The sequence below is a fragment of the Urocitellus parryii genome, chromosome 1, assembly GCF_045843805.1.
Source record: "Urocitellus parryii isolate mUroPar1 chromosome 1, mUroPar1.hap1, whole genome shotgun sequence".
Classification (NCBI taxonomy): Eukaryota; Metazoa; Chordata; class Mammalia; order Rodentia; family Sciuridae; genus Urocitellus; species Urocitellus parryii.
This window is the reverse complement of record NC_135531.1, coordinates 21,706,512-21,994,869: the sequence shown is the minus strand read 5'-3', so window position 1 is coordinate 21,994,869 and position 288,358 is coordinate 21,706,512. Positions and strand designations below refer to the sequence as shown.

Below are 288,358 nucleotides of genomic sequence, written 5' to 3'. Positions count from 1 at the left end.
GTCTTTTGTCTCCTAAGATAGATCCTAGGTTCCCAGGCCCTTGATCATCAGTTACACTATCTATTGTAAACATTCTTTATTATCATTATTTTTCACAGCTCAGCATCTGAGCCATTTTCCAATATCATGAGCTGCTCCTCTCGATCTATCTTATAAGAAGCATGAACACGTTCCAATACCAAAGTCTCACTTTCCTAGCATCCTCTGTAATTTGGCAATCAAAGGCAATGCTAATCAAGGCACCTACGCCAGGTGGTGACTCAGAAGCTGGAGGATCAGCAGATATCCATCATAAAATATATGGAGGCAGCTGTGACAGCAAACTCCAAAGACAGTCATGGCAAAGTGGTACAAGCAGTGCAGTCTTCTTAGGAACAGTTCTGCTATGGTCCATGAGGCTTATCCTGGCCACATAGCTTCAATAACCAGCTTTCTGGAGCTCCTATAAATTCAATGAGTGACTCAATATTTTAACACATTTTTGTTGGTTTGGACCTAGAATCACTTCAGAAGCTCAGATGTTGAAAGCATGGTCCCCGACGCAACAAGGTTCAGAGATGGGACTTTAAGGTAATGATTGAGTCTTGAGGACTCTGACCTCATCAGTGAATTGATCACGAGTGGATTAATCCATTGATAGTTAAATGAACTACTGGGAAGTGGGACCTAGTTAGAGGAAGTGGAGACTTATCCTGGAAGGATTAATCTTGTTTCCGGTCCCTTCTTCTCTCTTGACTCTTGGGCTGCCGTGAGCTGAGAAGCTTTTCTAGGCCAGCCCCTTCTGCCATGATGTTTGTGCCTTGGAGTCAACAGATGGACTAAATCCTCTGAAACCAGGAGCCAAAATAAAACTTTCCTCCTCTAAGTTGTTCTTGTCAGGTCACAGCAATGAAAACTGAGTAACGTGATCTCTTTGTGTTCAAATGATCCAGACTTGGTTTCTCTGGCTTTTACTAAGCTCCTTGACAGACACTTCCCCTCACATTTGAGGGTGCAGCAGACACCTTTCAGTACCCAAGTTCTGGAGACAGGGAACACATCAGGGGACAAAGAGAGTTAGGCAGAAAGATTCAGAAAACAAACTTTTATCTCTCTCCAAAATGTGTCAGAAGCCGACTCTACACAGTTGAAAGTTCTATCTGGCTTCCAATTTTCCACGCTGGCTGTCGCTGTTGACTGGCCATAATGCAAACATATCATTTTTCAAGTTACACAAATTTAAATTCATCAAATGCATTTTGTAATTCCTGATGATCTAATAATCCCATTTCTAGGAATCTACTCTGAATAAATGATCTATTGTTTCATTTTGAGAATGTTTGTGTTAGGTTTCTCCAGAGAAACAGAACCAATAGGATATATATATAGAGAGAGAAAGAGATGTAGAAAAAGATTTATTAATAGGGATTTGCTTACACAATTATGGAGGCTCACAAGTCTCATGATGTGCTGTCTGAAAGTTGGAGGCCCAGGAAAGCTTATAGTGTAGTTCCAGTTCCAACTCAAAGATCTAGAACCACGAAAGCCACTGGTGGAAGTCCTAGTCTGAGTCTGAAGGCACGAGGACCAGCAGCTCTGATGTCCCAGGGCAGGAGAAAATGGATGTCCCCGCTCAGGAATAGAGAAAAAAATTCACTCTGCCTTCTTGTTCTATTTGCCCCTTCAACATAATAAACGATGCCCACTCACACTCGTGAGAAAATTTCCACTCACAATGGAGAGAGTGTATCTTCCGTGCTCTGTCTTACCAATGCAAGTGCTGATGGCTTTCAGAAACACACTGCCAGACACACCCAGAAATAATTCATTGCCAGCTATGGGGGCAGGCAAGTTGACATATAAAAATCACAATGTTCATTACAGTATTATCCATAAAAATAATAAATAAAAGCAGCCTAAATGTGCATACTTGAAACTTAACAGAATTAAAAAGAATAATGTTTTCAAAGTTCTGTTTAATTCATGAGTAGGAAATTTATACACAGTTCCCATTTACAATGGTCCAACTAAATGATTTTGGAACTTTTTTATGATATGAAAGTGATAAATATTCAATAGCAGCTGTATTTCAAATTTTAAATTTTGATGTTTTCTGGCCTACCAACATATTATACAACAATCTCTTGTAATGCTAGTCAGCAACAAGAAGTCCAGCTCCTTGTCAATCACAAAATCAGGAAGGCAGACAACCAATTGTCTACAGCATACTGTGTTACTAAGATATGGTTATGTGTACTAAATGCATTCTTAACTTATGATGATTTCAACTTATGATGGGTTTAAGGGGACATAACTCCATTGTAAATCAAAGAACATCTGTGTAAACTAGCTGTTAATAAAACTCGTGCAGTTGTAGATGCTATTTGTCCACAAAGGCAACAGACCTAAACACTGACAATCATTGTCTCTACATTGTGAGATTACAGGTTGTTTTTAATATTTTAAAAGCTGAAAAACAACTAGATACTATTTATTTTAAGAGGGTTTTTTCTTGTAATTTACAAATTTCTATAGTATTTATGTGTTAGTCTTATTTTAATTGAAAAGTATTTAAAGTATAACTATAATAATTAAAAATTCAAATGTCAATTTTATATATATATATATATTTTAAATTCTGATTTCTCACTAATTCAGACCACTATCCCAACAGCATTTGTAAAAGATAGTGAAGTTCTGATGTACCAGCAATGTCCTATCAAGACCATTAATGCCGGGAACATAGATCTCTCTGCTATAGCCCATCAACAGCAGGTATATATTGTGGACTTTCCTCATCTTGTCCCCCAAAAGCAGTAAGACAGGATTCTGGCCTGAGTGAAGCTTAGATATTTTATGGATTTTAAAATAGAAATAAGATAGTATCAAGTGACAGAAGAGTGGATACTAAAGGGCTACAGGAATTCAAGAAAAATTTCTTGACCCCCAATTGGATGATTGGACAGCTTTTTGAAGCGGGTGGAACTTTTACTCTAAGTCAGTCATTCTCACTTTTTGGTTCCAAAACTACTTCATACCCTTAAGAAATACTGAAAACTTGAAAGAAATTAATGTGGTTGGTAGATCGATAGATATTTAACCAGTTAGAAACTGAAGAATACATTTTAAGAATATTTGTCATTTAAAAAATAAGCCCAATTCTATAACAAATAACACACATTTGTGAAAATGATAATTTTCTAAGACAAAAGAAAAATCAGAGAGTAGAATGGCATGGTTTTACATTTTGCGAATCATTTTTTAATGGCTGGTCTAATAAAAGACAGTTGAATTCTAAGTTATATCAGTGAGAACAGTTTTGGTTGGGTTGAAATAGAGGAGTCAAATCTGGCCTCATACAGTGATTTAGTAAGTCAAGAGTCATAAAGTACAGAAATGTATTTCTCACAGTTCCATGGACTGTGACATCTAAGATCCAGGCCCTGGCGGATTTGGTGTCTGGTAAGGCCTGCTTTCGGAATCACAGACGATGCTTTCCTCCTGGGACATCACATGGCAGGAGACAAGGCAGCTCTGTGGGGCCTCCTCTACAGGGACACCAATCCCATTTATGAGGGCCCTGTCCCCAAAGCCCCCACCTTCTAATGTCATCACATAGAATTCTGGAGGGACACAAACACCCAGACTGTGGCAACATCAAGCTCTGGTAGTACTTTTATAAAGAACAGATTTCCCCATATCTTTATTTTTATTCCTATGTGGTGCTGAGGATGGAACCCAGGGCTTCACACATGGTAGGCGAGTGCTCTACCGCTGAGCCACAACCCCAGCTCACCTGGTAGTGATTTTTAAAGCTTAGTTGTCCCAGGAACTGCATCTGACAGCCCTGAGGAATGTGATCCTTGAGGACTTGGTCTTCCTCAGTGAAATAGGCAAGAGAATCCACAGGAAGCTGATCACCAATCAGCTCATAAAGCTCCAAACGACAAAGCACAGCGGAACAATATGGAACCCAAGATTAAATTTTTTTCTGGTGTTTGTCTATAAGAAACTCCTTGCCAAGGGTGTTAACTTTGAACTCCCAGCGTGCAGATATAAAGGAAAATGAGCCTTCGTGAAGGAAAGCTGGACAAACACTGGGGAAGTAAGTGAGGGCTAACTGTAGAGAGCCTTAAATACCAGGGAGCAGAGATTGGATATCACCCTGGAGATAACCGGGAGATTTTCATAGCTACAGTTATCCTTTATTTAGCAACTATCATGTGCCTGGCTTTTACAGACATTTTTAAATTTTTAATTTTTACTAATCCTTTGAGGCAGGTATTATTATCCTGATTCGGTGATTGAAGCTAAGGCTCAGAGCAGTTGAATAACCTGCCTCAACTCACACAGCCTGCCAAAGTAAAGGAACCAGGTAGATGTGACCACAAAGATTGGACAACTCTCTCCATTCCAAACTTCCTGGTAGGTCACATTTTTCAACTCTGCCTGCTGGACTCCTGGAATGTGTATGGTCCTAAAACATTTCAACTGACATCAACACTCTGGCTATAAATCTTGTGTGTTTACTCTGGGCTTCCTAAGGGCAAAGGTCAAGTCTATTTATATGCCCAGAACATTGTGGTCACATAATAAATCTTTAACCATAAAGGTAGTGATTTTTATGGAGCCCAACTCCACCCAGATCCCTTTCAACTTTCCCTAAGTTTAAAATGTACACAGCAGAGTAGGAGGATTTTTTTTTCCCCAAGAGGAACACCCATGCTCATGTATTCTGAACGTGACTACGTCCTTCAGTGACCACATAGCTCCCTCTCCACAATCATAACCCCATGTTGATAAGGTAAGTGCAACTTGTCTTCTTCACCTTCTCACTTCTTGCCAGGGCCTGGATCTTATATTGGAAGAATGGACTTTAGAATAGGATGACTTGATTCCAAACCCCAGTACCTTCACCAGTAAACCGTAACTGTGGGCAACTAATATAACCTCAGACACCAATTCCCCATAAAAATATGGGGATAAGGGTGCCTTCAGAAATGCGTCAAGAGAGTAAGGAAAATAGTGCAGTTCATGTGCCTTTTCTTTCTTCCACAACCCCCATTCCATCATCCAATCTGTTCCTAGGATCAAACACTATCTCAATATTCTCACACTGTGGGTTAGCATTCTGAGCTTGCTATTACTTTAGAAATTATCTACTGAGCCAATAAAAGCAACAAATGCAAAGCCCTATCCATAAAGCTCTGTGTTCAACCCCAGTAGGGGTTGCTGGTTACAAAAGGTATTAATGGGTTCCTGGGTGCAATAACCCTGAGAAACAATGCATTTTTAAATTTTTACTTTATACTAATCCTTTGAGGCAGGTAGTATTATCCTGATCTAGTGAAAGAAGCTGAGGCTCAGAGCAGTTGAATAACCTGCCTCAACTCACACAGACTGCAAAAGTAAAGGAACCCGGTAGAGGTGACCACAAAGATTGGTATTTGTTTTTTAAAGATTGACTAGCTTCACTTAGCATAATCTGCTCTAATGCCATCCATTTCCCTCCAAATTCTATGATTTTGTCATTTTTTTTAATGCAGAGTAATACTCCATTGTGTATAAATGCCACATTTTTTTTATCCATTCATCTATTGAAGGGCATCTAGGCTGATTCCACAATCTTGCTATCGTGAATTGTGCTGCTATGAACCACTTGAATCAAACTGCGAAATATGATGTATTAAGAACTATGTAATGTTTTGAACAACCAACAATAAAAAAAAAAAGGTAAAAAAAAAAAAAAAAGATTGGACCTAATCCTCAAGGACTATTTTTCACTAGAATCAGCGCTTTTCTCCTAAGAGACCAGTAGCACCAGAGAGCAAAACGTATGACTAGAGAACTCAAGAACCAAGTCCCTGCCACATGAAGCCAGGAGGCAGGCCCTGGGGCATTACTGGGAAGCCACAGTTCTCTGAGGTGAGAAATGACCCCTAATCCAGTTGACTCCAAAACTCTTCCCTCCCTGTCTTTACAGCATTTTCCCTGGTTCCTTTTAGCCTTGGCCCATGGACACCAAAGGCCCATGAATCAGCAGCCAGGACTGTGTGATATTAGGAGAGAAGACCTAGTGTCTCTAGTTAAAGAGTTAAGTGTCCTCTTCTGGGTCAGTTTCCCTCTTCTAGAAGCCAAGAAAGGAGGAGCAGGGAAAGAGAGGAGGAGGAGATGGTGGAAAATGAGAAGCAGCAATTATTTGTGAACTGGGCTCATTTTTTCCCTTTTAGACTTTGGGGCATTTGCATTTTCAGGATTTTTTGAGCTCTTCTTGCTAGCAGCACTGTGATGTCATCAAATGCTTTATGTGAACTGTGCTAGCAGTTCTTTGTCATAAATTTTAATTGCCCTTCCCTTCTTAGAGTCCCTGGAGTGCTCTCACCTGCTAGAATAAACTATCATAAATGTAATGAAGACAAGAATGCCGTGCAAACATGGAAATTCTGACTTATGATATCTCTGAAAGGAAAATAGTACTGGCTACAGAAACTGCTGTGCTTGGGGGCTTTCCCAGAAACTTCCCATTCCTGGAGAAAAATTTTCCAATGAACTTCATCTTTCTCTTTGTGTTAACATATATTTTTGTTTCTTTTGTCAAGGGGAAAAAAAAAACTTTGGAGTGTCTTTTCAAAGTGGAGCTTAGGATAGTTAGCAAAGATTCTGGAACACTCTGTAGTGGGAGCTTAGGACAGTTAGCAAAGATTCTGGAACACTCTTTAGTGGGAGCTTAGGACAGTTAGCAAAGATTCGGGAACACTCTTAGCATGACTGAAGCTCACATTTTTAGGAAGCAGGAAGTGACTGTCTTTGGCTTAATAAGTCAGTTTCCTACATGGTAATTAATAAAGTGAGATTTCTCACTAAAGAGATAAGTGGATGGCTATGTGAATCAAAACATATCTAATATTAGGAATGGGGAAACTTGCTTGTTAATTTCCCCCTCTCCCCACTGGATTTTCTTGTTTTTAAAATCTACTGTGCTGAATTTCCACTGCCTTTCCACTAACATATCTATTTCACGCATGGGAAAAATTTGTTGTGAAATCAAAGAAACAGCATTTTTATTGTATTTGTTAGTTCAGTGAAAAAGGTTCATAAATATGAGACAGAAAGGGTTGATAATTTCGTTTTTCCTTCTCTCTTCCTCAACCAGTTTTTATGAGGAATTGTATTAGTTTGTGTCTCAGACTGGCTGGCTGACATTATAGGAATTTATTTTTCTCACAATTCTGGAAGCTGGAAGTCCAACATTAAAGAGCTAGCAGGGTTGGCCTCCACTGCAGCCTCTCTCCTGGGCTTGCGGATGGTGATCTTCTCCCTGTGTCTTCACAGGGCCTTCCCTCTGTGCATGTCTGTGTTCTGATTTTCTCTTCTTATGAGGACACCAGTCTTATTGAATCAGAACTCCCTGTAATGGTTTTATTTTAACTTAATGACCTCTAGAAGGACCCTGTCTCCAAATACAGTCACTCTCTGAGGCACAGGACTTTGACATGCGAATGGGGAGTGGGCACAATTCAGCCCACAGTAGGAATGACTGGCCATGGGAGGCCTTGTGGGTGACAGCATAAGGCAGTGACTTAAATGAGGAATGGGGAAGCAGCTAGATGAAGAATCCTAAGAACTGGCTTCGGGCTCCAGTCTGATATCTACTGCTTATAGGACCTTAAGCAACTTTTCTTACTTTCTCTGGGTATCAAAATCAAATGTAGACAGAGAAAATGAACTAAATAATTTCTGAGATACTAGGCAAATCTATCAATTTGTTCCAGTTGGACAGTAACACAAGGGGAGGCGGAAGCAATAACACACTACATTGATTTCTTAGTGGCTTGAAGGAGAAATTTGCTTCCCAAAGATACCACCAGCATCATTCCCTGGACTTTCCAAATGGAGGCAAGGAAAGTCAAGGCCACAGTCCCCATCGATGCTCAACCACAGCCACCAGAGTCAGTGACAAAGCACACAAGTCCGATCTTGCACACCCAGGGTTATCTCAGGAATGACAAGGAGCACTTTGAGGACTTATTGTTAAAACATGAATTCTCCTTCACCTTTCATTGTTAAAAAAAAAAAAAAGAGTAAGGGACGGTGGAGCAAATTGAAGAAATGCCTCTGAATGTGTGTGTACATGGCTTAAAGTACTTCATGAAAGAGAGACTTGTGGAGTAAGGGCATGAATGCAGCTCCCAGAGGGCCCCACTGTCTCCTAGGAATGAGTAACTCCATGAGCACCCTCCTGCAGGAGTGTTATGACTTGCCAGCCATGGGGTGCTTTTGATTCCCAGAGCACAGTTAGCTATACCTGTCTGCACTCACCTCCACATCAACCTTCCAGGCAGGCTTTACTACTTACGTCACTGTACAGACACAAAAACAAAACCCAGCTCTATGTTTCACTGAGGTCACTGTCTTCCAGGACATGGTTCCGGAGTAGGAACACTGTGCAGGTCAAGACCTTGACATTCAATGGGAGTGAGATGGGAGTTTAATATTTCTGATCACCTTACCCTTCCCTGATGTTGCTCCCAGTCACCAGGTTTGGTCTCCTTCACAGCCATCTTACGGGCCATCTCTCCTCTGCCTCCTTTACCAGTGTTTACTGAAAATTCACAATGTGCCAGGCACTGTGGAGGGAAAGAAGAGAGCAGATACAACAACTTCAAGGAGCTCATGGCTGGTGGAGGGACAATGCAGCCAATCAACTCTCTGTCCTGTCCTGTTAGTGCTGCCGGTATTGGCTCCTTGCTCCACAAGGGAAGGCTAGTTAATGGGTGTGGTGTGATGAGGGGCTGAAGGGCAGCAGGGCAGATGCGTGTAGAGGGAGGTAGCACTGAAGCTGAGACCTGAAGGCCACTGAGGTAGTATTAGGGTTTGGATATGGAATGTCCTTCAAAGGACAATACTATGTTGAAGGCCTGGTTTCAATGCACCAGTGTTCAGAAGTGAGGCTCGTGGGAAGTGACTGGATCATGAGGGCTCTAATATTATCAATGGCTTAATCCATTCATGGGTTTATAATGAATGGACTATTGGGAGGTGATGGAAACTTTAGAGGGTGGCACCTAGTTGTAGAAAGTTGGTCACCAGGGGCATGCCCTGGAAGGGTACCTTTGTCCCTAGCTCCTTCCTTCCTATTTTTTCTTTCTTTCCTTCTTTCTTTCTATATCTATTTATCTATCTTTATCTTTCCACTTACTGTCACCATGGGGTGAGTGGTTCTGCTCTACCATACCCTTTCCACCATGATGCTCTGCTTCACCACCAGCCCCAAACAATGGAGCCAGCTGACCATGGACTGAAAGCCTCTGAAACTCTGAGCCAATGAACATTTCCTCCTTTAAGTAGTTTTTCTTTGGTATTTTGTCATAGCAATGGAAAGCTGACTAATACAAGCAGATTGACAAAGGGATCAGGATCATAGTTAAGATACATCAGGTCATTTTCTGTGGCTGAGGACTGGACTAAATGTGGGCATCTTAGAGAAGATAAGGCATAAGGCTAAAGGCAGAACACCAAGTTCTCCCTCTGGAATTTAAATTTGACCAAGAAATCAGGATAACCTGGTGAGTACCTCCTCGTGAAACAGCCTTGGAAGGATTGAGTAACCTCACAGTGCATCAATTGCTCATTGTGAAATGAGAATGATGAAATATCTACCTCACAGGGCAGTTGAATACATTGAATGAGATCATCAATATAAAACCTATTAGAGCACAGGAGGCCTTAAGAAATACTATTCATTCACATTTTTGTGATTCTCACTATCATTAAAGGAGTCAACTGGTAAGCTTTGTGATTCAGAAAATCTGCTGGTACTCTCCACTTGCCCTGTCGGATCCATTTTCTTTCTTTTCCTCCCTACTCTGTCCTGTGAAGCTGATCCCCAAAAGGCTGCATGCTCCAGGTGCCCCTCCCTGCTGGTTTCTTTGTAGTTGAGCCCAAAAGAGGCACAGGCAGAAGTTTACGAAGTGAAAGAAAGAGGGATATTTCTTTCCCCATTTCTGTCTTCTGCAGGCCATTGTTCTGGTCATGGCTGACTATCTACCTCTTAGCTGGCTCCCCAGCAAGCAGAGCGTGAGGCAAGGACTTGGGGTTTAGAGATATATCTGGAAGGTGATTCCAAGACTTGGGGAGCAAGGAGGGTCAGACAGGAGAGGAAGAAAGACAAATGAATATGTCACTGAGATTGCTGCTGAGAGCAACTGAAATTCGCCCCTGGGGGCCTCCAAGAAACATGTCTCCTGGAATTTCTGTCCAAGGGATGGGAGGCTGCACATTTCTCTCCCAGCTCCCAGGCCTCACCCACTGTTCACTGGGTGCCCCGGGGACACTGACTCTCCCAGGATTCTGGCTGCATTTCTAAGCAAGTCAAGCAGGTGCAACTTCAGTGAAAGCTGTAGAAATAAATCAGAAAGACACTTTCCCGCCTTTCGGTGAAAAGCTGTCAGGACAAGAGCATTTCAGATGCAGCTGAAGTTGAAGGGAGGCTGGGGGAAGTGACAGGGACACAAAAGCAATTGCTGTCCACACCAGGCATGGTTCCTGCTGGGCTGCCCTCTCTTTCATAACTTCAGGGCCTCTCTTCATTTATTCCCCCTCCCCTTTAAATCTAGATGTTTCCTTCTATGCTGGTCTGTGTGCCCATAGTCCCTGTCTGAGCCCTTGACCCTTCACTTCTATAAATAGCTCTTTCATTAAAGCCTCTTCCAATGAATGGACTGAATGGGAGGGACTCTGCTTCCTGCTGAGATCCTGGCAGATGCTGGCAGAGGATTCTGGGTGCAAAACTTAGGTTGCTGCAGTGTGAGATGACACCCAAGGAGATTGGGTAGGTGGTTATTTTAGTTATCTCTGTTGAAGAAGATGAAGGCATGAAACTCAGTTAAGGCAAAGAAAAGGGCTCAACAGGAGGTGATGTTTAAATGTACCTTTCCACGGAGCCCTGTTGGAGAAATTGCTGATTGGGCGGGCCTTAAGAAGAGATCTCTCCCTGAGACGTGTGCACTTTAAATGAGCCTCCAGAAGCTTGATACCAAGGGGTAAGCCTCAAATAGTGGGTTCTCAGAAATTATGGAGAGAGGAGCAGAAAAACCTTGGAATGGGTCCAGCAGCCGATTCATCTTTACATCCTTTCTCCTCAAATCCCAACAGCCAACCTTCCACTCTGCACCTGCAGACAGACATTACATGTTTTTGGAAATAATTCGTCGTCATTTCTACTATTGTTTGTGTTCTTATATGTGTCAATAACTATCTTATAAGGTTACCAAGGCTGAAATATGCATGCCACTTTTTTACACCTGAAAAGTTTATCACAGTGTGATGCAACTCCAATTTGGGAGAAAGGGAAATAACCCCCATTAACTTACTGAGCATAATTAAGCCAGAAGACCTTCTCTGATGTCTTTGAGTTTAAGTGATGGTCCTAAAGTCAGAGAACAATGAAGTACCAGCAGTCAAACCCACCCGTATCTGAAAGAGAATTTTACACCAACTGCCATTTCCAGGCTATCAGGCAGAAGGTAAAATCTTCCTTCCTTCAGAAGCTGCATAGCCAGTAGAGGAGACTGTGTTGCTGAGAGCTGTTGATAGATTGTGTTTTGTCCTCTCCTGAGGAGGAGGAGAGGGGTTCTTCCTGTATACCTTAAGGCAGAAGAGAGGGAGCTCTAAGAGAACCCCTCATTGGGCCTTGACAGCTGTCTCCTGGTGGTTAAGAAACACTAGGAAATAACTCTGAATTTACAGATTATAGCTGGTATTGTTTCTGCTGGTGGGCACAGTGACAGGAGAATTGGGAACACTGACTCTTCCAAAATCATGTGAGCCAAGGCTGCATATGTATTTCCCATAGTCCAACTATTGAACCAACAAACTGGGTGGGGTAGTAGGGGTTTGGCAATCCTCAAACGTTCCCCATGTGAAAATGTCAACCTCCAACATTTGCCATATGCAAAGACCCCAGCCTCAGAATGCATGGAAACTGGACAAATCTACCTCGTTCTGCCTGCTGTCTTCCTCTCCATTTGCTCCTGTTCTAGTCCATGAAAGAACTGATAACTTGGGAGGAGGGGAAGGGAAGAAAGAAAGAAAACTCCTCATGTACACATACCACACATACCCACCTCTATTATAGCTTCTCAAATTAAAAGAAGGCCCCAAATGGGTATGGTGGGTTGAATGTTTGCCCTCTCCCAAGACATGTCAATGCCCTGACTCCAGAACCTATGAATGTGACCTTATTTTGAAAAATAGTCTTCAAGGATATAATAGTTAAGGATGGTGGGTTATCTGGGTTGGCCCTGAGTCCAATGATGAACATCCTTATGAGAGACACACCTAAGAGAAGGGCATATGAAGGTGGAGAGACAGAGCTTGGGGTGATGCAGCCCAGGAAGTCCTGAAGCCAAAGGAAACTGGAAGAGGCAGGAAAAATTCCTCCCTAGAGCCTTCAAAGGGAGCAAGGCCCTGCTAACATCTTGACTTGAGACTTCTGGCCTCCAGAATTGTGAGAGGATACATTTCTGTTGTTTTAAGCCAGCAAATTTGTGGTAATTTTTATGGCAGCCACAGGATGCTAATACACTATGCAACGAGAAAGTGTTCTCAGCCAGGTAAAGTTTAAAAGCTAGATGTTACATTGGGTTTTACTTTTTATCATCTAAGCATCTCTGGGAAAGTAAGAAGTACGGTCTGAGATTTCCTCCATGGTTAAGAAATGTGCTCTTCAAGTTTTCTGAGAATGAGAAATGATTAAATTGTGTTCATTTCATAAACCAGTCTCACTTACTCCAAGGACTAGGACCCAGGGGTGCCTCCTTCTCCCTGCCCTTGCTATCTCTATGACAGTTTGGCCAATAGACGAGGAGCTACATCCAATATTCCATCAGGCTGCTCTGCAGTGGACCTGACCCACAGTGCAGAGCAGTGGCTCTGGGCACAGGTTCTGGCCTGGATGGCCATGTGCCAAACCCAGGTCTATCCTAAGCAGCTGTGTGACTGTATCTTCTCTGTGTCTCACTTTCCTCCTCTGTAAAATGGAAATATGAAGAGCTTCTGCTCCATGGAGTCGGCACACAGTGAACACTGTGAAAGGGAGTTTATGGAGCCAATTGAGTGTCTATGGTCTTTGGCTCTGATTGAAACTCCAAGGCCTGGGAGGACTAGGAAGGCTGACAAAGCACAACCTTTCCCTGGAACCTCCACAGAGGAGGTTCCTGAGACTTCACACCCTCAAACCAGTCACAGACCTGAATATCAGGAGGGTCCCTTTCCCATCTACTCTAGGAGCTGGTCCTGTGAAAAGAATTGGGAAAATACCGTGCTTTCTTCCCATCACTCTGCTTAAAGCAAACAAAAAAAAATCTGCTTTCCTACAACTGTCCTGTGTGGGAGGGAGAGGATGTGGAAAGAGAGAACCTATAACAGAGCTGGAAATCAGCCTTCTAAGTGGTGTGGGGTGTCCTGCAGATGCAAAGAGTACATCATATGTGATTCACAGCCAAGAAAATTCAGGGAAGGATGATTCAAGGCTGCACTATAATCGCATAAGGCTGGAGTCAGATGGGAGAGAGGCTGTGTGAAGGCTGATGTGGGCAACAAAACCAGCCTGAAAGTCACATCCTGGCTGTGAAGCATCCCACCTAGTCAAGGAAACAAAAGCAGTCCTGATTCCACTTTCTTCTTTCCCAGAGGATGTTGATCCTGGGTGTGTCGGGTCATTGTATCTGACATCCTTCTTTTAGCTGAAAATCACCAGATTTCCAAAGTCCATGACTCCAACCTTGACCAGTGTTAATTACAACACATGGGCATTTCCTTCTGACGGCAGCTCCTCTCCCATGGCCACTGCTGGTGTTCCTGTGGAGTCCCAGGGTGGAGAGTCTATGCAGAGTGTTCCTCTCCTCCATGGAGATCTGCTTCAGAACAGGCAGGCCTGGGACGGGGGCAGGTGGGGGCAAGAAGCTCCTCCTGCCACATGCCCTCTCCTCTTCCTTCCTCAGATAGAGTGTGGACTTTGGAGCATTAATTTAACCAGAGGGATCTCATCAAGTGCCAGGAGGGTTCCCCACAGAGGAAATGGGAGTGGTCTGCTTTTCATGGCAGCCTGCCATAGAGTACAGTGGCGAGGGAGAGTGGCGCTTTTTGGCAACACCATGGTGGCCACCTGGCTGCTTCAGGACCCATGCTGTCATTCTCCAACTGCTGGGAGTGTTGGCTCCCAACTGCTCCCAGCTGAGTCCCTCTTCAGGAACAGCCTTTGTACCCAAGGTTACACCCTCTCCTCCGGGAGTACCCTGTCTCCAAATATGGGTTGTGGGATACAGAGCTCCATCCCCCGTGCCTCAAGCAGGCCAACTCTGTGGGGCCCTCTTTGCCCTAGAGCTCCCTGGAGAACCAACGGAACCCTCTGCAGCCACTGTATCCTGGCTCAACTTCTCCCTCTGCCCAGTCTGGCTCTCCTGACTCCCCGCAAAAGAATTGTTCCCAGAGCACTTTCCAGCAAACCTGCATGCAAAGTTCAGTTTGTGTCTATTTCAAGACTTCTCCTGGAGTCTCGTGAAACCCGTCTCAATGGACAGATTGGATGTAAGTGAGAATGAGGTCATGTTCTACTAGCTGCGCTGTAAAGACCTTTTTTTTTTTTTTTTTTTTTGCTTTTCGGAACATAAGATTTTGGCAGAGTTAATTAGTGGACTGGATATTCCAGTGTGATTACAGGCCAGAGTCTCACCTGATTGGTCAATGCCAGTGGTGTCATATTTTGGCATCATTTCTGCTTTTTAAGCATTTTACTTTATGGTGGACAGAAGCAGTTAGAGGTCAGCTTCCTGAATTCCCATCACATGTCTGTAGAACTGAGGAGTCTGGCTATCACTGGTGTCTGAAATAAAGTGCAAAGTCCAAATTCCCAAGTCTCACATGTGTGTAAAGAACAACTCTGCAGCCTCAAAAACTTACTCTACCTTCTTAGCCCTAGATCTACCCTAGCTCCTAGCCCATGTCAACTTCTTCTTTTCTTTTTATTTTAAGATCTTAAGCACTCACCTAGCATGTGCGAGGCCCTGGGTTCAATCCTCAGCATCACTTAAAAATCAATAAATAAAATAAAGGTATAAAAAAATTATGAATCCTTTAAAAAAGATCTTAATCGGCTTTTTAAAAAATGATTTTTATTACTTTTTTACATGACAGTAGAGTATAATTTGGAATATTATACACACATGAAGTAAGTACAACTTGTCCCAATTAGGGTCCCATTTTTGTGGTTGTACATGACGTGGATTTACATTGGTCATGTCAACTTCTGATCAGCTGTGAGAGACTGGGTGTGTCACCTTCCTCAGTTAGCCTTAGTTTCCTCTTTTGTTAAATTGTGCCAACGAAGAAAATCTATTTCTAAGCACTTTTCAGAATCCTCTAGTTCAATGCTACTGAAGGTAAGAATTCCCCTTGAAAAACATGGTAGGTTGGCTTCTACTTGATTATGTCCTGGAACCACCCAGTTTCACAAGGCCTCCTGGTTTATTGCTGGAAGTTTTAGCTTTTAGAAAGTTCTTCCTTACAACAAACTGGAATCTGCCTCCCTGAACTATTCAACCTTAGGAGCCATAAAGAATACATTTAAGTTTTGTTCTATATGAAAAAACTTTCAGCCACCAAACACTAGGTTTCTCTTCTCAGGCTAAGGAGCCTCAGACTCTTTTCCACATGAATTCCAAATTTCCCATCATCCTAGTTGTTTTCCTTTGGGAAACTCCCAGCTTTCTCTTTCCATGTAGGGCTTAGAATGGAACCCAATAGTCCAGATACTGTCTTGAAAATAATTCCATTGGTACATTTAAAAGAAAACTCAACTTACATAATCTGGATTTATAAACATCTTTTCAAGAAGGCATGTGTGATATTAACTGTATCATGCCACCTCAAACTTAGTGATTTTCCTAGAGCTTGGTTGTTAGCATATATCTAGCTGCAGTCACAACTAAGATACCCAATTAACTGAGAAATTACTTCAACCGAATTTTTCATTTCTTATTGGTCACAAACCCAAAACAAAGCCAATCACCAATACAGGGAATTAGAATTACATACTCATTTCAGACCAGTCCCCCGCAGCCTCCCTGCTGGCTGAGCTGGGATAAGTGACTCTCCTATAAACATGCAGCCTGAGTAAGAAGGGAGTGTGTCTGTGAGTGAGCATTCAATAGGATACAAAGTCTCTTAAAGTTTGCATAAGCTAGCCACCTTTCTAATGATCAAAGTTTCTACTTGTTTCATTTCTGAGAAACTATGAGAAAATTTGTTTTTTAAATTATTCTTTAGGGTTGGGGGTACAGCTCAGTTGGTAGAGTGCTTGCCTCAAATGTATAAGGCCATGGGTTAAATGCCCAGCACCACACACAAAAAAAATCTTCTTTGTAATTTAATTCTAAAGTCATCCCTGAATTGCTCAGATAAATGAACTATCTTTTCCAAAAAGTGGTGATAGCAGTAACTGAAGAGTTGTTTCTCCCAGCTAAACCATACCCAATCTTTCCCCCAATTTTTCATCATATGGCTTTGGAAACTTGTACAGTATCAGTAACTCTCCTATAAAGGTTTCTAGATTTTTCGGTCTGGTGCCTATTAGCTTCATGCTTCTGGTATAGTTTGACCAATGTAGCATAGATTGCAATTATAGCTTCCCTTGTTTTAACTTGTTAGTCCAATTTTAATTATAAAATTGTACAGATTCCCTTTAAAATTTTTTTAACAATCCCAGTGAACTTCTAAAGAGCAGTTTAATTGCCCGTCAAATATTTTCTTTTCCAGTCCACCTGAATTCATCCATATCTTCTATTTTGTTCTTAATTTTCTATCCATGTTATTACCCCTCAAAACCAAATAGCTTAAAAGCAATATACGAGGGTATTTGTGTTTCCAAAAGCAGTGTCAACCTCAATCTTTAGGAACCTCCTCCAAAATTAGTAAATTTGTATATCAAATTAATTGATTCTCCCTTTTACAATGTTGAAATCCCATTCCCTATTTCAGATTGTTTTTCTTATTAAGGCAGCCCAAGAGCACATTGGCTTTTAAGGCATCACAATTTTAAGATCTCCATCACTTTTCTTGATTCAGTACCAGGCTTGTTATTAACAATAAGTTTTTATCAAGCTGTAGCTCAACTGAGTCTCCAGCCTATTGCATAAATTGTTTAAGTTGTTTTTTTGGGGCCAAGTACACGTCTTTAATTTATGCCTATAGACTTTCATCTTCTTGGATTTGACCCATGCTCTAACAAAGAGATCTGTCATCCAACAAATTCAATCTCTCTCTTAACAAAGTCTAGGAACTGCCATGAAGAATGCTCTGTAAATGTTGGACAGTAATACATGACTCACGTCTGCTGCCAGAAATTTCAGACAATTTCACACTACATTTGTAACTAAGCCTTTCAAATTCACGACCAAAGAAGGCGGCTTTGTCTGCATCTTCCTTTCCATTTCACATAAATGTGCCTTTTGAAACTAATGAGGAATTTAAAGAAAACGACTCTATTAGGAATTTGAAAAAGATAAGATAACCACAGCTCCAGGTGCCCAGCAGGTCAGCCTATGTGGTATAGCGTGTGTGTACACACACACACACACACACACACACACACACACAGTGCTCTTTGTGAAAGATTTCATTTGCAGTGGCTTCCCATCAGCCCAGCTGCCATGTCCAAGTACCCTTATTTGTCTCTGTTTAGTGTCCCTCACTTTCTTGCTCTCTCTTCCTTAGAAGTCCCTGTAACTAAGTAATGTTCCCCAAACATATCAGGCCCTGCTCCTTGGAATCTGTAAATATGGGGAAAAAATCTTTGCAGATATGATTAAGAAGGTTGAAAGGGGACATTATCCTAGACTACCTGAGAGGACCCTAAATATAATTAGTGTCTTACAGAAGGGAGACAAAGATTTTACTACCAAATGACAGATAAGAAGAAGGCAACAGAACCATGGAGGCAGAGACTGGAGTGATGGGGCCACAAGCCAAGGACTGTTGGCAACCACAAAAGGTGGAAGAAGCAATTAATAGATTTCCCCCACTAAGGCTTCCATGATACCTTAATTTTAGCCCAGTGACCATTTCAGACTTCCCTCTTCTATAGTTAGTCAGACTTCTATGGTTACTCTGGCTTTTGTTTTCAGTATCATAACTTCCTTCCGAGCAAGTATTTTGTTCTGCTCAAGCTGCCATGGACTAAGTGGTTTAAACAACACATACTTATTTCCCAGAGTTCTGGAAACTGGGGAGCCAGCTTCAAGATCAAGGCAGCAGCAGCAGATTTGGTGTCTGATGAAAAGCCTGACTCCTGACTTGCAGACCTCTGTTTCTACCAATGGCAGAGAAGAACAAGGAAAATTCCAATCTCCTCCTTTGTTTTTGACAAAGCCATTAATCCTACTTATGAGAGCTCCACCCTCAAGACCTAATCACATCCCAAAGGCCCTACCACAATTACCCATGGCTTTGGGGATTAGGCTTCAGCATTTCAATTTTGGCAGGATGTAAATACTCAGTTCACATTAGGTCCTATACACCTTTGTGTCTTCAGGTGCCTTTCCTATAGTTGGCTCTCAATATAGATGAGACATGGTTCTCAGCAGCCTGTAATGGTTTTTCAAGTTCCCTAGCTTGCTTATCTCAGGACCCTTTAGGATTTATCCAAAATGGAGTTAAATTCTATGAGGAGAGGAAGAGGTGGGGGGTAGAAAAGGCTGCAGTTCCTGTTTTCCCAGATCCCTATTCTGCTTCTCAGGTTGCCTCTCCTCTGGTCTCTTTTCTTATAACATCTTCCAGGTGCCTCTGAGGACACTTCCATCTTTCCCCACAAAGGACGATTAATACAGGGTTGTACATGCAGGAAACTTCTTCTGAAGGTTGGATGCAACTGGAGTGGGAGTTACATCACAGTCTCATACAGCAGAGCTTAAAAATGAATATCATCCATGCCTCTTCCAAAAAGACCTACAGCCATAACCACCAACCAGGGACATCTCTAGGGAAGCCCCTGGACAGAGTCTCATCACAAAGTGCTTCTCTTTCCTTTTTCCTTGACAATCTCTAAGCTCAATTGTGATAAGAAATCCAATAACCTCCAGCTTTTTTTAAAAAAAAAAAAAAAACTAGACTCTAATATGCCAACTTTGCTATCAGTAAAATGCTTTGCTGAACTTGTCATTGGATCCAAAACTCCACCATTAAGCATCACAGCAGACGTTGAAATTATAGTTCTTGGTTTTTCACATACCAAATCAAATTCTTAGGTGAGGATGACCTCTCTTCAGGCCCTTCCCCCCAAAAAAGGGGGTGGGGAGCAGAAGAAAGGACACAGTTCCAATTCACAGCCTGAATGGATGAGAGTGAAGATGGACTATTCAAGCAGTTTACCTTTGGGACTAGTTTTACTTTGCCAAAAGATAATGGCCCATAGGATGCACTCACAATTAATCTGAGTGGACTGTTTTTTTTTTTTTAATGAGGTTTAATCACAGAAAAAGGAAATGAGCTAATGCAACATGAAACCTCCCAAAGCCTCAGATTCTTAAGTTTTTGAGTCATCCATGTAAGACTTTCCTTCACTTCCCAGGGACTCAGAACAAAGACAAGGAAGGTGCATTGGTTTCCTAGGGCTCACATGCAGATCAAAGACTGGGTGGTTTAAACTGCAGAAATGCATTCTCTCACGCTTCCAGAGGCCAACAGTCACAAACCAAGATGTTGGTACAGTTGGTTCCTTCTGGGGACTCTGAGGGAAAATCTGCTTCTTGCCTATCCCTGGTGGTTGGCCAGCAATTCCTGGTATTTCTGGGCTTACAGAAACATTATTCCAACCCCTGTCCTCATCTTCACATGGTCTTCTGCCCTGTGTGTCAGGGTCCAAGTGTCCTATGACCTCATCTTAACTAATTACACCTGCAAAAACTCTACTTCCAAATTGGCCCTGTTTACACTCTGAGGTTCCAGGTGGATGTGAATGGGGGGCCCAGAGTTCAATCCCATACAGGAGGGAAAGTGGGCAGAGACAAGATTAGAAAATTGTCAAGTGCTCCCTTCTTTCCCACCTGCTACACTTATCTTGAACACATGTTTCAAAAGCAATAAAGCAAGCAGAGTGGTTTAGACTCTGGGCTTTCAGTCCTGGCACCAGCACCTGCATTTACATTTCAGCTTTGCCCATTACCTGTGCCAGATTCTTTCCCTTCTTGCTTCTGTCTCCTTGCCTATAAAACAGAGATAATGATAGTCCTTATTTCAAAGGCTCATTGTGAATATCATGTACATTAATCAATGTGGAATACTTTCTGGTGCGTGGTTTGTGCTTAATAAATGTTACCAGCTGCCTCTATTTTCTCAGTGTTGTTTCCTTACCAATAGAGACATTGGGGACAAAATAACCTAACTAAAGCTTCTGCCCCAAAGGTCTTTGTAGTGGAGACTTTAACAAGATGAATGACAATACAAATTTGTAAGTGCCTGTGCTGAGTGATGGGTGGTTCTTCTGGTAATTGTATGCTGGTAACTGAGAAAGAGGACAGTCTGTGTGTTGGCAGCCTGTGGCATCCTCCATGCTGGGGACAAACTTCACTGAAGCTCTTTCTGAAAGAATGCTCGTTAGGTTTTACTGGAACAAACACTTTAGGACATTTGTATAAATGTCACAACTTAACAAGTGCCTCCCCACAGTTCATCTCTAGCAATCCTCATAATGACCTTGTGAAAGAGGTTGTGCTGGTCTCATTTTAAGACTGTAAAAAAATGAGATTCAGAGAGTTCAATAGGTGCTTGCTCCAAGGTCACCCAGCAGAACCAGATCTCAAATCTAGTTCTATTTGCCCAATGCAACAAATTGACTGCCTAGCTGGGCAGACCCTGGATCACTTAGCTGCCCAACTGCATGAAAGGAAGAGGTATTTCAGGACTTCCTGAAATATGCATCTCCTAACAACAATGGCAATGACAACAAAGTCAATGAAAATGTATCTCACCTCCATTTGCATCTGCTCTGGGATTTCAAATTGGTTTGGGAATTGCTGAGAAAACTTTAAAAATAAGTTTCAACCTGAACTTGGCTGCTCGGCTAATTATTGAATAAGAAGTAGCTGTCATTAAATAAAGTGTTTATCGCTGAGTACACCCTGGCAGTGAGAATAGGGATTATTAATCACTGCACCTGCCTTTATACCATTTTCTTGAAAATGCAAATGATTTTGAACATCAGATTTTAAGAAACCCTTCACTCTTAAGGACTTTTTAAATTTTTGATATTAATTTTCTTTATAGCCAGCCTTCTAATCTTGGTCTATCAACAAGCTTTTAAAAATAAAAAGCCTTTTTTTTCCATTTACTTAAAGAAAAGACGGGTGCTGTATAAGGAAGAGAAACAATGTCTACTTCTTAGATATTATTCAGTAAATAATATATAAGGATTTAGAGCACTGTTCGGCTCTTTGTTAGTGAACAGCCACTAATTTTATTATGGTTAGTGGCAACAACAGTAGTTGCAGTGCACTGTTTTGTAAGGTTCTGGAGTTTTCTAATGGAAGGCCAGGTGTCCTCTCTCTACCCCCTGTATTGCCACCAACGTAGTCAACTTGAGCAAGTTGCTGTGGTAACTTGAGAGCAAGGGTTGATGACATCAGGATTTCTTTAGCAGCACAAGACTACTCATTTCCTTCTCAAGGAGCATTTATAAGCATTTAGACCTGGAAAGAAAGCTTTCCTCATGTGGGGGCCTTCTGCTCTCTGAGCTTGTATGGCTGTCTGTCACCTCCTCCAAGCCACATGGGAGTAAAACAACTGACGAAACCCTGCTGGGAAGGCTGCCAGCCACCATCTCCAAGGCCCCAGGAGATGACTCCTGTGAGACCCACTTAGGGAGCCCAGCAGGCTCCTCCCCTGAATGCAGTCTGGATTCATCAGTCCTCTTTGACAGCTTCTTAAGTAACCATCCTTTCAACAAATCCAGCTGTGTATAATTCACGAACCATAGGCACATTTTAATAAATTTAAATAATGAATTTTATAAAACCAACGTAAGCAATTAAACGAAGCCCCTCTACCGAAGCCTTTTATCTACAGCCATTAGCAAACATTACCCTGAGTCTCCTGTTTAATTTACGAGGTCTGAAGGATGTGATCTCATTCCTCCCCTCCCCCCCCCCCGAGATTTGCCCAGGTAATTTTGAACATCTTCAGAGAGCTTCTTAATCTATGGGACAACAGAATCACAGTGCTCCAAAAAAGAGGATGAAGTTGGATGGGAAAAGAAATTATGTTATTTTCATTAGCCTCAAATGGAAATTGGCCATTTCCTTCCACTGCAAACATTAGCAATGATTTATAGCAGTGGCTATAGATTTTAACCAGTAAAAATCAGATATTTTCATACCACCTGAGAGTTGTTACAGATATCTTGGAATGGCATTAAATGACATCACTACTTTAAGATAATGAAGACTTGCCTTTAGATCTTAGAATTTAATGTATTAGCGAAGAAACCCATATTATTATATCATCAATTCATTTTTAAGCATTTTGATAATTATATTTTATTGTAATTGTAGTCTGCTCTGTAATCTTACGAATTTTACTTAATGCTCTTTGAAACATTACTCTGAGAAGGGTCAAAGGCTTCTCCTGGCTGCCAGGAGTTCTGTGGCACAATAAGCTCCCCAGAGCAAGGGGACAAATTCCTGGTCCTCCGACCCATGGGTCTCACATTCTTCTCTCATCTTCATCTTTAATTCCTTTTCATCCTTCTCCTGGTCTTTTGCACTTCCTCCCCTAGGGTCCATTTCTGATAACTCTTCCTGAAATATAAACTAAATATTGGGCATTGCTTAATAAGCCTGTAACATGGGCTCCTTGTCATATTGTTGGAATGGCCACTTGAAGGTCTAAAGTACTGAAAGTGTCTTTTACATGCAACAGAATGCTGTTCTGATGGTGGCATAGCAGCTGAGGGTTCACTTGAGGTCAGCAGCCTGCTACTCCTGCCCTTGCTCTGTGATCAGTCCTCTGGTAGGCCTGTGTTGACTCAAGTTCCTCAGAAAGTGGCACTTCGTAATTGTCACACAGATGCACCATCCAGAGCTAAGCACTCTCAGGAGGCCTTTCGATTAACTTTCAGCATGAGTTCATTGGACCACTGATTTCAAAAATGACACCTCACAAACTAACAAAGTTATTACAGAGAAAAATACTGCCTCTATGTTTAAGGAGTGGCTGACTCATCAAATAGGTATCACTGGTGCATAGGGATTTAATTTGTGAAGGGAAACCTTGATACTCAAATTAACTTCTAAGGTGTTGCTTCCTTGTTTTTTCTTTTTCCTCCTCTTTCCCTTTCCTCTACATCTTCACTAGCTCTAAGAGTATAGTTTAGGAAATTTCTGGAAAGGGTTGCCACCATTCATTCTCTGTTTCACAAAATAAATGAATTTTTAATGGAAATCTAAGCCTGGATTTTGTGACTGGTTGAACAGGAATAACTTGACTAGCTCAGGGACATAAAATGCAACTGAAGTCATCTTGCTTGTGGGTTTGGGGCCTCTGCTATAGTACTTAGGGCTGAGGACCATTTATAGAGCAAGGCCTGGCATCTCTAGAGCCTTATTGCTCCAGGGTGGTGCTGACTTTGGCAGAAGTAAGCTGTTGCCTGAACACCAGCAGATGCAACTTTTCAGCTCGCATTTTAAGTTCAAAACAGGACCTGGTAGGGACAGAGAGGTGATGCTGGTCAGGAATCATGGGCTGTTATGTGGTTGTGTCAAGAGTGCAAAGAATATTATTTAAGGTCCAAGAAGGTGGGTCCTGCTCCATGTTGTTCCTGTACACACTGGGCTAGCCTTGGCCTCATTGGTTTAAAAAAAAATGGAGCCTAGCCACAGTGCTGTATGCATCACACAGTAATTGGGAGACTGCAAAGTAATGATGATAGTGAAAAAAAAAATTGAAAAACACCTGAAAAAGTGAAATCTTTCTCTGCTCAAATGGATGGCATTATTATTATCTTTTGAAAAATGTGTTCTTCATGTTTGGTGAACTCATTCTAAAAATCAGTGGTCTCCAAGATTTTTAAACATTTTACCTAGAGCAATGAACATTTTGAGGCAAAGATCATGATAGTTTTCTCAGGAACATGACCCCCCTCCTCAGGGTTGCTATGCTTATAACCCAGAAAGAAGACTTTAGATGAAATTTACTTTGACTTTTAGATTTTAGCCAAAGGATTCCAAAAATAAAAGTAAATTAGAGCCAGATTATTTAAAAACCTAATCAGGATTATAAAGTAGATCCAATTGTTAGCAGGGAGCCACAGCATGTTCTTCAGCAGTGCAGTAACTTAAAACACTATTTAGGAGAAGAAACTTGCTAGGGATGAGCAAACTGAATTGAAGGGAAAAGAAACTGCAGACATAGCAGATAAATTGTGACTCTAATATTCCAGACACAAGGAGCTTCCTATTCCTTGCTTGAGAGCTGAGCCAACCAAGAAAACTTTGGGAGTACATGAATATTTTCATTTCTAAGCCATTCATCCTACCATCCTAAGGCCTTCAATAAAAACCCACCTGCATTGACCCTGCACCAGAAAAGTTTCCCACCTTCAAGTTTTCTCCCACTCCCTACAGAACACCCTTCAGCTTGGCAATCATTTCTCTTGCTTGCAAACCAGGGCTGCTGGAGACCTTGAACCCACTCCCAAAGGACTTGAGCTTTCAAAGACAATCCAAGTTTGCACAAATGGACCTGCAATAATGAGATCTCACGCCGTGTGACATCAAGCATGGCAAAGCGCTGCCCCCAGCTCACCCTGCACGGCACAGCTGCTTCCCTTGCTCAGGATGTCGGACTCCTGTTAACTTCAGGGGAGTATGTTCAGAAAGGGACAGGCGGAAACTCTGAGAAGGCTGGGCTGCATTTGCTTGCGTGCCATCGTGTAAGCCCATCGTAGTCTCACAGGCGAAAAAGAACCGAGGAGAGATCAGCAGGGCTGGGCATCCTCCCCAGGACTGGAAGATCCTTGTCACCTCTAGAACCCTTTGTTCATCAGAAAAGTGGGGCCTTTTCTAGCGGTCATTGAATTTACAAAGTTCAATTAAGCCCAGCTTCTGGATCCTTGCAGCTCAACTCTCTGTATAGTTAAAAGTAAAATTGCCATTTAAGCCATTGCCACTACATAGTTGTCCCTTGAGGCCACTGATGAGCCAGTCGTTCACAGATTTTGAGAGGCTACTCTATTGACTGGTGGATGTTACTAAAAGCTATTACCAGGCATTTGCAGCCTATTTGGGCTGTCAGAATTACAGGGGCAGAACTTATCTAAAGGCAAGTGACCTAGAACGGAGCCCCGAGTCCATTCTATGGGACTTAGGGATCAGGACACCAAAGACCAGCTACACACAATCAGGTTGATCTGAAAAGTTCTCTCACAAAGGACAGGGTCTCAGGCTGAGAACCTCTTCCCCTTTCTCTCCACCCACCAGTGGATTGCATGAGATTTGGGGAACAGGAAGTTATAGGCACAGGGCCAGCTGTTACAGCATCATTTTCCCCTTCAAAAGCCAGTTTACTTCTATGCCCCATGGTTGCATGGGAAATGCCCCAACTCCCTTTGCTTCACAGAAGCCCTGAGACCTTCCATTCCTCCGTCCACTGTGAGAAGCACCCTGCTGGGCACCATGAAACTGCAGAAGAACAGGTTCACTGTGAAAGCGTTAAAGAGCTTCACTAAAATGACACTCACTTTCCCGTGGCGATGTTGTGGTTTGGGGATTTTTAATGAGCTCATAAACCATATTTATAGCTGTCCTTGTTTGTTTTGAAAACATCAGATATCAGCAGGATCCTGAGTTTCATTTCATTCTTCAAGCATGTCCTATTTTTGGCTTGGCAACTTGGAAAGCAGTAAGTGTCTTCCATGAAAGAGACAAGGAATGAAGAAAAAAAAATCACTTCCTAAAAGGCTTCATGTACTTAAGAAAGTGGTATAGGAAGTGGAAATCCCACCTAGAAACAGAAGGGGAAACCAAAGGCAGGAGGCCTCTTGATGGATGGCCACAGCCGAGTAGCTCAGAGGTCCGCCTTCAGGAGGCCTCCTACTTGACTAATGCTCAGCTGTCACCACCTTGAAATTCCCATCAAGTGTAGAAGAGTGGGCTCTGCATTGGAATTTTGTACCAAACCTCACAAATTATGTTTTCATCCCTGGCCAGTTGGTCTGTTTTCAAAGTTTATCTTTGTAGACTTAGAAGGCAAAAGGAAGCTCAGGGGAAAAACTGATTACCTTAGATACAAGACATTATAATGTTAATCTTATGTCTCAATCTGACAGGGACTTGTCCAGATTAAACACTATTTCTGATTGCTCAAGCAGATTGCTACTCCCTGTACCAACCACTGATGGCCTGAATAGAATCAAAAAGGTGGAAAAGGGGGGAATGTGTTCTTTCCCCGGGTCTGAGCTGCAGTATTAGTCCTCTCCTGCCCTTGACTGGGATTTGTGCCATCAGACCTACAGTTCTCAGAACTACACCACTGACTTCCCTGGGAATCCAGCATTCAGATGGAAAATCTTGGGACTTCTTGGCCTCTCTAATGATGTGAGGCAATTCTTTATAATGAATTATATATGTGTGTGTCTGTTTCTCTTGGAGAACACTCACTAACATAGGCTGTGGGCCAAAGTCTTCCTGGGACACAACAGACTGCAGCCTGACCCTTCAGGTTCCACTCTGAATGTGTAGGATGCCTCCTGGGAGAGCAAGTCTCTCTGCAGCAAAAAGATCCTTGTTCAGTCCTTGATGTCCGGTTGATCCTAAGCACTCACCAGGTTGCATCATGAAGGACTTTTAGACCCTTAGGAGGCTCCTTAGAGGATCCAGACTCGGGGTAGGCCAAGGAGCTACATTAATTTCCTATAGCTGCTTACCACAAACTTGATGGGTTAAAGCAATGCAAATTTATTCTCATAATTCTGGACACTAGAAGTCAATTTTATGGGTCTTGAATCAAGGTGTCTGGAAGACCCAGGAGAAAATCTGTTTCTTTCTTTTCTTTTTTAAAATCTGTTTCTTGCTTTTTCTGGCTTCTGGTTACTCTCATTTTTTTTATTATGGTTACTTTTACAGTCACATGGGTCGTATTGTCTCCCTCCATCTCCCTCTAATGAGGATACTTAGAATTCCATTCAGGGTCTACCAAAGATCATACCCCCATTTCAAGATCCTTAGCTTGATCAAAATTTGCCAAGTCCCTCTGCTGTATGAAGGGACAATCACAGGTTCCACAGGTCCTTTAGTGGTCATGGTTCAGGCTACAAGAGAGCTATTGTGAAAAGGTTGGTGCTCTGCCAAGAAGCCCAGTACTTTCCTGCTGCCCCCCAGCTGCTCAACCAGGTGTCCCCCATTCCAGGCCCCAAATTTTCACAGCACCATAGCCACAGATCCCACCCACCCACCCAGCAGCACCATCTTCCATACCTCCACCGATGTATAATTGGAAACAAACATTTCAACAGGGGAAAGAAGAGGGAGGAGAGAGAAAAGGGAGAAGGAGCGAAAGAAAGGAGGAGCACCAACCAGGACCCTGCCCTGTGCCGACCTGGGTAATACAATGAACGGAGTTTATTGTTAATAAGGATGTTAATCTCCTCTAATCATGGCAAGCATAATCTTAATACATAGTTTGACACAGAGAAGGGACCAATCGGATAATTTCAGATCCTAGCGAGGCCCACAAGGAAGAGACTGATGGTTAAGCACTAAAAATTAAACTACAGTAGGCCCTCCATAGCTAAGGATTCCACAACCACAGATTCAACAAAGTATGAATCAAAAAGTTGGGAAAATATGGCATGTGTCCTGAACATGAACGGAATCTCTCTTGTGGTTATTCCCTAAGCAATACATTGTAACAATTATTTATATCACTTTTACACTGTACCAGGCATGATCAGTAATCTAGCAATGATTTAAAGTATTCAGGATGATGTGTGTAGGTTACATACAAATGCTATGCCATTGTGAGCACCCATGGACTTAGCCCTCCATAGGGGTCCTGGAACCAATCCCCCAAGGATAATGAGAAATGACCATATTATCAATTTACCAATAGGTGGGGGCAACCACTGGGACCAATTAAAGATAGCAGCTTGTGCCTTTTATAAACCCAGAGAGTTGGCCTAGGACGAGCTCTGCAGGGATCCGTCTTTCTCTGTTCAGCTTGGGAACCTGGCTGACAACAAAACAAGGCCTGTGGGAAAATGAGGACAGGTGGCCCATTATCCAAAGAGCTGCCCACTCAACCATCTCCTCTGCACAGTTCACACCCCAGAGAAGCAGCCTCAAGTTATTCACCAGGGATAAGAAACAACATAAATCCCTTGGAAATGGGCCTGGCACTCAGGGTGACTTTAGCATAAATCGGATGCTGTGCAGAGTAAGTCCAGAGCTCCAGGAAGTGTGTGGAGTTGTCCTCTGTGTCCTTCTCTCCTCTAAAGGCACCTTCTAATTCCCACCCTTCCAAAAATATATGCAGCTGTCCTGACCTCCCATCCAATGCTGTCCCCATCTTTGAGGTTCTGTCGGAAAGCATTCAGGGAACAGTGGAAGAAAGTAAATAAATTTTTGAATGAAAAGATTAATAACATACTAGAAATCAAATGGGTGATAGTTATAATTTGTATTGCAATTCAGAAGGGAAGAGCTTTGTGAAGGAGCTGTGCTTGCATTTGCCTTGAAAGGTGAGCCAGACTTAGGCAAAAAGAGGATCAGGCTGCCGGTGGGAGGGATTTGAAAAAGAACCAGGAAAAACTGCCTGAAGATGGCAGGAAGGTCAGTTGCACCAAAAAAGAGGGGCTGGAGACCTGGAGTTCTGTGAGCATCTACTAGTGCTGTGGTTGGTAATAAGAATGAAGGGCAAGGAAGGAAACAGTTTCTGTAGCCAAAAGAGAGTTATCCATCCATTCCCCCTCCGATGGGTACTCCGGGACTTCCATCCACTGTCCCCAGACCCAGGGCGACTCTTGATTCTTTTCTCACTTGCTCAGAGCCCCACAGCTAAACGCCAACTGTTCTATTTTCAAAGAATATCTGAAGCCAGATTACTTCTAGCCCCCTTCATTGCTACCTGCTTAGTTTAAGACAGTGTCTCTTGTTCACTACTGATACAGCTCAGGGCTGGTCTCCCTCTTATTCTTGCCTCATTAAATTTCACCTTCCACACAGCTGTGTAAATCAAAGCAAGCGATTTCCAAGCCTCCAAGGTTTTCCACAGCATCTGGACTTAATCCAAACTCCTTTCTAGAGCCAAAAAGCGCTCCCTGACCTGCCCTAGCCTTGACTTCTGACTTCATCATATCTCCAACACTCCAGGCTGGTGCTGATGCTCCTACCTCCTGGCAGCATTCACTATGTGCCAAGGGCTCTTCAAGGTACTTTATGTGCTGTAAATCATTGCATTCTCCCCCAAAGCAACCTTAGGAGCTAAATGTGTTGTCTTTATCTCATTGATGAAGCACTTGGGACAGAAAGGGCTTATATAAGTGGCAGAACTGGGGAACACCCCAGCTCCCCCATTATGCTATACTGCCAAGGATTGAATATGATATGGTTGTGTCCCCCAAGGGTTTTTTTGGAACTTGATTCCCATTGCAAGGTATTTAGAAGATGGAAACTTTATCCAACTGTGGCATTTGGGACGGAACTTTGTAAGGTGGCTGGGATTAGATAAATTCATCAGGGCATACTGGCAGCTTTCTAAGAAGAGAGAAGAGACCAGAAGGGACATATAGACTTTCTCTATCTTGTCACACAATCCTTTGCACAGCCTTAGTACTCATCAGGAAGGCTGTCACAAGATGCAGCCCTTGAGCTCCAAAACTGTGGGCTAAATAAACCTCTTTTCTTTAGATAGTTATGGACCTTCAGAGATCTTGCAATGGACTAATGCACATGCCCATTTCCATTTCTGCAGCCAATGGAAGCAAGGGTATAGGTCTATGGAAGCAGCTCAGATCATGGTACAAGTGAAAAAAAAGGCAGACCTCCACGTGTGTGCACAGTACACACCTGGAGCCTAGCCCTCCTGTGAGTCACCTGTTCCTATCAGTTTGAGAAAAAAATGTGTGCGCTCTCTCTGCACCATGCCCCCCCCCACCCGCCCAGGAAGATTGCTGGCAAGGGGAACACTCCAAGTACCCTAGAGTGCTACCTGCTCTACCTAATTTTTGTGAAGAAGCCAGAAGCTTCTGGGAATTTCACTCACAGCCAGCCCTGTGTCACCTTTGCTTACCTCCATTAGTGGAAGTGGTTCAACCGGGTCTTCCTGGCCATACAGAGCAGCTGGTCAGTGCAATGTAAACAAGGCCAGGTGCTCACTGCCTCCAGCCCAGAAGCTGATCTTTAGAGGCTTAACTCCACCCTTGGCTCCAAGAAACTGCACAATTTGTATACCTCCTCAAGAGGCTTAAGAGACAAATACAGTCCACAAAGCCATTCCATTAGAGACAGAGTACTGAAATGTGGGTCAGTAGTTACTGAATTTGAAATTGAAATGGATCATATGTGTCAATATTTACTGAACTGAAAGTTGAAACTGATCTTTTAAATATTTTTAGTTGTAGAGAGACACAATACCTTTATTTTTTTATTTAATTTTTTATGTGGTGCTGAGGATCGAACCCAGTGCCTCCCACGTGCTAGACAAGTGCTCTAGAACTGAGCCACAACCCCAGCCCTGAAACTGATCTTTTAAAAATATGTGTTATTAAAATAAAGGAGGATTCTATGACTTGTTATCATAACATAGTTCCATAAAAATGTAACATACTTCCAAAGCAAAGGAAAATTTAGTGACAACACTGACATTACTTTTGTAATTCTGCAATTTTTTTTAAAGTCTAGCTTAATAGAAGACATCTGAAGCCTTATCCCTGTTTATGCCTTTAGTCTGTTGTAATACATTGCTTTGGTTGAAGAATATGAAGAAAATCTAATCTCACACAGATCTATATTGTCAGCTCTCCATACCCCCAGGTTCCACATTGCAGACTCAGCCAACCAAGAATCATAAATATTAGGAGGAAATTGCATCTAACACTGAATGTGTACAGACTTTTCTTCTTGTCATTATTCCCTAAACAACACAGTACACCTATCATAACACTTAACATGGTATTGGGTATTATAAGGAATTCAGAATTGATGTAAAATATATGGACGGATATGTTTAGGTTATATGTAAATACTATGCTGGACTTGAGTATCTGCAGATTTTGTTATGGAGGGATCCTAGAACTTATCCTCTGTGAATGCTGAGGGACAACCTCAACTGAAAAAGGGAGAAGTGTTTTTTAATAACCTTTTCAGATAATTGAGGCTATTCTTTGTTACTTTTCAAAGCGTGGCAAATGAGAGTCTCCTAAAGATTTTTATCACAAGGCTGGGGTTGTTGCTCAGTAAAAGAGTACATGATTAGCTTATGCAGGGCTCTAGCTTGGACCCACAGTTTGCATGTGTCACACACACACACACACACACACACACACACACACAATTAGCTGTATTGAGGAATATTAAACAATGTCAATGAATTTTTATATTGTTATATTAAAAGCCACTAATGTTTCTTGGAATGGATCTTTTACCCATGCATCATTTTGACAAATTATATTAGACATTTGTAAGGTACTTGTTTTCTAAATTATAAATACTACCTAATGTTGACATTTTTCATTATTAAATACCCAAAATGTTATGTTTTTCATATCACCACCAAGATCATCAGAAAAGTCTTTTGAGTATTGAGAAACTCATAAGCTCACAATATGAACATAAATTTTCCAAAAATCTATTTTTTTTTTTTTTTTGCTTAAAAGTTTGTCTTTTGGGCTGGGAGTAGGTCAGCCCAAAAGTCAGTGCAAGTATAGTGCTTGCCTCACATGCATGAGATCTGGGGTTTGATTCTCAGCACCACACACACAGAAACAGAAGGAAAAAAAGCTTGACTTTTATCTTTGGCAACACATTATCAGTTGTTTTCCTTGAAGTGACAGACTCACTTTGTATTACTTTCATAAAATGTCTGCCAAATAGTCCAATCTGAATAGTCATAGTTTGTTAGTCACTTGTCAAGTAAAAAGGAGTTCTATGAAAAATGTGATTTGTTCAACTTGTAACTCAGATAATTGTGCAACTGTTTTTCCTTATGATAGCCAATGTAATCAGTTTTGAAACTGAAATGCTTTATGCATAATTGCCATTTCATTACACAGAATATCAAAAAGATGAACACGAAATTGGCTTTTGAAAAAGAAATTGTGAATGTGTGGTAGGAAAAACAAAACTGTTTTAATACCAAACTGTATTAATGCATAATGCCACAGTTTTAGTTCATGTTAGAGTGCCAGATTTAGACACTATTGTTTTGTACCATACAGAAAAAAAAAAGCAATAGCATTATGGATAGTATTATGAAATCAACTTGACCTTGTAAACCCACCACCTTAGTGGCCCCAGGGACACCAAAAGTCTATAGATCACAGTTGGAGAAGCAACACTTGAGGGAAACATTGAGATGGGCCACCTAAGCAAATGAACACTTCCTACTGTGGATTTGGTCTTGGGCCCCTAACTAGGGAGAGCTGAGCTGGACAGGTGAGTCATAGGACTCTTTTGTCCCTCCATGACTATACTAAAAGACCATCATGGACCTGCTGGACCACTGTTTCCTGGGTCACGTGCTCAAGGCAACCCTACCAATCTGGTAGTGAAAAGATGCACCTAGTCATCCCCGGAGGAAAGGATCTTCTCCTTCCAGTCTGCAGCAGAGTTGTCCAAAACTACTTCCTCCTTCCCCTTGACGAAACTATGATTGAATTGTGCCTTCCCATGGCAGGGAATCCTCTCAAAGGAAGTAGCTCCAAGTCTGCCTAATTCCCCACCTACCTAGGATCAAAAGTATGAGCTGGAGTTTTTTGCTTTTCCTGGCACTAGCAATGCATCCCCTAACAGCTTGATCCAAAAATGTACTCTAAGCAGAAATGGGCAAAAGGACACTTAAGGTTCTCCCTACCGAGTGTTTGGTAAGAGCCACTAACACTAGCAATTCCCTTATCATTGGACATTTGTGCCGCTTGTAATCGTTCACCGTAATAAACAATGAGACAACAAACATCTTCAAATGTATAGTTTTTCATTGGTGGAAATTCTTAAGGTTGATCTCTCGACTTGTTGGTTTTAGCCAGCATATACCCAGCATCTAAAGAACAATTCATGTTATGGCATTTGTTTGGCTACTAGAGAAACCTACGGATTGTTCATACCCACCCTTGATTCCAATAAGATTCCAATAAGAAGAACTGTTCTGCTTACACATAAAATGTTAGTAATGCAAGTGGTATAGGGCAATTAATAGATGCTCAGTTCCTGAGACAAGGAAAACAAAGGTAATGCTGCTGTAAGGGCAGGATCCAGACAGCAGGAAAGAGTCTCAGACATAGAAAGTTCTGCAGGTCCATACAAATTAGACTATGTAATGAGGTAGGTGAGCAAAGAGTTAAAATTTCAGATTTGAAGCATTAATGCAAGAAATTCTCACATAGTACAGTGGTCAACAGATGTAGGTTTGGGGTCAGATGTATATATTCAGTGTACAGTTGTACAACTTAAGGATGTGACCTTAGAAAAGTCACCTAACTCTCGGAGCTTTGGTTTCTTGTCTCTAAAATGGAAACTGTAAATGTTACCCTGACAGGAATCCTTTGGGGTTTGGACAGAAGAACCCCAGCTGACGAGACAAAGAAAATGTTAAGAAATTTCTTCTTTCGTCTCTGTTCTTGTGAGGTTGTAGCTCTTTCCCTTGGGGGAGGGGGACCCTACTTCTCTCCAGATGGCCTGCTCCCCAACAATCCCTTGCCTTCCAGGTCCTAGTAACCTCTTCTTCCCTTGTCACTCTGGCCCTAGGCAGTAGCTCTGCTGCAGGTAGGTTCATGATCCTCTGCACTGTCCCTTAGGATTCCTCTATTCTTCTCACAGACTTTAGTAATTAAGCTCTTAGTAAATAAACCCAGCTCTGATTATCCTACTTTTATGTGCCACCCATCCCTACTGGGACGCACACTTATGCAATGTCCTCTCCTGCTTTCCTCTATCACAGGGCAGTACATTCCCCAGACATAGCCAGAAGGAAGACTGGAAATGCCGCGTGGTGGAAGATTGACACTTGCCAATGGACACTCCTTTCCCTGCCATCAGTGCCTCCTGTGGTTCCAGCCAGGTAACAGGCTCCTGGGCTGCAAAATCCAAACCCCTTCCCTTTTGCTTCCTGCTGTTGTCTATTTCCCGGTTGCCTCACCATTGCTGTCTGGTTCTCACCTTTTCCATTATCAGCATAATCAATTCTCTGGATTAAATTTCCTTTGGCTTAAATACTTAGAGAGATTCTGTTTTTCTGGTTGGACCCGACTGACTGATACATTCTCTAAGCCTCAGCTTCCTCATCTGTTAAACAAAACTAACAAAAAATATGGATCTCCAATGGATATCATGAGAATGTTAATATATGAAAAATACACGGTGACTGCTTGATAGATACTAACCATCATTTGCTTTCTCAGAATTTCTGGTCGTCCTTGGGATAAAGTCTGTCCTCTATAGTATGATTTATAGAACCTGCCCCTGGCTTCCCTTCCTGTCTCATTTTTCCCTCCCTGTTTCACACAGACCCAGCCCTACAGAACTTCCAATTTTTCATCTTTCTTTGCACCCCATACTAAACCTTCCATGACACAATTTATTTTAATGTAATTACTTTTCCCTTTATCTTTTCTGCTTACACTGTGGGGTCCCAGCCCTTGTTCATAGCTGGCACATAAATGTTCGATAAACGTAAATGAAATGAAGGAGAGGAGGAAGGAAAGGAAAGAGGGAAGGAAGGAAGAAAGTGAGAAGGGGACAGGAAAGCAAATAATAGAAGCACCCTGTTCCTGAGACCCTGGCAAAATGGATGGGTGTTATGGCTTGGATGTGGACTGTCCCCCAAAGACTCATGTGTTGAAGGATTGGTCCCCAAGTAGCAGTATGGAAAGGTAGGGTCTTGAGGAAAGTGTGGAAACTATAGTCTTGGGCCTAGTTACTAAGTTACTAGGGCCTTGCCAGGGAAGGGTGTATCTTGCCCTGGCCCTTCCTGGTATGTTCTTTTGCTTTCTCTCCTTCACAGCTGCCATGAGTTGAGAAGATTGCCTCTGCCATGCTTTTCGGCCATGATGTTCTTCCTAGAACTTCATGGACTGAAACCTCTATAACCGCAAACCAAAATAAATCTTTCCTCCTTTAAATTCTTTTTCTCAGATATTTGTCACTATGACGAGAAGCTAACACAGTGGGTCAACAATTTGAACCAGTATTCATGACACAACGGACAGTAGCTACTTTTCACTCTAAGACCATGGATGGGAAATCTAGATGGAGAACAATGCCAGACTGTACAAAGGAACCATGAACGTGTGAACATGAAACAAGTTTCCAGCCCAGTTAGGAGCTCTTTACTCACTTCCTGCTGACACAGGAAGTGCTCCTCCACCCATGGCGCCAGGTGAGAAGGGCAGGTGGAATTCCACGTCATCAGGTTGACATGGAATCAGGGAAGGTGTGCTGGCTGAGTGTGATGGAAACACAAAGCTGTAGGCCTGGGCAATCTTTAGGTCAAAAGATTCAGGGGGCATTCAAAAGTCGTAGTGCCTGAGGAAAATCCCACAGGCCTCTCTTTCATTTCCCTTTCACCACTGGGCTGAGGTTCCTGACGTGGCAATCAATCACCTTATCTTCTCTCATCCTGGTGCTGGGTTCCATCTCAGCCCAGGTCTGCAGGACGTCCTGGCTGGATATCCCATAAGAGGAGGCCAGTTGCCTACTCCTTCCCCAAAGCCGATAAGGACTGGGCGGGGTGCGACTCATGTTCCTGTTGTGAAATGGAATGTACAAGCAGGGGATGTGATTCATGTCTATAGACACACAGTATTCCTGAAAGCTAGTCAGGAAATGCCATTTTGCATCTGGTCTAGTAAAATGTCTTCAGAAGTTTTATAGAAGCTCAATAGGAGCAATCATTTTAAGTAAGTGCTTGTTACCTCTTCGAGGACTAAGACCACACTCTTACCACCAAGTGCTGAAAAACTTAATACCCTCTCCTCTTTCCCCTCTTCACTCCCTCTCCCCCACTCCCAATGCCAATGCATATACCATGCATGCATGCATGCATGCATGCAAGCACAGACACCTGAAAATTCTTTGGAAAAAATGTCATGTAACATGAGGCATTAGTTAGAGTGAAGTATGTTGTTTGTTTTCAAGGCAGAATGAGTTTCCCTTAATTAATAGGACATAAAGAAAAATATTTAAAAGGCTTGTAAGAACAAATAACTCCAGCTCTCAACTGGCACTCTATGAACGGGGAAGGAGGAGACAGGTAGGAAGAAAAGTAACGTATAAATTAAGTTCACATATAGCTTAACTTGTGGCTTCCCCAGAAGGAAATGAAAACTGCTTCTCCAATAAGCAAAGTCTATCTATCTATTTATCCATCTATCTATTTATTTTTCAGGGCGGGACTTAAATTTACGGAAAGGGGTAGATATCAGAGAAATGCAAGATCTTAATGGAAAATTATGGTGTTCATAATTTACTGCTGGGAATAGTTTATTGGAAACAATGCCCGAGTCATTTAACAGGAATGACTGTATATGCTTTATGCAATTTCATGGCCAAGGGAAACCATGAGGAGAAACGCTTTCCAGTATCACAGGAGGTCAGAACTTGGACCAGATGAGTAAATAGTGTTTGAGTGATTGATTAATTAAGGAGGAATTTTGAATTCCTCAAGATCTAACAAGATGAGAAATTGGACTTGCTTAGATTTCTCCTTCAGTCCAGCAAGAACACTTTGATGCACTTCCACACACTCAAGGAATGGGGGGAGCCTCCCTTGACCCTCTCCCAGATCCTTAGCCCATCAACCTTGAGGTCACACACAGCTCAGGACACACACAGGTGACCTCTAAGTTGAGATGCATTTATTCAAAGCCTTTTCTAATCTATCAGAAGAGTAATATGGAAGTTTTTGTAAAGCTAGATATCCCACTCTTCAGAGGGGAAAAAAGAAAACAAACAAAAATTTTGCTTCTCTGATCAGAGGAGTGGCATTTGCTGTCCTTTGGAGACACCTGCATTAAAGTTCAAATGAACTCAGTTCACAGGTGAGTCTTCTCCCTCTGCCCTGTCTGTCTCCTTTATTGAGCATGATGATGTCGAGTGACTAGGGGTCATCCTTGTCTTTCCCATTCTGTTATTTACCACATCTGGCCAGCTCTTGTGAAGAGTGGCTCCAGTTGTTTTCCTTAGCTCAGTCCTGCTGCTTGGCATTAGTGTTTTGATAGCCTCTGCTCCCCTCAGAGTCTCCCCTGACTCCTGAAGTCCAGGCCTTCCTGAACTCTTTCATTGGACATGCTCCTCCATAACTACTCTGAGTCCTTTCATTCTACATTGAGTCTCAGTGCCTGCCTCTTCATGCCTTTCAACGACCTCCTTATTCTTCCTCAACTCTGTTTTGTTATCTGCTATTCCCAAGTACTCCCTTCTCTGGTATCATCAGTTTTCTCTTCCACTGTCTGGGCTAGTTTCTGTCTTCCTCTTCCTTGTCCACCAATTTCCCCCTCCAAGGGCATTCTGCCTAGCACCCCTCTCCATCAAAGCCAGCTCCCCAGGAAGTCTCCCTCCACCTGGTCTCAGATTCTCCCCTTGCTATAAGCTCTGCCACATGTAGATTTTTTGGTCCTCAGCTTAGTGACTGATTTGATGACAGTTCTGTATCATTTCAAACCACCCCCTTTTGGGGAATCTTGTTTTCCACCAGTATGATAAGACCTTCATGGACCGAAAGTCCATTTTCTCTGCTTGCATGTATTTGTGACTGTAGAAAACATTTAAAAGAAACTGCATGGTTCCAGTTGGATCCACTGACATCAATGTATAGTGAAAAGGCCTTTGGCGTCAGAATAATTCAACTCTGCCACCTATTCACTGTGTAGATGAGTCACTCTGAGTCTCAATCTTCTCACCTGTAGAATGGGGACACTAGGTAGAATTTCTGTAAAATTAAATGTTAAAAATTAAGTAAAACCTCTTACTCTTACCCATAATTAGACGCCTAAGAGATGGCAGCAATTTGTCTTGTTACTAAACTCTGGAGGAAGTAGGTGGGCAAGATTCAGTTCTGCAAATGAATTAGGCTCCCTCGATGAGACACTGAGCCTGGATCCCTAACTGATAGGAAGAGAAGAAGACAGACTTCCTATACACTGGGTTCAAATGTGTCTGGGATGGAGTTTACCTGTCTGGAGGAGGTTTACTTTCTAAGGTGAGAAAAAAAGCCTGTCTAGATCGGAGCATATCAAAGGTTCGATCCAGGCTCAGCTCAGAAGCTGCTGGCCTTAGAGATAATGCAGGACCTAGTTGTGGAGGTCAACATTGTCATGGAACAGTGATCTAGAATCCAGTTCCTACCAGCAGGAAGCACCAACACCCCAGAATGAGAGTAACAACATCAGGGCTAAGAGATGGCAGGGGCGCGTTCCTCCACAGAAAACCACAACTACTGTCACACAGCCTCCTCCTACAGGCAAACCCATGGCTACCCTCCATTCTAGTCACACCCAGAGGCCTGGGGACAGTATCAACTCTCTGATGTTATCAGACCACGCTGCCTCACTGTGAGATGCTGGTTTCTCCTAATTCTGCCAGTTGTTGATAAACAATCTCTCTATGAAACTCTTCTCACTCTGAGAACACATCTGTTTCTTGCTGAGATCCTGACTGATACAGTTATTATTTCTCTTTCACAGTTGATAACACTGAACCCCAGAAAAGTTAAGTGATGGACTTGGAATTCAAACCAGACACCCAGGCAGGGTGTTCCAGAGCTGGGCTCTATATTTTATTGCCAATGCAGCTCATGGAAAGAATCAAGATGTGACCCAGAGAAATACCCACGATTACAACTGCGTACTTTCACATCTGGCCAGGCTACCTCCACAATCAGTGTGGCCAGTGCTCGTTACTCCAGGTCCCCACATTTGGGAGTAATGACTAATTGGTAATTTCCACCTCTCGAAAGAAAAGTATAAAGCCTTTCCCAGTCCAGAGTGGCTTTGCTCACCTCAGTTCAGACTCAAATCAGACTACTAGGCTTCAGAAGGAGGTGGAATGAGAGGAATGCAGGACTCCTCAGCTGTGTTGCAGAGAGAGAGAACATGTGATCATTTCCTGCTTTTTCATGGTCTCCTTTTCTCCTTGTAAGGATGAGAATAATTCACAAAGATCTTTTTTTAAAAATATTTTTAGTAGTTGTTGAAGGACCTTTATTTTATTTATTTATTTACATTTGGTTCTGAGAATTGAACCCAGTGCCTCACACATGCTAAGCAAGTGCTCTACCCCGGAGCCACAACCTCAGCCCTCACAAAAGATTTTAATGAAGCTTTGGATGTACTAGAGCAAGACTTTTGCTCTAAATCTGGGCAACATTCAACTTGGTTGGCCGAAACAACTAATAAATATACACAGTTTTCCTTCACATGCCTGTCATGGTTTTTGAAGGGTGACAGGCTCATTTTCAAATACCATGAAATTACATTTTCTCCAATGTGAAAAAAAATAAAGTTATTAGAAAAGAAGAGAAAAGCAACATCCAAATGAGTTTCCATTACTAATTCTCCCACAGAAATCAATACCGAATGAAGTACTTTCTTGTAAATAATAATAATAATAATAATAATAATGACATTCTTTATATTTATGGGATAATTCTTTAGTTCACATGTAGTGGTTGAAGCCTGGACTGTAGAGCCAAGCCACCTAGATTCATATTCTGGATTGTTCACTACCTGAGTCTGGACTCACCCTGAAGCTGGTCCTGAGATAAGGATTTGAGTGTAAATGGCTTATGGAAAAAATGATATCAAGAGGCACCGGCAAGGGACCAGGGACTTGTGCAGGAAGCGGAAGCCATTCAACACAGAATGAGTTAAGAAGCAGCCCACCTCAGTGTCTCCAGGTTCTATCCCACAGGCATCCCTTGGAAACCCTCAAGAACATGCATCAGGAGCATGCCTCCCAAGGAATAAAAAGCTGGGAGTTTAACCACCACTTCTCATCCTTCACTGGTGGAGGGCTACTCCTTAGCAGGTGAACTCCCCAGAATTTTGGGTCCTGTCCCCCTGTAAGCCAAGCACCCTCCTGTGGCCAGAAAAGTTCTAGATGAGAGTTAGGACTGGTGCCTGCATGAGACCAGTGAGAGTCAAGAGGATCTGAGAGAGGACCAACAGCATTTGCTAGAGTCTGCCCCCTTCATGATCAGATCCACTAGTGCAACCTTGATTTTCCAAGGTGTCTGGTCACATTTACCAAAGAAAAAAATATATCAGATTGCTATGGTCTGACTGTGTCCCCGCAAAATCATGTGTTGTAAACTTAATACTCAATGGAAAAGTACGGGAGGTGGTGCCTAATGGGAGGTTTTTAGGTTATGAGAGCTCTATCTTCCAGAATGGATTAATGCCAGTTATAAATGGGTTTGAGGCTTCCAGCATGACATTTTGTTCTTTCTCTCTTGCTTTGCCCCCCCTCATGAGATAATGCAGCAGGAAGGCCTTCACCAGATGCCAACATCTCAAAGTGGGACTTCCCAGCCTTCGGAACTGTAAGAAGCCAATTTCTTTTCTTTGTAAATGATTGTGGTATGCTGTTATAGCAACACAGAACATACCAAGACACTGGCATATTAGTGAAGTTATTTCCAAAGTGGACTCTGACTAGTGATTCTCCAGGAAGTTTCCAGGACTTCAGTGCTGGACTAAGCTGCATCATTGGCCCTTCTTCTGAGGCTCCAGCTTCTTGGACTGAGCAACTACTGGTTCCACCAGCTCTCCAGCCTACAGATGGCCATCACAGGACTATACAGCTTCTGATTCTGTGAGACTGTCTAATAAATCCTCTTTTTATAATTTCACACACACACACACACACACACACACACACACACACGCATGGTGTGTGGAAACTGTAGCAGTTGGAACCTAGTGGAAGGGAACAGACCCTTAGAGTCATGCCCTTGGGGACTGCATCTTCTTCCTGACATCTTGCTTACTCTGCTCTCCAGCCACAATGAGGTGAGCAATTTTGCTCCATTTTGCCCTCCTTATCATAATATTCTTCTCACCTCAGGCCCAGAAAAAAACAGAGCCAAGTAAAACCTCTGAAATCATGAACTAAAATAGATCTTTCCTTCTCTGTTTTTCTCAGGTATTTTGTCATAGTAATGGAGAGCTGATTATGACAAATAGAGTAGCTTAGATTTTTATCCCAAAGAAGTCTAAGCATCTGCTTTCCAAGTTCTTATGAGATTGTGGTTGCTGCAGTTGCCCATTTTCCATTTAGGTGCACCAAGAAGAGGGTATCCAGATGTCCTCAAATTCCATATATGTCTTTTTGCTCCCACTCTACAAAATAAGTGTGCCTCCTTAAGATAACCAGTACCAAGGATCCCTGCCAGGATAGAAACTCTGCTCTTTGGCTAGCTGGACTACTAACCCAATGAGCTTAAGATGACCAGGTAAGTCATAACTATCAACTTTGTAAAATTATGACTATATTCCTTGATATAAGATTCCCTCCACCTCTTCCTCTTTACCACTGCCCAATTTACTTCAGGAACCATGAAGTATAATTTATAAGAGCAAAGTTACAGAAACAGGAAGTCCAGACTCCCCAATAGGTCTCTAGAAATAATGATAAGAAAGTCACTTCTAAATTTTACATCCTATCTACTAGAGACACAGCATCATATAATGAGTTGGTGCATATATTTCATCTTGAAGACTAATGTCCCAACTCCATGGTAGCATCCTAGCTAAGCCTTCACAGGGCTTTAGAGCACCTGCCATAATAAGCAGTCAATAAATGATAGCTATTATTTTTTCTTGCATTGATGAGTGCTCTTCTTTACAGTCTATATTCAGACCATAAGAATTCATGTGGGACTTCTCCTGATGGACCAAATAAGACCACTCTTGGCAGTTTTCAAGTTCTACTGGCCTGAAGGCTCACTGTGGTTAGTTCTTTACCATCTTCCCCACATAAGACAATGTGGTCTAGGTCATCATCCATTACATCCATTTCTCATCATTTCTGGACCTAGATTCTTCCATCCATAAATTATGGAGAAAATATATGTATTCAATTACCTTGATGATTAAAGAAGATGGTATGTACATATGATGACTATTTTAAATTAAAAACATTATTTCATATAAATGCACATTAAAAGTAATTGTCAAGGGCTGGTTGTGGCTCAGTGGTAGAGCGCTTGCCTTGCATGCATGGGGCTTTAGGTTTAATTCTCAGCACCATATAAATAAATAAAATAAAGGTTTTATGTCTATCTGCAACTAAAAAATTCAAAACAAAGTAATTGTTAAGCCAAGCACATTGGCACATACCTGTAATACCAGCTACTCAGGAGACTGAGGCAGGAGGATTACTTGAGCTCAGAAGTTTGAGGCTAGCCTCATAAGGAAATGCATTTCAAAATTAATTAATTAATTAAAATAAAATTGTTAACCCTGTAAGAGGTGGAAACTGGGCCTTTGAGCATAGTCTTTGAAGAATCACTTCTGACAACGTGTGAGTCAGGATTCTCCAGAGAAACAGAACCAATAGGAAGTGTGTAGATGTACAAGAAGAAATGCCTTATGTGAGTTGGCTCACACAAGTAGGGAGGCTGAGAATTCCCACAATATTCTATTCACAGGCTGGAGATCAACAAGGAAATCCTATGATACTTTTATTTATTTTATTATCAATCTATTCCAAGGCCAAATGCCTGAGAACTAGAGGAGAAAACATGGGCCACTAATTCAAGTCCCAGAGTCCTATAACTCAAGAATCAGGAGCGTTAGTGTCCAAGGGCAGGAAAAAATGCATACCCTAGCTCAAGAAGTGAGAATAAATTGGCCTTTCCTCTACCTTGTTTTTCTTTTCCTATTGGGGAATTTCGTTGATTGCCCACCCACACTGATGAGGGCAATCTTTTACTCAGTCTACTAATTCAAAATTACCCTCTTTGGAAGCTTCTGAAGAGACACATCCAGAAATGGTGTTTTAAAAGCTATCTGGGCACTCCTTAGCCCAGTCAAGTTAACACATAAAATGAACCAACACAGGCCTAAGCCCCTTACTGTCACTCTCCCCACTGACCCCTGTCCTGGCTAACCTCTTGCTCCTTCTCACCTTCAATCATCTTCCCGTCTCTCTGTCCAGATGTCCATCTATTCACTCTGGTTGCTGATCCTTTTCTTATATTCGGAACTTGTGCTTTGTGTGATGCCCGGAAACATGTCACATTCTGACACCTGTCTCTCTTGTGTCTCCAACTTTGATTTCTGGCTTCAGCTCTAATGTCCCATCTCCCTTCCTGCCTGAATTCTGTTTCCTGTGCTCAACTTCCAACCCTAGGACAATAAATAACTCTACGTTTTGAATTTCTGATAGATACAAATCAGAGATAAGAGACAGAGAGCATGATTTTTAACCAGTCCACGTGAACCACCAGAGTCTAATTTTCAAGTTACAAAAAAAAAAAAAAATCAACTGAAAGAGACAGTGGTGGTTTGTAATGTCACAAATAGTTGTGGCCACAACTGCAAGGGTTTTGTTTATCTTCTAAGGCAACTTGACATATCATATAAAGGGAACCCATACCTCAAGGCAGCTTATAGAAAGTCAGAGTAAAAACTCATTAACTTGAAATTGGCTGTGAATCAGAAAACCATAGCATCCCATGCACAAAGCTTGAGCCTGTGGCCAGCACATACAGGGTGTCTGATAACACGTCACCCTTCATTCAGGCTTTATTGATAATTATTCATGATGTGCATCTGGATAGAGGACTTTATTCATGACATGGAACTGGATAAAGGACTTAACTTCCTGGGACCTCAGTTTCTTCATGATAGAATGTGGTATCTCTGTGTTCAAAGTTCACTTTTGTATCATCCAACGAAACAGAGGTTTCCTTCAGTTCTCTGCTCAAACGTCTCTTGTTAGAGACAGCTGTCTTGGGAATTCTTTACGGAAAAAGTCTTTCTTCCTCTGCCATCACTCTGTCCTCTTATTCTGTTTTAGTTTTTCTGCATAACACACTTTCATACTTATTCATTATCTGTTCTTTGTCTGCCTCCTGCCTCGAGGATGGACCTTTTGTCTGCTCTGTTCATAGCTGTGTCCCCAGCACCTCGAACAACGCTGCACATGGAGGAGGGGCTCAGTTGTAGTTGTCAAATTTACACGGGATTTAAACAAAGTATAAAGAATACAGATTTGAGAATGATATATACCCCATTTAAGAAGTGACCTTTTTAAGTACTCTTGACCCTGAAGTGTTCTGTTTTTTGTGAAGTTAATGCTGCTAATTCCAAACCACCTGTGTCCTCTCTTTTTTAAATTTTTACCTAATTATTATTTTTTTTAGTTATTGATGGACCTTTATTTATTTGCTTATATGTGCTGCTGAGAATCGAACCCAGTGCCTCACACAAGCTAGGCAAGTGCTCTACCACTGAGTCACTACCCCAGCCCACTCTAATTATTCTTTATTGATAACATTCAATGAAACTGCTTTTTTCCATATCTTTATTATTGTATTATAATTATACAAAAGGGTGGGATTCATTGTTATAAGCATATGATATAACAATATAATTTGGTCAATAACATCTCTCAGCATTTCCCCTCACTCTTCTTTTTTCTTAAAACCAACTCCCCTAAAGTATCTCTCAGGCAATACTTTACAATCCTCACTCTAGTTATTCTTCATCTTGAGGGTAACCCAATCTCACACACTTATAATGATTAAAATTCACTTTTGTTTGCTCAGGCTGGCCTTCTCTAATTGTAGTATTCTAAATCAACAAGTTTGATAGCCCATAGTTTATTGTCACATGTCCTGCATCTATCCCATTTGAGGACATATTTTAGAACACAGTGTAAGTTTTCTCATTCTGTACTGAGACTTCCCAAGTCTGAATCATATTAGTTGTGTGATTTGGTATAAGCTAACTAGCCCCTCTGGATCTCCATTATATCATCTGTAAAATGGGGATAATTTCAATTTTTTCCTGATCTTTCCTGGTCATCCCCTACCTCTCTTTGTGTCTGGGGAAGCTGACTCTGACTTCTGACCTCATTTCCCTTGAGTTGGAAAACAAGGAGCCCTGGCAGGAGATCCACAGCCCTTTTAGAAAAGGGGGTTGGAACATTTATCCTCCACTAACTGTCTTCTCATCAGGATGTCGTCAGTGACTGTCTTCCTTCCCCTGTAGCCACAGCACCTGAAACACAGTTTCTGCCATGTCTAAAGATGTCATCAGGTTCTGTTGACTGCCCCTTCGTGCCTGGGATACTAACGGTTTCCTGTTCTTTCTAATTCCAGATACATCTGTATCCCTTGAAGAGTCCTTTAATCCTGTCCACACTTCTGAAAGTAGTCTCCTCATTAAAATCACTTCAGTTAATCCTTTGAGTTGTGCTTTCTGCCTTCTGCCAAATCGAGACCTCAGTAGCATCAGTGCACTGCTCGGCTCTAGATGAATGAACACATGGAAAGCAAACAGACCATTTCCAGAGGACTTGTAAGTTCTCAACTCATGTTAATTATTATCCACATAAGTCAATGAGGAGAAATTAGACAAGACAGCATATGTTAGCATATGCAAAAATACATTGTTCACAACTGACATGCTTTCTGTCTGTGGGAAAAGCTCAACATTTGGGCTTAGCAAAACCTGGCATTATATGAAGTCTTCTGTGAAGATCTGGAGCGAGTTAAGAAATTTCCCTCTGTCTTCTCTACATTGAGGAAAGCTCTCCTGCCACAGCCAGCCCCTCATCCCCTGGATATGTACATGGGCTCCAAGTTCACCTCCACCCCTCCTTGCTCAGCTGCTCTGTTCAGCTGCTGAGCCCACTCTGTCTGCAGTAGGACTGAGCCACAGGGACATGGCCAGATGAGAGCCTCCACAGTGTGGCAGTCCCACATCCCCTGAACTCACTTGTCCCTAACTGCAGTCTAACAAAGTCCAGTTTAAGAGCCACTTTTTCTTGGAGCTGGGCTGCCATGATTGGGGTGTCTGTTTCCAGGGCTGAGATGCGACTTGTTTGGAGTTTTGTCACTGATAATTCCAGGAGCCTTCTCCAAAGCAACAGCTTTTCTCTTACACAGTTCTGGGCGTGGCCTTGCAGAGGCCCTGCGGCTCTTTAGTCTGATGGTGGCCTATCTCCAACTCTTTTCTGTGTGAAGGAGACTCCCCTAGTTCTTCCTCCTGTGTATCCTCCACTCTGTGTGTGTTCCTTTGCCTATACCTCCCAGGTAGCCTGGGGAAGTGGTTGGCTCAGAGTTTGACAGAGAGAAAGCAAATAAATATTATATAAGTAAGATGAAAAAAAAATCAGTGATACTCCTGTGATTGTCATGAGAAGGAAAGAAGGCAATATATATGACAATAGCAGGTACAATGCCCACTAACTGATAGGTACTTGCACATATTAATCAAATGGGGGGCTAGAATTAACTGCATGGTGTCTGACTATGTTCAGCAGAGGCCTTCGCCCTGATTAATGCTCTACAGTTACAATCTTGAAAATCTTAATGATTTTTTAACAAAGCGGTCTTGCATGTGTTTTTCTTCTGCCCTGAACTCCACAAATTATGTAGCCCCTCCAGAAGGTAGGGTTCACTATATTTTCCAAATCACAGATGAAACTCTGCAATTTATCCCTTCTTTTTGTATTAAACATGGATTCATAACCATCTAGCTTGAAAAAAATGAGACTCTCAAAAGATGGCATCTGGTGTCAAGACTGTATTATTCAATTAACAAATTTCCCCTGTATGTGTTAGAAACTGTGCCAGTACCTCTTTGAACCTAAATGTCCTGCTTTGCAGCTCCAGGATGAGCTGATCAACATATGATGAGATTGGAATTGACCTTGTGGTGAACTATTCAGTCAGATCTGTGGTATCTGAGTCCTGGGAAAAAATTAGTTTCATATTTCATCACAGAACTGTGACTTGGATTTAGACAGTGAATCATATAAACTCAACTAGATGAATAGATAGCTAAAAACCTTCAATGTGGATTTCAAAATCTAGGAACAACATACCAATTTTGGTATGACTTGAGAGATGGTGTTTTACCTGTCCAGGATCCCCTTCCTTGAGGTTGAAAATACAAAGAAGCACCCAGCACGATCACCTCAGGGTAGGAGTTTACACCCAGTGGGGGTGCTTTGACCTTTAGGAAGGATGAAGGAATGAAAACAGAACAGAGATTTGGTCATTTAAGAAAAAAAAAATGACTGCCAGTCACCAGGGAAGGTAGGACTCCTTCCTAAGCATCTTGATGGTAGCTAATGGAAAAGCTGGTTGCTTATTCACAAGGAGAGGTCCTTCCAAAGGAAAGCTGCCTTCCAGACAACAGGCAGCAAAGGCATCCAGCAGCGCATGCTCCTTCCTCAGGTGAGACGGGAAAGGTATTTAGTCCTTCTGTGGGTTGTACGTGTCTCTGGAATACAACTGGGGAAAATGGAGCAAGATTTAGAACCGTGGCTTCTTAGATAAGGGATGAACTTAATTTGCAAAAATCAACCATATATGACAGAGCATGTCTCACTGGCTTAGGTATTAACAAACACATATATGCAGAAGCTTAGCTAATATGCCCACCTTTGTGACAGTAGTTCATACCATCTCTGAGACAGAGTGAAGGAGGAGAATTAGGGTATGCAGAGGGGCAGGGAGTGGGGAGTTGATAGGAAGGTAGTTTTCTATTTGCATAAATAGTTCTAAAAATATAAAGGCTAACTTTCATATATGTTACTCATAAGTTCTCCTGGGTTGTTTTCCGATTAGGCTTTGGCCCATTCAAGGTCCATTCAATGCTTGGTACAGAGTTGGGTGGGTCTTGCTATGGATTGAGGCTGTGTGCTAGTCAGTTTTTGTGTTGCTATTGCAAAATGCCTGACAAGAACAATCTGGAAGAGAAACCGCTTATTTGGGCTCATGCTATCAGAGACCTCAGTCCACAGCCAATTCCATTGCTCTGGGCCAAGAAGGCAGAACATCATGTAGGAAAGGCATGGCAGAGAGAAGCTGCTCCCCTCATGGCAACAAGGAAGATAAAGGGGAAGGAAAGATGCAGGCTTCCAAGGCATGCCCCAGTGACCCACCTCTTCCAGTCATGCCCCACCTGTCTACAGTCACCACCCAAACAGTCCATTCAAACCAGGACGGACTGAGTACATTACAGTCTCACAGTCCAATCATTTCACCTCTAAATTTTCCTGCAGAAACACAGGATTTTGGGGGGGGTGGTAATGAAATTCAGTAATCTTTTCAAGCTTCATAAACAGGGTTGAAATCAGTATATAATATCGTTTCCCCTTCAGGTTGCCTTTGGTGTTCTCATACAACTGAATAAAAATGTTTGAGGATAGAAAACAGACACAATAGAAATGTTCTGGGCTTCAAACTCTCCAGAGTGTTGTCTCTGGAAATGCCAGAGTAAGCTTATGCTATTGCTATTAACTTAGGGGAGAAGGTACTGAGAGAAAAAGGACCCTAGCCCAGACACAAATCCTGGAGGACTAGCCTTGGGAAACCCCAGAGACAGGGAGACAGACAGGGAGGAGAGCCCTTGTGAACCAAAGGTCGATGATGAGTCAAAGAGGCAGAGCATCAATTCAGCAAAGGCCAAGTGATGTTTATTGCTAGGATTATCAGACTTGGGTGCGTTTCCATAATCTGCAAGGGAAGGTGGGTGAGTCTACTTTATATGTTAATGAACCATCTAATAATGTGGAGAGCAGTAGATATTCATTAAGTGGTGGTGTGAATGGGCAGGTCTATAAGGATCCAAATGTTCATTTTTCAAAATACTGATTCACCACTACATACTACTTGTTCATTCTTGTCATAGTCCAGAGTTCCACACCCTGAGTCAGAGGCCATGGGTGCCACGTCCAGACTGCCAGTGGGAAGCAGTTGTCCTCGTCATCCTTATCATCTTAGTGTTCTTTTTTATGACACCCTGGTAACTTCTATCCCTTTGCTCTCCAAAAGAGGAGATAGTGTCAGAATCAAAGCTTATTTTACCTAAGAGGCAAGAGGGAGAAGGATCCACCACGCGTCCTCTCTTTCTCATCCTCTCTGTACCATCAAATCCTGTTCTATGATCTCCACCTTCTCCGACCTCTCCGCACCCTCCTTCCCTTTTATATTTCTTGTTTTCTCATTCGTTATCTCTTTTCTCTCTGACAGTGCTTTACCATAGCCAGTGGAGGTGTTGACTAGGCTGAATAAAAAATGTCATCTGAATATGCACACTGCATATTTTTTAACAGATTTTATATTATTTTACTAATGCTGGTATTTCAATATATTTTGGGTACTTTTGTTCTTTTCTGACATCATGGTATACATTCTTTGTTCTATCATAATATTTATAAACTCTGGTATTAAAATTTTTAGCATCAAGATATTGCTCTTATTATAATAAAGATTTTTTTTTTAACCAACTACCATAGCAATTGCTATGATGGTAACAGATAGTAATAGAAACAATAAACACAATAGAAATTTAAAACAAGATGAAGTTTTTGGAGCTGGGAAATGTGTAGAAGACTACATAGAAGGGCAAACTTGAGTTGACCTGGAAAACATGTAAAATCCTAGTAGTCCCACAAGAGGCCGAAGAGTAATTTGGGTAGAAGAAACACCATGTGAAACAAGGAAAGAGTTAAAAATGCACAAGTTCTGAGAGGAAGACAGAAAGTAGAGTGGAATAAATGGAGCTCCATCTAGGATAGCAGAAGGACAAAAAGAAAACCACTCTGTGATGGCCACAGTGAGGACGGTCTTCAAGGCCAAGCCAAGGGCTTGACCTTTGCTTTGCCTTAGCCAGGGTGATTTTGGATCCAAATATCAGAAAATCACTCAAACTACTGTAGGTCAAAGGGCGTGAGGGAATTGAAAAAAACAAGGTATCTGGAGGAAGTGAAGGGCAGAATTGGCAGCTAGATCTCCCCCAGCCCAGGACCAGGAATGAAGACTTTCCTGGCCTTGACCCCTCCATGCTATTTCCAGCCGTGTACTTTCTCATCTTGACTTCTCTGCATATTTGTCTCATCCTTTCCTCTCTGCACTATAGGTTTTACTGTTCTGTTAATGTGGTATAAAACAATCTACTCCACAACTCACACTTCCATATCTCTTCAGGTTCTCAGAGATAGATTGTGGGACTGTAGGCTGAGCAAATACTCTAAAGGGTGTCTTCAGCAGTTTTAAAGCCAAAGGCATGATTTGGAGGTAGGGGAGGAGATAGCAAAGGGATCTTAGGAAGCTTCAGCCAAAAGCAGAATGAATTAGAAGGGAAGATCCTGCAGACAGGAAAACCAAAGAGGAGCTATTTGAATCCAAGCACTGAAACCATGAAATGATGTGGCTGCAGTCAGTCTGACCACTATTCTTGAGAAAAAACACATGGTTACTTAGTCATGAGAGGAACATTTCTTAATTTGTAGCTTAGAGCCAAGCCTGGGCTGTTTGATTTTATGTGCTACTTATATGTTGGTGGTTGAACTCTTTACCCAGTGGCTGCCCAACTTCCTGCTTTGAAGTCAGAACTTGGAAAACCTAAATTAATAGGGGGAAACCCATAAAATTAGATAGGTTCCATGCCATCCTACTCTAACTAATACATAGAGCATGATAAGTTCTCATTCCCTAAAGGTGGGCAAAATTTGTGTTTTTCATCTGTTGCTAGTTAATTCGATTGGTTAGCTGAGGTCATAGTCTTTGGTCCAAGCCCACACATGGGGCAATCAGCTTCATTCTGTCCCTGGACCACAAACCAAATCCTCATAAGGCTTCATCCTTCAGTCCAGTTATGGGAGGGTGGGAAGAATAGAAACCAAAAGTCAACCCTAGTGTTTGGGAAAAGTTAAAATGCTACCACTCCTCCAACATCTCTGCTACTCCTGGTGCTTATAACAATATTACTCAGGATCACTCTCTGTGGTCTTCTGGCTTTCAATCTTAGATCTTTTAAGCATATTTCATATCCTCAGACTTGCTTTCTCTAAGAGAAGAATGATATTGCTATGACATATTTTATGTTGGTGTGTGTTGTGAACAACTTTGTTAGAATGAAACATAAAGTAACTTGAACAAACAAAAAGATTATATATATATCCTTATTTATCAAGAAGTCCAAAGATAAGGCAATGTATCAATTACTAGGACTACCATAACCAAATATCACAGACCTGGTGCATTAAAAAATAGAAATTTGTTCTCTCATAGTTCTGGAGGCTAGAAGTCCCAGAGGAAGGTGTTGGTAGGTTTGGTCTCTCTTGAGGCCTCCCTCATTGGTTTATAGATGACTACCTTATCTGTGCACTGCACCCTGGCTGATTGTTTTAATTTCCTGTTTCTTCTAGGAGAATCATATTGGATTAGAGACTACCTAAAAGACTTCATTTAACCTAATGACCTCTTTAAAAGGTTCTATCTCCAAATACAGTCATGTTTTAAAGAACTGGGCATTAGGGCTTCAACACATGAATAAGGGTGGAGGAGATCAGCTCTGTCCTTAACAGGCAGCTAGGTGGTTGGCCAATTCTGAGGTTTGATTATATGCTTAGGCCCTGGGGGATGCCAGGTCACTGCTCAGTCTTCCCTGATGTGTGCTTATCTTGGATTTGTCTACTCCTTTAAATTGCCTAATTTTGACTTTACATAGACTGAAGAGAAGTTGCAAGACTCAGATATTTAGAATTGCTGTATCACCCTGACAGATTGAATCTTTTATCAGTACATTTTGCTCTATCTTTAAAAATGCCTTTTGTCCTACAATCAACTCTGTCTTAAATAAGAATATTCACATATTCTGACTTTGTTTTAGCTTTCCCATAAAATATGTATAACCACTTTTTCCCTAAAAATCAGTATACATCTTGGTATTAGTTGACGTTTTAAATCTTTCTCAAGTTTTTTATTCTTCAACAACCCAATATATTGATTTGAGCTAGAAATGTTTTCCTTTCAAAGTCATAAAGGTTATTTTATTTTTGCTTTTTGAGGAGCAAACAGCAACATGAATAAATAACACAGAAAGAAAGCTTCCTTCTTTTATAATTTATATTTAATATCGTAATAATTTATATTTAATATTGTCATTTATATTAATATTGCCATTTTTTGTAAATATGAGCTACTCTGTCCCTGGTCACTTATTTAATATCACTCTTCCTACTCCAGTTATCCTTGGGGACAAATTCACTAATTTGAGATTTACTTTTGTGTGTGTGTGTGTGTGTGTGTGTGTGTGTATTCCATATCAACCAGTCACAACTTTAGCCTTCTGCTTTGAGGGTGTCTCTGACAAGCACTGAAGAGAGAAATGACAAAGAACTTTCTCCAGAATTAATTGAGCCAGAATCACAAGAAGCACTGGTCACTGCTCCTGTGGCTGTGGAGCCACATGAGAAGTGAGGGGAAGTGGCCAGGACATTGACTGAGTCATTGGTTTAAACTACCAGGAGGTTGGCCTTGAGAAAAGAAAAATAGAAAGCTTGGTAGGTACCTTTAGGGGTTTTCATGAAGAATAAAAGACAATAACAATAATAGTAACTAAATATTAAATTGCTTACTCAGATGAAGGCTCCAAAGAGTAAATCAAGCCTAATCATGAAAAACAAACAGCCCTCTATTAAGTTCCTTCTCCCTCCAGCCCTGGAGTATTCAAAGGCAAGCCAGCTCTCACGTGTCCATGAGGTCCCAGAAGGCACTGCTCACTTGAAGTGGGAGTTGGGACAGATTATTCCAGTTTTCCTTCTTTATGCTGAATCTCTGATCCCTGAAAAGCCAGGACAGCTGCCTTTATTCATGGCATTTTCTTATATAACATTTAATCTAATCTCCCTTACAATATAGAAATATCCTCTCCAATATCCATGGATGTGCTGCCTCCTAGATTCATTATAGTAACAATGTGCCTTTTCTCTCATTCAGTCATTCATTCTACATAAATGAATGAACTTCTACTATGTGCTGGGTTCTAAGCAAGGCACAGCAAACCCACACATGAGTGAAGACATGGCCTTATCCTAAGGGAGCTCATGGCCATTCAGAGGAAGTACACAAATAAGTCAAATAAATACATATGCCACACTGATTTGAACAAGGAAAGCAATAAATAGAGCGTGCAACTTGTATAGAAAGTATAGAGAGAGTTAACTCTGGGTTCGGCAAAATCTTGCTTCCTAAAATTTTTTTTTAAAAAAATAAACTTGCTAAAGAACACAGAGCCAAACTGAGTTTTAGAAGACAAATCCAAATGTTCCAGGTAGACAGGGAATAGGATATTCTAGATAAAGGCAACGGAGTGTTCAGGGATAAGACAAATCCTGAGTTAGACTAGATTTTTTTTTTATTAGCTACACATGACATTACAATGATCTTGGCAATTCATACATTTGAATCAATTGGGGCATAATTTCTCATTTTTCTGATTGTACAGAGTGCAGAATCACATTGGTCATACATAGACTAGAATGTGGATGGCTCACTTTGCTGTGCAGATTTGGAAATCATCATGAAGCCACGATCACACCTGCATTTTTATAACTAGTGCTCACTTGAATCTACTGCATTCTCTACTTGGCCCCATCCACCTTGCCAGGTGCCCTTTCTTGGCTTCTTCCAGTCTTCTCATGCCCAATATTGGCAGTTGGAAGAGAGAAGATGGCTCAGTGGTCTGTCAGATATAAAGACCTTTCTCCTCCAGCCCAACTACATGTCTAGACAAATTCTCTCCCATGCTAAGCCTTCTACTCCACTATACACTGACAAAATTAGACTTCATGAATAATCTTCTCAACTTTCCAGAAGGTGTTCCTGGGTATTAGGGGCTGGCCTCCAACTTGTTTTTGCCTTGAAAATTGAGTGGTACTTCAACTCAGGAGATGTACTATGCTTCTCAGTAATGTGAGCTACAGTTTTGCAGGAAGTTAGAATAGAAATGTGGTCCATTAATGATCAGAGCAATTGTATGATTGATCATTATAAAACCAGTTGGAAAAAAATGCCCCCAGAAAAAAAAATTCTTACATTGGTTAAAAATGGCTGAGTCAAGATGGCTTCATGCATTATTTCATTTCTAATTTCTAGATTGCAGGATAACTTCAATACAGACTGTACTGGGGAATTACTGAGTCAGCCGCACACTTGAGTTACTGCTTTTTCGACTTTTACAGTGAAGTGAAAAGGTGAGTCACATTTCACCACAGAGCATTTGTGTGTGGTAGAGCTTCAGTCCATCTCACCATGAAAATGTCAAGTGCAGAGAAAAAATATACTAAGCAAGCCACAGTATAGGGAAAATGAAAGAATATGCCCTTTATATAAGCACCATTATATCTCCCCAAATATTCTTAACATACGTGTGAGCATCTTAGAAGGCAAAGATGATTTCAAAATATGAGATACATTGTCAGCCTGATTTGATGAAATATACTAAGACATTTTTCATTTCTTCACACTGTAAGATGTGTGGCTTAAAATTTTGTGTTAGATCTCTCAGCTATGAACAAATGCATAAAAATTGCATTCCATTCTAGAGTTGGGTCTAAACCAATTCATGAAAATAAGGAAATGACTTCCTGGAAAATCTGCAATACTCCACATTTTAGAACGGATTCCCCACTCACACAGGCTTTCAAGAATGGACTCCAGCAAAATGTCCAAGATGCCCCCCTCACATGAATATATATGCTCCGGAGATCCCTCGAAAGAATGAAATAGTTCAGTGATGAACGCTCATAGCCAGAGTGACATAAGCCTTTTTCTTTTCTTTTTTTCCATTTATTGGTACATTAGAGTTGGACATAAGGGTGGGATTTATTGTTGCATATTCATACCTGCACACACATAACAATATAATTTGGCCAATATCATTCCCCAATATTTCCCCTTCCCTTCCTCTCCTCCCTCCCCTGGTCCTTTTCCTCTGTTCTACTGATCTTCATGAGATCCCTACACACACACAGCTTTCTTTTCCTTTTTCTTCTCTAGCTTCCATATATGACAGAAAACATAAGGACCACTTCTGAGTTTGACTTATTTGTTTAACGTATGTTCTCAAGTTCCATCTATTTTCTTACAAATGCCATAATTTCATTCTTTATGGCTGAATAAAACACCATTGTGTATACATACCACATTTTCTTTATTCATTCCTTCATAAACAAACACCTAGACTGGTTCCATAGTTTGACTCTTTGTGAATTGTGCTGCTATCTAATTGGATATGTGTGTATTGCTATGGTATGAATGACTGTAATTCTTTAGGATAAATACCAATGAGTGGTATAGCTGGGTCATTTGGTTGTTTCATTCCTAGTCTCTTAAGAAAACTCCATACTAATTTCCATAGTGATTGTACTAATTTATAGTCCCACTAACAGTGTAAAAGTGTTCATTTTTCTCCAGATCCTCTCCAACATTTATCATTGTTTGTATTCTTGACAGTTAGTTTTCTAAGTGGAAAGGGATGAATTCTCAGTGTACTTTCGATTTGCGTTTCCCTAATTGCTAAGATGTTGAACTTTTTTCATTTATTTGTTGGTCATTTGTATTCATTCTTTTGAGAAATATCTATTTAGTTTACTTGCCTATTTATTAATCGGGTTATTTGGGTTTTTTTTTTTTTTTGGTGTTAAGTTTTTTGAGTTCTTTATATATTCTGGATATTAATCCTCCAGAAGCCTTTTTCAATGTCCCTTCAAAATCTTTTTTATCCACAAGTGAAAGAGTGTCTTGGGGTAATAATTTGATTTTAATATCTGCCTTTTAACATCTTTGGGTTCTGATTAGCAAGTTTAAGGCTGGCAATTTCCGCTTGGACAAGGAGACTAAATTCCAGTTCAAAGCATCTATAAAAAGCTGAAATAGAGAGAAAGTGAGGTTAGTGATCAACATGCTTAAACGTGTTTCAGAAAGTAACACTGAGGCCAGGTGTGGTGGTTCATACCTATAATCCCAGCTACTCGAAAGGCTGAGCAGGAAAATTGCAAGTTTGAGGCCAGCCGCAGCAACTTAGTGAGACCCTGTCTCAAAATAAAAAATTAAAAGGGCTGGGGATGTGGCTCCGTTGTAAAGTATCCCTGGGTTACATTCCCAGTACCAAAAAATAAAAATAAAAAATAAATAAATAAGCAAATAAATTGACAGTGAGGATTCAGAACACCAAATTTGACCCAGCGGGGAGGTTGAGGCAGGAGGATTGCGAGTTCAAAGCCAGCCTCAAGAATGGCAAGGATACTAATCAATTCAGTGAGACCCTGTTTCTAAATAAAATACAAATTACACTGAGGATGTGGCTCAGTGATCAAGTGCCCCTGATTCAATACCCTGTCCCAAAACAAAAACAAAACCAGAACACCCAGTTTGAAACTACACATCCCCACTGTGTTCTACATAAGCCTGAAACTATTCTTTGAGGTATTTTAAAGAAAAAGCCAGAGATCTTGCTCAAGAGAGGAATAATCTAGGATAAACTAAAACCAGATAGTGGGCAGTTTTCTTTTTAAGTGTGAGGAGAAGAGACTTTCTTCACTTTATTCATGCAACAAACATCAACTAAATGTGACAAGCGAAATTAGACTCTGGGAGGAAAATGAAAGTAAACATGACTTGGGTGGAAAAAAAGGGAGAAAATTTAAGCAAAAATCACATATATGAGAGGTAATACTCTGGAAACTAAGGCGACGTGAGTAAGCTCTTCAAGGGAAGCAAGAAGGCCCAGAAAAGGAAAACAGAAGGGGTCAAGAGAATGGAAAAGAAGGGAAGGACCCAAACAAGAAAATAAGGCACACCTCCAGGTGGACTGTGCCTGTAATCCTAGCCCCTGGAGGCTGAGGCAGGAGGATGGAAAGTTCAAAGCCAGCCTCAGCAATTTAGAGAGGACCCAATTGACTTAGTGAGACCCTGTCTCAAAATATAAATAAATAAATAATAGAAATAAATAAATAAATAAATATAAAGGGCTGGGGATGTGGCTCAGTGGTTAAGCACCCCTAGGTTCAATCCCCAGAAACCCCCCCCCCCAAAAAAAAAGAAGAAACAAAAAGAAAAAATGCATACTATAATTACTAATAAATGGTTAATTCATATCTCATGCATCTTTAAAAGAATGAGCCGTTGTATCCTGGGAATTCTAAGACTGCCCACTGTAACAATTATATAATCAGTTGCATTTTCTGTGTAAGAAACTAAACAAATCACAGACCAAAGCCAGTGCTCACTGCAAATGACCGCCTGGCTCTTGCCAGGCAATAGTTCTTCCTGATACTAGAATGTGCTCCTGGAGTGTCAGTGATAACCTACAGGAGGGTCTATCTGCAAATGGTGTTGTATATCACACATCCACCTACTGGAAACTGTGTGTGATCTATAACCACAGAACCACAGAATTCTGATTCTGCTCTATATGTATCACCTCTTACAGTCCACTAATAAAATCTTTGCTGATTAAAAAAAAAATAAACGCCAAAGCTTCTTTGGTGGACTAAACCTCTGAATTCCAGCTGTGCTTCTGGTAGATATGCTTGTGATTCCCTCTTATTGATTTTTTTTTTTCCCCAGAAGCCCAGAGACAGGCCTACTTCATACAGGAGGATTACATACAGATTCTCCTAAGAAAAAAAGTGGGCCGTCTTCATTATGGGAAGTCTTAGAATTCCCATCGTACAACAGTCAGGGATTATGAGACTCAGTGTTTGTAAATATGAAAGCGATTTGAGCTGAAATTTTTATGTGTAAAGGAAGCTGAATGCTAAGGAACTCACTTTTGAAGGGCCACAGTCTTCTGCGACCTCTGCTTCTCTATGTGACAAAAAAAGAAAAATCTTAAGTGTAGCTGGAGGGGGAGAGGAAACAGGACCCAAATGAGCCAATAATTACTACTGATTGAATAAGGAGCAAAAAAAAAAAAAGTCTTGTTTTGCTTTTTCAAATTACAGGACATGATTGTAGTGCAATTTTTATAAATCCTGATTCAGCACCATGTGATCATGCTGTTATATATAACTATAAGGTGCAATTACAGGCAAATAGAATGTTTGGGCAATCTCTTGGCAGTAATCTCTTTAGATAATTTTCACCCCACACTGGTTGCCTAGACTACAAACCATAAAAGCTTGCACCATTTACACCCCCATCCTACTGACCCTTTGCAATTCTAGAAATTTCATGAGAGTCAGAAAAGAGCCCTTTTTAGGTGTGACTCATGACCTCTCACCCACTCACAAAACTGAATTCCCATAGGACTCTAAGAATGCTCCCCAAGCTCTTTTTTTTTCTTCTTCTTCTTCTTCTTTTGGTACTAAGGATTGAAACCAGGGGCACTTTACCACTGGGCCACATCCCCAGTACTTGTATTCATTTAAATCTTTATTGTGAGAAAGGGCCTTGCTAAACTGTTGAAGCTATCTTTGAACTTGTGATCATGCTGCTTCAGCCTCCTGAGCCACTGGGATGACAGGCATGCACCCCCCATGCTCAGCGGGCTCCCCAGACTCTTCAGCGCTGCTGACAGAAATGGAAATTGATACAGCAGTTCCAGTTGGACGAGCATCTCTCAGTATGTTCATCTCTTTTACTCCAAAAATTCACTTCTGGAAAATTATTCTAAAGCAGTTGTCATGGATGATGGCAAAAATTTAGATCCAGGCCTATTCATTATAGCATTGTTTAAAATAGCAAGAAATGAGAATCAATCGAAATCACAAACCACACAGATTAACTCAGTACCCTAAATTTGATTAAGATCATGTGGTATGACCTAGGATCATGTTCTCAAAATACTAAATGAACAAAAGAGCAACTCTGTGATACCATGTAGTACAAGGGTACAATGGTCCCACACTCCCACTTTGTTTTCTTGGTGGTACACATATGAATACATGCATATTAAAATGGTAATAATGATTGTCTCTAGGGAATGGGACTGTGGTTTTAAATTTTGTTCGGCCTGTCAATAATAAAATATTGTGTCTCTCAATTCATATTACTTTATAATAAGTATAAAGGTGAAATTTTTTTAAAATAAAAATGCTTTCAAAAATAAAATGTTTTTAAATAATCTAAAGCTTAAAAGTTGATTGTTGCATATCAAACCTGTTTCCTATCTGCCTGTGCCAGTACTCTAGTAAGTGAAGTAGCTTTGTGAAAAAAGGATTCCAAACAAAAGACTACAGGATTGCATCACCTTGACATTTGGGGTAAGGCATCAGGTCTCCATCATCTTGGCTTCAATTAAGATGGAAGCGCTCTGCCAGGCAGTGGCCAGTGTCCCCATCCTTGCTGTGAACTGGGATCTCTGGCCCTCATACCACGAGACTTCAAGAACTTCAGGTTCTTTTCAATCTGTCAGCCTTGTGTCAGGTTGTTCCCAATCTTTTGGGAAGACTCAACATCTGGCAGAGCTCTGACCTGGCCAGATCACTATCTCTGAAGCTAATATCTTAAGGCACCAAAAAGACCAGCTGCATTATTTTGAGAGTTTAGTGCAAAGTGGAAATTCAAATCCCTTCTTATTGAGAATGTCAAGATGGTAAGAGCAGAGCATTACCAAGCACAGGCTCTTTTAAGGATGGTGCCCTTTGTGATTGCATAGGACACACACACATGTAGCCACCCATATAGCCCCTAAATCTGTCCTGCTGCAAAGTGTTAATTTGGCAAAGGTAATTTTTTCTGGATCTTGAGGGAAACTGTTGATTAATCCAAACTCAGAAGTTTCAAAAGTAAAAAGAACTTAATTTGGGCTCCTAAGAATTGCAGACCAGCTCTAAATCAGTGTTCCAAAGAAGACACAGAAGATAGAAGCTTATATTAAGCAAACAATGTTGATTTATTATAAGGCAATAAAAATTCTCTGGTGGGGAAACTCCTACTGGAGTTGAGAATACGTATTATGTGACAGGGGTTATGTGATTCACAGATGATAAAGAAAAGAATGCATGTCCTTAGTAAAAATATCCATAAAACAAGAGTGCTATAATGTTTTGATATGCATCTTGAATCTCTGAGTACAAGGTAATTATCTGTTCTGGATGCCACAGTCTCAGGGTGAAGGTGACCTCGGTTCATGTTCCCAGGCAGCAGCAGCAGTTCTAAGTCCTGCTTCTTAATGACCTCCTTAAAAGCCTTTCCAATGTTGGTTTCATCATAATTTTTCCTTTTATTTTCACAAGAGGCAGTTTGAATAAGGCCAACGTGAGTGTTAGGCTAATAAACCTAATTTTCTAACATCCCAGAAGCAAATTCTGTCCTTTCGTGTTGTAGTAATATCCACGTTGTTCCCTAGGGTACCTGTGTCCATTCATCCTTTTGCTACCCAAAGACAAAAAGAGAGCAAGACTATGGAGTCACCAGGGCAGGGAAAAGAAAAAGTTCGCAACTATAGAATCAGTTTCCTTCTTCTTCCCCGGAATAGCCAACTGCAGGTTTCACACACCTTTGAAAGAAAAGAAACATAAGTCCTATTATTTAGCAGCTTGTTATCCAGGGGGAGCATCATCTTAGCCAATTCATTAACAAGACAAATTTGAAATCTGTTGCTAGGAGTTTAGTGGTGATTAGGGCTGGAAATTGATAAACTCCTCCCAAAGGATCTCACTGTGAGTGGACAAGCTTTTGCTGGAAGGCAGCGTTGGGAGGAAGCCTGAGCTGCAGAGCCTGAAAGCTTGACTCCATCTTTTTGGTTAGTAGGACAAGCCACTGAATTGTTCTGTTTCAGTTTCCTCTATTCCAAACAAAGATAATGATACTCACAGGGTTGCTGAGAGAAGAAAATAAAATAATGTCTATAAACAACTCTGTAAACTGTTTTCTTAAAATTCTACACATACATCATAAGGGATAGTGAGTTACCACCCTAGTAATGGCTATTAGGATATGCAACTAAGGGAAATGATCAGTCACTAAATATATATCCTGGTTGTTTTAAAAGGAAATGCTTTTCTTTCCTGTATCTAGGTTCATGGTGTGCCTCAGTACAAAATGTTTCTCAAAAAGAAACAAGCATTCCATGTTCAGTCAAGGGTATGTGACAGTTCTAGAATTTGGATGAAACTAATAATCCATCCCTACTAAACATCATTATGATAAACCATAGGCTAGAGAAAATACTGCCTGCCTGTAGTTGTAACTCAATTATTTCAAGTAATGTTGGGTGTTTCAAACTGCATTGAAACTGCATGTTGGATGTGACCTTGAAATAATACTTGCACTTTATCTGATTTTCACAAATACCTGTCACAAACTGCAATCAGTCTTTGTACATAAATTAACCCTGAATCTCTTAGGGTCCTCAGAGATAGTATGAAAGGAAGGGCCTTCGTGAATCATTAGCATTTTGAAAACTGGGAGGGATGAGACCAGACAGGTGAACTGAAGCACAAAGTTTCTCTGCTTTTGAATGGAATAAAGTGAATTCCATATTAAAATACTAGTTATCTAAGGAAAATCCAGAACTACCTGGCCATGTACCCTCAAATCAAGAGAATTAGGGTAGAAGAAAATAAGTGGTTTTTTATTAAAAAAAATAAAAATAAAGCAACAACAACAACTCAGAAATCACTGTTCTAAATAAAATAACTCTTTGACAGCTTGTTGACTGTACTGATATGTCCATAACTAGGTTAAAGGATTATTCCAATTCATTAGGAAAACCACATGTGACAGTGATAAGGTAAGGCCTTCATCCCCCAAAGACCTGAGGGTGGTCAGTTAGGATACAGTTTGGGGACCCAACCCCTCTGAACTGGTTTCCTTTTCTAAAAAATGAGGGTTGTTTCTTCTTTAAAAACTCCACAGGTTATAAACAGCAATCTAAGTGTGGTTTTTAAATTGTAAGTATAAGGTGCATACAGTAGATGAGGAAGGAAAGGGATATTATATATGATGACTAAAATAGCACCATATGAAGGAACTTTGGGTCAGTGTGGCTAAACCAAAGATATGTGTATCTTTGTGGGTATGGGTTAAACTATGAAAACTTAAGACCTTTACAGAAATTAACTGACCCAGTCAATCCTCCATTAAAAATCATACTCCTGCCTGAAAAAAAAATGAGAAAAAATAGCATTATGTGAGTAAAAGTATTTTAAATTCCTCTTAAGGCAAACCATACTTCTAGAACTTAGTGGTTTTAGTAATAAATATCAGAAGGACTTATTTTGGAATTCTAGGTTTATGTAATATCCTGTCTTAAGAACTAAAAGAGAAGCCAGAGAAAGGGTATTAAACTTGAGCCACATTTGGAGTCAGTCATCAAAAAAAAAAAAAAAAAGTGACGAGATCCAAAATATCTAATGCTGTTGGTGACTTGGCTGAAGAGTGCTTTGTGGAGGTTACAAGTCTCGACTTACAGAAAGGCAAACATCCATAGCAATATAACTTTCCATTGTTTTGCATTTATCATTTGACACTTGGAAATTTTCATAGTGTATTTTATCCTGTTTAGAACACATTTTCCCCCCAAGAAAGCTGGTACAAATTTACAGAGGGGATTTTTATATGATGGGGTCATAAATAGGGGAACTTCCCAAGAGGCATGGATTCAGAGTCAGGTCCTGAAGGAGAGGAAGGAAGTTCTTATTAAGTCTGAAAGACAAAAAGCCAAATGATTTAAGGGATTCAGTTGTCCAACAAATATTTTTTAACTACTTACTGGGTGACTTGATAAGGACTTGACACTGATCAAAACAACGTCCCCATCCTCAAAACTTTACATTCTATTGCAGGGAAAGAACAATATGCCAGGACAAATCAATAAAAAAGAGAATTGTAACTGGCAGAAAAATGCTACAAGGGAATGCAGTAGAGAATGATCAGAGAGGAGGTTTGCCACATCAGATGGAGTGGCCCAGAAAGGCTGTCCAGGGCAGCAGCATTGGGGCAGGACTGAGGGTGCAGATGGCAAAGCCTCGGGGAATGCTACTCCAGGCAGAGAGAACAGCAAGTGCCAAGGCCCTGGGAGGGAAAGGCATTGGCCCTTCAGGGAAGAGCATAGGTAAGGCTGCTGGAGCCCAGTGATCCAGGAAGAGGCTGGTGGGAGGGGTGATCATAGGGCCAGTTAGAGACCAAATCCTCCAAGGCCTTATAGGCTGAGGTGAGCAGTCTGAGTTTGATTTCTGAGAATGATTGCAAACCAGTGGAAGATGTGAAGCAGTAAGTTGATTCATGGTACTCGAAGATTACCTGAGCTTTGGTGAAAAGCACAGAGAACAGGGGAAGTAGAGACTGGATTGAAATAGCCAACGCAAGAATGGAAGTGGAAGGTTGAATTCCTTCAGGGAAGCCACACAGCCATGGAAACCTGCTCTGCAGTAAAGTCATTAGCCTCTTCAAATCTATACTATTGTCCTCTCTATTGGATGTCCAGCTTGTGACCCAAAGACGCCACTGCAGGAATACCCGACATTTTCCTGACAATTTCTCACAAACTGTATGTTGGCAATGTTTGTCTGGAAGAGACAGGCTAGTGATTGCCAAGAGAAGTCATTAATGGGAATAATGGATAAAGTGCAACCATGGTTTAAGCATGTCTCCAGTATGGAAAATTCTAGAATCCCATGGTGTCATGGAGTGGAGCATGGTGGGGCCTCCACACTAGAGATTCAAAATGTGAGGTTCTGAGGTCAATATGTAGATTAGAATCCACATGAGGGGTCTCTCTACAATGTTAGGGGTGGGCAGAGAAGGGGTGGGCTATGGCAGGCTGTATAAAAAGAAGTGCTGGAAATTCCCCAATGACTGCATTACTGAAGACACTGTCAGGCTGAGGATGCAGTTCATAGTAAGGCATTTGCCTACCATGCATGAGGTCCAGGGCTCCATCCCCAAGCACTGCCTGAAAGAAAAAAAGAAAATAAAGTGGACAATAATGATATTTATTTTTCTTTTGTAATTAATTTTATCTTTACTGGTTTGTAGACTCCCCAGAGTTATGTAGCAAGATTTGCTTGATAAAATTATAAGACTTTTATTTCTGTTTCAAATACCCTTTTCCCTATTCCACCGTAGACTGGCAAGTTTACTTGGCGACATAGTGTAAAGGAAAGAAGGTAACATTTCTAGTAAGAGAGGAATTTATTCAAAACTTGAATCAGCCATATTCTAGTTCAACTATCTTGGTTAAGTCATTTGAACTTCCTGGTCTCAGTTTCCACATCTGTGGAACAGGAATTTTAAGGATTATGGATAATTGTTATAACATGTCTGGATCCTACTAGACAATAAACAGCAGAAGTATAAATAGAGGACCAGGGAAACATGTTAACTTCTCATATGAACCAGATAGCTTATGCAAAAAGAAAAGCAATCTCATATGCATCTGCAGGCTGGATAAAATCCTGACATACATAAGTGTTCCCACACAAAAAAATGTTCTGTTTAAATGATGATAGTGTTGGGGTGGTCACGCATACTGGCAATCCTGTGACTCACTGGCTGAGACAGAAGGGTTGCAAATTGGAAGCCAACCAGGGCAATTTATCAAGACCCTGTCTCAAAATAAAAATTTGAAAAGGACTGAGATGAGGCTGATAGAACTTCTGACTAGCATGAGCTAAGGCTCTGGATTCAATTCTGATTACCACCAAAAAAAAAAAAAAGGGGGGGGGGCTAGAATGCACCTCAGTGACAGAGCATTTGCCTAGCAAGCACTAGGCTAAGCAAGTGAGAATGGCTGAGCACCTTCCCAAGTCCCCACTGTTGGCACCACTCAGGAGCAACCTCCTCATCATACCCATTAGTCATTTTTTACCTTTCCTTTTTGAGGTTATGGATGGAAATTATTAGAGTTAAGGAAATGACTGAAATATTTTTCCCTAGTCATGAAATTCTATCAATACAAAAATTCCGAGAGTGGTGAGCCTGAACTTAACTTGCTTTAAAAACATAAATGAAGATGGCCATTTAAGTTTAACTTCTCACTGTGCCCAGAAATGAAAAATTCCAGCTTGTCATTGATCTCTTACAAATTTTGGAAGAAGCTGCCTGGTTTTTGTAGACAGGATTCATATAAGACAGCCCAGCTTGGCCCTTGTTACTTCATTTGCTCTATGTTTGGTTATAATTAAGTGTTTCATTCTTGAGGTTTCTTATCCACAAAGCCTCCCAGGACAAGAAGAGTTACGTGAGGTTCATTTCTGCTTTTGTAAAGCAGGGGAGCGGCCACCCCCACCTACCTCTGTCTGAACATTAAATTGCAGACACAAGCAGTTGGCCTGGGCCCCACTTTCCAATCCTTTGATATTTCTTCCAATATCCCAGTGTGCAAGACACCAAAACCAGAAAAAAAAATGTATTGTCATTTTTTTTTAAATTTCTGGGTTTTGTTTATTAAATTGATAACAATAACTGGTATTTCCTTCTTCCACTTTTCTATTTTAGGTTAGATCTGAAGCAATATGGGGGGGGGGTTACAAGGATAGAAAATACCAGAAATAATTTATTTTTGGAAGTGTTGAAAACAAAAAGAGGAGGGAAATATGATGCCTTCATGCAAGAGAATAAGAATTAAAATCTAGAAGAGATTGAATATGTTCCTAACTTAAGGAAAACATAAACATTCAGGGTATCATAGTGACTTGAGAGTTGGGTTTTGGAGATCCGGAAACTTGATTTCCTCTTGTGGCCTCTGTTACAGGTTGGGGAGACCACCTACAGTTTCAGGATGCTGATTCCTTGCCCAGTCCCATCCTGTAAAACAGAAGAATAAGCCCAAAAGGGGAGCCCTGAGATGACCCAGGCTTTCCTTACAATTTGACTCATATACTATGGCCTCAAACTAGGATCTAAAACCAACACAGGGAACCATTCAAGTGGTATGATTTTAGATTCTGAAAGGCAGTCTGGCTCAAAATTTTCCCAAGGCAGCCTAAAGTTCACATCAAAAGCTCGGTGAGTTAGCTTACTCTACTGTCTGAAAAGCCAAGCACTTAGCCATTAGGATCTTTTAGAATTTGAGTACAACTGGGTTTCCCACATCAGGGGTGCTGTGAGCTGAATGTTGTGTTTCTCCAAAAGTTCATAATTGGAAACCCTAGTCCCCAGGGTGATCTTATGAGGTAGAGCTTTGGGAAAGTGAGCAGTCATAACGGTGGAACCCTCATGAGTGACATGTATAAGAGACATAGAGGGACAACCACTCCTTTTCTGTGCCATGTTATGATAGGACAGGAAGTTGTCAAATACACTTTCTTCAAGAAAAGTGATAGCACATACACAGTGTGGAAAATGGGACATGCACTGAGGTTGAAGGAACGCAGGAGGAGTAAGTGGTCTAGCTTAGAGGAGGGTGGCAGGTGGCCAGGAAAGGGTTCCTGGGGAAAGGGTTCCTGGGGATTAGCTGAGCCATGTGTTTTCTGTAGCAAAGACGACCATGTTTCACTGATTCAGAGAAGCACTTTGTTTTTCTCATTGTTACATCTGAAACTAGGATTCATCTAATAATCGATGGAGACTTGTAACCGCTCTGGGTCAGGTCGGCTGCCTTGACATAATGATCATTAATAGCACAGAAGTAATCTTAGACTTTCTGTCCTCAGTTCATTTAAATTATTCAAAATTTTAGTGCTACACATTTTGAATATATACATGGGGTTTAATAGCCATTTGAAATGTCTTTAAGAAAATTACCTATGATTTGGTGTTACCAGTGAAAAGTTATTGTCTATGGAGAATATCTTGGGAACAGAGTGAAAGGGCATTGAGCATTAAGAAAACATGTTGCATGTTGTTTTTCTCATTGGAGGAATGGCCACAGCTCTGTATGTTTTCCACAAAATAAGTTGGTTTTTTGGTTTTTTTTTTTTTTTTGGTTGTTGTTGTCGTCATTTTGTCTTATTTTGTTTTTTACTATATTCAAGAAAAAGAAGATAACCACAGTAAATGAAGCTGTATTACATTTGGTTACTAAGATACCATAAAAATAATTTCCTAAGCAACAGAAGGAAGCACAGGGTAAGTTGCAAACCCAGAGAAATAGACAGGAGGAAGTGTCAAATGAGCCGAGGCTGGAACCACAGCCTTCCTGCCTGGCAAGGATGGTCCCTACAGTATTATTTGGAGTGATGTGGTTTGTTTGCTTTTTCCTTTTTGATTGTAAATATACTAGTCAATCAATGGTGTCTTAATTTGCTATAACATGGTATTTCGTTGCAAGGAATTTATACCCATTCACTTTAGGTTAAGCCCAAGGCAGTGGTATGCTAGATGTAGTTCGGGCAAGTCCAGGAAAGGTGAATGTCATACACACTGATGTGACATCATAATAGCTTGATGTTTGTCACAGTGGGAGTCTTTTTACACCTTGAGAATGGGCAAATGCTACAAATCAGGGCTTTGCTTGCTTCTTAAGAGCTGTTTTACCAGATCACCACTGCCAAAGGGGGAACCTATAGATTATACAGAAATTTCTCATGCAAGCCTTGCTAGGGTTTGGAACCAAGTAAAGTTATTAAGAACAACTAGAACTATCAAGAATTAGGTTCTCAGAAAAGGGAGCTAGTAGGAGCAGGAGAAGAATGATGAGCACTTCAAGTTCATTCTTTAAGGGAGTAGGTTAGGGTAAGGAGTGAGATGGAAGGATGTTGCAAGCAAAGAAAAACTGCAAAGTCAGAGACACTGGAGCAAAATGTAAAAGCTGGGCATGGGAGATGAAGAGGCAGAAGAGATGGGCCAGGCACGAGGGCTTTTTGTACATGTTGAAGAACTCAGATGTTATTCCGTACCTGATAGAGTTTCAAAGACCAGTAGTCTCAGGGCTGGGAGACCTGAAGTCTACATGACCCCCAGTAGACACACGCAGTCCTAGTTGCACCCAAGGCAGTCCAAAACTTGAATTGTAGCTGTGCCAAGACTGATTCTTTTCATGGGTTGGGCAAGTCACTTACCTTCCCAAACCCTCAGTTTCTTCATCTGGGAAGTGTGGATAAATAATACCAACCCTCTCACACCCCCAAGGGTTATTGAGGGGTCATATAATATAATCTCCGTGAAAACCCTTTCAAGATTGTAAAAACGTGGTTTCAGTATAAGGAATTTACTCATCTGTAAAATGAGGGGGTTGGCCTAAATGGGATCTAATGTTCTTCTAGTCCTAAAATTTTACAACTCTATTATTATCCTTATTATCTGACGATCATGCTAAAATTATGGGTTTTGAGGACCTGAAACACCCTTCTGTCATCTTGCCAAGAAACCTTAATGTGAAGCTCTTTAGCTGGGAAATACCACTTCCTAGGTGGCTGTTTCCACAGCCACCCAGAACCATGAAGTTATGCAGGAATGTGAACTGTTTGGATTTGAATGGGAAAAGGAAATTGATTTATAAACCAGAAATAGAACCAAACCCCTAAAAAAAAAAAAAATAAAGGTTTTCTTTCTCTACATTGCATGTAAATATGTAACCTAATCCCCCACTTGGTAACGTCTCTGCTTTTTAAAATATAGCATATAATGCTACAACTGAAATTCCAAATGATTTAACCATGGTTTTCAAAAACTCTGGATAAAACTTAGAGGTTTAGAATGATGAGGTCTAGAGGTTTTTTTTTTCACTCCTCAATTGCCCATCAACCACAGTGTTTCATGCTCAGTAACTTTCTTGTGTTTTAGAAGGAAAAAAAGAAAGGAAACATGACCCTCTTCCTAGAAATAGGCCATTGAAAGGGGTGCAGTTAATGACCACTCACTAGATTGGAATCATTGATAACACTCAGAGGGCTCCATATGCATAGGGCACTGGGCTACCATTTTTTGCATCTTCTCATTTAATCCTCAGCAAACCCCTAATGAGGCAGTTTCTCTGCTTGTCCCCATTGTACAGGTGAGAAACAGAGGCACATAAAGAACTAATTATCATGCTCAGGACTCCACAGCTGGAAAGCAGTGGTACCAGTCTTCAAAATCGCAGAGCTTGCTTAGCTCCATGCTTCATTCTTGTAGTAGCTTGTATCTACCTGCTTAATATGACTTTTTTTCCAAAGCAACCTATACCTCTGATATGTGTGACGGTGTTTAGATGGTTGGGAAAGGATCTTGATTGAAATAGAGGCACTATGATTTAAAAAAAAATTTTTTTTTTTAGTAGTCAAGAATGAGTAGCATCTTCAATGTTCTTAGCAGATACAATCAATCCATGTTTCCAGAAATAGTTGGCCTAAAACATCAGAGGCATCATATCTCAGGAAAGGCTAAGATTTTCAAAAAGCCTTTTGTACCATAAATAAATGGTATGCTTTCTTATCCCAGAGAGCAAGGACTTGAGAGAAGACAGGAATTCTCTATCCAAAATCTGGCTCCCTCCTTAGCAGTTGACAAAAATATCAATTGCAGCTGTTTCTTCCTGTAATTCAGAGTGATAAAACCTGGGGGAAGTAAGACCCTGTGGAAAAGATTCTCTCCCCATTTTCCAAGCAAAACTTTCAACCGATTTTTTCACATGCCTTTAAACAGACTTTAAAAATACACTCAGGGAAAACCCAAAAAAGTTGTATTCAATTCTCCTTTTCTTTGGTTAACAATAAATGTTTGTGAAGCACAAAAGCCCCTGGGGAGAGGAAAATAAGAATTCTGCTCAGTAATACACTTCTATTTCTAGAACATAATTACCAAGCAGAGAGATCAAGTGTCATGCATTTATTGAACATTTATTAAGTGCCTAGCTGCGTGGGATACAAAAATCAGGGCAATAAGAGCTTAATTAACAGATGCCTTTGTAAAAACAAAGAAACAAATAAGATTTCTATCAGAACTAGGCAAACAAAACTGCCTAATGGTAAAGAAAGGACATTAAATGGATGGAGAATTGTGAGGTCTCCCTTCTCTTGCCAAGCTTCTCGTGAGGGGTACTTCCCCCATCAGTGGAGAAAGGTCCTCTCCCAAATTCTCTTCACATCTCATTCACTCAGCAGCTACAGTGGTGGGTTGCATCTCAGTTGAGGATGCAAAAAGAAACTGGACTTCCCAGGGGATCGAAGATTCTAAGCATCTCTCCCAGCAATGATATCCAGTGGTTCGTACTGATGAGTGGATTGGCAGGTTTCAGAACAAGCAAAGCGTATTCACACTGAAATGTGCCCTCCCCCTTGGTTTTCAATTCTGAGCCTGTTTCTTCTAACTGAGGGAAAGGAGTTTCAGATACCACTAACCAGGAAGGAGAACGTAGAATCCCCTCTGCCCTTCTTATCTAGGCGTGCCGAGAGTCTCTTACTTCTCCAGAGGGCCTTTCTGTGACACTGGCTCTAATGCTGAATGTTTTATTTTATGTACAGCCCTTAACCATTATCAGAAATGATCTTGTCTATTTCTTTGTTTTTGTCTCCCTGCACTTTTCTCTAAGTACTGTGTAAGCAATGAACTTGGGTTATGGTTGGAATGTTTGTATCCCTCCAAAATTCGTATTGAAATTTAATCCCTAATGCAAAAGTATGAAAATTTGGGGCCTTTAGGAGGTGATTGGGTCACGGGAACTCCACCCTCGTGAATAAGATTAGTGGCCTTATTAAAAGGCTCAAGGGAACAAAGTATTACCTTTTTGTGCTCCCACCTAATTTGCCATGTGAAGGGTGTCTTGGTCTTCTAGTGCCTGGATCTTGATCTTCTCAGCCTCCAGAACTGTGAGCAATAAATTTCTGTTGTTTACAAATTATCCACTCTAAGATACTGTGTTATAGCAGCAGGAACAAACTTAGACACCTTGTCATCTTTGCTTTTAACTCTTCCAACATGGCCTGAAACCCTGGCAGGTAATCCAAGGATCATTACTGAAAGAACAAATTATCTGACAATCTGATTTATGTTCTCAAGAGTGGTTGAGAGATTTGGAGATCTGAAGGGTCAGATGTTGTTTTCCATGTCCCAGATCATGGGTAAAAAATTTATAGGCCAGTTGTCTGTTGTGATAAATAAAGTTTATAAAGAACACAGTCATAGGGGAAAGAAGAACAGCAGCAAAAACACAATCACAGGCTTGGGCTGTAGCTCAGTGGTAGAGTGCTTGCTTAGCTTGCCAAGGTCCTGGGTTCAATCCTGAGGAACAGGAGGAGGAGGAGAAGTTGCAACAGAGCATATATCATCTGTAATCTGAAAATTCCACAATTTGACTCCTTTAGAAAAACTTGGTTGGTCCCCATCACAGTCTCACCACAGGGAAGTTGACTGAAATTGTTAGATACCCAGATTTTTATGTGAGCAGTTGGCAATGAGGGAGTCAGTGCCTTGTCCTCAAAAATTATTTGTCACCCTGCACTAATATGCATTTTTCCAAATACAAGTTTAAATCACAAAGCTTTTCACTTAAATTTTATGTAAAATTTAATATCTTAAGAACAATCTATTTATTGTCCTAGTCAAGGGAAGCTAAGCTTGTTGTGCTATAGACACAACTATCTAAAAACTTCAGCGTCTTAACATGGCCAAGTTCATTTTTTGCTCATATATTTTTTCCCACATGAATCATGTTGTAGTCATTCAAGAGCCAAAGGCTAATGGAGACCTCATTTTACACTACTGTTACAATAACCCAAATGGGGTAGGGGTGGGGACCAAAGCGAAGCACCCACAGGATTCTAAGCTTCTACCCATTTACATTGTATTACCTAAAGCAAGACTTACAGTCACATCTCAGTTCAACAGGATGAAGATGGATAATCCCCCCAGAGGTAGGCACTGAATATTTCTGAAAACCTTATAATTAATTAAGTACTTTAGCTAGGAGGGAAAACACTGGATTAGAAATCAGGACCATGGAGTCTGTTCCCAAATAGAATTGGGTCCATGTATAATAAAGCAAGAATGAGGAGTTCTTCTCCTGAATCCCACCCCCTGAGGTACCTTGAGAAACAAGGCTCCAAGTACCATAGTTTAAAAAAAAAATCAATGGAATTTGAGATAGGTTGTATATTCCATCAGACATGTTGCTAACTTTAACATTTAAGACTCTATTGAGACCAAAATAGCCTGGCAAATAATATCACAACAATACTTGGCAATGGAGAACATTTTGCATTACTTTACATTTGTCTATCATTCTCAAGTCCACAAATGTTCTTCCTGTGTGGAGCTGCTGCAGGAATGCTCTGCATTCCTTCACACAACTCAACATGCCTCTGGTGCACAGTATAAGAAATATTTGTCTCCTAAACTTTCCATATCTGAGGTAGAGAACTCCATGACCTGGGCTTTCAATATCTTATTCATCTCATTCCCAGGAATCAACTCAGAGCCTGGAGCCAGAAGAGTAAACACAGGGGCTATGGGTGCTAGAAGGAGCAGCGGTCACAGCATAGCTAAGACAAGCAGTCTTCTGCTCCTGGGGAGACCTGGGCACAAGAGCAACAAGGAGAGATTCTCTGGGAAGAACAGGGAAAGATTCTCCTTAAAGGTCTCGTTCAGGTGCAGAGGCTGCCCTTAGTTAGGCCTGTGTGTGACTCTGATGTGTTGACCGTTTAGTGCTGCAAAGTGGCACCCAGTCCCCCTAGAGGAGTTAGGAGGGAGTACCTTACTGTTTGACTCCTTGATGCTAGTTCTCCACAAGATGCATGTAGATTTGGAAAAGTAAATGCCTCCTACCCAGTGACAACAACAACACACAAGCAAACAAACAAAACAAAGAAACAAAAGGAACAGAGACTTTGGATCACTGGTAGAGGGAAAGCAAGTACCAAAAAGAAAAATATGGGCTGTCTTAGTTTGCTAAAGCAAACTAGGTATACCAAGATACCATAGACTAGGTGGCTTAGACAACAACCATTGATTCTCTTAAGGTTCTGAAGAACTGAAAGTCCAAGGTCAAGGTGCCAGCAGGGCTGGTCTCCCCTGAGGACTCTCTCCTTTTCTTTGCAGATGGTTGCTTTCTTTCCTCTTCACATGATCATCCTTCTGTGCATAGCCACTCCTGCTACTTCTTGTGTCTCAATCTCCTCTTCTTATAAAAACACTTTCTAGATTGGATTAGGGCCTATCCTCACGACCTCATTTACCTTCATTACCTCTTTAAAAGCCCTTTCTTCAAATAAGTCACATTCAAAGGAGTGTAGAGCTTCCACATATGAATTTATGGTGAGGGAAATTCAATTCAGGCCATACTGTGAAATGCTCAGCTCATATTAAAATCACTAAAACTGGGCTGGGGCTTTAGCTCAGTGGCAGAGCATTTTCCTAGCTCGAATGAGGGATGGGGTTCGATCCTTAGCACTGCATAAAAATAAACAAATAAACAAAGGCATGCTGTCTATCTACAACTACCAAAACAAAACAAAACAAAACAAAACAAAATTTTTAAATCACTCAAACTCCTCACCCCATCCACAAATAAATAAAAATTATCAGGTATGACTGCCCTGAACTTCCCACCCTTTACAAAATCTCTTCCAACAGATCCTTGCCAACACTGTCTGTGCACATGTGTGCATGCACTCAAATATGCGTGTGACTCTGATGTGTTGTCTAAAAAAACACACAAAAAAAAGAAAAAAAAGGAACAGAGTGATAGAGTGTCATCTAACCCAGACTTTGTCTCTAGGTACCTACAGTCTAAATAACTTTACTGATACTATCAATGCCATAAAATATTGGTTCAGCATGGTCTGTGATTGTTGTAATCATAGAGATCTGTGTGGTAGAGATAGGCATAAAGTATCCTCTGAAGAGGTGAAGGAGTTTCCAGAAAGTGAAGATATCTTTCTCTGTTCCTTGAAAATGTCTTTCTTTTGCCTTGGATGATAGTTTAGCAAGGTATAGAAATCCAGGGTGATTATTTTCTTAGCGCTTTGAATTTTTCCCCTGGCTCCTCTTATTGCTGTTAAGAAGAAAGTTATGCAATTGTTGTTATTTATCAGTAATCTCAACTTTCTCTCTGGATCTTTTATGATCTTCTTTCTGTCTATAATCTAAAGTTTCATTATGTTGTTTGTAGCAATGCATTTATTTTTTATTTCTCTTGCTTGTAACTTTATACACTTCTCCACAAATCTGAGAAATCGTGTTTCTGACCTGAAGATTCAATATTTTTTTTATTAGTGACTTGAACATTGCCTTTACTTACTTCTGTGTGTACTATCCTTCTGGGATTCTGATGAGATGTATTTTGAACATCTATTTTTGACACCATAATTTTTTAGCTTCAATTTCTTAGTTTTCATATCTTTATATCTATTCTCTGTACAGCATTATGAGAAGATTCTTCAATACTTTGTTCCAATTTACTAATCGTCTTAATCCATTTGTATTGCTGTAACAGAATAATTGAGATAGATAGTTTATCATGAATAGAAACCTATTTTCTAGTTTGGGAGGCTGGGAAGTGCACAGTCAAGGCACTGGGCCTTCTTTGAAGTGTCCTTGGATTACAGAAAAGTCCAAAAGGTGAACTCTGTGTTATTACATGGCAGGAGAACAGAAGAGAGAAGCCCTATTCTTGCAAGCCCTGGTTTTGGCAACATTAATTTATTCATGAGGATGGAGCCCTCATTACTTAAGTACCTTCCATTATTAGGTCCCATTTCCCAATACTGTTGCATTGGAGATGAGATTTCTAACACATAAATTTTGGGGAAGACTTTCAGGCCATAGGAGGAATTCTCTTTTTTGCTGTGATTTATCTACCATTTAATCCATCCACTGCATTTTAAATATTAATTATTATATTTTCATTTCTACAACTTCTATTTGGTTCTTAGCATCATTGCCTATTTATTTATTTAGGTACCGGGGATTGAATCCAGGTGCACTTAATCACTGAGCCACACCCCTGGCATTTCCTTACTTCCCTCCTTCTTTCCTTCCTTCCTTCCTTTCTGTTCCTTTCCTTCTTTCTTTTTTATTAGAGACAAGATCTTGCTCAGTTGCTTAGGACCTCACTAAGTTGCTGAGGCTTGCCTGGAACTTGTGATCCTCCTGTCTCAGCCTTCCTAGTTGCTAGGATAACAAGTGTGCACCACTACCAGCTGCCTAGGTATTCTTGAGGGTCTTTGGTGGAGTAGACTGGAGATTAAACCCAGGGTTTAATGTATGCTAAGCACATGCTCTACAACTGAGCTACACTGCCAGTCCTCATTTCTTATGTTTAGTTGACCACTCCTTCTGTTACTTCACAAATATCATGAATACACATTTTACATTCTGGGTGCTCCAAGTTCTTGGAGTTTAATTCTCTCCTCCATTATTTCCATGGAGCCTGACTTTGGTGGCCTATTTTCTCACATGTTTGAATTTTTTACTGATTTTTCATAATCAACTCTTCTTAAAGGTAGGAATACTGAAAAGTCCAATTTTAAGGTGTACCCTTTCATATGCCAGGGACTTTGAAGTAGTTTGAACAAGAAATATTTTTAAAATAATGTTTCTACCTGGGGTTTCCCAGACCACTGATACAGTGCAGGATGAAAGGTCAGGTTTGGGATTATATAATCTCAGGGAAGTCTCCTTTTTGTTTTTACTTTTCACTGTTTAGACTAACACCGGAGACACCCACATTTCCTTGCTGACTTCCTTTTGCCAGATGACTTGTTCCCCTAACTCTACTTTTTGCTTGAGAGTGTGGGTATTTGAGATGCCCAGCTTTATCCTTTGTTTGAGTTTCCTCACAGAGAAATGGGTTCCCAAGATCTGTAGGAGCCACAAGGCAGACTACACTTCAGGATCTGCTACCAGTCCTGTTGAGACATTTCTGTCTATGAATCTCACTTAGGTTCACTGGAATAAACCAATGAAGAATAAGCAGGGGGAAAGACATACAAATATATTAAGATGAAAAAGGAGAAAAATCACAGCATGGGGGGAGTCCCGTCAGTGTGATTACCCATTCATCCATTTAGTTTATAAGCCCCTTTTTTTCTATAGGGAAAGGGGAGAATTGCCTATGTGAGAGGAATATCAAATACTTTTTAGATTAACTCAGTGAGCCTGGAGAAGATGCAGTGGCCTAGGACGAATTCCACTGGGCTGACAGAACAGACAATGGATAGTAAATGATTCCCTGTGGGACCGGAATAAAGGACAATGGTGTGTGACAAAAATCTGTCCTAGTACGTTTACAGACTTCAGTCCTTCTTTCTATGATATGAGTTTACTTCATAGAAATTCAGGGGAAGGAATTAGAAGTAATTGTTTTCTTCCTTGGGGTCCAGACTCCAGGCAGACAAGTGGCTATCAGAGGAAAGCCTCTTCTAGTACTTGTTGTTAAGTTTCTTTAAAATAATCAGACACTACAGAGTACCCGATTTGGGGCTGACAATACCTGGACTCCTTCATTTTATGACAACAGATAAAAACTAGTATCCATTTTCCTTGTAACAGAATCTGATTTTATATGATATGTAACACATACAAATAAAAATGTATATTTCCCTTCTTTCCTTTCATACGTGTGTTCCTATGACATAATTTGCCCAACTAAACAAAGATATTGGGTGGAGCTCTTAGAAAAAAAAAATCTCCTGAAGAAGGCACATTTCACTGGCTGTCTACATTTCCCTGTCTTCCTGTTTGGAACACAGGCATGGTGTTGCACATTTGGTAACCATGAGGGGGTGGGAGGGAAACATCTAGAGAATTGCAAAAACCTCAGATCTGACATCTCTGAGCCACTGATCCAAAGACAGTAACTTTTCAAAATATGAAGAAACAAACCCCAATTTTATTCAAGCCACTATTATTGCACTATAAGCAGCCAGTTCGGATGCTAATAATGTTTGAATCACCCATGGCTAGCATGGAAGCTGCATGGTATAATAGTTCTCAATCCTGGAGATACAGAACAGGAGGTGTTGTGTATATTTGTTATGCCTCACATTTTCTAGGGCATGACTGGCAAGATAATATGGTCTAGCAAAGACACAAAACAGTGCTAAAGACCTAGAGAACAACATGAAATCATTAGCTGCCTTCTTTTGTTGACTCCTTAGCCATTGTAGAGAAGTTTTACAGTTACTCTTCCACCTTTGAAGGCTCAATAAATTTATTCTATCAATAGACAATAGGCAGATTTACAAGGGAAGACATAATTAATTTATTATCATGCAGAAACATGGAAGCCGTACACAAAGTTCGAGATGAAGAGGAAGGCTGGACAGTTGATGCCTACATAGAGGTGAACCAAGGGTTAGGGGCTTGGACTTTTGGAGCAACAGAAGTGATGCAAGAGAAGTTTGGGGGAAGGGGAGCAGAGAGCAAGGATTACTTCTTATGCAGATGAAGTCTCCCAGGTAACAGCACCTGTGGTAATACCTGTCTGGGCCAGGTGTCAAGAGTTCCTCATCTATTCTGCTTGAGAAAAGAACTTCCTTAGGCAGAAAGAGAGATATCAGATACAGAAGTTCATTTCTGTCTGCTGGCTATTTATGTCAGTAATAGAGATTTCCTTTATAGATATGCATTTCTTAAACAAAGTCATTCTTTCAGAATTATTCCTACATTTGCCAAGGTCTGCAGTTTCTCTGAATAACCAACTCAGTATTCCAAAAAAGTTTATTGGGGTGGAATGTTACTCTCCCACTCCATAATTGTCTATATGCCATCTCTCTCAATAGGATAGGTGCTCCTTGAGGCCAAGAATGTCTCCTATTTCTTTGTGAGTGCAGGGCCGTACCTTACAAATCAGTCAATAAATAAAGTCAGTAAGTAAAGCTACCCGTCAAGACTTGGCAAAATAATCCCCTATAAACTATGGCCTATGACATTTTTAATTGTAGTTGAATTAATTTTCCTATATTCCACTATTTCTCCCCCTAGATTTTATGACCCTGTTATGCTTCTCCCTATTACTTATAATTAACCATACTATTTAATTCTTGCTCTGTGCCAAGCAAAGAATGAATGCTTCATATAAATTACTTTTCCAAAGTACCCCAAGGTGCATATTAATGTCATCCCATTTTGCAGATGAAAAAACTAAGGTCAAAAGAGACTAAGTAATCTGCCCCTACACACATAGCTATTAAATGGGAAAACCACTTAATGAGATTTAAATTTACTGCATGGCAGAATATTTCTTCTTTGTGTGCTTTTTTAAAAAAAAAATTCATTTCTCATCTTACTTCATGTTTAAATACAAAGAGAAATTAAATGAGAGTTCAACTATGGTTGTGCCCAGCAGTTTCAGAGTGGAGGAGCCTGCCCTCCAGGCCACTGTGGGAGGATCCTGCCTGGATATGGCCTCTCTTACTGCCGTTCCACAGAACTGGCCTCACACGTGATGTTCTAAAATTCCTCCCAAATGCCCTGCTAACATCTAGTCATCTTCCATCCCTTTGAAATAAACATTCAAGAAAGAATGTCCAAACTCAGGGCAGAAGGCAGTGTGGTTGGTTAGGGAGGGAGAATCAGAGACAGCAGGAACACTTGGAATGTTCTCGTAAGTTATACTTGTTCATATGAGCACATTATGTTGGGAGTCCTCCTAAGATGCACAGCTTAAATAAAAAGGCTTTAAACTATTTCCCAGAAGCCCACAAAGCAAATATGAGACCCTCTCAGATCTCCACCTCCCTCTCTTTGCCCCTGAGCCCTGGGTCTTGGGGTGAGAGGTTTCCTAACCTGATTCGGTGCCAATTTGCTCTGTTTTCTGGTTCTTTCAAAGAACTACATTTCCCTTCCCTATTACATAATTCAAAAGGTCAAACTCCCCTCTGGTTGGCCAACAGTGACCTTGATATGGTTAACACCAGAAACCTCCCTCCCTCCTTTTTCTGGCCTATTATTGTGAAGGCAATTTGTCTTCTTGGCTTTTGTACCGGGGAGTTCCAGGAATCCATGGGAGGAAGTGGAAGAGAGACTCCATGGCCTCTCTTCCGGGCCTCATTGGTTTCTGTGGACCTTCCCTCTCCCAGCTTGGCTCTGTGAAAGGAATGTTTCCCGGAGAACTCACTGGCTCCTCTAACTCCATCAGTCTCTCCTCTTCTGGAATGTCACAGAACAGACAGTCAGTAACATTTCCATGGTCTTAATCTACATATTCTAAAACTCAGGAAGTTTAGAGCAAGAAACTATAGGACTCTGTTGAAAGGCAAAGGAAGAATGACAGATTTAACTCAGAAGAATCCTCATCCTGAATGTGACAAACCTGCCTGAGGTGCCCGTTTGGTAGTTGTAGGAATTTGTAATAAGACAAAGCAAAGCACTTGTGCAATTTTATTAAATATCTCCATAGTAGTGCAGTCAAATATCTTAAGCAGGAACAATCTGCTATGGAAAAAGTCCTCAAATGTGTTCACTGACATAGTGGAAACATCAGTTTTGAAAAGAACAAATAATCGGTTCCAAATCCTCTGCTGACAAAGTCATAGCAAACAAAAAATGGGAAAGTAACCATAATAATCAAATGGCTCCGGAGCCGCTGAAAAACACAAGAAGCCATTACAGACTCAAAGTAACTCATCAGAAAAAATAGTGCACAGATTCACTATGGGTGTATCAATAGGATAAGGAAGGAACGTGAATTAAAATGCCTCATAAGAAGAAACTGATCTCAATACAGAAACAAAAGATTCTCGGAGTTCAGGTTGAATGTCATAACAGAAAACATACCAGACCAACAAAAAATAGCAACTTAATTCAGAATCATTCTTTCAAGCAATCTTTCTGGAGCACAAATTTCTGCAAGCCATTGCAAGAATCATGCTACTCTGGTTACCTAATTTTACCCTCCTTGCAAGCCTGAGCACCAGACACTCCAACTACAATGGGGACAGACTGTGACACAGTGACTCTGTGTAATGATGACAGAGAGGGTGTAAAATATTGGTACCTGGACCCACTACACACCATTGTAAGTAGTATCCTGGGACATAGGACTGGAATGCTCAGTGATTTTTTTTTTTTTTTTTTTTTTTTTAGGAAGTGATTTTAATGGGCTGCTGAGACCACAGTATTCTACTGCCGGAGAAGCAAGAAAAGTCACACCTACTGTACTCCTTGTTGCTTCTGATTCTGGAGATTAGTGAAAGCCCCTTCTTGGTCTTCTGATAATCAACTAATGGATTTTTTTTTTTTTGGTGGGCGGGGAGGGGCAGGGGTGGTGGGAATATATGGGACTGAACTCAGGGGCACTTGACTACTGAGCCACATCCCCAGCCCTATTTTGTATTTTACTTAGAGATAGGATCTCACTGAGTTGCTTAGGGCCTTGCTTTTGCTGAGGCTGGCTTTGAACTTGCGATCCTTTTGCCTCAGCCCCCCAAGCTGCTGTGATTACAGGAGTGTGCCACTGTGCCAGGCTAACTAATGGAATTTTTGATGTTCATGATCTCTGTAGAACACCTTCCTCCACTGCTTGATTGGGAGAATATTTTCTGAAATTTCTGACATTCCCAGTGGAACAACCAACTGAATAACATGATGACTATTTGGATTATCTTAAAGTGTTTCTTCATAGAAGGGAGAGACCATCAATATTTTAGTTTTTTATGTTTAGTTGCCTGTACCAAGGTTTAGTCCTCTCGTATTTACTTCCCTGCCAGAAGTTGGAAAAGTAATGAGATTAATAAGAGCCATTTGTAAGTAGAGATGGCCTGATAGATGTCAATATAGAGTATGGTGAGGACCACTCTGAGAGCCAAACTATGATTCTTGCCTCCAGTGTTTGGTGTACTCTGATTTGGTCAAGTTTTTGGATCTATTTGAAATTAGGTTTATCCATCAGTAAAGTCAGAATAATACAACATCCAAGTTGCTGTGTGGATCAAGAAAAACTTTGCCCCTATTAGTCCTCAATCCATATTAACTCCTAAGCAGCAGTTAAGAACAAAGGCTCTGTGGGCTGGGTTTGTAGCTCAGCGGTGGAGCATTTACCTCCTAACAGAGAGGTAGCCCACAGAGCCTTTGTGTGAGGCACTGGGTTCAAACCTCAGCACTACATATAAATAGAGTAAGGATAATGTGTCCACCTACAACTAACTAAATAAATAAATAAATAATTATAAAAATAAAAACAAAAACAACAACAACAAAAAAAGAACAAAGGCTCTGGAACCAGACTGCCCTAGTTTGAACCCCAACACAGACACTTACTAGTTGTGTGTCTTTGGGCAAGTTACTTACTCTCTCTGTGCCACAGTTCCCTCCATTAGTGCCCAAAGGGGATAATAATATTCATCAGGTTAATGTAAAGATTAAGTGACCTAACATTTGGGTGACTCCGGGCAGTTCTGGTTTTTGCCTTTTGTCTTACTTAGTATTTGGCTTGGCTTAGAATCTGTAAAGTGTCCCAGATTGGACAATTAAGTACATGGTCACTATGGCTAATGTATGTATCACTTAGAAAAGTGCCTGGTGTAAAGTAGATGCTAAATGTGTGATAGTTACTAACATTAGCCTCTCTATCAGTGCTACCAAATAGAAATATAATGTAAACTGAAAAGTTTTTAATTTTCTAGCAATCACATTTTAAAGTAAAAAGAAATAGGTAAAATTAGTGTTAATAATATAAAAACGATTACAATTTCTGGGGCTGGGGTTGTGGCTCAGTGGTAGAGTGCGCACCTAGCATGTGCGAGGCACTAGGTTTGATATTCAGCACCACATAACAATAAATAAAATAAAGGCATTGTGTCCAACTACAACTAAAAATTCTATTACCATTTCTATACATGATATAAAAGTATTACTTTTTAAAAATTCTTACTAATTCTTAGAAATCTGGCGTAGTTTGCATTTATAACACATCTCTATGCATACTGGCAACTTTTCAAATGCCCAGGGGCCACAGGTAGTTTGTGACTACCACACCAGACAGCATGGCTCTGAGGATTTATGTGATGACAGGCCAGAGAATCTCAAGGTCTCATCAGGTCTGTAATGCCAAGGTTGAGGTGCTTAGCTTCTCCGTCACACTCTGTAAGCAAAACACTGAGACAGGGCTTTGGAATGTATTGTCGAACATCTTAGCCTCATCTCCTGAGCAGGTATACAGCTTCACTGCAATAGGGAGGATAGTAACCTACCCTTGGAGAAATCTCTGCTGGCTTTCTGACAAGTAAAAAACCCATGGGCTAATTAGTGTTTACTGGCTGCTTTATTACTATGGTATAGCTAAACTATGAAAAGCAATACTGAAGTTATTTTATCAGTGTCTCCTGAGCTAGTTTTTACTTATTGAAACATCCCCTGGAAAAAAAAAATAAGTTTTTTTTTCTATATATGTTTTGGTGTGCTTATGAGTGTGTGTGTGTGTGTGTGTGTGTGTGTGTGTGTAGGTTATCTTCCTCCAACCTTCTAATTCTGTTATTTGTGTTTTTGTTCCATTTTCTGGACTGCATCCAATAGCTCACCATTATCTCAATCTTGATGCTTCTAACTCAACCCAGAAGTGTAGTGAAATCCTGATTATTAGTTTCCTTTCACTATTACCAAATACCTGAGATAAGTTGTAAAGAGAAAAGGTTTATTTTAGCTAACATTTTTAGAAGTTCCAGTTCATTATCAATTAGACCTGTTGCTTCTGGGCCTGTTGTGAGGCAGCACATCATGGCAGGAGCAAGTGGCAGAGCAAAACTGCTCACCTCATGGCCAGGAAGCAAAGAGAAAGAGAAAGAGACCTGGGTCCATTATGCCCTTCAAAGGCATGGCACCCTAGGACCTAAAGACAGACATCTCACTAAGACCTACCTTTTTTTTTTTTTTTAGACCATTGCTTTTTTTTCCCATTTGCTAATTATTCTCTTTTTTTTAATATTTTTTTATTGGTTGTTCAAAACATTACAAAGCTCATGATATATCATCTTTTATACATTTGACTCAATTGGGTTATGAACTCCCATTTTTACCCCAAATACAAATTGCAGAATCACATGGGTTACACAGTCACATCTTTAATGGCATATTAGTGACTGTTGTATTCTGCTACCTTTCCTATCCCCTACTATCCCCCCTCCCCTCCCCACCCATCATCCCTCTCTACCTCATCTGCTGTTGTTCAATTCTGTCCCTTGTTTCCCCCCCCCTTTCCCCTCACATCCTCTTCTATGTAATTTTGTGTAACATTGAGGGTCTCCTACCATTTCCATATGCTTTCCCTTCTCTCTCCCTTTCTCTCCCCCAACTCGTCTTTGTTTAATGTTAATCTTTTCCTCATGCTCTTCCTTACCTCTTAAAAGATCTTAATTGCACCATCATGGGGAATAAGTCTTAGTATTCATTGTAATACACATTGCACCACAGTTAGAGACTTTGGATAAAGGAATGTAACATGCTGTTCCCCTGAAAGGTTTTTACCACTGCTTATACATGGTCATTTTATTCTTGCTGCCTTCATTCAAATCTTTTCTCTGGATCTGGTCTCCATCTGAGGTCATAGTCAATGTATCCAGAACCCAATTAGTATTTCTAAAAGGTCTGGACAACAAAACAAAGCAATGAGAAAACTATGTCTAATCCTACACTTAACCAATAATTCCCTTGCAGGAGGCAGAATTTCAGCTGTCTGAAGGTACAGACTGGAGAGTAGTAGGTTTGTTTAGAGTTTCCAAAAGGGTAATCTGCAAGAGGAGCTTGGCACAACCAACAAGCAAGAGTCCTTCCCTCCACAAGAGTCCCTCACCCAGGTTAGACTTGCTGATGTGGGAGGGTGGCGTTGTTATCAACTAAAGGGCACAGCACAGGAGCCTCCCCTGGGAGCCAGGGAGCTGACATAGACTCTCTGGAGGTGGTTGGGACAGATAAATAGATAAGGGTCAGGGTTTCTGTAAATCAAAGGCTGATCAACCTGCCTTAGGCAATTACATTTAATTTGGTTTAATATTTTAACTCCTTCAACTTGTCAACTGTTCCTACAGGTTAAATTTCCAAAGCAGCTTTGATTACTCTGAACCAAGTCCTATCTTCCCATCTGCTTCTGCCTAAACAAGACTGACATGCTAAAAGCAAAGGAGAAAACTCATATATAGCAATGCTCAGTTCTGTAGGGTACAGTACCTCATTAACATGAACTGTGAGGAAGAATTATATTGTTGAAATTGTCAGCATTTAACAACAGAAGAAAAAATGACTTGCTAGTTCACATTTCTTTTAGAGTGTGCTTTTATTAGAGAAAGGGATAAAAGACAAGAAAAGGAGCATGAATCTTGCTTTAAACTGGGGGTTAACCTCTTCCCTGAGGATCTTTGATTCATGACTTTAGGAAGTGAAGACCACTCCGCTAGTTAGGCAGCTTTTGTTTCCTATTTGGCAAGTTCACCTATGAAAGCTAAGACAGGCAGTTCCCTTGGAGGGATGGGACTAGGGGAAGGAGCAGATAAAAGTCTGATCTATAGTAGTTAAGATATGGCCAAAGACATTTTAAACTGAACTGTCAGGGTGAATTTCACTTTTTGTTGGAATGGCTGTTTTTCGTCTTAAGCAGATGATTTACAGTAGATCCCAGGAAGTATCATACCATTTATTTATTCTAGAAAGCTTTCTCCTTGTGTAAAGGATGCAGCACTAACCAGAAGTGTGGAGCTTTGGTGAATAAAACTTTGTAAGTCCTAGCTGGTTAGCATGGCTAGAATGCATGGAAAGACCGGGCCAAATTAGATGAGTAGGTGGGGAGCTTTGAAATCCTCGGAATTATTGGAGGACTCCATCAGGGTTCAAAGTCCAGGTCCTAGCGAGCTAAAGGAGAGAGGCTGTAGGGGTCTGGGGCCTTGAGCCCTTAGCCGGTTCCCACTGCTCATGTGGCCAGTCAGTTCAGGCTGTAGATGTCTCCCTTTCAACTCCTAAGCGAAGAACTACTTAACGCTGGTAGTTAGTTCTTTCTTGCCACCTGATGAGTGTCAGAGACAGACTCCAACCAATTGCTTCAGTCCTGAGAAAATGAACACATTTTAGTTTACTTTCTGTTCAATAATTTTCGGAAATGTAACCGACCCGATTCTGGTTAGAAGGGGGCTTGGATCAGTTACTTTCAACATCCTCCACGATCAAAAACGACTTTAGAAGTGGATCAGAAATGAGCACTCTTTGGGATCTCATCCCATCCAGGGGTCGGAGCCCGGGTGGCTCTACGAACTTCAGGTTAAGATGATGACACGGATCCACGGAGAAGGGTCCCACGATCCGCACAGACTAAAGGCAGGCCAGGGACGCCTAGGGCGCGCGGGGAGACTCGCCGGCGGGAGCACCCCCGTAGGTCCCGACCGGAGCTCCGGGCCGGGTCACCTGACTCACGGAATTTGGGGCCGCGCTGGGCTGAAGGGGAGGGGAATGGCTAGCACCTCCCTTCCCGCTCCCCCTGGATCCAGGTCGGCGGGGGCCGGCGCCCGGCGGCCACGTGGTAGTGCTGCCGCTGCCCCCGCCCCGCCGGCCCAGCCAGGGAGCCGCGGCGCCCACTGACCCCCGCAGCGGGAAGGAGGAGGGACGGAGGCGCAGGAAGCCGACAGGAAGCGAGCGCGGCGGCCGCGTTTTCCTGGGGAAGCCGCGGGCGGGGTGGCGCAGCCAGCAGGGCCCGGGAGCCGCCGCCTCGATGGGGTGAGTGCGCGTCGCCGAGAGTTGCGAGGCTCCCGGCGCGGGGTCCCGGCCCGCGGGGTCCCCTCCTTTGTGTCTGGAGCTGGGGCCAGGGAGGCGGCGAGGCGCGGCGGACGGCCCGGGGCTTAGCGGCTTAGCGGGCGGCAGCCAGGGTCCCGCCAGCAGCGCCCGGTCCGCGCCCGCCGCCGACTGTCCGCGGAGGACAGATGGGACCCGGGGAAGAGGAGGGTGGCGGGGATCTGGGGAGAGAGAGAGAGGGAGGACCGGCCAAGTTAGGAAAAGGGGGTCCTCCTCCTCCCGCCCCGCTCCGCCCCGCGACTCGCCGGCGGGCTGGGGCAGGGCCGAGCTCGGGTTCTGCGGAGGGAGCCGGTGGGAATGAATGACCAGACCCGGGCGCGCCCTGGCTCAGCACCCTGCCCACCTGCGTCGCCCTTCCCGGCGTCCCGCTCCCCCAGGTCCCTGCTTCGGGGCTCGACCCGCCTCCCTGCCGAACTTGGAGGAGCTGGGCAGGAGGTGTGAGCTGGGGACTCCGCGGCTCCGCGAGACCCAGGGACCGCTATTGTTCTTTTTCTGACGCCCGAGAGCCGCTCAGCTGGCCGAAGGGCGCAGAAGAGACCACTTCGAGCCTGCCACAGCCCCCTGCCCACGGCCCCCTTGTCCCTATACTCGCCGCGGATCCGAGGAGGCGGGGAGGAGGGATGCTGGAGTGAGGCAGACTCGCGGTAGCTGGGACTTTGGGAAAGAGGAGGATGTGGAGCCGCCAGAGGGGCTCCCGCCATCTCCCGCGACCCCGACCCGGGAGGGCGGCATCTTTGACTCATCTTCCTTTCGCTGCCGGCTGGGGCAGCTTGTGTCCACGGTTTAGATTTTGCAGTTTGCAGCGTTCGTTTCTTAACCCCCTTTGGGCTTCATATCCCCTTCTGGAGAAAGGGGGCCTCAAAACCTGAAGAGGCAACAGACGGGAGATGAAGATAAATGGAGCCCAGTGCGACGAGAAGGCCTGGGCAGGGGCTGTGTGTTCAGGCTTCCCTTTCTTTTCCAAGGAGCTCAGCTCGGCGCAACTTTGTTTGCAGTGCTGATGGGGGCAAATCTGCGGATTCCAGGCCGCTCAGCTCGGACCTGCGGCTTCCCTTCGCAGTAGACTCACAGGTGATTTGCCTGGGATTCCCTTCCCAGAGAGTAGAGTACCGAGCTGCCTGGGATGGGGAGGAAAAAAATAGCTTGCTCTCTGGGGAATGTGACCTTAAGGCCTAAAAGACCAGGCAAAGAGAGGAGCTGGTTTTGTCTTTCAGTAGGACTTAGCAGAAGCTCTTTAGCGCCAAGTCTCACACCTCCCTGGTTTGACTGAGTTGGAGAAAAAAGACTGAATCACAGGGAGGCTGGATTTTGATAGCTCTATCTGCGGCTTGCTCAGCCCTGTTCACTCGCGTGGCTGTGAGTTTTATTACTGATGAATATAATTCGATAATATTTTTAAAATGATAACTAACAGGTAAGATGTTTTCTTCCTTGGTATTATAAGACAATTGGTTTTATCGGAAGAAATGTATCCAGTTGTTAATGTTTTAACCAGTGTTTGCTTAAGAGATGTAAGAGAGCATGGGCTGTCACACGACTTTAATCTGTATTCACTGAAATGCTTCATTAATGAATTTATTGTAGCATTTTCCATTTTAAGTACATTCCTTAAATTTGTTTTATAGCCCTTCCTACCCCAAGCTGGGGATCAAATCCAGGGCCTTGGACATTCTAGCACTCTACTACAGAGCTACAACACATATTCCTTTTATGACTTTTTGAGAGTAGTGATGGTGGTTAAAACCAGTTGAATTTTTTTTACTCTTATCTATGAAATTGAGTAAGAAGAATGGATGCAGAGCCTTTGGAAATTCAATGGAAGAATGAATATGATATGATATATATGATATGTCCCCGCCCACTGGTACTGTACTCTGACAATGAAATTCTGTTTCCAGACTGCTGTTTCTAAATGCATCTTAGAGATAGGTACACCTACCATTCCTCTTTGCTATTTTTTGTTGCTAGGTATCAACACAGTTCCTGAGGCATGCTAAGCACATACTCTGAGCTATACCCCAAGCTTCCTGCACACCAGCCCCCATGTTTGTTTGTTTGCACAGGGGATAGAACCCAGGGGCACTTAACCACTGAGCAATGTCTTTAGCTCTTTTTTATATTTTATTTTGAGACAGGGTCTTGCTAAGTTGCTTAGGGTCTCGCTAAGTTGCTGAAGCTGGCTTTGAACTTTTGATCCTCCTTCCTCAGCCTCAGGAGCCTCTGGGATTAAAGGCATGCGCCACCGCCAGCAGCTCCCATTCTTTAAAAGTGAAGAAACTGAGATTTGGAGTTAAGGGCAATTCCCTTGGAGTGTGGTACATAACTTTTTGTTTTTTCCTTTCTTCTGAAATAAAAAGAAATCTGAAATATTTCAAACATACATCAAAAAAGAATACAGCAAGGCATTCATGTTTTACTGCCTAGGTTTAAGAGTTGCTTAATATGCCCCCTCCCTCAATAAAATAAACTGCAACTCAGTTTTTTTTTTTTTTTTTACCCATCCCTCCTCCTCTTCCTCCAGTTCCAAGGAACCACTAATACAGAGTTACTACACACAGTTCTCAAACACGCTTGGTACTTCTGTGTATTATATATCCCCCAGAATATATGTGTTTGTGTTTAGCATTTTACATAAATGGCATGATTCCATATACATACAGCATTGCATTTTTAAACTTCTCATTATGTTTTTTTTGAGGTACATGTAGATCTTTATTCGTGTTAGCTGCTATAGAGAATTCTAGTGTACAAATAAATTATAGTCTACTCATTCCCTTGCCAAGAGAAAATTAGGAGTTTCCAATTTTTCACTGTTACAAGCACCTTTTTCTGCTGAGGGGAAATCTGTTACAATAACAAACAGTGGTACAATACACATCCTGAAACAGGTCCCTTTGTGCACAGATTTTCTCTGTTTCATGCCTATATAGTTAGTTGCTGAATAATAAGGTCTAGGCCCAGCTGCATTTATTATTTAATTCCCCAACAAATATTTAGAGTTATTTACAGTCTCTTGGCTATCTGTTGAATGAAAAAAGTGAAATTGATCAATTTTAAACTCAAAGAACTTAGCTTACATTGGTTAGCTATATTATTTTATTTTTCAAAAATATGTTTTAAATAAGAAGAGTGCCTCTTCATTAAAAGGTCAAAACATAAGGCAAAAACCATTGTGCTGAGTTTGGCATCCTTTGTTCTAAAGCCTTTCTCAGCTAGTTGTTGGTTGTGTCTTCTTGGATTACTCACTCAATCTCCTCTTCCTCATTTCTTCCTTGGTGAGAGTAAGGGGTTGAGGAAGCAGTTCCAAAGGCACATTCCTGCCCTAAGAGTTTATGAAAATGTGGCTGTGTTAGGGATATATTTTGCCCCAATGGTAACCCCTTAAACTGGAAGGAGTTTAAGGCACACATTATTATATCTTCAAACAGCCAGGCATATTCCATCCTCTGAGCCTTTACATTTGCTGTTCCCTCTGCCTAGAGAGCTCTTCCTCTAGTACCTACGTGTCTGTGCCCTCCCCCGCTGAGGTGTTTAATCAGACATCTCTTTTCCTGCTGGATTTTTTTGATATCTCTTCCTTCTGGGTTTTCCTCTATGATACTTATCCACGTTGCCAAATAATTTATGTTAGCATTGCTGGTCTTTTCCATATTATAAAAGTCCATGATAGCAGAGACTTTATCTCTCTTATTCACTGATATATCCCTAGTGGCTAGAACAGTGTCAGCACATAGTAGGTACTCAATTATTTGATGAATAAAGGAATATAATACTCTTTGTTGTGATTTTCAACTTGAAATTTCTCTTTTAGTATATATCAGAATTACCTAATGATATTGGTTGTTTCATGGCTGTAACTGAGATCCCCAAATGTCATATTTATAGGTTCTAACAGGGTAAAAACCATGTTTTTAAGAAACTACTCTGTTTAAATCCATGAATAAATCCCATGGATTTTTTTTTAATCCAACATTTTCTCTAAACCTGAATTCAAAGAAAGACATGATAACATGGTGCTTGGTAGCATGCTCACCTTCCTTTTTCCCGATAACCTAGTTTTCCAGTGTAGTTTATATGGAGGGTGTATAATGGTGGGATGCTGACCCCCCCGTTCCACAGAAAACATCTGTCCAAACAGGCCAGCAACCATCTCCAAAAATAGCAGCCACACTGGATTTCTATGAATGAATATTTCTCTGAATCATCATAGGGTATATTCATCATTATCCTGACTTTGTGTCTTCATTAATTTTTAAAAATGTTTGTTTTTTTAGTTGCAAGTGAACACAATAACCTTTATTTTATTTTTATGTGGTACTGAGGATCGAACCCAGTGCCTCATGCATGCTAAGCGAGTGCTCTACCACTGAACCACAACCCCAGCCTGTGTCTTCATTTCTAATGGTATCTTGGGAGTAAAGACAGGGTAATGACCTTAATTAGAAGATCTAGGAACAACCCATGTGTTGTAAGTACCTAGAAATATTCTTAAGAACTGTCACATTGTAAATTCCTTAATTCATGGCACAGAAAGCATTCACTGTCACAGTGTTGTGCATTGTTTTGTAAAAGCCAACTGAATTTTCTTTACTTTGCATGATGAGTATAAGACTTGACAAAACAAAGCTAAATATACCAAAGCCTCTTGGGTATGTTTTAAGTGGGTGATAAGGAAATGAGACTAGATTTTCTTCCGATTAGCTACATAGGTATACCTATTGATGTTTCTTGCGGTTAGCTATACAGATATACCTACTGAGTAATAAGGTCTAGGTCCAGCTGCATTTATTATTTAATTCCCCAACAAATATCTAGGGTAATTTAGGGTCTCTTGGCTATCTGTTGAATGAAAAAGTGAAATTGATCAATTTTAAATTCAAAGAACTTAGATTACTTTGGTCAGCTATATTATTTTTCAAAAATATGTTTTAAATAAGAAGAGTGCCTCTTCATTAAAATTCACTAGAGTATATCTATTTTATCCTCTGAAATACAATGACAGTGAAAGAAATCAGAATATTATGGATCAAGATAGGCTTCCTTGATTCTAAAGCTGAAAACTATATGTATAGGATTATATGATTTATTAGTAAAGTGCAGCATAATCAAAAGGATTCCTTGTCTTGGTTTATAGTTACCCTTGCATTGGAAAGTATAGGTATCTCCTGTTTCCTAAGTCCAGCCATCTACAATGAACAAAATCTAATCTAGTCTTGAACATCATATTCACTGATGGATGCCAGTAAATTCAGCATTTTAAAAAAGTAATTTTGCAGACTTAGCCATGTATTTACAAACAGAGCATTCTTCTACTTAATTGAAGGAAGTGTACCTCATTCTTTAACTCTATATTCTATGTGTCCAGTAGAGTATCAGTCATAGTTATTAGCTTACTGAAGTAGATACACGTAAGTGTTCCAGAGGTCACTAACCCCGAGATGGTGGCTCTCAGACGTAGAGTCATCTGGTCTTGAGGACATAAACAACAATCAGAAGGTAGAGGAGTACAGAGAGCCAGCAGCAAAATGCAAGTTGAAGCTCAGAAGAAGTGAAAGGAACACCTCCCCTCCATGTCCCCTAGTTGGGGGAAGTTTGTACATTGTTTTGTCTGTTTCACTAGCTGTTTATCGTTATTTGTTTTTAAATATCACCTCATCTGCTCCTCTAATCTTATCTGTGATCTTGTCTAGTCCTTTCTGGACATTCACTAAAAATGACATTCACTGGAAATTATAAAGGACTCTTCCTTGATTCTAAATAGGTAGATCCCAAATGTAAGAAAAGTTGGTTTTAGTCCAAGAAACTCACTGTTCAGAAGAAGAAATGCAAGGACTCCTTTTCTTTTCATATATTTTTCTTAATTTATACTTTGTGAACACTAATGTTTATTACCAAGTAACCCAAAATAAGCTATTCATTATGTACTATATCATTTTCCCTCATAATCATGTATTATATTGCAATAATATATTTGTTTATTGGCTTTTTAAACCTCAGCCTAATTTTCTTATCCCCATTGGGTATTGCTATTGATAAAAGAAGTCTTTTTGTTTTTTTCTTCATGATTTCTAGAATGTTCTAGAATATCTAGAATGCTTTTTCTTTCTTTGTAAAGAGCTAAATAACTCTAAAATTAAAAGCAGCAACAGCTTGCTTCTACCTCTTTTCACTTTCACTGTCCCTGACCAGTTGCTTTGCTGGCTAAAGCGGTAGACCAGCCAGAAAGCCGCGGCAGAGTTCACCAGTGGGGATACGTGGCCCAATAACTCTTTATTTTTCATGGGGGTAGGGGAGACAAGTAAAGTATTTCTCTTCAAGGGGAATATATTTTGCAAATGAAGCACAATCATGTAGCAATGAATCTGAAATATTTTTAAGTCATAGGTGGACAGTTTTTGCAATTCAGATGCAGTTTCTGGGCTGTTTTCCCCTGGGAGAAATTTGCTTATTTCAGATGATGCTATATGTTCATAATTTTTATCAGTTTCAAAAAGTTCTTGGAACTCTCTGCCTTAAGGCCATTTCTGGCCCTCTTTGGGATATTTAGATAAAGAACCTGAGATCTATTGAATGTACCTGAAAACTTTGTGTGTTTCTCCTGTTTCCTTTAGTAGCCACCTCTGAAGGGTAAAGAATTATAATTTAGAGGGATCTGTTTTCTGTCATGTGCTACTGTCTCCCAGGACAGCTGGATGACCTGACATATTTGAGTAAAAAGCAGTAATTTTCAGTTTTAGTCCCTCAATTGGAAAACAAGTCACTGGTTGTTATACCAACCAGTCTATAATGTTGAGCATTTTTAGTAGCTATTTCTACTGGGTGCAATAAAATACTATTAGAAGTAATAAAGCATGGCTCTGTGGTATGACTGTTTCACAGAGATGTGGAGAATTCAAAGGATGGGCCTTGAGCTTCTTGCCCTTGCCCAAGACTAACATATCTCTTGGTCTGGAGTTGGGCCTTTCCCCAGATAGCAGCAGTAGCTTCCTAGCTTTATTGTAGGAAGGAATGGAAATACCCTAGGCTGCACCTGACAGCTCTCCTTGGCTCACAGGTTAGGCCTTTCAGTGTTCAGCCCAGTGAGGAAATATCCCAACTCACTCCCTATTTCTCCTTTCTCATCTTGGCCTCCCAACTGATGAGGGCCAGTGGAGCCCAGGAAAAGATAGGCCACATTCCCTAGTTGGAGAGCTGAACCTCAGTAGAATATCTGTTCTTGCAGAGCAAAACATCCTTTTGTGAAGTAGCAGATGCTGGAAGAAGGCACTGCTGATGTCAGACACTTCCAGAACTTCTGTTCATGTACAGGTGACAAGCTTAACCCATTGAAGTAAAAAAAAAAAATAAATAATGACACCCCAAAAGATGCTGCCTGGCATACAACAGAGGTTGCCCAACGGAAGCTCTTTCAACAAGTCGGTTTAATTGACTTGAACACCTTCTCTGTGGCAGGCACTTTGCTAGTCAGGGCTAGTCTTACTCACTGTTAGATTTCCCACGAGTGGTACATGTTGATGGGCTAATCGAATGTTTGGAGATCCCTGGATGAACGGCAAACCTGCCCTCTTGGGCTTAGATTTTTAAACAGGGTAAAACATGTTCACAATCTGCTAACAGTACAAGGTAGACTGTATTGGTGGTTGGAATGGGGTGGTGAGGATATAAACAACAGAGGATGCCCAGAGAAGTGAAAAATGACCCCTTGGAAAGAGAAGGAAAGAGGCAGGGCTAGACATGACCTGGGTTCTGGTTGCTTACAACACTGGGCTCCTCAACACTGTACTTTTACGTGTCCCTGTGACCTTGGGAATCCTAACATAGCCAATTGTAATTGTTACAGATGAAGAAGACTTGTTTAGACTTGGACAGTTCACTTTGAAGAATAGGGTGGAAATTGGGAGCCTCGGATGAGGCCAGTGGCATACAGCAGCAGCATGAAGGTGGGGGAATTTGTGGAATCCCCCACCCTCAGCATCTGCTGAGTGACAACCTCACAGACAAATCTATTGTCAAGCTTTGTCAGTGAGTTAGCAGATTCTGCATGGAGCTGCTTAATTTGACAAGTACGTTCAAGTAATTTGAACATCTCCCGTGAAAGTCAACATGTTAGTGATCGAGCATTTTTCAGAAATGAGGAGTACTGACTTGTGGTGCTGAGAGAAGCCACCTCCTCCCAGCCACTTGGAGGATGCGGCCGTGTGGGAGCCAAAAGGATCATGGGCTGCATTTTCTTTCTTCCCCATGAAAGGCAGCCACCAGGAAAAGATGAGATAGGAGCCAGTCACAAACAGATGCCAGAATCCTTCATGAACTGTGTGAGGAGGACCCCTTCTCTCTCCAAGCCCCTCTTTCCAGACTGAGTCCACATGCATCATGGGTAGAAGTTGTTTCCGATGCTCTTCTGATGCTCTTCGTTTAAAGTAAAAAATGGGTCTGCATTTTAAAGTAAAAAATCCTTAGCTTTTATTTGGGGCTAATAACACTTTTCTCTTGAGGAAGAAAAGTCATATTTCTTCTCTGTGAGTTCTTTGTAATTGGAAAAAGAATATTGAAAATACAGGCCTAGAAAGGATAACCGATATCCATTTGCCTACCATCCAGATTTCTTGGAGCCAGACTGCCTGCCTGCCTGCCTGCCTGCCTGCCTGCCTGCCTTCTCCTCTTCCTCCCTTCTCTCATTCTTAAGGGAAACTTCACTGTGACATTTATCTATATTCACTGGGGATATAGCTCAGTTGGTAGAGTTCCTGCCTCCCATGCACAAGGCCCTGGGTTCAATTCCCAGCACCATGAAAAAAAAAAAATGCTTGTTCTACATTTGTCTATATGCGTATGTCCACTTGGCACTCTTGATGAATTCCCAGGTAATTAGATTCTTTCTCTACTGTACAACGTTATTACAATGTTGGGAGTGCCTTTATTTACTTTTTCTATTGCTTTTCTTCTAGTCTCTAAAAGCCAGAGAGGCAGGCGTAGTGCAGTGCTTCCTCCAGCGATGTCCATCCCAAGCCCATCTTTTTGCTGATGGACTGGCAGCTGTGCTACCATTTGTGCCTTGTTTGGCAAGAAGCTTGCTTTCCTTCTCTCCTTTAAAAGCACTCCTGATTACTTTAAGTGCATACCCCCTGGAACAAAGGGTGTTTGATTCCCATGGCAGTAAAAGTGGGTGTTTATATGCACCCTGGCAAGAGAATCAGAAAGAGCAGCTCACCCTACCCTGTTGCTATCTGCTTCAGGCCTAGGTGGCTGTGGGTGCTTTTGTGTGGCTTCCAGAGCAAGTATCACCTTTACTCCCCTGCCCCATTCCTGTCTTCTTGGGTGGCTTTTAAAGGACTTTACTTTAATATTGGTGCTTTTCATTATCCTGAATAATTGCAGTGTTTCATTTTTTTTAATAGCTCAGAGAGAGAGAGAGAGAGAGAGAGAGAGAGAGAGAGAGAGAGAGAGAGATGTTTGCATAATTTCTTAAGGAACAAAAATGTCTTAATATAGGGAAGTAAGTATCAGACACTCTGCTTTTTCCAAATTGCTGCTAAAACATGAAAACCCTCACTCCAACCTGTGCTTTGTGAGCTCAGTTGAATATAAAAGTAGTCACTTCATTTGTCTATAATTAGTTATCTTTGTATTTTCTCTGATACAATCTTGGTGTCATTAGGAAAACCATGGAAAAGAATTTGACTGGTTAAGTTTAATAAAATTATTTGTTAAGCATATGCTCCACATATGAGAAGAACAAAGAAGTAAAGAAGCTATGCTCCCTCAGATGAGGCAGGGGATGGTAGTGAAGGCCAACGCTGGCAGGGGACCTTTTGCAAATTGGTCCCTTCAGACTCTATGTGCTAGAAGCAATTCTGAGGATGCTTCTAACTTTAAAGGCAACTGAGTTTTTCCTTTGTTTATTAATACTAAAATGTTGATCTGTCGATCAAACTTTTCTTTATTATTAATTGTCTAATACATACCCCAGTGTTATTTTGGGCTCAAAAATTAAGCCTCAATTAAATCTAGATGCCTTCCATTTGTAAGCAAGAAACTTTCTATGCTGTAATTTATTAATATGGAACCTGGGAATAATAATAATAATAATAATAATAACAATAACAACAGTATTTCCAAAGTGATTATATTAGAGGAGATATTACTTGTTTCTAACAAAATTAAAAAATAAAATTATGCAAGATAAAATAAAATAAATTTCAAAGCATTCTAAATAAATGACACCTATTTGTGGCTTTTATTGTCACTGATAATGCTATCTATTTCTCTTTCAACCTGCTTTTAAAGAATTGTAGCTTTGTTGGCCAAAATGATTATAATCTGTATCAATAAAAGGAGGTGGCCTCATGTATTATTGTTAACACATTGTAGTTAGCAACCGTGTTTCTCTGTTTTAGTCTTCCTGTTAGTCCTTCTATTATTATGTCACTTTGTAATGTGGATATTGTAAAGATGCAGTTCCTTTGGTAATGACCAGTCTTGTTCCAAATTGCATTAACAAGTTCCTCACAGAACTAGTCTTGCTTCAATCATAATCTAAATACAACAGTAAAATCTCAGCTAAATTGAAGATGGTAGTACTTAGTGTGAAGTTAAATACCCTTTTGCCTCCTTTGGAAAACTGTTCAACAGTTATAGAGAAAAATATAAACCTGTTTTCTGAATAGTATATAATTAGGTAACAGTTGAGTTCATGTAGATTGGGTCTCTATCCTGAGTGCAGTAAAACTTTTGGTTATTTTTTCTTTCTTTTGCATGAGACTGTGTACCTTTTAAGCTACAACTTTCAATCACTGATGGTTTCATCACTAACTTGCAATATTTACTGAACCTGATCTTATGGTAATAAATGAATCTTATGATCTTATGGTAATAAATGAATTGAAGCTGGTAGCATAAACATTTTCTGCTTAGATTATGCTAAGTGAAGCTAGCCAATCCTTAAAAAACAAATGCCAAATGACTTCATTGATATAAGGGGAGTAACTAAGGACAGGGTAGGGACGAAGAGCTAGAGAAGAAGATTAACATTAAACAGGGATGAGAGGTGGGAGGGAAAGGGAGAGAGAAGGGAAATTGCATGAAAATGGAAGTTGATCCTCAGGGTTATACAAAATTACATATAAGAGGAAAGGAGAGGTAAGAGAAGAATAATACAAGTGGAAGAAATGATTTACAGTAGAGGGGGTAGAGAGAGAAGAGGGGAGGGGAGGGGAGGGGAGGGGGGATAGTAGAGAATAGGACAGAAAGCAGAATACATCAGACACTAGAATGGCAATATGTAAATCAATGGAAGTGTAATTGATGTGATACAGCAATCTGTATACAGGGTAAAAATGGGAGTTCATAACCCACTTGAATCAAACTGTGAAATATGATATATTAAGAACTGTGTAATGTTTTGAACCACCAACAATAGAAAAAACATAAACATTTTCTGCTTAATTTTTATCCTGTCTTGTTAGTAAGATACTGCTGCTATCTTTGTAGGGAAAATCTAAATTATCACTATTAGAGATGCAAATCACTAATAGAGGCTACATTGGTAATTTAAAATATTTTGGTAGCCACAGTAAGAAAAAAAGATGAACTTAATTTATTACTTCATTTTATGTATCATAGCCAAAATATTATCACTTCCAACACATAATCAATACCAAACTTATTAGAGACATAGCTGGAATTTTTTTTCCTAGTAAATCTTTGAAATCCATTGTGTATTTTCGTTTTGTGCTGGTCACACTTTAATGCTCAGTAGCTAGCTAGAGGTGCAGCTTAGTGGTAGAATGCTTGGCTGGCATGTATGAGACCATGGGTTCCATCCCCAGTGCCAGCAAAAAAAGATTCCAAATGCTCAGTGGCCACAAATGGCTAATGGCTGTAGTATTGGACAGCACTGGTCTGAGTAATATGACTTCATTTAATTCCTGTAACTACAGAACTATCTGGTATCTAGAATGCCCTCCACAAATGGGTGTTCAATTAAGTTTCTCTATGCCTTTATCTGATGAACTGGTGTTTTGCTCTTGGCTTCAATCCTTTTTTTGTACAGAAACACAATAACTTCATCAAAAACTGATGGTACATGGTATAATAGGCATTTGAGCTTTTGGTGTAGAAATCTGAATCTTTGCCTTTGTGCCAGTGCATTAAGCCACATGGACTTTTTTTCACAGCAAGACTGATTTTGTAGGCAAAAGATTGCATGCAATCCACATTTCTACATCAGTTGTGTAGGTGCTTGGCTCATAGTTGATATTCAATGCATATGACATGAGTAAAGTAGTATAGGATTCTTATTGCAAGTTTTTGAATATCCATGAGGTCTTTCTATGTAAAACCTCGTAGCATCAAGTACAAGGTATGTAGGCTTGCAGATGTGTGGGGAACTGGAGCATACTAAATCTTTGTTACACTGATGGAAGCATTATCCATCCTTTATATTAATGCTGTTTGATTTTCATGCCTAAACACAGAACAGAACATGGTTGGAAATGGAATGAGAGAAGGTCTAGTGTTTCAAATGCAGTGAAGAGAAGTGTATCTTCACCAGGCAGGTGTTCTAGGCCCCCCATGTCACAGGCATGGAATAAATACCTGGTGGTTCTAATGGAAAAAGATCTGAAAGGCTTTTCCATTTGCACTGCCAGGGTAGTCATGTGGCAGATCCAGGCTGGCCTAGCCCCTGAGCAGTGATGCCTTGGTGTTTGAGACACTGTGTTAGGCTTCTCTTCTAGGTTTCTTGTTCAGAATAAATTAGGGTGACTGACTATATTTGCATATCATATCTTTACGCTATTCAAGGATAACTGCTCAGAGGAATATCATTGGACCTTGAACACTACATCCCCCCAGCCTCTCCAGACTTCCAGGGAAGCCAACTCAGTGTTTCTCTCTCCTTGTTCCTTCCTATTTTAAAGGTTTCCTCTGTTTGGCTTCAGAAACAGAAACAGCTTCCTTATTTTTCTCCTTCAAACCCCCTCATCTCTATAGAGCCAAGTCCCTTGGAAGCAGAGGGGCTGGGGTCCACCCCATCTCCAAATCCCAACACTAGTTCCAATTGGTCCCAGCTGTGACAGTGACTTTTTATTTTGTAAAAATTTTTTAAATAGTCTAACCTATTCATTTCCAGTTGACTGTGATTATTTTCACTGTTGGCCTGGTCTCTGTAGAAGAGCCAGAGAGAACTTACTCTCAGAATGGAATAGGCCAGAAGACCCATGCATGGGCTGCTGGCAAGGTCTTCTGTGGAGACTGTACCTCAGTCATAGTGGAGAATGAACAGAACACTTTGAAGGTGGAATTCAGGTGCAAGGACACAGAGCAGATCAAAAGAGGTTAGGGAGCAGCTAGTGACTAAACAAGTGAATGTCCTCCCTAACACAGGTTCCAAGGGGACATTGCAGGACAGCTCATTGTGTTAATTTCGTTTAGTTTCCAGAGAGTATATATTTCACTTCTGTAGGTTCATGAAGTAAATTTAGCTACTGACTTCAGAGATGGGCTGAACAGACTGCACACACACTACAACTGGAAGCTCTTTTTCACTGTCTGAGATGATAGACTAAGCATGACTGAGTGGGTGAGAAGGCACCAAAGCATCCGTCAGTATTCTTACATTGCCAGTGACAGAACTAGCAGGGCCTCCAGGATCACTGGAAGCAGCCCCCTCCCCTGCTCTTCCCTTCGTGTCTTAAGCCGGCTTTCTGCACAGCCTAGAACTGGGTCCTGGAAGCTGCCAGGCTCACATTTTTCAGCTTCTTCATTAAAGAGGAAAGTTTCCACTCCCCTGACCCCAATGCCAAGAATCCCAAGTCTCTCTGAAAAGTCTTGATGATACTTTCCCATTTCTACGGAGCAGCCACTGCCAGAATGACCTGGGTGGGTGGGGAGAGAAGAGAAAGAAGGCTGAGCTCTGCCAAGCAAACCCAATGTCACAGACGCATGACCACAGCATACAGGGGCAGTGTATGCTAAAGGGAAGGAAGAGGCCTGCCTGTAAGGGAGCATGCACCCCCTTCCTGTTGGGCTTCAGATGAGAAACATCCTTGTTTGAACCCCCAGGGCTCAAAATATGTCCAGATGTGACAGTTGGAACAGTAGAAATCATTTAGGGTTCTCCATGTGCTCCCTTTCTCCTATCCTGGAGACATCTGTACTCACAGAAGCTGTCAACTTATTTATATGTCCCTTATTCTGAAGAGTATTCAAGACACTGGATAACTGGGTAAAGAGATTTAGCACCCCACATGGAACGACTGTGATCATGGTAAATGACATTTTCCACATTCTAGAATATGAAGAGTCCAAGTTGTCCCTATTTTGAAACTGAATCAAAGAGCCAATGAAATATACAGAAAGTCAACTTTTGGCAATAAAATCTTCCTGGAGTAAAATCAGGGTTTAAATATAACCATGAGTAGAGCCTATTTTCTCACTCTAAAGATAGTTTTCATAACCAAACACTTTGCACATGGACCTCCTTTTTACTTTTTGCATTAAATACATACAATGCCTTGAACTTGTGATCCTCCTGCCTCAGCCTCTCAAGTAGCTAGAATTACAGGCGTGTACCACCTCACCAGCTTGCATTTCATCTTTTAAGAAACACCTTCACTTACATCCTGCTACAATTTAAACACCAATTTTAGTGTATCATTTCATGATTTCTAATAAATTGACAGAGTTGTGCAGCCATCCCCACAATCTAGTTTTAAAACATTTCCCTCATCCTAGAGAGATTCCTCATGCCACTTCTTGTTACCATCCATCCCCAGCCCTAGACAACCACTAATCCCTTTTGTCTCTATGAATTTGCCTTTTCTAGACATGTGGTGGAAATGGAATCATATAATATGTGGTCTTTAGTCTGACTGTACTTAACATAATGCTTTTGAGCTTTATCCATGCTCACCATGGATTGGTATTTCATTCCTTTTTATTGCTGGAAAGTATTCCATTATGTGGAAATGCCACAGTTTGTTTACCTAGGATATGTTTCAGTTGTTTCACTCTTTCACAATTTGAATACTGTTTCTATAAACACCCATGTACAAGCCTTCGGTGGATGTGTGTTTTCATTTCTCCTGGCTAGATACATAGGGAATGCGTATAGTAAATTTTGTTTTAACTTTTTGAGAAACTGACAAACTTTCCACAATGGCTATATTGTTTTTGCATTTTCACCAGTAATGCTTAAGGATTGGACCTGTACTTGATAGGTTCTTTTTGATTTCAAGATGGGTGAAATTCAAGGCCAGGTTTTGGGACGATAGCCCCCAAGTGGTTTACCCACACCTAGGTACAGACGACTTCCTATACCTGGCTGTTTGAGGTTGATCCCTAGCTATGGGCAAGGCAGTTTTTCTCTTGAGAGTTGAGCACAATGGTGTCTTTAGAAAGTGATATGGAACATCAGAAGATGAATATTGACCAGACAGGACATTTTAGAGATCATCTATATGATAACCTCAGGGTATGGGTTAATCACTGAGAGTTTCTTAGTCCAGAATAATCTTTGTATTCTATAAGTTGTGGTTTTGATTAAGTCAAGAGTTTTTCAATTAGATGGATTTAGGGCAGGAGGTAACCTTAGGACTTCTCTTTGCTAAGCTCATTGGAGCACGTGAGGAGCAGATTTGACAGACCAGATAGTAATGTTGCCAGAGCCCTGTCCAATTTTGTATCAGTGCCTCTGGCTCCGGCTCACTCAGGGACCAAGATCAGTCCTAGTTGATGGCAGGCTTTATTCTCAAAGAAGAACGATATATTTGGTTCTCAAGAGAAATGTCAACCCCCGGATAAAGGCAGGTTGTGAATACAGGGAGATTAATGTTTTCAGAAGAGTTTAACTGCTTGATTATTGTGATGTAATAGCTGAATGACATTTATGGTTTAAAAAGAATGTGCTCGTTTGTTTTCTTTGAAAAACTGTGAGATATTAAAGCATCTTAGAAAGGATCCATTGCCAAAACGAAACTATTGATGTCATTTTTTTCCTAATGCCTTTAAAATTTTTTAATTAAAATTTTAATTGACACACTAATTGTACATATTTCTATGGCACACTGTGATATTTTGATATGTGTGCACAATGTGTAAACAAATCAAAGTAATTAGCATATTCATTAACTCAAACATTTCTTAACTTCTTTATTATTTGGGTAATCTTTTAACAAACCTGCACCTGAGTTAATTCACACAAAAGCACATATGAAAACACCCAGCCCTTAATTAATACTCAGTGAAGTTTGCTTTTTTTTTTAATTCACTCTTCATAAGTGTTTGGTGTGGTGAATTTGTAAGATTGACAAGATGTCATCACAAAGCTGCTTTACTTTGTGTCCCAATGTCTGAATGTACAGTTAGTATACTTCTTGCCTCTGGATGAAATCTATGACTTTTCTGATCATTCTTAATTAAAAATAAAAGTTTCACAATGAATTTCAATTGTTAGATACTCTCAATTCTCAGGTTAAATGTCCAGTTTCTCCCCTTCCTCCTTTTTACCGTTCTGGAAATCAACCCCAGGATCTTGCATATACTGATCAAGTCTTCTACCCACTGAGCTACAGTTCCAGCCCCAACTATCTATCTACCTATCTTTCTCTTTCTTTTTGTTCATTAGTTCATTCTTCCCATGCTAGGGATTGAACCCAGGGCCTTGAACATACTAATCAAGTACTCTACCACTAAACTATATATCTTTAGTCCAGAATGTCCAATTGCAAATAATGACCAGGCACACTGATACATGCGTGTAATCCCAGTGGGTTGGAGGCTGAGGCAAGAGGATCACAAGTGTAAAGCCAACCTTAGCAATTTAGCGAGGCCCTAAGCAACTTAGTGAGACTCTATCTTTAAATAAAATATAAAAAGGACTTGGAATATTGCTCAGTGGTTCAGTGCCCCTGGGTTCAATCCATGGTACAAAAAAAAAAAAAAAAAAAAAAAAAAAAAAAAAAAAAAAACCAAAAAACAAAACAAACAAAAAAAGTCCAAACAAACAAACAAACAAAAAACCACAAAGATATTTAAAGTTAAATAACTTCCCCTTTTCTTACTTTCTGCACTTCACCCTGCTACCCCACATGTGGGTAAGGCTTGCAAAAGCCCTGCCATTTGCTTGTCAAGCTTTGTGACCCTCTAGGAATCATTTTCTGGTATAATTGGGAGCGAGGGTAGGACGGAAAGTTCTTAGTTGACTAGTACTGTAGCTAGATAGTGTGTAACATGTGTTTGGAGCTAAATCTTGCTCTTGAAATCTTTCTGGAGGTGTTATGGGCTAAACTGTGTGCCCCCAGTATCTCAGAATATGGCTATAACTAGAAATGCCTTTATAGAATAGTGAGGTAAAATAAGGTTCTATGGGTCAGCCCTCACACAATGCGACTTGTCATCTTCATAAGAAGACATGAGGACATAGACAGAGGCAGAGGAAGGCCTGGTGAAAATAAAGAGAGAAGATAGCCATCTGAAAGCTCAGGGGAGAGGCTTCAGAATGGACCCAACCCACCTACACCTTGACCTTGGACTCCCAGCCTACAGAACTCAGAGAAATACATTTCTGTTATTCCGGCTACCAACTACTGTGCATTGCTGTGGCAGCCCAAGCAGGCCAGAAGAGGGGGCCTTTGACAATTGCTCTTCTCTCCTTGCTGTTTCTGGGCCATCATTGGAGACATCTTCTACAGTTCCCAGAGAAAGTAATGTGCTGCTTTTGGTGTGTTGCTTCTCCATCAGGCAATCAGCTTTGCTCTGCTCTCCTCCTAATCCACTGGGTTTCAGAGAATCTGCGACACCTTACAACCCTCTGTTGTGAGTTGTCCACTTGTGGCCCATAGGAAGCACACATTTATGGCTAGATAGTCTCCAACATTCAGGCTGATCAAAGTACAGTAGCAACCTCTCCTTTATTTTCATCCTTGAAGCATAGGTCAGTTTCTCTCTTGCCTTTTAGACACCCATCCCATCTTTCCAAGCACTCCTGTAAACCCCTCTCATGAGGCTGAGTAGGAATGGTAGAAATCATTGCATATTCTCTCCAGGGAAAGATCCACCAGTCTCCACACTTTGGTGCTTTTTAGACCCTGCACATGGTTAAGGCATGCAAAATCCCTGCTACCAGTTTTCCATTAAATCCTTTGAAAATTTGCACCTTGAACTGGCCTCTTTGAAATGACTATTGTATCCTTGTTCTTCCAGTTTGATTCTTAGTGTCCTCCATTCATTTATTATGGATTCATTTATTCAGCCATAGGAAAGGGTCACCAAGTGTTGACTCTGAAGAAACCTTTGCTAAGATTGTAGGTGAAACCCAGGCCCCCTGTCTAGAATGGATTTGTCCTCAGTGACGAGCTCTCTAACTAGTAAGGTTAACTCTCTGTGAAATAACAGGCATGTTGCCTTGGGGGCAGTTGTTGGCTTTCACCACAGTTCTCTCCAGAATCAGGCTGATAAAATCTATCCTAAGAGCTTGCCCTGGGGTTCTGTTTTATGATTCTTGCTCCCACTGAGTCCTGCATTCCATTATTCGAAGTGTTCTGCTCCTTGGCTAAGGTTGGGAAAGATGTTGCAGGAGGAGAATGTAAGTGACAGGGAGTGGGGGGCTGGCAGGCAGGACCAGGAGGGGCAATTTGTTAAGCCTTCCTAGGCCAAATGAGATGGAATTTTTATAACTTGGGGTTTTCATTTGTACATGGTGAAACTTAATCATTTTACTGCCTCTATTCAAATCCCAGTAGAGCAAACCCATGTCAGAGCACACACCTCCTCAGTGTACAGGATCCAGCTGAGCCCTGCTAAGGTCAAGGGTGAGGCTAAAGGTTACACAGGTTCCCAATTGGTATCTTTGTCCTATATGTTCAGTCATGAAACATTTATTGATTATATGCTGGTGGCTAGGAGATATATGTGCAAAATGAAAATTCTGCCCTGCAAATCTCTGTTCCAAATTACATAATCAGTAATCAATTGCAGGTGTAAATTTTCAAGTTTGCTCAAAACCTTGAACCGTTTATTCATATCTAGCATCTAAAGGAAGCAGATTGGGGGAGAATCTTTCTTTGGAGAGAGTTGTTCAGTTTCCCATGGCATCAGCTCAGCCTAGGAGAAAAACTTGGAGAGATTGCCCAGGTATCTGACCTGTGCCTGGAAGATCTAAGAAGGGAGTCCCATGTCCTGGGAGAGAGACAAAATGCCCCCCACCCCCAGCCTGCCCAAATCCCATGTTTCACTGAAGGCCAATTTGACCTCTGCCCCAATTATAAAGGCTTATCTGATTTTCCCCACCCTCAAGGATTTTCACTTTTTAAATTCCTGAAGTATTTTACACCCAATTATGAGATTTTTTAAAAAATTTTTTATTTTAAACCCCTTTCTATGCATCCCTTGGTCAGTTGTGTCTTCCAGCAAAGCCTACTCCTGCTTCCCATTACCTAATGTGCATATATGTTTAAATTTCAGTCTTATAGATAAGAACAGTATGCTGGAATGCTGGGGACAGTACATTAGACAAGAGGGAGCAATATCCCGTGGGCTCTGCTTCCCACTTTATATTCTTTAGTCTGGAAGGAATGACACAGCTCATGAGAAGCAGAGACTTAAAGCAGCTTCCAACCCCCAGGAGTTTGGATGGCATGGGGTGCTGTGTCGCTAGGGACACCTTTATTGGAATGGTTGATCTGGAGAGGGCTTTTACAGATTATTTTTGTTTGGCCAGATTGAGAGAATTGGATGTTTCTACACTTTTTGGTTAAAATTCCATCTTTGTGGCACAGAGATTATTGTCTGAGAAAATAAGCACTAGAAGGAGAAGAGGTGGATTCTAACAAACAGAGAAGCATTTAGCTTCTTATATTTGTTCTACGCTGTTGTAAGTGGTGTGGATTTTCAGACTGGAGCACTTTTTAACTTGGTAGAAAAACTCCTGGATCCCGTCTGGGGTATGTATTAGTGTTCTGGTGTTGCTGAGGGTTTGGTAGAAGTATTTCACTGCCCCATGATGGAAGGATTAGCTAGAGGACCTTGTTATTTACTTTGCTCCTCTAATTCTGCCATAATTATTTAAAACCACTGCCTTTGAGTCCTGTGGTATGGTTTCTCAGATGCTACTGTATTCTTGTAATTTGGGAAGAATGTGTGTACAGCCACCATCTCCCTAATATTTCTTAGTGGCCGTGGGTATCCAACTAGTTTGTTTTTGAAGAATGAGAGTATAACCCTCCTGCCACTTTTTCCCCTATTCCATAGTAGTTTGAAAGATTCAAATATAGCCAGTGCCTAGAAATATCAATCTTTGGGGGGGTGGGTGGGTGTTGGGCATCAATCTCAGGACCTCACACATGTTAAGCATGCACTTTACCACCAAGCTGCCCCTGCAGCCCAGAGATATTGATCTGATCTACTTGTTTAATTCTTGTGGATTATTTTTGACTACAAGTGTAACTTATAGGCATGGCATCACTGAATCTGGAGCAGTGGCTCCCTATCGAGTTGAATTTCTAAATTACCCAAGGAATTAGAAAATGATGAACTGCTGAGTTTTACTTCTGATTGCAGATACCTGAGTGAGACTCCAAGAAAATAGTCCTTTGGTCATATGTGGGATGGAGTGGGGTGGGGAGTAGGAGTAGTTTGAAATTACTTTAAATCAGTGCTAGCTTGTGGTAGAGAAATAGCTAAAGAAAATCTGGGAGCAGCCACACCCCCTTTTTTGGTAATAGGATTGAACTCAAGGTCACTTAACAGCTGAGCCATATCCCCAGCTTTATTTATGTATTTATTTGTTTATTTTAATTTTGGCAGGGTTTCTGCTAAGTTGCTTAGAGTGAGTTGCTGAGACTGGCTTTGAATTTGTGATCCTCCTGCCTCAGCATGCTGGGCACTCTGGGATTGCAGAAACACACCATCATGCCTGGCCATCTTTTAGCATTTTAGAAGCATTGCACATTAAGCTTTGTTCCTTTGAAATTCTTTTGTAATAAATCTAGAGGTTTCTAACTTAGAATATTCCTAATTCTGTCAATTGGAAAAGGTAATGGGGTAGTTACCCCATTTTAAAGTAATAGCTTTGTGGATCTATTATTGACATACCATCCATCTCCTGGAAGAGGACAACTGAATGGTTTTTAGTATGGTCCCATGTTGTACAACCATTACCATAAATTTTAAAAAATATTTCATCATCCTATATCCGTATTTTTTAATGCTTAAGCCAGCTTTCTTGATATAGCTTACACGGTTATTATCAAAGATTTTTTTATTCCATCTACAATTATATCAGATAAAGCTATCAGGTATTAAGCTTTGCTTGAGAGTTACATTTTTTTTAAGGGAACAGTAAATTAATAAGAAAACTCCGTGTGTTGCATCCAGTCTTCCAAATGAGAATGAATGCAGTGGGGCTGCACATCTTTGCTTCCTCCTCATTGATCTCCATAATTTCTGTGCTAATGATTGGTGACCCATGAAGGATGACATGTTTTGGTGAATTATTCTGAACTGAGCACTTGCTAAACTAATACTTTTGCTCAGTGGTTAGGTGTGTCTTAGTCTGCTTGAAATGGAAGAAGTTAATTCAGATAACTTTTTCTATGGATGTGTGATCCTCTTTCTGTACTTACTCAAATGAGGCTGCCGTGCAATCCTTTTGAAATAGGCATCCTTAATAAGTGGTTTTTCTAAGGACTGCCATTAATATAGCCTCATTGTGCTGTTTAGATGACACTTTACTTAAAGTAGGCTGTAGTCCTGTCTGGGCTTTGGGAGTTTGGCATTGAGACTTGGGGCTGTAAAATTGCAACTCACCCAAGGAAGGCAAGGCTCTCATTTACTCCTGGGTCATTTTTAGTAAGAGGAGATGCTAGCTGTTCAGTTTCTTCCTACTGCCATGGCTTCCAGGAGTTAGAACCTGGTAGGAATCCCAGGAAAGCAGTGATATATTAATAAATCCAATTACCGCCAACTACAGTTCTTGTTTTTAGAGTTACTACTCTTTAGGCTTTCAGGACTTCTTTCCCTCAGACACCCATCTCTATCATGGTGGAGTTACACCCACTGACCACCCAGCAATAGCACACCCAGGCTCTGGGCTCCAGGAAGACATTCATTTAATAGTTAATGCATTCCCCTGGGATCCTTTGGAATTTGCTACTTTGTTTATTTAATCCTCTTCAAATAAGAGTTTGCATACTTCTCACTGCCAGGCTTAAAAAGAAGAAGAAGAAAACCAAAGACAAACACATTAAAAAAAAAAAAAAACCCTAACAAAACACCCATGAAACCCCATGACCTCAAACAAAAATCTTACCCACTATTGCCCAAGACCTCATGCTCTCTTAATGAAGGAATGTTTTAGATAGTTCTGCCTTGGTGGGCAACATAGTTTTGTGGGTTATCCCAGCATGGCTTCTCCTTTCTCCTCTTCCCACTACACTGATTTGGTCTCTTTCCTTGGTTATTTCCAGAAGGTGGCAGGACAATTTCCATTTTCTTAAAACAGTTGGTATAGAAACCATGGGCCAGTGATAGTTTGGGAATATCTGATTATCATTTTTTCTGATAGTTTGGGAATATCTGATTATCATTTTTTCAAACTCACTAAAAGGTGATTTGTTTTGACCTAAGAAAACCAGCTTGACTTTGGTACATAAACCAGGTCCACTTTGACTGGTGTGTTCCCTGTTCTATCAACGTCTATTTTAGGTTTTCTAACTTCAGTACACAAAGATTCATCCAGGGAAATTCCTGGGCCTTGCCTCTTGAGATTCAGTTTCTATAGGATAGGGATTAAGGTTTTGCATTAGCAAATTGTTCCCAGGTCCTTCTGCTGCAGATGAACTGGGAGCTGTTTAAGTTTGCCTTGGAGTTTGCCCTTGCTATGCAGGTACCAGCCCAGAATTCTCTGAGTGTAAATGGTTGGCAATTAAACGTGTAATTACAGTGTGTACAGTTTCCAAGGCAACATGTATTCTGTCACTTCTTCCAGGCTGGGAAGATTGAAAGGGACCATGGAGAGGTCTCAGTAACTGTGGCCTCCAGTTGAATGCCATCAAAGTGCTTTATGATAACTGGGTTTTCATGCCATTCATCCAAGAGCTCTGCTTAATGGCAGCAGCAATAATGAAAGTGAATACATTAGAAGCCAGAGAGTTGCTGGGTGACTTCTGGGAGGTAACAACAAGGACACAGGCAAGGATGAGTACAGCTATTCAGTTGCTTGCATTTTCTGCCTTCTACCTTTTCAAATCAGTTTTGTCCAGAATGATAAGAATGTAGAGAAACATGAGATGACCTTGAAAGGCTTTACAAAAATATAATAACAACTAGATTTTTTTAAACATTTGTCTACCATTCTTTAGTTTGCAACTGGAATACCACTGTTTAAATTTCACTTGTTTTCACTTTTGAAGGAATCATTTGTTAAGTACTTACTATGTGATAGGAACTCTCGCATGGATTGTCTTGCCGTTTTGACCTAAATGCACTTTGATTATTTTAAAATCTATATGCAAAGACTCCATGATTTACATATTTCTAGATTTAATAAAGGAGATAAATTATGTATCATATTTTACCATTGTCATGGTTCCGTTATGAGGTGTCCCCTAAAACCTCCCCCAATGCAGGAATATTCATCAGTGAAATGATTGGATCTTGAAAGCTGTAACATAAGTAGTCCATTTTAGTTTGATGAACTGCATGCTAATCCTAGGCCACTGGGGTGTGGTTGGAGGAGGTGGGCCACTGGAGGTGGGCCCTGGAAGGGTTCAACTTCTCTGTGACTCTTCCCCCATCTCTCTGCTTCCTGGCTTCCATGAGGTGAGCACCTTTCCTTAGCAGTGCTCTTATGCCATGATATTCTGTCTCACCTTGGGCCCAGAGCATTGGAGCCAGTCATCTATGGACTGAGACTTCTGAAACCATGAGCCCCCAATAAAACCTTTCTTCATCTGCATTGTTCTTGCCAGGTATTTTGGTCACAGCAACCCAAAGCTGACTAATACACCCATCTTTTAGGATCTGGCTTTTTGGTTTTGGTCATAAAGCTAAATAGAGCAGTAGAAAAGCATGCAGTCATACTTTGGGATTTGATCCTGAATTCCATCATAAACAGGCTCAGTGATTGACTGCAGACAAGCGTCCTGACTTCTTTGAGGCTTTTCTACTGGAAAATGAAGATCTTGGGCTAGATGAGTGGTCTTCACTTTTGAAGGGTGACAAGGACCTTGCAGAATCCAATAAAAACTAGGAAACTTCTTCACTGAAAAAAAAATCACATATATACTTACTTGAAAAAGAGAACATTTAGTTTCCAGAAGACCACAGACTTCCCCTAAATGAAGAAATTGCTTAAGACTCTTCCAGCACCAACTCAAAAATTGCTGGGCCCCATAAGGACCTGGCGAGTCTTGCACTGTTTAGAGTGGTCCCCTGAGGAATGAGTTATTCAATGAGGGAGGTTTTGTTTTTCCTGGCATTTTTTGCTAACTGCTCTGTGCATTTAAGAGGGCTTGGGGGTGAGGGAAGGAGGGGCAAGCTCTGGAAAAATAAATAGGGAGTGAATGGCATCTGGAATGTGAACTGTTTTCCTTATCATTTTTTGCTATTGTCGCTCTTCAAAGGGAAGTAGATGGTATCCTTGCAAAATGAAGGTTGTGTGGAGGAATTACTTGTAAGGAATATATATGTAGTAGTCCATTTTTTTTGTTACTATGATGAAATATCTGCAGTTAGGTAACTTTGTAAAGCAAAGAGGTTTATTAGCTCACAGTTTGGGAGGTTCAAGGGTTTGGCATTGGCATCAGCTCAGCTCTGGTGGATGGCACAACTATGGTGGGAGTGTGTGTGGAAGTAAAAGGTCCCCTTGCCAGATGGGAAGCCAGAGATGCAAGGATCAGGATCGGGTTTTTTAAAAGTCACTCCAGGAGAACTGCATTCCCTTCTGAAGATGTGTCCTAAGGATCTCCCAGTAGACCTTACCTCATTCCCTCACCTCCCAAATCACCATGCTGAGGATCAAGCTTCCAACACTGAAACCCCAGTAGACAAACCACATCCAAACCATAGCAGTATCATTTTTACAGTGATAGTTAAGCAGGAACTTAAACTTGTTCCATTTTAATGTGTGGGAACTAACAGGTGAAATATAAAAATGTATAATTCATAGAAACAGAAAATGGAATGGTGGTCACCAGAGGATGGTAAGGGGAATTGGGATATGTTAATCAAAGGGTACATCATTTCAGTTTGTCAAGAGGAATAAGTTTGAGATTATTGTATAACATAGTGACTGTTGTTAGTAACATTGTATTGTATACATTGTTGCAATTTGCTAAGAAAGTAGCTTTCAAGTGTTTTCACTCCAGTTAATAATATACGTGAGGTTAATTAGCTGAAGTTACCTGTTCCACAGTGTATACGTATTTCACAGTGTCATATCCTATATCTCATGTATGTACAGTTTTTGTCAGTTAAAATAAGAAAAAAATTAAAGTTTGGGTCATTTTAAAAATGTCAGAAGTGTCTAGGTTGTGGAAATAACCTGTGTTCTTTACTGCTCCCAGTGTTGACTCCAACCATCCTCTGACATGGTCAGAGTTCTGACCCTGTCTCCTACCCTTGGCCCAACGTTGTAATCCAATCAGAATAGAAAATGTGTAGTTTATTTGGAAATCTTCATTCATTCATTCGTTCATTCGTTCATTCATTCATTCATTCATTCTCTGCTTAGGTGTTGAAAAATCTCCCAGGACTTTGGAAAGCTGAATGGACTAAACATGAAGAGTTTGAAAGCGAAGTTCAGGAAGAGTGATGTAAGTACGCTGTGACTCATGGTCTGGCTGCTCTGGCTCTGTTCCGTGGGGCTGCAGAGACAGCCCCCACTCCTGCCTTGATAAGGTGCTGGGTTAATAAACTACAGACACCAGAAGCACTTTGGGCCCCAGCTCAGGGTGGCTTCTATGAATGGCATGCTTAACGTTCCTTGTTCTTTATGTGTATTGCTTTCAAAATTAACTTTAAAAAGTTGGCCTAGGTCTTATAGAGAAAGGAACAGTTGAACTAAACATCTTAAAGAACCAGGAAAAACCCTTAGCATTTCTAAAGTTGCCTAATTCCTGATTCACAATATCATTTTTAAAAGCAACTCTTCTGAGGGTGGTTAAGGAATTACATATTAGCGTGTATCATCTTTGACCTTAAGTTGTTTAACTTTGTCAAGGCTTTTGTCTTAAAACAACAAAATGCATTGCTGCCCTTACCTTCACTCCCCCTGAATTCCTGGGCTTCTTATTCATTTGTTATTCATCATAAAATACTTTAGATTGGAGGAACCAGTTGTGATGTCAGAATTATGAAACAAAGTCTCCCATAGGAGAAAATGGAGAAAAATAACACAACAGAAGGTTTATACACAGTGACATTTCAACAAAAGGTTGCCTTATAAACCCCACTGGGATTTCTGTCATATGCTAACTGCATTCCAGATGCTTCCAGCAGGATTGTTGAATGGGAGGAATTCATGGAAGGGTATTAGAGGGAAGCCCAGATATATCACCCTTGAAATATGCATGCCCAGATAGTATTTAAAATTAGGTAATTAAAGTGAACCTGGATTTTATTGCTTTGCCATGAATTCTATTTTGAAAGCTTGGCACAACTGCTTTTTTGCAATAAGTAGAGGCTGTGTTTTTTACAACTAGCATGTCACATGCATACCTACTTTTGGCTAAAGCTTATCTGCCAAGGCTGCGTTAGTGATATGGAACTTACTGCTCTGCTCTGATATGGAACAGACCAGATAGGATGCTTTGGGGGTGATGGCAAAATATTGTCTCACTTAAAGAAGGAGCTAGATCAACTCTTAGGAAAAAGTTGATCTTATCTTCTCGTTCTTAAGGTCAATTAACTGAAACTCAGGAAATGGGAAATGACTTGGCCAAAGCTGTGTTAGCTAGCCATTGACCACAGGGAGAGCCTCAGTAGTCTGACTTCCTTAGATCTGATGATCTGAAACCTCCTTTGACTTGATAATCTGCCGGCCATAGGATACCAAGCCTGCATATCTACTTTGGCTTTCAATTAAGAAGGGAAAAGCAATTAAGTGGACAACATTGCCCAGTTCAGCAGGTATGAGTTTGTCCATTGTATGATCAGGTTAGTAAGTGTCTTTTTCCATTGCAAAAAGAATTTGGGTAGCTTCCATTTATATAAGTGGAGATTATTTTAGCAAAGTTTTGGTGGATTACAGTTCCATGATATATGAACATGGGTAGGGGGAAATGATAGGCACATAAACTTTCAGTTTAAAAATGTTTCAAGCTTGTGGCATTAGGGAGGGTGTTGCTGGAATCTAGTTTTTAAATAAAAACTGAAATAGTTCCATGATTTAAAAAAAAATCATAGCAATAACACTAGTGAAAACTTCTGGGATTTGGCAGCAGAGAAGGCCATGATTTTGGCAGTGAATGCTAAGAGAGGAAATGTTCGAAGAGCAGCCCTGGGGGAGGAGAGCAAAGGAAATTGGTCTAATGGAGCCAGACAAATCCACATGGCTTCCCAAATACATCCCAAATTGTTTCTCCAAGCTACGCCACTGCATAGCTAAATGGACTAAATAAAAATAAAAATTAACAAGGAAAGGAAACCATTCCAAATCTCCATTTGTTAACCAGCCATATGATAATAACAATGATAAACAGCTAGTCATGATGGAGTAGTTACTATAATATCAGGTGCCAGTCCAGGTTCTTTACATGAAATTAACTTATTCTTGCCGTAAGTTTTGTGTGGTAGGTTTTATTATTAAGCTCATTTTGCAGATGGAGACACTGAGGCCTGGGGAGGTGCAGTCATTTGTCCCTGTTCTTAGAGCTCTAAGTTGTAGAACCAGTTTTTGTGCCAAGGTCTTTGGATCCCTCGGCCCATGTTTCCTGGGAAAAGAAGTTAGGGATGGAGATTCTGTTTTATGAAACAGAACTATCTAGGTAGCAGCTAGACAAAGTGACTTAGAATTTGAATTTAAGTTTGCAGCCTTGGCAGAGTCTCATATTCTTCTAACCTTGGGTTGCTCACCTGAAATTGGAGGAAATCCCAGCATCAGCCTCTCAAGGTGAACTAGTAATTATTTTTAATAATTCTTAATTATGGTGAATGTTAAATGCACTAATGGATGTGGAGCACACATCTCAGGGCCTGGTGCTCAGGAGGTGCCTGGAGAATACTTATTCTTTTCTCCCGATGAAAATGCAAACAAGATTAAAAGGTTCATAGGATCCAGAGGGCAGAATAATCTGGTAAGAATTACTTTCTCTAAGGAGGGAAACTGAGGGTGAGGAGAAAATGAGTGAGGGAAGTCACTTTGCTTTCTTTTCAGGCTGAAGTTTTTGGTTTATGTACACACACATATAGTTGTGTATTACTTGTTGCAAGAAAAACAAGTTTACAAATGATTACATTTAGTTAACTGAGCCAAACTCTATAATCTTCTTTACACAAAGCAAGTGGAGTGGTCTCTTTTAAGTCTCCAAAATCATGAGCCACCCAACTTTCCTGTTTGTCTTTGTTTGAGAAAGAAAGGGAAAGAAAAAGTTCTTTGTATTACTGGGGGTGGGCAGATGAGGATAGCAGATCAGGTTCACGCTTACATAAATAGATGACAGGTGACCCACTGCCATGATCATGTTTCAGCCAGTCTGTGTCTGGGAGGTCTGCAGCCAGATCAGTTTGTGGCCATTGAGAACAAAATCCTAGAGTGAAAAAAAAAAAAAAAAATGGACAAGAGTGGCCCAAAGGAGCACTCTGTGGATGTCCTTCAGGTCACTGCTACTTCAGGATCATTGTCCAGGTAGATTTAATCAGAATGTCTTTCTGGAACACTTTGGCTCACATCCAGGGAAGGTTTATGTGAGTTAATAGGGGACTGAGCCTGATTCTACAGGCTGTGATTAGACAAGTCATCGTCTGTTTGTTTTGATTCCTAAATATATTGGGGACCCCACAGGTAAGTCACAGAATCTAAAAGACTTTAGGAGTTTCTGTGGTGGATGACATTTTAAAGTTTGCGTTTATCACTGTGTTTTGAGAATCCTCATACTTGGGTTTCATACAAAGAGAGAAGTTCAAGGTATAGCTCTTGCCTTTAAGGAGCTAGTAAACTTAGGAGAAGGAAAAACACATGCAGGAAATAGCTAAGCCAAAATACCAATAAAAGATAAATACTAAAGGGACCTTCAAGGTGGTACAACTAGTTAGATTGTGAAGCCAGGTGATAAATGCTTTTGATTTTCAGGGGAGTGAATCTGTGTATGGAGAATTGGGGGGAATTTAGGTTTGCCAAGGCTGCAAACCTAAATTTATGGAGGTGGGGCTTTACCCAGGCCTCATGGATGGATAGGATGGAGAAGGATAGTCAGAAGAGGGGGAAAGGCTTAGCACAGTGAGTAGACCCAGTGTCAGAAGTTGTTCTTGGCATTGCAAAATAGCAAGCCTTCAGGAGGCCAAGAGAGTTCTGTAGCATGGCTCCGAGTATTTCAATAAGAAAACTGTAAAGTTTTCTGTCTGGTTTTAAAAGTGAATAGACTGACTTTTATGCTTATAAAGCAAACACGGAGTTCTAGTCATCATTATTCATATCTTTTATGACTGCCATTATTTTATATCTTTTATCTTTTAGTTTGAAAGTGGCTTCTTTGCCTCTTTAAATATTTGCAGCAACTAGAATGTGGTTTCACATGGAAAAATGAACTGTCATCGTGAGAAGTGAGGCCAAAAAGGTTGGGATTTCCCTGCTATTAAAGTGCTCAGGCTTCTGGAATTTCTTTGCAAATGCCAATTTTTAGTGCCTTGAGTGAAGTGGGTGGAGGTTAAAGGATAGGAAATGGAATTGAAAGATCTTTGTGACAAATCTTGGGAAATGCCACTCTAATGTGATGGAGTGCTTCACAGTTTACATTGTGGGTGTGTGTTTAATTTTTTGAAAGATTTGTTCCCAATTATGTTTTCCATTATAATAGGGAAGCAGCAGACATCCCATTAAAAAAAAAAAAAAAAAAAAAGCAGCCAGTTCAACATGACTGGCTCCACAAAGGATTAAATTGATGGTGTACCTTTACGTAGCAGCTGCTAACTATTGCAGCTTTGGCCAAGGGAATGCACACACCCTATGAATCTTGAGGAACCAGACACATCCTGCTCAGTCAAGGGTTTGAATTTGTTGCCTGTTGAGATAACAGCTCTCATGAAGGTTGACAACCCACATCTCTGCCAAGGTATTTTTTCAAGGGAGTTTTTTTAGTCATTTATAATATGTTTTTACACATGCCTGAGCCTCCCTCTCTCCCACACAAAAAATATGGGAGTATTTCTAATCCAAGTCTCTCTGTAGACAGAGGAACCTTAGCCAAATGCATTGTGTTAGACGTAATATTAAAATCTATCAATGATGACCCCATTGGGTGGAGGCAGGAGACTCCAGTAAAGTTCTAGAGAGAGATCCAGTCAGGTTCAGGTCATGCAGCATATTTTCCAGGTTCTGTCAGCCCCTTTTAAATGGAGGACCTGAATCCTGACTGAATTCACCTTGTATTAGCTGGCTGGCGCTGCCACAACACGGTATCACAAACTGGGTGGCCTAAGCAACAGAGATTTATTGTAATCTCATTTCTGAGGCTGGAGCTGTGATCTGGGTATTGGCAGGGAGGGTTCCTTGTGAGATTGTGAGGGAGAATCTCTCCCTGACCTTCTTCTGCATCCTGGTGGTTTGCTGGTGATCTTTGGGAGACCCCAGTCTTTATTTTCACATGACATTCTCCCTGTGTGCATGTCTGAGTCCAAGTTTCCCCTTTTTATGAGGACAGCAGTCATGTTGGATTAGTGCCCACTCCAGTGACCTCCTTATAACTTGAAAATGTAGGGTTTGCTGTAAAAAAACAAACAAACAAACAAACAAACAAAAAACTACTTTTAACCAAAATAAAGTCACATACTGAGTGAGCTATGTTAGGACTTGAGCAGATGAGTTGAGGGTAGGAGGCATCAACCTGTCTTCTACATCCACTTCTGTGCCTTTTCCATCCTAGAGCAGTTTCTCCAAAGGCCCATCCTCCCCATGCTGAGCTCCGCTGAGCACCCCACTCATAGACCTTAGCTCCTTCATTGTGGGGACTATTTTCAGTGTCTGAGAGAGTGAGGTGGAAGCATCACACTTTTCCAGTGGGTGCCTCTACCTAATACATAATATTGATAACAAGAATGAACACGTATCGATGGCTGACCTCCTACAATAGTAATAAAGAGAAGAGTTCTTATATATATGGAATGCTAAGTGGCAGGCACTGTGCCAAGCCCTTCACATGCTTTTTATCATATGCTGTGCACCAAACGCTATCCAGTAAAGACCACTATTGTGATAGTTTTTTACAGGGGAAGAAAAGTTCAAAGGAAGATGACTTAGTTGGCTAACGTCACGTTTCATAAATGGCAGAGACATTGGGACATTGATATTTCTCGACATGGGAGCTTGCATTGTTAATTGCTGTAGACGCCTGCTCACACAGGGAATGGGAATTCGTGAATTCTGAAATGTCAAACCTCAGAGAGTAAATTCTGCTCTATTTCCCTAAAATTAAGTAGGATATATATGATGATTTTTGTATCGCCCAGGCCTGTCTGTGGCAGCAAAACTCACCAGTGGCAGGGGAGGACATGGAACAATGTGGGGTTTTGGTTTTCTAAGAGCCACATGCATTTCAGTCTTCAGTTCTGAAGGGTAGAAGAGCAGGTGTTACTTCTACTGGAGCCAGTGAGACCTCTGTGTCTAGATGGAGTCCAGTGTCTGGCTATGTGGGTTACAGATTCAACCCAGTTACCCCACCATACTTCTTGGTTAAGCATGATACTGTTTCCGCTACAGACCATTATGAAACCCCAGATCCTGGCCCCTAAACTTAGGGAAATCTGATAGTGTACCCAATGAGTCATCTGCGTCATGATCTCTTATCTCTATATTATGAATTAATTGCCTAGTCATTTTGAATGAAGGTTATTTTTGACCTACATGTATTTTATTTGAAAAATTCTTTATGTAACTTCTCCTTGTGAGTAAAATAGGAATTGCCTCTGAATCGTTTTGTGGAGATTTTTGATTGAGTTTCTATCTAGAGGTCTTTGCTGTGTAACAGTGGTTATTTTCACTTAAAGGTCTAAGAGCCCAGTGTGTCTAAAAAAATGACGTTAATGAGTGGCCTTGGATTTGCTTTTTCTTAAGTCCCTACCTCCTTTTATTTTATTTTATTGGTGCTGGGGACCCAATCCAGGGCTTTCATACATTGCTAGGCAAGTGCTTTACCACTGAGCTATGATGCTAGCCCTCTGCCTCCCCTTAGTAAAAGAAAGTATGCACTGATCAACTTGATTATTTAATTATTAGTTTCCATTGCCTAAATGGAAACACTTTCACTTTTTTGGGGAAATACATCCTGAAAAGGATTTTGTTTTTCATTTTCTTCAGAGGCCGAATGGTCTGATGGGCTCTAGCTCTCTGCTTTTTCCTAGACTGCCCAGTAGGCTGGTTTGCTGAGAGATACAGAGGTTTATACTATGAGAGAAGAACAAGAAAAAGTCTAAGGAACTACATGCTCTCCTTGGCTGTGTTTATTTTGAAGTGTATTTCCTATTGCTGAGGGTGTTTTTTGGGCAATTATCAGACTTGATCTATGTTTTCAGAGGTTTTTCTGTTTTGTTTTTTTTGTTTGTTTGTTTTTATGAGAATCAGTACAAACTCATGAATCTATTTGTTTTTTGTTTTTTGGGGGTTTTTTTTGTACCAGAGATTGAATCTCAAAGGCACTTAACCACTGAGCCTCATAACCAGCCCTCTGTCCTCTTTTAGTTTTTATTTTGAGACAGGGTCTTGCTAAGTTGCTGAGTCTGGCTTTGAAATTGTGATCCTCTTGCCTCAGCCTCCGGAGCTGGTGGGATTGCAGGTGTGCACCACCACGCCTGGCCATGTAGCTCTCCATTTTTTGAATATTTTTTTCATACCTGAGAAACTACCAGGTCTTTCTATGAGATCCCAATGGCTGCACTGATTAGTAACAAGATAAGCATTTATAACAAAATACCCAGAAATACAGTGATGTCAACAAGATAGAAGTTGCTTTCTTCTGAATGAAGAGTTTTAAGCAATGTAAGGGCCAGCAAGGTAGTTTTATTCCATAGATTCCTCGAGGGATCCAAGTCCTAAGGTTGATGTCCTTCTGCTCCCTCTAGGGCTACACTGTGCCTTGTAGAAGGCACTTGCCACATGTGGGTCTTGAGCATCTGAAATGTGGCTGGTACAGATTGAGATGTGCTATAAGCATAAAATACACACCAGATTTCAAACACTTCATACCCCGCAACAAAAGAATATAAAATGGCTTATAATGTGATCTGCAAATTTACAATAATCACACATTAAAATGCTAATCCTGGACACGCCAGATTAATAAACCTAGTAAAATTCATTTCACTTCTTCTATTAATTTTTTAAAATGTTGTTACAAAAACTGAAATGATGTAAGTCTTGCATGATAATTCTGTTGGGCTAGGCTGCTCATGTTGCATGGTCAAGATTCAAAGAGAAAGAGTAAACCACAAGCATTTTCCTTTTCAAAGGATGTGCACCCAAGGGGCACAGATTATCACCCACATAGAACTGATTGGAGCTTAGTCACATGCTTCTGCCTAATTGCAAGGGAGATGGGGGAACATTTTCTCTAGCTGGTATCCTTGAAACCAACCAAACCTCCAAGGGCAACAGAGAAGAGATACTGGAGAAAATTGACTCGGTCATAGGAAATAGCCACAGAGAATCATTTGAGACTTGAGTATTAAAGGTGCACCAAAAGCATGACTTCCTACTTTCACCCAGAAGTGACTATTGGTTGCTACTTGTTCAGTACCCATTGTTGCATTGGCAGAAACCTATTGCAGCATGCTGTTTTAGGTGAGGTTAAATGCTTTTTCCATGTTAGGAGTGGAAACTGCTCCCGGGTGTTATCAGCTGGTGACATTAGGCAATCAGTCAGGCTTTTCCTTTTTAAGTCTAGTAATATACTGGGTGACCTGATCTGATAAGGGTTTAACAAGGGTCTGTTTCAAGTTACCACTTTACAGTTGTAATTTTGAGGTTGCTTTCACAGATAGGAACTATCTGCATCTGATCTTACACCTCCATTGAAAAGTTGGGGAATGATGTCAGCGAGCAGCTCTACTTTACGGAGGTAGCTTTAGGCTGCACTGAGTCCTTGCTCTCAGTCACTATGTGATTTATGAAACTGTGAGATCTAAAGGTCCATAATTACATTGATTTCATCTGAACATGTAGATGATTTGACTCTTGAATTGTGGAACTCCGAGTTTTAACTAAGTAGAACTTTAGAATTGTTCCAAAATAATATTAAAAATAGTGGAGTGACTCCTTCCCAGATCTGTACCTTTATTAATACAGATAGTCATGTTGTCCTCTTCCTCTTATGGAATTTACTGCTAATTTTTTTTCCCCAGGTATAGCCCTATGCTTCTCTACATTTATGTGTGCAATGTTTTAAACATTTGAACCCAAATATAAGACGCTGTTTTAAATTTAAGAGGGTTAAACTCTTAAATTTTACTTTATGTTTGTTAAACTCGATTTTGTTAGCTAAACCTATTTCTATAGTTTTTTCGTCATTTTAAATTCTAGTTCTCATCATAATCATGTTGCGTCATCTACAAACTTAGTAGGATGCTTATTTAATTTTGATATAAGTTGGGAATAAGCATTGAGTAAGTAGGTATATGTATGTGAGAAAATATGAGAAATACACATTTAAGTGCTTGTATTTTATCTGAACTTATTGCCATACTTCCACATGGATGGTGCCTTCATTCTTTGGGATCTGATTATTCATACTGTTTGCAGCTCACCCTTTGTATGACTTCTCAGCTCTGTTTTCTGTCTTGTTCTAGTTTTACCCATATACCATGTGATGTCAGGTAATACATAATCTTCCTGATGTTCAGTTTTCTCATCTGTAATTCAGTAGCTCCCTTAAAGCATCATGAGGATGAGCATAAAATCTGGCCCACAGGAAATCCTCAGTACATCACAGTAGCCAAGGCCTATTGCAGTGCCTGATGTTGGTCAGTCCTCTGTTTTGTGTGATGAATGAATGGTCTCAAAGAGTTTACTGTCCAGTTGAGATAATGTGACCAATGTTCATTAAACAGTCGCAGCAGTGTAAGGCTCACACCATTCAAATCAGCCCTGGTGTGTGGATAGTCAACAACAGAGTAGTTTAGGGGAAACTCATGGAAGAGGGGAGCTTGGGATTGGGTGCTCTCTGCTGAGTAGATGGCAGTTACTAGAGGAAACCAGTCTTGAGGAGGGGAACAGCAAAGAGGAAGGTGTATGGACAAGTAATAGGAAGTAGAGTTCCTAGGAGGGATGGACTTCTCTGCAGAGTATTAAAAGCCCAGGGTGGGGTAGGGTGGGTAAAACTGAAGAATGAAGTTTTGAGATGATTGTATTTTGGCAGTAGAATTATTGGGGGTTTTGAGAGAATGTAACCCGAGAAAGGGGTCAGGCCTAGGTCCAAGGCTAGGGCGGTGGTTGCTCCAGGGAAGGAAGGGATGGGATTTGAGTGGGTGTGGGGTTGAAGATCAGGGAGGGAGCCTAGATTCCTGTTGATACACAAAGGAGGGCCTCTAAATTGTGTAGCCACACCCTGCAATGGCTGTGCCAGCCAAGGGTAAGCGCCCCTCATCTCCTGAGAGATCTGGCGTGGGCTTATTTTTGACTTGCATCTGACTCAGCAACTTGATTAGGAAACCAAAAATGGTGAAAATCTATTTGATTAAGAGAATGTTTAGGGAATAGTTATTTGACACTAAAATGCATTTTCCTGCCAGGTATTATCCTTGTAACATCAATTATTAATTAATTTGGTTACTCCTCCTTATTAGAGAAGAATTATTCTTTAGCCCCATTTTCCAGATGAGAAAACTACAACATAGTAATTCATTATGCTACTTTGCTAGTGCTACTGTAACAAAGTACCACAACTGAGCAGCTTCAACCACAGAAATTCATTATCTCATAGTGCTGGGGGAGAGGGCTTTGAAGACACTGGTGTCTGCCAGTTGGTTCTCCCTGTGAGCCTCGAGGGAGAATCTGTTCCATCTCTAGCTTCAGATAGTTTCCCTGTAGCCTTTGAGATTCCTTGGCTTATAGGAATCTCAGCCCTCTCCCCGCCTGCATCTTCACATGGCGATTTCCTTTTTTATAAGGGACATCAGTCATACTGATTTATTGTTAACTAATTACATCTGCACTGACTCTATTCCTAACTAAGGTTGCATTTTGAGGTACTGGGGGCAAAGACTTCAGCAAGTATATATATATATATTTTTTTTTTGCAGGGGGGTGGGTGGCGCGAGTATACAATTCAGCCTTTAACACTCATGCACATCACTGAGGTCAAGCAGGAATTAGGATTTGTCCTTGGGGACTCAGGTTCCAGGTACCCCAAACACAGGCTTTTGACATTGGAGGGCTCAGAACAAGATGATGCCAACCAACCAAGTAAAGGCCTGGAACTGAATTTCAGATTCCTTATTCCACTTGCCAGTGGCAACTAAAAGATGCCAATCACGGGTAAACTTTGACCAAAACATGTTTCAGTGAAGCCTGCTAGCCCAGGCCCAGAATTATCAGTCTGAAAGCTTTTGGTGCCAGAGATAAGAGTGGGGTGGAGTATACAGAAGTCAAAGTGGTTAGACCTGTTTTAGGGAGAGGTGGGACAAAGAGAGGCAGTCTAACAATGCCATCTGGAACCTGAGACTTAGGAATGTAGTTTTTTAAATGTAGGTTGTTAAAATTTCAAGGGGTACAGTTTTCCCTGGGTGGTGGTTTGTGGCAATGGATCCAGGTCTTAGGGAATTGTTTGCCTGGAGGATAGCTGGAAGGTGGATTGTTTAGTAAGCCTTAGACTTACAAGTCCAGCAGTCAAGGGAGTCTGTTACTATAGATTCCTGCCTCTTTGAGTGTATTTGGAAAGCTACACCAGCCCTTCCCCCATGGTGAACTGAAGTAGATTGAGGTGGCAACTGGCATCTTGGGCATGGTAGTTGGTATGGGATTAATGTTTCTGGTCTGCCTGAAGCATCTAGTCCAGTTCTTGGCACTAGTCACTATATTGCGTGAATGAATGATTATAAAATGAAAATACTGCCTCTTCATCACCACCTTATCCCTGTAGCTCTTCTCTGCTCAGGGCTTACCAGTCCACCAATATTGTGGACTGAAAGAACAGGTCATTGATATTTTTTTGGTGTTGCCAATAGGATGGTCTGAATATCCTCTTGGCCATGTTCAATTGTACTGTGACATTACCAAGTGTCATTGAAGGGCTCGTTATTTACAGTCCAACTATGTACAGTCATCCCTTAGTATTCATGGGGGATTGGTTCTAGAACCACTGTGGATACCAAGATCTGTGAATGCTCAAGTCCCTCAGATAGAATGACAGAGTATTTGCATATAGCATGTGTAATCCTGTTTTTTTTTTTTTTTTTGTGTGTGTGTGTGTGTATAATTCTGTTTCATACTTTAAATCACCTCTAGGTTATAGTACCTAATATTATGTCAATGCTAAGTAGTTGTTATACTGTGTTGTTTAGGAAATAATAGTAAGAAAAAGTGGCTGCATGTATTCTGTACAGACATGTTTTTTTTTTCAAATATTTTCAATATGTGATTGATTGAATCCATAGATGTGATGTACATGGACACAAAGGGCTGGTTGTACTTTTTTTTTACACCCAAACTGACATTATTTGTATGTGCAGTTCATTAGCTCAAGTGGTTGGAGAATCAAGCTATAAACTTAGACTTTGTATAAGCAAGTTAACTAGTCTGTGTTCTCTGGGCAGAAAATTACCTAAATGTAGATCTGGTGTACTATCTGGCATTTGCGTCTTCTTGATACCAAGAGAGCTTGACTGTTATTAAAAACAATGCCATTGGGTTCCAGGAACAAAATGGTGCTTAAGGGTCTGGGTTTTGATGAGGCAGCTGCTTTGAACCTCATTTAAAGAATAATATAATATTATCATTAAAGTTTTTAGACATTTGTGAGTTATTTAGCCATAGTTTGTAAAAACAGATTCTGGGCAGATTCTAGTTGGGGAAGAAATTCTCCAGAATGGTCAGCTAAGTCACAGATTTCTGTATCTTTGAGGCTTTGATACTTCAACCCTGTTCACACTAACATTTCTTTTTTCCTCCATAAACCTGTGTTTCATCAATGGCACCGTTGGGGTGGTCACTATTAAACAATTCTTGACATACTTGGGGAAAGCTCTGTTAAGGAAGTAATGTATGAGAGGGAAGAGTTTATTGTCTTATGTTATTTATATTCGTGAAAAATTGGGAGCAACCAGATATTAGAAGAGTAAGCAAATGTTACATATATAGAAAAGAATGTTATATGGTCATTAAAATCATTAAGATTAAAAATCATTGAACAGCTGTGAACATGCATGTGAAGTAAGTGGAGAAGAATTCAAATTACAAATTATATACTACATTATAACTCAGCAAATTAAAACAAAGGCATGTAGTATATATCAACTCTTCTTTTTAGAGGAAGAGTAAAGAAATAAAGATGGGTATAAATATTTGTATGTTCACCAGGGTGGTAACTTTTAAATATATATAAAATAGAAACCACTTATGTATTTAAAGTAGGAAAAAAGGTTGAATATGTTTAGGGTACATAAATTACTCAGTCATTTAAAATATTGCAGAAATATATTAAAGAAAACTGCCTCATACATTGTTATTAAGTGGTCAAAACAAGTTCTAAACATATTTGTGATAGTTTAAAAGCTGCAATAGTTTTTTCTTCCTAGAAAAAATTCTGGAATATGTGAACAGGGTTAAAAGGTCTCAAAGGGAAAATCCAAAATTTTTTTTTTTTTTTGTACCAGGGGTTGACACCCATTGTGCTCAATCACTGAGCCACATCCTCAACGCTTTTTATTTTTTATTTTGCTATTTTGAGACAGATTCTCACTAAGTTGCTCAGAGCCTTGCTAAGTTGCTGAGACTAGCTTTGAAATTGTGATCCTCCTGCCTCAACCTCCTGAGCTGCTGAGATTACAGGGATGTACTACCATGCTTGGCACAAATCCAACTTTTGTGAAGTCTAAGTTTTATACAAAAATATATGGGAATCCTTTTTTAAAAATTTTATTTATTTATTTTTATTTGAAGTAGCAGGAACAGGCAGGGCCTCATGTATGCTAGACAAGTACTCTACCACTAAGCTACATCCTCAGCTGTCCTTTGGAAAAAAAAGAAAAGAAAAAGAAAAAACCTCTTGCCATTTTTTTTTTTTATAGCTATACACAAACACACAAACACCCCCTCCACACACACTATATAAGCGAATATTGCTAAGCTTTGGAAGGGACTCTGAAATTTAAGACTTATTACCTTCAAGGCTTCCTGAAAATCAGCCCTCTGAGCCTGGATCTGCATTTCTAAGCTTTGAAGCTTAAGGAAGAGAAGGCTACCACCTTAGATTCAAGCTATTACCTTCTGAGCACTTTTCGGCTGGTGGCACGAGTAAGCCTGGTAAATTGCACTAATGAAAAAGTTCTTTAAGAATTTATGGTGGTTCTTTTACATCACTTAAGTATATCCATCTTTCTTCTAGTTCTCCAAGTAGATACCTAGACCATCAGCAACAGCAGCCCTAGGGAACTTGTTAGAAATGTACATTCTTAGACTCCACTCAGATCACCTAATCAGAAATTCTGGAAGTAGGGCTCACTGATCTGTGCTTCTTCTTCTTCTTTTTTTTTTTTTTAATATTTATTTAGTTGTAGATGAACACACAGTATCTTCGTTTATTTTTATGTGGTGCTGAGGATCAAACCCAGTGCCTCACACATTCAAGGCAAGCACTTTACCACTGAGCTACAGTCCCAGCCCCCACTGATCTGTGTTTCAACCAACCTCCACCAGAGGATTCTGATGCTAAGTGGAGTTTGAGGTCTGATTTGGCTCAATAGTTGCCGACCCTCAGGATTTATTACAATACCCATCAAGGAAGCTTTTAAAGTGACTGCTTAGTCGGCTCCACCCTGAGAGATTCCCTGTCCAATGAGAAGAATGTTGAGTCACCAGGGTTTATGAAGAATAGAGATTATGGCACTTTCAATGAGAAGAGGTTTAAATGGATAGCTGTACAGATGAACACTTTTATCGGTGTGTACTTTGTCCTGGCTCTTTTCCCTAAGTTCCACCAGGGAATAAATAATAATTACTTACCTGAATGTCTGAGAATTATTTTGTACTCAGATCCATAAATGTCACCTAAGAGTTTAGGTGATTTTTAAGGCTCAAATTCTGTACACTCCACTAACTGTACCTAACTTCTCTGGATCTTTGTTTTCTTATAGGAAAATGGAGATTTTAGAAAAGTATCTCCCTCCTAGGGATTAACTAGGACAGAAATGCAAAATATGTTCTTCCTTTTCCTTTCCCAAGTACTTTCTAATTCCAAGTTAAAGACCCCTTTCAAATCGCAGTTTTTGTTTTATTTTTGCTTGTTTTATTTTGTGGTACTGGGGACTGAACCCAGGACCTTGTGAATAGGAGGCAAGTGCTCTACCACTGAGCTACATCCCAGCTCCTAAATCTATTTGTGTGTGTGGTTTTTTTTTAACATTTCTTCTATTTTCATATTCCATAAGCCAAATTCCATAAAGGATTTAGATAATGAAGAAGTTATTACACTTATCTCTCTGTGGGATGACTTCAGTTTTATTGCCTGACTTTTGCATCCCAAGGGGAGTCAGAATGAGAAGTTATTCTTGGGACAAAGGATATGTTGGTTCTCTGCCGTCCACTCCTGCAATCATTAGCCACAGATGTCAGCTGAACACTGGCAATATGGCTAGAACTACTACCTAGGAACTGAATTTTTACTTTTATTCACTGTAATAAATTTCAATTAAAAATGATACTCAGTTTAGATATTGGAAAATGTTTAACTAGCTTTGGGATGAGTTGGGTTTGTGAATTTATTTTTTCAATTGTAAATTTCATGCAGTCTAAATAGATGTCAAGTATTTCCAATAAATATGTAATGTCAGAATTGAGATGAATTAAAAGTATATGGTAAAAATTTAGTGTGAAAATAAGAATGTCAAATATCCCACTAAAAGTTTCATGTTGATTTCTTGCTGAAACTATAGTATTTAGGCTGTATATATTGAGTTATATAAAATATTATTAAAATTAATTTCACCATTCTCTTTGTACTTTTTAAATTGGTTATCAGAAGACATAAACTTTGATGTACATTATATTTCTCTTGGGCAGTGCTGTGTTAGATCCTCAAAAGAAAACAAAAGAAAAAACTGAAAAAGCAAAACTCACTTGCACAAGACTAAAAATGAAATGATGTAGTTCACATAGTGACCTCCTTACATGGTCACCATCAGGAGTGTGGATTGAAACTTCTCTCAGCCACCAACCACTTGCGTTTGCCTTTGAGGAACTGACTGATCCACTTTTCTTTTTTCTTTTGGCTTCTGCAGTCAGTCCCTGAATTTGAATAAGTGATTGCCTACCATTTGCCCTCTGGCCTCTGGAACCACTGGCTTAAAACCACTCATTTCAATATGGAACATCTCAGCAAAATGCATTTTTTAAAAAATGTTATGATTTGGTCCCTTATGGATTTTGTTTTCTTTTGTTCTTTCTTTCTTTCTTTCTTTCTTTCTTTCTTTCTTTCTTTCTTTCTTTCTTTCTTTCTTTCTTTCTTTCTTCCTTTCCTTTCCTTTCCTTTCCTTTCCTTTCCTTTCCTTTCCTTTCCTTCTTTCCTTCCTTCCTTCCTTCCTTCCTTCCTTCCTTCCTTCCTTCCTTCCTTCCTTTCTCTTAGGTACTTTAGCATAGGAATACAATTGTACTGCTTCAGTGCTTTTCTCTATCCATACAAGGATGTTGTCATTCTTGGAACTCAGATTTTTAACCTATTCCTTATTTTTATAATGCCTCCTAATATACTTTTTAAAAGGCATTTGGCCTTCCCATAATTCAGTTTTCCTGAAAGTTTTAAATCACCTATTTTAACAGCCCTGGCTTTATAGGAACCCTGGAATGTGAATATCTTTCTGTTACTAAAATTTCTTTGTTAAACTGAGCATAATGAAGATTCTTTATGAGGTAAATATAAATATATCATTTAAATATTGTCTTCTGCTTTTATATGTTGATTTCTCCTATTTGGAGGGCTCTTACACAATGTATATAAGGGCCTAAGGACCCTCAGGCCTTCAGGCTGAGCAATGGATTTGAAGCTGATATTTAGACACTTAATTTGACTCTGTATGTCTGCGATACTGGGGATTCAACCCAGGGTCTTGCTCATGCTAGGCACAAGTGGTTTATCATGGAGCTACAACCCCAGCCATTTTTATTTTATTTTGAGAAAGATCTCACTAAATTTCCCAGGCTGATCACAATCTTGCAATCTTCCTGCCCCAGCCTTCCAAGTAGCTGGGATTATAGGGATTACAGGTATGTTCTACTTCTACATTGATATTTTAAAGATGATACCCAAGCCATGGAGTTCTGAATTTGTGGAAGGATATTTTCATTTTGGGACTTATTGTATTGGTATTGGGCCTACTGTATTATTGATTATACATTATCATGGAATATATATGCACACATATACCCACATATATTTGTTTATTCATGTTTTTATATACACATACATGTTTATATAGACACACATGATTACATATATTCATACATGTACATATATGTTCATATATGTAAATAATTTGTGTGACTATGTTTATACATGTACATATATACTTATATACACATTTATTTGTGTATATGTCATATATAAACATATGTACACATATAAACATATGTACCATTGTGTTTATATACACATGTATGTTTATGTATGTACACATACATGTATATGTAGATATATATTTTTTCCTGATCTGTATAGTTTATTCTTTTTTTACTGGTTCTTTTTTCCCCCTTTTGAAATACCAGATTTTATAATCCATCTAATGTGATCAGAAATAATGCATGTGACCCTTCTACATATGCCACATGTGATTCTTTGACATTGAACTTTGTACTGTGGATTGCATTTCTGAGAAATATCCTTGTTCCACTCCAGAAAAGTTTTTCATCTTTCTTAACAAGAGTTAGGAACTCAGCCAAGCTTTTTTTTTTTTTTTTTTTTTTTTTGTGTGTGTGTGTGTGTGAGCATTAAACTCAGGGGTGCTTTATACTGAACTGCATTGTTTTTTAGTTTTTATTTTATTCTGAGACAGAATCTTACTAAGTTGCTGAGGCTGGATTTGAACTTCTGATCCTTCTTTCTGAGCCTCCCAAGTTACTGGGGTTACATGCATGTGCCACTGTGCCTGGCCCCATCTCAGGCATAGAGATGATAAATATGTAAAATGTGGGGTCAGAAAGCCAGAGAAGTTGGCTCAACATTTTCTTGTTAACTTCCGGATTCCATCAGGACTTGGTACTTGGTGTTTTGACTAAATAGTGAGTTCCATCTATTGACCTTAGCTAATTACTTGTATATGACTCCTACAAATCAGTTTGCCTCCTTGAGTGTACACATGGGCAAAATCAGATGTTCTCCAAAGTCTCATTAAACTTTAAAATTGTGTATTTCCTGTTCACATCTCTTTCTAACCCCTCAGCTTTCATCCATCTTTGCTTCCACTCATAACTGCTTGTGTAATAGAGTATGAAAACAGTATGCTGTTTTTCCTGGAGTTGTGCAAAGTTTCACAGGCATCTGGGGAAAAAAAATACAGCTCTTAATTGAAGTGTGTTTAAGTCTTTCCTAGTACCTAGTTAAATGTATCTTCTTCTAATTTGTGACTTTTTAAAATAATAACTACCAATTAAGAACAAGTAGGGAGGAAAGCATCTGATCTTACTCTAGTGATGATGGTCATAACTTTCCTTTGAAATAGGAAGAGGTTTTTTTTGTTTTGTTTTTGCGCATATCCTTAAGCACAGAGCAGAGCTGTAGACAGGAAATCCCCAAGTCTCTGACCTTTTTTCCAAGGTTTTTTGTTGTTTTGCTTGCAGTGCTGGGGGTCTAACCCAGGGCTTCTCATGTGCTAGACAAGTCTCTACCACTAGGTCATGCCCCAGCCCCCTCTAATGGGAAATAAAAACATAAAATAAAAAAGTCAAAAGAAGAAAGATTGTATATGCATGGGGAAGACAAAAGAGAGAAGGAGGAGGAGAGAGAAGGAAGAAAAGGGGTTTTGTGTCTTTATGTATCTGTTGAATTTATGAGTTTGTTTTGTTTCTAAACTGGAGTAAGGAAAAGTTGCCCTGTCAAGAAATTATTGTAAAATCTGAGAAGCTCTGAATTTTATGCACCTATAAGTGAAGATATAGTATAATATACTCTCTGGAACCACATTTGAAGTAATGGAACTGTGCAGTGTGAAGAAACATCTGTGTTTTTAAGCAGTTTGCAGAGATGGTTAAGAGCTGTTAAGCAGTTGCTACATCATTAACCTACCCTTTCCACTAAAACAGAATGGTGGATGGGGGGAAGAAGGTTTTTACCTTAATTTTTTGTAGAGAATATTTCATAGGTTGTAGATATCTTTGGAATAGATTATTGGATATTTTGCCAAGTTATGACAAATGTCAGTATTCTTTTTTAAATTTTGATAAATTTTATTTTCTATTAGAACTATTGGGTGGGACATTGAATGTAAAAGACTTAATATGCTACAGATAAAATTAGATGGCTAACAGCATCTATCTGGAACCATTTAGTTAAAACATTGCTAATCCAGCAATGATAGAACATTTGTTCATTCAGAAATCCAGTTTCTAGATCCATCTTTCAAAGTCCATGGCTGCCGACTATCAATTTTACACAGTCTTGGTTTTCCTAGTATTTCTGAGTTTGGGTGGGTACGTTAGCCTTTTGTTACTGTGACCAAAATACCTGATGCAAATAACCTAAAGGAGCAAGGATTTATAGTTTCAGAGATTTCAGTCCTTGATTGGTTGGCTGCAAGGTGGGAACATCACAGCAGAAGGGCAGGGTGAAGGGAAACTGCTCCCCTCTTGGCAGCCAGAAGCACAACTGGTGGTGGGTTAGAGAAAGGGACCTAGAGCAGGACATAGTCCCCAGAGGCACACCCTCAATGACCCGCTCCTTCAACTGGTTCCTACTTGCTTCCTACAGTTTCCACCATTCTCTAATAATGCTGTCAGATTATTTATATGTCCACTGATGAGGTCAGAGCCCTCATGGCCCAATCACTGCCCCCCAAGCCATACCTGTGAACACTGTTCCACTGGGGATCAAGCCTCCAACATGTGATCCATTGAGGGACATTCCAGTTCTAAAACATAATAGAGGTTTTTTTTTGGTGGGGCACTCTGTTGATGTTTGAAAAAACTTGAGCCATATAATCTCAGGCATTTGTTTTTTTTTTTTTAAATTTTTTAGCCTTCTCTGCATAATCATGTCACCTGGGGACCTTTAAAAAGTTATTTCTGTTCCTCACTTTCTTCCCATACAAGTGAATAAAAAAAAAACTTCTGGAGAAGAATCCACACTGGGTCTTTTTAGGTCTCCTCAGGACAGTATCCTGAGCAGAGAGCATTTAGAACCACAGATCTAGAATGAGAAGCAATCAGATAGGAGGAATGCAGAACTATAAATCTTCTTGACCTCGGAGGCATCACAGTGAATTTTCTGTCTCTATCTCCATCAATGACAAGAGGGAAAACCTTGTTTTCAAACATTGTAGAGTAAGTAAGTGTGACTTCAGACCCGATTTTAAGGTTGTTTGTTTGTTTGTTTGTAGTTCTTTTGCTGTACATTCATACTTGGTGCATGCAAATAGTCTTAGTCCAGGGACATCACATTTGACATTTGTGAGGAAATACATCCTCTACTTTTCCCACTAACCAATTAAATTTATTTGCTAGGGCTGCCATAACAAAGTCCCACAAACTAGGTGATTCAGAATAACTGAAATGCATTGCATCACATTCTAGAGGTTAGAAGTCTGAAATCCAGGGTAAGCTGAGCCATTCTCCCTCTTAAACATGTATAGAGTGGATCCTTTCTTGCTTCCTCCTAGTTTTTGGTAGTTTTCTGGCAATCTTAGAGGTACATCATTCCAATCTTCTATATTCCCATGCTCATCTTCCCTCTGCATCTGTCTTTGTCCAAATTTCCTTTTATTGTTGGAACATTAGTCATATTGAGGTTCCCTGAATACCTCATTTAAACTTGATTATCTGTTTCCAAATAAGGTCCCATCCAACATATTGTTTATGGGGGATATACCATGAATACATGCAAAAGAATCTCTCTTTGATATATTTCATTCCTTTTATTCATTATATTCTAGGAATCTAGTTCCCTACTGTGAAAGAAACTTCAAACAAAATGTAAATAGTAACCATTTTCTCTGTAGAAAGGTCACACCAGAGTTAAGCTGTTTGTAATATAATTGAAGCTTTCTCCCCTTCCTCCCTCACGTTTTCCTGCCACATTTTCTTGGTATTCACCTCTGAAAATCTTCTTTCAGCCCTAGAATTCATTATTGCAAGTCTGTCCTTGGGTGCCCCCTGATTCTGTAAGGATGACCCTGCACAAGTAACTAATATGGTCCTAGCTACATTTCTTGGGAGGAAATAAGTAGTGCAATGGATAGGAAAACACTGAGTACAAATTAGTAACAGTTGACTTTTCAGTGTTACAAAGTATATTATAACCTTTAATCTGTAGCTCTGAGCCTCAAAGAGAAACCCATCCACCCCCGGGGTAAATTGGGCTGTCAACCAACTTCATTAGTGGGGAGCTCTCCCTAATGCTGGGCATGGTGTTCAGCCCGAGAGGTGTGACACACACAGAGCTCTGGCACTTGCTCAAAGTTCACATCCAGTCCATAAAGTAAAATTTAAATCCAGAGAGAAAAGTCACCCTAAAGTTGACATAAAGAAAGGAGATGCTTTGGTCTAAATTCCAGGCATTTGTTCATGTGACAGAGAGAGCTTGCTGCTTCAAGGGCTTGGTTTCCTCATTCATAATTACTTTTGTAATCCCTTTATAGCAAGGCTCACTTGTCTCTTCCTGTGGGGTAGACTGTGTCAGATCTTGCCTATCCTGTGGGAAGAAATCAAGCAAGTCCATAAAAAGGATGAGAGAAGAACTTTTGTGCCTCTTGCTGTTTACAGGTGGACTGGACTGCCCCCTGGCCCCAATGCTAAGCAGTTTGTTGAGAGGACTGTCCAGTCGGTGCAAGATTAAGTTTACATTTCAGTGTTTCCTAAATTTGCTGAATAAGAATCATCTAAGATGCTTGTTAAGAATAGGAATCCTGGACTGGGGCTGTAGCTCAGTGATAAAATGCCTACCTCACCTGTGTGAGGCACTGGGTTCAATCCTCAGCATCACACATACAAAAAAAAATAAATTAATAAATAAAGATACTGTGTGTTCATCTACAACTAAAAAAAATAAAATAAAATAAAAAGTAGGAATTCCAAGGTCTGGGCAGACCCTGGGAATCCACATTCATTGAGGATCTCTGCTCTTGCTCTTTTATGGCCCCATGCAGGTGATTCTTACCATTGAACTTGAGAAATAGTAAACTAAATGACTTTGGATCAGCACTCTGAGACAGCATTCTTTTGCATGGGTGCCCACCTGCACATGTCCTGAGTGGACTTGCTAGACAAATGCCCTATCACTAAGCTACAGTCTCGGATGATATGATTCTAGCATCTGCTTTCTTTCTAGTGGCAGAGATGGATTATAGACTCCTCAGTGACACCACTTTTTACTTGAGATTGCAATGTACTCAGCTAAAAGAGCTCATCCCAGACTTCTTTGAGCTATTGCTGACTGTGTGACCAGGTCCTGGTCAATAAGAGGCGATGGAGGTGTGCTGTGTACATTGTTGGCATCCCTCCAAAAGTCATATGTTGAAACCTAATCCCCAAGTGATGGTATTTGGAGATGGGGCCTTGGTAGGTGATTAGGTCATGAGGATGGAACCCTTATGCATGGGATAAGTGACCTTATAAAAGGAACCAGAGAGCTGCCCCATCCTTTCTGCCATGTGAGGACACTGTGAGAAGATAGCCATCTGTGAAACCCGGAAGCAGGCTTTCATTAGAGACTAAATCTGATGATGTCTCGATCTCGGACTTTTCAACCTTCAAAACCTTGAGAAATGAATGTTGTTGTTTAAGCCGCCATTCTATTGTAGCATTCTGTCATAGCAGTCTGAAACTAAGATAAAGGGTAGGCCTCAAAGGCAGGCCTCACTCTGCTGAAAGTTAGCCCTTTTTATTTTGCTTATTCCATCTTCTTTTTATTCTGCTTCGGATGATGACTTGATGATTAGCACCCCAGCTGCCAGTTTGGACCCTGAAGTTATCTTGAATTTGGGAGCCTTGTCTTAGGTTGGTGGAACAGATAGAATGAGCCCTGATGGCAGATGTCTTTGGGGTTTTCATAGTAGCTTTGGACTAACTTTTCTAATTCTCTATTTATATGTATAGACTTCTATCTTATTTAAGCCATTGGTAGGTTCCTTTTTAATATGTAGTTGTACTTAATCCTGATGGATACATTCCTAAATTTGGAAATTCACAAATTTCCTTTAAGCTAAAAACAGCAGTACTTAGGTCAACTAATTTCTGTCTTCAAGGCGAATTTCCTGAACTTCAACCTTTCTTCCCTTCCCCAAGAGTAAACGGGCAATTTGGATATATATCTAAGGACCCCTCTGATGTCCAAGAAAGCTGAAAAGAGCCTCTTGATGGGAGGAACAGGTCAAGTCACATTGTATCCTTAGAATTTCACAGCAACTAAAGCAAAGTTTTCATTTGATGCATGAAGAATGTGGGGAGGGAGGGAGGGAAGGCAGGCTGGGTAAGTAAGAGGTAGCACAGAATTAGAGGAAAGCAAGACAGGATATCCTTTCTTCATAGTTCCCTACTATACAAATCTGTTGAAGCAGTTACATTGTCATGGTGTGTCAGGTGAGTTTTGTGAGCTGTAAAATGCCTTACATGTTGTTTACTAAGCACTTGGTTATATGTAGGACATTGTTTCAGGTATGCTAGGACGGTTATCCCAGGTAGCATTGCTGAATATTATCAGGGTTTCTTTGTGTCAAGTAAGTTTGGTAGATATGCTCAGCAAAATGAATAGATATCTATCACAGAACTTCTTGGGTCTTCTAATATATTAATGTACATTGTGACTGCCTAGAAAGAGGGAAGGTTGTGGAGAGGAGGGATTGCCACATGATAATATTTTAAAATGTAAAACCCTTGGATGTACATCCTGAGACCTGGATGATGTAAATGTATCAGAATGTGTTTGCAACTTACTTGATGCCAGGTCTTAGAGCCACACATAAAATGGAAGACATGGTCTTTGACTTCTGAAAACCTGAATTTTTCATTGGGGAAGTGGGGGATGGACAGTACATTTCCAGGTAGAAGAATAATATTCTGAACAGGATCTAAGTACTGCATGATTGATATAAAATGCATGCTTTAAAGGTTCAGAGGGAAGTGTACTCTCTGCAAGGTGGATTTTTTTTTTAGATCTTTAATTTATTTTTCTGTAAAATTTTTTTAGTTTTCTTTTTTATTTTTTAATTGATTTTATTTTTTAAACACAACAGCAGAATGCGTTACAGTTCTTATTACACATATAGAGCACAATTTTCATATCTTTGTATATGAAGTATGTTCACACCAATTCATGTTTTCATACATGAACTCTGTTTTTTTAGCATTACAATTCTTATTACACATCTATACCACAAATTTTCATATCTCTGTATATAAAGTATGTTGACACCCAGTTTATGTCTTCATACATGTACTTTGGATAATGATGTCCATCACATTCTACCATCCTTGCTGATCCCCTGAAGATTTTAAGTGAAATGTAATAAGCTCTTTCTAAGCACCTTTGCTGAGGGCTTCAGATGTAAGGGAGGATCTTGCAAGCCAGGCAGAATTTCAAGAGAGATGAGATTGAGGACATTCTCTGGAGTCAACTCCAGTGTCCCCAAAGGATGTATATGGCAAGAGAGATTTATCCAAACTGGCTTTTAGAATAGACACACTCTAGAAATTACCCATTAATCTGTTATTTACGTGAGTTAATTTAATACATTCATGATGACAAGGCCCTAATCACCTCTTAAAGGTCCTACTTCTTAGTATCTCTATCAGTATTAAATTCTAACAGGAAGAGAAGAAAATCCAGAGTTTTGCCCATATGATAGACTCTATCTGCCATGTGGTAGCTTTTTGAGAATAGGGTAGGGGAAAAAACTGTTCTGGAGACATCTTGGCCCATGCCCCCTTTTATGAAATAATTGTGCTTAGTTTTTTAAGTACTAGGGAGTCATTAATGACTTTTGAGTAAGAAACCTGCCTGGGTACTGGACTTTAGGCAATTGAAGGTGAAAGGGCATTGTAGGGGGACTTGAGCATATTAGGTTTGGCAGTTTGGAGAATGGCTAGTAGGTGATGATTTAGGTGAAAAGGGAGGACACTTCCATGGAGAAGGAGGCCAAACATGGATGAAAGGAGGGAGCTTCAAGAAGTCAAAGGTAGAATTGAAACTCTTCGATGCCCTGATGGGAAAGAGTTAAAAGGTGACTGATAGTTTCTTTCTGGGAGATGGACACAAGTGATGATCAGATTTCTTGAGAAGGAAAACTTGATTGATTCAAGTAAGAGGTGGTAACAGGGGTTTGGCTATGGCTCATGAGTTACAAAAAGAGGCAGTGAATTGTAGCAATTGGGGCTTACAGGTTTTAGAGGTAGACTCCTGGGATTTTGCTACAAACTCTGCAGTGAACTTTGTGCCTGCTTCTTAATCATGATGAGAGTTGAAGGAGATGAGGCTAATGAGTTCTATTGCTGCTATTCGTGTCTTTACTTAATAATACTCAGTCTTATTCAAATGCATTATATTTGAAAATAACAAGTAAACATATTGTCTTAATCAAATCAGGCTGCAATAACAAAGCCCTGAAGACCTGGGTGCATTTTAAGGAATATACATGTATGCTCACAAGTAGGTGGCTGGAAGGCAGAGGTCAGGGTGCCGGTATGGCCAAGGGGCCCTTGCTATGGTATGAACATGGTTTGTTCCCTCGAAACTTACATTGAAATTTGATCTCTATTATGAGATATTAAGAGGCAGGTCCAGGAGGGACCCTTAAGAGGCAATTAAGGCTCTGCTGTCATGAATGGATTAGTCAATTCATTTGATTAATGTACAACAGGCTAATGGCTTATCTCTAGAGTATGTCTGGAGTAAGCTAGCTTGGTTAGATCTCTCTGTCCTTTCCTGACTCTTGCCATATGATGTCCTGTGCTGCTTTGGGACTTAGCCAGCAAGAAGGCCACCCCAAAATGCAGCCATTTGTGCTATTAGCAACAAAAAAGGAACTAAGACAACCCACTTCCTGGTTGCACACTGCTGACTTCTTGTTGTTTACTTACACAGTAGAAAGCAAAAGAGCTCTTTAGGGTCCCTTTAATAAGGGCACTAATCCATACATGAGGGTTCCTCCCTCATGACCTAATCATCTCCCAAGTCCCCAGCTCTTAATGCTATTGCACCTGATTAGAATTTCAACAATGAATTATTCTTTGGGGGAGGGGGCGGTGAGACACAAATTTTCAGTCCAGCACAGATGCAAAGACACTGCAAAATAGTACTTTGTAATACTGGAGTTAAAAAAAAAAAAAATGAAAGGAAGACTTTCAAACTTTTCTCCTTCCATTGAGGATCTGCTTAATAGGAAATTCTTAGATGGTTTAATCTGCTCTGGGTATCATTTTCTGAGACAATCTTATCATCCTGATCCTTATTTCTCTATTTAAATTTTATTTTCTTTTTATGTTATCAGTTATGTAATTCTACTAAAACTGGGTTTAGATTCTTCAAGTAGATGTCTAAGTTTCAATTAATAAAGACTCTAGTACCAGACCAGATTTCTTTCTTTCTTTTTTTCTTTCTTTCTTTTTCTTTCTTTTGTTCTTTCCCTCTCTCTCTTTATTTTTGTGTGGTGCTGAGATTGAACCAAGGGACATTCTACCACTGAGGTCCATCCCCAGTCATTTTATTTATTTATCTTTTTAGTTTGAGAGAGGGTTCCCTAAATTGCTGAGTCTGATCTCAAATTTGCAATTCTCCTACCTCAACCTCCCGAGTACCTGGGATTACAGGTGTGCACTCCTGCACCAGCTCTCTCATTTTTTTAAAGTGTCTCTTTTAGATTTCATTTAATGATTTTAGTTCTTCAACTGGTTGTTTTTAGAATAGCTTTCAAAGTTTACATTAAACACAAATGAGATTTACAAACTAATTTCCTATTTTTAGAGAGGGACATAGTAAATGTGGCAATGAGTTGTTTGGAGTGGGGAAGTGGAAGGATCCAAAAAATCAAGGGTATGTACTTCCTATTGGCATGACAGCCAAGAAACTAGAAGACTGATTTTTTATTTGATTTTCAGGGCTGAGTGGTTTCACTGCTTGGTAGAGTCAAGATCATAAGAGCTTGATCATATGTTGACATAAGTAAGAAATATTGGCCTAATTGTAATTATTGGACAGGAAAGGAGGCAAGAAATCCCAACTTTAAAATATTCCAATAACATAAAATAATAATTAACTCGATTTTGTAGAATCTAAAACCAGGAGTGTTTCATATGAACTATACTATTTCCAAATACCTTCCTTGCATTGTCAGAAATTCTTAGCCCCAGGATTCTGTTTTCATTACTATTTCTGCCCATCTCTCTGATAAGGGACTTGCATGTTGGTTTGCTGATTCTATTAAGATTAGAACTTTAGTAGCCCAGCCTTGAAAGCAACAGCTCTGCTGACAGGGACAAAAATGTAATAAAAGTCAATTGCAGCAGCAAAGAAATGGTATATTAGATAGAGAAACTTTAGGAGCAAATACAAATTCTTCCTAACAGAACAGTGTTTTGTTGGGACTTGGGGTTATTTACATTAGCCAAATATGAAAGAGAATTCAAACAAATAAACAAACAGAAAGTAACACCAGGGTATTTTAATGGAAGCTTCTATATAATAATTCTTCAAAAAAATTTTTTTTGTAGTTGTAGATGGATAGCATGACTTTATTTTATTTATTTTAAAAATATTTTTCTAGTCCCTGATGGACCTTTATTTTATTTATTGATATGAGGTGCTGAGGATCAAACCCAGTGTGTCATACATGCTAGGCAAGTGTTCTACCACTGAGCTATAACCTCAGCCCTTATTTGTTTATTTTTATGTGGTTCTAAGGATCGAACCCAGTGCTTCACTAATGCTAGGCAAATGCTCTGCCACTGAGCTACAGCCTTAGCCCGTCTATATAATAATTGTACCTTGCAGTGTTATCCTCATTTTACAAAGGACGAAACTGAGAATTAGTGAAATTAAAACATTTATTTTCCTGAGGTCCCACAGCTTGTAGGTGGCAGAGCTGGGATTTGACTCCAGGCCTATTTAATTCAAAAGCCCTAATCTCTTTTCACATTAGCAAAACGTGATAGTTTTATGTTCAAAATTTGTCCACAAGCTGATGACCTCACCCTGTACCTACTGCAAGCACCCTGGTCCAGCAACAGCCATGTCTCCCCAGGACTCTTGCTGGGACTTCTTCACTGGCCTCCTTGCTTCTGGCCCCTGCCCTAGTCACTTCTACCCTGCAGACACAGTGTCATTCTTATGCTCATAGCACTTTGGTGGCTTGCCTTCCCTCTCAGTAAAGCACATTCCTCACCAGGTTCACAAGCCCCACAGGCTGAGCCCTTCCCCACCTCCTTCCCCTTGTTTGCTGTGCTCAGGGCTCTTTTGCAGTTCCTTTAACCCACCTAGTCCACCTCAACCTCAACCGCTCACCTGCTGTTCCCTGCCCCAGAAAACTTCTGCAGGTCTCTGCTGAGATGTCACCTAAAGAGGCCTTCCATGAAATCCTAATATAAAACCAGTCTTCTGGCTTCCTGGCTTCTCATTTTAACTTTGTAAACATGTCTCACCTTGACCTATTATCTGTTTGTGATGTACTTATTTGTTTAGAGCCTGTCCTCTTTTTAGGGCTGTACTTTGTGGAAAAACAGGCTCCAGGTAATCACTGTGGAGTCGCCAGCCTGGCACAAAAAAGGTACTCAATCAGTCTTTGCTGAAGGAATGAATACATGGATGAATGAATCTCAATTATCCTGCTTATAAATTAAGGATGTTATCAACCTTCTTCCCAGAATTCTTCCAAGACCAGACACTTGAAAGGAAATGAGACTTAGAGGAAAAAAAAATTCCTGGCAGGAATTTATGTATGTGTATGTGTGTACTTGGGTAGTTATAGTACAATGCAAGAAAAACAACGTATTTCCTGTCCTCTAGGAATTTGAAGTCTGAAGAACTCTGACCTTGGAAATGCCTGATAGCACCCATCTGGAGTTGTCTGGGGGCAAAAGGCAAGGCAAATAAGAAAATATTCTGCATTACAGGAAAGGAATAGGCTTTTGAAGGGGGAGAATATGTGGATTTACATGCTCATATTTTTTGAGAAACGCAGAAAATTTGGATAAGGTCATCTGAGGCTACCTGGCTGTGACCAGTTCTTCAGGGCCATTCCTTTGTACCTCTGCATCTGCCATTCTACCTCCCTCCAGAAAGAACACCTGGGAATGTCAGGGTGCTTAGCAGCTTTTGCCATGTGGCTGGCTGATTATGTATTTGGGGTTAATTTCTTAAAATATGTCCTCTCCCACTTCTACATTTCCTCCTTCTTCTCCTGCTTTCTAGGACCTTCTTTGAGAGGAAAGAGAGAGTGTGTCTGCTTAGGCCAGGTCTCTCTCAATGGAGGTTGTTCTCTCCTTTCTGACTTTCCACAATGCTTGGGTGATTGTCCCATCCTGGGGAAGACAGCGGTGGATTCCTGCAGGCTGCAGCTTCTCCCTCCCCCAGTAGTTTTTTTTTTTTTTTTTTTTAATGGATAAAATCTTTTCTCTCTGCGGACACTGTTTCTGCCTGCTGGGTCAGTGTGTGAGTCCTCAAGTTGTGCCCTCATTTTTATACATTCAGCATTTCAACATTTATTCATTTGATACTGATGTGAATGTAGGCGTATGCAGTGGATTCTAGTTGTACATTTAATAAAAAAACCATAAGATTTCCTTCATTTATGAATTAAACAGTGCTTAACTATGGTTTGTTTTAAGACCATGTTTATTTTAAAGAGTCACCACAAAGAATGTCTTTGAATTGTTCACATGCCTAAGGTTAATGATAATAAGAATCAAGATTTTTGAAAAGCCCATTTCTTGTTTTGCTCTTTCCTGTTTAATCGGAGCTGAGCAGTGTGCAAGTAGACATCTTAGGAAGAGAAAAATCCTTTTGGAATGCAGTCATATAAGTGCTAAGGGGGGGGCCTAGGGTAGGACTTGTAGTCCTGAAGGACTGGACATAAGGGGGAGAATTCTGATTCTTGAGGCCGAAGAAATAGCCATGGGAAGAGCAGGAGTGACTGCCATCCATCCATCCTACCCAGGCCCTTTGTGGGGCACTGGAGTGGCTCTGTGCATTTTGCTCAGCTCTGTGCATGTGAGGGCCAGGCCTCTGCTGAAGCTGTCAGTCCTTTGTGGGAAGAAGGCATTTCTAAGGAGCTTTAAGTACTGGCATTCTTTCCTCATTAGCACAAATCTGAACTGGCTCCCTTTCTCAGGGAGGATGGTGAACTCTCTCCACATTCCTGACCGGTAATGAAGTTGTTCCCAAACCTATCGCCACCATCTCCTTTCAGCCCCAACCTAAGCTTCTTTGGGGACAGAAGCAGAGTTGCTCAGTAAGACACCCCGAAGGAAGAAGGCAGGGCAAGGAGAGGACAGCGTAGATCCCATTTCTCTGCCTGCCTCACTGTCACAGTCATGGGTATGGAAAGTAGAAAGGCCCAGGAAGGACAGTTGGTCACTTAAGCTAAAAGTGGAGTACTGGTCAGTACTCAGTGGAAGCACAACTAGCAAATGAATGGATGTGGCTGAGGTGACCCTGCTCCCAAAGCCCAGCTTAAGACGGAATGCTCTAGATGGAATGTTGCAAGAGTCATGGACGGTTCTTGTGTTTTCCTCTGGGAACACAGTCTAGCTCACCAGGCTTGAGTGTTAAATACACACCCTACAACTAAGTGTACAGTTGGTTAGTGGTTCCAACACTTTGAGCATGTTCTGACATATGTATATTTATACCACATTCGTGGACCTTTAACTTACTAGTTGTTGTATTATCATCTGTTGGTTGAGAAGACACATAATAACTAAGATCAATAATGTCTTAAGTGAATTTGAATTATAATTATCCAAGAATTTACTACCTTTGAAAAATGGGTACATAGCACACAGTGACTATTGCTCATATGGATTCTTAGACTTCTCTCATCCCCCCCAAATTTTTCCCTTCTCTGTCCTTGTCTTTCCTGTCCAAGGTCAAAGCCACCAATTTGGGATCCACTGGGAGAAAGAAGAAGACAAAAACAACAACAACAACAATAAGATTGTTAGCTTTGGCTGTCAGGCAGATATACTATCACATTTTGACTCTACCATTTCCTGCAGGATCTTGGACAAGTGGCTATACCTCTGTGTGCTTCATCTTTAAAATGAGACCACAGTTAGCCTTACCATGGCTTTGGAGGAATTGAAGTTCTGTTGTACTCCATGTGGTGGTGGGTACCAGGAAGGTGGCTCTTAAATGTTGGTGTTTCTACTTTGTGCTGATTCTTCATCTCCTCTAAGATAGACCACCAAACCAAAAAAAAAAAAAAAAAAAAAAAGCCACACACAATCAAAATTAATCAGGACTGCTCTACTTCAGTGGTAGAGCACTTGCTTAGCATGTATGAGGAAGCCCTGTGTTTGATCTCTAGTACAAAAAGAAAAATCAATTCTTCTTGCCTCTTGGAAACTAAGTTATAATGTAGACTTTAGTTACTAGGGCTATTTAACAACAAATTCTTACAAGCATACTTGGGGGGCATAAAACATTATGTTCAACAGGTGGGATTCAACATCATGTATAACCAGAAGAATGATAAGTTATACTCCATTTATGTATGATGTGTCAAAAATGCATTCTATTGTTATGTATAACTAATGAGAACAAATAAAAGAAGTTAAAAAACCATTATGTTCATAATTTCTCTGGACAAAGTAGAGCAGAGACAGTTTGTTTCTTCTCTGTGATATGGGGCCTCAGCTGAGGAGACTTGTATTAAAGGCTGGACCTGGAGTCACCTGGTGGCTCATTCACTTAATGTCTGGTGGTTGAGGCTGGCTATCATCTACAACCGTCACTGAGCCTTCTGGCCAGAACACCGTACCCCTCTATGTAACCCTGGTAGCTCTGCAAGTGCATGTTAGCTAGGTTCCAAAACCAAGCATCTCCACAGAAAGCCAGTCGGAAACCTCATCACCTTCTGTGGCCTGCCCGCCTAAATGCCAAGACCTTACCAGAAGGGCCTGGAATTCAGCACTTTGAAGTCTGTCGCAGAACAGGTATCACCTTATAGTCTTGAACGGGAGCTTGGTTCTCATCTGAAAGCCAGTCTGGAATGTCTCAAGGTCAGCAGCACCTTGGTAACCCAACTCTCTGGGCTGTGTGTGTTGGTGGCAGTGACAGTAGTGTGAGGCACGCCAGGGAAGCTGGGGACTGACTTTCCTTCTCCCAGAGGCCTAACCTGATTTTATTTCAGGACACGTTACCTATTCCCCACCTGCCCCCATTACAAAAAGTTCATCAATTATATATTTTTCCCTGAGACTTTTAAAAGCTCATTTAAATAATTGTAGAAAAGTTTGTAGTGTTTGCTCCATCTCCCCTGTGAATGTAAAGGCAAAGGACTCTGGAAAGTTACTTTGGAAGAATATGAGTTGGCTTCTAGTCAGGAAGAAGAGTTCTTCCTTACAGTCTTATCACGGATATTTTTTTTCCCCAGTAAATAATCATTTGTTTATCACTTTTCTCTCTAAGCTTGTTTGAAAGTTACAAATCTTACAGCCAAATAAACTATAAAATCTTAGGGGTCTGAAGCCAAAAAGACATTTTGCAGAAAAAGAATAGACACAGAGAGGTTTTAAAATACATATATATCACATAGCTTGAGCCAGAAATGTAAGGGATGGATGGTGGGGTGAAAAAAATATCATGGTTGTTTATCATTAATATGGAGTAGAGTTAGTCTGTAAAATGTTCAATTGGTTCCAGACTCTCAAAGTCATTTTAATGGCTCTGTCTCAGATTCTTCTGTCAAATAAAAATAATTGCACTTCCATCAGGGCTCACCGGGCCATTTGGGGTACATGAGGGATAACTAGGGTGAAAAGCCTTTGGAAATGTACATATGCTTTTTACTTGTAAGGTTCTGGCATCTTTTGTTACCAGTTAGAGGAGGAACTTGTGATGATGTGCCATCCACTGGAGGAGGGACAGACACTTTCTGGTGTTTCCCCTTACTTGTTTCTTGCTTTCCTTCCCCCTCCTCCTTTCATTCTCTTAACTCTTCTCTATTTTCTTCCCATTACCTTTCCCTCCTCCCTCTGTCTTGTGTAAAGTCTTCAGTCTCTCACTGATGCCCACTGATCATTATGCATCTACAGGGATTTCCCATCTTGCCTAGCCCAGGGCTGCAGAGGGATTTGGCAACTGACTTTTATTATTACCATGTAGCCTTTGGAAAGAATCATTAACCAGGCTTAAATACGTTAAGTTCCTGCTGTTTCCTATACTGAGCAATATTTAAAATGTCCGTGAGACAAATCAATCTTGGAAAATCAGAGTGTCTGCCTTTGTGCCTTTGGCTTCTTATTTAAAATCATGTCTTAGGTTTTTTTTTTTTTCTGCATTGAGTGTGTACATTTGTATGTTGTTCTCCTCTTCTTTCCCCTCCTCCTCCTCCTCCTCCTCCTCCTCCTTTTTTTCCCTGCAGTAATGGGAATAGGGCTTTGTTCCTTGTGCATGCTAGGCAAATGCTCTACCACTGAGCCACAGTTCAGCCCCTGTGTTCTTCTTAATTGGACACTTGTAACTGCTCTACAGAAGAACTTTCCATTAGGTGCCTCCCCAGCAAAGCGAACTTTAGATAGGCCATGTTGCCTATGTCAAATCAGACCTTTCCAAATACATCAACTGTTATGGGCTGAGTTTTGTGTTCCCTACCAAAGTTTATATGTTGAAGTTCCAGTCCTGGGTATCTCAGAGTATAATTACATTTGGAGACAAGACCTTTAAAGAGGTGAGGAAATTAGAACGAGGCCCTTAAGATGGGCCCTTATTCAAACTAATGCTTAGTGCCTCGATTTTGTTGAAGATGGCTTTGAACTCATGATCCTCCTCTCTCAGCCTTATAAGAGGAGGAAATCTGGACACAGGAAGAGATACTGGGGTGTGCATGCATAAAAGATAAATCACCGTGGAGGCGTAGCTATCTGCAAGCCAAAGAGAGGTTTCAGGAGAAATCACCTTGCTGATACCTTGATTTTAGACTTCCAGCCTTCAGAACTGTGAATAAATTTCCCTTGTTTATGCCACCCAATCTGGTATTTTGTTATGGCAGCTCTAGCAAACTGACACCTTGTCTAAAGGCATGATCCCCAGTCTTGTTGTATAATATGGTAACAAGCAGATAAATACAAATTATTTCACTTTTAAGAATCAGTTGTGTCTGGACTTGGTGGTGCATGCCTATAATCCCAGGGGCTCAGGAGTCTGAGACAGGAAGATTGGGAGTTCAAAGCCAGTCTCAGCAAAAGTGAGGCACTAAGCAATTCAATGAGACCCTGTCTCTAAATAAAAAAATAAAAAATATGGCTGGGGATGTGGCTCAGTTGTTGAGAGCCCCTGAGTTCACTCCCCAGTATCAACCCCCCCCCCAAAAAAAAAGAATCAGTGGTAGAGTGACAGTGTATATTAGAGTTCTCCAGAGAAATAGAACCAATGGGAGATGTATAGATATGGGATGGGAGGGTGGGCAAGAGATTGAATCTAAGGAATTGGTTAATGTGATTGTGAGGCTGGCAAATCTGAATTCTGTAGGGCACTTCAGTAGGCTGGAACCTGTAGGCAGCTGGAGACAGAATTCCTTTTTAGGGAGATCTCAGTCTTTTCTCTTATGGTCTTCAATTGATTTGACAAGGCCTACCCATCTTACAGAGCTGGTCTTCTTTACTCAAAGTCTAATGATTTAAATGTTAATTACATCTAAAAGAAAATACCTTCACAGCAACACCTATACTAGTGTTTGATCAAACAACTGGCCAGCATAACCTAGCCACAATAATACATAATATTTACATGGTCATAATAGAAAAGTGGAGTCTAGGCTTACTTTATAAGAACAGTAGAATTTCAAAAACTGACTTAATAAAAGCTACATTTTAAACATTGTTTTAAATAATGATGTGTTTACATGTATAACCTTGATTGAGTTTTTCAACTCATGTTTTGTTTTAATATGTAAGTTGACCCCATATTAAAATGTGATATTGTCATTACCTCTAAATTTTTGTTGACAATATAAGCATCAAGTGTGGTGAAGACTGCTGACTGATTTTTACATATGCCTTGAAATTCAACACTCTTTAACCACAATTCATAAATTGCTTAGTCTATGCTTTTGCGTTTGTGATTGTGTGTGTTAGTACGTGTGCATGCATACATGTGTGTGCATCCATACATGTGTGTGCATGCTGGATATTGAGCCTGAGGCCTTGCATATGCTATATTCTTTTTTTAACCTTGGTATCTTAACCTTAGCTTAGTTTTTCTTGGGACTTCGCATCCCAGTCCTGCTTGGCTACCGTGGGAATTCCCACTTCCAAAAAGAAAAAAAAAAAAAAAAACCCTTCAGTCTATAGTTGTGGTAATATTTGAGTTTTACTTTTCTTCGTTACTTCTACTATCCATTTGATTGAGGCTTAGAAAACTGGCCATCTATTAAATTGAAGTTGCTTTTCTGAGGTGACAGACTCTTACAGAAGGAAGAGGTGGGGTCTCCTAGGTTACCAAGCTTGTGCCTAATAAATGTGCTCCTTTAAAAGGGCCTGGGTCTATTTAAATTGTGTTGGTAACTGTTAAAGAAGAAGCCATTTTGAAAAAAAAAAAGCACCAACTTCATTATGATTTAAATTAATCCCTACTTTTTATTCTTGCATAGAACTAATTGATGTCCTGATCATTTAGACAGCTTTGAAAGGAGATGACAGAGATTCCCCCTTCTCTAAAAGAGTTTGAATTTTTTCTTTAGGAACATATGGAAATATATTTATGGGTAGTCTGCATAGGGATTCACATTATTTAGAAATATGCCACTATTATGAAACACTCTCTTTTCTGTCAGTGCTGTGAGTTGGAGGTCATGGAAATAAATTCTGGGGCTTATACAAGCCAAGTAGCTGTCTGAGTTTGTAAGACCTGAGTATAATTAACAATGTGGATTACTTACAGAAACTAGAAAAAAAGTAGAATTGAATATGCATTATATCTTTGAAGGAATTGAAGGAAGGAAGTCATTCTGAGTTTAGAAGCAATGGGAGTCACAAAGTACACTTGAATTTGAAAGCATCAGCTTTGTGGGTAGTGAGGAGTCATGAAGGTAGATTCCCCTCCCTACATCAGTAGGGAGATACGAGAATGAGGAAATATCTGTACCCAAACTGGCTACTGCTGTGTATTGTTGTAAGCCCATCTACTCAAAAATAAAATAAGCAAAGGGTGATCAGAAAGTAGTTCACAGCCAGTAACTGATAATGGTGGAATATTCTCACTAGTAACCAAATGTTGCAGGTCAAAATAAAATGTAAAAATCATCTGATACAATTGAAAATATGAGATACTGTTTTGCATCTGCTGAGGCTAAGGAATTATTCTTAATTTTTTCAGGTATTACATCTTTTAAAAATCCCTGTCTTTTAGAGATATGCACTGAGATGTTGAGAGATGGAATTAGGTGATATGTGGAATTTGCTTCAAAATCATCTAAACTGAGAAAAGGGGAAAGGGATAAGGAAGGGGGGATGCGTGAGAGCATCCATAAAGGAAAATAAGGGAAAGGGTAGTGAGTGAGTTGATGGGTGTTGAGGCCCAGTGATGGTTATAGAGGGATTTCTTCTATTTTTTTCTCTTCCTTGGCTTGAATTAGTTTGTAATGTTTGAAATTTTTTTAATGATGAAAAAGCTAAAAGATCTTTAAAGACCCCTGTGAAGAGAGAGAGAGAGAGAGAGAGAGAGAGAGAGAGAGAGAGAGAACAGGCAATATCCAGACATTTGTACCTCCAGTGGGAAGGTACAAAGAAGCCATTTTTCCCCCCATGAAGTCTTTGTTCTTGTCAAAAAATTAAATTTGATCAATTCCAGGAAGTACAAGAGATAGAGAGTTATGTTAAATGCCGTGTGAGACACAGTCAGTGAGAGTCAAGAATATGAGAAAGTCTAGAGTAATTGACCATTTTGCTTCCATGAAGTAAATTAAAAGGGCCAGTGGGAGGCAAAGAGGAAGGAAGGAGAAACCTCTAAATTAAGAGACTGATGAGAGGGAGCCATTTACAATGTATGATCTCAACTTGTATCCTGATTCTACCAAACTAAGAAAAATTCATGAGGTCATTGGAAAAATTTAGATGCAGTGGGATATTTAATGTATTAGGCATTAGTCTAATTTATTTTAGATGTGTTTTTGTGCTCATGTTTGAAAAAGAATATTTAGAGACACATACCAAAATATTTATTGATGTTGGTGGGAGTGTGTTTAAATGGGGGCTCAGCTGAAGGGAGATTGGCACGGAAGTCATGAGAGTCATGGAAGTGGGATAATAAATTCTACTCTTAGATGCGTTTAAATATTTCTGTAATAAAGAATAGAAGGTTTTTCCCATTGTCAAGTAATAGTAAACATTTTCTACAGTGATGTTATACACTGTACTCATACTTTGCTAGGGTCCTTTATGGATAGCAGTTTTACCTAAGAAGTTTAAAAAAAAAAAAAGCAGTATATACAGATGGGGCAGGATGGATGTAGCTCAGTGGTAGAGCACTCTTGCCTAGCACATGTGAGACCAGAGTTCCCTCCCGGCACTGTTTAAAAAAAAAAAATTGTGTGCATATGTGTGTGTGTGTGTGTGTGTGTGTGTGTATGTGTGATGTGTATGTCTAGATCTATATATTTACCTCTATCTTCATTTTGTGTGTGTGTTTGTATGTGTGTGTGTGTATCTATATCTTCAGGTTCTATATATTATTATGGATTTCTAACCACATCCCTTATATTAATTTTCCTAAAAATAACCTAAATGTTAAACAATAAAGAAATGTCAAATTAAGTTTTTAATTAAGCTATATATTCTGTAAAATAACAATTTATTGTCCCATAAGAGTGCTTTTAATATATTAGAGTGAAAGAAAATGGGACAAAATTCAGTTACAGTAAAAAGAGATATAGGAAAATTGAGTGAAAGCAAATAAAATGTTAAATTTGTTTTTAGTATAGTCTCAAATTGTGGATGCAAATATTCTTCACTGTCTTATGATTTTGTTTTTGTTTTTGTTTTTTGTTATGGGATTATTTTAGTTTCTAGAACCTTTAACAAAGAAAAATGTTTAATACTATGAATTGAGAAAATACCCTCACCTACATTATTTATCTTCACCTAAATCAAAGATACTAATTTTATCTAACAAGTATATCTTAGTGGGTTTTAAGTGAATGGTAAATTATTTTGCATTTACATACTTTAGATAAGCTTTTCTTTAAGACCTTTGTTTATTTGTATACTTATGCATGTAATGATTTATTTTAGAATATATAAAAGAAAATGCCCTTAGTGTTTTCCACCTGGAAGATTTTACATTTTCCAACCTGGATACACAGAGGCTGTTGGCAAAGTTGTCTTTCTTACATGCTGTTTTTCCATTTTTCCATTTTCTTGGCACTCACTTCCTGTTTCTCTTTTGCAGTCCCTATCCCCACACACCCCAGCCCAAAATGGAAGCTCCAGTTCATAACTAACTTGGAAATAAAAAAATAACTTAAGGAAATGAATAATTAGGCTTCTTATACTCTAGTAAGCAAACTTCGTAAACACTGTCATCTGAACTCCTGTTTTGATAGAGGGCAGTTTAAACACTGCAATGGCACTGACTAGGTAAAGTTGACACTGATTCAAAGCAGGGCAATTGAGGATTAGCCTAAATGGGGCATGGTGTGACCTTCAAGGAGTCCAGATGTGGCCAGGATGGCCTATTGTACTGAAGGACCCTTTGCAGAACAACCATCCTAGGAATCTGGAGAGGGTGTGAGGATTAGTAATGTAACTGCCTTGGCCTCTCAAGGTCCAGAGACAATCACAGGCTCTGGGAGTAGACATGACCCTAGAGATGAGTTAGTAAGGAGAACGGGAGAGGGTCAGCCCACTGTCCATTAGCATGGGCATACTCAGTCTTCCAGGGACTGCTTCCAAGTGGCCTGACAGTTCAGCTCACTGGGGCTGCCCTGCTGCCAGGAAAGGTGGTCTTTCAGCCAAGTACTGGCTCTTGTGGTTCTGAGCTGTAGTCCATGAACCAGTGCCCAGGAGGAGTTCTGCTATTGACATGGACCAAGAAAAACACAGCAAATGCACTCGATAGTGTATGTATGTTTACACACACACAGACCCCCCCACCCCCCGCACTCCACCCCCCACCCCCACCCCCCACACACACAGAGCAGTGGTGCTGGCCTTGTTTAATGTTCATTGTTAATTTTACTAAGACAATTCTTTGGAATCCCTGTTACCTTATAAAAGTACTAGCTCTTACTAATAGTTGTACAAAATACTTAACCTACTTGATATTTTAAGGTCATTAATATAGATCTTTTGGGGTGCAGCTAGAGGATCATGCCCCTCAATTTATGGTAGCAAGGCAAGCTATCCCTGGCTTTTCCTGCCAACCACTCGCCCTCACTCTATTCTGAGAATCTGGAGTAACTCCTCTGTATTTAGAAGCCTCCATGTGTCTTGGGCTTTGTGTTCCTGAAACACAAGATGTTCAACTGTTTGGTTGTCTGAAGTGTATGTTGCTAAAAAAAAAAAGAGAAAAAGTCAGATCATTTTATTTCCTTTCCATGATCTTTACAAATTAATTAGAGGAGGAATATCAGAACAAGACTCTATGAGAGTCTGAAACACAGGACAGGTAAGGAAGTTTCCCGGGATCACACATACACACCTGGAATTTAACTTCTCAGAGCATTGGGCTTTGTCTTTTTCACAGCTTGTCCATGCAAAGAAAATGCTTAATAAATATCTGCTAAATGAATGCATGAGTCAAGCCAGGATCTGATGTGCCCACTGAGCACATGCATTTAACTGTATTCAGGATGGAGTTGATTTATTGAACTCTCTCAAGTCCATTGGGCATAAATGTGAAAGGACCTGAATTTATCTTCAGTTGTGACCTTCACCCATGCCGACTTGACTCTCCTGGCCCTTCACAACATACAACTTTTATAAACTTTCACAGATGAATCCAGTTCAAAAACTTTCACAAATGAATCCAACTTAATTTAAATCTTTTCTCTTTCCCCTGAGTGTGGCTTGACCCCGAGTCAAAGCATCTGAAATGAGAGAAGAGATGGGACATTCTGCCCTTTCTCTCCTTCTGTCCCTTTTTCAGTTGGAGTTGAGCCCCCAACCCTTGGCAGTAGGAGACAGAGTGTTTATTATAAACACTTAGGAGCCAAAGGCATTTAGTAGGAAAAAAGCACTTTATGTTGGGTGATGTCATTAATGAAGCAAAGGGTTAAAATTTTTGAAAACGTGTGAATTGCGATATTAGCTGCAGGCTGGGAAGATTATTCCGGCAGCATTTGTACGTGATCTCAGTTGTTTTTTTTTCTTAATTCTATACGACAGTAGAATATATTTTCACATATTATATATACATGGAGTATAACTTCCCATTCTTGTGGTTGAACATGATGTGGAGTTACACTGGTCATGTATTCATTCATATGTGAGCATAGGAAAGTTGTGTCCAATTCATTCTTTTCTATTCCCATCCCCCTTCCTTCTCTTCATTCCCCTTTGTCTAATTTAAACAACTTGTCTCAGTTATTCTTGAAGCCACTCTACACATTATAGTACATACACATGAATGTGCAAAGATGGTCAAGGCAGAGCTGTTTGTAATCTTGAAAAACTGTAGCAACCTAGGTACTCATCATCATTTTGCTGTAAAAACCTTGATGTAACTCCATTGATATGGGAAAAGTTCAGCTTATGTTATCTGGTGAGAAGAGTGGGTTATAGAGCAAAATAATTGCTGTAGGCATAGAAAAAAATATGGGATACAAAACATATACAGAGTTTCTCTTTTCTAAACCATATTTAACACAGTGTTTTATTTAAGTTGTCTGTATGGGGGAAAAAATGATGTGCATCCCTAGCTTGTACATGTAAAAATGCTAAGCATGTGCAGTGAATAAAAAGCTTCTTCTGGTTAATTTCTTTCTTTTTTGGGGTGGAGGGATAGTGGTGTGCCAGGGATTGAACCCAGGAGCGCTTAATCACTGATCTATATCCCCAGCCCTTTCTATGTTTTATTTTAGGGCCTTGCTAAGTTGCTGAGGCTGGCTTTGAACTTGGATCCTCCTGCCTCAGCCTCCCAAGCTGCTGGGATTACAGGCATGTGCCACCAAACCTGGCTCTTGTAGTTAATTTCTTATCCTCATGGGTCACATACTTAAGGAAATAGGTCAGAGTTATTATTGTTGAGTGAAAAGACTGAAAGCAATTCTATTTGATTTTTAAATTTTCTCTGATTTTCTACAGTGAATCTTGTTTACATACATAAAGATGTTTTTGAAAGAAATTATACTATTATCCTTAATGAAAAGCTAGCATGTAAGCTTGTATCAGATAGCTAGTGTTTTATGTGTTCTTTGTTCTTAATTATATTTCTCATAATCTCTGAATGTTTGAGTCTCTGAGTATAAAAGCTTTTAGTCAATCCCCCTCTCCCCTTAGTTGGCCTAATAACTATTACTTCATTCCACATTCTGGCTTATATTTCAACAACTGAATGTCCTAAACATTATCTGACACTTATAAATGCATGCACGCAGTAACTTGGAAAAACGCCTTTATTACAGTATAAATCTTGCAAGTAACTTTAAAAATTATATTGTACCCTTCATTTTGAAGACTAGAAAATGAGAACCTTCTAACTTGTAAGAAGGTTCATTCATCTTCTGTCCCATTTTATAATTTATTGGGAATAATTGAAGTGTTTCAGGAAAATTCATTCTACAGGGTTTATTTAAGTGCCTAGAGCTAAATAAATCAGAATGGAGTTTTAGCATGCAGGGAAATGGTGGAATGAGAGGTATTCATCTTTTTGCCTATGAAGTCCAGTATCAGCCTATAGAAGCTCTGTGGGTTAGGAACCTGACTCTATCTAATTATCTCAGACACCCCCAGGCCCTAACCTCCTGCAAGGTGCATGATGAAAGTGGTCTTGGTAATAGCAAACACTGTCTCTACACTTACTATGTGCAAGGCACCTTACTGAGCATTTTTAATGCAGTGTCTGACTCCTCACAGTAGGTCTCTATGGTGTTTTTTAACCACTTCTTGGGAGGTGGGGAAACAGCTGCCCTCTGCATAGTGATATATGAAAAAAAAATGCAAGTTTTTTTCTTCCAAGTTAGCTTAAAATTTCATAGTTATGGACACATGCTCTGAAAAACCATTTTAATAAATTAAAATTTAGCTTACATTGGAGCATTTTCATAAATGTCTGTAAAAAGTGAGTCTGAACAGATTGAAGTAATAGAAAAGGTACAAAAACTCTTCAGTGGTGCATGAAAACTTTTTCAGATTGATCATTTCAATGTTTGCTGAATTTTACTTTGTTGTCTGAAGTATGTAAAACCCACATTATGTGCTAAGTAAAGTAATTGGTATAGTCAGGACACCAAATAAAATAATTCAGAGGTAAAGTAAGTGCACAAGTAATTCTAATAAAGTGGTGATATCCTGGGGGTAAAAGTGACAGCATTTATCTGGGCTTGAAGGAGTTTTGACAAGTTAAGGAAACTAGCATGAGCATTAAATCTGGGCAGTAGTTGGTTTTAAAATTCCTGTGGGGACTTATGAGGTTGTCTAAATTAGTACCTAAGTAGCTCACCACTTTTTAGCAGAATGTTCTTTAGCAAGGAAAGTGTATTGGAGGAAAATGTGGCACCTTACAGTTTGAAACTTCAAGTCTAGATCTTTAGTGTAGCGTGATGGCTCTCAATATCCCATCTTTGTTTTTAAGTTCCAAGTTTATTTTACATTTTTGTGATTTTGTAGCCACAGTAATTTTACTTCTTTTCCCTCTTGGCATTGATGGCAATCAAAATATCCTGATTCTTGGATTGTTATTTTGATTTACTTTTTGATCAGTTGAGCCAAGTCTTTGAAAACTGAAAACTTATAAAGGAGTGTTTAGGTACAAGCATGCTCAGTTCTTGCCTACCCTACTGTTTCTACTGTCCTTACATTTAAAGAACTTTTTTTTTCCTTCCTTTTTTTAAGGAGAGAATTGCCTGGGTAATGTTTGGTTCCTCTTTAAATTGCATTGATGATGGTCCACTGTCTTCTGGTATATAGTGTTTTGGGAAAGTCTGAGCCTGCCTGATTTGGAAAGCCTATGAAAATAACTTACTTTCCACCTGGGAATGAATAGAACTTTTCTTTCATCCTTTAAAACAAAACAAAACAAAAACAATTTTACCAAAATGTATCTTGAATTACAGGTCTTCACCTGCCTCTCCCTACTCCCAATAAATTTTAGTTATTATTTGGATAGTTCTTTTTATAGACAAGTTTTTCTTTAGCTCAGGGTAGTTTTCCAATATTATGTTTTTTATTTCTTAATTTTGCTAAGATTCCTACATCATATAGTTCTCAGATCCTCCTTTCATATCTTTCTTCCTCTCTCTTTTTTTTGCCTCCTTTTTTTTCTTTCCTTTTAAGCTTGTCTGTTACTTGAACACCACATTTTCTAGATTTCCCCAATCTGTTCTTAACTCTTCTAAAACATTTTAAATTTGGCCTTTCTACACGCTTTTCTCTGATTCCAGATTGTTCTTCAGAGCAGTTTCATAGACGCATTTTTCATTTGGTTGAAAGCTTATATTAGAAAGCTTCTCCAGTTTCTTAAAAGAGTATGATTCTATGTTGTAGGAAGAAGTGGGCCCTGATTCCTCAAAGAACTTGCCTTCTGGAGTTCTTAGGCAGAAGCTTTTCCTAGAAACTGTGCTCTTTCTGTGACTAATTATAGAGGAAGGCTATGCTCATCCAACCTTGAGGAATGAGATGGTGTCTATTGGATGTTATAAGATTCTTATTCAATATCACAGTCAGAATGAAAGGGAAAAGGGAAGGGAAGGGAAACTGGACAGGAAAACTAGAACCATCATTACTGAGCTTTGCCATTTCCGAAGTCCAGCTGCCTGAGGAGCACATGGGTAAGAGTCAATTGCAGAAGGGGCTGTTGTCTGTGCCCAGACAGGGTGACATGGCTGGGGTGGTGTCCTCTTCTTGGCTGGGCGTGATTGCCTTCCTTAGGCACTGGTCACACATAGCTGTACTTTTGTCCTCCCATGTTTGACTGATGTGCTGTTGGCATCGGTACACTTCATGGTGACCCCAAGTGGCAAGTAGGCAGGCCCAAATCACCCTCATGTCACCTTTTATCCCTCTGAATTAGGCCCCATGAATGGGGTTTTGTTGGGATCTCTTCCAAGCATTTTCCTGGCAGGCAAAAAAGGCAGCTTGTTGACATCATTGGTCCAATTGGCCTTTCTTCAAATTTGTCCCATCTGACCTAAAACTACAAGAAGTATCTTGAAATTTCTAGCTTGGGCATGTGGTCCTTTCATGTTTTCCAGTGGAACGACAAGTTGTACCTTAACGTTACATTCTACAGTTCATTTTAATGGAACTTTGACATATCATTTAAGATATCGATAAATTTCCCCAAAGCTCATATCACTTTAGGAGCTTAGAAATCAATTATTCTGTGAGTAGGAGCAGCTGCAGCAGAAGCCTCTGGACTTGCATCGTCTGCAGTGTATCTCATTTGTGCTCTAGCTGGTCAGCAAATCTAGGTCTGGCCATGGGAGGTTTATTGTGAATGTGAACATCCGCTAATCCTAGAGGGAAAAAAAATTATTCAAAATTACAGAATGGAATTTCCCTTGGGAGTGTGAATAATAACCATGTTAGCTAACCCTTGCTGAATGCTTACTATGCGCCAGACACTATTTTAAAAATATCTGATTCATTTGATTCCCACAACAGCCCTGTGATAGATGTTACTATTATGGTCTCTCAGCCCACAACTGAGGCACACAGGAATAAAGTAACTTGCCCAAGGTCACAGGGTGGGAGCTAGGCTGCAAACTCAGGCAATCTGGTGTCTGGTCCATACTTTTAAGAACTATTTTATACAGCACTTCAAAAGGCAGGAATGATGCTGGAGATCTGTGGTCTTCTGCTAGTGTCAAGAATTTGAATCTGAGAGAATAGACAGACGGAAGCCAGTTGCTTCCCAGTGGCAAGGAGATGTCAAGAAGAAAATGTCAAGATAATAACAAAAATTGCAGTGGAGAAGAGGATAAAATAAATATCTTAGGGAGATTGTGAAGGTTGGCTTTTTCCTCAGTATTTTTAGTAGCAACTCTGCTTTAAAAACCCACTCTTCTACTTGCTTTTTACTCATTCATTGAATAAACATTTGTCTACTCCTGGCCATGTACCAGCCCTTGTGCTAGATGCCCAGAACGCAGAGGAAAAAGTCATAGTCCTTGCCCATGATCTCACAATCTGTGGTCACCAGTAGCTGAACACCAAGTGGCTTTCAATAGAAATTGTCTGTAAGAAATAAGTTGTGTGTGGCATACCCTGGAAAATAAAGTTTAAGAATTTCAAGAGCAGCTATGTTTTTAAATATCATTTCATTTTTTTAACCATAAATGGACTCATTCGTTTTCAATGCATGGTCAGACGCAGATTCTTGACATCTTACATTAGGGTCAAAATCCATAGCACAGGACAACACTCCCGAGTTCCAATATTGCTTGATTCAATTGCCTCCCACTCCACCTCACCCCCACCTTTTGGTGATTTTTGTGTGTGTTTACTTGTCACCCAGCACCTAGCTGAATCATAAAACGCTAAGACAAGGCGTATTTGGAGAATTCCTTGTGGACTCTAAAGGTAATGAATGAGGCTTTGCATATGTGTAGCTCAAAGAGTTTTCCAAAGTTCTCCGTGTTTGCCAGTGTCCTTGGTTTTGATGACTTCTCTGCTGCTCTGAATTAGAAACATGCAGTTACAGAGTTAAGCCTTCTTGAGCTTGCCTGGGAGGCCCTCTGTCCTCTGGGACCTGGGGAGACGATGGCGGGGAAGCCTGTCTCTACACAGGCTCATCTGAAACCTCAGACAGATCAGACCGATACTGAGTGTCCTGGCCCCTTGTCGCGTGCTCTTAAAAACTGCTGACCTCTGCCTTCAGATGTCAGGCATAAATAATTTCTTGGAATTAGATTTTTTCCTCCTGTGGATGGATATTGGAGTTTATTCTGGGTTTGCTATTATTGGAGTATAGAAAGGCTATAACCAGTAAGCCCTTTCTTGAGAACTATAAGAGTTCTGTTATAAATAAATCAGTGGCGTCTCTTGTCTCAAACACATAAAAATATCCAGACTACTTAAAACTGACCTCTGATAACATTAAACGTTGTGCTTATATATGTGTAGTATTTTGATTATTTAAGTCATTTTCTATTTTCTGAAGCTTCTAATCCGAGTTGTAGCACATATGGGAATTTAGAATGATAATGGTGAGCATAGCTTAGCACTGGAATGTTCCCTCAAAGACAGAGAAAGTTCTATTTGAATGCAGTGATTCATTAAAGAAAAAAAAATCCAGATAGATCTTCTAGAGGGGTATTATGGAAGAATATGAAAGTTTCCCCATCAAGTATAATATGTTCAGGAAGTCAAATACATTATCTCTTGTTTTACATTTGAAGAAACTGAGACACACAAAATTAAATAACTTCTTCAGGGTCACACAGCTAATAAGTGTCAGAGGCAGGATTTGAACCCAGAAACCTAGCATCCAAGCTCTTACCCCTGAGTTTTACATCCCTCTATAGGAGACATGAAATGGGAAAACCATATACAGGTTCAACATCCCTAATCCAAAAATCTGAAATGCTCTCAAATTCAAAAGCTTTTGAATGTCATCATCATGTGATACCACAAAATGGAAATGGGATCTCTGGTTAGTCATGGACAGCCGTGAACAGTTTTGTATTGAAAGTAAGCCAGAGCAGTAGACAAGAATATTTAACTCCCAGAGATGTTGGCATAAGAAGAGGGAAGTGTGGCAGCAGAGCTACAAAGATCCGTTAAAAGAGTAGAAATGAGCTAGAGAGACAAATGATGAGAGTCAGATCTCCTTCCACAGTTCCGTTAAGCATCTGTGCATGTCAGTGTACCCCAAGAGTTTGGCAAAGAGGAAGAAATATCAATAACAATGCCCAGCAAAAGTAAGAATCAGATCCCACAGCCATTTCAAGCTGCCCTCTCACCTGCTCTGGATCCTGGAATCTCTGCTTAAATCCCTCATCTCAGCGTCCAGTTGGGAATCGTCAACCAGCCCTCACTCCTGTCCTACCTACTCAACCTTCCAGTGAAACACCACTGGATACCACCAAAGGATTCCTTATGGAGTTGTACTTTCTACCCCCAGCTCAACCTTCAGAGCTGTCTGAAATCCCTTTTCTTCACTTCAAGTGGGTTTCCTTTCCTGTTTCCCCTGGGAGTTCTTGGGGATATCACCATGCTTCAAGCTTCTTAGCCACCACTGACCCTGCTTGCTTTGCCTCCTGCTTCCCTGAGAAAACCTAAAAGCCACAAAAGACACACTCTGACTTCTTCTCTACCACTGCACGTTGGCCCCTCCAGCCTACTACCTCAGAGGCAGAACCTGACCCTAATTTACAAAGATCAGCTAGCCGCCTGCCCGTGCTGCATCATGTGCACCCCGCCTTGCCCTCTTATCAGCGCTGCACACACACCTCTTGTATTTTTCATGTCTCTCTCCACTGATTCCTTTCCTTGCCTCCGTCTATAAACATACTTAAGTGTTCCTCATCCTGACTAATTCCTTTCTGAATTTTCCTTTCTATTGAACTGCTGTAGCTTTCTGCTCTTTTTAAAAACTATTTTTTAGTTATTGATAGATCTTTGATTTATTTGTTTATTTATTTATATGTGGTGCTGAGAATCGAACCCAGTGCCTCACACATGCCAGGTAAGTATGCTACTGCTGAGCCCCAGCCCCAGCCCAGCTTTTCTGCTCTTGAGAAAATGAAGTGACTCATTACAAGTCCCTTAGTCTCCGTGTGCCTCGGTTTCCTCATCTGTAAAGTAGGCTAATAAAAGTACTTACCTTGTGGTGTCATTTTTTTTTAAGATTAAATTCTAACACTGATAATTTTTAGTGAGTTTAGATAATATTAGTCTCCGGGGCTTCATAGGGCTTGGTTCACAGTATTTGTCTAGCACTGATGAAAGACCATGTAGTAGTTATTAGGTGTGTTTATGTCCTCAAAGTCTATAGCTACTTGAGGTACGAGATTATTTCATATCCATTTTTTATGCCTAGGACTTCATGTGGTACCTAAGATATCTCTCTCTCTCTCTCACTTGAATGTAAATGGAAGAGTGGTTGAAACCAATTACTTGGAATATTTTTTTTCTTGGAAAGGTAAAAGTGACTTTACTTATTGCTAGATTCGCCTGTCTTCATGAGACCTTTACCTCATGTGACATGGCTTTTAATGTAATGTTTTAATGCTGATCAACATAGCCAGAGAAAGAAATTTGGTAGGATTATGTGGAATTGAAGTATATTTACATTTACAGTCTGAGACAAAGGAGCCAGTGGAGAAGGGGTTAATCAGTAGTGGCTCCCTTAATGGAAGGAAAACAACAAAGCTCTTCAATGCATAGCTTTGGGCTGAGTCCCTACCATCTGGTGGGTGAGAGTGGGAGCTGGGTTTTGGAGGTGAAGTAGACAGATGGTGTCCATTGGCCATGCCCTGGAACTGCCACCCACTGGGAGTCACAGTCCTTAAGGATACTTTAGAAATAGTATCTAATTACAGCTATGCCAAGTGCTATGCAAGAGAAGCACGGGAGTGCCAGCCCTGTCCTGGTGACCAGGGAGGGACAGAAGTACAAAGGGCAGGGGGCAGGTGGGGATGATTAGAAAAGCTGGTGAAGTGGGTGGGTCAAAGGGACCTGCCTGATCCTGGATAGAGGAGTTCATGGTGATATTCTGTCCATGACACAGCATTCAGCATTTATGTGGTCAAGACCTTAGGAACCACCGACAGCTCATGAAAGGGAGGGTGATGGATTTCAGGGTGAAGAGCAGAGAGTATCACCTGCATGTGTGAATGATCTGAAATAAACGTTTCCCTCTGGAAAACTCATTTTAGATGAACTCAACAGCTGTTGGTCTAAAGGAACAAGTATTATATGGAAAGCTCTTTATAAAACTGCTGGGCTTTTCAAAAGCAGGAGAATGTGCAAATGATGTCTTGGTAATTTTCTAGGTTTCCAATGAACACTAAAGACAACCTTGTGAGGCTTCATGCAGATCAATTTGCTATTTGTACTCTCTACTAAATGCATCTTACATTTTTTAGTCATTTTCTCTTTATTAACCTAAATATTACTCACTGCAAGGTCTAAGTCAGGGACCAGTCAGGAAACTTGCCTGCCCAGCTGAATTCTCTCCCTTCCTTGGTGTTGGTTCTCTGTTTCACTCACTTAGGTGACTTTACCTCTGATATTCTGTTTTCTAATTTTGGTATGTTTCTGATAGTGCTGTGTTTTATCTCCACAACTATATAGACAATATGGTAATGACTGCCAGTCAGGTGAAAGACACTAAGTAAATATTTGTTGAATGAATGAATGGAATCTTGTATATTACTCTGCATCTAGTAGATAGATAATAATAAGTACTGGCTGGTTTAGTCAACAGGGGAACCTGCTATATGAACTGAAGCTTCCCTATTTCTTGTCCTCTATATTAAAACTTTGAAATGTGTGCAGTTTGGTGGTGGGGTGGGGGGGGGAGACAATCTGATATTCTCCCAGTGCAAACACTGTTTACTTTCTCTTTCATCTTAGCCTTGCTGATTATATTGGCAAAACAATCTGCTCCCCATCAACTAGAGTGAAAAGTGCAATTTTTCCAAAATAATCTTTCAAACAGACTTCTTCCAGTAGCTGCTCCAGCAGATCCACACGGCAAGACCTATTCCAATTTGTGATGGTTTGGGCTTTAGCATCTTTCCTAAAAAAAAAGTTAAAGAAACTCGTTCTCTTCCTGGCTCACTGTGTGCTATTGGATTATTCTGATTGGGCTGATAAATTTCCAAACTCAAGCCTGAATGATAGCCATATGTCAGTGACCACTGAGTTTCCACAGATTTTTTTTTAGTTCTCCAGGATTCAAATCAAAATAAAAGAAGATGATGCCATGTCTGGCCAAGGGCAGAAGTTGCCTGTTGCCAAAGCCCCCGCATTCCTCACACAGTGGCATGGTGTTTGCTCCCCTGGATGGAGAGAGGCAAGGTTTTCAAAAGTCTAAGCCTCAAGGGAAAACTCTTAAGCAAGTGGGTGTCATTTGGAAATGATTTGATGAATAGGAAACGTACCGGCCAGCCACTGAAACTCTCATTTGTGATATATTAGCAGGAATGTTTGGAGCCCACACTGAGGGGAAGGTCTGCCTTTCCCACATGCAGCCCTTCATAGCTGACACATTACACATGTCTCTGGAGCGTAACATATGGCTTCCTGAACTTGTAAATGTGGCCTCGTGTGCTCTGTTGAAATCGTGTCTGTTTAAACAGTCTCCTGAAAAACTGAGCCATATTCAACGAGATAGTTTTGTGTCCATGAAGGTTTCCCTAGAGCCCTTTAAAATGTGATTTCTAAGGAAAATAGTAGAAAATTGACCTTAAGGTATCACCTGCCTCTACGTGGGTTAAGGGATTGTCAGTCCTAAGTTGTAAATATTGAAAGATTCATAGAGCATTAGTCAAGAAAAAAAAAACAGTCTAGATTATATAGTTTGTTAATAATCATAATTTGGGACATCTAATATGCTCCAGGCCAATTATGTATATTTATTCTAATTCTGAGAATAATTTGCAAGTAGGAGGATTTCCTGCATTTTATAGATAAAATTAGGGATGCAGATGGCCCGCTCAAGATCAGCTTGATGGGAGGCAAGGATTAGAATTTCAGAAACTTAAAAACCCTTGACTCTGAAATCTGTCCCTTCTTTTCTATACCTGGGGCTCTTTGGTTGGATGAGCTACGTTTTTGCAAGTGCTTCTGCCAAAAGTTCGTAGCTTTATCAGACTCTCCTGGTGAGTTCATGGGGCCTCTAAAAGATTAAAGACCAGATTTTGGTACCAGATTGACTTTCTAATAGAGATTAAGAAATAGTAAGTGGGAATGTAAACCATCAGAGGAAGAGAAAGAGGAAGGCATATGATTTATTAATTACTATAGAGAAATCCCCCCACACAAGAAGAATGCACAGTTTAACAAGTAGTTTTAAAATGAGGGTATGGTTGGGCATGATGGCACACACCTGTGATCCAAGTGGCTGGGAGGCTGAGGCAGGAGTATCACGAGTTCAAAGCCAGTCTCAACAATTTAGCAAGGCCCTAAGCAACTCAGCGAGACCTTGTCTCTAAAGGAAATATGAAAAAGGGCTCCCCAGCCACTGTGACTCAGTGGTTAAGCACCCCGATTCAATCCCTGATAGGAAGGAAGGAAGGAAAGAAGGAAGGAAGAAGGAAGGAAGGGAGGGAGGGAGGGAGGGAAGAAGGAAGGAAGGAAGGAAGGAGCATCTGTGAAGCTACAAGTCAGTTTGGGAAACAGAGCAGTGCCCAGGAGTGTTCCCAGGTGTCCCTTCCTGACCAAGCATCCCATCCTCAACCCTAACCTCCAGCCTGATTTTTAGGGCAACCTTGTCCTTGCTTTTCTTTATAATGTTACTGTCTGTGTCTATTCCTAAAAAATGTGATTCCACTTTTCCTGCCTCCATCTTTATATGCATGCAATCATACTACTGTGGGGTTCTGTGTGTGGGTCTGCTTTCAACAATATTGTTTTTAATATCCATTCGTGTCATTTTAGCTAGTTGTAGTAGTTTGTTCAGGTCATTACCCATTGTTTGACTCTTACAATCTACTTATCCATCTTCTCTTATTGGATATTTGTGTCATTTGTAATTTTTGCCTCTTATGAGCAATGTTCTTGCTATTATTATTCTTAAACAGGTCTAACACAAGTTTCACATGCAACTTGTAGGGAAAGCCTAATGTTTCCCAAACTTTTGTGGGAGACAACATACCTGGTTCTGCAAGGAGAAAGTGGAGAATTCTTTTTCTCTTCTCCCCTTCCTAATAAGACCTTGTGGAGGAAGAAAATTCATTCAAGTAAATTCTCTGGTTAACCTTAGCATAGTTCCAGTTGTCCCCAAACTGACAGTAAGAAACATTGAGAGCACTTACTGAAGCTCATGATTTCAGGGCTCCACCCCAGTTCACTGGATCATCTCCAAGATGGGGCCTGGGATTCCGCAGACTTAACAAGCACCCAAGTGGTTCTCATGACTGGGAGACGCTGGCTTCATTCTGATTGAATTTATGAGGCTTTATGAGGCTTTGCTCCTTAGTCATGAAGAGATGTAGAGAAAATATACATATGATTAAAATTTTGGAAAGTTGGCCTTTTGTAGAAAAGTTAAGGGAACTGGATTATTTAGCCTGTAAAATTTTTAAAATCTGAAACATGATTTAATAATTGTGTGCAAAAGAGTGAAAGTTTTATAAATGGAAAGCACAAACATTTGCAAAGTTAAGAGAGACTTAGGTTAACTAAGAGGAAGAAACTCCTGCTAAAATCAGCATCAAATACTGAGCATTTTTTAGACACCAAGGGGGTAAGAAATAAAGGCTGCTGTCAGTGTCTTCAGGGAGCTGAAGACAGGAGACAAAATGAACAAACATGAGCTGTCAAACAAAAGCCACAATGCAGTATTACATCAAGTCTAGACTACAGGCTTCAGTGGAGCTGAGTAGGTGGCCCTTGGGGACATGACAGAGTAGAGAAGCAGAGAAAGGTCACAAGAAAAGGCCTGAGAGCCTGCAAGGCTTGAGCAAGTTTTAGAAGTTAGCCTTTACATAGGTGGCTGGACGGCAGAACATTCCAAAGCAGTGTCTTCCAGTGTTCTTTACTGTGATTCTCCAGTAGGAAACGTTTCATATCATAGCCCAGTATACACATACATATAATAGACATGAGTTTTATAAAGCATTTAACCTTATTAAATGTGATTACTTTATGTTTTCTTTTTTCCCTCTTTCATTTTTTAAAAATATTTTTAGTTGTAGATGGACACAATACCTTTATGTATTTACTTACTTATTTTGTGTGTGTGCTGAGGATCGAACCCAGTGCCTCACATGTGCCAGGCAAGCGCTTTACCACTGAGCCACAACCTCAGCCCTCTTTCATTTTTTAAATATGTTACATTAACTAGTTAATATGTTGAAAACTCTAAGGGGACCAGGAGCCCACCGTGGGGGCCAGCCTTATGGAAGAAGTGCTAATTAGAGGGGAGGATTTTCAAGGGAAGTAGTGACTGGTGACATAGTGCTCTTTAGAAGCCTTCCTCAATTCTGCAGTATGAATGAATTACTGTGGAATGTTATGGCAAAATTCCAAACTTCATCTCTTTATCCAGCCAACCCTACCTTTGGACGTGGATTGACAATGATTTTTTTTTTTTTGAGATTTCTCTTCAAAGTTTGATTTTGATTTAGTACTTTCAGTAGAGGAATGTGGTAGGGAACAGGCATTGACTTCTGGGTACCCAAAAGCAATGACATTCCAAGTGCTTCTTAAATGTTTTGCCTTGCATTGTAAGTGCCCATGCAGAATGTGGTGTATGGAACAGTTACAGAGGAAAGGAAGTAGGCAGTATTTCCATGGGTAAGTTTAGGAGGGGAAAGTGGTGGCACCTAGAAAGCTGGGCAGCATGGTTATGGCCAATTATGTGTCTCAGAGCTAATTGCAGATAGCCAGTGATCTGGCCCAGGACTGAGAACCTTACAGCACTGGCTCCAGGCAGTGGAGGTGAAAGACCATCACCCATCACTCTGGGTGGTGGCCTTTCACCTTGGAAGCCTCACTGTTCAGAATCCAGATTTGTGGAGCAGAGGTCTAATTAGGACCCTCTTGCTCTCCTCCTTGAGCATACTTTTGAGACTAAAACTTTTACCTTCTTTCTGCCTTTCCCAACTGATGGTCTGCCCTCTCCCACCCCTCCAGGGCTTGCCTCTGCCTTTCCTCATTCTTTCAGATGGTTCCTTTCTCTGCTCAAACTCTAAGACCTTCAGAATATATGAGCACCTGTCATTTTCCCTATTGCTGCTAACCCTGAGCCCTGTCAGCAACCTGCAGATTGAAAGGTGTTCTAGATTATTTTTTCAGTATTTCCTTGTGGGAAGCCATGCTTTCTTTGCCTTTTCTCCAAGAGAAAATTAGTGTCCTGTCTGCTTGCAGAACAGACTTTAGATAAGAGGCTTTTTAGACCTAAAGGAATGTGTAGTTGACCTTGCCCTCCAAAGAATAGGGGTGGGGGAACCTTTCATGCTGTGTCCTAGAAAGGTTGAACTCTCTGCAGATCCATGTGGAAGTGATTTTAGGGAAGCCCTACGATCAGATTTTTCTCTACTTAAAATCGGAGTGCCTTAGCAGAACTGAAAAGGAAAATTCTTTCATATGGCCCTTCCTTTGCTTAAGTAATTTCAGTCCTGCGGTCTAAGATTTAATATCCTTTTGATCTTCCCAATCCGGTTTTAATTTGGACAGTTAGGGTTGAGGAAGGATTTTAAAAGACAATAATTTTCCCTTTTAGGATAACATAGGTGGAGATTATTCATTAAATGTACTTCATAAACTTTTTTGGTTTTTTTGTTTATAAAATACACTCTGGGGGTAAATTGACTACAGTCTTTCTCTAGTAAGAAAGAGACTTTTTGCTACAGTTGTTTTGTGCAGTCGTTAGTAAACCTTCCTACTCTACTGACAAATTCTTATGCTGGGACAGTGTGCTGCTTGTGTTCGTCTTATTTGTAATTGAAGACGCAACCTACTGTCTTGTTTGTGAGCAGATTGATTGTTGTGGAAGGAGGGTAGATGACATGGGTCCTGACACATTCTTACTTTGACAAGCTTGATGAAAGGAGCCGTGTAATCTCTATGGTAGCCACTGGCTCCTGGCACATGAAGTCTCAAAGATGTGTGCACTAGGAAAATTTTCAGTACTCAGGAGCCATGTGTGACTCTGGGATTAGATTTTGCTTTCTAAAAGACAAGGGGGCACTGTCTTAGACATTGCAAGATTAGCAGCACCCTGGTCTTCACCTTTTAGGTGCCAGTGGTCCTCCCTGATAGGGACAATCAAAAATGTTCCTAAAGCTTGGCAAATGTTCTTGGAGGGAGGAGGGCAAAAATCACTCTGGATGAGAATCATTGGCCTTGTGGCTACAGTATTGGTCAGTAGGAATATAAAACAGTTCCATTTTCATAGATGGTACTATTCTAGAATAATCCCTAGCAAAGTTTGATTGGGGGAAATTTGCCGAGAGTAAAGATTTTGAACTTTTGAAGAATCACAGTGGTCATTCAACCCAAAGACTTGGGAAAGTGAGACACAGAGAGGTTATGGGTAACTAAGGGCACATAGCAGGTCAGTCTAGAGTTTGGGACTTCAGATTCTTGAATCCTAGAGGACAAACTGCTGATTTTCCTTCAGACTCACTCATTCTTACTGTGTTCCTGCACTCAGTGATGAACACTGGGGAGAAAGAAACCCTGAAAAATGGGAGTGACCCAGTCCGGAGGCTCACAGATTTGCAATTTCCTGGGCATATCTGCTGGGCCCACCTTTAATCTCTGACAGGGTGAGTCCTAATGGGTCTCCCGGTTCCATCAGCACAGAGATTGGGAACACACTCCTGGGGCTGTGGAAGACTGTAATCCTTTAAAATTCCCTCTTTATAGCTTGCCAATCTTCAATATTACCTCTATCTGCTCTCTTGTCATGGTCCACAGTAAGGCCTTTAATAAGAAATGCTTGTGGTTTCTTAATCTTCAAAGATCAAAAGGAAACACAGAGCCCTGAAGATCTATCTGTAGAAAATTTTAGGATTGAGCATACTAGTAGATGCCTGTAATCCTAGTGACTCTGGAGGCTGAGGCATGAGGATTGCAAATTTGAGGCCAGCCTGCACAGTTAAAAAGATCCTATCTCAATGAATAAACAAACAAACAAACAAAAGGCTGGGGATATAGCCCAGGGATAGAGTGCCCCTGGGTTCAATGCCAGTTTCAAGGTGGGGGAAGGCAAAGAGAAGAGACGCAAGGGTTGGGAGCTTTGGGGAGGGAGGACATTGTCAGTCCCAGGGTAATGATGTCCACAACTGAAGAAGCCAGAAAGTAGGATGACCTCATTGCCTGCTGCGGGGGTGCCTTGGAAACTTGGTTGTGCCCAGTGTTTTTTCTCCCTTCTCTCTTCCCTCAAATCCTTTATGTTTACACACCTTCCAGGCCCTCAATCCTTGATTCTGTTCTCTCATCCTTTGCTTCACAACCTTCTGTGGCTCACTGCTACCTTCTCACACATTTGAAACAGAGATCATCTATCCCATTCCTAAGAGTAAAGCCTGTTTATTGTTGTTGTTGTTGTTTTTCATGCACATGAAATTTTTGCTGTCACTGTGGCTGGCAGAATTACTGGGTTTAGAAGTTATTGGTGGAGGTATTGCTGTTAGATTTTTTTTCTTTTTTTAGTTGTAGATGGATACAATACTTTTATTTTATCTATTTATTTTTATGTGGTGCTGAGGATTGAACCCAGTGCCTCCAACATGCCAGACAAGCTTCTCTACCAGCAAGCCACAACCTCAGCCCTTGCTATTAGATTTTTTAATAGCTTACTCAGGAACTTGTTTTGTCTTTTGCTGATACTTTGTTTAGTTAGTAGCCTGGACAACTACTTAAAATCATCATGACTCAAAAATCAAGGCCCAGTAAATAGGCGAGAAAGAGTAGCCATAAATACAGATGAAAGAATTATGTGTACTTAAAGCCTAGGGTAACCTTGAGCTGTTGGCCAGTTGGATTCTGTAACACAGTGCACTTGAGTGAGTTGTGGACTAGGTCAAAGGCCAACATTCTCACTCAGGTGCTGGCTGTCAAGTTTAGCTAGGAATTAGCTAATGTATAAACTGACCTAGGTCTTTCTAAGTTGCTTCATCTTCTCAAGAATTCTTAAAAGGAATAACTATCACAGTTTGCTGATGGCCAATATATCACTGAACTGTTGATGTTTTCTTTGAAGACCGAGGCCTACTTGAGTGTCTCCATGGTGAAGGGGAAGGTATTTATAAAGCTGCCCATTTGGGAGTAGGTTTTGATTTGAGCTAGGTGGACCAAGGTCCTGTGCTTCAGCATGGCCGTGGCCCATGTTGTACATCAGCGCTGACTCTTCCCTCTGCTCCACAGACCAACGAGTGGAACAAGAATGATGACCGCCTGCTGCAGGCTGTGGAGAACGGAGACTCGGAGAAGGTGGCCTCTCTGCTGGGCAAGAAGGGGGCCAGTGCCACCAAGCATGACAGCGAGGGCAAGACCGCGTAAGCCAAAAACACTGGTTCCCGTATCTGCCCATTCTGGGTTTCAGAATATTCCCTGGAATCCCGAGTGTCCATGAGGGAGTTTCACAAGTGCCTTATGGGGCCTTTGTGTAGTTATTGCTGTTTGCCCTCCCACTCCCATGTTAAAACGTGTATGAGGATGTTTTAATCTGGTTTCTGTCCCTTCTAATTCCAGATGACACTTTGAGCTTTCCCCCGAGTGGCTGTTTGTTATCCAAACATGTAACCAAAGATTTCACCAGAGAACAAATAGCACCAAGATTGCTACCAGTTAGTGGTTGGGAAATAAATTTTAAGATAAGAAACAGCAGAAAAAGAGAAAAATATTTTTTTTTCTGTAACCCTCAAACCTTACTATTTGTAATTTATGGAATCACCCACTTCCATAACATAGATAACTACATGAATACTGTAGTATGATTTTGCTTCATGCCTTGCTACACATGGTACTCTTGCCTTCTATAAAAGTTACATATTTGAGTACAAGACTGTGTGTGTGCACTTGTGCATATAGGCACCTATTTAGGTATTTTTATCCATTCTTACCCCCATGGTATTGTAGAAAGGTCAGTGACTTTGGAGCTATACAGGCTTGTTCTATGGAGCCTATCACTTAAGAGTTAGGTAATCCTTGAACCTCAGCTTGCTCACTGTAAGATGGACATGATATTATTTAATTGCTAGAGTAATTATGAGTGCAATACAAGATACCAGAGTGGGTTGCCCTCAAAAACAGGCTATGAGACAGGGACTTGGGTGCCAGTAGTTTTTGACTCCAAAGATTCCAGAAAGCATGGGACACAAAAGAGCTCTGTGTAGGATTTATTGCAGGGAATTGGGATGCTTTCCTGATGAGGGTTTCTGGTAGTTTGTTTAGACTTAGAGCAGGAGTTAGCAAACTATGACTTACTATCTACTTTTATAAATAAAGTTTTATTGGAACACAGCCACACATGTTTATTTAATCATTGTCCATGGCTGCTTCTGCACTACAAAGGCAGAACTGAGTAGTTGCAGCACAGACCATGTGGCACACAAGCCCAAACTATTTACCATCTGGCCTTTTACATAAAAATGTTTTGCCTAAGATTAGATAATTCAGAGTTATCCCACCTGAAGGGTAAGGAAAGTGGGGTGTATCTCTTAATTTCCTGGTCCCCAGAAGTTGAGTGCTGCTCCTAGGGGCTGTAGTGCTCCTTGCCAGAAAAGGTGCAAAAGTATATGGGGCACCCACATCTATAGACCCTGTATGGAGAGAGCCATCACAGTTCCCAGCTAATGATAGGCACTTGACAAAGTCAGCTCCCTTCCCTTCTCATCCAAGATTAGTGGTTCTCCATCCTGGGAGCTTTTGTATTAGTATTACCCAGATGCTTTTAAAAAATACTGATGCCATGTGATACATCAGTCAGCAAGATGTTCCTAATTGCTTGGTCTGGGGGGAAGCCCAGGAATCAATATTGTTTTCTCCTGAGATTTTTGGTGGTAGGCACTTGGCTTTTCAACTACTTTGTATACCTCTGTGTAGCCTTCTTGATATCTACTCCCCCAACCTTGCTTGTAGACAATATTTTATACGTGAAACTGCAGGGAAAAGGGGAGATAAATGTTTGTGATCATTTTATCTAAGATGATACTCACTGAAAAGAAGATAGAAAATCTGGATTAGCGGCTTAGCCACAATTATGAACACCTTAACAAATTTGTTGTTTTGGTTCATATTTCTTGTGTACGAAATACATGACTAGACAATCATTTTCTACTCTCTTTTATTGTGGTAAAATATACATAACATAAAGTTTACCATTTTTGTAATTTTAAAATACACAGTTCACAGTGTGGAACAACCATCCTCACTATCAGTTTCCTTCCCCATTCCCCTGGCAACCATGAGTCAGCCGTACCTGGATTTGCCTATTCTGCACAGTTCTTATAAATGGAACCATAGAATATTGGCCTTTTGTGTCTGGCTCCCTTAACTTAGCATGTTTTCCGGGCCCATCCACTTTGTAACATGTATTCATTCTGTTCTCCTTGAGTAGTGGAAGTGCAGTTATATAGACATCACAGATCTCCCTGAACTAACTCTAGACATAGTTCTCACACTTCTGACTGTGCACTCACAAGTCAGCTATTTTTCATTTTTCTTTCCATGATACATAATGTGGAAAGTTAGAAGAATGAATGAAAAAGGAAGAGAGGAGGTAATTATTTTTCCAGTGTAGGATTTTCCATAAGCAATCATCTGTCAACACTTCATTTTTCTGCTTGGGATATTCCTTTTGAGGATTAAAGTTATTAACTGGTAACTGTAAGAATTTAATTTTTAAAGGCACCACAAAATTCAATCTTAGTTTCATAGTTTCGTTCAGGCCTAAGGGTCTGAGTATTGAGAATAAGGTAGGGCTGTGAGGTAGGAAACCTTCTTCCTTAACCCTTTGTCATCGCATAATAATACCAATTCTGGGGCTGTGTTATGAAGTGGACAGTTGGTTGCCTTGCCTCAGCCTGATCACCTTTGGAAGTCTGAACTTCTGTACTGAAGTTTAGTCTCATCTGTGCATCCTAGACTGAGTGCTCACTTGAAGTTTTTCCCTAAGCTGTGGAGATTTTTTCTGTAGTTCCTCTTCTTTCCAGGTGCCTTCGATTTGGTAGAATGTGAAATGGTAACATTCTAAGAGTGTCTCTGAGTTCATGTCAGAACCAGTGCTCTCCTCTGCTGGAGCTCTTGGCTAGACCAGCCCTTGGAGCTGCCGGGGTGGCATGTGTTGATGGACACCTAAGAGATGTTTTGCTTCTAAGGATAAGGCCCCATCACTCTTGAAAATTAGGTCCTGGACAGCACTTGGCCTCATTTTCTGCCTGCTCATTAAGAGTTTACCCTTCCTTTTATATAGCACCACATCAAAACTAGGCTGGAGGCCTATTTTCTCGAGAGCTTTTGTGATAGTACATTTTGTCATTTGGTATAAAAATCTACAATTCCATGTCAGCCCCAAGTCCTGATTTGGCTTTCAAGGTTGTCCCTGCGGCTCCACCCTTATCTCAATGTTATCTCCCAGCTGGCCTTCTTCTGGAGGTGGGGCTGCCTGCTTCTGTCCTCCTTCCAGGTAAAAATGGCCACAGATTTGCCCAGTTGTATTCAGTGTCCAGTGTATTCCATTGTATTCAAAGAACAGGAACAATAGGAATGTTCCACCTATGAAAAGCCTTTGTTTTCTGACTCTTAACACAACAGGGTAAACTCTGTGAGGACAAGCGTCAGACCATTTTTTTGTAGAGCCGGTCTTTCTTGGTATTCCATCCTTGTCAAAGGGGCCGTTGAATTGCCATTTACTGAAGCGACTTTTCAGTGTGGAGAAAATTGCTCTTTCTGCTGAGAGGTGCTCATGGGTAAATCACCCAGAAGTGAGTTAACTTGGGATTGAGAGGAGAAAGGACTATTCCAGTGACTGTCACAACCTGTACCCCCAGTTTCCAGGGCAGCTTAAATACAGAAATACTTAGCTTGTACTTCCTAGAAAACCAGAGGACCCAGAAAGTCCCGAGAATGTGCTGGCAAAGGCAGCCATCTCTCAGACATTCTCCAGAAGCTTCCATAAGCCAAGGTCAGAAACCAGATGGGTGATTGGGTAATTCCTTAGACTTTTCAGTTTCTTCCTGAAATATTTCCTTTCTGAGAAAGATAAGAAATTAAGTCAGAATTTTTTTTTCTCCCTCTAGGACTGATCAAAGAGGGGTTTAAAAAAAAAGTGAAAGCAATCAAATGACTGGAATTCATTTAGGAAAGAGTAAAAGAAGGGTGGGTGTCTTGGTCGGAAGAGAAGAAAATGGAGCAGGCCAGAGTTATAGCTGCAGGCTGTGTTTATGGAGTCAGGCTTGGCTTGCCTCTGCCCCATCTGTTCTCTTTCCACGGGGGAGACGTGAGGAAGTGGAAGGATGTCAGTGCCCTGAAACCTCTTACCGGAGAAGAACCTAATTGTTTCAAGATGGTTTCCCCTACATTTGGATGTGCCTTTAATTAAAGTTATGTGTTTGTCTTAGGAACAACCAGACTAAATAAAGTCACTACTGGGACTGTTGTATGTGAACAAATACCTACCAGGACATGTGTGTATAGACTTTTAAAAAAAATATATGTGTATACACACATACACACACACACATGCATGTGCTTTCATGTAGCCCACGTTGCAGAAACCTGATCATTTGGGCTTTGAAAGCAAGAATTTGTGAAATTATTGTTAGATTACTCTATGGAATTTAAACATAACGTGGGGGAAGTAGGCCTTGAAAAACAGTACAATAATGGGCTTTTCTAGCTAGTGTCTTGTTGTTCTTTCTGTTTTCTTGTTTTTTCAGAATAGGCATGTATTAGAAATATTATACCAGCAATTCAGGCTTAGACATCAAGTCATACCACCTGATCAGCTTCCTCCAGTTCTTCTCTCAAATGCATGACAAATTAATTTACCTGAAACCGTTACCTACTATATATACAATTGCAGCCTCTATCCTTCCCTGAAAAATTACCCTATGTATTTCTAAGACCTTTTGACATTTGACATAATGATATGCTATATCCACTCTGATTTGAGCTATGTGGATTTTTGACGGCAATAATAACCTCTCTTTGTACCTTGCAAGTACACTCAAGTGTTTGTGTTTCATGAATCTACTAGTTGGTAGGTACTCCTTTAGTCTAAACTGTTCCAAACTGTTGTGAACAGATTTTTTTTTTAAAAAAAGAGCAGATATGGGTTTTGACTGCAAGAGACATAATGTCTAGTTAGGAAGGTAAGACCAGTGAATATACTGGTGAATAATTATAATTATATTGCTAATCTGTAAAATACTGACCATGGGGGGTTAGGACAGGAGTGCTAATGTGATACTGGGTAGCTAAGAAATGCAGCCTGTCTGAGATGTAAAGTGAGGTAACTTGGAGAATGAATGGATGGGTAGGATTTGGGTAAATAAAAGGCAAGAGGATGGTGTTGAAAAAGCAGGTCAAGCACGTTGAAAAGCAAATGATACCAGTGCCATTATTCCCTTATTTAACAGCTTATGATAGCCAAGTTAAAGGCCCCCACTTGGCACTAGATCATTTATTCTCAACTTGACTTTCATTAGAATCACTTGGGCACTTTCATTAGAATCATTTGGAAAAGGCTAGGTTCCACCCTCAGAAACTGTGGGTTTACTTGGTATGAAGTGTAGTCAGGGCAGAGGGATTTTTGAAAGTGATTTGAATGATCAGTCCAATATGAGAAGTCACTACACAAGAGAGTCACGTTTCCTAGACTTCTTAACAGGTGGTACCATGATAGGTCACAAGCAGGCTGAAGACAGCTTTCGGAGCCCAGATACAAGTATACACACACATACAAGTATATATGTAATGCCTGTGCACAAAATAAAATTTAAATGATAGCGACTTTTGTCTTAAATATGTTAAAATAACATAATTCCTGAAGTTTAAAAAGGCAACAGTGTTGTATGTTAAAGCAAAACATTTTGTTGCATAATCGTGCAGTAGAAGGAAGGTATATAACTGAAGTGAGGTGAAAAATAGATTTGCAAATTAGAAACTATACTGACAAAAATATTGGTAGAATCCCAGGATTTTTCATTTTAAAATGTTTCAATGTTTTCAAAGTTGAATTAAGTATATTGAATATGAAGGATTTTAAACACTCAAATGGGTAATTATTGCCCAGGGCCAAACCCTCTGGCTTTGCCCTTGTCTGGGTCATCTTGTGGTGGAAGGCACCAGCCCGACCTGCCCCCAGTGCAGAGGTCAGGGGAGCCTGGGAAATATGGTTCACTGTGATACAGAGCAGAGCAGGGGAGGGTAGGGTGGATCTTGGAGCACACAGGCAGTGACCCGCCCTCAGTCATCACTCGAGAGGGCATGCTGGAGCAGGAGGTTCTCACGCTAAGCGGCAGCCGGGCAGTTCACGGGTTCAGGATATAGGATCACTAGCACACGCCTGTCTTTCACAAACCCTCCTGCTTTCTCACCTCTGCTCCTGCCTTCCTAAAAATGCCCATCCCATGGAATTCTGTGTATTATCCAGTGATCAGTTTTACCACCTCTTTCATGAAGTCTTTGCTAATTTCCAAAGCGGAAAGCAACTGCCACTCTCAAATCACCCGGGATCTGCGAGTCTTGGTTACCTAAGTGCTTATCTCTGTTATCAAGCTACCAGGGTTAGAGCCTACCCTTTCCTAATTAGTAAGAAAGGAATTGTTCTCATATTGGATCAGGGGCTTTCGCCTGTGTCGTCCATTCAGCAAATAGTTTATTTGTTCATCCTTTTAGAAGACCTTCTCAGGTTCTCTCAGGTATTTCTCATGGGATATTCTTAGTCACCCTGGGATAAATTTATGAAAAGGAACGTGTGACTTGGAAAGGTTTGGAAATTAATACAAATCACTTGTTTTAACTGACAAGGCTGGAGTCTGGAGGTATATCAGTGTCTATAATATGCAAATAATTTGTCCTAATGGAAATTTTATAAGGTCCAAGTACTGTTCCCAGGCCACATTTGAAATCAGACAGTCCTGAAGAAAAAGAGCTATGGCTTAAATTAAATGTTGTGGGATCTCTTAGCTCTTGAGTACGTGGTCTTTCATCTCAGTGTCTCCATTGTCCTGTCCTCTGGAAACCCTGTCCCTAGAAGTATTATTGCTGATGCTATTAATTACCACATTGTGGGCACTAAAAGGACAGTAATGTTATTTTTATGGCCATTTTTTTTTTTTTACATCAGTCTCATTTACTAGACCCACTTAGCAGGGAAATGCAACAACTGTTTCCCTTTCTCAACCTGTCTGCTACATGGTTTCTACTAGAAGCAGTGATCAGAGTTGCTATTACAGTTGCCTTGGAAATTGCTGAAATCTGGTCTGCATTGGGACTTTTGGCTGGAGGGATTTCTTCATGGGTCAGTGGGGTTAATACCCACCAGCAGAGAGGAATTTACTTTTACTGGGCTTTTATAATTAGAAGCTATTAGACTGTACTGCCTTCTTTACCCTCAGATTATAATCTGAAATGGGACTCCAGACCTTTTAATCCTATTTTTAGGGTCACCCCAACTGAAATATTCCATGTGAGCCCATCCTCATTGAGCTCAGTGACCTACAATTCAGATGTGCAACAAAGATGTGCCCAACCTTCCAACAAACAATTGGAGAGTTGGGCTAGAACCATAGGGTTTTAGAGCTAAAAAAGACTTTTTTTTTTTTTTTAAACATATAGACTAGTTGAGTGAACTGAATTTGAATGACTTTACTGGAAGATTGTATTCTTGTAAAATTTTCTATTTTCAGCTTTTCATTCTTCAATATCTCCTCTCTAGTGATCCATAGTACATACAGCTTTTGGTATGAAATGGTTTGAGGATGGTAGCATTGAGAGCAAAACCAGAAAGTACTGGAGTTGTAGTTCATGTCTTCCTGCTTTGCCAATGATCCTAAGTTAAACTGAATGTGCCTCAGAATCAGCTGAGGCGTCTTGCTGGATTCCACCTCTGGAATCTGAGCAGGAACCTGAAAGTTTGCATTTCTAACGTATTCCAGGTGATGCTGACACTGCTAGTCCTGGGCCTGTGCTTGGGGAACCCACCGTACACCTGTGATGGTAAACTTGGCGAAAGGACACAATTTCTCTCCCAAGCACCTGCATGACCACCTAAGAAAAATTCACAGTTATGACAGTGTATGGCTGTACCTTAACCTGAGAAAACTCAAAAATTTTAGAATAAAAAAAGCAAATTCAAAGCTAAAGATTTGCATTATCTAAAAACAAACAAACAATGCCCCAGCCCCACAAAGCTAAAAGTCACTCTGTGCCATAGGAATATTGAAAGCAGCAAGAGCAAATATCAGCACAATGGGACACACATCTAATGGGGCTGACAGACAATAAACAAGCATTCCTTGTAAAGACAGGTACGCTGAAGAAAATAAAGAGTGCAGGGGCCACTTTGACTAAGCTTCGGGAAGGAAGGGCTCTTTGAGCAGATTCCTGAATGGAATGGGGACAATGCGAGACAGTTTTCTGGAGGAGTGACTTTCCTGGTGGAGAGAAGAGCAGAACAAAGGCCCTGAGGTGAGAGGATGCCTGATGGGCTCAAGAAACCACAAGGAGCCAGTGGGCTGGAGTCCTGTGTGCAGGGAGACCGCTGGAAGGTGAGGTGGAGGGGCCAGCCAGGACACCTCCTGCAGAGCCTTGAAGAGTATGGCAAGGACTTTAGATTAAATCCTAATCATAAATACTTCCTGACTCTGCCTCCTGAGTAGGAGAACATACAGAAAAACATCTTAAGAAAGGAGTACAATAAAAATAGATTGCACGAATGGTGTGACTCTACATCATGTACAACCAGAGAAATGAAAAGTTGTGCTCTGTTTGTGTAAATAATGATAATAATAATAATAATAATAATAAATTATTAATTTAAAAAATAGAAGCAACTTTAGGTGGTCAAAATGTGAGGCACCTGTTGCAGAACTGAAATGATGAGGCTCTTAAGAAACAACTACTTCTGAATCTTTTACTGAGTATGGTGACTCCTTTTTTGGAATTTTTTTTTTTAAAGGAAAGAAGAAAGATATGAGTATAGTAAGAGAAATTGCTCTCTGAGTTAGGTCAGGAAGTTAAAGTCCTGATCTTTTTATATATTTCCTAATTTCAGTGAAATGTTGGGGCTGAGTCTCTGTGTCTATGAAATAAAGATGCTAGACATGTTATCCTTCTGGAAAATTCTAACACTCTGGAATTTTGACATGTGGCTATCTCTGGTAGGCTTTGGTGCATGATCAGCTCTTTAAAAGTAGGTTGTTTGCTTGATTTGGGGACTGGAAATTGGTCGCAGAAGTGGTGGGGAAGATTTTGAAGACTGTATCGTGGTCCAGCCTTCTGTGTACCTGGAGTCTGGGTGGTGAAAGTGGCAAGAAAGTGTTGGGTTTTAGTGAAAATTTCTGTGAATGAATATGTCTGGAAAATCAAGTCTTCTAAAGGCAGCCTTGAGAATATGTATTTCCTTCCAATATGTTTCAGCTGGCAATCAGAAACCAGCAGAATTGTGTTTATTATTACTCTGGAAAATTGAAAGAACTTTCCAGACCATAACTCATGGTCTTTTGGATAGCAGCAGCTCAAGTACCCTTCTGGTGAAGAGCCTTGGGAAATATGCCAGCCTTGTCCCAAGGTATTTATTTCGGGAAGGTTTGCACAACTTTGCTGAATTTTTTTTTTTTTTTTAGGAAATGAAACCTCCATTGCTGGCTCAGTTTGCTTCAGTGCTGGGATTACATTCCTGTCTTTTTTTTTTTTTTTTTTTTTAATCCCTGGCAAAACTAATATGTCCCAGTGAGAAGCCCATGTTTGCTTTTTGCCAAATACTCCCAGTTTTTAGTTTCAACTTTGTTTGTTGAAGAGCCATACAAATAGTGAGTTGTAATCCATAGCATTTCAATTTGCAGAGTGATTGACAAGCAATGCTATGTATCAGTGAAGGGCCTGTTCTGGGCTATAATCTATAATGCCCGAGTTAGGACTCGGGTGCCATTTTTATTTTTTTTAAAGAGTTTTTCAGACTGCATTTAAGACATTCAGAACTATGTCGCTACAAGTACATTAGAGTACAAACTCCTGTATTTGTTCATTCTGGGACTTTTTGGCAAGTTGGTAAACTCTGTGCCTGTTTCCTCTTCTGTAAAGTGAGAACCATAATAGTTTATTCTGACCCCCGAAAAGCCTGCAATGAGGATAAGACACTCTTAGTACAGCAGTGTTTCAATAGACTAGATCCTGTGGTTGATGATGTTGCTGTCACCTAAACCTTAAACATGGTTTAGAAGGAGGGAACTAGAGTCATCACAGCCACCATCAAGAAGCAACAAAGCAGCCAATAGTTGTGCTTCCTGGTCCTCCCAAAGAGCCCTCCAGTTTCTCACTGCCTCCTCCTGCTCCTCTGTCACTTCCTCCAGCCTATACTCAGCCTGCCCTCCAGCTGCTCTTTGAGTTGACTCTTTCTTGGGGCGGGTGTGGAGGGAGGTCAGGAGTGATAGAGAGGGAGAATGTCAGAGTGCAACAAACTTTCAAGCACTGAAAACTTGGGATCTTTCCAAGTGACAATAGCAGCAACATTCCAAATATCAATAAGCATCAAAGGATCAAAGTAATTTTATATAAATCTATGGGCTGCTTATTTGTGTCTTTTAGTTACATCTCTGTTGAAGGGCCCTGGCTGAGTCTTATAAGCAAAACTACACATCCTGAATTATAATGAAACATGACCCAACGGGGATTCCTTTTTTGTGTGTGTGGAACATATCTATGCATTGTTTTTAAGGCTAAGGGGATTATGTTTTCAAAAGACCATGAAACAATGGGTGCCTTGGCAAAAATTGATGGTGTGAGGCTTTTAACTTGTCCTCCATTTAGAGCAGTACTTCTCATGCTTGAGGGTACACACTAGGTCAACTGGGGATCTTGTGCCAGCAGCATTTGTCATTTAGTAGATGTGGGGTAGGGCCCCAAAAGCTCACATGTCTTTTTTGAGGGGAACCTAGGATTGAACCCATGGGCACCTAACCACTGAGCCACATCCCCAGCCCCCAACTCCTGGTCCATGCACCACTCTCTGAGTAGCTAACACTAAGGCTGCTGAAGTGCTGTCACTTTAGCTGCATCAGAATATGGAGTCCACCATGGATATCCCTGACTAGTGAACTGTGTCCTTGTCACTAGGCCTAGGGTTAGAGGAGTGGATACAAAGTTTTCATAGTTTTTCTGCCTCTGCTGAATTCTTGACCCCTCTAAACAAAGAAATAAACAGGTAACAAAGTCTCTCATAAAATATATTGTTATGTGGACTTTTGAATGACATTTCTTATCTTTAAACAGAAAGGTCACACTTTTAAATTAGAAGTAAAAGCTTATGTAGAGACAAAGCCAAAGGATGTTCCTAATTTGTTTTGCATTCACTCTTTTATATTCCTTTTTTTACAGGAAATTTCAGCTGATAATTAGTTGAGTTGACTACTTCAAAGAGCTTGTTAAGAAGACTTAAATGTTTTGCCTCTAGACTTTTTAGATTGTAATTAAAATTCTCATTTCTTAAATTAAAATTTACTAGACATAAAAAGTCTTGGCTAGGATGTGGAGAAATTGGATCCCCTCCTACATTGTTGATAGAGATATAAAATGGTGCAGTAGCTTTAGAAAAGAGTTTAGCAGTTCCTAGAAAATTAAATATGTTTAGCATATGACTCAGTAATTCCACTCCTTGGCTTATACCTACTAGAAATGAAAATATACGTCCACACGAACCCTATATACAAATGTTTTAACAGTAACAATAACCCCAAGTAGAAAAAAAAATCCAGATGTACATCTTGTAACAAATGGATGAACAATGTAGAATACTCCTAAAATAGAACTCATTAAGGAAGAAGTACAGTTCTGAGAGTACAGCATGAGAGAACCAGAAAACATGCCAAAGCAAAGGAGCCAGATACAGGGGACCATGTACTGTAGGATCCTCTTTAGGAAATATCCAGAAAAAGCTAATTAGTGGAGAGAGAAAGTAGGCTAATGATTTCCAGGGACAAAGGGGACTAAGAAATGGGAGTGAATGTTATGGTAGTTGGATTATATCTCAATAAAAAGATAAAAATATGTCGCTATTCTTCTTTACTCTCTAATTTTTTTAATGGAATTATTTTTCAGTGTTGTACATGCCTTTTAATGGTTTACCACAGCGTTTCACAACCTGGGCACTAGGATAGTTTGGACTGGATGGATAATCCTTTGTTGTGGAGAACAGTCTTATCTTTTTTGTAGGATGCGCAGCAGTACTTCTGGTCTCTAGTGCCCCCTGGCAATAAAGAAAAAAAATGTGCCCAGATATTTCCAAATATCCTGGTATATATGTGTGTATGTGCATGTGTTGAGACCACTGATTTTTCTTTAGTGTTCCTTCTAAAAGCCATGCTCTGGGAAAAAAGGAACTTTGTTTTATTCACTGTTATTTCTCAGTGCTTATTTTGACATAACAATACCCTAGTATCCTAGTGAATGTGTAAATGAATGTATTTAGCTATAGTAGTAACAGTATATAAAAATAGACAGCTATCTGTAGAAATATCAAAACTATCCCACACTTGAATTAGCTCCAATACTCATTTAACATTGTCAAGAATACTGTCTAAGGGTGTGTGTGTGGCCAGGGGTAGTTAATCAACCTTCTACATCACCCCCAACCCAACCCCATTTATCTCATTCCAATCTACTAACTGTCTTAATGTAGAGGTTTATTCTTTCAACCAGTTATCCAGGACACAGGCCATTAGAGGGCATCGATCATGCTCTTAATTTGGTGCTGACCTAGGACACCATCTGCTTCATAAGCCTTCAGTAACCCACAGTCCCCCTGCCTGCCACCAGATAGAGGCTGGCCTGAGCCTGCCAGCCTCCCAGCCTGCCTCCACTGAGGATGTCTACATTTGTCAGTTACTGTATAAGAAAGGAAATCTGTAAGTTGTCATCAATAAATCCAGGTTGTGTCACTGACAAGTTGTGTTTTTCTACCCAATGATGCCCAACTTTCTACTGGAATATCTTACTAAATGTTGGCTCTGCCTCTGGTTCACATTCAGAGGCTAAATGTTAACGGCTTACTGCTGCCAAACCCTGCACTGAGGATTATCACTTCTGTGGAAGGTGCCAGAATGTAAGCAGCTCAAGTGTGAGCCTTAGACAAGGCTGGTCTTGGGTGGCTTTTGTAGTCTGTGACTGTCTACAACTTTGTTCCCAAGTTTCCACTCACTGGAAAACCACATAGCTTTTATCCCTCTCCTCTCTGGCCCTTTGCTTTTTAGGGTATGATGCTTTTGACTTAACTTCTGCTAGCCTGACTTTTCTGAATGTTGAAACAATTCCTTTCATTAAGCAACATGTCACAGACTCTACTATGTGAGTGAGGCTACGATAATTGGTGGCCTATTTTTTTTTTTTTTTGAGTATTTGCTAGTTGCTTCATGTTTTGCTAAGTACTTTTACATACAATTCATTTATTCTCCACATCCCATTTTACAAATGTGGAAGCTGGGATATAGAGAACTCCTACCTGAGATTACACTATCAAGTGGCAAAATGAATGTTGAAACTCATTTAGTCTGAGCCCTTAAAAATTACACGTTTTACCTCCCTAATATTATGCTTCTTGATATATTCCTTATTATACTTGTCATCTGACTGCATATTTTTGTCCTGTGCTAAGCTTTAATAATGTTAAAGCGTATTCAAAGCTTTAATTTTGCAAAAGCATGGAGAGTAGATATAATGAGAACTTGACTTCCTAAATTTTAAAACTTTGAGATGACTAGATAACCAAATTAGATAAACAAAAGTTATCACCATTATTTCCCCACCTTGCCCTTCTGTACGGTGGTATTTACCCCACTCCTGACAAATAGCTTCTTTTAGCTTGGGGAATGAGGGAAAGAAGGCAGGGCTCCTCTCTTCTAGAACTTTCTTTCCCAGGGAAATAAACAAAATGACCCAGCTCTTCCTGTGGGTAATTGATTATTTATGTATAAGATAGCTAGACTGAACATATGTGCTACCATAATATAAAGGAGATAGTTGCTAAGGGTTTGGTGCCAAAGTCACTCTAGTGTTAAATCTGTCTTAATTTTCTGCATTTATACATCTTTCATAAAAATTAGCCAAAGCTGTACCAGCATACCAACCATTTGGGTTTTCTTTTATGTGGCAACTGATTTAGCAAGCTCTTGCAGCTTATAAACACCATGTTCCAAGTTAAATGGTAAAGTGATTTTATGACTAAAAAGCAATGGCAATGACATACTATTAGTCAGAATATTAGATTATTATCCTTTTAGGTAGGTAATTATAAGGAATTAATCAGAGTGTTCAATGGATATCAAAATAACTGCAGAGTAGCTATCTTATTTTTTCTTTTCCTAAATCTTATCTGCAGATTTTTAATAATAGACTATAGTATGGAGCAGTATATATGTCATATATGTATACATATGTGTACATATAAATGCATATAAAATATATATGTATTTATATTGTAAATAGTATAGAAGGTTTTAGTGAATTTTCTTTTACTTGTAATTCATCACTGAAGAATCTTTTTTATTCCATAGGATATGCCCATAGAACTTGTAAGACTTTCCTAGTTTCAGACCACAGCATGTACTTTAATGAACAGTATCAGGGATGCTAATAAAACTAAATAAGTCCACTAGAGTTTACATCAAGAGCAAGAAACAAAACTTCAGCATATGGGAGTGTTTAGGAGCTGTTAAAATTTTGTTTTCTGAGTGTCTTCACATTAAGTCTTACAAATTACAGGCATGTTTGGGCTGTAAAGATATGTGTGGGTTTGCTTTATTTTTTTGCTTTAAATTTTGCTATTGTTGTGTGTGTGTGTGTGTGTGTGTGCACTTGTGTACCATTATGTATTATTGTGAATGTATCCTTTTAAAAGTAAATCCACAGTAGCTTTTTTTTTTTTCTTGCAAGGTGTGCTAGTCTACTAGCTCTGATTGATTAAGGGTTTTTTTTTGTTTTGTTTTGTTTTGTTTTCCCTAAATCTTAGAAGAGTTCAATCTTGAACCCTTTTAACTGTTCTCTACCATATTAGAAAACTAAGACCCTATCAGAAAACTTTTTTTTGAAATCACCATATTCTGTGTAATTATAGTTATATGGCATATTTTTCCTTAAAAGCATTTAAACCACAATACTCAAACTCAAATATCTTTTTAATCTAATGATATATGGTAATACATTTTTTAAAAAAACCTGAATTTATCCTTACAGATATATAATTAAATAATATCCCCTGGAACTTATGGGTTCATCCTGTGGATGACCACACACAAAAATATCCAAGCGTGGCATGTTCAGTATCCGCCAGGAAATAGGTAGCACTGTCAAAGGATGGCTGATGAGAGTTTAAAAAAGGAACTGTTTACAAATAATCGCAAAGTTAAAGGAAACCAACAAGGTTGGGAATGCAGCTCCAGGCTAGCAATAGTGGGAATCTTTTCTACCCTTGACCCGGAGGGATGAGGAGAGAGAACAAATACCCAAACCCAGAAAGAGCCACAATTGTAGCTTTGGGAAAGTCAGAACTGTGGCCTTCATAGCTGTGGCTTTCCTAGAGGAAACATGGCAGCTGCCAATGTGTGACTTGGAGGAGGGCAGTGGGAAAGATCATGCTCTGAATCTTTCCTCATCTTCTTACTCTCATAAGCACTAACCATTGTTCAAACTCCACCAGAAGCCAAAGAACATGGTAGCCCATTGGTTACAGTGCACTGGAGGATTGTCTCCTGGGCCATGGACCCAGAGCTAAAAGGAGAGGGCAGCTCCAGAGGGGCAAATAGAAGGCATAGCACTGGTGACTCTCCCCTACGAGAAGACCTATTTATTGTGTCTTGTGGGTTTGCTCCCATTTGCTAGAATTGCATGCTCACTGAGAAGGAAGGATAAATGTCTCCATATCTATCTGAAGAAGTGAATCAGAAACTAAAATGATGACTAAGATGATCTGCTATCCCCTTTCCTGCATTGTAGGCTTATGCCTATGATCCTGTGTCTTAGAAAGTAGACAGCAATTTTTGTGTGACAGCAGAACACAACAGACACCTGGAAATTAGAGCCTTTTGTGAGAAATACCCAGAAATAATATGTTTAATTGACCCACATGAATGACTTTGCTATCTAAAAATGTGATGATTATTAGATAGGTGTGGTATAAAGTTACAAGCACAAATATTTGCCCTTATAGTTAGCTGTTTCTAATTACTTATGTTTGTACTTTGCTAAGGATAGTAAGTCCTGAAGCATTTGGTAAAATATGGGAGACAATCATAAATTGGGAAAATACTCTTTCTTAGCAGGATACCAATATTCTGCAGGAAAATGGTTGGAGAATCCCAAGAAGAGAGAAAAAAGTCACTCCCTGTTCTAAACTCTTAATTGAAGAGGCAGAACAAAACAACCCCCACTCCCCCACACACATAATTTTTTAAAGCATAGTCAATGAAACCTTTATTTAATTGCATCCATCAAAAGATGTGTAACAGCCAACAGAGAGGTCAATTTTGATTGACACTAGAGGTTTCCTTTAAAAAACAATGTCTAAGAAGTTTCTTGTGTGAGATTTGAAATAACACTTTCTCCATCTTGGAATGATTATTGGCCTTCCAAGTACTGACCTTGAATCCCTGCAATTTCAAGTCATTTGATGAATATCAAGTTATGTTCAACACATTACATTTACCAAACTATAGTAGTGGCCTATAGCAGTGCTCTTATCAAATATATCTGCAATTTGAACCACCCATAAATGTAATATATGATTCAGAGGCAATCTAAAACACTTTAGAATAGAAAAAACTATAAATATCCTCTCTGAGGGAGGTGGTAACTAGAAAGGACCATGCAGAGCTTCAGGGATGTAAGCCTGGAAGGAAAACCTCAAGGTCTTGGACCATGTTCTGTTGCTTGATGTGTTTGAAGGTGAGATTGCATCTGCTTATAAAGTTACCAGACTGTATGATATGTGCAGTTTTATTTATGTAGGTTATAGTTTAATCAAAAGTTAGGTGGAGCCAGATGTGGTAGCACATGCCTGTAGTCCCAACAGCTCAGGAAGTTGAGGCATGAGCATCTTGAGTTCAAAGTCAGCCTCAGCAACTTGGCAAGGCCCTAAACAACTCAGTGAGACCCTGTCTCTAAATAAAATGTAAACAAAAAAGCTGGGGATATTGCTCAGTGGTTAAGCACCCCTAGGTTCAATCCCTGGTACCAAAAGGGGGGGAAAAAGTTAGGTATTGGGTATATGCACCTGTGTACAGAGTAATCACTTTCCCAATCTATCTTCAAAGTAGCCTATGGCTACCCTGCTTTTGAGATACTTTTGATTTAGTTCTCCCCTGTCAAAGGAGATAAAAGGTTAACAGCTTAAAAGCAAATACACAGACCTAGAAAAGAAGACCAATATAATCAATTTTAGGACTTAGTAGTTCAGGGGCTTTGGGTTAGCACCCCTGAAAGCAGAGTTCAAGGAACTGAAAACTGAGTCTTTTGATGGTGACTTTATTTCCTCAAAAGCAATTAATTATGTATATTGTTATAAGGCTGGTGAATTTTTAGAAACCTTTTACAAAGATTAGTTAAAATAAAAGATTAATCACTTAAAGTAAACTTTTTACAAAATCAAGCCTTCCCCCAATGTGGTGAAAAACAGGGGTATTATTGTCCTGCCTTTTAGGGGTATTCTTTTGGCTAAGCTGTGTTTAAACAGGAATTCAATTTAAACAAGTCACCACATTTCCAAATCATTCCATGTAATCAATGCTTTACTTAATGTGGAATCACTATAAAGTGAATTTTGATTGTAAAGAGACATTATGTACAGATTGCTTCACAAACAATTGGTATGATCAGAACCAGGTAGACAGAAAAGCAAAATGTTAGAGACAGAGGATCCTTAGAAATCATTTGACTTAGTTCTTCCACTTTACAGTGGAGGAAACTTAAGCACAGAGAGGTTGATCCAATTTCCCCAAAGCACACAGTTAATTATGTTATGCCTGATTTACAAACAGACTTGAAGTGTTCTCACTTGATAATCTGTCCCCTTCACTCAACTTACCTACGAAGGACAAAGGGCTGGAGTCAGACCCACTTGGGTTCAAATATTAGCTCTGGGACTTGCCAGCTGCTTGTGACCCTGGGCTCTGATGATAGATCCTGCCCTGACAGAAAATAATGCCTGGGCATTCATTGAGAGATAAAGACCAAGGGAGGAGGAGAACTGGAGGCTTGTTAACCTCTCTCTTCAGGAAAGAGATGGAGAAGCAGGAAGGTCTCCGTGGTGGAGACTCTTGAAGCCTGTGGCCATCTCAGCCTCTGGGCCTGACTGCAGGTGGTACACTTTGCTTCTTTCTACCTGCAGAAGTGCCCTTCACCCTGGGATCATTGGTGTGGCATTTGGCTGTGATCCCTTCTTTTAATAGTCCAACTAAAGTTGTCGTAGAGCATGGTTTGTACTCCATGTCACTGAGTTCTGGAGCCTTTTGTGGGCTTTCTGCAGTGCTGTTTGCAACTGAGTATAGAATCCTGCCATCGGAGGTAGACAGTGACAGGGCTCCCCTAAACCACTGTCGCGGGAAGGAAAAGTCAGCATCTAGAAGTGTAAAGTAGGCACTTAATGGATGTTGTATGTCACTATGTTCATCTAAAGCACAACCTTGCTTTTGGCATTGTCCAAGCAACGATGTCCAAGAACGTTGACCTCTGTGACTTAGACAGGTTTCTTTTTAGAGTGTGCATTATGTAGAAATGATGGCATTGTGCCAGGCGCTGTGGCACACACTTGTAATCCCAGTGGCTTGGGAGGCTGAGGCAGGAGGATCACAAGTTCAAAGCCAGGCTCAGCAGCTTAGTGAGGCCTCAAGCAACTTAGTGAGACCCTGTTTCAAAATAAAAACTAAAAAGGGCTGGGGAGGTAGTTCAGTGGTTAAGCACCCCTGGGTTCAATCTTCAGTGCTCCCTCCACCCCCCACCCCCCAAAAACAAGAAGAAATGATGGCATTGGTAAAAGTAAATGCTAGACAAAGAGAAAAGATAATATTTATTTAGAAACTCAATCTAGTTGGAGCTCTCTGTTGATTCATAAAGAGATAAATATGTGATCAAATCTTAAATTTTTTCAAGCCTGAACTTTGGGTTGAAAGAGGTAAGATCAAGCTCCTGCTCCATCATTAATAGAATATGTCAGAGAGGAGGTGGGATATAGCTCAGTGCTTAGCATGCATGAGAGCCTGGGTTCAACCCTAGCACCAAAAATAAAAACAAAAACAAAAAAGAAAAGGGGTCAGTGAACAAATTTTCAGACCATAGTGAGGCTCTGGGTCCTCATCTTTAAAACAAGTTTAAGTTGGTGGTGCTCATCAATTGTTCCAGCTGCTCAGAAGGCTGAGCAGGAGGATCACTGGAGCCCAGGAGTTTGAGACCAACCTAGGCAACATTTAAAAAATTAAAAATACAAATAAATGAAATGAGGCTGATAATAATGCTCACTCAGCAGGTAGTTGTGGAGCTCAAGTGGGAAAAAAATACACATGAGGAGGCAAAAAGCTTTGTTAGAGATGAATGTAAGGTGTGGCAGTCCTAAGCAGATGTGTTTTCTTCTCTCTCCAGTTTTCATCTTGCAGCTACAAAAGGACACGTGGAGTGCCTCAGGGTCATGGTTGCCCATGGTGTGGACGTGACTGCCCAAGACACTACCGGTATGTGGGGTTTTACTCTCTTAAGTCCATAATTTGTCAGCGTGAGCATAGGTATTACAAAAGTTTTATTTTCATTGTGCAAAATTTAGAGTCTGCAGATAGCCAAAAGAAGAAAGCAGAATCACCTTTGATGGCTAGGCTATGGTATGGTTTCATCACCTGTCTGTGCCTGTGTTTCCATCTGCTGTGAGCTTAGTCAACTAGAGAACTGTGTACTTCCTATCTCTCATTTTTTTTTTTTTTTACATTATTTCCTAACACTGAACATATGGGGCAAGCAATATTCTCTAGTTTTTGTTTTTATGAATTACATAATAATATGAAAATGAAGATCTTCACTCCTTACTGTACTTCAACACATCCAAATTATCTGGGACTTGGAAGGCAGGGAGGAAGGAAGAAAAGGAAAGAGCACATAGTATACATATACCGATGCTCTCTAAGATTCAGATTCCCTTGTCTAGAGTTTTCCAGTCAACTGGATTTTTTTTTAAAGCTCCCCAGGTGATTCTAATGTGAAACTAGTGTTGACAAATGAAGAACAGGACATATGGAAAGAAGAGGTAGTGTAGTCTAGTTTTTTATAAGCTTTGTTCTCTGGGGAGGAGCCCCTGAAGTTTCCAGCCTGGGATTTTGCCAGTGATGGTCCTAAGAAAAGACCAAAGCAATTAATGATTCTTCACTTATTACACTGGGAAATCTTTGGTTTCTAATACCTTTTTGTTATTTTTTTACTGGAAAGCAAAATCAAGCTAATTCCAGTCTTTATCTAGGCTTTTCATTAACCTATAATGGATCCTTTACATCCTTCCTCAAAATTAGTCTCTTGGGAGTAATCAATCATCTTGGGGAATCAGTCAGGTATTGCAAGAATGCTGTTATTACTCATAACATACCTAGGAAACGTATGTTTCAGAAATGTTTTCAATGTCTGTGGCATTTAAAAGAAAATAATCTCAGTGGTTGGTGATCTTTAATCTATGAGAATAGTTTTTTTAGGACAGGCCAAGAATACTTGAAGTCATGTAAGGTGAATGACACATCAAACTGGTAAAACCATTTTTGGTCAAAAACAGGGAGAGACTGAAGTAACAAGATTTTCCTGAGCAGTTCTACAGATCATTCCAAAAAAATATTTTGAGAAATAGTAAAACTAGTAGCAGATTAATAGTTTTTCTAAGTGACTGCCTTGAGGGGAACACTAATTTACACTGCACTAATAAAAGTCATCTTTAATTTCAAGATCCATTCTGTTTGTCTTACTTTTAAAGTTATACCACATAAACACAGCACAATAAGTTTGGCTAACAACCCTTAACTCTAATGAGGTATTTGACTTCTTTAAGTAGAAGAGGTTTCCTCTTTCAAAAATTCATAATCTAAAAGAACTAGCTTATAGTAAATACACTGGCATGTGTCAAATAGTTCTGTTTTATTGCATTAATTGTTAGGAAACAGATTAGAAAGGAATTCTCTATCAGGACTAAACATCTTCCCTCACTTCTTTTTATTAAGGGAAAAATAAGTTCCTTTAGTAGATGTTCATTGTAGAAAACTTGGGGAGTACAGAAAACTGTAAAAAAGGTAACTAGTGCTTCTACTCCTATCAGAAAGAAAAATGTTACTGTTTGTTTGTTTGTTTGCAATTTCCTTATAGATTCTGCCTAGCACATTTTTACATAGCTGAGAGTATATTATACAATAAATTTCTATGTCCTGTTTTTTAATTTAGTATTGTACTGTTACATTTACCCCCATTAAAAGCTTTTATGGAGCTTAGTTATTTGTGGCCACATTACACCATGCAGGTGAATTTGCCATCAGAACCCTAACTTGATTTCTAGGATCTGGGTCAGTATAAGCAGCAAGTCCTGGATACCTCAATTCAGTGTCCACTTCCTTGCAGAGTGAATGGCAGGATCCCCAGAGAAGGAGCACTATAGGTGGTGCTCAGACCCATCCTGGATGCTTCTCAATGCTGGTCGGTGGAAACTGAAATTGGTCAATCCGCTGGGTGTAGTGGTGCATACCTGTAATCCCAGTGGCTTGGGAGGCTGAGGCAGGAGGATCAAGAGTTCAAAGGCAGCCTCAGCAACTTGGCAAGGCTCAGCAACTAAGCAACTCAGTGAAACCCTATTTTTAAAATAAAATGCAAAATAGGGCTGAGGATGTGGCTCAGTGGTTGAATGCCTCTAAATTCAATCCCTGGTACCCACTCAACCCCACCCCCACCCCCGCTCAAAAATAAAAGGAAAAAAGAAAGAAATTGATCAATCCTAGAACTCTGTGGTCCTGGGACATTGTCCATATGTTCCATGGGATGGAAAAGTCTCAGAGCTTCCAGTCTCTTACCTGTCATCTCATACTCTTTGCCATGAGGCCAACAGACTTCATGGTTTTTCTTTGGATTGAATGAGGCACCAGCTACTTCTGGTGATTTCTGGAAAGTGCAGAGAGACCACCAGAACAAAAGAAGGAAAGCACTCTATGGTTAAGAGCATGTGGGAGTGGGTAGCTGTTGCAGTAACCAGGGCAACCCTGTTCCAACTTTTTCCACCATAGCAAACAAGGTAAATTGTGATGGGCTTTTATTGCCTATGCTTGTGTCTTTGCTCTTGGCTGTTAGGGCTGACCCCTGACTCTCTCTCTCTCTAAAGACGCATATCTGAATATAAGGGAAGAATGAGGACATTAGTCACACTGTGCCTTAGTGGTCATCAGTAGTCCAAAATACTCTTTACAGTTAGAGGATAAATTAATTGGCTCAGCACTGACAGGGAAGGTCTTTTCGGTAAAACAGCCTTATATATTGCCACATTATTACTGAGATGCAGGCATCTTCAATCTCAAAACCTTGTTAGAGCTGGTACAAAAACCTGTTACATTAATCATACTGTCCTATAGGGTTTTTTTGGGGAGGGGCTGGGGTAACCTTTGGAAATATATTTTACTGACCCCTTTTGTCTTTTTTATCCACAAAGTCTAAGGATGGTCAAATTGGTACAATTTTCTATGTTTAAAACTACTGACCAGGTGTAAAGAATTAGGAGCAAAGAACTTCTAGTGTCTTTATCTATTTATTTATTTATTTTAGTTATCTTTCTACATGAAATGCTTGGAAATTTGAGAAGTTTTAATGGGTGCTTTGCAGTCAAATTATGAGCAGAACACTATCATAAGATAAACTTGTGGATAGTTATAGGACAGCATCAATAAGCATATTAGGTACCTTTGGAGACTTCAGTGAGATAGTCAGTATGGGCATCTTAGAGGTGCTGGGCACATACAAGTGCATTTGGCTGCTAAATTTTCATGATTATTGCTACTTCAACCAGATCACAGATAATGTTTTACTCTTTGAGCTATAGAAAAGGCTCAGATCTTGGGGGCGGGGAGGGAGGAGAAAGAAAAGATTTGACGTTCACCACTCCAAGTGTTTTCATTTTAAATTTAATTTTAAAAACCAAGAAGGAAAAGCCCAAAGACTTACAGAAGACTGTCCTTGTGTTTTGTTTTTTGGGGGGTTGTCCCTGTTTCTTAATTGCTTGTTTGCCCAACAGAAAATATTCATCAGGTAGAGAGGTCAGGTCATGGACCATCCATGAACTGGTCCCATGTTATTTTCTTACACCCTTTCTTGTTTGTTTGTTCTTGTTCTTCACTGATATAAGAATGGGAATTTTATCTTTTTTTTTTTTTTTTAAGAGAATAGTTCTGGACAAAAAGCAAAACTGATGCCAATTTTTTTTTTTTTGTTTTGTTTAGTTTTGTTTTGTTTTTTGGATGCCTGCACTTAACTTCCTGGGGTAAGAAATAGAATTAAATAGATGTAATTGCCAGAAGATTGAAGAAGACCAAAGAATCTTCTATTTATTATCAATACTTCTCTAAAGCTTTGAGACTCCATTAATAAGCATATGCATTTGACATGTGACAGAATCCAAAATAAGAGTTGCTTGAACATCAGAATTTTATGTCTCTCAATAGAAAGTCCCAGATTGGTGAGGCAACTCTGCTCCACACTAGGAGGATCCAGATTCCTTTCTGCTCTACCAACCAGGGTCTTTCTGTGATCCCAATGATCCAAGATGGTTCCCTGGGAGTCTGTACTCCAGTAGCGTCTGGGTTAAGGCAGGCCCAGTCCTTAAACATACACATCTATTTCTCCTCAAAGCTCACTGGACACAGCATGGACTTGCCACATCTGGCTATATGGGAAGCAGGGAAATTCTGGGCAGCAATTTTTCTAGTTAAAAATCAAAGGTGTGCTACAGAAGGAAGTAGAAGCAGATTAAATGATTTGCAGTTTCTGTCACTCACATATCTTAAATTATCCCTGATTCCTTTGCCCACTTGACTTTCCGGATGAAGACGTAGGGGATTTAGAAGCTGAGGTTTGAAAATGTAAGTAAGGGTCCTTAGTCTTTGCATCTCCAGTTGCTGGTTTAACTTTTATGATTTCTGGGTTGCCTTCTGTTCCATTATGCCCTCTATATATTGCCACTCAATTTTGGCACTGTGTGAAGACACAAAAGATAATTTCATCTTAAAATTCAGGGAATTTAGACCAGAGACATAAAAAATGTGCTGTATATGTGTAATAAGAATTGAATTGCATTCTGCTGTCATATATAATAAATTAGAATAAATTTTTAAAAAAAACCTCAGGGACTTTAGATCATGAGTCACTCTGAAGTGTAGCTGCATGCTATACCAAAGTTCATATGTTAATTTGAAATAAAGGAACACCAAAAAGGTAGGTATGATTCAGGGTACTTGACTTGCTATTTATTCATGTATACAGGGAGGTCATAAGGATCACCTGTGCACAAGGCTGAGCATAACCTGGCCTTGAAAATATTCCACATGATACACACAGGCAAAAATATCTTTTGATTCTATGTAAAGCACTGCAAATTTATATTGTGCTTTAAATATAAGGGGAGACTAAGGAATAATTTTTAACTTTAATGGTAAGAATGAATATTATAAATAAATCTTTTATAATCTGATCTTCTCTCCTGAGAATATAATAATGTGAATGGACTTGTGCTTCCATGATAAAAATTTGATTTACAGATAAGGATTTCTAAGAGTAATGTCATTAAATGTATTTAAAGTTGTTAATAAGAACTAGGGCTGTGGATATGATTCAGAGGTAGAGTGCTTGCCTAGCATAAACAGGGCCCTGAGTTCAATCCCCAGCACCACACACACACACACACAAAAAGAACTAAATACTCTTATAATTTTATTATTTAAATTTATTCTGTATTCTAAAACTATGGTTTTTAACAAAGTATTTTAAATCTTATCTTTATAGTTGAGTATCATTTTGTTGTTATTATGTCTAAATGTTTTTGTATTATGAGCAGAAACTGTACTATCTCAAACTTTGACTTTTTGGTATTAGTTAGCCATATCTAAATATTACATGACTTCCTCAGTCTTAAAATATATATATGCTCTTGAGAAGTGTGGTCTTAGTCCCCTCAGTTATTCTTCTGGTACATTAATTATCTCTTCCTTGTTTTCTCCAGTATTGAATAAATGTTCACTGTTTGAAATAGGTTAGAGGAAGGTGTTCCATAGCAGGGGTAGCTGAGCCTTCCTGCTTAAAGCCTCTTTCAATAATGGGACTCTTTGGCATCCTGTAATACTCCAGTAGTCTTGATTTATATAGCATCAGTCTTTTTGCTTGTAGGCAAAGTTCTGCTGCTATACACCTGAATTAGGGTTGCCTTTGTTATCTGTCTGTAGGGAAGTTGCTTCCTGGCATTCCATACAGGTCCACAGCTCTCTGGGAGCCATTCTTATGCATTGTCCCCTTACAATGAGGTTCTATAACTAATAGAATATATTCTCTCCTGGAAATTTTGCATTGGAAAGGAATTTTGTTTTTAATGTTAGCAATGAAAAACATTTCACTTCAGTGTCCAGAGGATGATTTTTCATTTGGATTTTGGACTATTTCTTTTTCTTTCTTTCTTTCTTTCTTTCTTTCTTTCTTTCTTTCTTTCTTTCTTTCTTTCTTTTTTTTTTTTTCTTAATGGTGCTTGGGATTGAACTCAGGGCCTTAAGCATGGTAGGCAAGCACTATACCACTGAGCTACATCCCCAACCAATAAAAAAAATAAAACAAAGCAAAAAAAATGCTTTAATGCTGCTAGTTAGAAAAGCATGTCACTTGGCCAGGAATATAAGAATTTTTGCTTCTCTAGAAACACAGGGTTCACATCTAGGTATGATCAGAACACTGGAAGTTAAATGAAAGTCTAATTTTTCTGCTATGATGTATTGTTTAAATGTCCCTACCACATTGTCTTTGAAGAACGTATGCCTTTTTGAAGTGGGTGCTGTTTGTGTAGAACCGCTTTTTTTCATGGCATGGACAAAAGCTTAAATGTACTACATAAACAAGTTTCCAACTTACAATCAGGATGTGTTCCAAAAGTTCATTTGTAAGGCATTTGTTTAAAATTCAGAATGTGTTTGTTCTTAGAAACAATGTATAAATGATGGCTGGGGAGTCCAAGCTGGCCCACTAAAGCCTATTTAATGCATAATGTAACTAAAGTCATGCTATTATGCTTTATTCATCTTGGGGAGGGGTGTCTTGTGCAATGAATGAGGGAGAAGAAGAGAATATCTTCATTTTTCTACTTTCAAGGACCTCTTTCCTCTGATTTCTTAGCCTCCTTCATCCCCATCCTTCTGGAGAGGGGCTTCTGCCTTTTGGTATTCCATCCCAACTAATAACACTCCTCATGCATACCCTTAAGAGCTCTTAGCACCTCTACTGAGGAATAGAAGGCATCTGTTCTTTTGAAGTTACAGACTTTTGTGCAGCTCACCATGATCCTATGACCCTCTGATCTTAAATATGGTGTTTTCTAGCCATGTGATCCTCTAATTAGTAAATTATGGTTGGTTTTACAGAATGCACATCATTCCAAAAGGGGAACAGTATTTTGGAACTGCATCACCATAAAAAAGAAATTGCTTCTCTAAACAATTGGTTCTCAGCTGAGGATGATTTTGCCACCAAGGGTTCTTTGGCGATGTCTGCAGACATTTTCAGTTGTCACAACTAGATATCTGGTAGAAAGAGGCCAGGGTTGTGACTTAACTTCCTATAACATACAAGACTGCTATCCACAGCAACTATCTAGCTTAAATACCAATGGGACTGAGGCTGAGAAATTCTGCTTTAAGCCTAAGTGTGAGTTTTCTACAGGTGTTATAGTGGGAATATCTTGGTCAAATGGTTTGGGAAATGTAAGCTATGAGTGTCCTAGGTATATTGGGTTGACTGGCCCCTCATTGTAGACATTTGAAATTAGCTTAGCCTCTAAATCAAATTAACAAGAAAATATATTGACAGCCTACTGTGCACAGCGATACTGTAGGCTATAGAGATACAGCAGGTTATGACACAGAAAGTTCCTGTTGTGACCAAGTTTATATTCTAGTTGGAGGAGGGGCAGTTAACTATATAAATGTATAACTGTGTGTGTGTGTGTGTGTGTGTGTGTGTGTGTGTGTGTGTGTGTGTCTAAGAGAGGTTTGAAAGGAGTGATAGAAAGTGCAAGGTACATGAAGAATAAAGAAATAAAGCAGGGAGTGAGAATAAAAAGCATCAGGGAGGAAGTGGAATTTCCTCCAGTGGAGGAATATGGCCTCCCGTGGAGGTGATTGAAAGCGAGCTCTCTGGCTCTTCTAAGGAAGAGAACCCAGGCTAAACCTAGAGGAACTGCAAAGTCCCTGGTGGGGCTCTTCTGACCCTTAGGCTACCCCTATGCCCCTCTCCCATAGAGTCCTACAAGCCCACTTGGCAGTGGGGGGAGTTGGTTAGAGTATTGGGACCATCCTTGAAGTTATCTAACCATCGAAACACTGATGCCTCATGTTGGAGTCACGAAGGGAACATAAAGAAATGCTGCTTTAGTGGTCTGTTGTTTTCCAACTCTTCCCCTTCCTCCACTCAAGAACTTTAAAAATCTGAAAGCTCCTGGGAATGGCCAGTCAGGACCAGAGTATGTTTGAAGAAGAGGGAAATGAGGGGTTGAGTAGAGATTAAGTTTGTGGGCCTCTGGTATGTTCTCTGCTGCCCAGTGGGGTGTGTGTTTTGGGGTTTCTAGGCCTGGGGTGGTCCTGGCCTGGTGTGACGGTTGTGGACATGGGACATTTGGCACACACATTGACAGCTGAAAGCAGAACTTCCAAGCCTCATGTCATGAGTCTACCACAAGCTTCTGGCCTGGGGCTTAATTGCACCCTAAGAGAACAGCACTTGGAGCCTGTGAATGTTATCCAGTGGGCGGATGCTCTGTTTCTCCCCACATTTGTGGCATTAAAGAATGTGAGGCTTTAATCTCCAGAGGAACAATTCTGTCTTTGTTAGAGAACAATATATTTCCTCATAGTTGTCTTCAGTACAGAGACGTGAAAGAGATGTGAAAAGTGTGGCCTTTTCCCCCCAACTTTTGCTTTTCCCTCCCTTCAGGACACAGTGCTTTACACCTGGCAGCCAAGAACGGACACCACGAGTGCGTCAAGAAGCTCCTTCAGGTAAAAGGCAGCAGCCACTGGAAATTATGTGTCATTTCTAAAAGGTGACCTTATCCATGAAAAAAGAAATACCTCTACACACACACACACACACACACACACACACACACACACACACACAACTCTTAATACTGTCTCAGAACCTGGGTTTCCTACATAACCTCCTTATTGACAGGACAGTCAGGGAGAAGATTGTTTCCATAGCAACTCCCCTGGCAGTGAAGAGGATCCTAACCAAAATTTGGAGTGTCTTCCTAGGAATAGCCTCCTCCCCACACTTCAGTCAATTCTTTTTTTTTTTTTTTTTTTTCACTTTTCTGAAGGATTTGTGACCTCTATGTAGTCAGTTTTTACAAACTGCTAGAAATCCCTGCTATACTGGATCTCTGGTGTCCTGGTATTCTCCTCTATAAGTTATTAGTTAAGTGCAGCTCTTCTCCAGAAGCAAAATCTCAACCATTATTTCCTTGCATATAACTTGATGAGCTTTTAGTTCTTGATTCCTGTTTCAGTGTTTGGTTTTACTCTTCTTTAGAATTATAAGCCAACTCCATGGTTTGATAACCTTGCCAGGAAGTTTATAATGATGCCTTAAGGTGATGACATCCATAAATCTATAAAAATGTATATTCAATGAACCCCTGATAGCAATCCATACAGTTTCGTCCAGCTGTTGCTAGTCAAAATGCAAGCTGGCTGTTTTCAGGAACAGCAGAGAGCAATAAAATACATGTTTGGAGTACTGTCTGTTCTGTCAAGCTGTTGTCTCAGCCCCCACAAGCACTGTTTGGGACCCAGCATCTTGCTTTAATTTGACTTTGAATCTCTAATGCAGAACTGTGGTCACATCCTTTGACTTGTCTGCTCAGTTGATCACGTAGCTTCCTGTCTTGCATTACATGCTGCTTGCTACTGCCAATCCCAGGAATGTTTAATCTTAACAGGTCATTGAAGCAAAACTCAAGAAAAATAGAGCAATGTCTGTGGTGCTACATTATAGGTATTCCCCTTGAAGACACTGAACAGTGAGCTCTTCTTACCTGCCTCCTCAGGGCCACACAATCTGAATAGATGAAGATCACTCTCTTGCCTGGGTGCTGTGCATGTATATCTTCCCGTGTGTGTGTGTGTGTGTGTGTGTGTGTGTGTGTGTGTTTTTTAAATCTCCATTCCCCTCCTAGCTTGGCTATCCAGACCTTGCATCTGACTCTGATTTTAAGGAAGATTTAACCTGAAAAGCTGGAAGTCCTTGTGGGCAAGGACCAGATATTCTAGCCTCTAATGTAATTTTATATCTGGTTGTGCAAATGGGTTGGTTTTTCTCTGGAATCTTTGAAGCCTTTAAGCAGTTCCTTGTGCTGTTCTAAAATTAGGCCAAAGCTTGGTAAGTAGTAACTTGATCTCCATTCTTCTTACCACTAAAGGGCAGGCATTTCACTCTAAGGTAGTTTGATCTTCCCTCTTCCAACTTGCAAATTGTCTCACCAGTGTTCTTCCTGGGCAATTATTCAAACATCAGCCTTTCTGTTAGGTCACTTTCCTTGAGCCCTGGACCCGTCTAGTCAATTCTTCACCTCTTGGACATGCAGGCTCTCTGTGATGTGACCTCCTGGTCTCCTGCTCCACTCACCTTCCACCCTCTGCATTTAGCAACCTTTCTGAGCTCTCTAGGCCTTTGCTGTAATTGTCTGTGAGCTAGAGATATTTCCCCTCTCCAGTAAACACCAGTTAAACATTCTGTCTTCTCAAGGCAAGGAGCACAAAGTTTTAGAGATTCTACAGATTCAAATGAACTCTCCCCCTCCCCCTGAGTGCTGGCTAGTCCTCCTACCCTTTCATATACCAAGTGGTCGCTGGGCAGTAAATATACGCATTGAATGTAAACTCACAGAGGAGTCACTATCTTGGTGGAGCTCACTGTCCTGCAAACACAGACACAAACACACATTACAAATTGCAAAGCACTAAAGAGGAAGCCAACAGGGTACTGAGAAGTAGCAGTTCAGGGCAGCCTCATGGAGGAGGTGATATTTAAGCTGAGATCCCTAATATGCAAAGTGTCAAGGGGAATGCATTCCTAAAATAGCAAGTGCAAAGGCCCCAAGGCAGGAAAAATACTCATCAGAGAGGAAAGAAAGCCAGTGCATTAGCCAGGGGCAAGGCAGGTGACCAGTAAATGTGTCACAGAAGGCAGGGCCTTGTGTGTTTGTGATAGGCAGACTGCAATTAATCCTAAATACAGTGTGGAACTGTTAAAGGCTTATAAGTAGACAGTGATATTCATAGTTCTAAAATATTATTCCTATTGTGTCAAGAAGTTATTCAGAGGAGAAAAAAACAGAACTAGGGAGACCCACAAGAAAGCTATCTTAGCTGTCCAGATAAGAAGGTGCTGGCTTAGACAAGGGTAGTGGAAACAAGAAAGAGAAGAGGTAGATCAGAGGTGTGGTTTCTAGAAAGGATTGACAGGACCTAATGACTCATTAGATGTGGGAGGAGGAATAGAGGAAATCAGAGATGACTCCATCCATGGTTTCTGGCTTGTTGACTAGATGGAGGATGGTGTGGTTCAGGTGTGGTAAAGGATGGGGAGGAACAGGTTGGGCTTGGAAGAGGGGAAGTTTTGCCTTTGAAGTGCTTGTAAGACATCAGTGAAGTAGGCGCAGTGGGTTATCAAACCTGGTGCTCACAGGTGACATCTGAGTAAGATTGCACATTCTGACAGGTTGAAATCCTGGCCCTGCTGTTCACTGTGGCCTGATAAATTAACTTCTTTATGCCTTAATTCCTTTGCCTGAAAATGGTAAGAGTAGCATCTATCCAGGGTTGTTAGGAACCGTAAAGCAATTCTTTGAACACAGCTGGGTGCATGATAGCTCTTACTTACCCAATACTTATGTTGTTGTTATTGGTAAGATGGACATTGGGAGTTCCTAGCCTCAACTTCTTGACAGTATTTCAAGCTGCAGGTGTGGATGAGATCACTAAGGAAGAGTGTTTAGAGAAAGAACAGTGAAGAGGCCCCAGGTTTTATGTCTGGCTGGAGGAGGAGGAGTGGTCAGAGCAAACAGAAGTTTTCCAGGCAGGGACTTGTGTTGCTGAGAGGAGGACTATTTGATGAAGAGGGAGTGGACTGCCACTGAGAGGCTAGTAAGAGGAGGACAAGAAGGCTATTGGGGTTGGAAACTGAAAGGTGGCTGGTGACCTCCACTAGGACCATCTCCATGGAGACACCCAACTCCATGGCTGACACTCAACTGCAGTGGACTCAGGAGTGAATGGAAAGCAAGAAGCATAGACTGCATGTTGGCAATTCTTAAGAGAGCTGGTTTTATGAAGGGGGAAAGAGAATTAGGTTAGGCAATGGAGAGAGAGATAGGATCAAGGTAGAGATGCTAGAGCATGTTTGTTAGCTGGCCGGGGCTGTCCAGTGGTGACAGAATGATGAAGTCAGAGGAGGAAAGGGCAGGCAAACAGCAAAGGATCAGTTGGCTGCCTAGGTCATGATTATTTGGTTAGACTCCAGCCCCCCCCCCCAAAAAAAAAAAGGCTGTAGGAGTAAAGCAACTGGAGCTTGTTCCCTTCCTAATAAGACATCAGACCTTATAGGAAAAGAATGAACTGAATAGAATTCTTGCAGGATATTCTAATATACATATTTACTATTTTTTCTTATAGTCTAAATGCCCAGCTGAAGGTATTGACAGCTCTGGGAAAACAGCTTTACATTATGCAGGTAACTTTCCTTCTCTTATTTGTCCTCTTCTGCCATAAGAAACACTAATTTTCCATTGTCTTTATTCAGGCCATTAACCTTACAATACTATTCCTGGGATTGTCTTCTGTCATCACTCCTAGAATTTCTCATTTTACTCAGTTTGAAAAATATGTTGAGCTTTACAAGGAGCACACCTAGAATTCATCAGTTGCCTGCCACACAACCAGAAAAGGTTGTCATGGTTAACTTATTTTAACTAGGATTGAGGATGTAGCTCAGTAGTACAACATGTGCACAAGGTTCTGGGTTCAATCCTCAGCACCAATTATTTAATTAATGTGTATGTATATGCAATTGATTTATCTATATGATTTAAATCTCTTTTTAAAGAGATAATCAGAAGTTCTAGTGGATTCAGGTTTTCTGTGATATAGATTTTTTGATTTGGTGATCATGATGGACATCAATCAATTCTATTTGTCAACATTTTGTTTTAGCATCTGTCATGCAGCTGAAAGTGACAAACGTTGACACTGAGCTCTCAGGCAATTAGGTGTAAAAATTCTTTTATTGATAATTGTGGAAAAGCTAAGTCTTATGAAAAGATAAAACAAATGTTTGCCGAAAGGTAGTTGAAAGTGACTGGCTGTACGTCCAGATAACTCTGAAATGAAGCAGTAATTTTCAAATACCTCTTACTTACCTTCCTAATACCATTTCTGTTGAGTGAATGTTTGATTCCAAATCAAACACAAACTACTTAGAGGCATTGATGCCCTTGGTTATAGTGAGTAGCTTTGTGAGTGGATGATGTTTGTGTTTTCCCTCCCTCAGCGGCGCAGGGCTGCCTACCAGCTGTTCAGGTCCTCAGCGAACACAAGAGCCCCGTAAACCTCAAGGACTTGGTGAGTACCCGGTGGCCACTCGAGGTTTCTAGAGCATTCTGAGAGTCACTGAGACTTTAGAGACCCAAGTATCTTAAAATTTCTATTGCTTTTCAACCTAGGTCTTCTTCTGCAAAATGGTTTTCTGAATTATACCTCCATTGTCCCTAAATTATTAATTCATTTTGCAGCATGCACTTCTTTCCTGTGTATATTTGTTTCTAAGTCTATACATGTATTCTGCCATCAACCTGAATATGAATAAAACTTACTTTGTTGATTTGTAAAAGTAAAAAATAAGTCCAAATGGAAATTCTGATATTTTCTTTCTGCCCCCCATGTATTACCTTGGAAGCCTTTTGGTTAAAATTTTCCAACTTTGAAGACAGAAATATTTCTATCCTATTGTAACCTCACAGGGTTATAAATTTACATGCCTTCATGTACGATTACAGAGTTAAATTTCATGTTATAGCTTGATTGACATGTATGATGTAAAGTGACTCAATAGACTGTAAATAAATCCATATTCTGAGTCTTATTAGTAAGGGTTGAACATCCCTAATCCAAAAATCCAAAATCCTAAACACTGCAATTTCTGAAACTTTTTGAGCACCAACTTGGTGCCACAAGAAGCCTGTTCCACACCATGAAACTTTGTTTCATGCACATAATTATTAATAATGTTGGATAAATTACTTCCAGACTATGTTTACAAGCTCTTCATGAAACATAAGTGAACTTTGTGTTTAAACTTGGATTTCATCCAGTCATTATTTATAGGCAAATACTCCAAAATCCAAAAACATCCACAATCTAAAACACTATTACTTCATGACCAGAAAGTACTATAACTTTATAGAGACAATGCCTAGTATTTTAATCAGCTGTTTTCCTGCTACGCTCAAAAGACCTGATAAGAACACTTTGAGGAGGAAAATCTAACTTTGGGCTCATAGTTTAAGAGATCTTTGTCCACAGATGGCTTTGAGTTGAGGCAGAATATCATGGCAGAAAGGTGTGGCAGAGGAAGGCAGCTCAGGACATGATAATGAGAAAGTAGGTAGAGAATGCTGCTTAACAAGGACAAAATATAAACCCCAAAGGCACACCCCCAGTGACCCACCTTCTCTAGCCAGACCTTACCTGCCTACCATTACTACCCCATTAATCCCTATTGGGGGATTCATGCACTGATCAGTTTAAGGCTCTCGTAATCCATCATTTCACCTCTACACTTTCCTGCATTGTTGCACACATATGAGCCTTTGGGGGACACCTCATAACTAAACCATAACACTTGAAAATCTGTCTGAAATTGTACTATAAGACTTAATTCTGCCAGGTGTGGTGGCATAGCCCTGTAATCTTCCCTGTTTGAGAGTCTAAGGCAGGAGAATCACAAGTTTAAGGCCTTGCCTCTTAGAGAGACTGTCTCAAAATAAAAAGGGCTGAAATATAGTTCAGCTCAGTGATAGAACACTAGTGAGGTCAATCCCCAAGATAGAAGTAGAAGGGGGGGAAAAAAGATTTAATTGTTAAATAGCAATTGTACCTTTTTAAATCCCCATTTTTAACATAGGTTAGGAATATTGTGGTTAATCTTTTTTTCTTTTTCTATGTGAATGTTTTTAACTTAAAAATTACTGGTGACTTGCCTGTGGGGTATGTTCTCCCCACAAAAGACAGGATAATATATTTTCTTTCCTGTTTGTGTCATTTTTTACAAGGCTCTCCTCAATCTGGATTACAGAAATACTTACCTATATGTTCTTGTATTTTTCTCATTTGTTTTATATTGCAATGTTTTCATTCTCAATCCATTTGATATAGTTTATATACAAGTTGGGGATCTAATTTTCTTTTTCCAAAAGGATTGCTAATTGTCATGACAAGTAATTCTTTTTTGTCCATCTTTTATCTTGTCTTGTGTTAATTTGTTATGTTTTGGCACTTATTAAAATTATGAAAGGTATGCCTTCTGAGAGGAGTAGAATGACAGCGAGTAGGTAGTTCACTGGGAAGAAGCTGCCTAGAGCAGTAAGTCCTTTTGAGCCATGCGGAGACAAGTCCTTCATTTCTCCAGAATCATCCTTCAGTACATAATACTCTTGCCTTAAGCCTGAACACACCTTGAGTTTAATGCTTTCTCCTGTGATCACTCAAACTCAGTGACAGCTGAGGGAATAGGCAAGCAGCCCAAAAGGTAAGGCTTCTAGGGAAATGCTAACAGAGAAATTCTACAAGAGTTGGCCATGATGTAATGGTGGCCATAAAGGGGCCTAAAATATCATGATGGATCAAATATTACACCAGCAGTACAAGTCATGGGGGTACCTGGGGAAAGAACAAGGGTCTCTGTGATTCTGGCATTTGGTGTTAAAGTTAAAATCTAAATCAGAGTTTGTCTCCTAGGACGGGAATATCCCTCTGCTTCTTGCAGTACAAAGTGGCCACAGTGAGGTCTGTCGCTTTCTCCTGGATCACGGAGCAGATGTCAATTCCAGGGACAAAAACGGAAGGTACTGCGTAAACAGGCAAAAATCATGTGACTTAAGCGATGCTGACATTCTGAGTCTTTCACAATATCATAGCTGTATTTTTGAATGGTTTGTTATAATGTGTTTTAACTTGTTTCTTTTTAAATTTTCTACCTTTTTGGTAATCAAGAATCTGTTTCCACTTAAAAATAATGTTTCCCAGACTCTGAGCATCATTGCTGACTGGATCTGTGATGAAACCATTAAATATTAAAGTTGATTAAGCTATTTCCTGTGTCTTTTCATGAAAAATAAGTAAACATACTGGCTACTTTTGAAAAGTCTTCACAATGTACAGGTTCTGTAAAATACTTGAGGTACAAGGGTAAGATTTGTGGCAATCATTAAATACTATCATTTTATATCAAACAGTACAGTAGATTGTTTCTATGATATTTGACTAAATATGGTTTAACATTTAGATTTAATTTGCAGTTTAAAAATAAATATACCACCTAATTTCATCTTGATAGCATTTCATTTTGAATCTCCCAGATGATTAAGTAAAGGTTCTTTTCCCTGTTTTCAGGGCAAAGAATTTCCGAGGAAAGAGTTTTACATTTATTTAGTGCTAATTTTGTGTCTCCCTTTTCTTTAGAACTGCTCTCATGCTGGCTTGTGAAATTGGCAGCTCTATCATCGTGGAAGCCTTAATTAAAAAGAATGCAGACCTAAACCTTGTAGATTCTCTTGGACACAATGCCTTACATTATTCCAAACTCTCAGAAAATGCAGGAATTCAAAGCCTTCTATTATCAAAAATCTCTCAGGATGCTGGTATGTGAAAGAAAATAGTCAATGTTGTTTTAAATTCATGTACTCCATTTCCCCCAAAGGATAAAGGAATTTGTGCAATATATATTTTATTATTCTTTTAAACATAGGCTTGAAGAAAAATGAAGTGTTAAATGTTGTGTATGATGTGTGTGTGTGTGCGTGTGTATGTGTGTTTCCACCCAAAGCAAATATGAAATATGAGTCATTATGGTTCTTATGGTAATTTTCTTTCACTTTTTCTTCTTTAGACTTAAAGACCCCAACAAAACCAAAGCAGGTATTTATCTTTTGGGGGTAGGGATGTTTTTTATCTTTGTTTATATTTGAAAATGTTTATAATAAACTCTGTAGTTCACTAGAAAAGTGATGATGACTACCTGGTGTGGTGGCATACACCTACCCGTGTATCCCAGAACTCAGGAGGCTAAGGTAGGAGGATCAAAAGTTTGAGGCCAGCCTCAGCAAATTAGTGAGACCCTAAACAATTTAGGAAGACCCTGTCTCAAAATTAAAAAAATAAAGCCAGGTGTGGTGGTGTATGCCTGTAATCCCAGCGGTTTGGGAGGCTGAGGAAGGATTGCAAGTTCAAAGCCAGCCTCAGCAAAAGCGAGGTGCTAAGCAACTCAGTGAGAGCCTGTCTCTAAATAAAATACAAAATAGGGTTGGGGATGTGGCTCAGTGGGTGGGTGTCCCTGAGTTCAATCCCCAGTAACTCCACCCTAAAATTTAAAAAGGTAAAAATAAATTTAAAAACAGTCTGGGGATGTAGCTCAATGGTAAAGCACCCCTGGGATTAATCCCCAGTATCAAAAAGAAAATAGAAAAGTGATGATGACTATGTGGAAGATACTTAAGGAGTGCAATGTCTTTGGAATACATGATTCATTATTATGAGGTGGTAAATGTTTTCTTAATGATTTACCTTATTTCAAAAGCATATAACTTTAAACTTGCTACCTATAATATATTCATCTTTTTCTGAAATGTACTAATGCTTCCCACTGGTGTGAAAATGTTTGATGTGGTTTAAACACTGAGACTGAATAATAATATTTTAACTACTTGTAATATCACATGGACTACAGACCTATAGTCACAAAAATGCTAGCTATTTAATGAAAATAAGAGATTGAACTTTTCCTTTTATTTCTTTTTCCCCCCTAAAATTTCACCTAGAGTTAAATGCTTGTATTATCATATGAACTACAGATCTGTCATTATGAAAATGTTGAATACTTAATGAAAATAAGACATTTAGCTTTTCCTTTTATTTTAATTGTTTTTCACCCTAAAATTACACTTAGTATTACTTGGAGTAGAAATTTAGACGTTTTCCCTGTTATTTTGGAGTTTTTCTAAAAAGCATGTTGTCACTATTAATTTAAGTTTGGTTGTTCTATTTATGTATACATCAAAGTTCTTAAAAAAATTATAGACAACAAGTAATACTGAATATATTATGTGCTAACTGTATTCCTTACCAATAACTTTTAGAGATGAGGTTCCCCCTTTCCCTCATGTTTACTTTCTTTAAAACAAAAGGTGGGTGGTGGAAGTCATGCGGAGATGTGGGAAATCCCGGTGTTTTGCATTAAGATGGAAAGTACATGTGAATGTAATCTGGGTTCTGATTATGGTAGACAACTCTTGTCCTCTACTTTCCCAGTTTTCCACACCAACTTAATCTGGTTTTGTCTATGTTTTTAATCTTCTTGCTATGAAAGCATGGACTGCTAGAAGAAAATGTAGAGCATGCATATTACTGTATTTTTGTGTTGATAACAGATTCCAGGTCTTGATGGATTAAGAAATGCATGGGCTATAGAGATTGTTCTCATTTGTTTGATGAAGCTACTTGCTCAAACTTTACTAACCTAACTAACCCTCCTCCATTCTTTGGACTGTGATAACTTTCAGCATGATCAAGTCTCTAAAATAAGCTCAGAAAGAAGTGGAACTCCAAAAAAACGCAAAGCTCCACCACCTCCTATCAGTCCTACTCAGGTAAAAACCAAAGCAAACCAGCAATCAGTAAGCAGAAAACAACAATAGTTTTCATCATTTTGCGTTTAGGTCACAAAGTAATGTTTTAGACCTGACCCTTAGTGCACATTTAAAATTTTCTTAAATTTTGTAGATTACAAATTATGATAAGAAGGATTTTGATAATTAGTATGGAAATAATGTTGACTTTTATCTGTTTCAAAACTGGAGGATTAAATAGTATCTTTTTTTAAAAGCCTTAAAGAAATTTCTCAAAATCTTATGACAGGCCAGGCACAGTGGCACATGCCTGTAAATCCCAGTGGTTTAGGAACCTAAGGCAGGAGGATGGTGAATTGAAAGCCAGCCTCAGCAACTTAGCAAGGCCCTAAGCAACTTAGCAAGACCTTATCTCAAAATAAAAAGTAAAAAAGGCTGGGGATGTGGTTCAGTGGTTAAATGCTTCTAGGTTCAACCCCTGGCACAAAATAATAATAATAATAATAATTTAAAAAATAATCTTATGATAGAAATTTTTCTAAGATAATAATAAGTCAGCCTATTTTTAGTTCCTCATTAACAATTCTAGTAAGAGTTAAGGGTAAGATAATGAGTAGTTAGTGAGGCAGTTAGATGAAAGTGAACTTAAGTTGGTTTCTTAAAACATTGCTAAAATGTGTCTTTCTAAATTTATAGATGATTAATATTAAAAATAGTTTTATTTCTGAATTTATAAAAGCTACTTCATAGAGAAGGAAGCACATAAATCTGTGAAATGGCAAACAAAATGGGTTGGGGTTTTTTGTTTAAAATCATGTCATGAAAAGAATAATCTCTTCAAATAATAGAAATATCTCACTGATAAATAATTTTAAATATATGTTAGCATGAAATACTATTCATTAATACTATTCTCAGCCTATAATAGAAGTTTTATAGATTAAAAAACTGATTCTAGTTAACATAGGAACAAAGTTATACTCTGCAAAACTCAAAAATTATTTGATGTAGCTGAATTGCCTGTGTTAACTGAAGCTAAGGGTACTTACGTGAGTTTAGTTGCCTGGATGTTGCTTCAACAGCACTAGAAAAGAAAACACTTTGAGGACATATTCTTTACTGGTGGTTTTCATTTTCTTCTTTTAGTTGAGTGACTTGTCTTCCCCAAGATCAATAACTTCAACACCACTTTCGGGAAAGGAATCAGTATTTTTTGCAGAAGCACCCTTCAAGGTATTTCCTTTCTGGATTCAATTTTGTTCTTGTATTTTATGATACATCATAGACTTGCTTTAAGTTATATAACACTGGACAAATATAAATAAAGTAGAATATACTTCAGTCATTCGCTCACAATATTTTCATCATGAAGGACCCCTTGATTATTTTTCCTGGCTTAGACAGTGTAAAACAAGAATAGGGAGAATTAATTTCAATTACTAACGAATAATTTTCTTCAATAGGAAAAAACGGACAAAGGTTACTTACCGAATCCAAAAAAATAGAACTCATAAAAGCAGAATACAATGGGGGAATAGGGAGTGGGGAGGTTGGGGATATGTTGGTCAAAGTGTACATCTCAGTTCAACAGGAGAAGAAATTCAAGAGATCTATTGTACAATATGGTGGCCATAGTTAATAACAATGTGCTGTATTTTGGATAATTGCTAAGAGAGTAGATTTAAGTGTTCTAATCACAAAAAATGATATGTGAGGTAATGCATATGTTGATTAGTACAATTTAGCTATATTATATACATATTTCAAGACATAATGATGTACATGGTAAATACATATTTTTTTCTTTATTCATTAAAAATTAAATAAATTTTTTTAAAAGGTGTGAAAGTTACTGGCTTCTGACTTGCAGTAACTTTTATTCCTTTATAAACATTATTTATGAAGTGGCAAACGTTACATTTTTTAAAAAATTCTCTATGTACAATGCGATATCCTATATTGGATCCTTAGATAAAGTATGTTAGTGGAAAAATTAGATGTGGAAGGATGTGGAAGAATTAGACTGCTAATATTCTGTTGGAGGAAATTACATGGTACAAACTACTTCAGAAAACTAATAGTTTCTTTAAAAGTTACACAAATACCTAAAAGATGATACAGTCATCCACTTATGAGTGTTTACCCAGGAGAACTAAAAACATATCTATATAAAACATTATATATAGATGTTTAGAGTAGCTTTATTCACAGTGTTCCTAAATTGTAAATGACCTGAATGTGTATCAACAAGTGAATAATACAGATAATGAGATATATTCATATAAAATAATGTTACTCACCAAAAATTGGATGTGCAAGCAACATCATAGACAAATCTGAAAATCATCATGCTGAATGAAAGTAATGAGCCACAAAAATATCTCCACTTTTTCCATTACATTCCATTTATAGCAGTTTTAAAAAATGCAAAATGGACAGGTTGCCTAAGAATGGAGTGGGCAGGATTAGCCGTGATAAATAAAAAAAGTAAACTCTCAGGGAAAAGGAAATATTCTAGATCTTGATTATAGTGGTAGTTCCATGGCTGTACATCTGTCAAAACCCCTTCAGATTAGAAAATTTGAATAGTTTATTATACCTTATATAGTTAAAATATGTACATTTTCAGGAAAAAGGAAAGGACAGCTTTTTATAAAGAGAAGCATTTGCCAAAAATAAGCAACTTAATTTTTAGCATTTTGGCTTTTGCAAAAGTTTCTTTGCTGAAAAGTAATCTCTTATCATTGTCTGGGGTTCATCTAGATGAAACATAATAATTTTTTGGCAAGTTAATATAATGTTTTGAAACAAAAGCCTTGAAATGAGAGTTTGTCTTTGAAGTTCCAAGAATTTTTGTAATATATTAACAGATATTCAGGGACAGAGGGTTAGAGGAAATCTTTAAGAGATCAGTTGCCAATCCAAGAGTATATGCATTTTTTTCCCTTATAAAATTATCTTCTTATTCCTTTTAGGTCTTATTTATTAGCATCTCTTTTAGAAAGATTAATAAGATTAATACAGATAATTTAAAAAATGATTAAGCTAAAAAATCTACTTTTAATATACTTTAATGTATAACCCAGATAAATATAACTTCTATTTGACATCATTAAGAAACTAGTCTTTTCCATCTTATTTATTTAGGACATAGCCCAATAAATAAACTATGGCATGAAATTATTATAATTTTAAATATATTTGTGTTGTGCTCCCTAAATTATATTTCTGAAAAGTGTTTTGAAAATATGCACTCTGAAATTTCGAATATTTAAAAAGTTATACCTTAGTAGATAATTGCCATGTTTTCACTTGTAAAATATCTTCTTTCCTTCGGATTTTTTATTTTTCTTGTAGGATAACAGACTCTGCTCTCTGTAAGCTTAGGAGGAAAATCTACCTGATTCTTTTGTGCAATGTTATATTTAGGAGTATTATTTTTACATCATTTTTATTTCTGCAGGCTGAGATTAGTTCTATACGAGAAAACAAAGATAGACTAAGTGACAGTACTACAGGTAAGATAAAGCAGCATCTGTTTTTGTTTCTTTGAACAAACTGTCTTTACTCCATGTCTCTTTGAACAGAGCAAAGACAAAGCCAGGAACAGCCTGTGGTCATAGAGCTGCCAATAATGCAGCTCTGGGCTTCAGGGGCCTGAACCTGAATTTTAAAAAATATCTAACTTTGGTATGTAAAAAAGTCCATTTCTGTTTTCACTTGTCCATAATTAAATGTTAGCATTTTATTCAATTATGAATATAGGAAATAAACACAGGGGTATTAGCAGACCAGTGACTTTATCACAAGAGAATTCCCTGCCAATTTCCTGTCACCTTACTGTTATTGCAGATATGTTGGAAATTCGTTTATAATATCACCACTAAAAATCATGGCAGTTATTAGACCTGCTTTTGGATATTATGATTTGGTGTGTTACAAGACAATCTTATAGATCACTGTATATTTTATCCTATGCATTTAAAAACAGGCTGTAGGCTGTTAGCTAATAGCATAGAGCACTCATTGCAGCTGAGCAGCAAATTATATAATGAAGGGAGAAAACCATGCACCTCCATGACTGTCACAATGTAACTTTACCACTTAGATTTACAAGTAAACCACACACAGTCAAACTGTCTATAGGTTTAGTTTGTTGTATCTTTTAAGAGTCCCTTCTAAAGAAGATGGAGATTCCTAAAGTTTAACTGAATCTATAAGAATGTAGTATGATTTCTTCAGAATTAATTTATAATAGAGTAGATGATTTCAAGGTTTCCCTTTAGCTCCAGCACTCAGTTTCTTAGAGTATCGTGCATTTTATATGAGTCTGGACCTTTGATTTGCTAAATTGAGAAATATTAAACTTTCAAATTCCTGGCAGAGATCAATGTTAATACAGCTGAACAGGTGTTACATGGTTTACTTTTAAAACAATCCATTGTATCTGAGAAGTAACTTCTGTTGCTTAGAATTGAGGTCATGCTTCAATTCCCAAGTTTATCACACCAGACTTTATCTTAGGAGGACTCACAAAACTCAGAGGACTTACCATACATCAGAATAATGCCTTATATCAGATGTAAATTTTTCTATGAAAAAACATCATTTTTTAGTCCATCCAAATTAAAATTAAAGTTTTCATCTCTGCATTGAATGGCTGTGAATAAATTAAAAGCATAATAGTAAAAAATTTAGATTTGTACTTTTCAAAAAGTCATCTATAAACTATTGCCAGTCGGCAATAATAAAAGAGTTTTCACCAGAAAGTCATCCAGCTATGTCACCAAGCACACCATCTTGTGCAACTGACATTTTTTCATAGGAAGTCTTTCCGCAGTTCATTTCGTTCTGGAGCTAGTTCCATGTCTTATCCCAGTGAACACTTTGAGTAGCATTGTTTCAAATGCTATTCAGGCATGATAATCAGCATGATGCTAAAAAGTGTGGTTTACTAACTGTGATTATAGTGTGATTTGGAGAAAATCATTTCATGCCAGGTGGTCAGTGAACGCTTTTAAGGAGGAGGTAAACTTTGACGGGGTTGTAAAGGATGCTCAAGATTATCTAGCTGGGTTCAGTGACGCACACCTGAAAGCCCAGCGGCTCGGAAGGCTGAGGTAGAAGGATTGTGAGTTCAAAATCAGCAATGGCCAGGCACTAAGCAACTCAGTGAGACTTTTCTCTAAATAAAATACAATATAGGGCTGAGGATGTGGTTTAGTAGTTGGGTGTCTCTGAGTTCAATCCCTGGTACAAAAAAAAAAAAGGTATCTAGATAAAGAGATGCAAGGGCAGTCCTGTGGATAAACAAAGAGTCTGAGGAAATGGAAATTTAGGAAAGATGTAGTGAGTCATAAACCAGAAAAATAAGACTGGGGCCAGATAAAGAGGCCTTAACCCATATAAAGGAGTTTGGAGATTATTTTTGGAGGGAAACAAAGCATTTGAACCAAAGGAATGGCCTAACGTATGTTTTGGGAAGACTAATCTGACATTGTTGTTTTATTCTGGAGCAAGTTCCATGTCTTATCTCAGTGAACACTTTAAGTAGCATTTATGTCCCTACATTTTTACTGGGGAGAATATATGGGGCATCTGAGTAAGCCATGTGCAAAGTTTCCGAGAAAGGTGATAGAAGTCTGAACTTGAGTAATGCTCTGGTAGGAATAAGAAATAAATCAGGTTCCAGGGATCTTTCTAGAAGGATTCACATAACTGAGATTTAATGAGGTACAGGGAGAAACCAGAAACCAAGATTAATCAAATGAATGAATAATGCCCAAATCCATCAGTTTTATAATTAGCTTGATACACCTGTGCTACAAATATTATAGTCAGGAAATGCCAGTAATTTCTATTCATCTACCCAACTGGGGATGAGGAATGGTCATAGTTAGGACTTTGAAGAAGAACTGGTTAAGCCAGAAAGTGAGTCTGTTAGAAGTTAGAGAAACAGCAGTTTAATTTTTAAAAACATTTTAAATTGCCTTTCTCCTTTCCAAGGTGCCGATAGCTTATTGGATATAAGTTCTGAAGCTGACCAACAAGATCTTCTTGTGCTGTTGCAAGCAAAAGTTGCCTCCCTTACTTTACACAACAAGGAGTTACAAGATAAATTACAGGTAGCTAAATAGATAATTATCTACCACAGATAATTCTGTGGAGTCAAATGGCTATATTTGTACATAAGTTTCTTGGGTAGATAACAGTATTCTTCATTAATTCTATTTCTGTAAATTGGTAAATTTTATGTAATTACATATATAGTTATAATTACATATAAATTATTAACATTTAAATATAAATAGAATATATAAAAATTTTTACACAAATAAAATTTGTTTATAGATACATTACATAGAATGCTATGAAAAATTTTGCATAAAATTTTATATTTTTCTATTTTTATACATTAAAATGTCTATATTTTAAAATTTAAACATTTTATGTATACATGTGCATAAGTATTTATATTTGTATATAATATTTTTCATTCATTTTGTAAAGTTGATCATACAGCACTCTTAAGAACTTGATAGGAAATAGCTGCACTATGCCTATTGCCTCTCTGGGCAACTAGAATGATATAAGAAATAAAAAATTGAGTGGGAGGTTTTTACAGGCAAAACAATTCCAGTATTTTTTTAATGACACAAATAATCTGTTCTAATAGAGCACAGAATAAGTTTTGTGTTGTAAATCTGACTCTCTTGTCCCAAACAATATATTTATTATGGTAAAGTAGTACACATGGAAAAACGATCACCCAGCTCTCCTGTACCTAAATTTTAGACTTGTTCTTCTCATTCTGGTGCTTGTTCATTTAATTTAGTGCCATTTAATTCCTGCTTTATTTCCCAGGCCAAATCACCAAAGGAGGCAGAAGGAGACCTAAGCTTTGATTCTTTCCATTCTACCCAGACTGATGTGGCCCCACCCCTGGGCAAACCTAGTGAGGTCTCTTCCCCAGACTCCAAATCATCTCCATCTATCTCAATGCATTCTTTGGGGAAACCCACTCTTGACAGTGATGTTAGAATTCAGCAACTACAAGAGATTTCGCAAGACTTGCAGAAGAGATTGGAGAGGTCTGAAGCAGAGAGGAGGCAGCTACAGGCTGAACTCCAGTCCCGAAGGACAGAACTGGTATGCTTGAATGACACAGAGATTTCAGAGAATGGCTCAGACCTCAGTCAGAAACTTAAAGAAACTCAGAGCAAGTATGAGGAGGCAATGAAAGAAGTCCTGAGTGTTCAGAAGCAGATGAAACTGGGTCTCTTGTCTCATGAGGGTGTAGATAGCTATTCACATCTCCATGAGCTGAAGGTCACAGACAGGGAAATAGATATGCTAAAGCAGGATCTGCAGAACGCATTAGAAGAAAGTGAAAGAAATAAAGAGAAAGTGAGAGAGTTAGAGGAAAAACTTGTGGAGAAGGAAAAAGGTGTAGTGATTAAGGCACCTGTGGAAGAGTATGAGGAAATGAAAAGTTCATACTGCTCTGTTATTGAGAATATGAATAAGGAGAAAGCAGTTTTGTTTGAGAAATACCAGGAGGCCCAAGAAGAAATCATAAAATTAAAAGACACACTAAAAAGTCAGATGACACAGGAAGCCAGTGATGAAGCTGGGGACATGAAAGAGGCCATGAACAGGATGATAGATGAACTCAATAAACAGGTAAGTGAGCTGTCGCAGCTGTACAAAGAAGCCCAGGCTGAGCTTGAGGATTATAGGAAGAGGAAGTCTCTAGAAGATGTAGCAACTGAATACATCCACAAAGCAGAGCATGAGAAACTGATGCAGGTGACAAATGTGTCCAAGGCCAAAGCGGAAGAGGCACTGTCTGAAATGAAGTCCCAGTATTCAAAAGTATTAAATGAGTTGACCCAGCTCAAGCAATTGGTGGATGCACAGAAAGAGAACTCTGTGTCCATCACAGAACACTTGCAAGTGATAACTTCACTGAGGACAACTTCAAAAGAGATGGAAGAGAAGATAAGCAGTCTTAAAGAGCACCTGGCGAGCAAAGAAGTGGAAGTGGCAAAATTGGAGAAGCAGCTCCTAGAGGAGAAAGCTGCTATGACTGACACAATGGTACCCAGGTCTTCCTATGAAAAGCTCCAGTCATCCTTGGAGAGTGAAGTGAGTGCATTGGCATCAAAATTAAAGGATTCAGTAAAGGAGAAAGAGAAGGTCCATTCAGAGGTTGCCCAGGTTCGAAGTGAGGTCTCACAAATGAAAAGGGAAAAGGAAAACATTCAGACTCTTTTGAAATCCAAAGACCAAGAAGTAAATGAACTTCTGCAAAAATTCCAGCAAGCTCAGGAGGAACTTGCCGAAATGAAAAGATATTCTGAGAGTTCTTCAAGACTGGAGGAGGATAAAGATAAAAAGGTTGGTGAAATTCTGTTGCTATTGGGTTTCTGCTAATAGGTCCTAAGACCCTGAAGTTTTACTATATGAAACATTTATAGGATTTGTTGACACTCATCTATTGAGAATGCTTAGAGACTCTGTACATGATTACATCTGCCCCCTAAAGTCACACTAACAACAGTATGTTGGAGGAGCCAGATGTGTTAGTATATACCTGTTATCCCAGCTACTCAAGAGGCTGAGGAAGGAGGATCCCAATTTAAAGGCCTGGTCAACTTAGACCCTATTTTAAAATTTTAAAAAGGGCTGGGGATGGAGCTGAGTGGCACAGTGCTTGCTTAATAAGTGCAAGGGCCTGGGGTCAATCCTCAGCAACCACCCACCCCCACGCTGCCTGGCCAAAAAAAAAAAAAAAAAAAAAAACGTATACCAATCTTCTGCCACTTCCTTTTATATATATTTTTTCACATATGTGGTACATACTTGTCCTTTAAAAATGATTTTATGGAAGCTCTGCCTGTTTGGGGGATCAGAAGTATCTGAAAGTGTATTATCTCTTAATACTTCTCTTTAAATCCAGGGTAGATTTCTCCATCATATGGAAATCCAAATACTCCTAGACTTAATCCTACTCCTGAAAGCTCCATGACTCCTCATCCCTGAGTCAGCATAAATATCACTACTCTCTCTGGCCCCCATTTTCAAAGGTGTATAGGAAGAGAAGAGGAACATGGTGGGAATAGGGAATTTCGAGATGGCACTGGATATGGTGCAGAGAAAGGGGGGGGAGCAAAGAGTAGGTTCATAAGTTCATGATGATTTTGTACCTGCATCTGCTCCCCATCCCCAGTCCCGCATGGTGGAGACTCTGAATTTATTTATAAGCACCATTTATCTTTTTGTAATGAATACTTCAAAAAGCACTTCAAAGGCCTATGGAATGGGGAAATAGGGAGTGGTGGGGTGAGGTGGGAGGCTGAGTTTACTTCAAACCAAGTTGTCCAGAGATATAAGGGCTCTAGAACTAATTCCTGATTGTCCATGTTAGCAATATTGGACAAGATGTAGTTGTCTTCAAATAAAATAAAAGTTTCTAATCCCAGTCCTTCTATTTTTTAACCACACTTTTTTTAAGGGTAAAATGAGGAAATTAGTATCACAGCTCTTGTTAGGTCCATGCACCAAAACAGTACATAATTCAGGGGATTACATCTGAACAGAATAGATATAGAGAGCTTTATTGATCTGCCTGATTTTATTATCTGTTTCAGTTTGTGGGTTTCCTGTAAAAAATTAAAAAGAAATTGTTCCAGAATCTCAAGTTCCAGAGACCAAAAGATATGACTCTATTAGAAGCTGAGAAATATCTGGAATTTTGCTTCTAAAGACACATTAGATGCCTATTGATACAGTTTTCCTTTTTCACTAGATAAATGAGATGTCAAAGGAAGTCACCAAATTGAAGGAGGCCCTCAACAGCCTCTCCCAGCTCTCCTACTCAACAAGCTCATCCAAAAGACAGAGTCAGCAGCTGGAAGCGCTGCAACAGCAGATCAAACAGCTCCAGAACCAGCTAGCTGTGAGTGGGCTTTCTTCCACTGCCTGTTTTGGGGTGAGGGCAGGGCAGATGACATACCAATTTAGCCATCAGGGCCAGGAGCCACAAACACAGACTCCCAGCCTAAAGGAATGTTGTACTTCAGTGAGCAATGAACTGAAGACTTCTTTGATGAGGGCAAAAGAGAGAAGCACAGTGAAAGTCCCAATCATGGTCCATAATGAGATGGGTCACATGCATTGCTGGGAAGGGAGAAATCAGTGGGAGGTTGCTGCTTATTCACTCATTCACTAACTTTCCACCACTTTTCTTCTTTCTGCAATGATTATTCTCCATCGATGGCAGTGGCAAGAGCCTTTTCTCATTAGGGGCCAGAATCTCTGGTAGTTGGGTATCTACACATACACAAAAACTGCTTCTTGGCCCCTCTATTTCACCCAGGAAAGTCCTTTCAATATCTGTATGGGTTTCCTATGGCCACTGTAACAAATCACCACAAACTTGGCTTTATACAACATGAAGTTAATATCTTATGAGTCTGGAGACTAGAAGTCCAAAATATGTTTCACTGGACTAAAGTGAAGTTGTTGACAGGCTGATTCCTTCTTGAGGCTATAGGTCAAACAGGCTCCATCTCTTTGACTTTCCAGCTTCTTAATGCCAACTGCTCTTGTAGGTTCATGACCCCTTGCTGATCTTCAGAGCATGTCACTTGAGCTGCTTTTATCTCCTTATCTCCTTCTTTTGACTTTCTTGCCTCCCTAATGTAAGGATCCTTATTTTTTACATTTAAAGCCCACTCATGTCATCCATGAATATCTCTCTCTCCATCTCTAAACTCTTAGTACCATCTATAATAGGCAGCATTCAGAGGTTCTGGGGATTATGATGTGGAAATTTTTTGAGGACCATTATTTAACCTATCACAATATCTGTTAAGGTTTTAGTTGACAAGGTACGTTACATTTTCTATATGAAGTCAAGGTTAGTTTTCCATGGATTCTCTCTAGCTTCCTTTCACAAGCAGAAAATGGATTTGATTTCTTCATAAATTTAACAGTGGTGGTGGGGGAAACACATTTTCTACAGTCCTTACTCTTGCTGGCCACAAAGTACAAATCTAGCTCTTTATTAACAGTTCTAGCAATGGTGGAATCAGTAGGAGATGCTCCTTACTGGGTTCTGCAGGTTACTTTCCTGACAAAACAATTATTCTAGATTTGTAGATAAAGTGCTGACTTATATAGTAATCCTTACAAGTATTTAGTGTGTTTATTGAGCTCTCATGTATCAGTAGTCATATGATGTCAATGATATAAAAATGAATAAAACACAGCCCCTGCTCTCTCAGAATCTGTTCTCAATATAAATTGGTATGATTAGCAAGCATCCAGTTATAATAAAGTGCCTAGCATACTGTGCTTATGGAGGAAACATATCTACCCAACCTGGGTGAGTCATGAAAAGCTTCCTACAGGTGGTAATGCTTGCATGGATCTTGAAGGGTTGTGTAAGAACTCATACTTATTCAGCAAAGACAGAGATGCATCACTTAGGTGGCCCCTTGGCAATAGGCTGACAGTAGAAAAATGAATTAAGCAGACCGGTATCTGATGGGATCAAAGAGTCATAGAAGGGGTCAGAGGCAAGTAAGTTTGCTAGAAAAATAGATTGTGGTCACAGAGTGGGATGCTTTCATTTGAGATTTCAGAGGTGGTTATGATAGAGGCAAAAATATGACCTTGAGAGCAAGTAGCTAGAAGAAAGAAGAGCAAGTCATAGAAACTGAAAGACACAGATTTTAGATGGGTCATTCACTTAGATGTTGAAGTCAACAAAATGATGACAGAAGGGGAGATGGAAAGGAAGACAGTGATCAGAAGCTAAATAATTGTATGGAGAGAGCTGAGAGGTAAGAAGGAAACAACATAGAGAGGTACAGGCTTATTGTCCCTAATCCAAAAATCTGAAATCTAAAATGTCCCAAAATCACAAATTTTGAGCCCCAATTTTGTAGCATTTGTGATTTCAGATTTTCAGGTTAGGGGATGCTCAACCAAGAATACTCCAAATCTGAAAAAAAAAAAATCTTAAATCCAAAACACATCTGCTTCTATCCAAGGATAAGAGATTCTCAGTTTGTATCAAATGTACCTTCTTATGGCATGAACTTCAAAGAACTGAGGGTTCAAAGATTGTCCTTTAATAAAAAAAAAAAAAAAAAGCTCATATTCTAACACTGATAGGAAGGAGGTGAGAAGAGGTATTTCTGCACATTTGTAAGCCTCTGAAGTAATCTATATTAAATGGTCTCAATTTTCATGATGAAGTAGTAGAAAGGACCTCTTAGAATGAGAATACTTCAGGGAAGAGTTAGGATCCTGGATACATGTCACTGAGAGAAACCAGAGTTAAAATTCAACAAGGAGAAATAAATCCATCATCAGCTGTAGTGAGCAACCATTTGAGATTGCCTCCATAGTACACTGACAGCTAATAATTGAGCTGCCAAGGGTTATAGAACACTGGATGCACAGGGTATGATCAATAACTGTCTTATAAAGAATAGATTATTGAGTTAATAAATATTTAGTGATTATAGAAAAGTCTAAAATTACAAAAACTCTAAAAAGTTCCATAAATAAAAATTGCCAATAATTCACCAACTGAGGAAATTATTTTTTGCATTTAATCAACTTCCTTACACTATTTACTATGAGCAAATGATCTATATATTTTATATATGTGTGTATATATATATATATATATATATATATATATATGCATGTGTACACATGTTTTTTTAAACTTAGGATTAAAATAACTTTTTACATAAAATTTCTTCTAAATTTGGCATGCCAAAATGAAATAGGCAAGTTTGTTTCTAAGAATATAATAATAATAAGTATATAGTGAACTCATAGCAAATAAGCTTCTTATGCTAGTGGAGGGAATCAGTTGCATAGTAGCTAATGGCTGTTTTCCCATGTTTTCCTTTTTGTTGTTGTTGTTTTTGTTCTTTAAAGATCTCCTAATAATGTCAAATTGTCTCTTTAGGATTGCAAGAAACAACACCAGGAGGTTATATCAGTTTATAGAATGCATCTTCTGTATGCTGTGCAGGTATGGTAACGCCCAGTGAAGTATCTGGACATCCTAAAGAAAAATAGCAGCAGATGTTGCCTACACTCCCATCATTCAAACAAATAGAAGGAATAAGAATTAGAGGAGAATATTTTTCATTAGCAGGCTTTAAGATGCCTTTTTCTTTGTTTCAGATTTTGGGTCAAGAGTCTTGAACCTCTTTATTGGTAGCAGCCTCATCATAATGAGATGAATGAATTTGTGGCTGCTGTCTCCCATCAGAAGACCAGAATTTGTTTTCCAGGCATGCAGATATTCCCAGAGTCCTAGGCACTGCCTTACCCCTGCCTTTGTTGATGTTCATTTGCAACTGAGATCCTAGATACCCTTTGCTGAGGGCTTCGGCAGACCCAGCCTCGTCCTCTTCCTGATGGATAAAAGCCACCCTCTTTGACTCAGTCCTCACAGAAATGTGGGAAAGATAGGGCTGACATTCCTCTGAGAGTTGGAGGGAATGAGCCAAGGCCTTCAGCCAGCCAGTCCTCATTCCTAGGAGAGGAAGTGCCATGACTTAATAGAGGTTCTAATGAATGTCTTTTGTGTGAATTTCTAGGGCCAGATGGATGAAGATGTCCAGAAAGTACTGAAGCAAATCCTTACCATGTGTAAAAACCAGTCCCAAAAGAAGTAAAGCGGATTCCTTGAGAGAACACTGCCCCTTGTCGTCCGTCTCGGTATTAGACCCAGTTGTTGGCAACCACTGCCGTCGTTCTCATTCGTGGTATGCACCGTGACCTAGCATAGCTTCTTCCCTTTCCAAAGGATTCTGAGGACAAGTCCCCAGGAAATGTGTCTCCTCCTCAGAACTGCTTAGAGACTTCAGACCACCGAGGTGAAAGTCCATCATCCCTTCAGATTCCAGAGCTGAGATCAGCCACACCCAGAGGTCTGGTCCTGATGTTGGTGGGTAGACCCCTTAACCAGCTGAGTGGCTTCATCACTACGGAGTGATCCATTGAAGACTCCACGCAGTGAATGTTTCTTCCGTTTCTCTTTGGGCTGTGCCAATCAGCACAGGAGAGCTCTTTTAGGCTTTGGTTTCCAATTTCAAAACATGATTTAATTTCTAACCAAATTCTTATGGCACTAGTTAACAAAGTGCATGCTTAACACCCTTTATCATAATATCCTGTGGATTTAAAATCTCTAATTCCACCTTCTCTCCCCTCAAGCTGCCTTATAATGTATCTCCTCACTCTGCTTATCAATTTCAGTTTGATGAGCACTATTAACTAAAATATGAAGTTTAAAAGCAAAAGCAAACTGTCCTTAAAAGTTTTTATAAGCAAATCATTGACATATTGCAAATTTTCTATGCAAACTTGCCTCATGCTGATACCTGTGAAGCTCAGGAAATCCAAACATTTATGTTTCAACAAGGGACAGTAAACTGTGTGTTTACAGCCAAAAGAAATGCCTCATAGTACTTAACCTCAATTTTTTTAAAAAGTGGGTTTTTTTCTCTATAATATTTTTATTGGCTCTTTAAGATGTTTTCATATCTAAGCCCCTAAATAAGTGAAATTACATTAGATTATATTAACAAACTATTTTTTAGGTAACCATGCTTAAGACTTTTTAAAAATATAACTTTTTCCTCAAAGTTTTCAGCTATAGCAAAGATAGTCTGTATTCCCAACTACCACCAATACCCCTAGGACTTTCTGCCACATTTCCCCAGAGCTGCAGTGCATTTCTGAAAATAGTAAATCCTCTTTTTACCCATTGAATATTTGTGAATGTCCCAACTCTACAAGCACCCATAAACTGTCTCTGGAAGGACTGTTAGTACCAATCAGTTTTCCAGCTTTGAAACTAAAAATCCTGATATGGAAACATGGTGCATAGCAAAAGTCTTGGGGGAAAATATTTCTGTTCACTTCACTTTCAGGATAAAAATGTTTCTTACTTGCTTGCAGCTTCTCTTATGGCATTGATCTTAAGGGAGAAAAACAGAATACAGAACTTTTAGTCTATAACTAAAAGTGGAGGCCTGTTTTGACAGGGCCCACTTATCACAGGGCTGCCTAGGCTCAGGGGGCGTTCGGCTGAACTGGATGATATGTTAATCTGTATTGAATAAGGACCAACAACAGCAAAACAAAAATGGCTTTAAAGCTTGGTGTTGTTACTTTTCTTAAGTTGTTTAATTATAGTTAAGGAATTTCAAAAATGCTCCAAAGAAATGTGAAAGGACTTTTTGTCACAGCACTTAAGAAAATACAAAACAGCCCCTGACATGTCCCCCCACAGAAATGCTGCAGAGTATAAAACTTGAGACATTTTGTAGGATGCCTGACAAAGTGTAGCCTTTTATCTTGTTTCAGGATGCATATTTATTACAAGTACTCTGGTTAAATATGAAAAGTTATATGCTGTAGTTTAGCATTTTGTCTTTGTAATTTGCAGAAATTACTGCAGAAAATAAACTTGTTTCATTTTGCAACTGTTTTTTTGGTGTCTTCATAAACATACCTATATCTTCTGATCAGTTCAACAGCATTTCAGTGAGGTTTTTCTATTTTGCACAATGCTCAGATGGTGAGAGCTGTCCACACAGCCTCAACTCATTCTGTCTCCCAGCTCTTGTTTTCATGCTGAGCCTGCCCCAATTATCAGACACTTTGGGGCAATTATATCCTCCTAGTCCTTTAATTCAAAATTGCCTCTTGTTTGCTCTGTTGCCTCTTTATCATGGAAGCCTCCACTAGATTCCATCACCCTACACCCATGTTCTTCTTTAAAGGTAATAATGCTTTAAAAAATTCTAATACATTCTCCTACCCTAACAAGGATAACTCATTCTTGAAATAACTCTTGTGGAATTTATTCTTGCAGGTTAAAATCACAAATACCAACGACAGTGAAATAGGTGCAGCTATTTGAATAATAAGTATTCTCTTGTTTTTGGTGGGGCTTTTTTTGAATTTTTTTATTATTTTTAGATATACATGACAGTAGAGTATATTTTGATGTATTATACGTGCATGGAGTATACTTTGTTCTAATTAGGATCCTATTCTTCTGGTTGTACATAATGCAGAGTAACCCTGGTCATGTATTCATATACGAACATAGGAATGCTCTGTCCAATTTATTCTACTGTCTATACTATTCTCATCCCCCCTCCTTTCCCTTTATTCCCCTTTGTCTAATCCAATGAACTTTTATTCTTCCCTCCCTCACCCTTATTTTGTGTCAGCATCCATACATCAGAGAGAATATTAAGCCTTTGGTTTTGGGAGATTGGCTTATTTCACCTAGCATGATTGTCTCCAGTTCCATCCATTTACTGACAAATACCATAATTTCATTCTTTATGGTTGAGTAATATGCCATTGTGTATATATACCACAGTTTCTTAATCCATTCATCCGTTGAAGGGCATCCCAGCTGTTTTCATAGCTTAGGAATTGTGAACTGAGCTGCTATAAACATTGATGTGGCTGCACTACTGTAGTATGCTGATTTTAAGTTCTTTGGGTATATACCAAGGAGTGGGATAAATGAGTCAAATAATTCCATTCCAAATTTCCTATACTCTTTTCATGTGATCACACCAATTTGCAGTCCCACCAGCAATGAATAAGTAAACCTTTCCCCCCATATCTTTGCCAATATTTATTATTACTTGTGTTCTTGGTAATTGTCATTCTGACTAGAGTGAAGTGGAATCTCAGTGTAGTTTTAATGTGCATTTCCCTAATTGCTGGAAATGTTGAACATTTTTTCATATATCCATTGGCCATTGGTATTGCTTATTATGTGAAGTGCCTGCTCAGTTCCTGAGCCCATTTATTGACTGAGTTATTTGATTTTTTGTTAAGTTTTTGAGTTCTTTGTATCCTGAAAATTAATGCTCTCATTTGCAGGTGGCAAATATATTCTTCCATTCTATAGTCTCTCTGTTCATGTTCCTGATTGTTTCCTTTGCTGTGCAGAAGCTTTTTAGTTTGATACCATCCTACTTATTGATTCATGATTTTATTTCTTGCACTTTAGGAGTCTTATTTAGGAATTTGGTTCCTAAGCCAACTTATAGAGTTGGGCCTATATTTTCTTTAAATAGGCACAGGGTATCCAGTCTGATGCATAGGTCCTTAATCCACTTTGAGTTGATTTTTGTGCAGGGTGAGAAAAAAGGGATTAAATTTCATTCCTCTACAAATGGATTTCTAGGTTTCTCAGGCCATTTGTTGAAGAGGCTACCTTTTCTTCAATGTATATTGATGGTACCTGTGTTTAGGATGAGATAACTGTATGTATGTAGGTTAGTCTCTGTGTCTTCTATTCTGTTCCATTTATGTCTGTTTTTGTGCCAATACCATCCAGTTTTTGTTACTATAGCCCTGTGGTATAATTTAAGTTCAGGTATTATGATGTTTCCTACTTCACTTTTCTCACTGAGGCTTACTTTGGCTATTCTAGGCATCTTATTTTTCTAAATAAATTTCATGACTGATTTTTCTATTTCTATGAAGAACATCATCCATATGGCCATTTTGATTATATTAATTCTGCCTAACCAAGAACATGGAAGATCTTTCCATCTTCTAAGGTCTTCTTCAATTCCTTTCTTTAGTGATCTGTAGTTTTCATTGTAGAGGTCTTTCACTTCTTTTACTAAATTGATTCCCAGGTTTTTGTTTGTTTTTGTTTATTGTTGTTGTTTTTTGGGAAACTACTGTGAATGGGATAGTTTTCCTAATTCTTTTTCAGCTGATTTACCACTGGTGTATAGGAATGCAGGAAGACATAAAAACTTAAACATACTTCTAAGCAATGAAATTGAAGATGCCATCAAAAGCCTAACATCAAAAAAAAAGCCCAGAAAGATTCTCAGCTGAGTTTTACCAGACCTTCAAAGAAGAACTTTCAGCACTACTCCTCAAATTATTCTATGAAATAGAAAAGGGGGGAACTCTTCCAAACTCATTCTATGAAGTTAGTATCATCCTGATGCCAAAACCAGAAAAAGACACATCAAGGAAAGAAACCTTCAGACCAATATCCCTCATGAACATAGATCAAAAAATTCTTAATAAAATACTGGCAAAGTGCATACAAAAACATAGTAAAAAGATAGTGTACCATAATCAAGTGGGGTTCCTCCCAGGGATGCAAGGTTGGTTCAACAAACAAAATCAATAAACATAATTCATCACATCAACAGGTTAAAAGACAAGAATCACATGACTATCTCAATAGATACAGAAAAAGGTTTTGATATCATGAAGATTAATGCTCTCATGTGCAGGTGGCAAAGATATTCTCACATTCTGTAGTCTCTTTGTTCATATTCCTGATTGTTTCCTTTGCTGTAAAGAAGATTTTTAGTTTGATACCATCCTATTTATTGATTCTTGATTTTGAGTATCCCTTCATGCTCCAAATACTAGAAAAACTAGGGATAGTAGGAATATACCTCGACACTGTAAAAACTATATATGCTAAATCCAAGGTCAGCACCATTCTAAATGGAGAAAAACTGAAAGCATTCCCTCCAAATATAGGAACAAGACAGAGATGCCTTCTTTCACCACTTCTATTCAACCTTGTCCTTGAAACCCTAGCCAAAGCAATCAGGCAAAAGACGGAAATTAAAGGGACACAAATAGGAAAAGAAGAGCTCAAACTATTCCTATTTGCTGACTTGATTCTATATATAGAAGACACACAAAAAAATAAAACAGAAAGCTTCTAGACCTCATAAATGAATTCAGCAAAGTAGCATGATATATTAATATATATTAATACCCACAAATCAATTAGTATTAAGGCCATTTGTCAATCAATTAGTATTAAGGCCATTGACAACATGAATCCTCCACCTCTACTTAAGCTTATTACTGCTTTGTACCGCACAGTGAAACTTGTTCAAAGTATGTGTGTGATTCTCAGGGTTTGCTAAGTGAGCTTTTAATGCCTCCCTCCACCTTCCATCAAAAAAAAAAAAAAACAAAAAACAAAAAACGCAAGTGATACAAGGTTTTCCACTTTAAATTATCAAGTGTGTGCACCTTGAGAGAACTTACTTCAGCTGGGGCTAACCTAACAATCCATAGGGTGATATCATGGGGACACTCTGCTAGGCAGGAAACCTAGATATATTCAAATGAGTGTTAGATGGAAAGAAATGCCTTACAAGCCAAAAAGAAACGCATCCCTCAGTGATGATTTTTCAGGCTCTAATTATTGAACAAATGAAATAAACCAAAAATAAATCTCTTGTTCCTAACCTTTAGTTCACCTCCCCTAGAAGCAGAAGTTATGAAGTTTCTTGGGTGAGCTGAGACATTTTATAGGTGAATACCTTACTTTCTTTAAACACCTCAGAGATGGTTTTGTCGGCACACACCTCATGCCTTTTAACTGCCAAGTAATATTTCTTAGTGCTAACTATATTTAACCAGTTCCCTACTGAAGGGTGTTTAATATGCTTCCAGTATTTCAAAGCTACAAAATGATGCAATCAATGAGGATCCTATGCATGTCTTTACACACATGTGAGGATTCTGTGGATGACTTTCAAATTGCCCATTTTCACATTAGCTTCCATCATCATATAAGCAATTTTCAAAATGCAGAATATTGTGCATGCCAGATTGAGAAAGAATGGTCTTTTCCTTCCTATTGGTTTAACAAGAGATATTATTAAGTTGTTCTCCTCACATAAAATCTCTCAAGATAGATTCCAAAGCCTTAATAATTAAACCCACCCATCCTAAGATAAGCACATGATATGCTGTGTGGGGAAAATGTTTCCAGAACATGTCGAAGCACAACATTTTTGCAATGTGACATAAATCTGGAATGTTGTGTGCTGATGACAGCAGAAATGCTATCCATCCAAAATGGGGGTGATGCTCTTTAAACAAAGCTTACATGCAGACTGCAAGGTACAGTGTTCTCGGAAAAGCAACAGATTGGACTGTTGGAAGCAGGACATTCCCAAAGTAATAATTTCTGTTCACCAGCTCAGGGCAGAGGACCAGTAAGCATTATGGAAGTGTGGAGCATATTGGAAAAATAATCAAAAGATCAAGAGCTCAGGTATGGTGGATACTGTGAATTGGCCACAGAAGTTGGCTGAGGGACCAATCAATGTGAGTTCCAGAAGTTGGGAAGTCTTCCCTGTACTGAGTTCTAGAGATGGTGGTAAGAAGACAGGAAAGAGATACTTCTACACACTTATTATAAACCAGGCCCTACAATGGGAAGAAAAGAAAAGGCACACCTAAGAACTGAGTAGATGTACCAGATTATAAAAAGGTTGTGGAGGACAGAAAAAGAAGCAGGACGTAATCAAAAGTTATAAGCTTCTAAGGGCCAGAGGAGATGGGTAGTGAGGGGCTCCCTATGTATTATCTTAAGAAGTCTTCAAAACCTGCATTTGGATTGGGGTTGTAGCTTAGTGGTAAAGCATTTGCTTAGCACAGATGAGGCACTGGGTTCAATCCTCAACACCACATAGAAACAAATAAATAAATAAAAATATTGTGTCTATCTACAACTAAAATATTTTTTAAAACCCTGCCTTTAAGTCAGATTAAATACAGTCAGGAAGGCAGAATAAGTACTCCCTCACCACTCTCACACACACCAAAATATCCAACTTGGTAATTCCTGGAATCTATGGATATATTAACTTAGATGACAAGGGAGAATTAATATCAGTTTGCCTTAAAATAAAATTATCCGTGTGGACCTAATAGAACAAGAGGGTCCTTTAAAGTAAAAGGATGAAAGAGTTCAAGAGGGATTTGGAGATGCTCTGCTGCTGGTTTCAGAAGATGGAGGAAGGGGTCCTAAATAAAGGAACATAAGTAGGCTCTAGGAGCTAGACAAATAATTAAATGAAACTTCACTCAGAAGGAATCACTCTTGCCAACATCTTGACTTTATCCCAGTGACACCCATTACAGATCATTGACTTTCAGAATTAAATAATTTGATGTTTTATTAAGCTAGTAAGTTTGTGGTGACTTGTTACAAATGGGCAACAATGGAGGAACTGATAACACTGAGAGGCAAGAGTCTCCACTAATAGTCCCTAAAGATGATTTCATTTATTAAATGTCATTGACCAATGATTATATCCCAGGCACTGTGCTGAATGCTACAGACTCAATGGTGATAACAGCTCCTGCTTATATGGAGCTCACAGCTACTCAAATGGCCTGTTACCTGGTACCTACTATTAAGTATTCTGAGAGGGTGGCTGGATTGCTACAAGGCCTGGTATGATTTGATGCCCTGTATACTGTCAATTCTCTTGTATCCTCATTTTTTAAAAAAATATTTTTTTAGTTTTTGATGGACCTTTATTTTATTTATTTGTATGTGGTGCTGAGAATTGAACCCAGTGTCTCACACATGCTAGGCAAGCACTCTTCCACTGAGCCACTCTTCCACTACCCCCCTCTTGTATCCTCATTTTTATTGCCCTTTTACTATTCGTTGCCTCCATTAAACATGCTCCTATCTCAGGGCCTTTGCACTTGCTATCAACATCCTAAAATGTTCTATATGTTTGTACGATTTTGCTCTTCTTGTCCAAGATAGTTCAGTGCTATCTTGTCAGTGAGAAACTCTGAACTACAGTATATAAAAGCATTCCCATGCCCACATGACCACAACACTTTCTAGATCCCTTGCCTGGTTTTATTGTTCTCAATATAATTTTCACTTGCATATAAGGTGGTTCACTGAGTGTTGGAGAAAATACGTCCTGAAATCCAGTCTCCCCTGTTCTAAGAACTGTACTCCTTAGCAGGGGCCTAAGTCTGGCTGGAGGAGGAAGCTTTTTTTAATTCATACAGTGTTGCTGTGTACTACCTAAGGCATGTGCCTTTTTCTAACTTGCAAAGACACCATATTGTTCACAATTATATTATATTATATTCTACTAGTAATCTAGTAGAATATAAATTCCAGAGGAGCAAAATCTTTGCTTGTTTGTTCATCTTTGCTTCCATAATGCTTAGAACAGTATCCGGCAGATAGAAGTAGTAGATAGGTCTTTTTGTCTGGGTGGATGAAAGGATGCATGGAGGGTGAAAAATGTGCAAGTAAACAGAAGTGCCAACACTGTGTATTGAGTGTCATAGTGAGGCTGTAGGCAGGATAGTGAGGAAGCTCAGAAGTAACCCTGCCTTGAGAGATCAAAAAATGTGTTCCAAGACAACTTTTATTTGGATTTCCTTGTTCTTAAATTTCATAGCTCCTGGGGTCAAAACAGTTTAGAGATAATCACATTTAGATTTGGAGCTGAACAATTCTAGATTATACCCTCTACACATGCTTCTTCTGAGATTTCTGCAACAGCAATGATTACCTCTTCTACCTTGGGATCAAGGAAGGGAATGTGAGTGAACCTAGGGTGAAAAACAAAACAAACAATGTCCACCCAGCTTACTGGAATTCTATTCTGGAGTGAGTGAGCAATCCCAGAGTGCATATACTACATCTAAATTTTACATTGGGGGATAGGATTAAGATGGCAAGGGAAGAAAATGTATTACAGAGGTTTGGAACTCTCTGAGTCTTTTAAGTTTCTCTGAGTTTATAATTTTACAGATGAAAGCAACATGCTTCTGGTCAGAGTTAGTTAAATGGAGGAGCATAGGTTTTAGGAATGGGAATTCAGTGACTGTTCTGATACCATAATAAACTTTACAATAATCAGTGAAAGCAAGTGTTTAGAAAAGAGAACTTACCTTTAATACACTTAGAAACATTCTGATGGTCACTTCCCAGAAAGAATAATAAAACTTCACTTTGATGATGCCCAACTTAACAAGGGGTTAGAGAAACAAGTATGATAGAACAGGAAATAGTGTCTTCCTTTTGAATCTCTACACATATTAAATACTGTTCCTGGAGTCACAAAAATCCTTACAGAATCCTGAAGCTGAAAAGCGAGATAGACAGCAAGCGGTACACTTTCACTGTATAAGGAAAGAAAATTGGTATCCATGGATTGACTTGCTCTTGGCTACACAGAGTTAATGCAAGAACATTGGCATCTTTAAATCAAGTTCATTGATTAATTGTTCCATGCCCGAGAGTCAAAAGAGTGGGTTCTTTTCCCAAATTTTGGTTCAGGAGCTCAAGGATATCCTTGAATTAACAGATGATCCAGGTTTTACTTAAGAGGTTTTAAGCACTCATTTAAACAACACTACCCACCTACAGACTATCTTGGCAATCTTGGATCAATGGCAATTTAACTTCCATCCTAAATCTATAAAAAAATAAACACCAAATGTAAATTCCATCTTTCAAGATCTCAGTAAATATCTCTCTCTACCTAGCCTGCCTTCTCTTTTTTGAAAAAGAAAAAAAAAAATAGAGGGGATATCCATTCCAGCATCATGGACCCAGTCCATTGATAACACCCTTAATCCCAACTGTGCCAGAACTGTTGCTGGTCACTTGGGTGTTGACCACAATTCCCTCCACACCTGTGTGCATTACTACTGTGTGTTTCAGACCACTGACCAGGTGTGATGTGGTGTTTGCCAAATGTGCTCTCCTGTCAGGATGGCCTTAGGTCTTAGCCTAAACAACTCCATTTTAAAACTCCAGTTTGAAACCTGCAGTCTCACCTGGTACATCTATGGAGCCCCCCAGTATGGCCCTCCTGCACAAACAAGTCACTTCTCCCTATCCTGACAAACTCAGAGTGAAGTCTCTGACATGTTGCCCTGGAAAGCAAGAAAATCAGGGTATGGACCACCAGACCAGATGCTTTAACCTCAGGACAAATGACATCACTGAGAAATCCAGTGGCAGCTGATAGGGATTGAAAGGGTGATCAGAAACCCCCAAATTTAGTATAAATGATGGAGCAAATGAACAGACATTCAACCAGCTGACACTGATGCACACAAGCCTGAGAGCCTGATGGGGACTTGGACTGACATCCCAACTCGAGAATTCCCATCTACCTGATTCTCTGTGCTGTTCTCACTGCTCTCAAACTCTACAGCAGCCTCTTGACTCTAGTGAGAAAAGGACTTCTCCCAGGACAGCCTCCTCAGCCAGCCATCAGCTCAACCCCAGGAGAAGCCTGCCTTGGTTCCTGTATGATCCCCACTGTCTGAGTGAGTGTGCATTTGCTGGACTTAGAGCCTAAGGCCTGAGACTTTTGATCTGACACTTCAGCTTAGCATGCAGAGGGAATGTCTATATGAGCCTGTCATGATTAAGTGTGTTTGCAGTGCTTAGAATTAATCTAGAATTGTTTGCTGTGAATTGATTATGTCTGATGCAATGCCTAGGATTAAGAATTGTTATTTTCTTGATTAAGAAACTGTAGATGACATTGTATTGAATGATTTGAGTGAATAAAGCATTGAAAGGGGCAGAAGCACAAAGACATTCTTTATTTCTCCCCCTCCACTGCATAAGTCGCACTTTTTGCCCATCGCGACACCTCCTCTCCTGAAAATATGCCAACTGCTAACAATTAGTAGATCCAGCCGCTCATTTCTTAGGTTACTTACTTCTGGCACTGGGTTTTCCTAAAGGAGCCCGGCTGCCAGCGCCATCAACAGTTATATCTGATTGAGTCTGTCCTCAGGGGTGTGGGGACCCAGAACACCCGGGGGACTGCTGGGGTGCAGGGTGCGCTGAGCAGAGCGCAGAGCCGGCTGGCCGAGGTGTGTCGCTGAACGACCCGCACAGACACCAAAGCTTTAAACAAGTAGCGTCTAGGAGACCAGAGTTCCTTTCCCCGCTCGGACGGGATTTACCCTCATTCTTCGTCATCTCTGGGAGGAAACCACCATTGGAGCAGCCAAGGCGGCAAGTTCAAGGACTAGCTTGAAGTCGCGTTGACAGAAGGCGCGCAACTTGGGGTGCCCGATGCCAGCGGGATCTCCGGCTCTGGATTCCACGGAACCGGAAGTGCCCCGCGTTGCCGTGGCTACGGCGCCGCGCTCACGGCGGCGGCGGGGGGGGGGGGAGAAGTTCCGTTCCCATGGCAACCCCCATTGTCTTTCAAGGGCAGGAACCCAGGCGGCCCAGGCCGAAGGCGACCTTGTTGACCCTCTAGTTAACGCCGGGCACAGTTGTGGCTCCCAGGACCCGGTCGGCCGGAAGCCTCGACGCTGACGCCTCCTTCTGTAGCCGAACAGCGCGGGCGAGGGAGCCTGGAGGGCTAGATCCGGGGTGTGGCTTCTCAGCCCGCGGCCAGGTACGCCGCAGAACGCCGCCTCGGACCAGTGCTGCCCGCTGGAGCCTCCGCGGTGCTAGGAAGGGAGCTCCAGGCCCGGCTCTGTACGTGGCCACTGGGCTCACCAAGTTACCGAGGAACAATGCGGAAAAGGAGAAAGCGCCCTGTCTTTAAGAGCGGGTCCTAAATGTGGCGCCCTAGATCTGTGCATTCTGAAACCTTAATGGAACACAATGTAGGAGTTTTGAAAATAGGGATTAGAGGGAGAAATTAGTGAATAATCCATCTGAAATTTGGATATTGGGTATACTGGAACCTGGGTCAGAGACAGCTACTTGTGGATCCCATGGGAACGAGTGACATTCTAGGATGAAATGAGGAGGGACTTGGTAGATATTAATGTTCCAGAATTGTGCATTGGATTTGGATTCCACTTACATGACAGCCTTGAGAAGTGAATATTTGTAAATCACATTTTCCACCATGGGTTTCAACACATTTTCCTCATCACCTAACAGCAGCCACCAAAGTAGACATATGGGTTTTAGTTCCTTAACTAGAATCTCCTATTAAATAGTGAAATCCCCCCCCCCCAAAGGAGGAGAATTAACCAATCCATTGGTTGTACTTCATTTAGTACAACCAATGGATTGGCTGAGAACTAGTTGCTTTGTTTACTTACTCTTTCCATCAAGCCTGCCAAAGAATAGTTAAGTAGGTGACCATAGTTTGGATGACCCGGGAGATGTAAAGGTGTGGTTTTTAAGGGTAAAAACAACAATAACAACAGGAACAACAACGATTAAAAAAAAAAATCATTTTAGAGAGTACTCTAGAGTAGAAATTAGGAAAAAGAAATTTAAGTCAGATTTTTTTTTTTTTTTGCAAATGTCTTTATGTTCTGCTTTCTGAGTAATCTCCATACATGAATTTGTATAGTCTATTTGTGGATTTATATTTGGCACTTTAAACTTAATGTTAGTAGTAGCCAATGGGGGGGAGGGGAATAGTACAAATTCCTAAGCCTTTTCTCCCAAAGCTGATCTCATGTGTGACTCTTGGTAGGAAGAAGATGCAAGCCAGCCCCATCTATATCCCAACTGTTAACAATGACATTGACTGGGACTCCTGCTTCCATCGGTAAGTACCACAGAACCCTGACATCATGCTCCCTCACTGGCCAGAAACACAGGGACCCCTATCCCCCTTAAGGCAAGCCTGGGTGAAACTATGCATGCACATTAGACAGAAGAGAAAGTTCTGCTGTGATGTGTTTTAATAGTAATTATGGTGTAGTATCCATTTGGATCTTCAGCTTTACAATATAGAAGATAATTATTTATTTCCCTAATTTACAAAAATTTTAAGTTTTTAAAAACAAAAATAGGTTATTTATTTATTTATTTTTGGTTTCAGGGATTGAACTCAGGGATGCTCGACCACTGAGCCATATCCCCAGCCCTATTTTGTATTTTATTTAGAGACAGGGTCTCACTGAGTTGCTAAGCACCTTGCCATTGCTGAGACTGGCTTTGAACTCGCGATCCTCCTGCTTCAGCCTCCCAAGCCGCTGGGATCATAGGTGTGTGCCACTGCACCCAGTAAAAACAAAGATAGGTTATTTGTAATAAGACCGGTAAAGTCATGGAGAAAAATATAATAAAATTGTGAGAAAATTGCTTCATGAAATAAAGAGATAACAAATTAAAAATTTTAAACCATAATTCATTTTTGAGCATATGTTGTATGCCTATTTCCTAGCAACTCTGTGAATGAGATACCACCTTTGAATACTACCTTTGATAGATGAAGAATAAAGAGAGGTTGGGCAGTTTGCCCAGGTCACACAGCTAGTTGATGGTTAATGGTTTTCAAACTATGCAGTCTGATTCCAAACTCGTTCTTTATCCATTTCTTTATTCCAGATTATTCCAACCTTGGTGCCATTTTGAGTCAGATAACTTTGATTTGGAGGGATATCCTATGCCTTGAGGGATATTTAGCAGCATCTCTATTATGTACCCGAATTGATGTGTGTTAGTCAGCTTTTCATTGCTGTAACCAAAATATCTGACAAGAACAATTTAGTGAGTGTTTGCCTAGTGCATGTGAGGCACTGGGTTCAGTCCTCAGTACAAAATACCTAAATAAATAAATGTATGTCTGTCTAACATGTATACACACACACACACACACACACACAGATTAATACACACATACCTATAGTTTTGTAGAGGGAAAGTTTATTTGGGCTCACTGTTTCAGAGGTTCAGTCCATAATTGACCAACTCCATTGCTCTAGGCCCAAAATAAGGCAGAACATCATGGTGGAAAAGCATGGTAGAGGAAAGAAGCCCAGGACACAGTAATGAGAGAAGCAGAGGGAGAAAGGGGGAGGGGCCACACAGAAGATGAACCTTTTCAGGGTATGTTCCAGCTATTACCTCTCCACCAGCTATATCCCACTTGCCTACGGTTACCAACCAGTTAGCCCATTCAAACTAGGATGGATTATTTACAGCTTTAATAATCTTAATTATTTTACTTCTGAATATTCCTACATTAACATAGGAGCTTTGGGGGGGGGCTTATATGCAAACCATAACAAGATGTCAGTAGCATCATTGTCCTAGTTGGGACAACTGAAAATGTCTTCAGTTATGGCCAAATGTTCTCTGGGTATAAAGTCATCTTTACATACAAACCATTGTTCTGTATCAGTGCTATTGAATAGAAATATAATGGGAATTATAAATAAGAGCCCAATGCACAATTTAAATTTTTCTGGTAGCCATAGTAAAAAGTAAAATGAAACAGGTAAATTTAAACTTAAAAATAATATATTTTACATGTCTCACTAAAAATATTATATAAAATTATTAGTGGAATATTTTTACATTTATTCATGATAATTCAAATTTAGTGTGTACTTTACACTTAATAGCACATCTCAGTTCTGACTAGTTACATTTCATGTTCCAAATAGCCACATTAACTACTGGTTACCTTTCTGGATAGCATATTATATACTATCTCATAAAATACCTTGAACTTAAATGTTATAGAACTACAACAATTGCAATTTTTAAAATGTAGTATTTACAATAGAATATCTTAGAAATAATCAGATAATTCATAATGAATACAATATTACTTATCAGAATTCATATTTGCCATAGCAACATATATGGAATAATTTATAAGCCTAGCAAGGCAAATCCTTCATCAAACCTGCTTGTTTTTTTTTCTTTCTTTTTTTTATTTGTTCTTTTTAGTTATACTTGACAGTAGACCGTGTTTTGACGTATTATATATACATGGAGTACAACTTCCAATTCTTCTGGTTATACTCCTCCTGGCAAACTGCCCCTATAGATTTGGTTACTCTAATAGATTTATCTTCTGCTCCAGTCCTATGAAAAAATGCAGCTCAAGCAAAATTTTCTATAGAGGGAGTAATGTTTTTGGTTAATTTTCTTAAGTTTTAATCTTGATACAGATTTCCTCTCTTCTCAGCATTTTTTAAACATTATAAAGACATTATAAAGTTCTTTTTCATTTGTTTACTCATTCTATATATTAATCAGCATTTCATTGCTATGACCAAAATAACTGTCAAGAACAACTTAGGGGAGGAAAGATTTATTTTGGTTCACAGTTTAGAGCTCTCAGCACATGGCCGACTGGCACAATCACAGAAATATCATGGTGGAAGGATACAGTAGAGCAAAGCTGTTGAGCTCCTGGCAGCTGAGATAAACCCTTCCAGGGCACACCTCTAGTGAGTACTTCTTCCATCTATGTCCCAGATCCCAGTAATCCCTTCAGCTCTCAATGGATGAATCCACTAAGTGGATTATTCCACTGATGAAATCAGATCCCTAATCATCGCCTGAAAGCCCCACCTCTGAACCTTGCCATAACAGGTCCATGGTTCCAACACATAATCTTTTGGGGACCTTCTGTATCCAATCACAATATGTAACAAGTTATTATTTGAATTTACTGTGAGCCACTTAGCACTGTTTTGAAACAAATGAGACTCAACCCATCCTCTGGTGGAGTTTACTTGCTAGAAGGCAAAGAAGACTCAACAACAACATAAAGAAACAAACAAAAAACCAAACTATAGTATGAATTGTATTATAATTGTTATATTATAGGGGCTTAGAGAAATTTTTGCAAGCCTTTTGGAGTGCCTCTTTGTCACTACTCCAGGGAAAGACTTTTGGCAGAGGTCACATCTGGGTTATGTCTTGAAGGATGATATGAAATCCCTCAATCAGAAAGGAGGAGAGTTTTTTGTTGTTTTTTTTTATTTTTTGGTACCGGGGAATTGAACTCAAGGGTGCTTAACCACTGAGCCATATCCCAAGCCCTTTTTTAAGGAGGAAAACACCTCTGATTACATCACATTGCCAACTTTCCCTGGCTTTTCCATTGAATTGATATGTCCACTGAAAGCACACTTACCTATGGGAAGAAAGGAATCCTGCCTGGGCCTGGCCTGAAGAAATGTTACTCCCTGCCCACACACCTTGGCACACCTGCATGGATAGGTCATTTGGAATAGGATTCTGGATGTTAGTGTATCATTTCTCAAACTTGATGTAAAAGATTCACTTGACATTTATTTTCCTTTCATACTTTCCTGTATTTTCCTTTAAAAAAATAAGCATATGTTACTTTATCTGTGGAAAATAGAGATAAATTTCAGTTTTAAAACTTTGCAGTGGTTGGATTTTTTAAAAAGCTACTGTGAATACAAAGGTTATTTCTGTGAGAAACTTGTTGTTACTCTAAAGATCTTAGAATTCTGTTTCTCTTTCACTGTATAGGATTATTTCTTGTGGCTATCTTTACAAATCCAATTACCTCTTCACAATTAAAGTGATATCTTCACATTGAAGTCAGATATCTACATTGTATGTGAATTTGTGTGTGTGTTTTCAAGTGTGTAAGAAAGAGAGAGAGGGAAATTTTCAGTTAGCTCTTTCTCACCATGTTTAGTTCTAACACAACTGAGGAGGCCAATTCTCTCCTGACTATGCACTTGTCCCAGTGTAGGGTTCCTCCTTTTCGCCCTAGTAGGACTCATCCTCTTTACTTAGTTAGCCACTCTGTTTTGAAGCTTTTAACATAGATAAAAGATGGACATGGATGTATGAAATGTAGCCTCAAAATGTTAATTCCCTATCCCTCGTTTCACTATATTTATTTTCTGTTGTGGTTTGGATCAGAATTTCAGGATGTTTGAGATTTTCCAATTCAATCTGCTCATTTTGTAGACAAAGGAAATAAATCATGGAGCTAATTATATTAGTATTAGTTTATGTTAAAGGAGCACTTGCTAAATGCCAATCATCATGATAAATCAATATGAATATTACCTCATTTAATTAGCTTTATCAGGTGGATATTCATGTTAACTTCATGTTACAAAGAAGAAGATTAAGTGCTAGCTTGTTCAGGATCATGTAAATAAATGGCAGAGCTGTTACTCTAATGCAGGTGACTAGTTTGCCAAAAGTGAGTAATTTAATCAGCACATTGTTATGCTGGATGCTGGGCTTTGAGAGTGACCTGTCTTTATTCCTTCAAGTTTAATATAGAAAACATGTCACTATCCTCTAGTTGGGAGTACTATAGCCTTCAATTTTTTCTTGTTTGTGAAGTCTGACTCCATGTCCCTCTCATACCCACAGGTCACAGCAAACCCCCATCCCAGCACAACAGCAGACAGATGAGTTGTACCCCACTTATGGGTCTGAAGAGAGTGAAGAAGATCCTGCAGTCCAGGAGGAGGAGATAAGCACAGACTATATGTCTCTTCCCAAAGAAAAACTAGTTCAGTCCCAGAAGAAAATAACTCAGCTGATTAAGGAAAAACTGGTAAGATAAAAATTAAGTTTCTGTTTCCACATAAAAATATGCCCATTGGGCTGGGGTTGTTGCTCAGTGGTAGAGTACTCACTGTGTATGTGTAAGGCCCTGGGTTCAATCCTCAGCAACACATATAAATAAATAGAATAAAGTTATAAAAAAGTGAATTAAAATAATATGCCCATGGTTAGAGAATCTCTGCATTCACTGTAGGCAGAATGAAGCACACAAAATAAAATGAAATGCTACATTTCTTTGTAAATGGGAAGAAAATCAGGGAACAGTTGAGTAGCCAACCCACCTTCCAATTCCCCACAGGGTTCACCATCTATTCCTCCCTGGAGCATTTGTGCTCCTAGCTTTAAATAAGAATTAATTTGCCTCTTCCAGTTGCCATAGGATTAAGTTTGATTAATTAATTTTTAAGATTTCTCCTGGAAGGTTTCAGGATGATACTACTTGGAAAATTACTAGAGGGCCAAGATATCAAGGCAGGAGGCTAAGAACAAGGGTAGCCAAGCAGAAATCTAGGTTGAGGCCAGTAAAGGATATGGGTAGGGTGCTTGTGGTTACAGTGGAATCATAAAACACCCAAAAGACCAGAAGCAGGAAGGAGTAGCGTCAGAGATCAAAGAGTTTAGGTATGCATTTCTAAGAGTGAGTCAACACCTTGGGATCTAAGATCTTTGAGCCAGTGTGTAAGCAAGAGTGTTCAAAACCCAGGATCGTGAGACAGCAACATATTGACTTTTATTATTAGAACACAGACATCAGCTTGCTTCTAGGCCTGATTTATCAACAGAGTTCATATATTGACTTCTTGTCTGTTCCAGGTCAAGAGGAAATAATGGTTTCAGAGTTAATGTGTTCTCTTGCAGATAAGGGCTGAGAGGCACCTCAGAAGCATATCATAGAAACTGATACCTCTTCAAGATGGACACCTATAAGCTTACCTCTATAAATTATCTAGAAACCTTGCAAAAGACTATCATGGCTGGAACTATTAGTATGTCACACATCCAAACTAGAAAAACATTTTGTCTGTCATGATTTCCAAGTGTGAGCTTTGGAGGCTTGACAACTCCTTAGCCAGTTTGAGTAATAACAAAGATTTAGATCTTAGGAGTGAAATGTAACCCAACTCAGAACTCACAGACCAACCAGAAGGGCAAGGGAGTACCACCACCAGCAGCAGCAACACTGGGGTGAGCTCTAAGCCCATATTGGTGGGATCATTTTTCCTTGAGCACAGGAGTTTGGGGATAAATATAGACTGTCCAGAGTCAGGTATAACTCAAAGCTTTGAGCTCCCATTTCTGTGATTTTTTTCATGGTATTATGCCTTTTCCTCAAAATGGAACTTAATATTTTCATTTAGATAGTGCTTAACAAATTTAGGTCACATAGATGCTGACTTTTTTCTTATAATAACTCTCTAAGGTAGATAGTATTGGTTTCCAATCTCAGAAAAGAAAACTATGATCAGGATGATCTATCTCAAAAAAACATAATTAGTAAATATTAGAACCAAGGCTAAAACTTTGCACTTTTTATTCCTCATAGTGCTATTTTCATTTCACCAAAAAATAAATGCCTGAGTGTGTTGAATTGTGCAGCCAATAGATGATCATGTTTGTAAAGTCACTGAAACACGTGACTTGAAGGTATAGTTCTGTGGTTTCTGGAGCTCTGCCCATCAGCTCCACAGTGGCAGAGGGGCTCTTTCCTCCACCCCAACCTTAGAGTGATTCATTCAGCAAATATTGAATGTGAATCTCCTCTGTGCCTTGGGCATAAAGGAGTTGAACATGAGGAATAAGCTTATTTGTTCAAGGAAGACAGATAATAGACAAATAAAGATCATAGTTAATATAATATGAACTAGGAGTGAGTGCTATGAAGAAAAAAATCAGTAATGGAACAGTGAGTGATGCAGAGAAAGGTAATTTAGAAAGGTGGCCAAGAAATACCTCATTAGTTAAACAAAATGAAAAAAACAGGAGACTGAACTATGTAAAAGAGTGCTCCAAGAAAGGATTATAGTAGATGCAAAAATTCTACATTGAAATTAGGTTGACACATTCATGTCAGAGAAATTATCATAGGCGAATAAGAGGAGAAGAAGAAAGAGGTAGAAAATGAATGAGGTGATTAGGGTTGGGTCATATTAAATAGAGTCTTGGAGGCCATAGTAGGAACTTTGGGTTCCATTAAAAATAAAAGAGTGAGACGCTATGGAGGGTTTTGTACAGGAGAGTCACATGATCTAATTCATTTTAAAAGATTATGCTGGCACATAAAATATGTCTAAAATTTTATAAATTTATAATAATAAAGTATTTGGTCACTTTTAGAGGATGCTAGTGAATGAAATTGTTTTGAAAGCTGATAAAAATAAAAACCAGGTATCCTGCCTTTCTAATACAAACTGTACTATAACTATGAAAATACATGAGGAGAAATTTCTCCATGTAGAATTATTCCAGCTAAGATATGAAGAAAGAATGACAGAATTATGGTATGAGAATTTTATAATCTTTCATGAATTGGCCCATGTAGTTGTGCTAAAAAAAGAGAGAGAGACAACTGGATGGTAGTTATCTTCTGATGGAAGGATATATCATACATACGAAGTAAAAAACTCAAAGCTAAAGTTGACCAAACTTCTAAATCCAACTACCAGTATAAATGGAGAACAGATAATGGAGGGAATGTTAAATGACAACATTGGGATGCAGTCAACAAAATTCACCCCTGTAGCAAATACTAGAGGAAAGAGGCCCAGTTTCTTCAACAAATAATACGATAGGAAAAAAAATAGTATGGATAGAGATGAAGCCTATGATGAGAAGAGAGACACAACAGACTGACCTCATGACAAAACTCAACATTCATGCTCAAAACACTAGAAAAAATAGAGATATAGGAACATACCTCAATATTGTAAAAGCTATATATGCTAAATCCAAGGCCACCATCATTCTAAATGGGGAAAAATTTAAAGCATTCTCTCTAAAAACAGGAACAAGACAGGTTTGTCCTCTTTCACCACTTCTATTCAACTTAGTCTTGGAAATTCTAGCCAAAACAATTAGAAGAAACAAATTAAAGGATATGAATAGGAAAAGAACTCAAAACTATCCCTATTTGCCCATGACACAATTTTATATCCAAAAGACCTAAAAACTCCACTAGAAAAAGTATAAAACTCATAAGTGAATTCAGCAAAGTAGCATGGTGTATAATTAACACCCATAAATCAGTCGTGTTCCTATACATCAGTGATGAATTAACTGAAAGAGAAATTAGGAAAAGTATCCCATTCACAATAGCCTAAAAAATTGGGAATCAATCTAACTAATAGGTAAAAGACCTCTGTAATGAAAACTACAGAACTCTAAAGGAAGAAATTGAAGAAGTCCTTAGAAGATGGAAAGATCTCCCATGTACTTGGTGGGCCAAATTAATATTGTCAAAATGGCCATACTACCAAAAAACACTATACATATTTAATATAATTACTATTGAAATTCCAATGATATCCTTCATATAAATAAAAAAAACAGTCATGAAATTTATTTGGAAAAATAAGAGACCCAGAATAGCCAAAGCAATTCTTAGCAAGAAAGGTGATGCAGGAGGCTTCACAATACCAAACCTTAAATTATACTGCAGAGCAATAGTAACCAAAATGGCCTGGTATTGGCACAGAACCAGACATGAAGACCAGTGGAACAGAATAGAAGACACAGAGACAAACATACATCCTAGACAAGGGCATTGTAAACATACATGGGAGAAAAGATAGCCTCTTCAACAAATGGTGCTGGAAAAACTAGTAATCCATATGTAGCAAAATGAAATTAAACTTGTATCTCTCACCCTGCACAAAATTCAATAAAAGTGGATCAAGGACATAGACATTAAACCAGAGACCCTGTGCCTACTAAAAGTAAAAGTAGGCTCAACTCTCTATCATGTCAGCTTAGGAACTGAATCCTCAACAAGACTCCTAAAGCACAACAGATGTAATCAAGAATCAGTAAATGGCATGATATCAAACTAAAAAGCTTCTTTACAGCAAAGGAAAAAATCAAGAATGTGAACAGAGAGTCTATAAAATGGGAGAAAAGCTTTCCCATTTGCACCTCAAATAGAGCATTAATCTCTAGGATATATAGAGAACTCAAAAAACTTAACACCAAAAAAACCAAACAAACAAACAAATAACCCAGTCAATAAATGGACAAAGGAACTGAACAGGCACTTCACAGAAGAAGAAATATGATCCGTCAACAAATATATGAAAATATGTTCAACATCACCAGCAATTAGAGAAATGCAAATTAAAACTACACTAAAATTTAATCTCATTCCAGTTAGAAAGGCAATTATCAAGAATATGAGTAATAATAAATATTGGGGAGGATGTGGGGGAAAAGATACACTCATACATTGGTGGTGGGGCTGCAAATTGGAGCAACCTCTCTGGAAAGCAGTATGGAGATTCTTCAGAAAATTTGGAATGGAACCATCATTTGACCTAGTTATCCCATTCCTTGGCCTAAATCCAAAGAACTTAAAATTAGCATATTACAATGATGCAGCCATTTCAATGTTTATAGCTGCTCAATTCGCAATAGTTAGGCTATGGAACAAACCTAGGTGCCCTTCAACAGATAAATGGATAAAGAAAATGTACATATACATAATGGAATGTTACTCAGCCATAAAGAAGAATAATATGGCATTTGCCAGTAAATGGATGGAACTGGAGAATATCATGCTAAGTGAAATAAACCAATCCCCCAAAAACCAAAGTTTGAACGTTCTCTCTGATATGTGGATGCTGACACACAATAAGCAATGGGGGAAGGAAGAATAACAATTCACTGGATTAGACAAAAGGGAATGTAGGGAAGGGAAAGGGGATGTGAATGAAAAAGACAGTATAATATTGGACATAACTATCCTGTGTTCATATATGAATACATGACCAATGTAACTCCACATCATGTACAACCATAAAAATGCAAAGTTATACTCCAGATATGTATGATATGTCAAAATACATTCTACGGTTATATATAGCTAAAAGGAACAAATTAAAAAAAAATTTAAAAGAGACTGACCTCAGCATGTGTGATCATTAAAAATTTGCTAAAGGGCTGGGGATATGGCTCAAGCGGTAGTGCGCTCGCCTGGCATGCGCAGGGCACTGGGTTGGTTCGATTGTCAGCACCACATAAAAATAAAATAAAGATGTTGTGTCCACCAAAAACTAAAAAATAAATATTAAAAAATTCTCTCCCCCTCCCCCTAAAAAATTGCTAAAAATGGGCTGGGGTTGTACCTCAGTGGTAGAGTGCTTGCCTTGCACACGTAAGGCCCTGGGTTCGATCCTCAGCACCACATAAAATAAATAAATAAAAATAAAGGTATTGTGTCCCTCTACAAAATTTTGCTAAAAATATTAGATTTCTAAAGTAGCCTGTCTTTTTACCTATTTCAAGTGATATTAAAGAATTATTGTAATATAATGGCTTTTTGGTTGTTTCTAATTCTCAGAGACACTTAGGAGATTGTGTGTGTGTGTGTGTGTCTGTGTGTGTGTGTGTGTGTGTGTGTGTAGTATTAGGGATTTAATGCAGGAGAATTCCACCACTTAGTTGCACCCCAGCCCGTTTTATTTTTATTTTGAGACAGGATCTTGGTAATTTGCTGAAACTTGCAATCCTCCCATCTCAGCTCTCAAGTCATTGAGATTATAGACATGCACAGATTAGAGCCCACACTGGCTTATGAGATATTTTTGATAAAATGTAAAAAGGCCTTTAATTTGCTTAAACACAATAAAAGGCAAGGGTGTATGGGTGAGGAATATAGATATGAAATAGGATTGACCATGGGTAAATAACGGATGATTCTGGGTGATTCATTCTCCATATTGCCATTGAAGTTTTTCATGATAAGAAGTTAAAAGAAGTCACTGTGACTATTATGTATAAAATGGACTGTGGAAGACAAGAGGGGCAGCAGTTAGAAGGGGCTCTTATTAGCCAGCCAGGTAAAAGATGAGTGTGGCTGAGACTAGGTATGCAAGGCAGAAATGAGAAGAGCTTGGTTTTAGGACACAGCAGTAAGGTGGAGCTGCCTGGACTTAATGGGTTGGATGTGAGAAGAAGCAAATGATAGAATGCAAATTTAGTCCTATCTTCTAGTGACATGACAGAGATTTTCCTCCTTTCCCAAAAGCACAATGACTTTTTTGCTCTTTACAGACTATCCAAGCAAACAAGGAGCTGATTCGGTGTGTCATCCTTTCTCGAATTGCTTTTGGGGAAGAACACTGGAAATGTGCACAGGCTTTGACCAACCTGGCTTATGGCTACCTGGTACTAAGAGGTACTTGGTTCCCCAGCTGGATCTGGGTGGGACAGCTTATGAAGCCAAAATGAACCTATACACAACTCCTTGGGGGTGGAGATGACTGAGAGGGTACCTTCCTCTTATTTTGGCAATATAATGGTTTTTTGGTTGTTTCTAATTCTCAGAGACACTTAGGAGATTGTGTGTGTGTGTGTGTATGTGTGTGTGTGTGTGTGTGTGTGTAGTATTAGGGATTTATCGCAGGGGCACTCCACCACTTAGTTGCACCCCCAGCCCTTTTTATTTTTATTTTGAGACAGGGTCTCTCATCAAGAGAATTGAGAGTCCATGGATAAGGCAGACAGCAAGTCTTAGTAATAAATATAACAAAGAAAATGATAGTTATTGAGTATTTGACATGTTCAAAGGTAGTTTTATTAAGTTTTTATAATATATCTTGGATGGAGCTACTGTTATTATCCCTAGTTTATAAACAAGACACTGAAGCAGGGTTTCCAGCCACAGATCAATAGGGAAAATATAGGAAGATACGTGTACTCCCAGCACCAGGGAAGCAGACCCAGTAATCTAATTTGAATTCTAAAAACTGAATTCAAGTTTTAGAAGATCTGGCTTAGAGAAAGTCAGGGCCTCATCCTATAGAAGTTATGTTTCTGGAAGATACTGTGGTTTGGGAGTAGAAGATGGAATTTATTTACTAAAACTGGAACTCAAGTGAAAGCTACATGAAGAAAGGTACTTTAGAGTTGAGACTCCTTATATATTTGTTGACAGACTGAGGCAAGAACCCATTTTTAGAACAAGGGTCATGGCCACTTGATCCTTGGCCCTTGACCAACCATGTCTCCCTACATGGACTGTTTTTACTTCTACTATGGAATTCACTATACTTTATTCAATGCCCTTTGTTTAAATGCCTCTGCCTCTGAAATAGAAGCCTCTTGAGAGCAGGGACCAGTTCTCAATCTAGAATATGTCCTTGTACACAATATGTATCAGCATGTTATTGCTTGATAGATATAAATTGCTTGCCTGTGGCTTTTTCTAGTGTCATCAGTCTGAAGTGGGATATAGCCCAAGTGATTTAAGGACTTAAGAAATTTGAGGATTTAAAAGGCAGGAGAACCAATATACGTGGGCTGTAATGATCTTAGATGTCAAAATTCAGAATGTTGGATAAAGTTAAAATTGAATTCACTTCTCAGGTATTAATCTCAACACATTTTCCTTCTTAGGGATCCTTAGGCCCTTTTACATTCATTTGTTTTTAATTTAACTTTAGATGAATTGATGTGGTAAGTTCTCACGTGGTTGGGAATGGTGGTGCTGTGAGTTATAGGCCATGTTAGAACATCTATTTTGTGCCAAGAGAAGGAGGGATTCCTCACTTACTGGAAGAGCAGGTAGCCACCTATCTGTGAGATTTGAGGGATACAAGAAAGGTCCTCAACAAAAAGAAATATTCCCCTATTGGGGCTTCATTCCTCCTTATTTGGATCTCTGTATTCCATTCAAACTGATTTCCTCAAAAATGTGCTGCCTTGGGTTGGGATTATGGCTCAGTGATAGAGCACTTGCCTAGCACGAGGGAGGCCCTGCATTTAACCCTCAGCACCACATAAGAAGATAAATAAATAAAATAAAGGTATTGTATCCATCTACCACTAAATATATATATATATATATATATATATATATATATATATATATATATATATATATTTTTTTTTTTTTTTTAAAAAGCAGTGCCTTAATGGCAAGAGTACCACTTTAACACTTTTAGAACTCCTTTTACAAGCCTGGTAGGACTGTGCTCGGTGCTGGGGATACATAAATGAATACGAGTAGTCCCTATGCCTTGAGAGCTGACAGGGTCTTATAACAGGACCTCACAATGGTGGTGGAAACAAAGTTCCAGGGGATATTAATCAGTGGTGCTGCCACTGAGGAAGGTCAGGGAAGGTTTCAGAGAGAAGGTAGTATTTGTTCTGTCTTTGAAGGATGAGTGTAGCTCCAAGTAAATTTTTGAGGAGAATGGTATAATATACAAAGTTGGCCCTGTATGTGTGGATCTGAGGAGTGGGAACTGAGAGAGGGAAAGTCCTTACACAGACAGTAGGTTCTGTGTAGACTTAAGGATTCAGTTTAGAACAGAAGATATCTTAGGACAGACAGGTTTTGACTGGAAGTGAAACTGAAAAGGTAATTTGGGCCCAGATATTAAGGTGTTTGAGGAGGTTTTATGAGAGCATTGATGATGTAATATAATCTAGCTTGTGTTGTTAAGTGAGAAACTTTAGGTTAGACTAGTGGAGAAAGTGGAGGTGAAGATCAGTCAGTCTATTACCCTGTATGGATGAAAATGAGGGCATGGACCACGGCAGTTAGAATGCAAACGAGATAACTTAAAATGTAGAATTGGTGACATTTAATGATCAATTCATTACGGAGTGGGAAGGACATGGAAGAATTGAAATAGTATGTCCTGATCTATTAGTTGAAATGGAGAATTAAAGACTAAGACTGGGAACTGAGGGTATATAGCTCCGTGGTAGAATACATGCTTAACATGCACAAGGCCCTGGGTTTAATTCCCAGCACCTAAATAAATAAATATAAAAAATTAAAAATGAAGAGCAGGTTGATAGAGGAAGGGAAAAGAAGCTGCTGGGTATGGTTTCAGACAGGCTTGTTATTCAGTAGACTGCTGAAAAGTGGATGTGGAGCTCAGAGAAGATGTTAGTTTGGGAAGAATTAGGTAGCAAGTTAAGACCATAGGAGTGAATGATTTTGATCAGAAAATGTGTACAGAATGAGAGGGGAAGAGGGCAAAGGGCATAAGACCCGAGGACAAGAAGGAATGGATAACAAAAGAGGAACAAAGGAAATATAAGAATCATGGAAGCTGAGGGAAGAGAGGATTTCAAAAGGAAGTGCAGTTGGTTTCAGCAGCTGTAGGTAATAGAGAGAGGTCAGATAGGGTAAAGGCCGGAGAGAACCATGGGGTTAACAATTGATAGGTCATTGAAACTTGGTTTGGCATGGAACACTCCTTGGGCCCTGGAGAACCCAAATTCAAAAAGGCTTTTGCTCTGATTTAGACTTGAGGTCGTGACAACTTAAACTAGAGAGGAAAGTGTTTGGGAGGAAGACTTATCTGAACTGGAATAAGGCCAGATGCTACTGCTTTTGGTGTGGGTAGATTACTATGGTAGGCCTATGGAAGGAGCTTATCTTGTATCTTCTGAAATCTACCCTTTCTATGATCAACCACAAATTGACTTTGAGGTTTTTTTAGTTAAATTAAGTCAAAATAGGTAAGCAGGTCATATCACCGAAGATGGTGAGGACATCCTTTTCTCTCTGCTACATGAATGGAGAACTTGGGATAAAAGGTTGGAGAGAGGAAGGTTTTTCATTTTTCTAGATGGACAAACAGCTTTCTGGTTAAATGAAGTACTCACATAGTATACCCATGCCTAGACTTGATCCCAGCATTTCTAATACCCAGCCTAGAGTGCTTCTAGAATAGATGATGATTGTGACCTTTCCTTGAGGGTAGCTCAGTGGCTTCTATCGCATTGTAGTCCTTACCCAGTTTCTTCTCTCCTTTTTTTCCCCCCAGGGTCTAGTGCATGGACTAAAACAAATAAGGATTTGAAAAAGTACAAACCTTTTAGAGGGATAAAATTCTTGCTGAGTTCCACTTAGTTTTGTTGTCATTAATCCTGTAACTGCTTTAAAATGGACAGAATGTAAGAGCCAGCTTCCTGTGTGGGTTGGACGTGTGCATCTGCGTTCATGCCTCACTGCACATGCTCATGTTTTACAGCCATCAGATCTGGGCTCCTCATTTCCCTCTCAGCCTTTTCCAACATTGGAATAGGGAGTCAAGCCCAAAGGCTGATTTCTCTTGATAAATAGTTTTCCATGAAGGTGTAGTGAGAAGCATGTATGTGAAGTATTATAAAGAGTACTTGGGGAAATATAATGTGTACAAACCCTCAAAGAATTTACGACCAATTGTGGAAATGAACTACTATAGACCTGTGATAGAAGACATTTTAAGATAAATGTCATGTAATTGGTTTAAATAAAGGGTTTTGAAAAATTGGGTGAAGTTATTCCTGGCTAAGATGGTAATTAATTAGTAGATTCAGAAAGGAAGGCAGCATTCAAGCAGGACTGTAAAAAGTAAATTGTGTTTGGGTGGCAGAAGAAAGGTGGGATATTTCTAGTCAAGGAGAAGGACGTGAGCAAAGGCATGTAGAAGGAACATGCAGTGTCTCTTCAGACAGCAGGAAGCAGCATGCTGGATAAGAATTGGGCTGGGAAGATGAACCCGGAAGGGAGGGTACATGGGGTAGAACACAGTGAAATTGTAAATATGGGTAAAGGAATTTGTAATTTATTTGGTATGGAGGGAGGATTATTAGAGATTTTCCATCAGGATGGTGAAAATATCAAAGTGTACTTTAATATTTAGTCTAGTAATTAGAGCTAGAGTGAAAGCTATCTCAGTCACCTAAGTCTAAAACTAGGCTAATGACAGGGAACTGGTAACAAAGTAAGGAGCCAATGAAGGAAGGATACATTTATTTTTTAAAACCAGAAATCCTACTTCTGGGCATCTTTCCTAAATATACACATATAATATATGGACGAGATTATTCTTTGCAGCATTTTTATGGTAGTAAAAGATTGCAAAAACCAGGTGTCCATCAATGGGGAAGCAGTATATACACAACAACAGTTTTAAAAAGAGCACGAGGAACCTCTGTATACTTCTAGAGAGAGATCTCCTGGATGCATCTTTAGGGGAAAGGAAATGAACACTGCAACAGTGTTACAACATGATTCTTTTTTATAAGAAAGAGGCAGAGAGAAATGAGAATGTGGATTATATTTACATGAAGAAGATGCAGTGAAGGATATACAGGAATGAAATAAAAAAGTTACTTAGAGGGTGATTATGGTGAAAAGAAACAGGGTTGGAAGGGATACCTCTCAATGTTTACCTTTTCATGTAATTTTAACTTTTCAACATAGAGAAATTACTTATTCAAAAAGATTATTATAAGGAAGACAGTGAAGAAATAATTGGTAGGAATGTTTTTTAAATTGAAGTTGTATAGAAGTGATACTCTAAAGTGAAGTTGAAGACTTATGCCCCTGAGGGTGCCATTCTCAGAGATAGGTCCTAAAAGGAAGTAGACTCGAAGAGGAAATCATGTTTAGTTTTTGATGTATTAATTTTGAATTGCAATAGGGAAACTCACTGATAAAGTTTTACTAATTGTTCGACACTTGGGACCAAAACTTGAGAGGAGAGAAAGAAAATCCTAAGTGTGGAGGACTGCTGGAGAACACAGCTGGAAAGGGGAATGGGAATGCTAAGCATGGAGGATAAGTGTGAAGTTAATGGACTCGAATAAATTCGGAGAGGCAAAGAGAGAAGCAGAAGAGACAGAAGAAGAAAATGGGCCCATGAATGGAACAATGAACCCAAAGACCATTACCAAATGAGTCAGCAAAGGCTCAATTAGAGAAGGTTTATAAAGGACCAAGTGGATGCAGTACTTCCACCTCCAACAAATAAGGGTATCTGATGCTGCAGCAAAGTCTGGGACTGAGAATCATAATTAGATTTATTTTTGAGGAGGTCTTAAAGGGGACCTCAGGAGAACAGTCTTCCCACAATGACTGGAGCAGAAGCCAGTTCCCAGAAGAGTCCAAGGAACAGGGGCTGGTGAGTAGACTAATATTCTACATAATACATATTGAAAGGAAGGAGGGAAAAATAAAAGGGCAGAAAAGACAAGGGAAGGTTATTTACAAAAGGAGAAGATGCAGAAAGATTTTAGATAGAGAGGAAGAAGCCAGTTAGATTAAAGAGTTTGAGCGTTTTAAAAAATGGTTTTAAAACTGCTGGTATGGGGTTCCAAAGAGAACATGAAGTCCTTGTAAAGCAGAGCATGTCAAATGGCTGTTGTGGTGAGACAGACTTAGGGGTGCTAGCAGTGAAACTCTTGTTGCTGCCCTGGGGAACTCTGTGGAAAGGGCAGGCAGAGAACACCAGGGCAGTTTGGCCCCCAGTGGTGAACTGTTTTCAGATGTTCAGGAAGGGGAATACATTAATGTGGACAAGTAGTTTCCTGCTGTTTTGATTATTATTAATGAAGCAATAGATCAATCAGTTAGCCTGTTATTACTGGGAACTTTCTATGCATTCAGAACTTTTTTTTACAAAATCCAAGAAAAGAAGTACAAGTTATGAACTCTGTCTAAAAGTCAGGTACAGAAAGAATAGAGAATTCTAAAATCCACAAAATTGTGTTAAGCAAAATAAGCCAGACTCAGAAAGTCAAGGAAGGGTCATGCACTTTCTATCATATGTCAAACTAGAGAGGGAAAAAAATGGAAAAGAAAAGATATCTAGGGAAAATAGAAGGAAAAACAGTAAGGCAGAGGAAGAGGATCAAATGGAGGGACAAAGAGGGGAAAGGGAGATATTGGGGAATAAAATAGATCAAATTGTTATGTGCGTGTACACATGTGTCACAGTGAATCCCAATAATATGTATAATCAGAATGCACCAATAATTTTTAATGGAGTGAAAGAACATGGACTTTGAGTGTCTGCCTTTAGAAATTCATTTGATTAAAAATTTTCAACAGTAAAAAAAAAAAAAAACACAAAATCTAGCCCTCAAGGAGTTTATTACCTACCTGAAGTATTGTGAGAATGCTGCCTTTTCTCAGAGATTCTATAAGCAGTACTATGAAAAATGTCTAAAGTAAGGACAAATATAATAGTTACTCCATAAGAGAAATGGACCCTGGCAATAATAATAACTAGTGTTTCTTGAACCTTATTTAATTCAGGCACTACTTAATCTCTTTTTTTGAATTAAATTAATCCTTGCAACAACTCTCCAAGATAGACATTATTTTCATTGCCATTTTATAGGTGGGTAAATTGAGGTACAGGTAGATAAGTAACTTGTTCAAGACTACATGAATACTACTAAGTGGATAAGCTAGGATTTATATCTGAGAAGTTTGACTTGATACCTGGTCTCTTAATCACTGTGCCACAGCAACTTTTTAAATATAAACAATGATCAAAACTGACTGTTTTTTTGTAACAGTAGCAACTTCCAAAGACTAGGTAGCTCTGAGCAAATTCTCTCTGGCCTGAGTCTTGTAGTTAACATTAGTGATAGAATTCTAACCCAGACCAGAGTAAAATGATTGATATATTCAGTGGACAATCTTTGGACCAATTTTGCCAGTTCATCAACATTTCTTGGTAATTGCCGAATCTCAGCTCTGGAAGCAGACCTTGCTGCCACTCTGAATTTAACCTCTCCGGTTACTATCAGTGCCAGGAGGAAAGGATGGTATCTCTGGTCTGAGAGGGCCAGTAAAGGAAAATGACTGATCTAAGGGCAGATACCAGGATTGAAGATGTATGGCTTGGAGATGGAGAAAGCACAAATCTGTAGTGTGCTCCCTAATTAGGTGCAATAATAAGTCCTATAAATAAACATTTAGACAGTGATATTTTGCATAAAATAGGGTGTTTTTGCAGTTAATAAAATGTGAATTCATTTCAAAATGTTGCTGATAATGAATTCATAGTACTTTTTGTCATGAATTTTCTTAAGTAGTATGTGCCATAAAAATAATTATTATCACAAAGTGGAGAAGACATGTGAACTTCTTTTAAACATAAATAGGACTCTTTTATACTTAAAAAGGTTGGAAAACATGTCTAGAACAGTGGTGTCCAACCTTTTGTGAGTTAGTTCCCATCACTTGAAAGATTTGAGCAAACATTCTCTGTATGTGTATATTTATTATAAATTATGTACAACAGTATTGATTGATATGCCATGTAATATTATAAACATTTGTAAAAAAAAGATAGTAGAGAAATTTTTATTTCCATCCCCTATACACATACCCTATGTACCCATAGGAATCCATGCTTTCTACCTGGGGACCAGAGTAGATCATCAGAGGGTGAAAGGAGTGATATTCCCCTTCAGGGCCTGCTTTAAAGTATAGCAAGTAGTTTTAAATCAAGATACAGTTTAGTTCGCTTAAGCCGTATTGGTCACTACCTCAGCTTTTTCATCAGAAGGACCCCAGTGTGGGGCAGGGTAGCGTGGAGTCGGGGAACCCAACTGGATTGTTAATCAGCTGCAAAGCTTAGAGGAAAGTTACCTCCCGAGATTTCACAACCAGCCCTGGGCACTTTGGCAGGGAGGAGGCAGGCTTGCAAACATCCAAGGACTGCCTTGAAGCCACTCTCTTTAGTGCCAATTGTTTTGCTTCCCATTCAGGAGCCCAGAGGGGTGCTGCTGTGCTGATGTGTGTGGTGTTCACCTGACTCCTCCTGAGAACCCAGGGAAGCATCTGAAATTGGTTGCTGCAATTCTTAATAACATACTCCCAAGGGCCCACTTGGTTGTGGAAACTAGCCTGTTTGATCAAAAGACTCTGTTTCTCACTTTATTGTCTTGATTTGTAAAGTAGAAATTCCAGCTTCTCAGGTCCCAGGCAGAGTTTTCTGTAGTCTACTAGTTTCTGCTTTCTTTCTGGAGACCTATAATGACTAAAGAATCAACCCAACCTCTTCATCTTGACATCTGCTGTGGTTTAGATGTGTCCCCTTTAAAATTCATGTGTACAATGTGACAGTGTTAAGAAGTAGACCATGAAGAATGATTAGGCCATGAGTGCACCTCCCTCATGAATGGGATTAGGTCCCCTGTAAGAGTGGCTTCACGTAGAACTGAGCCCCTTTCTCTGTCTTTCCCCATGTGAGGACATGGTAAGAGAACCCAAGTAACTAGAGGCCACTACCTTGATCTGGGTCTTTCCAACATTAGAACTTTAATAAACAAGTTTCTATTCTTTATCAGCTACCCAGTCCTGGGTAATCTGTTATAGTAACATAAATACAGTAGCACCTAAGACTTCATTTTACATATCTAGTGCTTACTTTGTATATCTTTAAATTAAAAGTTATCCTTCAGTCAGGGTGGTCTTCTTACTACCTTCCCTAACACTCTTATAACCCCTTAGCCTCATACACATATACGTGCATGTGTGTGTGTGTGTGTGTATGTGCACACACACACACACACATGCACACACAGAGACATACATTTGCTTATTCTGCTTTTATGCCTTTAGTCTGTTTAGTCCAAGTGGAAACTCTTCTTCTTCTCATCCATCAAAATCCTGTCTACCCTTCAAAAACAAGTCCTGCTTCTTCTTTTTTTTATTAAAGATAGATAGATAGATAGATAGAGAGAGAGAGAGAGAGAGAGAGAGGGAATTTTTAATATTTATTTTTTAGTTTTCGGCGGACACAACATCTTTGTTTGTATGTGGTGCTGAGGATCAAACCCGGGCTGCATGCATGCCAAGCGAGCGCGCTACCGCTTGAGCCACATCCCCAGCCCAAGTCCCGCTTCTTATATAAAGATTTTACTAAATCAGTTTCCATCCAGGTGTGGACCTCAGACAGCCTGCATTAATATCACCTAAGATGTGACCAATGTAAATTCTTGGTTATCACCTGAGACCTTATTGCTTCTTGTAAATGTGAATTCATGGCTTTCTCCCCAGTTGCTTATCAGCTGTAACCACTGAAGTGTGGCCCAGGAATCTGCATAGAGCAATTTGAGGACCACTGTCACTTGCTAACAGCTTTCTCTTTAACCACGGAGTCCATTTCTCTCCTCCGTTAAGACCTATAGAAACCATACCCCAGAGCGTTCAACAGAGAATGATTGGTTCAGGATTACATTTAGAGCTTTCACAGAGGAGGCATCATTTCCTTGCATTGTGGTAACTCATTAATGAGGTCCTGCTCCTTAGAACATATAGGGCTGCAGGCATCAAGGTCACATCCTTTCAATTTATCCCTATTGCCTTTGACTTGAATCCATGCTGTGAAATCAGACACCAAGGGCCAAAGGCAGGGCAAGCTGTGTAGGACCTGGGCCAGAGGTGTGAAGTGAGGAATAGGGGCACAATGATAAATGTTTACCAGCCCCTAGGAGCCTGGAGAGAGAGAGAGAGAGAGAGAGAGAGAGAGAGAGAGAGAGAGAGAGAGAGAGAGAGAGAGAGAGATATATGAAAGCGAACACCAGCACTGCTTTTTAATAGAGTGAAAGAGAGCTAGGATGGTATGTCCTCTTCTGGCCTCTCTTTGTGTCAGGGCTTCCCTCTTCCCATCAGGGAAAGGGAAAAACACAAGTTAGGCTAGAAGATGAGGATGTGCATTGAATGTTTCCAAGTCCACCTCTGTTAACTTGACAGACAGCTCTAGAAAGCACTCGGGAACACTAGCCTTTGAACAAGGAGAAATCCCTACTAGTCTGTCTAGCTGGGGTTTGGTGTATTCCCCTTGTCTTCTTAGTGAGGGCCTCACTGCTTTAGAAACTGGATTCCTTTTATGTGTGTGTGTGTGTGTGTGTGTGTGTGTGTGTGTGTGTGTGTGTGACCAATTTGTATTACTAGCTTCATCTTGGATTTAAAAAAATGTCCAGATGGAAATAATTGGATTCATAAGCTTTATATTTATAGAATGCCTTTTCCAGAAAGCTCAAAGCACAGCACTCTATGGCATAACATAGTTTGTTCCTGGACTATCTCCATGTGTCTGGTAAGGGGCAGCTTCTTTAATTATTGTTGTCATTTGACATTTGGAGTGGGGAGAGGCTTTGTGGTTGGAAAGAATCACATAGTACTAGCAACAGAACTGGGAAGGGGGTTCTCAGCTTCCACTCCTGTCTCTATTAGTGATTTCCAAACTGAAGTCCACAGGCTAATGCCAGGAGGGCTGCGTAAGGACCACTTGAGAGGTTAAAAATAGAAGTTTCTGGACTCCATTCTTCTAGGAATTCCAACTCAGGAAGTCTTGGGTGGAGCCCAGAAATCTATATTCTTTATAGATTTCTAGATAATTTCCAGCATTCTAGATAATCCTGATTCACAGCCAGGTTTAGAAACTAATGACTATATGACAGCTATACTGCCCACCTTCTCCTCTCCAGGAATGTCTTTGATTGGAACGTGACTTTTTTAACATCTTTTTTCCTGCCACCTGCTCTCTAACTTTTCCAGGCCTCCCAGCTCAGGCCAAGAAACATGCTGAATCTGCCAAGAACATACTGTTGACCTGGAAGGGAAATGCATCCTCAGACAAGGAGAAAAAGGAAATCCTGGAAGCTCTGATCATGCTCAACTACACTCTGGGGGTGATCTGGCTCCTACAGAACCAATATCCTTTCATTTTCAGAAGGGTCTGGTGATCAGGACCACAGGGTGTACCCTCCAGGAGGGTCATCGTGGGAGGGTGGGAGGTGACATTAAGTCCCTGTAGCTGCATTCCAGCCTCCAAGCCCTCCAAACCTGTCTCCATCTAGAAGGTAGGCATTTTCCTCCCATGTTTAGTCTTGCAAGCTGTGAGTTGAGCCATTGGAACGATCTCACTAATGACATATCACTCAGCAGTTGAAAGTTCTCCATGTTTGAGGTGCTCTTCATTGAGCACACAAGAAAATAAGTATTAGCAATGCAGATGTGAGCAGTGGTGGTGGCAGTGTAAAAATGGAGAGAATGGGCAGTAATTTAAGTCTCAGTTTGGCAAACTAGGCTACACATTGTAATTCCCTGGGAAATTTTAAGAATTACTGCTCTATGGATCCCAACCCGGAGTTTTTGATTTAGTAAGTTTGAGAAGTATTTATTCATTGAGATGTTTAGAAGTCCCCCACATGACTGTAATGTGCAGCTCAAACCCAGTATTTATGGATTTTTGATTATTTTAGATTTTTTTGAATGCTGTTGAAAATATCGTCTGTGAAACTGGAAGCCAAGAAAACTAGATAAAAGAGGTCATTCTCCATGTCCCCAGAGGGTGACTGTAATATGTGGCCATGTTAGCTTTCTGTCACTCTGACAAATACTTGAGATACATCAGCTTATGGAGAAATTTATTTTGGAGAATTTGAAGGTTTTGGAGGTTTTAGTTCACAGTCCATTGGCCTCTTTCCTTTTGGGCCTGTGGCAACACAGCACATCATGGTAGGAGCAAAACCTCAAAGGAGAGAAGGGGCTGGAGTCCACCATCTTTTTAAAAGGTGCACTTCCAGTGACCTCACATTAGGTCCTGCCTCTTAGAGCTTCTGCCACCTCCCAGTAGCACCATACTAAGAACTAAGACTTTAGCACATGGACCTTGGGGGACATTTAAGACCCAAACTATAATAGCATCTCTCCCAAGAAGCAAGTGATTTTTATAGTTACTGTCTCCACCAGAAAGATGCTAAGGGTCTCTTATGTTCATGAATAATCATGATGTTCTCTCTACACATTCCATTCTCCACTTTTTAATTCTGGAGCTCAACTTGTGAAATCTGATTTGTGTCCTTCGTCTATTATGCTCTTAGCAGGGGGCTACTGAAAATGTGGGAAATAGAAGGGTATTTGGGAATTGAGGGGATTCCCCCCCCCTTGCTATTTGCCTCTGGCTAAAAACCTGCCTTTCTTGGATTTTCTAAGTGACCCAGAAAGTCCCTTTCAGCATAATTAGTTCCTCTCTTACCATTCCTATGAAACAACTTGGGGAAAATGAATAACTGTTGTCACGCAATAGATGCTGCTAAAGGAAATCTAGTGTAATTTAGTGTTTCCATCCACACCTGCAAACCCTTACCATCCACTGCAGACCTGAATTTAGGCAATCTGCACAGGAAACTGAAGGCCCTGCTTTTTCCAGAGAATTCTTCCTTCTTGACAAAGAATACACACATATTTAAGTACCCATTTTCAAATACTGCTTCATTTTCCCAAGGGGCCCTTTTGTTTGCTTATCAACTGCTGTCCCTATGCAGTGGCAGTTAGTTTGTGTGCCTGGAATTTGCCTTGACTGTTTCACTGGCAGAGAGGCCTATTTCAACCTGCAGAAGGCAGACAGACTAATGAAGGAACTGAAAGGATTAACTAAGAGAGGCATTTGTGGATGTGGATTATACGTCTCAGAGAAAGACCTAACAATAGCTTTGGGCAGGTAAGATCTGGGTGTAGAGAAGCTGAAACTTATGAATAAGGCCTGGAGTTGCACGTTGTTTTGTGCTCTAATGAAGGGGAGAAAAATATTCATAGTTAAAAAAAAAACCCAGAAACTCATGATAATAAAAGAGGCTTCTATTTATCAAATGTATACTCTGCTTCAAGCTTTAATGTGCACTGCCACACTACTTAATCCTCACAACCATCATTGATGTAGTTGGCATGACTAAGCTCTCATTAGAGAGAGGGCATGGAGACCAAGGCTGAGGTTAAACAAATTGTCCAGGTGACCTATCTTGTAAGTGCTGGATCTGTGATATGAACTCATTGACTCTTAGCCCTTCTGTGTACTGCCTCTCACACTTATTCTAGGGTTGATTATGTTTTTCCCTGAATTGCCTCCTACTTTTAACATTATAATACCTTAACGGGGAAGGAACACTTAATGGAGAGAATTAATTGGATGCCATGAAAGCTATGCACAGTACGTGCATTTTTTAAGGAAAGTATTGTTCCATGTGGAAACAAAGTTAATGGAATTTGTTCAAGCCAGAATAAGGCTTAACTGTTTTTTTTTTTTTTTTTTTGCAGTTGAGATAGGAATCCTTTGAGAATCAGAATATTTAGAAATGAGAGTAGGCTCATCATATTAAGAGAGAGAGAGAGAGAGAGAGAGAGAGAGAAGAAAAGTTTATACTGTTCCCTAGATTTTTCAAATATCTTCACATCCTTGAAAGCAACCTATTTCCAAAACTGTTAGCACTTGGCACAGTAGGCCAACGGGCCAAATGGTAAGTAAATAAAATGCATTCATCACCTCTGCCTCGTCTAAACAACTGTGGATCTAAAAATCAAATGGGAAATAGTGGGGAGATGTTAGAATGTCCAGAGCTAAATCAAACTATTGACTTAAGTCCATAAATTAGAGTATGGTAAATGTCAACTGCTATAACATGGGGCAGTGGCTAAAGTTGTTCTGCCTTATACGAAAGAAAGCCTTGTTCCTTTTTCAGAATGAATTCTAGTGCTTATTTTACTCATTCAGTCCACAATATTTACTGAGTAGCTATTTTGTGCATGTACTATTCTACGTGTTAGAATGTTTGCAGACCAACTATGTACTTGACACTGTTCTGAGTACATATAATTTATTTCATCCAGTCCTCACCACCGCATATGAGGGTAGATATTTTTACTATTTTGATTTTACATGTTTAAGGCACAGAAAGATTAAATCAGAGAAAGAGTAGTTCTGTCACTAATAGATCAGCGCCCCATTTGTAACTAAAGCATCTGAATCCATAGCTCATCTTTTATACCACACTTAGTTGATATTAGATATCACACTTTGTTAGATATTAATCAAATATCTAGTGAGGGCAAGTCCAAGTCCATTTTTCCATTTAAGGGTAAGGAAACTGAAGAGGATGTTCAGGACAGACAACTTGCTAATATCACCCTGAAATCCCTTGATAAGAGCCATTGTCATTCTATAAGTCTGCTTTTATGGTCAAGGGAAATAGTGGTCTGATTGATTAAAAAATTATTTTTATGGGGTTGCGGTTGTAGCTCAGCGATAGATAGAGCACTTGCCTAGCATTGTGGGGTGCTGGGTTTGTTCCTCAGCACCACATAAAAATAAAGACATTGTATCCATATACAACTAAAGGAAAAAATTATTTTTACAGAGAATTATTGGATAACATACCAGTGCTCTTTTAATTATTAATTCTAATCTTCAGGGGAAGGATAAACCTTCTAGCTTAAAAAAAAGAGGAACTATTGCTAGAATGCCTTAGGTAAAATAATTTTAAAAAGTCACCTCAATGTGCATCAAGGGATAAGGGGAAAGTAATAATGACTGTATGTGTATCTGCTATATTTTAGGTGATTTTACATATAGTACTTAATTTTTGCAACAACCTTGTAATTTAAATGTGTTTAATTTTATGCTTAATTTGGAGGAAAACATAGGCTTCTGACATTGATAAAGCTATTAGCCATTAAAACCAGTTCTGAACTCCCCAGATTTTTCTCATTGTACCTTGTTGTTTCTAGAAAGATAAACCTTGATGAGAGCCTGATCCTTATTTTTTTTAAAGTTATATTTCCAATTTTGTTGTAGGAAATTTGAAAATACAAATGAATATGAAGAAGAAAATAACAGTCAGTTGTACCTCCACCCAGATACAACTACTGTGAACACTTTGGCTGGATGTTTGCTGATCTATCTCAGAATCATATTTGATGCATAGTTTTATATCTTGCTTTTAAAATTAAGCACATTTTGAATATTTCTCCACATTGTTAATCTATAAAAACCAGGACTCTGTAAAGTACTTTAGTATACAATGTGCCATAAGTTATTTAGCCACCTCCTTAAAGGGATTGTTGCAATGTTTTCTCATCTTTAACTGAGGATGAACAAATTAATTCAAAACAAAGCAGAAACTTTTTTTGACCTGAAAGGGAGAGAACTAGAGGGGATAAACTTTTATTTGGATTTTTGAGAGTATGATTCTGAGTAAATTATCCCATCTTGTGAATTGTTGGATGCCATTTTCCCATTTTTTATAAAAATTAGTTGATGGCACAACATATTAATGGGTTAAATGAATGTAGGCAGTAGAATCTGATGAGTAAAATGCAGGATAATAGGAGTTTACTTACAGTAAAGCTGGCTCCAGAGCCAGGCACCCTAATGATTGACATATAAAGGTCAAATTTGTTAGTTCCTAGAATTAATTCCTCGTGTCTGCAAAGTAAGTGACTTTCTACTTTTATTCCTTTTCTTATAGAGCCTCATTGGCCATCCATAGGTTGAACCTAGCTCTGGCATACTTTGAAAAGGTAATTGGTGATGTCATTGCTACCGAGGGTAATGACACATCAGATCTGATTAGTCTCTATGAGGAAATTGCCCAGATTGAGCAGCTGAGGAGGAACCATGAGCAGGCCATCCAGTACTTGAAGCAGGTTGGTGAGTTGTTTGGGACCCAAACTTCCTGGTCTTGTTTGGCCCAAGGGTCAGGGAAGTGTGGGCTTCTTGTGGGCTTCTTAGAACAAGGGGTGGGATTGGTTCCATGTTAACCCTGACTTCCTGCCAGATCCACACAACACCCATTGTCAACCTTAGGTGACTTGAGCAAAGAATACTGACTCAGGTGAGTATATCAGCTGTGCAACCTTGTCAAGAGACAGTTCTCGCCTTCCAAGGCTTTTTTCTCATCTCTGTGGGTACTGGGAAGAGGAAGCCAAGTGTGAGTTTACTCCTAGGGGAAAAAACATAGGGGCAACTGAACTTAAGTCTTCAGCAAACACAAAAGCCCTTTTAAATGAAAAAAATCATGTTATAATGTTGTCATTTATCCTTTAAGCTAAACTAACTGGTTATATTTCTAAGTCTAAGGTTAAACTGATAAAAGGTTGTTTCACTTGGAGGTAACTAATTTGACAAATGCCAAAGGGAAACCAAAACAAAACAGAACACAGGAAAAGAATGTTGAGTCTATCATATGAAAACAGTTTAGGGTACTTTGACATATTGTGTACTTCAAACTGCTAGCTGAATGTATCTTTTCTTTCTTCTAAATTCAAATGCTGCTTATGGCTTCAAGTATCTCCAATAGCCACAAACAAAACAAAAGGCTAGATCTTCTGCACTGTAGAAAAGTTGTAGTGCAGTCTTAGAGTATATGTGAAAACAGATAGCTAATGAAAAGGCATTACATATAATTTGACAATCCAAGAGAATAAGCATCCCACGATGGAGAAATGTTAGGAAATACATCTCTAAAGGCAGGGAATCCACTCTTAGAGGAAGCTGCTCTGGGTTTTGAGTTCAAGAGTTCTTAAAGCCAAGGCCAGATCAAAATGGATAAAATTGTAAATATCAGTGTTTCCCATTTTATAAATAAAATTTTATAAATTTTATTTATAATTTTTTTATAAATAAAAAATAAGGGTTAAAACTCATGGAATGCTTTTATTACGTATACTTGAGTGTGTTTTAATTCACTTAATCCAAGCAAGAACCCTATGAAGGAGGCGGTATCATTATTATTTTGATCTCGTGTTAATGATGAGAAAAGTAAAGCACAAACAGTTAGAGCTAATTAGCTGAAGTTGTATAGCAGGTGGAAAAGTGGGGATTTGAACCCAGAAAATTTCACCCTGGACACTATACTTAAAACAATTCTGTTCTAATTGTTATACATGACAGCAGAATGCATTTTAGTTCATAGCTCACAAATGGAGCACATTTTTTCATTTCTCTGCTTGTATGCAAAGTAGAGCAAATAGATAATTTTTTTAAAAAAATTTGGAATACATCCTAAGATTATATACAATTTTCTATAAATTTTTAAGTTTTCTCCAGTGTAAGAACCCTCATGGTTTCAGAATAGAAAGAGTAAACATTTTTTAAAATTGGGGGGGGGTTAATTTTTTTAATTTGTTCTACTTAGTGGTACATGACAGCAGAATGCATTCAATTTATCATACACAAATAGAGCACAATAAGAGTAAACATTTCTTAATTTATTGAATGTGACAGGGGACAAGATTTTTATTTTCTGACCTATATGAATCAATACTTAATCAATACTGCTCAGATCAATACTTAAGTGCCTTTGGTTAAGTGAAACAAAATCACTTCCATCTGACTACTGATATAAATTAAAAAGTCATTTTAAACTTAAAAATGAGAAAAAAAAACAACTGTGCTCTATATCTTGGCTTTACAGCATTGTCTGATAGTCCAACTCCTTCAAACACCTCTCAGAGTTCAGCCCATGACATATTCAGTACAGGTGTTCTTTTCTTGCTGGTTGATATGGACTAGATGTTTTTACTCTTCTTTCTTCTTTCTGATGCTCTTTTAATTTTAGCACAAAAAATAATAATAAATAATGAAATCTTAGACTTCTTTAGTTCTTACTAGATGCCAAGTGATGTTCTAAACACTGTACATCTATCAGCTCATTAATATTTACAACAATTTGTTGTGACAATTCTGTTCCTGTCATCTGTGTTATGTTTGAAGAAGCTAAGTGATCTATCTTCTATGGAGATAAATCTAAGACAGGATGGGAACTTAGGCAGTGTGGCTGTAGGATCCATGCTTTACAATTGACTTTGATACTGAACTCTTGTGGAGGTTAAAGTTATAATTTTATTTTTGCTGTGAAACCTAGTAAAATTAATACTAGCTAATATTGATTGAGAATTAACCATGTGCTGGAAACTGTGCCCAGAGTTTTGCATACACCAACTCATTTCATCTTTCCCAAGCCCTAATCAGTAGGAACCATATGTTTCTTCTACATAAGAAGGTGAAATTACTTGAGGAGGACTCAAAGCTGTGGTAGAGCTGGGGCATCTTTCATCTAACTCCATGATTAGCTATACCTTGGCTTTCAATCAACTAGCAATTCTATCAAAACTGCCAGAAAATCTACAGTAAAATTGTCATGTGGGCACTTACTTTGTCATGATTTTTTTTTCCAGGCCTATTCTATCTCTGTTTCTTCATTCACTGAAGTCAGCCCTCAAACTGCAGAGGCAAGTGCGTTACTAGCCAAAGCTTATGCCATGTCTGGAAAGCCCCAGCACAGGGGTAGGTAGAAGAGGTGGCCTTGCAGTTTTCATCATTTCCCAGTTAATATGGGAAGATATTAGTGAACAATCTATCTATAAGAAATATTATAATTAGTTACTCATGCTTGTAATGGAAGGATTAGGCAGGTCATGATTTTGTACAATATCAATTACACACGAATTTAGACCTGATAACATCCTCCCATATTACTTGGAACATCAAAACCAATAAAATCATCCATTTTTATATTTCCCTTATTCTTTTAGAATCTCAGTATAAGGTACCTTTATAAGATGTAGAAATTATTTATACTATGAAAGTGACTTGTGATGTATTGATTAATAAGGAAAACTAATGATAAAAGAAAACACTGGCTGGTCCTCCCCTCTTCTTCCACTCTCAATCTCCTGGGTGCTTTTCCTCTGGCTTATAAGACAATGTAGCAATTAGAATTTTCTTGACCTATTTCCTAAAGTGAGTTACTGGAGGAGTTCTGGAGGAAAGCCAATGATTGATTGATCTTTCAGACAGAGTCTTTTGCCTGGCAAGATCATCTTTTTGAAAGTGGTTGACTTTGGGAGAGACAGAAATGAGCCAGTGAGGGGCTGGGCCTGTGGCTCAGTGTAGACCACTTGCCTAGCATGTGTGAGGCACTGGGCTAGATTCTCAGTACTGCATATCAGTAAATAAATAAATAAAGGTCCATCAATATCTAAATAAAAATATTTTTAAAAAAGGAGTTGTGAAGAGTATTTGTATTTAAAAGAAGAAGAAGAAATGAACCAGTGAAGGGAAGACAGTATATTTTTCATAGCTAGCCTGACCAGAAATGAACATTAAAATCAACTGATTGAGTTGATGCCCAATCAGGAGGAATTTAGGATTTGTGAACAATGCAATTTGAACATTTTTCAAATGTTTACTTTTTTATGCTTATAACAGTAATTCATTTTGGTGTATGTTATTTTTCAGTTGGGTGGGGAAGAGGAAGAGACGTTTATAAATGTTTTATTCCCCATGTCATTAAATAAACACTTTTTTTTTAGTTTGCAGAAGTTTTGACATTTTAATTAAGTCGTTTGCTTAAGCATAAATGTTTACTGAAGACTTTCTAATTCTGTGTTTTCCAGCTCATCATTTTCTCATTTTAATATTTCTTTGTGTATAAGCACAGTTTATGTATTCCATGTATAGTAAAAATTTTTAAAAGTAGTTTTTGTAGTATTAAGAAATTTAACATATTCATAAACGTGGAATTTTAGCCTTTTTTCTGTGAGGGGGAAAATCCCCCCAAATTTATGTTTATAAGAGTTGGTAGATTCTAAGAGCACCTTATCTTTTTCTTACATACTAATTTTTAATGTTAAAATATATATCTTCAAATCATTATTATTCATTAATTAAGTTAAATTCTGGATAGATTGAGATTTTACACATGAAAACTAAAAATATATATTAGCCAGAAGAAAATACATTCTTGACATAGAAAGTACTAAAATTTAAAATTGGAGGAAAGAAGAACTTTCTAAGCATAAATAAAGATATAACATGAGAAGAAGTTGACTGACTTAATTACAAAAAGATCTAAAACTGTGTCTGTCACAAAAGTGTTGTACTTAAAATCAAAAACATCAAAGCCATAACCTGAATAGATCTTTACTTATTTTTAAAACTGAATTTGTTGTTAATCTCCCATGAAAAGACATCTCCAGGTACAGATGATTTTACTGTGGAATTCTACCTAACATTTAAAGAAGGAATAATACTAGTTCTATTTAATATCCTCCAGAAAATACAAGAGTAGGCAATACTTTTGGACTAATTTATGAGGCTAGCATTACCATCTACCAAAACTGGGCAAAGATATTGTAGGAAAAAATAGAAATTAAAAACAACCATAAACCAATACCTTTCATGCATGTAGACAAAAAAATCTTCAACAAAATATATAGCAATACATTAAAAAGTAGAATACATCTTGAATAAAAGAAATTTTTCTCTTAAGAATGTCAGGCTAGTTCAATATTCAAACCTAAATAAATACTAAATACATTTTTTATCATATTAACAGGCTAAAAATGAAAAGCACACAGTACCTATCAACTGATGCAGAAAAAGCATTAGACAAAATTTAATATCCATTACACAAGGAAACTTTCTTAATCTGATAAGGCTTGTAAGAGAAATCCTACCACTGAGATCATGCTTATGGTAAAAGACCATGTTTTCCGCACAGTCCAATGACAAGACACGGATGTCTACTGTAACTATTCTTATTCAACATAGTACTAGAATTCTTAACTAAGGCAATAAGGTGAGAAATTAACAAAATACATAGAGCTTAGGAAGAAGTAAAGTGGTCCCTATTTAAAGACAATGTGGTTATCCCTGTAGAAAATTTCAAGGTCTACAAAATGCCTAGAACTATTAGGTGAGTTTAAGCTTAGCAAGGTCACAGAATAGAAGACCAATGCACAAAAGTTTATTTTTATATAGTAACAATACAAGGCTAGAAAAAAATTTTTTTAGAAACACCACTTAGAATAGTTCTCTGTCCCCAAATAAAATATTCAGGTATAAATCTGCTAAAAAAAAACACCAGAATTTGTGTACTGTAAACTGTAAAACTCTTGATGAAAGACATCAGAGACAACCTGAATAAATAGAGAGATATACTATGTGTGGATTAGAAGACTTACTATGATTAAGATGTAAATTCTTCCATAATTACAATAAAAATTCAGCAGGAATTTTTGTAAATACAGATAAGATGATGTTAAAATTTATATGGAAAAGGAAGAAACTAAAATAGCTGAAAAGATTTTGAAATTAAGATTAAAATTGGAGGAAGAATAGTATCTGATATTAAGATTTTCTATAAAGCAAAAGTAATCAAGAGCATATGATATTGATAAAGGGGAGATTAGTGTCATTAAAATCCAACAGAAACTTCAAATGTAAACATATGTAACTATAGTTAAGTTTTGACAAAGATATAAAAGAAATTCAATATAGAAGGGATAATCTTTTGAACAAGGGTATTGGATACATGCCAAAAAAAATTAACTTAGCCTTTTACTTATACCACACACAAATATTAACTCATAATGGTTCATTATCCTAAATGTGAGAGCTAAAATTTACATTTACATAGAAAAACAGAGGAGAAAAGATGAAGGAAACTGCATAAAATAAATAAAAATGGCACATAATCATATGAAAAAGTTTTAATCAAGAAACAAGTAACACAAAGATGACATCTTTCTCCTATTGAATTTTCAGTATTTTAAAAAATGGTAATAACATCTAGGATTGATAAAGAGCAGTTTGATACAAACTATCTGGAGAACAGTTTAGAAAACTCTTTGGAAAAAAACTGGAAGAACTACATGCATGTGCAAGGGATATGTAGATGGCCAGTGGAAAGTATCAACCAAGTGATATTTGAAATATGCCAGGCCTTGCACTGCAGTGCTCATACAGATCAATTGATGGGATAGAAGACTTATAGGCTGGAGGTTTTTGAGTACATTCTCTGCCCAAATCATGGAGTCAACACTATGTAGACACAGGGGTAACCTTCAGGAATCCAAATTAAAAATGAAAATATGCATTAAAACCTGAGCAAAGACTTCCAGTTTTTGGTCTGGCCTTTAAGGAGCTTGGAAATCATCACTGTGTCCTAACAAGTAAAAAGTAAACTGAAAAATGAGCAACTCTTCTTAGATCTGTTAGAGAAGCGAGATTTCCCCTGATTTGGAGAGACAGGTAGAATTACAAAGAAAAAAAAGTAGAAACCCTTCTGCACAGGGCCTAATACCAGAGAGGGAGAAACTGAACAGTAAAAAGAAAGAGTTATTTGAAGCTCAGCATGGACACATCTGAGATTTAAAAATCCCACGGAGACCCAATAATAGTGGGGCCCTGCACACTTTTGTGAGTTTTATCTCTAGGAGCTTGACTAGGTTTTCAAAATTAATGTTAGAGAAAAATCTACTCATTCTCTGGCAGGAGGAGAGAAAAAATAACCACTTGGAGATATGCCAGAGCATTCTTTGGCCAGTTCTCCATAGAAACGGTTTTTAAAAACCAAATCCTAAATTATTGAATTCTTTCAGAGTTTACTGACCTTGGGAAAGGAAAATACTCAATTTCAGCACCTTCTAGCTTTCTGCTTTGGGGAAGGGAATTGACTACAATTGACTCATCCATCCTGTCCCACCTAAGAGGAGTAATGAGAAGTACTGTGAAATTTGCAGTCCAGAGGTATAGGCTCATTAAAAGACCAAGACCTAATCATAGGACTGTAGAATGTTTCTCCTCACTTCGTACATTACCATCACAATGCTTAAGGCCTGTTTTACTGCAGTTCCTCTGACACATTACATCATATCTCACTATCATACCTGTAAGCTCAGAAAACAAGAAAAAAATTACAAGGCACACTAAGTGGGTCAGTCTTTCATTACTATGTTCAAAATAACTGATAAGAACTTTAAAGGAGTAAAAGTTTATTTTGGACCCAAAGTTTCAGATGAGCAGTCCATGGATTGACAGCTTCAGTACTCTGGGACTGAGGCAAGGAAGCACATCATGATAGGCAGGCTTGGAGGAGGAACACCTCTCAGCTTGGCAACTGGGAAAACAGAAAGGGCGAAGAGACAAGGACAGAATATGTAATCTCCAAGGCATGCCCCCAGTATCCCACTTCCTAAAGCCATCCCTGCCTTCCTACAGTTAGCAACTAGTTAGTCCATTCACATTATAAACCCACCAAATGGATTAATCCACTGGTTAAGCTACATCTCTCAATCTCCCTTCACCTTTGACAATTCCTGCATTGTCCCACATGACCTTTTGGGGGACACCTCATATTTAAACCCATAAATACCAAAAGTCAAAAATCAACATTTGAAAAAACAGAGCACGATGAACCAAACTCAGATATGGCAGATATGTTTGGAATTATCGGACCAGAAATTAAAAGAACTATGACTAATATTTTAAAGCTTCCAATGGATAGACATCATGCAAGAATAAATAATATAACTAGATTGAAATACTTAGAATAATAATTCAAAAAAACACTAGTTGGTGCAGTCGTGCACACCTATAATCCTAGTGACTCAAGAGGCTGAGGTGGGTGGATCACAAGTTCAAGGCCAGCTTGGCAACTTAGCAAGAACTTGTCTCAAAATGTAAAATGAAAAGGAATGGTACTATATCTCAGTGGTAGAGCACCTTTGAGTTCCATCACCAGTACACACACACACGCACACACATACACAAAGAAAACCAAACCAAAAAAGCGCCCCCGCCCCCCGCAAAATAAAAGGAACACTAGGTAGTTGCTAGAATAACAAAAATGAAGAATGACCTTGATGCACTCATTGCCAGACTAAACATAGCTGAGGAAAAAAACTATGAAATTGAGAATTTATCAGTAAAGACTTCAAAAACTGAAAAGCAAAGAGGAAAAAAATACAACACAATATTTTAGGCTTGTGGAACAATTACAAGAAGGTGTAACATATGTATGTGTGGGAACACCAGAAGAGAAGATAGAGAACAGAAGAAATATTTGTAGCAATAACAGAATTTTCACCAAATTAGTGTCAGATGCCAAATAGCAAACCTGGAAGCTCAGAAAACATCAAGCAAGATAAATACCAGAATAAAAACCCAAACAACCTCCAGCCTATACTAGGCGTATCATATTCGAACTGCAGAAAACCAGACATAAAGAAAAAAATCGAAAGAAGCCAGAGGTGGCAAAACACGTTGCGTATACAGGAGCAAAAATAAGAATTACATCTAACTTCTCACCCAAAACTATGCAATCAAATAGAGAATAGTTAAATGTTTCATTTTGAGAGATAAAAGAAACCCCCCAGCCAAGAATTCTGTACCGTGAAAAGTTATCTTTCAAAAAGTGAATGAGAAATAACAATTTTCTTAGCAAATTGAAATTGAAGGAATTTGTTACTAGTAGACTTGCCTTGCAAGAAATGTTAAAAGAAGTTTCTCAGAGAGAAGGAAACTTATGTAGATCAGAAACACATATGTACACAAGGAAAGGCAAATAACTGAGAATAAATAAGGGATAGTAAAATAAAAAGTATTTTTTCTTATTCTTAACATAAGTTTGTTCAAAATCATAGCAACAGTGTATTCCATTATTTATAATTTTGTATATGTGTGTGTATACACACGTGTTTAAGCCCATGTAGAAGTAGAATGAATTACAACAATCACACAAGTGATGAGGAATAGAATAGGATTATTTTGTTTTTATAAGGTACTCACACTACTCATGAAGTGATATTGTATTATTTAAACGTGAACTTTGGATTGAAAAAGAGCAACCACTGAAAGGAGTAAAAAGCAAACAAACAAGTATAACTGATATCCTAAAAAGAAAGAAAAGGGAATCATGTAAAATGTTCAATTAAACCATAAAAGGTAGTAAAAGAATGAAAGAAAATATTGGAAACAGAACAAGTGCAACAAAATAGAAAACAATAATGAGGTGAAAGATGTTAATGCAACTATATTAATCACTTTAAACATCAGTGATCTAGGATTAAGGATATAGCTCATGGCAGAGCACTTACCCCACATGTCTGAGACCCTGGGTTCAATCTTCTACACTGAAATAAATAAATAATCCAGTAGTCTAAATAAATCAGCTTAAAGACAAAGTTTTAATATTCCATCAAAGGCAAGACCCAAATATATGTTTTCTACAAGAAACCCACTTTAAGTAAATTAAAATCATTAATTTAAAGTAATGGGGTAAAGAGATATATCCCTTGCTAACATTAATCAAAATAAGGGAAGAGTGGCTAGATTAGTATTGGAGAGAATAGACTTAGAACAAGAAAAGCTATTAGGGATTAAGAGGGGCATTACGTAACAATGAAGGGGTCAGTTCTCCAAGAAGGCAATCCTTAACATGTATGCAGCTAACAACAGAACGTCAAAATACATGATGCAAAATTGATAAAACTAACAAGGAGAAATAGAAGCTTTCACTATGATAGTTAGAGACTTCCATACCCTTGTATCAGAAATGGACAGGTGCACTGCTTCCTGGCCTTTTGGCTAAGATCAAGTGTAGAAATGGAAAGCTCCAACTGACAAAAATCAGTAAAGGTGAGCGTTAAACTCAATGACATCATCAATCAACTAATGTAATTGATATCTATTGACTGCATCCAATCAACAACAGAATCCACATCTTTTTCAAGCTGCTAAGGAACATTCACCAACATAGACCATGTTCTGGGTCATAACAAACTTAAATGAATAGAAATCATACAATCTGTACTCTCAGACCACAATGGAATTAAACTAAATAAATAACAGAAGGGTACTGAAAAATACCCCAGAGATTTGGAGATTAAATAACACATTTCTAAATAATGCATAGGTTAAAGAAGAAATCTCAAGAGAAATTTAAAATATTTTGAGTTAATATTTTTTAAATGAGAACAACAAAATTTGTGGAATGCAGCAAAAGTGTGCTTAGAATATAACTTACAGCATTGAATTAATTGAAAAAAGATTTAAAATCAATAATGGGACCTACTGCAATATTATTAGGTCATGGTGGGCACTGTCCTTGGAAGAAATTAGTTCTTTTGGGACCCTGGTTAGTTTATTGAGGTTCCATCCCCCACAAAATAGGAACCTCAATAAACAGTGATCTCTGTATCAAGAGTTTTAGTTAAAAATATTGTCTTGCAGTACACTTGGGAGTTTCATGTGGTAGTTATGTTAGCTATTAGGATAATAAGAATATTCAGATAGAACTTTCTTTTTCTACATTAAATACATGTATTATATCATGGAAAGCATCTGATAGCATCAGGGTCTTTTTTAAGGGTACTTATGAGATGTAATATGAAAGTAAGCCTGAACTTTAAGTGTCAAAGTGTTGATTGAATCAAAGCTGATATTAGAAACTTGTGAAGGCTAGCACTTGTCTTTATTTTTTCCAGATGCTGTTGAGGCATATTTTATAAAAAGTATCAGTGCATATCAAGCAACACTGGGCTCAGAGGATTATGAAACATTGACTACCATTGAAGAATTTTGCAAATGGCTTGTTGAAAATGGAGATAAACAGGTAAACATAATCAGCTCATAAACATAATTGCTAGTTTATTTATTATATCTGGACATCTTTTTTCATCTCATTTCAAACTGGAGCTCAGAAAAGTCTCAGTTAAAACTAGGAATAAAACAGGATTGGTTGGTGCTGCTTGGGATATTAGTAGAGTATTTTTCTCGTATCTTGACACATACTGCCCTTCAAGTACAGAATATATATATATATAAGCTCTAACTTTATAAGTTTAATATTTTAAGTCATAATTGACTTCTACATTTGGATCTGACTGCCAATATTTTTTTCATTGTGGTATTTACCTTTCAACCTGACCTTCAGCTCTTATTAGCCACAATTTTGTCTTCACATTTTAAAATGTTATAGAAAATGCTTTGGACTGCTGACTTTTTATTTAGAAATCTCACGTGCCTAAACTATTGCTCAAAAACTTAAGACCTGAGCTTTTTGTGTTCAAAAATTTTGTGAATACCTTTGTCTGTAATGAGATCCCACATAACTTTGATCTGACCAAACCAAATTTATACTTCCTTGGGTAAGTGAAAAACATGGATAGATTTGATATGGTCACACTTAAAAGTAGGGTTATAAGTTTATGAAAAGTAAGAAATTATTTCTAGGAAGGAAGAAAACTTCTTTATATCACATTGTAATATTTTTAAATAAATGATGACATTTAATTATTATTTTTTAATTTTAACTGCAGCTTGTTCAAGCAAAAATCCTACAGTAATTTGCAATATTTTTTTTGCACTCATGATATTTTCTGTTGATTCAGAAGATTACCACATGATCAATGCCACAGATTGATCTCATGTTTACTTTTACTTTCAAATATGTAAAAATGACTTGTCAGAATTTTAGAGTCTATCTTTATTATGTTGTCTTGTGAGATGAACGTCCTGACTTGTTTATGGTAAAACACTAATTAGTTCCTGATGGCCTTCTGCTTCTAAACAAGTGCTTCCTAGTGTTCCAAGCTCCTAAACAAAGACATATAAAAGGTGGCTCTGGAAAGCAAATTTCAAGAGGACAGGAAATTTTGTCTTTTAGTCAATACAGTGTATCCATTGGCTGAAATGTAGTTGGAACATGGAAGGTGCTCAATAATAATGGAATTAAATTGTCAATATTTATAGCACATTTTCTATTTTTATTTTTTTTATTTTTTTTTTTTTATTTTTTTTTTTTTTTAAACATTTATTTATTATTTTTTAGTTCTCGGCGGACACAACATCTTTGTTTGTATGTGGTGCTGAGGATCGAACCCGGGCCGCACGCATGCGAGGCGAGCGCGCTACCGCTTGAGCCACATCCCAGCCCCAACATTTTCTATTTTTAAAAGTAGCTATTTTCTCACCTCCAACCCTGATATGAGTCTCTAACCTATTCTCAAGGAACAAAACAGAAAGTCAGATAGTTTGGGAGTTGTATTCCTCTGGAATATAATTTTTTTACTTGGTAAATAAAGATTTTTGTCACTGACTTAAAAAAAAAGTGTCCATTTGGCTAGAACCACCATCTTCCAGCAGATCATCAAATGACAAAGGCAAAGATAAAAGAAAGAAGAGGTACTTACCATATGTTTTCTGGGCTTTTAAAAAACATTGAGTTTTCCTGACTGGGCATAGTGGCACATGCCTGTAATCCCAGTGACTTGGGAAGCTGAGACAGAAGGATCATGGATTCAAGGCCAGCTCAAGCAACTTAGAGAGAGACCCTGTCTCAAAATAAAGTAAAAAGGACCGAGGGTATAGCTTGGTAGTAGTGCGCTTGCCTCACTTTCATAATGCCCTAAGTTCAATCCTTACTACTGCAACAAAGTAAAACAACAAAAGAGAATGTATACTTTTTTTCCTTTGGCCACTTACATGCAAAACAGATGATATTATAAATATTAACATGCGGACTGGGGATGTGGCTCAAGTGGTAGCGTGCTCACCTGGCATGCATGTGGCCCGGGTTCGATCCTCAGCACCACATACAAAGAAAGATGTTGTGTCCACCAAAAACTGAAAAATACATATTAAAAATTCTCTTTCTCTCTCTCTCTCTCCTTAAAAATAAATAAATAAATATTAACATGAAGAAATCAGTGTAATATACCAACTTGAAGAATAAAAATTATATGATCATCACAAAAAATGTAGAAATAAACTTGACAAAATTCAATAATAATAAAATAATAAAAAATCAGCCAACAACCTATGAATAAATGGAAATTATCCTCAATAAAGATCATATATGAAAAGCCTACAGTTAATATCATATTCAGTAGTAAAAATTTAAAAAATTTTTCTCTAAAATTTGGAACAAAATAAGGATACCATCTTTCTTCACTTCTTTTCAATGTTGTACTAAAAGTACTAGCCAAATCATTAGGCAAGAAAAAAGAAACAAAAAGCATTCAAATTGAAAAGGAAAAAATAGAAATTTTGTTTACAGAATGATATGTGTTATGTTAAAAAACCCTAAAGATTACACACACACACACACACACACGATAGAACCGATAAGTTCAGGGCTGGGGTTTTAGCTCAGTGGTAAAGCACTTGCCTTGCACACGAGAGGCCCTGAGTTTGATCCTTAGCACAATATAAAAATAAATAAATAAAAATAAAGATATTGTATAAAAAAAAACCCAAAACTGATAAGTTCAATAAAATTGCCTGAGACAAACATATAGAAATCAGTTGTGTCTTTGTACACTAATAATGAACAATCTGAAAAGGAAGTAAGAAAACTATCTCATTTACCATAGCATCCAAAAGAATGAAATACTTAGAATTTAATAAACTTAACCAAGAAGGTGAAATACTTGTATACTTAAAAATAATGAAATTATAATGCATGTTTTCCTACTTTAAAAATGCAAAGATATTATAGAGCTCTGAGATTCCTAGATTTTTTAATATATATTTTTTAGTTGTAGATGGGCACAATACCTTTCTTTATTTTATGTATTTTTATGAGGTGCTAAGGATCAAATCCAGTGCCTCACACATGCTAGGTAAGTGTTCTACCACTGAGCTACAAACCCAGCCCCAAGATTCTTAGATTATTGACAGAATTTCCTGGAAAGCAGCAATTGAAGCTTTTTAAAATCAGTTGTTTAATATGGCATATAAAGGATAAGGGTTACACTTTCAACTTAGTTCTGAAGAAATGTTCTATTTATACATGTCAAAATAGAAATAATAGGTAGTTTAATTATTTCAATTATATGGGATTCAATTATCTTGAAGGTACAATGATAACTAAACCTCATTATCCTCTCTAAAGAAAACACATTGGAAGGCAAATACATAAAGCAATATGATAAATATTTTTCAATATATACTGATCTTTTTTGCTATATTGTAAGTAGTAAAGAATGAGCACTAATTGCTTTGGCTAGCATTTGAAGGAGTATGTTGAATAGGAGTGGAGAAAGAGGTCATCCCTGTCGTGTTACTGTTTTTAGAGGGAATGTTTTCAATTTTTCTCCACTGCAATGATGTTGGCCTTGGATTTAACATATATAGCTATTATAATGTTGAGGTATGTTCCTACTGTCCATAGTTTTTCTAGTGTTTTGAACATAATGAATGTTGAATTTTATCAAATGCTTTTTTGGCATCTATTGAGATAATCTTGTGATTCTTTCTTTAAGTATATTGATGAGATGAATTAAATTTATTGATTTCCATATGCTGAATCAGCCTTGAATCCCTGAGATGAATCTCACTTGATCATGGTACACTATCTTTTTAATATGTTTTTGTATGCTGTTTGCCAGGATTTTATTAAGAATTTTTGCATCTATGTTCATCAGGGGCATAGATCTGAAGTTTTCTTCTTTGATGTGCCTTTGTCTGGTTTGGGTATCAGGAGGATACTAGCTATTAGACAAAAGGAAGAAAGGGATATGAATAGGAAAAGAAGACTGCAAATTATCCCTATTTGCTGATGACATAATTTTATATTTAGAAGAGCCCAAAACTTCACTAGGAATCTTCTAGAACTCATAAATAAAATCAGCAAAAAGTAGCAGTATATAAAATCAGTTGTGTTTCCTATACACCAATGATGAATCAGCTGAAAATCAGGAAAACTTCCCCTTCACAATAGCCTCAAAAAAAAATTGGGAATCAATCTGAAAAAAGACGTGAAATTCCTCTACAATGAAAACTACAGAACACTAAAGAAAGAAATTGAAGAAAACCTTAGAAGATGGAAAGATCTCAAATCTTGGATAGGCAGAATTAATAATTTCAAAAAGGCCTTACTGCCAAAAGCACTATACAGATTTAATGCAATTCCTATTAATATTCCAATGATGTTCTTCATATAAATAGAAAAAGCAGTCATGAAATTCATTTGGAAAAGTAAGAGGCCCAGAGTAGCTAAAGCAATCCTTATGGAGAAATGTGAAGCAGGGGGCATCATGATGCTTGACCTTAAATTATACTACAGAGCTATAGAAACCAAAATGGCCTGGTATTGGCACAGAAACAGTCATTAAGACCAATGGAACAGAATAGAAGCCACAGAGACAATCCCACTAAATAAAATTATCTCATCCTAGACAAAGGTGCCATAAACATACATTGGAAAAAAGGTAACCTCTTCAACAAATGGTGCTAGGAAAACTGGAAATCCATATGTAGTAGAATGAAAGTTAAACCCTTCTCTCACCCTGCAAAAAAATCAACTCAAAATGGATCAAGAACACAGGCATTAGACCAGAGACTCTATGCCTAGTAGAAGAAAATATAGGCCAGAATTCCTCAACAAGACTTCTAAAATACAAGAAATAAAATCACGAATCAGTAAATGGGATAGCATCAAACTAAAAAGCTTCTTCACAGCAAAGGAAACAATCAAGAATGTGAACAGATTGCCTACAGAATGGGAGAAAATCTTTACTACCAGCACCTCAGATAGTGTATTAATCTCCAGGTTATAGAATGGGAGAAAATCTTTACTACCAGCACCTCAGATAGTGTATTAATCTCCAGGTTATATTAATAACTCAAAAAACTTAACACCAAAACAAAAACAAACAAACAAGCAAAAAAAAAACCCCAAATACTCCAGTAAATAAGCAGGCTAAGGAACTGAATAGGCACTTCACAGAAGAAGAAATACAAATGGGCAAAAAAAATATGAAAAACTTTTCAATATTCTCTAGCAATTAGAGAAATGCAAATCAAAACTACACTGAGATTCCATCTTACCCTATTGAGAATGGCAGTTATCAAGAATACAAGCAACAATAAATGTTGGTAAGGTTGTGAGAAAAAGGTTCACTTATACATTGCTGGTGGGGCTGCAAATTGGTGCAACCACTTTGGAAAGCAGTATGGAGATTCTTCAGAAAACTTGGAATGGAACAACCATTTGGCCCAGTTATTCAACTCCTTGGCATAAACATGAAGGACTTAAAATCAGTTCACTACAGAGATGCAGCTACTTCAATGTTTATAGCAGCTCAGTTCACAATAGCCAAGCTATGGAACCAACCAAGGTATCTTACCATAGATGAATGCATAAAGCAAATGTGCTATATATATATATATATATATATATATATATATATATATATATATATATATACAATAGAATATTACTCAGTCATAAAGAACAATGAAAATATGGCATTTGCTGGTAAATGGATAGAACTGGAGAATATCATGTTATGTGAAATAAGCCAGTCCCCCCAAAACAAAGGCAGAATATTCTCTCTGATATGTGGATGCTAATTCACAACAAGGGAAGGAAGATTAGAAGTTCATTGGACTATACAAAGGGGAATAAAGAGAAGGGAGGTGGGATGGGAATAAGAAAGCCAGTAAAATGAATTTAAGGTATCTTTTCTATCCTTACATATGAATACATGACCAATGTAATTCCATGTACAACCACAACAATGGGATCCTAAATGGAACAAATTATTCTATTTCTGTACAATATGTCAAAATGTAGATTGTGTACATCTTGAAAGAACAAATAAATTTTTATATTTTTATTTATTTTTTATATATTTTAAAATTTATTTATTCTAATTAGGTATATATGACAGCAGAATGCATTTTGATTCATTGTACACAATTGAAGCACAACTTTTCATTTCTCTGGTTACACAATGTGGCGTTGCATCATATGTGCATTCATATGCGTACCTAAGGCAATGATGTCCATCTCATTCCACTATGTTCCCTACCCCCATGGCCCCTCCCTTCCCCTCTCTCTTTGCCCAATTGAAGTTTCTCCATTTTCCCATGCCCCTGCCCCCAATTATGGATCAGCATCCACTTATCAGAGAGAACATTTGGCCTTTGGTTTTTTGGGATTGGCGTACTTTGCTTAGCATGATATTCTCCAGCTCCATCCATTTACCTGCAAATGCCATAATTTTATTCTCTTTTAATGCCAAAAGAACAAATAAGTTTTTTAAAAATGTCACAGCCTTCTCCGGTGGGAGAGTGAGTACTAGACTGAAAGACAGCTGGTCTAAACTTTTTAAGATATATTAAAATTATGAAAAATAAAAATTGCAAAAGACTATGGAATTATGAAAACTAAATGCAATATAATATTCTTAGTAGATTTTACTGGGACAATTAGAAAATTTGCACTGGAATATATATGAAGCTAATGGTATTGTACCAAATAAAATTTATTGATTGATAATGTTATTGTAGTTAAAGAGGAAAATGTTCTAAGAAGACATTGCTTAAGTATTTATGGGGAAAGTATCTTGATGACTACAACTTATTTTCAAATAAAATATGGATAGATATATATTCACCCTTGTGTGTGTGTGGGTGTGCACGCACGCACTTGGGAGAAAAAGAGCACACTAAAGCAAATGTGGAGAAATGGTAATCATTTGTGAATCTAGGTGAACATTTTATGAGTATCCATCCTATTACTTTTCAGCTAACAAAAAAGTCTGAAATTTTTTAAAAGAAAGAATGAGGGCTATGGAATTCAGAATTCAGACTGTGTGGTGTTTGAATCCTGAGATGGTCAGCTATAGGTTATGTGATCTTTGGCAAGATCTTTAGCTTTTATAAATCCTCATTCCTTCATCTGTAAAATGAGTACAACAACAGTTTCTGTCACACTGGATAGTCATGAAAATTAAATAATATTATACATGTGAATTAACTACTTTTAGTTATAAGCTTGGAACTTTAACTCAGGAGAAACAAATTGTTTAGGTGACACATCATAACTGTCCTGGTGGGGCCAAGTCATCGTAGGATAGAATGCCTCCTTCACAGAGCTCGTGCCATAGAAACCGAAGGCTCTTTCAGAACTGCCAGGTTGATTTTTTTTTTAATTCATCCCCTAGGAGGCTTACAAACTGCTAAAGGCTTCACTGAAGTCCCAGATCATCAGCTATGGTGACTGTAGCAAAAAGGTGGCTGAAACTTTTTATAACTTGGGCAGGATCTGCTTTGCCAAAGGAGAGCTCAGAAAAGCAATTCAGCTGCTAAGGAAGGTGAGCCAAGGAAGGTGAATTCTGGCTGGTTTGTTACATTTTATCCTGGGCTTATCAGCAGAATTGAGGAGTGATGTTTGTGTGTATATATATATATATATATATATATATATATATATATATATATATATATATCTTCCCTTTTCCCTTCCAGGGTGTACAAACCATTAAAATGCTTTCAGAACAAAGGCTAGAGACTTAGTAAGATAGATAGGGATGCCTCTACCTAACACCTAGGTTTGTTCAAAGTCAGAGAAGAAGTCTATAAAGATCAACTAACACTCAAGTGAGCAGAGGGTGGAGTGACAGGCAATCCACATATTGCATTGATAAACATCAGGTTTGGACAAATTTTTGTCTCATTTTAGGTTAGCTTAATGTAAACAAAAAAATCACAAATAACAGGAAAAAGGTACCTCATTTGAAGAGAACCACCGTAAATATCCATGGTTCTTTTTCATGAAGTGTCTGCTAAACATCTTCTGGGGCTTTCAGCTCTCTGGGAGAGTCTGGTGAGCTTTGGTCCCCTTTCCTGTATAATGCCCAGAAACAGTCAAAACAATAATCTGGGATAATCATAGGGTTAACCTCACTTGTTATCCTTTTCTTAGGGATCATGGTCTTTTATTGTCTGATGTATGGTATCTTAAAAGTTAAAAAGTTTCAAAAATTCATGCACTTTTGTCTACTTTTTTTTCCTTTTTTTTTTGTTGATTCAGGTATAGAGAAAATCTGGTCCCTACCATTCCATGTTGGCTAGAAACAAAGTTCAGCAATAAAATTCAAAATGGAAAACTACCTAAAGTAAAATTATGCAGCATGAGAAAACAAGGCAGCTTTGGGATACATGCCTAAATCTCATTTTACTTAATTTCTATCCATTAGTTATAGCTATGTGGAAAATCCTAATGGAAACCACTACTGTAGTCATGTTTTAAGCAGGGATGATATCAGTTTGGGGCTGTTACTTTAGTTATCAGCAGCCATTTTTGGTAGAGGACTGTGAAGCAAACTGGAGTATGCATGCAGCATGAGTGTTATAGAAGGTAACCAAAGAGGCTTCAGTGACAGTTCTTTTCCTACTTGGTAGGGAACCAATGACATGTAATATAGGCATTCCAAATTTAAAGTTATGACATTCCAGTTCCACTGGTCCTTTTCTGAGTTAATTTGCATTTAAGGTACTTGCTATAGGATTCTCTTTAACCTATTATGTTTCTCACTTCACTTACAGTGTCTGATGATTCAAATTCTTGTATATGGAAGTGAGCATAGTAAAAGCAAAGAGACAAAAGGCCTCCTTACCCAACTGCAGAGGTAAGTTCTGTTCCTGGGCATCAACCAGATCATCAGTGTGAAAATACATCTAGCAAAGGCCTCTCACTGATTAAACCAGTGTTTAAAGTCCGCTTGTTCTCTGCTGTGTCTAAAAGACCAAACAAGAACAATTTTAAGGTGGAAAAGTTTATTGGGGGCTTATAATTTCTGAGGTCTCAGTCCATAGATCACCAGTTCCATACCTTGGGGCTGGAGGTGAGGCAGAACATCATGACAGAAGAGTGTGGTGGAGGAAGGCAGATCAGGACATGGCCACCAACAAGTCAAGAGAGACTCTCCTCACTACAGACAACATATGTATCTACAGGTACACCCGATGACCCAGCTTCTCCAGTTACACTCTACCTGCCTACAGTTACCACTCACTACAGTTATCACAGGATTAATGCACTGATTAGGTTAAGGTTTTGATAACTGAATCGTTTCACCTAATATTGAAACCATACAACCAGGTGGTGATGATTTACTTCTGTCATTGTTACTAGTAAGACAAAATTATGCCTCTGCTATAGATTTAGCTAAATCCTATGCTGAGGGTAACCAACTTATTTCTTGTATTCTCTTAGAACACAGTATTGTAGCTAGGCACAGTGGTACCCACCTGTAATCCCAGTGACATAGGAGGCTGAGGCTGGCGGATCACAAGTTTGAGGCCAGCCTCAGAAACTTAGCAAGAACCCTGTCTCAAGATAAAAATAAAAAGGGCTGGGGATTTAGCTCTATGGTAAAGTGCCCCTGGGTTTGATCCCTAGTACTAAAAGTAAACACACAGTTTATAGCTTTCTGCTACAGTAATAATGTTCTTTATAATATCTTTTTCAATGCCAAACATTATAGCTAAATTCTGCAAGTTAATGCAGTGTGATAGATATGATATGGGTTTATACAAATTCAATTATTTTTCTTGATGAAGGTACAAAGTCCATGTTCCTAAATGTATGGTACATTCATTGGGAATTTACTTATTTTCAATGTTAGTGATGAGAGAACTTGTTTGTATTCTGTTCTTGAATGTTTAGATATAAACTGAAGAGAATATATGCAAACTTGCCTCATTCTTTAGCCGTGGTATATTACTGATGTTATTTACCTCTACATGATATTGACACTGAACTGTTCTCTGAGAAAGAGGAGAATTAAAATTAGTTGAATATTTACTAACTGCCTATCTCTCTAGTGGAGATAGATCTTATTCATAAAGTATTTTATTTAAGCCTTACAAATACCCAATTTGAAAGCTCTCATTTGATAGAAGGGAGCCTGATGTTCTGTAAAGGAATTTGCCTAAAGCCTCTGTCTTGGACATTCAAGGAAGTGCTACCCTTTAGACCATGTGCTTTTTTCTGAGAGCCTCAAACAAAGAGGGTCATCCTTATTGGGTGAGAGTTAGGACCCTGATTGCATTTACCACATGGGACTCACAATCCATCTGTTCTCAGTGGGCTCACCAGGGAGACAAAATGAGAAGGAAGAATACTTTCAGCCCATCCTCTCTGCACCAACCTCAGTCAGAGTCACATGTAAGGCAGGACCCACAGAAGGCTGGCTCCTTTTTAAAAAATCCTTAACCAGAGGATGAGGTTCTCCAGCTTCCCTCTGTGATGCCAAAGTTAGGAGTATAGAGAGGAACAGCCAAACGGCAACACAGAGAACTTTGTTCCTTGCTTGTCAGTGAATTGAAAGCATGTTTGCTTAATAAGTAATCATAAAATATGAACAATTATCATATCAAAGTCCTTCATTTCCCTGACATTGTACTATATTAATATGTGTTATTTCTGATTGATAAACCACACTGCTGGTTAGGTATTTTTTGTCTCCCATGATGAAACAGAGGCTCAGAATATTTGTATATCTTGTCAGAAATCTCCAATTTGGTAAGTGTGGTAAGATTTGAATCTAAGTTGATTAGATTTCAAAACTTCCCTTATTTTACTATATAATATGTATTCAGATTTTGATGATGGGTACACATATGCGCATTACCAGTTCATCAAGTAAGACTCCAGAACCCATTTTACATATGAAGAAATGAGAACTGACTTACTTGAGTTAATTTGCCCAGGAAGAGGCAGAACTAGAATTTTAATACAGATATCTTACTCTAGGATACATTCTCTGCAGGTGATGTAGCTTGCACTCTGAAGGTAGACTTCCTGGATTCAAAACTCAGGCTCTAACTCTCAGTCCTCTGACCTCAGAGAAGTTACTTAATCTCCTTCAGCTTCTAGTTATGCATTGGTAAAATAATAGTACCTTCCTCAGCAAGTGGGTTATCAGAAATAATGAGATCATATGTTACAGTGCTTAGATCAGGGCCTGGCAGGTTTTAAATGCTCAATGAATGTTGACATCATAATAATGAAATAACAATAATAAAAGTAATTGTCTTTCTGAGGTGCTAGAGATAATAAATAGGTCAGAATGTTCAAATAAGAGGCTTCTGAGAATCACCCTATTATTATTTTATATTAAGAGTATTGGTGAGAAATATACATAACTAGAGTCAGACCTGTGATCTTTTTTTATTATTTTATTTTTCCCAAAAAGATTGGCATGTGAATATCTATTTATTTATTTATTTTAAATTTAAAAATTTTATTTATTCTAATTAGTTACATATGACAGCAGAATTCGATTCAATTCATATTACACAAATAGAGCACAATTTTTCATGTCTCTGGTTGAACACAAAGTAGAGTCATACCATTTGTGTTTTCATACATTAACCTAGGGTAATGATGTCTATCTCATTCCATTGTCTTTCTACCCCTGTATCCCCTTCCCTCTCCTCCCTCCCCTTTGCCCTATCTAAAGTTTGTTCCTTCCATGCCCTCCTATCTCCATTATGAATCAGCATCCGTATATCAGAGAAAACATTCCACATTTGGTTTTTTGGAATTGTTTTACTTCACTTAGCATTATATTCTTCAACTCCATCCATTTAACTGCAAATGCCATGATTTTATTCTCTTTTAATGCTGAGTAATATATTCCATTGTGTATATATAACACATTTTCTTTATCCATTCATCTACTGAAGGGAATCTAGGTTGGATCCACAATTTAATTATTGTGAATTGTGCTGCAATAAACATTGATCTGGCTGTGTGCCTGTACTATGCTGTTTTTAAGTCCTTTGGGTATAAACCAAGGAGTGAGATAGTTGGGTCAAATGTTGATTCCATTCCCAGTTTTCCAAGGAATCTCCATACTTCTTTCCAGATTGTTTGCACCAATTCGCAGTCCTACCAGCAATGTAAGAGTGTGCCCTTTTCCCCACATCCTTGCCAACACTTATTGTTGTTTGTATCCTTAATAGCTTCCATTCTGACTGGAGTGTGGTGAAATCTTAATAGTAGTTTTGATTTGCATTTCTCTAATTGCTAGAGATGTTGAACATTTTTTCATGTATTTGTTGATTGATTGTATATCATCTTCTGAGAAGTGTCTGTTCTGTTCCTTGGCCCATTTATTGATTGTATTATTTGTTTTTTGATGTTAAGATTTTTGAGTTCTTTATATATCCTAGAGATTAGTGCTCTATCTGATGTGCATGTGGTAAAAATTTGCTCCCATTCTGTAGCCTCTCTATTCACCTCACTTGTGGGAGACCAACCTTGTACGTGACTGAGTCATACTCCCGGCTAGGTGCTGAGGTGCTCAATCAGAAATGTGGCAGAGCTTTCTCCACCCTTCTTGGGTTCAAAGGTCGGTGTCTCATGCATGGGTGTGTCTTGCTACAGCCCCATGGGTAAAGCTATGCTCACCTGTTGTTTTGTAATATAATCCCTTGCCCTATTTAGGATAGAATCTTTCATGGAAGTGCCTTGTGTGTGTCCCCTTCTCTTACTGTGCCCTTGGGTTTGGCCTACCCAGGTGTCAGTCAACCTGCTGACAATGGACATCATGAAGATAGACTCAGCCCCCTGAAACCTGACCCCTTGCCTCATTTGAATAGCTTCTCCTCAATAAAAGGGGTCAGCTTGTGCTCTCTCCCTCTCTCTTCTTGCAGACCCTTAAGGTCAGAGGAGCTGTCACAGTGACCCCAAAGAAAAAGGTATTTGTGTCTCTTTTTTTTTTAATTGTTGGTCATTCAAAACATTACATACTTCTTAATATATCATATGTCACAGTTTGATTCAAGTGGGTTATGAACTCCCAATTTTACCCCGTATACAGATTACTGTATCACATCAGTTACACTTCCATTGATTTACATATTGCCATTCTAGTGTCTGATGTATTCTGCTTTCTATCCTATTCTCTACTATCTCCCCTCCCCTCCCCTCCCCTCCCCTCCCCTCCCCTTTTCTCTCTCTACCCCCCTCTACTGTAAATCATTTCTTCCACTTGTATTATTTTGTGTCTCTTGTGTGGTTATTTCCTGCAGCCCAAGCCCAATTCAATTGGAGTAAACCCTGAGCCTTTTAGTCGAAAGAACAGATTGCTTCTTTTGCTGGGAAGAAGTTTTTGAGTTTGAATCCATCCCATTTATTGATTCTTGATTTTAATTCATATTCTATAGGAATCTTATTAAGAAGTCAGGGCCTAATCTGAAATGATGGAGATTTGGGCCTACTTTTTCTTCTATTAGTTGCAAGGTCTCTGGTTTAAATCATAGGTCCTTGATCCACTTTGAATTGAGTTTTACACATGGGGAGAGAGTTTTTTTGCATTTGGATTTCCAGTTTTCCTAGAACCATTTGTTGAAGAGGCTATCTTTTCTCCAATATATGTTTTTGGTGCCTTTGTCTAATATAAGATAACTGTATTTATGTGGGTTTTCTCTGTTTCCTCTGTTCTGTTCCATTGGTCTACTAGTCTATTTTGGTGCCAATATCATGCCATTTTTGTTACTATAGCTCTGTAGCATAGTTTAAGGTCTGGTATAGTGATGCTACCTGCTTCACTCTTCTTGCTAAGAATTACTTTAGCTATTCTAGGCCTCTTATTTTTCCAGATGAATTTTGTGACTGCCTTTTCTATTTCTATGAGGAATGTCATTGGTATTTTTATTGGAATTGCATTAAATCTGTATAGTGCTTTTGATAATATGGTCATTTTGATAATACTAATTTTGCCTATCCAAGAACAAGGAAGATCTTTCCATCTTCTAAGGTCTTCTTTCTTTCTTTAGAGTCCTATAGTTTTCACTGCACAGGTCTTTCACTTCTTTTATTAAATTGATTTCTCCCATTTTTTTGAGGCTATTGTAAATGGGGTAGTTTTCCTGTTTCCTTTTCACAGGATTTTTCACTGATGTACAGAAATGTTTTTGATTTATAGGTGCTGATTTGGTACCCTGCTACCTTGCCGAATTCATTCACTAGTTCTAGAAGTTTTCTGGTGGAATTTTTTGTTTCTTCTATGTTTAGAATCATATAGTTGGCAAATAGTAATAATTTGAGTTCTTTTTTTCCTATCTATATCCCTTTAATTTCTTTTGTCTGTCTAATTGCTTTGGCTAGTGTTTCAATAACTAGTGTTAAATAGAAGTGGTGAAAGAGGGCAACCTGTCTTGTTTCCATTTTTAGAGGGAATAATTTCATTTTTTCTCCATTTAGAATGAATTGGCCTGAGGCTTAGCATAGGTAGCTTTTACAATGTTAAGTACCTGTTATCCCTAGTTTTTCTAGTGTTTTGAACATGAAGGGGTGCTACATTTTGCCAAACGCATTTTCTGTGTCTATTGAGATTATCATATGATTCTTATCTTTAAGTCTATTGATGTGATGAATTACATTTATTGATTTCCATATGTTGAACCAAACTTGCATGCCCTGGGATGAATGCCACTTGATTGTGGTGCACTATCTTTTTGATATGTTTTTATATTCAATTTGCCAGAATTTTATTGAGAATTTTTGCATCTATATCCATTAGAGATACTGGTCTGAAATTTTTTTTCTTTGATGTGTCTTTGCCTGGTTTTGGAATCAGGGTGATATTGGCCTCATAGAATGAGTTTGGAAGTGTTTCTTTTTTTTCATGAAATAATTTGAGGAGTATTGGTATTAATTCTTCTTTAAAGGTCTTGTAGAACTTGACTGTGTATCCATCCAGTCCTGGGCTTTTCTTGTTTGGTAGGCTTCAGATGGCATCTTCTATTTCATTGTTTGAAATTTGTATGTTTAAACCATGTATATCGTCCTGGTTCAGAAATCATGTGACTAGAAATTTGTTGATGTCTTTGGTATTTTCTATTTCACTGGAGTACAAGTTTTCAAAATAATTTCTAATTATATTGTATATTTCTGTAGTGTCTGTTTTGATATTTCCTTTTTTATCCTGGAAGTTATTAATTTGAGTTTTCTCTCTTCTTCTCTTCATTAGCATGGCTAAAGGTTTATCAATTTTATTTATTTTTTCAAATAATCAACTTATTGTTTTGTCAATTTTTTTCAATTGTCTCTTTTGTTTCAGTTTCATTGATTACAGCTCTGATTTTAATTATTTCCTGTTTTCTACTGCTTTTGGTGTTGATTTGTTCTTCTTTTTCTAGGGCTTTGAGATGTAATGCTAAATCATTTATTTATTGACTTTTTCTTCTTTCAAGGAATGAACTTCATGCAATGAACTTTCCTCTTACTACTGCCTTCATAGTGTCCCAGAGATTTTGATATGTTGTATCAGTGTTCTCAATTACCTCTAAGAATTTTTCAATCTCTTCTTCAATGTCTTTTGCAACCCAATATTCTCAATAGTGTATTGTTTAGTCTCCAGGTGTTGGAGTAGATTTTATTTTTTTATTTTATCATTGATTTCTAATTTCATTCCATTATGATCTGATAGAATGCAGGGTAATATCTCTACTTTTTTGTATTTGCTAAGAGTTTCTTTGTGGCATAATATATGGTGTATTTTAGAGAAGGATCCATGTGCTGTTTAGAAGAAAGTGTATTTACTCACTGATGGATGAAATATTCTATATATGTAGGTTAGGTCTAAGGTATTGATTTTTATTGAATTCTGTAGTTTCTTGTTCAACTTTTGTTTGGAAGTTCTATCCAGTGATGAAAGAGATGTGTTAAGTCACTCAGAATTATTGTGTTGTGAACTATTTGACTCTTGAACTTGACAAGTGTTTGTTTGATGATTATTTGGGGCATATATATTTATGTCTTATTGATGTAGGGTTCCCTTGAGCAGTATGAAATATCCTTCTTTATCCCTTTTGATTTACTTTGGCTTGAAGTCTACTTTATTTAATATGAGGATGGAAACCCCTGCTTGCTTCCACAGTCCATGTGAGTGGTATGATTTTACCCAACCCTTCACCTTCAGTCTGTAGATGTCTTTTCTTATGAGATGAGTCTTTTTTAAAAATCCAGTCTGCCAGTCTGTGTCTTTTGATTGTGAGTTTAGGCCATTAACATTCAGGATTATTATTTATCACTATCTGGCCAGGCTGGCAACATGAGCTGGGTTCAAAGGGCCTGGCTGTATCAATAACTAATAAAATGGTGAAGAAAACACATAGCACACAAACATAAGTTTGTAAGGCAGGACATCTCAGCTCATGACCCCAAGTGTCAGCTCCAGTGCTGGAAGGAGCAAGAGAGAGGGCACACCTGATACCTTCTATTTATTGCAGGGAAAGACATTCGAGAAAATTCCACCCAAATAAGGCAAAGGATTGGGTTTCAGGGGGTTGCTTGGTGATGTCTTGTGGTTAGCAGATTAACTGATATCTTGGAAAGCCACACCCATCTTAGGTACTGTATGGGATCATAGGCAGAGTCAGCAAAAAGGCACATATACGTCGCACAGCCCAATCAGGCAGCAACGTCAGTCCAGTTCCCTCATATGCTCAAATGTGCATAGCTCACACACAAAACCCATGGCTGGCTTGTGACAATTATTGAGACATGATTTGTATTTCCAGCCATTCCTGTTTATTTTGGGGATTTAGATGACTTAGTTTCTCCTTTGATTAGTTTTTCCTTTAGTGCAATACCTCCCTCTGCTGATTTTCATTATTGTTTTTCATTTTCTCCTTGTCAAATATTTTGCTGAGGATGTTCTGTAGTGCTGACTTTCTAGCTGCAAATTCTTTTAACTTTTGTTTATCATGGAAGGTTTTTATTTCATCATCAAATCTAAAGTTTAATTTTGCTGGATATAAGATTCTTGATTGTCATCCATTTTTCTTTCAGAGTTTGATATATGTTGTTCTAGGATCTTCTAGCTTTCAGGGTCTGGCTTGAAAAATCAGCAGATATCCTAATTGGTTTCCCCCTATATGTAATCTGATTCCTTTCTCTTGTGACTTTTAAGATTCTCTCCTTATTCTGTAGGTTGGGCATTTTGATTATAATGTGCCTTGGTGTGGATCTGTTGTGATTTTGTACATTTGGCATCTCTTGTATTTGGTTTTCCAATTTATTCTTCATGATTGGAAATTTTTGATATTATTTCATTGAATAGATTGCTCATTTCTTTTGTTTGAAACTCTATGCCTTCCTCTATCCCAGTAACTCTTAA

General features: G+C 39.2%; 3 protein-coding genes across 4 annotated transcripts; 2 read left to right on the top strand and 1 right to left on the bottom strand.

Moving 5' to 3' along the window:
* Positions 1 to 84,967: 84,967 nt before the first annotated feature.
* LOC144255457 (uncharacterized) lies at positions 84,968 to 86,865 on the bottom strand. The gene is made up of 2 exons (XM_077800160.1): positions 86,123 to 86,865; positions 84,968 to 85,042 (listed from the first exon to the last, which is right to left on the bottom strand). The coding sequence occupies exons 1-2, from the start codon at positions 86,520 to 86,522 to the stop codon at positions 85,011 to 85,013; spliced, it is 432 nt and encodes a 143-aa protein (XP_077656286.1). The 5' UTR covers positions 86,523 to 86,865; the 3' UTR covers positions 84,968 to 85,010.
* Rai14 (retinoic acid induced 14) lies at positions 85,037 to 222,210 on the top strand. 2 transcript variants are annotated; one of them, XM_026390126.2, is made up of 18 exons: positions 85,037 to 85,704; positions 111,512 to 111,593; positions 168,692 to 168,822; positions 188,114 to 188,202; positions 196,709 to 196,773; positions 200,452 to 200,509; positions 201,326 to 201,396; positions 203,791 to 203,897; positions 204,514 to 204,692; positions 204,941 to 204,969; positions 206,610 to 206,696; positions 207,822 to 207,908; positions 210,139 to 210,193; positions 212,682 to 212,800; positions 213,540 to 215,075; positions 216,487 to 216,636; positions 219,673 to 219,738; positions 220,313 to 222,210. In XM_026390126.2, the coding sequence occupies exons 2-18, from the start codon at positions 111,558 to 111,560 to the stop codon at positions 220,388 to 220,390; spliced, it is 2,943 nt and encodes a 980-aa protein (XP_026245911.1). In that variant the 5' UTR covers positions 85,037 to 85,704; positions 111,512 to 111,557; the 3' UTR covers positions 220,391 to 222,210. The 2 variants fall into 2 exon arrangements, with proteins under 2 accessions (XP_026245911.1, XP_026245912.1); XM_026390127.2 differs by lacking the exon at positions 206,610 to 206,696.
* A 10,802-nt stretch (positions 222,211 to 233,012) lies between these two features.
* Ttc23l (tetratricopeptide repeat domain 23 like) lies at positions 233,013 to 262,936 on the top strand. The gene is made up of 7 exons (XM_026390169.2): positions 233,013 to 233,080; positions 237,646 to 237,832; positions 244,105 to 244,228; positions 255,362 to 255,518; positions 257,178 to 257,309; positions 260,110 to 260,287; positions 262,820 to 262,936. The coding sequence occupies exons 1-7, from the start codon at positions 233,013 to 233,015 to the stop codon at positions 262,934 to 262,936; spliced, it is 963 nt and encodes a 320-aa protein (XP_026245954.2).
* The last annotated feature ends 25,422 nt before the right edge of the window (positions 262,937 to 288,358 follow it).

Excerpts from the sequence above, each read along its gene's own strand:
- LOC144255457 (XM_077800160.1), bottom strand. The coding sequence starts at position 86,522 with ATGAGTCAAAGATGCCGCCCTCCCGGGTCGGGGTCGCGGGAGATGGCG. Across the intron at positions 85,043-86,122 it reads CGCCGGGAAGGGCGACGCAG|GACTGAAGCAATTGGTTGGA; the intron begins GTGGGCAGGGTG and ends TCATTTTCTCAG.
- Rai14 (XM_026390126.2), top strand. The coding sequence starts at position 111,558 with ATGAAGAGTTTGAAAGCGAAGTTCAGGAAGAGTGAT. Across the intron at positions 215,076-216,486 it reads AGGAGGATAAAGATAAAAAG|ATAAATGAGATGTCAAAGGA; the intron begins GTTGGTGAAATT and ends CTTTTTCACTAG. Across the intron at positions 219,739-220,312 it reads ATCTTCTGTATGCTGTGCAG|GGCCAGATGGATGAAGATGT; the intron begins GTATGGTAACGC and ends GTGAATTTCTAG.
- Ttc23l (XM_026390169.2), top strand. The coding sequence starts at position 233,013 with ATGCAAGCCAGCCCCATCTATATCCCAACTGTTAACAATGACATTGAC. Across the intron at positions 233,081-237,645 it reads TGGGACTCCTGCTTCCATCG|GTCACAGCAAACCCCCATCC; the intron begins GTAAGTACCACA and ends TCATACCCACAG. Across the intron at positions 257,310-260,109 it reads CTAACAATAGCTTTGGGCAG|AGCCTCATTGGCCATCCATA; the intron begins GTAAGATCTGGG and ends CTTTTCTTATAG.